This window comes from Lithobates pipiens, unplaced genomic scaffold (assembly GCF_037356315.1).
Source record: "Lithobates pipiens isolate NorthernLeopardFrog02 unplaced genomic scaffold, aLitPip1_a1.2 Scaffold_51, whole genome shotgun sequence".
In the NCBI taxonomy this organism is placed as follows: Eukaryota; Metazoa; Chordata; class Amphibia; order Anura; family Ranidae; genus Lithobates; species Lithobates pipiens.
Window position 1 is genome coordinate 321,211 of NW_027507874.1, and position 288,358 is coordinate 609,568.

General features: G+C 45.2%; 7 protein-coding genes and 1 long non-coding RNA gene across 10 annotated transcripts in view; 5 read left to right on the top strand and 3 right to left on the bottom strand.

Annotated features, from left to right (window-relative positions):
- LOC143957055 (uncharacterized) overlaps positions 1–7,432 on the top strand; it is a 12,566-nt gene extending 5,134 nt beyond the window's left edge. Inside the window, 8 exon segments of the mRNA XM_077467193.1 lie at positions 504–651; positions 1,599–1,751; positions 1,838–1,961; positions 2,061–2,158; positions 2,248–2,356; positions 3,837–3,947; positions 6,164–6,887; positions 6,889–7,432. Of these exon segments, the coding sequence (XP_077323319.1) occupies positions 574–651; positions 1,599–1,751; positions 1,838–1,961; positions 2,061–2,158; positions 2,248–2,356; positions 3,837–3,947; positions 6,164–6,887; positions 6,889–7,018 (1,527 nt within the window). The 5' untranslated portion in view covers positions 504–573 and the 3' untranslated portion in view covers positions 7,019–7,432.
- Positions 7,433–36,321: 28,889 nt separating this feature from the next.
- Positions 36,322–193,431, bottom strand: LOC143957187 (uncharacterized). Its single transcript, XM_077467336.1, has 19 exons — positions 192,151–193,431; positions 189,014–189,190; positions 188,804–188,927; positions 188,599–188,696; positions 181,024–181,108; positions 180,823–180,927; positions 172,705–173,555; positions 152,309–152,461; positions 152,102–152,222; positions 151,896–151,972; positions 150,912–151,032; positions 150,464–150,559; positions 138,312–139,228; positions 43,494–43,634; positions 43,284–43,407; positions 42,193–42,290; positions 41,937–42,030; positions 41,549–41,644; positions 36,322–39,306 (listed from the first exon to the last, which is right to left on the bottom strand). Exons 1-19 carry the CDS (start codon positions 192,226–192,228, stop codon positions 37,562–37,564), a joined length of 5,301 nt encoding a protein of 1,766 aa, XP_077323462.1. The 5' UTR covers positions 192,229–193,431; the 3' UTR covers positions 36,322–37,561.
- Positions 49,494–129,603, top strand: LOC143957066 (uncharacterized). Its single transcript, XM_077467206.1, has 12 exons — positions 49,494–49,592; positions 49,679–49,853; positions 52,623–52,772; positions 52,983–53,132; positions 53,260–53,338; positions 54,257–54,348; positions 58,600–58,717; positions 59,175–59,276; positions 59,760–59,897; positions 60,062–60,871; positions 107,781–108,590; positions 128,989–129,603. The coding sequence occupies exons 2-12, from the start codon at positions 49,776–49,778 to the stop codon at positions 129,468–129,470; spliced, it is 3,009 nt and encodes a 1,002-aa protein (XP_077323332.1). The 5' UTR covers positions 49,494–49,592; positions 49,679–49,775; the 3' UTR covers positions 129,471–129,603.
- Positions 121,563–128,936, top strand: LOC143957059 (uncharacterized). Its single transcript, XM_077467197.1, has 8 exons — positions 121,563–121,642; positions 122,042–122,190; positions 122,437–122,589; positions 122,676–122,742; positions 122,865–122,962; positions 124,487–124,592; positions 124,884–124,994; positions 128,744–128,936. Exons 2-8 carry the CDS (start codon positions 122,113–122,115, stop codon positions 128,794–128,796), a joined length of 666 nt encoding a protein of 221 aa, XP_077323323.1. The 5' UTR covers positions 121,563–121,642; positions 122,042–122,112; the 3' UTR covers positions 128,797–128,936.
- An 81-nt stretch (positions 193,432–193,512) lies between the features above and the next one.
- On the top strand, positions 193,513–223,797 carry LOC143957065 (uncharacterized). The gene is made up of 9 exons (XM_077467205.1): positions 193,513–193,587; positions 195,192–195,335; positions 196,549–196,725; positions 196,812–196,935; positions 197,051–197,148; positions 197,249–197,351; positions 197,644–197,748; positions 200,277–201,183; positions 221,299–223,797. The coding sequence occupies exons 2-9, from the start codon at positions 195,258–195,260 to the stop codon at positions 222,236–222,238; spliced, it is 2,532 nt and encodes an 843-aa protein (XP_077323331.1). The 5' UTR covers positions 193,513–193,587; positions 195,192–195,257; the 3' UTR covers positions 222,239–223,797.
- On the top strand, positions 208,106–214,034 carry LOC143957069 (uncharacterized). Its single transcript, XR_013270052.1, has 3 exons — positions 208,106–208,553; positions 208,962–209,105; positions 213,840–214,034. It is a non-coding gene; the product is annotated as an uncharacterized LOC143957069 (long non-coding RNA).
- Positions 223,798–242,020: 18,223 nt separating the features above from the next.
- Positions 242,021–261,779, bottom strand: LOC143957053 (oocyte zinc finger protein XlCOF7.1-like). Of its 2 annotated transcripts, none has more exons than XM_077467187.1 (8): positions 261,424–261,779; positions 260,524–260,656; positions 258,745–258,918; positions 258,535–258,658; positions 258,312–258,409; positions 258,118–258,220; positions 257,783–257,878; positions 242,021–253,361 (listed from the first exon to the last, which is right to left on the bottom strand). In XM_077467187.1, the coding sequence occupies exons 2-8, from the start codon at positions 260,599–260,601 to the stop codon at positions 252,316–252,318; spliced, it is 1,719 nt and encodes a 572-aa protein (XP_077323313.1). In that variant the 5' UTR covers positions 260,602–260,656; positions 261,424–261,779; the 3' UTR covers positions 242,021–252,315. The 2 variants fall into 2 exon arrangements, with proteins under 2 accessions (XP_077323313.1, XP_077323314.1); XM_077467188.1 differs by lacking the exon at positions 261,424–261,779 and adding an exon at positions 259,660–259,767 and having other exon boundaries at positions 260,524–260,658.
- Positions 261,780–273,684: 11,905 nt separating this feature from the next.
- Positions 273,685–287,425, bottom strand: LOC143957051 (uncharacterized). 2 transcript variants are annotated; one of them, XM_077467186.1, is made up of 9 exons: positions 287,271–287,425; positions 286,518–286,644; positions 283,984–284,157; positions 283,792–283,897; positions 283,426–283,523; positions 283,234–283,333; positions 283,040–283,141; positions 282,849–282,947; positions 273,685–275,191 (listed from the first exon to the last, which is right to left on the bottom strand). In XM_077467186.1, the coding sequence occupies exons 2-9, from the start codon at positions 286,593–286,595 to the stop codon at positions 273,987–273,989; spliced, it is 1,962 nt and encodes a 653-aa protein (XP_077323312.1). In that variant the 5' UTR covers positions 286,596–286,644; positions 287,271–287,425; the 3' UTR covers positions 273,685–273,986. The 2 variants fall into 2 exon arrangements, with proteins under 2 accessions (XP_077323312.1, XP_077323311.1); XM_077467185.1 differs by having other exon boundaries at positions 286,518–286,649; positions 287,271–287,424.
- Between the last annotated feature and the right edge of the window lie 933 nt (positions 287,426–288,358).

Genomic DNA, 288,358 nt, shown 5'->3' on the forward strand with positions numbered 1-288,358 from the left:
TTTTAGGTACCGTATTTTGTCGATATTCAACGAGTGCGTGTAATTATACAGCTTGACATGTTTGGTATCTATTTACTTGGCGTAACATCATCTTTCAGATTATAATAAAAAATTGGGCTAACTTTACTGTTTCTTTTTTTTTTATTATTCATGAAAGTGTCCCTTTTCCCAAAAAGTTGCATTTAAAACACCGCTGCACAATTACCGTGTGACATAAAATATTGCAACAATCTCCATTTTATTCTCTAGATTCTCTGCTAAAAAAAATATATAATGTTTGGGGGTTCTAAGTAATTTTCTAGCAAAAATCACGGATTTTAACTTGTAAACACAAATGTTAAAAATAGGCTTAGTCATGAAAGGGTTAAAAGTCAGTTTAAGGCTTTCCCAAGACTTAACTAAAGAAAACCAATCTAGACTATGTAGTTGCCAATGTTTCTATTTCTCTTAATCTTACTCTGTCTACCCATAATTATTGTATTTTATTTTATTTTCCTGTACAGCCAGTGTGACCTAACTGAATCTAAATATAGTTTATGAGGAAACACCTGTAAGAAAGCCAACTGACTGAGGATGGAGACGGACCGGAGTCACATGACCAAGAGGATATTAAATCTCACCCTGGAGATCATCCACCTGCTGACCGGAGAGGTGAGGAGGGTTCTGGGAGGTCACATGACATCACTCTTATCTCTATTAATAAAACACAGACCTGACCGGAAATGTGAGGAGGATTCTGGGAGGGTCACATGACATCAGCTTAAATTTAATTTGGGTACTGCGTTGCATGACCAAGCAGTTACATAGGTGACGTTAAAAATAGTCCATCAAGTCCAACCTATGTGTGTGATTATATGTCAGTATTACATTCTATATGCCTATATGTTGCGGTCGTTCAGGTGCTTACCTAATAGTTTCTTGAAACTATTGATGCTCCCTGCTGAGACCACCGCCTGTGGAAGGGAATTCCACATCCTTGCCTCTTTTACAGCAAAGGACCCTCTACGTAGTTTAAGCTTAAAACTCTTTTCTTCTAATTTTAATGAGTGGCCACAAGTCTTGTTAAACTCCCTTCTGCAAAAAAAGTTTTATCCTTATTGTGGGGTCACCAGTATGGTATTTGTATATTGAAATCATATCCCCTCTCAAGCGTCTCTTCTCCAGAGAGAATAAGTTCAGTACTCACAACCTTTCCTCATAACTAATATCCTCCAGATCCTTTATTAGCTTTGTTGCCCTTCTTTGTACTCGCTCCATTTCCAGTACATCCTTCCTGAGGACTGGTGCCCAGAACTGGACAGCATACTCCAGGTGCGGCCGGACCAGAGTCTTGTAGAGCGGGAGAATTATCGTTTTATCTCGGGAATTAATCCCCTTTTTAATGCCAATATTCTGTTTGCTTTGTTAGCAGCAGCTTGCCATTGCTGAGCCTATCATCTATTAGGACTCCCAGTTAGAGTAGTGCAGTGCTGAACAGTGAAAAAATACTCTAGTCATGAAGGGGGTAAAACCTTCTGGAGGTCAAGTGGTTAATTCATTGAGAATGTTTACTCCAGTTTGGGTGGTGCCATTATTTTGTATTTTTGTTTTCAATATAGAATTATGTGGCTTTCAAATTTTCTGATGGCTTAGTGGCATCAAACTTGATGAAGTCCCAACACACTAGTGTACAGCCTCCATCTCACTCCCTGAGAAAGAACAAGAAGGTTCAAGAGGTCACCAGCGAGATCATTGAGCTGCTGACAGGAGAGGTGAGCGGTGTCGGGAATTTTTGGACATTATCCAGTAACAGACAAGGGATGTGTCTGGATGGTGACTGTATCATTGTGTGTGTCAGGTTCCTATAAAGTGTCAGGACGGCTCTGTCTATTTCTCCATGGAGGGATGGGAGTATCTAGAAGGACAAAAGGATCTCTCTGAGAATGATATGATGGAGAACCGGCTGCCCCTCACATCACCAGGTAAGAGAAGACTGTCTATTGAGGATCCCCCTAGATACACGCATCCTCAGATATAAAGACATAGAAACAATGTATTCAGTCAGTGTGTGTTTCCTACAGACGGATCCAGTAACAGAAATCCCCCAGAGAGATGTCCCCGTCCTCTGTATTCCCGGGACTCCACACAGGAACATCACAAGTTCCCACAGAACTATCAGGTAGATGAATTTTAATTGGAGAAAATGTAGCTGGTGTCAAAACCCAGCCCAGGAATCTGGATGGCATTTTTTTTTTGTTGGTTATGTAGGAAGGATGCCTAACTGAATATAAAACTCAAGATATAGATGAAGATGTGATATATGTGAAGGACGATGAGCCATGTAAGGAGGAGGAGATCCCTCCAGAGGTCAGCCCAGGTGAGTAATAAGTAATAAGAGTGCCAGATTCTTCTTTTTCAGTCACTACAACAATCTCTTCTTCTCCTCCCTCCTCTGTCAGTAGACCAGCATCTCTCAACCAGGGTACTGCATAGCACGGGACCCAGTTTGACCTGGATCAGCATCATGAGTTGCCTTGGTGCAGACAGGCTGGCCCCATGTACCAAAACAACTGATGATGCTCTAGGGCGAGGACGCACAGTATAGTTCATTGCTATGGTAATGGCAGACAGCTCATCCATACAATGGCAATACATGACTCTGATCCAGGGAAAAGAGGATGCAGGGCTGACCCCAACTTTTAGGACAACATGGATGTCCACCTGCTGCAGACTTTTTCCACCTCCTGCTCTCTTCTGCTCTGTTAGAGTCATAAGTTAGGACTTTGATGTGAAGGAGGAACTATGTGATTGGGTGGGAGGGACTGTGATGGGGAGACTATGTGATTGGGGGGACTCTGGTGTGATGGTCAGACTGTTTGGTGTTGGAAGAATTCTGATGTGATTGGGAGGACTCATATAGAGGGAGAATCTGATGTGTAGGGGCAACTCTGATGTGATGGGGGCTTTCATGTACAGAGGGGCCTCAGATGTATAGAGGGGACTGTTTGGTGTTGGGAGAACTCTGATGTGATGGGGGTACTGATGTAGAGTGAGCCTTTGATGTAGATGGGCAACTCTAATGCGATTGAGCATTCATGTATAGAGGGGACTGTTTGGTTTTGATGTAGAGTGAGCCTCTTATGTGTAGGGACAACTCTGATGTGATTGGGGCTTTCATGTATAGAGGGGCCTCTGATGTGATGGGGGGCCTGTGACATGAAGGGGCACCTCTGATGTAAAGAGGGGACCGACCTCTCATCATGTGATGGGGGAGCCTCTGATATGAAGAGGGGACCTCTGGTGTGATGGGGGAACCTCTGATGTGAAGAGGGGACCTCTGGTGTGATGGGGGAACCTTTGATGTGATGGGGAAACCTCTGATGTGAAGTTAAATTCATCGAGGCGTTTATGTGCATTGTCCCAGGCTGTTTTCACATTTATAAGAAACATGTCTCCGGCTCTCCTCCTTACATCGTGTCATTGTGTTGTGACCAGTCTCCTCCCACACACACTCTGGAATCTCTCATACATTTTGTGTCACTCATATATACTGTAGAAACAATAGCCTTTTTATTACATGCATTACCCCCTTAAGGATAAGCTTTTACATCAGATACCATACCAAGATGGCCGACTTCCGGTTCCGCCTAATGTGATATCATCCGGCCACGTTCTGATGTGTTTCGTTATCCAAACATTACTTTTTCACAGGGTCCCATCATGTTATTGTGTGTTACCAGCCAAGAGATGTGATCAATCTCCCCCAATACACTCTCAGGGGTCTCTCATCCATCTCAGTAAAGGGGGCTTCACTCATATATATATATATATCTATCTCCAAATAACTTCATTCACAGACCCTGGAGACACCAGAGAAACTCAGAGAGATGTCAAAGTTGAGGAGGAAGAAGGAAGCATAGATTTTGTCAAAATTGAAGAAGAGGAAATCCCTATTGTGATCGGTACAGGTGAGAAAAATCTTTACATATTGTTCTTAGGCTGTAAAAAAAATAGTAGTCATTTTTTTTACTATGTCATACATTAGTATATTAATTCAGCAGATTGAGCTCTTAAGCCTTCATGAATGTACACAAGTACACTGAAAATAAATTAAGTTTAATCATCTTAGTAATCATGGTGGGATTCAGTGGAAGATCCAATCCAATTGAAGAGCCATGCCATGCCCCAATATTATTTATGCCCAGAGATACCAACTGCAGGGATGGCCAGATCTGCGTGGCTACACTTAGGAAACTGGGACCAAACTGATTTACCACATGCTTACAGGGCACTTAAACCCCCTTCCTGACAAGACCAATTGTCAGCTTTCCGCGCTGTCACATTTTGAATGACAATTGCGCGGTCGTGCAACATTGTACCCAAATAAAAAAAAATTATTTATTTTTTTCCCCACAAATAGAGCTTTCTTTTGGTGATATTTAATCACTGCTGTGTTTGTTATTTTTTGCTAAATAAAAAGCCTGAAAATTTTGAAATAAAAACAAAATAGTTTCATAGTTTGTTATAAAATTTTGCAAACAGGTAATATTTCTCCTTCATTGATGTGCACTGATGAGGCTACACTGCTGGGCACTGATAGGCTGCACTGCTAAGGTGACACTGATGGAAACTGATAGGTAGCACTGGTGGGCGCTGATGAGGTGGCACTAGTGGGCATTAATAGGTGGCACTGAGAGGTGGTACAGATGGATGGCACTGAAGGGCATTGATAGGTGGCACTGAAGGGCATTGATAAGTGGCACTGAAGGGCATTTATAGGTGGCACTGATGGGTGACACTGATAGGTGGCACTGATGATGAGGCACTGATGGGCACTACTGATGGGCATTGATAGCTGGCACTGGTAGGTGGCACTGGTGGGTACTAATTGGTGGCACTGATATGCACTGCCAGGTGGCACTAGTGGGCACAGGCAGGAGGCACTGGTGGGCACAGATGAGGTGGCCTTGGCTGTCCCTGTTCAGTACTGATGTCCCTTTGACAGAAGCCGATGATCGGCTTTTTTTTCTCCTCACCCTGTCAGCATGAGGAGAAAAAAATGGCGATTACCGATCTTCTGTTTACATCACGTGATCAGCCGAATCTCATTGACTCGGTGATCACAGAGTGCGCAGCGGATGCCCCGCAGGCAGCTAATGCATGGGAGAACGTCTATTGATGCCCTCCCGGCAATTAGGCCTGCTATGTAGCCGTCTTTTGGCTACATAGCGCAGGCGGGAAGTGGTTAAGCAAGTTTATTAACAGTGAAACAAAACCCAACCAAAATACACAGCAAACAAGAAAAAACAAGTGAATCATAACCTACTGACAATGTCTAACAAACAACCCAAGTAACAGCCTAACTAGTATCTAACTACTGTATATACAATAAATGCGAAACACATAAAAACAGGGTAATACCAGAGATGGAAGGAATGGGAAAACCAGGACTGGGATCAAGAGCACCGGGAGCAGACATGAGGGAGCAGGGTACAAGGTACAGGCACAAGACAAGCAGGATCAGACAGGATTCAGGCTCCAACAGCAAGCAAGACAAAACCATGAAGCATGAGGGAGCAGTGGAGTAGGAACTAAATACCCTCCCAGATGGAGACTGATTACTGGGATCTGCTGGCTACTGTGAGACACCTGCTAGCGGACACCAGAACTACAACCTTCTGCTCCGAGAACCACAGTGCCACCAGCAGGTGATCCAGGTCCTGACACTTTAAATAACCGTAGAATTAATTTGCATATGAGCTTAGCTCCATAAAGCGAGCAGAGATAATTGTTATTATGCCAAGCTGCATACGGGTAGCCCATATAAATTGAACATAACCCACTGACTGTACAGACCCTCCCGGACAGCTGAGTGTGATGGGTACGCAGGGATGGGTGCACAAACTCCAATGCAAAGCCTGTTTGTCTGGGTTCATGGACCCATCCCTGCTTACCTGTCAATTTCAGTTGTACAGGTGAGTCTGTACAGCCAATTCATACCTATTCACTCTATATGGGCTGCCTGCATACAGTTCAGCGGTAGTTAAACAAAGGTAACACAAACAGCTCTGCATGCTGCACAGGGTTGAGTGTCCATGTGAATGAGCCTATAATGTTTTGTCCATCCTTTACTATATGATTAATATTTATTTATGAGTTTAAAATCATACATCTTTACTTCCAGGACAACAAGATCAAGTGAATAATACAGAGAAACCTCAAATGATCTCTCCAGAAATGGTAAATGGCGTTACATACGACTCCTCAGAAGAAAACCCCATTATTGCACACCGCCATTCAATACCTTACAGTACAGATTTGTCATCAAATCCTGTTGCATATAGGAGGAGTTTTTCTGATCATTTGCCTTCTGTCGGCCATCATACAGATCAAAGAGGGGGTGAACCATTTCTGTGTTCCATAGATGGGCATCGTTTTACCCAGAGGGCAGGATCCATGTCTCAGCAGATGCCTCACACGGCAGAGAAGCCATATTCATGTTCTGTATGTGGGAAATGTTTTACTCAGGTAGGATATCTTCCCTTACATGAGAGAACGCACACGGGGGTGAAGCCATATTCGTGTTCTGAATGCGGGAAGAGTTTTTCTTTTAATTCGACTCTTAACAGACACAAGATAGTCCACACAGGCGAGAAGCCATTCTCGTGTTCTGAATGCGGGAGATGTTTTTCTCTTAATTCGACTCTTATTAAACATCAGAGAACCCACACTGGGGAGAAACCATTTTCATGTACGGAGTGTGGGAAATGTTTTACCCGGAGGGACCATCTTATGATACACCAGAGGACTCACACGGGGGTCAAGCCGTACTCATGTTTGGTATGTGGGAAGAGTTTTACCCGGAAGGCCAGTCTTCTCGAACATCAGAGAACTCACATGGTAGAGAAGCTATAAATGCATTCAGTGTGGGAAACTGCTTACTGAAAGAGAGTGGCTTGTTGCACATCAAATAATTTACATAGATGGTCATCCGCTTTTCACTTTGAGGAATTGGACAATTTTGAATTACACCAAGTAATTGACACTGGTAACCACATATTCACATTGTGCATGCTTTTTGCTTTTTAGCAGTGTTACGTTGAAAAAAAGGCCAAGCTAAACCAGCACCACACCATTTTTTGCCTAATTGGCCATGCAAATTACAGAATTATGGGTTTTATTCTTTTATGCTGATTTTTATTTTTTTCTGTATTCAGCAGTTATATTCTTATTACAAAGGCTGAAATAGAGAGAAAAAGGGGCATCTCAGAAACCCCTTCTACATGCGCACACTGGAGTGTAAACAAATGAATATACAGTGCAATCACAGAATATAAAAATATTAATAAAAGTGTATAAACAAAGCAGCAGGTAGTAAGGCTCAAAGCCTCAATATGTAAAGAAAAACAACTGTGACTTTATACCGTGCTGAAACATTAAAAAAAGAAAAAATGTTTAATCAAATGAATATCAAGTGAATGTAATATAAACAAAATAGTCCAATAATCCACCGCCGATTAGGAAGACCCACATAAAGTGCTGCTAATTCTTCTATGCATCAAACGTGACGGTGTGGAAAACATATATGCATCTCCTTCCACCAACTTCTAGGCAAATGTTCTACTCACCAGACGAATTTGACACCCATAACATGTAGTCAAAAACAGCAAGACAAGCGGATGTCCAAGGAAACGGCACAGTCCATGAAGGCTCCAATACGTTGGATGCACCACAAGAAAATTGTACTGGAAACATTAGCCATATGTTTTCCACACCATCACGTTTGTTGCATAGAAGAATTGCCAGCACTTTATGTGGGTATTACTAATCTGTGGTAGATTATTGGACTTTTTTGTTGATATTACTTTCACTTGATAGTCATTTGATTACACATTTTTTCTTTTTTAATGTTTCAGCACGGTATGAAATCACAGTTGTTTTTGTTTACGAAGGCTGAAATAGCTCGTATCACTTTTTTTGGTTTTATTGGATACGTATTTAGCACAGTAGTATTTGGAAAGCAGGTGTCCTGTTTTTTTGGGGGGGTTTTTTCAGCTAGAGATGCAAAAAAGCAATCGGGGAAAATACAATGAGAGCAGAAAAAATCACAGTATTCAAAGGTTATTGTTTAACTCTTATGTCATGTCATGATCACCGATAAGTACAATAGAGTTTTAGATTCTGTCTGTGTCCCTTTTAAACAAATACCACAACCAGCTCTTTCATTGCTTATTTTGCACTGTTAAGTTGGCCATAGATAGGAGATAGAAGAACGGGAAGTGGTGTTTTTGCTTTACACCTATTAAAACCACTTTGTGTTAGAAGCAAGGAGGCTTAGACCTCTGTGGTGTATTAATGTGCTTTTACTAAACAAAAAATGTTGTACATACAAACTATCAATATAATACAAGACTTACAGATAAAATACAACAAGCAAATTGCTATCTACTGCCTAGCGAATAAGCAGGAACTATGGTCTCTATACAACAGAAATACACTAAAAAGTTACTTAGCTCAGGTTATAGCAGCTTCACCATTTTCATAGGCAACGAGGACCCAAGGCTCTACTCTACAAGGAGTTGCAGAAAATCAGGTGAAAGTGTCATCAGGTGAATTTTCTTTTGGCACAGACCTTCCTGGGTGTTAAATCATTATAGAGTCCTCTGTCAGCTTAACCTGCCGACCTTTTATTTTGGAAAGTTTAGTAGACAATACCACATGAGATTATACTTTCTTACTACTTCCTACCTTACATAGTCTTCTTTGGGAGAAACGTTTCTCAATTCAACCTGTAGATGGCATTATTGTGTTATACATACCATAGGTCAGGGTTATGCAATTAGTGGACCTCCAGCTATTGCAAAACTACGAGTCCCATCATGCCTCTGCCTCTGGGTGTCATGCTTGTGGTTGTCAGAGTCTTGCTATGCCTCATGGGACTTGTAGTTCTGCAACAGCTGGAGGTCCGCTAATTGCATATCCCTGCCATAGGTCATATATGTAAAAAAGTCAAGCTATGTTTGGCCATGGTTACCTGAATGCATCATATAGACAGAATACCATGGAAACATTTAATTGCCAACCGGCATATAACAATAGTACAGGCATACCCCACTTTTAAGTACACAATGGGGTTTATTTACTAAAGCTGGAAAGTGCAAAATCAGGCACTCTTCTGCATATAAACCAATCAGCTTCCGGGTTTTATTACCAAAGCTTAATTGAACAAGCTGAGGTTAGAAGCTCATTGGTTTCTATGCAGAAGTGAGCCTGATTTTTCACGTTCCAGCTTTAGTAAATAAACCCCATTGTGTACTTAAAAGTGGGGTATGCCTGTATCTATGTTCCAATTGTATCCAATGACATTTGTTTGCAAAGTGTCCACTCAAAGACTCAAAGAATCCTGTTGTTTTCTTCTAAGGCAAACCGATTCTACTATGTAAGTCTGATAAAAAAAAAAAATAATAATTAGTAAACAGATATATATACTGTGTGTATGTATATATATATATATATATATATATATATATATATATATATATATATATATATAAAATTATTATTATACAGGATTTATATATTGCTTTACAACACGAGGGCAGACAGTACACTTACAATACAAATCAATACAGGAGGGATCAGGGGGCCCTGCTCGTTAGAGCTTACAATCTAGAAATATATATATATATATATATATATATTCTCAAACGCAACACAAGTAGTAAAACATAAACCTGCCTCACTGGAGTATTAGAACCGGCTGCCATATTCTGGTAAATTCAGACCAAATACATTGGTCAGCTATGTGCAGTGATACCTGTGTTCCCTTTTCTCAGTAGAAGAGGGAACAACTATTTACGGCATCAACAAGTCATAAAATCCATTTTCAAAACCAGGCTTTTTGGTACAATCATAACAATAAACATGGACTGCTCATATCCAATGCTCACTAACTGTATTGTCTTCTGAAGATATCTGCTACGGCATCATCTTATTTAATATATATATACTAATTTGTATTATGCTGTGCTGTGGAACATTTCATATCTTGTTTGATAAAGCTGATTTCCTCATGCCTCTGGTTATCAATAAAACAGTGAACGTATTTCAGATGTGACCCACTGACTTTTAAAGCTGGAAGGAATCTAGGTTTTTTGTATCTGAAGGGCCTACTAAAGGTTCACGATTCTTCACTCCATTCCAAAGACAGAAGTAGACCATTAGCTCAGTATAATTTCTCCAATTTGATCTAGTAATTTGGGATTTTAAACCTTTGTATTGGTAAATTCCCCAAAGTTTGGATATACAAACAGTAAAAATGTATGAATAAGTGCGTTATAGAACAACACAACCCAACCATAACACCTTTCTCCTATGCCTGTTTAAGTTACTTTACACACAATGAGTTGATTTACTAAAACTGGAGAGTGCAAAATCTGGTGCAGCTCTGCATAGAAACCAATCAGCTTCCAGGTATTTTTGTCAAAGCTTAATTGAACAAGCTGAAATTAGAAGCTGATTGGCTTATCATGCACAGTAGCACCAGATTTTGCACTCTCCCGTTTTAGTAAATCAACCCTAAAGTTTGTATATTTTCAGGGTCCACTACCTCCAGTTGCAAGTGGAAGACATGGGAAAAAACATGTGGCTCATTCTATGCCAACCTTTACCTAGGAGGTTGGTGGGAACAAGACATTTATGGAAGAGATGATCTTGCTATGTACCTGTGCCATATTGTATCATGGTATGGGTATATAGACAACATTTTTCTTTTTTGATACAATAATGGAGTTTCTATCTACAGGCATACCCCGCTTTTAAGTACACAATGGGGTTTATTTACTAAAGCTGGAAAGTGGGAAATCAGGCTCACTTCTGTATATAAACCAATCGGCTTCCGGGTTTTATTACCAAAGCTTAATTGAACAAGCTGAGGTTAGAAGCTCATTGGTTTCTATGCAGAAGTGAGCCTGATTTCGCACTTTCCAGCTTTAGTAAATAAACCCCATTGTGTACTTAAAAGTTGGGTATGCCTGTATAATAAACTTTCAAGAGTTTAAAGTGATTGTAAAATCTAGATTTAAAAAAAACAAACAAACATGTATACTTACCTGCTCTGTGCAATGGTGTTGCACAGAGCATCCCCAAACTTTCTGTTGTGGGGTCCCCCGTCGAGGATTCTGGCTCCTCCTGTTCTCTGTGTGCCCCCATAGTAAGCTGCTTGCTATGGGGGCATATTTGCGTGCTCTTTTCTGAGCTGTGTGCCCCCCCCCCCACCGCCAGTCCCTCCTCACAGCATTTGATTGACAGCAGCAGGAGCCAATGTATGTAAGTATGTATGTATGTTAAAAACAATATCCTTTAAAAGGTCACCTAAATAAATCATCTTTCTATCTTCCTCAACCTCTTGACAACATGCCAAACTTTAATACCATGTGCGTCCACCACATGAGTATAATTATTCACTCACCAGAAGTATGTGACCTTACTACTATTTCAGGTCTCATGCACATTTAGTGATGTCAAAAAGGTAGAAAAAAATCTGCACTAGAGAAAAACAACCTACTGGCAGCTGGCATAAAAGGTCAATATACAAACCTCCAATGTAAATTCTATATATAATGCCACACTCAAATGTGTATAGCACAATATTCAAAACATATACAAACAAATAAAAACTTATACGTGTTTTGTAAATTATAATAAAACATCTCCAAAGGGAAATATAATCCACCACCTAAGTGAACAAATTAATCTTCTATACAGTCCTTATATTGTGATCAATTAAAGTTCTGTTAAGGCCAAATCTTGTAATATTCTTTGACTTCCACCACCAAAGAAATGCTGCAATCAAAGTTTTCTCTTAGCCAACACCAATCTACACTCGCGAGATGTCAAGCTGCATGACGCAGCAACCACGTGTATATTTTACAGATGAAAAACTGCCATCCAAAAAAGCAAGGTTTCCAATGTTCATTAATAAACAGTATATGGGAAGAATCGCTCTCGCAGTGGAGCCACAGAAAATGAACTGCTGACTTCCCAGGACCTCTGTGTCCACCTGTAGCTCCTTTTTCCCATTCCGTCCCCTGGCTCTCTCCCTCCGGTTAAAACTCTTCTCAGCGGCTTCCATTCTCTGGCTTTGTGTCCATCCTCCCGCAGAGCTGACACCAAGGATGCGGAAGTGCCCACAGCCCTGAATTCCTAGACACCCCCAATCACATGCTGACGTTTATGGGCTATTTCCTGTAGGCCAAATCAACCTACTATTAGTCTGATTCTTCCTCCAGTTCACCGCCGTAACATCCACATCATTTTGTACCCAGACAGCAAGTAAAAAAAGATATGCAGTGCCCCATATAGCGCTATACCACTAAAACACCTTTTAGATCACACACAAAAACACTACTAGTCCAAGCACTCACATGTTATAGTGCAACAGTCTGCTCCGATATGACAAGACTTTAATCCAACCTGCGTGCCGATGCACACAGTGGTTCCTCCTGCCCGGTACTTCTACATAACACTGCTCCTTTGCTCGGCTCCAGAGTGCTCCACTTGAAGACGTCAGGATTAGGGATGAGCTTCGTGTTCGAGTCGAACGTACGTTCGACTCGAACATTGGCTGTTCGGCCGTTCGGCGAATTCCGAACGTTTGGGCCGTTTGCGTCAAAATTCGAGTGACGCGCGCGCGGACCACAATGCACTGCGGTGGCGCAGTGCATTGCTGCCCCATGATTGGCCAAGCATGCACTGTGACCCCGCATGCTTGGCCAATCGCAGCGCCGGCAGCGAGGAGAGCCATGATTGGCCACAAGCATCCTGCCTGTGGCCAATCATACCTCAGGCTGTGTAGTGCACGCCCCACACTATATAAGGCCGCCTTTGAGGCGGCCTCGTGTAGTGTGTTACTTAGCATCTGAAGCAGTGGGTGTTCTGTGCACCTTCAACACAGTACACACCAATCGTTTTTGGCTGATTTCCTATCTTGCTGCTGTGTAGTGGTTGTTGTCTGTGCCCTGACTGCAGTATACACCACTATATTCACCTCACCTATATAGCTAGTGATCTAGCTTTAACCACTTAACAACTGCCCATTGCCGATTAACGGCTTCAGGGGGGTTGTTTAACTCTGAGAGGCCGTTAATTAATGGCCTCCCAGAATTCTGCTCTCGCGTGCCCCGAGGTGTGCGCACTCGAGAGCATCCGTGACCGCCGGGTCGCATCACGGATCACGGTAAACGGCCGCTCATAGCGGCCGTTTACCACGTGATTGCTCCGTCAAATGACGGAGTGATCACTTGGAAACAAACCGGCGTCATGTTATGACGCCTGTTCCTCCCTCCCCTCTCTGTACCGATCGGTACAGCGGAGGGGAAAGAGATCGGTGTCAGCAGCGATGTGGGCTGCATCTGCAGTGCCCACATCGCTGCTCACCGAATTTAACCCCTCAATTCCCTGCCAATACTCTGCAATACCAGTGCATACTCTGCAGTACCCTGCCATTACTCTGCAGTACCCCGCCATTACTCTGCAGTGCAGTACCCTGCCATTACTCTGCAGTGCAGTACCCTGCCATTACTCTGCAGTACCCCCCATTACTCTGCAGTAACCCCCATTACTCTGCAGTACCCCCCAATACTCTGCAGTACCCGCCATTACTCTGCAGTACCCGCCATTACTCTGCAGTACCCCCAATACTCTGCAGTACCCTGCCATTACTCTGCAGTGCAGTACCCTGCCATTACTCTGCAGTACCCCCCATTACTCTGCAGTAACCCCCATTACTCTGCAGTACCCCCCAATACTCTGCAGTACCCGCCATTACTCTGCAGTACCCCCAATACTCTGCAGTACCCTGCCATTACTCTGTAGTACCCCCCAATACTCTGCAGTACCCTGCTATTACTCTGTAGTACCCCGCCAATACTCTGTAATACCCTGCCATAAATTGCCATACCCAGCCATACTCAGAGATACCCAGCCATACTCGGTGATACCCTGAAATACCCAGCCATAGACGCCCCCCACCCCTCACCACCCTCCGGTGCTTCTACCAACTCGCCAGTACGATCAAAGCCAGAATCTTTTTTTTATTTTTTATTTCAGGCTTCCCAGCCTAGAGGTGAGATGTGGGGTCATATTGACCCCCCAGATTTCACTGTAAAGAGGACCTGTCACCCCATATTCCTATTACAAGGGATGTTTACATTTCTTGTAATAGGAATAAAAGTGATCAAAAATATATTTTTGGGGAAAAAAATGTCAAACTAAAATAAATAAAGTAAAATGAACAATAAAAAAATAAAATAAAAATTAAAGCGCCCATGTCCCCATGTGCTCGCATGTGCCACACATGTGAGGTATCGCCGAGAATGTTAGAGCGAGAGCAATAATTCTAGTCCTAGACCTCCTCTGCAACTCAAAACATGTAACCAGTAAAAAAAAAAATTAAAGCGTCGCCTATGGGGATTTTTTAAGTAGCGACGTTTGGCGCCATTCCACGGGCATGTGCAATTTTGAAGAGTGACATGTTTGATATCTATTTACTCAGCATAACTTCATCTTTCACTTTATGCAAACATTGGGCTAACAAGTGGTTAATAATAGAGCTTGCAGTCAGTAGTGTTAGGAGATAGTGCGTGCTGTCTGCGTGCTCTGTACCCAGTACATACCGCTATAATATAGGGCAGGCCCCTACTTTCAAACATCCAACTTACAAACATCTCCTACTTGCAAACGCAAGGAGACAGCAGCAAGTGAGATGAAAAAAGATGGACGACAAAACAAATTATACAGGGGTGATAACCCTTCCCTATGTTTTCCAAAAAGCTTAAAGATAGTTTTTTTGACTGGAGCTACACTTTAAAAATGTACCGGTTGAAAATGACAAACAGATTCAACTTAACACAACAAACCTACACAGTCCCTGTCTTGTTTGCACCGCCTGTATACTGCTGTTCTGAGTATATAGGGCCTGGGGGCCACACGCATTTCCTTTTTTTAATATGGGTACGGGGTTCCCCTTAATATGCGTACAAGACCCAAATAGGCTGGTAATGGGCAGGGAGGGCTACCCATGCCATGTTTCTCAATGATTTTCAACCATATTGCAGGAACCAGATATAACATTAAAACCGCAAGCAGTTTTAAATGGTGTTATTTCCGTTTAATGTCATTTTGTGCAGGGACTGTTCTAAACACGGGAAACACGTGGCACTTCACAGGCATACTACAGACACCCCCCAGGCACCATATTTAAAGGAATATTTCACTTTTTTTTTTTCACTTTAATCGTCATTAAAATCAGTGCTCCCGCCAAAACGGCAGTTTTTAAAACTTTTTTTTGCAGTGACCCATGTCCCCTGAGGCAGGAGGCAGGTCCCCAAACCCTTTTTAGGACACTATCTTGCATATTAGCCGTTAAAATTAGCACTTTCCAATTCGAACGTTCGAGTCCCATAGACTTCAATGGGGTTCTAACGTTCGTATCGAACGCGGGGGTCGTTCGCAAGTTCTGGTGCGAACCGAACCGGGGGGTGTTCGGCTCATCCCTAGTCAGGATGTCAATACCAGTACAGGCCTTGGCCACACCTCCCAATGCTCTGTTTCATCACAAAAACACAGGCACCTTTCTGAGAACCATTGGTGGTTAGTGGCACTTAAACCCTCCACCTTGGAAGAAAAATTATCCTACCATCTTTGGTGGCCAGTGGCATTTTAAGATCCCTTAACATTGCCTTCAATCAGTGATGATCCTCCTTCCTGCTGTGTTCAGAAATGTTCAGTTCATTCACAAGAGAATAAATTGAATATTTACCATCACTACTAGTGTTTAAACTTATGATGGATGTGATTGGTTCACAGCGATCACAAAGTACAAAGCCACACTCATTGGCTCTGTGCATTGTGAATGTGATCCGAGTTGTCCAGTGACAGCTCAGATCACAGCCATTCATGGGTGCACTGACTGTGCAAATTTCTTTTCTGATGTGCCATTTATAAACGGCAGAAATGCATGCCCACCTCCCTTTCTCTTTTTAATTTTACATCAATTCAGAGGTGATTAGAGACCTGCTCACTTTGCTAATTCAGGGCAACATGGCAGAGTTTCTTTAAACCCAGCCCTTTGACCTATTTGGCAATTGTCCCCTAAGCCAGGGGTCTCCAAACTTTCTAAACAAACTGTTCCTCAGACTTTAGGGGGGCGCTGGACTGTGGCCAGTAGTAGTAGAAAATGCCCTGGTGTCAGTTGGTGTAAACAATGCCCCATTATTGGTTTTAGTGGGAGTAATAGTGCCCCATAATTGGTTTAATGGGAGTAATAGTGCCTCATTGTTGGTATCAGTGGGAATAATAGTGTCCTATTGTTATCAGTGGGAGGAATAGCACCCCATCATTGGTGTCAGTTGGAGGAGTATTTCCCCATCGTTGGTTTGTTGTGGCTGGAATAGTGCCCTATAGGACATATAGAGGCAAGCAAAGGGCCACTTCCAGCTCCAGTGCTACAGTTTGGAGACCACTGCTCTAGGCCCAAACACTGCATCCTGAGTGGAGGTCACAAGCTCAGCTACACGTGGATGCATTGCATATTGACTGGGACAGAGGAAAGGAGTGGCAGTGATTCAAAAGTTAGTACAAGGGAGTTGAGGGTTGATATAGCAGAAGACTATCAATTTGCCCTAATGGGTCCTGATACTTGCCCACACAGCCCTAAATAAGACTGGTCTCTCCCTCATTTTCCGTGTTGTCCTTTACATCCCATCCCACTGACCAATCCAAACCCTGCGCTTCCAGCCCTCACCCCACCCTTGGGCCCCATCACATTTATTACACCACCCACCCTCCTACCCACCATGTCTGGCAGTTTTCAAATGTCTAAGCTTGCCAGCACTGTAAGCAAGTTAAGGCCAAGCTGTTGAGCCATACAGCTGCACCTCTCACAAATCTACAAGCCTCTCCCCTACTATGCCAAACCAAACACTATGGTCACTATGTTCATTATGCCTTCATGATGTCTCACTCCTCTGCTTCTGTTCCCTCTCATTCTAAGTGTCCAGAAAAACATGTCATACAGCTCCGATAATACCCCCCGCCCCCCTTTCTGTAAATACTTTACCCCACTACTCCTTATCTTGGTTTCCATTGTGCTTCATCTGGGCTCTCTTGTCCCATATAGCCTTCTGTCGTATTTCTTGTTTATTAAAGTGGTACACTGTGAGCAGCTCAGATGGCTAGCATTGCATCACTTGAAAAAAATGCAACAAGTTCCCCCACAATCGGGGTTTTTAGGCAGCAGAAAACAATAATAAATGCATATCAGGGTAACATGAGTAATATTTTAATATTTATTACCATGAGAAAATAGCAACATGGCACAGAGGTAAAAACATAAGCTCCACCTGAACAGTTAAAAGAGACTCCTATATACAGAGTACAATAATAACAATGGATGTGCACAAGCAGACACAACTATAAATGACACTGTACAATATAACAACAGTAGAGGTATAGTCCTAACGCGTTTCAACCCAATCAAGGGGTCTTCTTCAGAGAAATGGTCTGTTATAAAACAAAGATGCAATAAATAAATACATCAAATGTTAATTATACTGGGAATACCTTATATTTTTTAGTATAATTTACCCAATACTGCACGTCCAAGGAGATAAAATAAATAAAGTGCTTTTAGTGGAGTTCCCCCTGGGGGTGGTGCCTCGATTTCCCTTCACGTATCAAGAGTGTTACCAAATCCAAAAATATCACCAAATGCCAGGAGGGAAAGGTCAAAGGTCCAGAGGCGTGGCTCACGGGAGGTCACACACATACCTCACCACCCATGGGTATAGGGAGTGGGTGCGGACGTTGGCAGCCGGACAATATGGTGAGTCACACCTGCGATAGAATCCCAATGTATAAATAAAATTAGGGATATACATTTTTAACGTATGAACACAAGGTGTATATACGGCATGAAACTATTGTCATACCTATAATCTATGTATATAGAGGATAACCACACCTAGGTGTTTAGGTATATCTATATGATAATTTGAGAAGGAAGAAAAGGGAGAAGGAAAACAACGCTCACAGACTCGGCTTCTGATAAAATCCCCAAAAAAGAGAAAAAAAAAAAAATGTATCCAAAAAAAGGGGAAAAAGTGAAAAAACCAATTAAAAAATGATAAATGGGTAAATAAATGAATCAAAGAAAAAAGAAAAGAGAAAACAACAAAAAAAAAAGACAGCAAAAATAGGTGAGAAAAATGATCGCTGAATAAGAGTGCCAGTGAGGAAGTAACTAATGTGTGTATGAAGCAACAAAGCTGTATGTATACTAAAGTGAATGAGAGTGCAGAGTATGTAAGTAATGTGAAAGACAAAAAGTGACAAGGTGTCTAAAAGGAACCAGGTGTGTGTTGGTAAACGTGATACTAACTTATGCATAAAAATTACATAAGAGAAAGAAGGTTGTGGAGTGGTGAGAGAGTAAAACAACAAAAAAAAAAAAAAAAAAAAAAAAAGACCAAAAACCAAAGGTGGACATGCTAACCTAATTAGGTGAACAAACTCCACAGTAAAAATCGAGGCTATTACCTGAATGAATAAGATTGGTACAAGGGTTCCCAAATGGGGAAAGGGGGACTGTGACCAGAAACCTAGCCCGGGAAAGGTAACAGACGCAGTCATTGACTCAATTATATGGAGTCATCCAATCTATAATTTGATAGATAAATAAATAAATCAAAATATTATTCTTTAGGAATTTCAAAGTGTTACATAAATATAGTAAATAGATAAATGCAGATCAGGAGGGAAAATAGCCAAGCATACCATCCGAGAGCTAGAGGTTCCTGGGTCCTTCCTCATGTGATAATAGACAATGAGTGTTCACTACCTGTTAGGGAGGGATACTTATATTAAACCCTGGGATTCCTCACAGGTGTGGGCCACCTGTCTAATGGCCGGTACTTGCCTCATTCCACATGGTCGCCTAATCAGGCAAGCCGCGTGTGGCCGCCCCGACGTCCCGGAAGGTCGCAAAGCAGCCCCAAAATGACGTCACTTCCGTCGCAACTGCATGACGTCAGTACGTCACGTGCGTCCGCTTGGTGCGGGCACACGTGAGGTACGCGTCCGGAAGTGTCCAAGGATGCCGCCGGCAAGGGAATAAGTGTCCCTCCCTGACTGGGCGGGAACAGGGCGGGAACAGCCCACCCATAAGACAAAGGGAGACATGTGGAGGGGCTCGTGTAGATAACCAAAACCCCTGCTACCCTTGCCGGGGAGTCACGACAGAGCACCTACCTCCCCCAAAGCAGCTGGCGACTGGACCATGATAGTGGGGAGTGGCATTTGCCCCAGGGGGGATAAGACATGTGGTGTCAATGCTGTGGCACACCATATCAGTCCGCACCCCCACCGCGCCTAAAAAAAAAAAAAAAAAAAGACTTGAATAGGACGGGGAGTGTGGGAGGGAGAGGGATGGGAGGAAAGGGGGAAAAAAAAAAAAAGCCCCACAGACAGGGGGCATGGGGGGGGGGGTTGACATAAACGGTAAGTCAAAGCATAACATCACATTAACGCACATTTGTTTCACCAATCATATTGTATAATTTCAAATTGATTCACATATATATTATGCATTTATTGGCATGCATTAGCTAGAGCACGACCACAATGAATATGCAACCACAATGAATCTATAGCAACAAAATAAATAGTATATCTAGAAAATTAACCATATAAGGTACACTCTCTAAGAATAAGCCATATAGGGTACAATATTTAGGACCCAAATGTGATAACAATGGCTAAGGTGTTTCTGATAATTTAAAGAAACATAGCCAGGAAATATCACTGAGGAATTACTTAAGAAGTAGGAGAGAAGGCTATATCTATTTGATCACTCTTCTCAAACTCTATTTCATAACCTAGCATTGTTACACGGATTCAAGTGAATCCCTCAGTGTAATTAATCTTTCGTCCCACGCTCTGTCCCCGGCTGAAATTAGGGTTCTGGCGCACGGCCTAACATTCTGCCCACAAGAAAGTTTTGACGCCTTTGGGGTCATCACAGACATACAACTTTTTGCACGTAGGCTTCTATTGAAGAGCCTGCATACCAATAATACCACTGATATCGATGCCACTGACTGGTCTAAGTTTAGTATGAGAGAATTCAAGGCCCTGCGGGACTTGACACTTCTATATGAAGAAAACAACACTTTGGACATGATAGATCAGATAGATCTGGAGATGCTATTGGACAATGCAAATGAATCCATATGCACTACTCCGTCGGTTTTTAAAAAACCCTCTGGCAAATTTCCACCCTTGAGTCTTAATTCAAATATTGATATATTTGTAAAACAAGTCTCGAGGGACATTCGTAAGTTGTCATGTGGGAAATCCCACCCTGACAATTTGAGTGAAGATGAGAACTGCCTCAAATCAATAGAGGACTGGATGACCACTAACTCCCTCCAGCTGAACGAATCAAAGACAGAGCTTCTTATCTTACACCCAAATCATAATCCCGCAACCAAAACCTCCTGGTCTCCACCAACCGTCTTTGGGCAGACTATCTCCCCAAAGACCAAAGCGAAGGGTCTCGGGGTTATTTTAGACGCACAAATGTCAATGGATGCGCAAATAGGATCTGTAGTCAGTGGATCTCACCATCTGCTGCGCATGCTTCGCAGACTCATCCCTTTTATCCCAAAGAATGACAAAGCAGTGGTAGTTGGAACAATCATTAATTCACGACTGGACTACGCAAACTCGCTTTACATAGGATTACCACAATATCAACTTGCGCGATTACAACTGATCCAAAACACGGCGGCAAGGCTGATAACATGAAAAAAACCCTGGGAATCCATCTCTCCTTCGCTGAGGAGCTTACATTGGCTAACTGTAAAAAATCGGATCACGTTCAAGACCCTTTGCCTCACCCACAAATGCGTGCATAGAGAAGCTCCACAATACCTAATGGAGAAAATAAATCATTACACACCAAACCGCAGTCTTCGATCAGCCAACAAAAACCTCCTCCTCGTGCCCAAAGCCCGGTATAAATCCAAGGGGGATCGGAGATTCGCTGTCCAAGGGACTCGGCTATGGAATGCTCTACCAATCAACATCCGCCTGGAAGAAAATCACCTGGCTTTTAGGAAAAAACTCAAGACCTTCCTCTTTTAGCAGATGATCAAAGCTCGCCACAGCGCCTAGAGGCGATTCAGTTCGTATTGTGCGCTATACAAGTATTTCATTCATTCATTCATTCATGAAACCAAAGCCCTTGACACGCTGATGAAAAATGTCAATATTACAATAAAACCCTCCGATAAGGGGGGAAACGTGGTCCTTATGGACAACATGGACTACGTACGTATGTGTCAAGACATACTAGACAACAAGGAGTGGTACAAGACCATCCCAAGTAAGCTAATACAGACTTTTTATAATAAATTCTATGCTTTGATAGATACAGCCCTTGCCAATGGTGGTATCACAAAGGATCAGCATGCCTTCATTAGAACCAAATACCCAAGGGCAGCCACTTTTTATAGTTTACCGAAGATCCATAAATGCCAATCACGACCTCCAGGCCGACCGATCGTTTCAGGGAAAGGAGGAATAGCTGAGAATCTCAGCAAAGTTATCGATTCATTTTTACAACCATTTGTTACGTGTATGCCTTCCTATGTGAAGGATACTACACATTTATTACAGACAATTGAAAATTGTATCTTGACAGAAAACTCCATCTTGGTGGCTATTGATGTGGAGGCGCTCTATAGCTCGATCCCACATATTAAGGGGATCGAGGTTATACGGAGCTTACTCCAACAGAGTGAGAGATACAAACATGAAGTGAACGAATTCATAGTGGATGGATTGAATTATATTTTACATCATAATTTTTTTCTATTCAATAACTCCCACTACCTCCAGGTGCAGGGCGTGGCCATGGGCACTTGTTGTGCTCCGGCCTACGCCAATCTGTACCTGGGGGAGTGGGAGAAGTCCCTCCTGGGTGATGGGGATCTCGTCGGGTACACGCGTCACATCTCTATGTGGTGGCGGTATATCGGCGATGTCCTCATCATCTGGGAGGGATCGGAGGCTGCTTTACTGGAATTCAAATCTTGTATTAATATAAACAAGTACAATTTGAAGTTCACTATGACATATGACACTCAGAGCATTACTTTTTTGGACGTTGTGATGGGCCGTACCCCAGAGAACCAAATTTTCACCTTGTTGTACCGTAAAAGTACCGCGGGCAACACGGTACTGCACGCGGATAGTTTCCATCCCATTCCCGTAAAACGGTCCATACCCTATGGTCAATACTTGCGTCTCCGTAAGAACTGTTCAAATGATAGTCTCTTTAACCACTTCCCGACCAGCGCACAACGATGTACGTCGACAGAATGGCACGGGCAGGTATATTGGCGTACATGTACGTCCAATATTCGTTGCCGCCGTGCCATCGGGAGCGCGCCGCCGGCGGCGCGCTCCCGCGCTGGTCGGGACCCCCGTGAGTCCGGTCGCGGGACCCGCGGACTCGATCGCCGCGGGCATCCCCGCGATCGTCTCACGGAGCGGCCGAATGGAGGAGATGCTGTATAAACAACATTTTTCCATTCTGCCTAGCAACTAGTGACGCTGATCTCTGCTCCATGTGATTGGAGCAGAGATCAGTGTACACTAAATGAAAGCCCAACCCCCCCACAGTTAGTAACACACCCCTAGGAACACTTAACCCCTACACTGCCACCCACTGGTTAACCCTTTCACTGCCAGTGTCATTTACACAGGAATCACTGCATTTATATAGCAGTGATTACTGTATAAATGACAATGGTCCCAAAAATGTGTCAAAAATGTCCGATGGGTCCCCCACAATGTCGCAGTCACAATAAAAATCGCAGATCGCCGCCATTACTAGTAAAAAAAAAAAATAATAAAAAATTATTAATAAAAATGCTATAAAACTATCCCTATTTTGTAAACGCTATAACTTTTGCGCAAACCAATCAATAATCGCTTATTGCGATTTTTTTTACCAAAAATATGTAGAAGAATACGTATCGGCCTAAACTGAGGGAAAAAAATGTTTTTTTATATATTTTTGGGGGATATTTATTATTACAAAAAGTAAAAAATAATGCGTTTTTTTTCAAAATTATCGCTCTATTTTTGTTTATAGCGCAAAAAATAAAAACCGCAGGGGTGATCAAATACCACCAAAAGAAAGCTCTATTTGTGGGAAAAAAAGGACGTTAATTTTGTTTGGGAGCCACGTCGCACGGCCGCGCAATTGTCAGTTAAAGCGACGCAGTGCCGAATCGCAAAAAGTGGTCTGGTCTTTGACCAGCAAATTGGTCCGGTCTGAAAGTGGTTAAAGAAGAGGCTTATAAGCTACAGATTAGATTCCTTGCACGAGGTTACAGCCGCTCATGCCTGTGTAGGGCTTATAATAAAGTGGTGATATTGCCTCGCCGGGATCTCCTGTTCTCCAAAAAGGAACGTGGCGATCCTACTTTGGATCCACCTAGGATCACTATGCGTTTCACTAAACAACACAATATTATTCGCAATATTATTCAGAAATACTGGCCCATTCTAAAGAATGATCCTAAAATCGGATGCCTTGTCCCTGCACGTCCTCCCATCTCTTTTAAAAGGGCCTCTTAGTTATATGACAAGTTGGTGCAGAGCGAATATAAAAGTGAAACTAAAAGATCTAAACACTGTTCGGTTGTTGGCTCTTTTCCCTGCAATCTTTGCTCGTGCTGCAAATACATCAGACGTGATAAGATCTTTCGCTTACCGAATGGTGCTACTTTTCGACCCATCCATTTTGCAAATTGCCAAACACGGGGTGTGGTATACCTCATGGAGTGTGAATGTGGGGCATACTATGTTGGTAAAACCAAACAAGAATTCCATCGTCGAATGTCCAAACATGTTTACAGCATGGAAATTGGCAATTATTATTTGCCAATAGGACGACATGCTGTAACAGTACAAAAACTATAGAATGCCCAAGATCACATTCACCGCCCTAGATCGAATACATATACCAGCTCGGGGGGTGATTGGAATAAGACTCTACTCCAACACGAACAGAGGTGGATACATAAATTGGATGCCACCTCTTTTCCAGGACTCAACGAGTCGGTCTCCTTTGCTCCTTTTTTAAAGGGGTTTACCTCTGGAAGGACACAGTAGAGACGACCTGTTGACCCCTTTCTCATTCGGTCTCTTCTTCCCTATCACCTCTCAAGTAATTTCTTAGTGATACTTCCCGGCTATGTCTTTTTAAATTGTCATAAACATCTCAGCCATTGTTATTACATTTGGGTCCTAAATAATGTACCCAATATGGCTAATTCTTAACAGATTGTACCTTTATATGGTTAATTTTCTAGAAATATTACTTATTTTGCTGTTGTATACTCTTTGTGGTTGCATATTCACTGTGGCCATGCTCTAAGTAAATGCATGCATTTGCATGTCAGTAAATGCATGTTATATATGTGAAACAATGTGAAATTATGTAACATGACCGGTGAAACAAATGTGTGCTAATGTGGTGTTATGCTTTGATTTACCGTCTATGTCCTTCCCCCCCCCCCCCCCATGTCCTCCCCCCCCCCCCTTTTTTTTTTTCTTTTCATTAAGATTATTTATATTTATTTTTATTTATTATTATAATTTTTATTATGATTTTTTTCCCTTTCCATTCCTCTCACTCCCACACTCCCTGTCCTATCCAAACCCCGGAGGCTTAGTGGGGGTTTGGACTGACGCGGTGTATCTCAGCATTGGCACTACATGGTCTTTTCCCCCCCGGGTGAATGCCATTCCCCACTATCATGGTCCATCCGCTAGTTGCTTTTGGGGGGGGGGTTGGTGCTCTGTCGTGACTCCCCGGCAAGGGTAGGAGAGGCTCTGGTTATTTACACGAGCCCCTCTGTATGTCTCCCTTTGTTTTATTGGGTGGGCTGGTCCCGCCCAGTTATGAGGGACACTTATTCCCTTGCCGGCGGAATCCTTGGACACCTCCGGACACATACCTCACGCGCACCCGCACTTCAGCGGATGCGTGTGACGTACTGATGTCACGCAGTTGCGACGGAAGTGACGTCATTTCGGGGCCACTTTGCGGCCTTCTGGGACGATTAGGCGGCCATGTGGCATTAGGCAAATACCGGCCATTAGACAGGTGGTCTACACCTGTGAGGAATCCCAGGGCTCTACCCTCCCTATAGGAAGTATACACCCATTGTCTACTATTACATGAGAAAGGACTTAGGAACCTCCAGCTCTCGGATGGTATGCTTGGCTATTTTCCTTCTTGACCTGTGCTTACCTATTTACTATATTTAAGTAACATTTTGAAATTTTTGTAGAATAATACTTTGATTGATTTATCAAATTACAGATTGGGTGACTCCATACAATACGAGTCAGCGACTGCGTCTGTCACCTTTCCCGGGCTAGGTTTCTGGTCACAGTCCCCCCTTCCCTTTTTGGGAATTTCCTTATCAATCTTATTAATTCAGGTAATAGCCTTGATTCTTACTATGGACACTGCTCACCTAATCAGGTTAGCATGTCCACTTTGGTTTCTGTTATTTGTTATTTTCTGTTTCATTTCTTTTATTTATTTATTTATTTAAATGCCAACATTTTTTCACCTCTCCAGCACTTCCCCTCTTCTTATGTAACTCTTCACGCACAAGCTAGTATCATGTCCATCCACATACACCTGGTTCTCTTTAACCACTTGCCGCCCGCCCTATTACAAATTGACGGCGGCAAAGTGGTTTCATTATCCTAACCCGACGTCATATGACGTGATTAGGATAATAAGCCGCTGCGCGCCCCCGGGGGCGCGCATCGCGGCGATCGTTGTTGCGGGGTGTCAGTCTGACACCCGGCAACTACGATCTCGGTAAAGAGTCTCCGACGGAGACTCTTTACCATGTGATCAGCCGTGTCCAATCACGGCTGATCACAGTGTAAATGGGAAGAGCCGGTGATCGGCTTTCCCTCACTCGCGTCTGTCAGACGCGAGTAGAGGAGAGCCGATCGGCTGCTCCTCTGACAGGGGGGGTCTGTGCTGATCGATTATCAGCACAGCCCCCCCGAGGATGCCCACACTGGACCACCAGGGACACCACTAGACCACCAGGGAAAAGGTAATAAAAATACATAATCCTCCCTAGACCACCAGGGTGGCAGTCAGCACAATGGGTGCCAATCAGTGCCCATAATGGATGCCAATCAGTGGCCACAATGGGCATCACTGATTGGCATGCATTATTGTTTGGCACTGATTGGCATCCATTACTATAACACCGATGCCGCCTATGAGTGCCCACCTGTGCCGCCTATGAGTGCCCACCTGTGCCGCCTGAGTGCCCACCTGTGCCGCCTATCCATGCCCACCTGTGCCGCCTATCCATGCCCACCTGTGCCGCCTATCTATGCCCACCTGTGCCGCCTATCTATGCCCACCTGTGCCGCCTATCCATGCCCACCTGTGCCGCCTATCCATGCCCACCTGTGCCGCCTATCCATGCCCATCCGTGCCGCCCATCCGTGCCACTTCATTGGTGCCACATTGGTGCCCATCAGTGCCACCTTATCAGTGCCCATCAGTGTAGCCCCATCAGTGCCCATCAGTGAAGGAGAAAACATACTTATTTACAAAGTTTTGAAACTGAAACAAAAAAAAACATTTTTTTTTCCAAAATTTTCGGTATTTTTTTATTTGTAGCGCAAAAAATAAAAACCGTAGAGGTGATCAAATACCACCAAAAGAAAGCTCTATTTGTGGGAAAAAAATGATAAAAATTTCATTTGGGTACAGTGTAGCATGACCGCGCAATTGTCATTCAAAGTGCGACAGCGCTGAAAGCTCAAAATTGGTCTGGGCAGGAAGGTGTTTAAGTGCCCTGTATTGAAGTGGTTAAGCACCTTGTCAATACTTATCTCCCACATCACTCATACATTTTCCACACCCATTCACTTCAGCTTATATATGTTTACGTTGACTCACACACACACTTGTCACTTCCTCACTGGCACTTTTCCCACTTAGTGTTTCTCTCTTGCACGTATCCTCTGTTGTTTTTGTTTTGGTGTTTTTCCTCATTGATGTATGTATTTATTTATTTATTCATTTATACAGTTTTTTTATTGTTTTTTTGGTATTTCACCTTTTTCTTTTCCTTTCCTTTTTTCTTTCCTTTTCATGCGCACTGTTTTTAGGGTATTTCCCCTCCCTTTTTTTTCTTTTATCAGAAACCGAATCTGTGAGCGTTGTTTTCTTTCCTCCTTCTCTTCCTTTTCAAAGTATTCTATATATATATCTAAACACTCAGGGGTGATTATCCTCTATATACATAGATTATAGGTATGATAATAATAATTTCATGCCGTATATATACCCTATGTCCATATGTTAAAATATATGTTCCTAATTTTATTTATATATTGGGATTCTATCATAGGTGTGACTCACCATATTGTCCGGCTGCCTACATCTGCACCCACTTCCTATATCTATGGGTGGTGAGGTATTTGTGTGACCTCTCGTGAGCCACGCCTCTGGACCTCTAACCTTTTTTTTCCCCCTGGCATCTTGGCGGTAATTTTGGACTGGGTAATATTCTGGATATGTGAAGGAAATTGAGGCACCACCTTGTGGGGGAACTCCACTAAAAGCACTATAACTTATTTTACTTCCTTGGAAGTGCACTATTGGGTAAATTATACTAACAAATATAAGGTATTCCCAGTATAAGTAACATTCGATATATTTATTTATTGCATCTTTGTTTTATAACAGACCATTTCTCTGAAGAAGACCCCCTGAGTGGGTTGAAACGCTTTATGACTATACTTCTACTGTTGTTATATTATACAGTGTCATTTATAGTTGTGTCTGTTTGTGCATATCCATTGATATTATTGTACTCTTCATATAGGAGTCAGTTTTTAACTGTTCAGGTGGAGCTCATGTTTTTACCTCTGTGCCATGTTGCCATTCTTTCATGGTAATAAACATTAAAATATTTTTCATATTATTCTGATATGCATTTATTATTGTTTTTTGCTGCCTAAAAACCCCGATTGTGGGGGAACTTGTTCCATTTTTTCATTCGTGTGGGGTGAGCAGCACCCTCCAAGCCCTTCGTGGCAGTGTGTTCTTTTCCAGTATCACTAATATTGGGTGGGTAAACACCCTTTCCTTTTTTTTCCCCCTTTCCCCCCCTTCCCCCCATTTTTTCCTTTTCCTCCTTTTCCCCCGTCTTTGAACACAGGAGGGTTTAAACATGAGCTTGGCCTAGTAAAATCTTACTGAGGAATTGCATTTTCTCTGTATATTTGTATGTAATATGCTCACAGTGAATATGAATATGTTTCAGGGCAATGACTGGGATGCTTTGATGCTAGGTTATGAAACAGAGTTTGAGAAGAATGATCGAATAGATACAGAGATTACTACTCTGAATTGATGAGAGTACTCGAGAAGAAATCAGCACTATTCTGGCACATAAAATCATTTGATAGGTACAGTAATGAAAAGATCAACCCTTTAGGCCTCCGTGTTCAAATTTTTCCCAATATAGAATCAATTAGCAATGAATGTAAAATGGAATAGGAGGAAAACTTGAATGTTTGTTCCCAGCAAATGATGGTTATCCTTACCAAGGAATATACTAGGCAAATTGCACTCTTAGACAAAGAAATTCATACTTTAGAAACGGCTCTACAACCTTTTGCGCTACATACTCTATTTGTGGAATCCCGGACTAAACTCCGTGATGATCTATCAACCCACAATAAGAAAATTCTGCGCAAAAAGGAGTCTAAATATTGGAGGGACAAATTTGCCTTCTCAGAAGGGCGCGCATATAAATGGAATACTAACACACAATCCCAGAAGAACATCAGTGGGAAACAATATTCCATTACTAAAAATATAACTAAATCTAAGGCCACGCCCAACTCTAGAGTAAAATCTACCCAATTGCGGGGAAAGTTTAAAAGAAACCGTATCAGTAAGGACTCCCCGGAGGGTAATACTAAGAAACGTATCACTGACAGCAATATAGCAGAGAGACCTGACAACCGTAGGGATCTGAAAACAGATCCATACGGTGTGATCATATCGGATGACCTTCCATACAAGCACTCTGATGTGATGGCTGATGCCACCCTTGGCAATGGGACACGTACTGAGACAGAAAGGGAAATTGCAGTACCCTGTTTGGAAACATGTCAGAGCTCTTTAAACCCAAGGCGGGGACTTTCCTCACCCCGACCGAACAAGGGAGTAGGAAATTTGGACGCATTTGTTACACGGATTCAAGTGAATCCCTCAGTGTAATTAATCTTTCGTCCCACGCTCTGTCCCCAGCTGAAATTAGGGTTCTGGCGCACGGCCTAACATTCTGCCCACAAGAAAGTTTTGACGCCTTTGGGGTCATCACAGACATACAACTTTTTGCACGTAGGCTTCTATTGAAGAGCCTGCATACCAATAATACCACTGATATCGATGCCACTGACTGGTCTAAGTTTAGTATGAGAGAATTCAAGGCCCTGCAGGACTTGACACTTCTATATGAAGAAAACAACACTTTGGACATGATAGATCAGATAGATCTGGAGATGCTATTGGACAATGCAAATGAATCCTCCGTCGGTTTTAAAAAAACCCTATGGCAAATTTCCACCCTTGAGTCTTAATTCAAATATTGATATATTTGTAAAACAAGTCTCGAGGGACATTCGTAAGTTGTCATGTGGGAAATCCCACCCTGACAATTTGAGTGAAGATGAAACCAAAGCCCTTGACACGCCGATGAAAAATGTCAATATTACAATAAAACCCTCCGATAAGGGGGGAAACGTGGTCCTTATGGACAACATGGACTACGTACATATGTGTCAAGACATACTAGACAACAAGGAGTGGTACAAGACCATCCCAAGTAAGCTAATACAGACTTTTTATAATAAATTCTATGCTTTGATAGATACAACCCTTGCCAATGGTGGTATCACAAAGGATCAGCATGCCTTCATTAGAACCAAATACCCAAGGGCAGCCACTTTTTATAGTTTACCGAAGATCCATAAATGCCAATCACAACCTCCAGGCCGACCGATCGTTTCAGGGAAAGGAGGAATAGCTGAGAATCTCAGCAAAGTTATCGATTCATTTTTACAACCATTTGTTACGTGTATGCCTTCCTATGTGAAGGATACTACACATTTATTACAGACAATTGAAAATTGTATCTTGACAGAAAACTCCATCTTGGTGGCTATTGATGTGGAGGCGCTCTATAGCTCGATCCCACATATTAAGGGGATCGAGGTTATACGGAGCTTACTCCAACAGAGTGAGAGATACAAACATGAAGTGAACGAATTCATAGTGGATGGATTGAATTATATTTTACATCATAATTTTTTTCTATTCAATAACTCCCACTACCTCCAGGTGCAAGGCGTGGCCATGGGCACTTGTTGTGCTCCGGCCTACGCCAATCTGTACCTGGGGGAGTGGGAGAAGTCCCTCCTGGGTGATGGGGATCTCGTCGGGTACACGCGTCACATCTCTTTGTGGCGGCGGTATATCGGCAATGTCCTCATCATCTGGGAGGGATCGGAGGCTGCTTTACTGGAATTCAAATCTTGTATTAATATAAACAAGTACAATTTGAAGTTCACTATGACATATGACACTCAGAGCATTACTTTTTTGGATGTTGTGATGGGCCGTACCCCAGAGAACCTAATTTTCACCTCGTTGTACCGTAAAAGTACCGCGGGCAACACGCTTTATAGTTGTGTCTGCTTGTGCACATCCATTGTTATTATTGTACTCTGTATATAGGAGTCTCTTTTAACTGTTCAGATGGAGCTTATGTTTTTACCTCTGTGCCATGTTGCTACTTTCTCATGGTAATAAATATTAAAATATTACTCATGTTACCCTGATATGCATTTATTATTGTTTTCTGCTGCCTAAAAACCCTGATTGTGGGGGAACTTGTTCCATTTTTTTCAAGTGATGCAATGCTAGCCATCTGAGCTGCTCACAGTGTACCACTTTAATAAACAAGAAATATGACAGAAGGCTATATGGGACAAGAGAGCCCAGATGAAGCACAATGGAAACCAAGATAAGGAGTAGTGGGGTAAAGTATTTACGGAAAGGGGGGTGGGGGGTATTATCGGAGCTGTATGCTTGGCTATTTTCCCTCCTGATCTGCATTTATCTATTTACTATATTTATGTAACACTTTGAAATTCCTGTAGAATAATATTTTGATTTATTTATTTATCTATCAAATTATAGATTGGGTGACTCCATATAATTGAGTCAATGACTGCGTCTGTTACCTTTCCTGGGCTAGGTTTCTGGTCACAGTCCCTCCCTTCCCCATTTGGGAACCCTTGTACCAATCTTATTCATTCAGGTAATAGACTCGATTTTTACTATGGAGTTTGTTCACCTAATTAGGTTAGCATGTCCACCTTTGGTTTTTGGTCTTTTTTTAATTTAAATTTTTTTTTGTTGTTTTACTCTCTCACCACTCCACAAACTTCTTTCTCTTATGTAATTTTTATGCATAAGTTAGTATCACGTTTACCAACACACACCTGGTTCCTTTTAGGCACCTTGTCACTTTTTGTCTTTCACATTACTTACATACTCTGCACTCTCATTCACTTTAGTATACATACAGCTTTGTTGCTTCATACACACATTAGTTACTTCCTCACTGGCACTCTTCTTATTCAGCGATCCTTTTTCTCACCTATTTTTGCTGTCTTTGTTTTTGTCGTTTTGTCTTTTCTTTGATTCATTTATTTACCCATTTATAATTTTTTAATTGTTTTTTTCCCTTTTTCCCCTTTTTTGGATACATTTTTTTTTCTCTCTTTTTTTTTTTTTTGGGATTTTATCAGAAGCCGAGTCTGTGAGCGTTATTTTCCTTCTCCCTTTTCTTCCTTCTCAAATTATCATATAGATATACCTAAACACCTAGGTGTGGTTATCCTCTATATACATAGATTATAGGTATGACAATAGTTTCATGCCGTATATACACCTTGTGTTCATACGTTAAAAATGTATGTACCTAATTTTATTTATACATTGGGATTCTATCGCAGGTGTGACTCACCATATTGTCCGGCTGCCAACGTCCGCACCCACTCCCTATACCCATGGGTGGTGAGGTATGTGTGTGACCTCCCGTGAGCCACGCCTCTGGACCTTTGACCTTTCCCTCCTGGCATTTGGTGATATTTTTGGATTTGGTAACACTCTTGATACGTGAAGGGAAATCGAGGCACCACCCCCAGGGGGAACTCCACTAAAAGCACTTTATTTATTTGATCTCCTTGGACGTGCAGTATTGGGTAAATTATACTAAAAAATATAAGGTATTCCCAGTATAATTAACATTTGATGTATTTATTTATTGCATCTTTGTTTTATAACAGACCATTTCTCTGAAGAAGACCCCTTGATTGGGTTGAAACGCGTTAGGACTATACCTCTACTGTTGTTATATTGTACAGTGTCATTTATAGTTGTGTCTGCTTGTGCACATCCATTGTTATTATTGTACTCTGTATATAGGAGTCTCTTTTAACTGTTCAGGTGGAGCTTATGTTTTTACCTCTGTGCCATGTTGCTATTTTCTCATGGTAATAAATATTAAAATATTACTCATGTTACCCTGATATGCATTTATTATTGTTTTCTGCTGCCTAAAAACCCCGATTGTGGGGGAACTTGTTCCATTTTTTACATTTTTTTTAAATTACATAAAATAAATAATAAAATGCAAAAATTTATTAAAGCGGCCCGTCCCCACATGCTCACACGCAAAGGTGAACACATGCATCGGCCCTGCACACGGGCTAGAAACGCAGCTAGTGCGATATGGAAATAGTTCCAAGGTCCAGATGTGCCAATAGGCAAAGTTCATTTATTGCTGAGACCAGGCCAGGGTTTAGGGGTTCTGGTCTGTATCAGTGTGGACAGCAAGCTGTAGAGAACAGAAGCGATTCTGTGGATATGGGTGAGAGAGAGAGGAGTGGTGCCACTCTGTGTGCAGTATGTCCATTAAAATTCAAAAAACAAAAACCCCCCTTGCCATAGAATCGGTCTGACTGATCTGGAAGTAATTTGCAGGACATCCTGTACTTGGTTGACATCTCAATAGTATTTGAAGTACTCTTCAGACATACTTATATTTTTCTAAATGGCAGGCATTTTGATCCTCAAACTTACACCTCACTAGATTGCTATATCATCAAGTTTGTTCACCCCTGATGAAGGTTCTGAATTATCAGCAACTGGAAACGCGTCGGGTGTGGGTGATATAGGACAAGCATTGTTTTAATCATATTTTGTTCTGTATATATGTTTGTTTATTTATTAATATACCAGGAGGACATTGTTTAGCCCATTTGCACTTCCTGGTAATATTATGTACATTGTGTAATTTATAAATAAAAATTGTATATTATTGTGTCCATTTGTGTCCGGAGTTGATGGTCATTTAAAATCCCACCCACTCAGGGGGAAGCCTTTTTTTTTTTGATAAGTATATAGGGATTGGACCACTTCACCGTTATTTGACCCATTTTCAGTTATTTTCTCGTTTATATCTATGGTGGGCAGGGCTTCTCCAACGGCTGCTATCCCTTCCCCTGCTCTCCACGGGCATTGCAACGGCTTTCGTTTTCTCTCTCCTCCTTGGCTGCCAATTGGGAATATTCTCTTTCTGGCCAATCAGAAAATGGGTCTCAGACCTGCTTCTGATTGGCCGAATTGAGGATTTCAATAGTGAATATTAATCTGCTGTTGTAACACCTGGGTGAGCTCCTGGCACAATAGTCTGTGCCACAAGCCCATCCTATTTTGAAGCTTATTAGAGCCTCTGTCTCTAATCAGGTGCTTCAAAAAACACCCCTGCCGCTGTAATCTTGTATAATAATCTCTTGTATCGTGCCTGCAGACTCTGACCATCTCTTGTATTATGTCCACAGTCTCTAAAAAATGTCAGGGTCATTTCTTTGTAGGCAGAGTATTACTAATATTAGTATTAGGAGTGGATCATTCATTGGTAGGCATGGCCTAGTTGGAGTGAAAAAAAATAAAATAAGTGGTGCATGTAGTGTAAAAAGTGGGCGAGGTTTACAATATGCTAAATATTGGGTGTGGCTTAGATGGGGTGTCGTTAGAGTCTGAGATGGAAGAGGGATGGAAGGAGAGAGAGAGAAAGAAAGAGAGATATAGAGAGAGTGTGTGTGAGAGAGAAAGAAAGAGTGAGAGACAGAGAAAGAAAGAAAGAGAGAGAGAGATAAAGAAAGAGAGAGAGAGATAGAAAGAGAGAGAGAGAGAGAGAGAGAGAGAGAGAGAGAAAAAGAGAGAGAAAGAAACAGAGAGAGAAACAAAGAGAGCGAGCGAGAGAGAAAGAAATGGAGAAAGGGGAGAGAGAAAGAAATAGAGATAGGGAGAGAAGGAAGGAAAGAGAGGAGGAAAGAAAGAGGGATGGCGGGATAGCAGGCACAGATCCTATACCACAATAGCAATATGTATATGCCAGAAAGTTTAACAATTAGAAGAGAGTGTACGGACATGATACAGGAAATGGTCAGAGAGTGTGCGAACATGATACAGGAAATGGTCAGAGAGTGTGCGAACATGATACAGGAAATGGTCAGAGCGTGTGCAGAAATGATAAGGAGATAGAGTGTGTGCGAACGTGATACAGGAGATGAAAATAAGATAATTTCCCGGGAAAATCAGGACTGTTGGCAACTATGATAATAATCTTTTGTATCGTGTCTGCAGTCTCTTACCATCTCTTGTATCATGTCTGCAGATTCTGACCATATCTTGTATCATGTCTACAGTCTCTGATCATCTCCTTTACCATGTTCACAGTCTCTGGCCATCTCTTGTATCATGTTTGCAGTCTTTGACCATCTCTTATATCATGTGTACAGTCTCTGGCCATTTGTTGTATTATGTCCACCATCTCTTGTATCATGTCTGCAGTCCATGATCATCTCCTTTACCATGTTCATAGTTATGGCCATCTCTTGTGCCATGTCTGTAGTCTCTGACCATTCTTTTTGTTATACCCATCTCCTATATTCCATCTACAGAATCTGCCCACCTTCTGTAACCTGTATTCAGTCTCTTTGCCTATATCCTGCTGCATGTCTGGTGTCTGTGACAATGAATTTTCACATAACTTTATGTGCGACCCTTTGTTGTGGTAGTAGACCATGCTGGAGGCACCTCATATCAAGAACATTGACCACCACTGGACTAGACACTGTCTACCTATAATTGCTGACCAATAAAAAGGGCCAAACTACTGACAAAGTTGAGTCAACATTTTTCATTAGATCCAATACACTATACATTGGTGTTAAGAAAGTTCACATATTATTTGTACTCATTCCAGAAGCTGGACATCTCACTGTCGCTAACAGTATATATCACTCCTGCGCTTAGTTGTGCTTCCTGCAATTATGTGTTTGTGTGTGTAGCTCTCTATCTTTTCTATGCTTGTCCGACTGAAGCATGTGATGCCAGAGGTCTTGCTGCCCTTTACAGGACTTGTGGGCATTCTTACAAGCACTGTAAACAACAACAAAAAAGAGGGCACACCGACCTAATGCATTACCAACATTACTTTTTTATCTTTGAATAAAATGGTTATCTACCTACCTACTCTTAGCAAGCAAAAGCATGTGTAATGGTGTGTAATGCCAACGAGACCACCTCAAGATCCACAGTTCTCAGCCAGTAATATGGGGGGCCCTCATAGCATCTAGGCTTAGGCATTTTGAGGGCTGAGCCCTCTTCATCGGGGTCCAAACCCTTTGAGCCAAAACCAAAAACCTTTTTGGCCCTGATAAAGAGGGCTCGACCCTCAAAACACCTTTATCCTAGATGCTACGAGGGCTTCCCATACTGCTGGCTGAGGACTGTGGATCTTGTGGTGGTCTCGTTGGCACCACTACACATGCTTTTGCTTGCAAAGTGTTTGTAAGTAGATTACTTTTTTTTTTTATCTTTCAATAAAATGGTTATGTTGGTAATGCACTAAATCTCACTGTCACTGACTGATCTGTGTCAAACTAAGCTATCAGGTTACTACAATATAACCCTCACAGCCTCTACAATACACTTCTGTTGATGACTCCGTTGACCTTGTATACCTCTTAAATATGTCATAAATGAGTCAGGCCAAAATATTTTGTTGATTTATGTCTTTAATAACCACATTAACTGTTTACATCAAATTTAAAAGAGTACAAAATAAAAATGTTAAAGAAGAGATAAAAATAGGCAACTTCCAAATGTAAAGTAACTATTCTAGGAGAATATTTCAAGTAGAACTAGTATTCTAGACCAGGGTTATGCAATTAGCGGACCTACAGCTGTTGCAAAACTACAAGTCCCATCATGCTCTGCCTCTGGGTGGCATGCTTGTGGCTGTCAGAGTCTTGCTATGCCTCATGGGACTTGTAGTTCTGCAACAGCTGGAGGTCCGCTAATTGCATATCCCTGTTCTAGACCTTTCTTACAAATATCCAACATCTCCAGCAAACATACACCCTTGGAAACATGGGGCACCTCTGCTAAAAAAAAAAATTTTTTTAGACCCTGCACAAAATGGGATATAGATAGGCGTTTTTTAATAATTTCTTACTCTATTCAAAAAAAAAAAAAGCTTTAGCATTAGATACACATAAAAAAAAAGCTTTAGCATTAGATACACATCTGCTGTAGGGATATTTGGAGATATGGTGGATATATATCGCATAGCAACATTTGTTATGTTTACCTTATTTAGAACATGCAGGTGGTTGCTTAAGTGATCCTGTCTATCTAATAAGATTGATGTACAGCTACATTAAATGGCTATACCTAACTATCACACGTATAAGGACTTTTTGGACATCCTATTTATAATCAATGAGCGTTAATATGGAGTTCTCCCCTTTGTAGCTACAACAGCCTCCATTCTTCTGGAAGGCCTTTGAACAAGATTTAAGAGTGTGTCTGTAAAAATATATGGCCATTCAGCCAAAAGGGCATTTGAGGTCAGGTACTGATGTTGGGCGAGAAGACCTGGCTTGCAGTTAACGTTCCATTTTATTCCAACTGTGTTTAGTACAGTTGAGGTCAAGGTTCTGTGCAAGCCACTAAAGTTCCTTCACACTAAACTCATCATATCAAAGTCTTTATGGAGCTAGCTTTGTACACAGGGGCACAGTCATGCTAGAACAGAAAAAGGTCCTTCAACAAAATGTTACCACAAGGTTGACATAGTCTAAAATGTCTTTGTTTGCTGTAGCATTGGAAGTTAGTTGTTTAGAGTTCAAAGTTCAAATACTTTTGCCTATATAGTGGGCGTGATGGTCAAGGGCTCACAAAGGTTTTACTATATAATGTATATCTTCTTTCAGAACTAGGACATGTCGGGGATCATCACTGTGACTTATTTGATGTGTGACTCTTTGGGATGTGAGTTCTCTGATGTACAATAACATAGGCCCTCCTCGTGAAACATTTTCCACATTCTGAGCATGAATATGGTTTCTCCCCTGTGTGAGTCCTCTTATGCATAAAAAGGCTGGCTTTATGGCTAAAACATCTTCCACATTCAGAACATAAAAATGGCTTCACACCTGTGTGTATTCTCTGATGTGAGATGAGGTTATCCTTCCGAGCAAAACATCTCCCGCACTCCGAACATGAATATGGCCTCTCCCCTGTGTGAACCCGTTTGTGATCAGTAAGAGCTGAATTCCGAGAGAAACATTTCCCACAATCTGAACATGTGTAGGGCTTTAAACCTGTGTGAGCTCTCTTGTGACTGGCAACAGCTGATTTGCTAGAAAAACGTTCCCCGCATTCCGAACATGAGTAGGGCTTCTCCCCAGTGTGAATCCTCTCGTGTAAAATAAGTTTGCTTCGTTGGGAGAAACATTTCCCGCATTCGGAACATGAATAGGGCTTCTCCCCCTCATGAGTTCTCTCGTGTAATATAAGTTTACCTCTTCGGGAGAAACACTTGCCACACGTTGAACATGAATAGGACTTTTCCCCCGTGTGAGTCCTCTCGTGTAAAATAAGTTTGTTTCTTTGTGAAAAACACTTCCCGCACAATGAACATGAATAAGGCTTCTCCCCCGTGTGAGTCCTCTTATGCACAAAAAGGCTAGCTTTATGGCTAAAATATTTCCCACAGTCAGAACACGAAAATGGCTTCACGCCTGTGTGTGTTCTCTGATGTGAGATGAGGTTATCCTTCCGAGCAAAACATCTCCCACACTCCGAACATGAATATGGCCTTTCTCCCGTGTGAATCCGCTTGTGATCAGTAAGAGCTGAATTCCGAGAGAAACATTTCCCGCAATCTGAACATGTATGCGGCTTTAACCCCATGTGAGCTTTCTTGTGACTAGCAACGGCTGAATTGCTAGAAAAATGTTCCAAACATGAGTAGGGCCTATCACCATTGTGGATTCTCTCATGCAAAATAAGTTTGTTTCTTTGGGAGAAACATTTCCCACACTCAGAACATGAATAGGTCTTTTCCCCCTCGTGAGTCCTCTCATGTAACATAAGTTTATTTCTTCGGGAGAAACACTTTCCACACATTGAACATGAATAGGGCTTTTCTCCTGTGTGAGTCTTCTCATGCAAAGTAAGTTTGTTTTTTTGGGAAAAACACTTCCCACATAGTGAACATGAATACGGCTTCTCCCCTGTGTGAGTCCTGCTGTGTTTATTAAGAGCTGAACCAGAAGAAAAACATTCCCCACAATCAGGACATGAATATGGCTTCTCCCCCGTGTGGGTTCTCTGATGTAAAATAAAGTTGGTTCTTTTGGCAAAACATTTCCCACATTCCGAGCATGAATACGGCTTCTCCCCGGTATGAGTCCTCAGATGTTCAACAAGAGTGGATTTCCGGGTAACATATTTCCCACATATTGGACATTGAAACATTTTACCCACTTTATAACCTGAATGATAAGTGGCAAGAGGTGAGTGATTGGGAAAATTCCTCCCATCCATAGAGGGATCAGATAGTAGATCTGTGCTGGGATGGATGTTTATCATAATGTTGTTTTCTCCTGTAAACTCTGCTTTGATGTAAGCACCTATCTCACTTATTGGAGAGATTATGGAATGTTGTTCCAGACTATTTATACAATATTGTCCTTCTGCAGGAAAAAAGAAATGGAGAAATTGGTTAGAGTGAAAGTTATAGCGTCTACAAACATTGGTATATATCAGTGATGGCAAACTAAAGGCATGCAGAACCATCGCTCCGGGCACGTGAGAGAGTCCAGGTTCATGGTAGTGAAAGAGTGGCCGCAAACAGCGGAGAGGCCCAGGAATCTATTAGCACGAGTGAGTGAGCGGCCCCACGGCGAAGGTGAACAGGAGTTCGGGAGGGTGAGAAGAGTTTCAATGCCTCCTTGACCCCTGAAGAGGCAAGCAGCAGGTTAGCAACCCTGGCGCCTTCTGGAGCCTGGACTCCTCAAACCTCCTCTTCAACAGTGAGGCCCGGAGAACAGGCTGACTGGGGGGCCTGGAAGACGAAGGCAGGTGGGAGGTGCAGGCTGCGAGGGAGCCGCTGGATAAAACAGAGCAGAGAGCTCCCCTGGATCAAGGACCGAGACCGGCATGAAAGGTACCAGGCACAATCATACACAGACTACCTGCAGACAAAGATTGGGATGGGGGGGGCAGAGCAGGGAATGCAGATAGGGACAGAGCTAGAGGTCTCTCTGTCTCATCTTCCCCCTCACTCTCCTCTCAGCCCCCCCTTGTCTCTTTCTCAGCACCCCCCCCCCCTTTCTTACACACACACACACACACACACACACACACACACACCCTCTCTCTCTCTCTCTCTCTCTCTCTCTCACACACACACACAATCTCTCTCTCACACACACACCCTCTCTCTCTCTCACACCCCTCTGACATCACCAGTGACACTAATATAGTGATCAGTGCTAATACTATACACTGTCACTGTACTAATGACATTGGCTGGGAAGGGGTTAACATTGAGGGGCAATCAAAGGGTTAACTGTGTGCCTAGCCAGTGTAAAGTGCGTAGTGTGTGCTGCTTTTAATAGGCAATGTGACTGTTTTTGCACTTTGTTACTCCCCGTAGAGAGCCCTGTGTTGATACATGATCGGCTTGTGAAAAATTTTGCAAATTCTTGTAAACCAGCACCACAGAATCTAGAGTCAGAGTCAACAGTAAGGCCCCTTTCACACTGAGGCGCTTTGCAGGCGCTAATGTGCTAAAAATAGCACCACTTCAAAGCGCCTTCAAACAGCCGCTGCTGTATCTCCAGTGTAAAAGCCCGAGGGCTTTCACATTGGAGTGGTGCACTTGCAGGACGCTGAAAAATGTCCTTTGGAGCGCTGTAGGAGCGGTATATTTACCAATCCTAAAACGCCCCTTCCCGTTGAAAACAATGGGGCAGTGCTCCAAACCCGCCTGCAAAGCCCCACTGCAGCGGCGCTTTGCAGGTGGTTTTACCCCCCGCTAGCGGCCGAAAAGCGCCGCTAAAATGACGGTATATCGCCGCTTTACCTCCAGCGCGCCCAGCGCCTCAGTGTGAAAGTAGCCTAAGGCCCATTTCACACCGAGGCAGTTTTCAGGTGCTACAGTGCTAAAAATAGCACCTGTGTAGTGCCTGAAAAAAAACGGCACCCTTCACTCCAGTGTGAAAGTGGGAGGGCTTTCACACTGGAGCGGTGCGCTGGCAGGATGGTAAAAAAAAAATCCTGCTAGCTGCATCTTTGGAGCGGTGAAGGAGCGGTGTATTCACCGCTCCTAAACCGCTCCTACCCATTGAAATCAATATTGCCGGAAAAGCGCCGCTGAAGCGGCGCTTTGTGGGCGGTTTTAACCCCTTTTCGGCCGCTAGCGAGGGTTAAAACCACCCTGCTAGCGGCCGCATACCACCGCTAAAATGACGGTAAAGCGGCGCTAAACCGCACCAGTGAGAAAGGGGCCTTAGTGAGCACTCAGTGCTTTTGGGTTTAAACACTGAAAAGGAGACCAGTGAACATAAATGAACCAAACTGCACTGCTCTCCATTTTCTGAAAACAGGTTAAAGTATGGTAGGACAAGTCTTAGATTGATTCCCATTTTGGAACATGTGCTAGTGATCGGGCATATGCTTGCTTTCACTTTTTCGTTTGTTATACATCATTGGCTACATAGCAGAGTGGCAGCTATGTTGTATGTGAAACATCAATGCATAATTCATGCAAACAAGCTGAAGAGCTTTAACTCTAGCCCATGACAACCCACCAAGGTGACCCATGCTATAGTGGCTGGAAATAATTATTGCTTTTTTGTTGGAGTTCATTTGTAAAAAGGTTAAACAATGAGAATAAAGAAAAAAACATTAAAAAATAAAAAGATTGCTCACCTGTGCTGATCTCTAAAGGAATTTCCTCCTCTTTTATCCACACAGGTCTTTCTTCCTCCTCCTCAGCTTTGACGTCTCTCTGAGTCTCTCTGGTGTCTGTGAATAAAGATGAGAGTGAAGCCCCCTGTACTGAGATGTATGAGAGACCCCAGAGAGTGTGTGTGGGGGAAGACTGGTCACGTCTCTTGGCAGGTAACACACAATGACATGATGTGAGGAGGAGAGCCGGAGTCTAATAGAGGCTGATGGCTCCTGACTCCCCCACTGGGCACATACTGTCTCCCCATTACTGTCTACTGACAGAGGAGGGGGGAGGAGAAGAGATTGTTGTAGTGTCTGAACAAGGAGAATCTGGGGCTCTTCTCTGGATTTAGTGTTTATTACTCACCTGTGCTGATCTCTGGAGGGATTTGAAGCTCATCGATCCTTACATAGGGTTCTTCTGCTTCCATTCTGTAATCAATGTTCAATGCAAGGGTATCCTATACAAGAATGATTACTTTAAATATCAACCAATTGCTATTACAGATTAAAGCAACATTCCTTTTATAATGATCACAGGGTTGAATAGATGGTTACATTGCTTGCAAGTAGGAAGGTGCTATATGGGTGTACTTGTTACTGGATGGATGGATGCAACCTACCAGTTCCTCCTGAAAGATCTCCTGATGTTCCTGTGTGGAGTCCCGGGAATACAGAGGATGGGGACATCTCTCTGGTGGGTTCCCATTACTGGATGTATCTGTAGGAAACACACACACTGATGAAATACATTGTTTCTATGTCTTTATATCAGAGGATGTGTGTATCTAGGTAGATGCTCAATAATCCTCTCTCTAAGGCTGCTTTCACACTGGGGCGGGAGCGGCGTCGGCGGTAAAGCGCCGCTATTTTTAGCGGCGCTTTACCGTCGTTTTAGCGGCGGTCTGCGGGCGCTAGCGGGGTGGTTTTAACCCCCGCTAGCGGCCGAAAAAGGGTTAAACCCGCCCGCAAAGCGCCGCTGAAGCGGCACTTTGCCGGCGGTATTGCCGCGGTGTCCCATTGATTTCAATGGGTAGGAGCGGTATAGGAGCGGTGAATACACCGCTCCTTCACCGCTCCAAAGATGTGGCTAGCAGGACTTTTTTCACCGTCCTGCCAGCGCATCGCTCCAGTGTGAAAGCCCTCCGGCTTTCACACTGGAGGGAAAGGGGCCGGTTTTTTTCAGGCGCTACACAGGCGCTATTTTTAGCGCTGTAACGCCTGAATACCGCCCCAGTGTGAAAGCAGCCTAAGCCCTTGTACACACGGTCGGAGAATCTGTCGGAATGAGTCTTATCGGACCGTGTCGTCAGATAATCCGACTGTGTGTGGTATGCATCGAACTGATTCCGTCCGAATCTCCGTCTGACCCAATTTTCCAACATGTTGGAAATATTTCCCGACCAACTGGGCCGGACAGACCTAATCCGATCATGTGTAGAGCATTTTCATCGGACCAAGTGCCACGCATGCTCAGATCAAATTCCTACATCAAAGCTATTGGCTACTAGCCTGAATGTAGTCCCATCGTAACTAAATTACGTCATCACGTTCTGAAAGATCGGATTTTTCACCAACTTGGCCCGACCGTGTGTATGCAACAGTTTCGGACACAATCCGTCGGACTAAATCTGACGGGCAAAATCCGACGGATTTGGTTGGCAAAATCTCCGACCGTGTGTACGTGGGCCAAGAAATGAGGGTCTCCTCTTACCCGGTGATGTGAGGGGCGGCTGGTTCTCCATCATGACGTCCTTATAGAGATCCTTGTGTCCTTCTATATACTCCCACTCCTCCATGGAGAAATAGACAGTGACATCCTGACACCTTATAGGAACCTGACACACACAATGATACAGTCACCATCCAGACACATCCCTTGTCTGTTACTGGATAATTTCCCAGAATTCCCGGAACCGCTCACCTCTCCTGTCAGCAACTCAGTGATCTCTCTGGTTGCTTCTTGAATCTTGTTGGTTCTTCTTAGGTAGTGAGATGGAGTTTCAGTAACAGGACTTTGTTTTCTCATAGTGAAGTCATTGCAAAGCTTGAGAGCTATATAATTCTATATATAAAGGAAAAATCTAATGAGCAGCAAGACTAGATTAATGCTTTGATTGCCAAAGAAGTGTAGCATATCTTTTGAGGATTTCAGCCACACTACTCGTCTTATGGTGGGATAATAAGAAGTTTTAATTAGAAGTACGCGAGTACTCCAGTGTACAGGAGAGTGCTAAATGCATATGCACTTATTGATACTTCTTTACAACAGTACATTATTGGTTGAAGTTGATTACCATTTAAGGTATTAAAATAGGATCTGGACTCTGGAAGGCATGGTGTGTGGAGGCATGTTAGGGGGGTGTCAACCCGTAGGGGTGCCTCAAGAGCATTACAAGCCATGTCACTCCGTATGGTCTAACTTCATTGTAGATTGATGCTACCCATACCATACCTAAATAAGTCCATGCAAAATGTCTAATAACATGCATGCCCTATGAAATTGGGTCCCTTTGCAGGGGAATGCAGCCAGCAAAAAATCTGATCATATAGTACACTTGTCCTCACTATACAGCTCCCACACCAGACTCCGCTCCACGGTTGGTTCACCTGTATGGGGTGGTATCCCCATGTCCTAAAATCGGGATGTGACACATATGCATGGGAAACCATGTCACAAAATACATTAACTCCTACATACATCAGCCAAAATGTAAAACAGCAGAACACTTTAACATAACTCAGGAACCTGCCTAAAGGCTGCCATCTTGGTAGAGACAGGTCGTTGCATTCTCATGTCAGAGCTGCCCCCCCCGATAACAGGTGATCTGATGACTTGTGGAGGAATGATCAAGAATCAGCAGAACCACGGAATTAATAAAGTAGAGACAGGGAGATCCTTGCACTTCAGGCCCTCTGGTACAGCTTCCCTTCCAGAAAGAAGAACAATGTGGGGTACAATAGTAGCATCACCAACTCTCACTCTAGCAGTCAGAGTCAGTAGTACAGCTATGAGGCTCAAGGTACAGGAACTGCACTGCTATTGTTCAGGAGGACAATAATAAAGAAGGTACAATCTTCATGGTCCTGCTTAGGCACAGTTAAAGAGAAACTGTTGTAATGCAGTTGTCGAATTCATTACTCAACTCACTACCATCCCTGTCCCTTTCCAACCTAAAGTTTGCCTTTTGGGTCTTGTGGACTCCCTGGCCTATACTAAAGCAACCAGAACCCTACTGACACCATCCATAGATTTTTGGAGGTCTCTGATTAATTTGGTGGTGCCCAATACAAAGCCATGTGTCTTTCTGGTGGTTGCCCAAAGAAATTTAACAGTTGGACCTAAGTGTGGGACCTCTGAGTTAACTCTACTAACACTGCAGGCTCTTATGCTGGGTCAAAACCTTCTCTATGTACAGTATGCTGATTTTAAGTTGGTACTACTCTGCTGCCCTGTTCATCCTTACTTATTTTTGAGAAGTATCTAGTATGTTAAGTTGTTAACCCACTTCTACTAAATCCTCCCATCCTCTCTGTACCATAACAATACATGTCCCTGTGCCTGTGTTATGTAAAACATCTGCCCGATTGTACCTATATGAGTGCAGCTCTAGTGGGTGGGCCAAACCATCCTGCTGACGTCAGTCAGGGAGGAGGGGAAGAGAGGAGAGAGATTGCTGACAGTCAGCTTAGCACCAGGAGCCACGCTCATATAGGCAGATTTTTTACATAACACAGGCACAGGGACACTTACTATTATGGTACAGAGGGGATTACAGGATTTGGAAGTTATGAGAGCAGAAAGAATGGGGGTGGGGGGTGCTAAATGGTATGAGCAGACAGGCAGGGAGAGAGGAGGAAAGAGGAGACACAGACATAGGAGAGAAGATGATGGAGGCATGTACTCCGACCACGGTGACAAAGGCTCCTCTCCATTCATAAACTGAAGCATCGTAAACACAGTTTATGATGCTCAGTTATGAATGGCCAGAGTCAGTGATCACTGACTCTATGCATTCGGAAAAGGAAGGAGCTGGTAAATTACATATTTACTGGCTCTTTCCTCCCCTCTCCATCCTGAAAGATCTGGGACAAGGGCGGGTAGAGGAGGACGGAGGGGGGGACCGGAAGAACACACACAGTGGGACCGGAGGAAGACAGGAGGGATCGAAGGAGCACACAGAGGGGGACTGGAGGGGGGACGGGGGGACCCCGGAGGAGCACAGAGGAGAGCTGGAAGAGGATACAGGGGACACTCAGGAATAATCGGTGCGGTGCTGGTGGAAGCTATAATCACTGATCTCCCTGTGTAGGTTTCAGTAAAGTCTCCCAGAATCCCCTTCACCTCTCCAGTCAGGTCTATATTTTATTGATGTGATGTCAGTGATGTGATGTCATGTGACCTCCCAGCATCCTCCTTACCTCTCCATTCAGCAGGTAGATGATTTCCAGGGTGAGGTCTAATATTCGCTCTGTTACGCGTCTCTGCTCCGCCTCCATGCTCAGTCAGGTGATCTGCTTAAAGATCTTTCTTTATAAACTGGCTTTGGAATTAGAGGAAATAAACAGTAACAAATAGGTAAAAATATGAAAGAAGCATAGATGTTTATAATTGATATTTAACCCCCTCTCGCCCACCCCAGCATCCCTTTAAAACGTTATGTAGCATCCTCTAGTTAGGTAGGTGCTAGAGTCAGGATTTTTCTATAGAGTAGGAAAATTTAGGTAGGCCTAGCTGGTGGCTAGGCCTCCTTGTTTTCATTATGGGTTGGGAGTGGCTCAGGACAGGACTGGATGACTTACAGGTAGCATCAATGTCACCCCCCTCTTCTTTCTAGAAGGTGATATAAAGAAAGGAGGAGAGGATAGGTGGAGTTGCTTGGAGTATTTTAAGTAGCCTTGACCAATCCAAAACTTGGATTGGCAGGGGGCAGGCCTCCTTAAATAGAGAGGGTCAGCCCAGCGGGGGGAGGAGTTGACGGGTAGAAGAGCTGGAGGGAGAGAGTATGGAGGCTGTTGGGGCCCACAGGGAGCTCCCCAATCTGGAAGGGTGACCTTGGGTCGGGGCTTGGGTGCATCCGGGAGGAGAGAAGAGATCCTGGAAGAGAGGCACATGAGAGAGCAAAGAGAACACAGTGGGAGAGAGCACTACTAAGACTACTATAGGGAGGACAACTGGTTGCAGCCGGGACGGCTGGTGAGTGAATCACAGTCAGGAGTACTGAGGAGGCACGCCTGAGAGAACTGGGAGTTTTCAGTTTGAGATAAATGCAGAACCAGAGGATTGGACTGTGGGAAGGGCAGTGGAGAGAGGTTGTTGCAGTCAGGCTGGCTGGCAAGGCCTGAAGAGAGCTATATGGGATCAGTAGCTGGGTAGAGGACAGTTAGCACCTGAACTATTTCTACATTATAGGGGCCTGAGATCCCTGCCCGCAGAAGGCAATTCACGGAGGCCTGGCTGAGTTAATGTCAGGCCCAACCATGTGTTGCTAGCTGATCTGGGAATCTGCAGCAAGTGAAGTGCTGTAGGAGTAAAGGAAAGAGGTCTTAAGCGATAGTTGTGCTGGAGAGAAGACTAGAGTGTATATACAGGAGTGTATATAGAAGTCCCAAGCAAGTTGAAATCTTTCTGGGTATCCCATCATTTCCTATTCCCATCCAAGTTAAAAGAGAAGTCCAGCTTGAGCTTTTTAGGCTGGGCTTCTCCATCTGGGTCACATATGTGCAATTTGTTTTGCACACCTGTGACCCGTTTTCAGCAGAGAGCAGTCTGAAGTCCGCTCTTTGCTGATGTCACCAGGATCAGTCAAGTCAGCACGTCATGCCAACTTAGGAAGTAGGGTTGCCACCTCATCCTTTTAAACCCAAACACCTATGAATTGCACAGGTTCTATTGCTGCTTAAGGTGCTAAATAAACTCACTTGGTGCCTTATCTGCATTAAATTAGCCCCAGAACTTGTGTAATGCATAGGTGTTTGGGTTTAAAAGGATGAGTTGGCAACCCTATGTAGGACACTTTTTTTGATCCACACTGGAATCAGTTTGCATGAGTGTTTACACCTATGCGATCAGATTCCTACACAGTTTCCCAGTTCGCACTGCGATCTGTGAACCGATCTCTGGGTGTCATTAAAGTGGTTGTAAACCCTGTTACACCACTTTTACCTACAGGTAAGCCTATAGGCTTACTATAGCCTTATTATAATAAGGCTTACCTGTAGGTACTGTAAATATCTCCTAAACCTAGAGTTGCCACCTCATCCCTTTAAACCCGAACACATATTAATTACACAGGTTCTGAGGCTAATTGAATGCACGTAAGACACTAAGTGAGTTTAGCTTCCACCTTAATCAGCCACAGAACCCGTTTAATAATATGTGTTCGGGTTTAAAGAGATGAGGTGCCAACCCTATTAGGAAGTGTGGTTCTGCCAGCTGCCTGGGCTGATGGCAGTCTCGGCCTCTCAGTGAGCTGCTGAGATGGCCGCTCCCTGCTCCTCAACAGCTCAGCGCTCCAATGAGCGTGGAGAAGCAGAGCAGGAGAGATGCTGACTGACAGAATCTCTCCACTCGGTGATCTGTGAGAGCGGAGCCATTGGCGGTGTTCGGTGGCTCGGTTCTCAGTGAAGAGGCAGCGGGGGACAGATGCAGCATTGGTCTGATGCTGCATCCACCTAGGTAAGTATGAATAGCAAAAAATAAAATAAAAACACACTTCTCTTTTAAATCACCTGAACAAATAAACAAAAAAACAAAAACAAAGCTTATGAACTGTTCTGTGTCTCTGAGTGCCTGAGAGATGAATGCTGGGCTGTGCAGGGTGACAGGTGAACCACACTATTCAGCAACCCCCACGGGGGCATGGCTACAGTTCTGAATGGGGGGGGGGGATGGGTTGGGACCAGCAATCAGGACTGTCACAGCGGTCACATGGTCAGGAGTCAGTCCCGTCGGCTACTGATCATTGGTCTGTCTTTGATGGCTCTGTCTCTGTGGTGGGAGCGTGCAGTGAGCGCGCTTTCAGCACAAAAACAGCAGCTGCAAAGAAATGTATACATGCAGTGTGTTGGCATTAAAGCCCACCCATTTTCCACCACACATGTGTTATGAGGGCAGCAACTGGTTAAAAAAAGAGGGAGAATACACAATAGCAATTAATCGAACAAAAAGCACACCCTTACCTTCTCCTCCTACTGTGCACACACTCTTCAGGCTCTCAGCTCCTGCCTTCTACCTTCTGCTCCTACTATGGGCTACAACAAAATGGCCACTGTGCTCATACCTATACAAACACATAGACTAGAGCAAATAACAACAAATTACAGTTTTGCTTCCGCATTGAAATCTGCATCTCAAAAATACTTTATTACCTTCTCTTCATTCACAATTCCCAGCCTGAACAGCATCAGGGACATCTGCTGCTTTCTCCTGTGGACTACAACAAAATGGCCACTGTGCTCCCACACAAAATACAACTATCAATATATTACAGTTTTGGTTTGCATTTAGATAACTTTCTCATAATAATAAAACATTTTTAGCGCCTCCTCTATAAGCACACAATTTCCAGCCTGAACACTCAGAGAATATCTGCTTTTTTCTCTGGGCTTCAAGAAAATGGCCACCTTCTACAGTGAAGACAATGTTTTTCCATATTGACAACATTGTTTTGTATAAGATTAGCAGCAAGCAGACATGGGTTACTGCAGTTCCATGGCACACACAGTTCTCCCTGCTTTGCAAAATAGAATTAGAAACATATTGTGTGCTACAAGAAAATGTCCACTCCCCTCTCTTTGATTGAGAACACTTTGTCTACCTTTATTTTGAGCCTACAGCAAGCAGTGTAGTGGCCATTTTGTTGTAGTCCAGAAACAAATGGGACTGTGGCCATTTTGTTGTAGCTCAGAGCAGGAAGGGGAGGAGATCCAGTGGATCTTTGAGGCAGGAGAGTGGCTGGTTAGTGAGGAGGAGGAAGCTATTACGTTTATCCCACTTGACCTAACAGAGCAATCTCTCTGCGTATGTCCTTATCCCTCTTTCTATCTCTCTCTTTATATTTTTAGCCTGAGCTTATGTTTTATATAATATGCCTCTTATAATTACAGATAATTTGTAATTAAAGGAACGCCTAAATCTGGCAGCTTACTTGAAGGCCAAAACTGTTTTCAGGGAAACGCCTTGAAACAGATCACCTGACCGAAAATGGAAAAGGAGCCAAGTCACGTGACTGAGCGGATATTAAACCTCACCCTGGAGATTGTTTACCTGCTGACAAGAGAGGTGAGGACAGCATTGTTGGGATCATAAAGGACCCAGGGAATTCTGGGTAGCATCATAAGCGGCAGAGGCATTCCCCGTCTCTCAGCCAAGTGCAGGTGTGAGGCAGAGAATGACACTGCTGCTTATGATTGGCTGTCTGCAGCGACAGCCTACTGGTGGGATAGCTCATGCAAGTTCAGTTCTATCCGAACATGCCTGAGCTCATCCCTAACCCTGGGGAAAGCAATGATGCATGGCACATTGCCACAAAGGATGGGCACAGATGTGACATCAACACTCTCACCCTGCACAGAGATTTTCCAGCTTGCGGGACAACAATCTAAGCACCAGCAGGCTGAGAATGACCGTTACTGGGGTAGATTAACTAAACAGATCAGTTAATCTACTGGGATAGATTAACTGACAGCCAGAAGTCAGCTTGTCAGATAGGCAAAAGTGTTAAAGAAGTTACTGCAGCGTAAGCTCTTTTACATTCCTTTCTGGATGTGACAGTGAGTAATACAGAAATCACAGCAGCTGACACTGAGCGTTGGGTGTTTCTGTTAAAATATGTGGTGGCCGCTACACACATTGTAGCGGCCACCATAGATTTTAACAGAAACACCCAACGCTCAGTGTCAGCTGCTGTGATTTCTGTATTACTCACTGTCACATCCAGACAGGAATGTAAAAGAGCTTACGCTGCAGTAGCTTCTTTAACACTTTTGCCTATCTGACAAGCTGACTTATGCCTATCAGAAGTCATCAGGCGGGCACCTTTGCAGCTGTTGGATTGCTTCCACATCCCCTGGTAATAGGCGCCCCCTCTGCTTGCAAAACTACGGGGCCGGGGCTGGCATAGTGGTTGCTGTCAGTTAGAGGGGAGGGAGCTGAGCGCTCTCCTCCTCTTCCTGCTGACCCAAATGCAACATGTATAGCGTCACTTCGGGGTCCCTCTCTCACTTTCTGTGGCCAGTAGGAACACCCCCTGGTTTGGTTCGCACCAGAACATGCGAACAGATCGGGTCTGGTATGGATTTTAAGGGGAACTTCACACCAAAATACAAAATTGGGGTGGGGATCCCCCCCCAAAAAAATCCATACCAGACCCTTATCAGAGCAAGCAGCCTGGCAGGCCAAGAAAGCATGGGGACGAGCGAGCGCGCCCCCCCCCCCCCCGAACCATACCAGGCCACTTACCCTAAACATGGGAAGGGTGCTTTGGGGTCCCTCCCCAAAGTAGCTTTTCCCCATGTTGATGAGAACAAGGGCCTGCGGGCGGGGTACTTATCGGAATCTGGAAGCCCGCTTTGACAAGGGGGCCTTCAGAACCTGCCCCCTATGTGAATGGGTATGGGGTACATTGTACCCCTACCCATTCACCAAAAAAACTGTCAAAAAGTAAAACCCACAATACACAGTTTTTGACCATTCCTTTATTTAAAAAAAAGTGTACATCCATCGTCAATCACCCCACCCGACGGACCTGAAAAACAGAAAAAAAAAACAAAATGAAAATACTCCGCCGCCACAGCCGACTGCTGTCTTTTCACTGTGACAGCTCTTATATAGGGAAGGGCAGGACCACCCGCTGATGTAACCGGATGACACTGCCCCCCTCTGATGGCACATGATGTTAGAAGGGGGGGGTTGCTCGGTTACGTCACCAGATGGCCCCACCCTTGCCTATATAACAGCTGTCATAGCCAGGAGACAGCAGTCCGCGGGACACCTCTCATCGAGGCAGAGTTTTGTTTTTGTTTTTCTATTTTTTGGGTCCGTCGGGTTGGGGTGATTGACGATGGATGTACATTGTGGGACACTTTTTTTATTTTTATTTTTTAATAAAGGAATTGTCAAAAACTGTGTATTGTGGTTTTTACTTTTTGACACTTTTTTTGGTGACTGGGTAGGGGTACAATGTACCCAATACCCATTCACATAGGTTGGGGGCAGGATCTTAAAGGGGTGTTCCAGCGGGGAAATTTTTTTTAAAGTCAGCAGCTAAAAAAAAAGTAGCTGCTGACTTTTAATAATGACACTTACCTTTCCAGGGCACCCGCGATGTAGACCGCCCGAGGCCGACCCGTCCCTCGGCTCTCGGGTTCCATCCTCGCTAAGGGAAACAGGCAGTGGAGCCTTGCGGCTTCACTGCCCGTTTCCTACTGTGCATGCGCGAGTCGTGCAGCGCTTTGTGAATGGGACGCGCTTTGTTAGGAAACACACAGTTCCCAGAACACAGCGCGCCCCATTACCCAGAAGACAACGCGAGGAGGGGAGAAGACTGAATGGCAGGACTCTACTGATTTTGGTTGCTGTGTTGAGCAGTTAGCTGTGGCTTTCAAGCCCATTCACTTCAAAGCTATGTTGCCGGTGGCTGCAGATATTCATGGCTATTTACCTGGGTTGAGTGCCGATGGACGCGCACAAAGTGCAGGTAATCACTGGCTATGCATACAGCCAAAAATAGTTGCATCCACCAACAACCTGTCATAGAAGTGAATGGGCCTGACACATGGTCCTGTGACATCACTCGTCACTGTTAATAAAACACAGACCTAACTGGAGAGGTGAGGAGGATTCTGGGAGGTCACATGGCATCACTCTTATCTCAGTTATTAAAACATGGACCTAACCAGAGAGGTGAGGAGGATTCTGGGAGATCACATGACATCACACTTATCTCTATTAATAAAACACAGCACTGATAGGATGAGCATAAAACATTGTAATGATATGTATTTTCATGCACTAAGGCAACATAACTTGATATTTTTGCTTTCGATATAGAATTATATAGCCTTTAAGATATCTGATGGCTCGATTGCTTCTGAAGAAATGAACACACAAAGCCCTGTGATAGAGCCTCCATCTCATTACCTAAGCAATAAGAAAGTCCAGGAAGTCACCAGCGAGATCTCTGAGCTACTAACCAGAGAGGTGAGGAGGATTCTGGGAGGTCACATGACAACACTCTTATCTCTATTATTAAAACATAGACTTGACCAGAGAGGTGAGGAGGATCTTGGGAATGTCAAACACAGAACTTAATGGAGGTCTTAAAGACCTTGTTATTGAATTTATGTATTGAGAATATTTCGTCAAGTTTGGATGGTGGCAAACTCTGGTGTTTTTTTTATTTTGATTTAGAATTATATGACTTTCAAGTTATCCAAAGGCTTGGTTGCCTCCAACTTAAAGACCCAAAACCCTATTATAGAGCCTCCATCTCATTCCCTGAGAAAGAATAGGAATGTACAAGATGTCATCAAGGAGATTGTTGAGTTGCTGACAGGAGAGGTGAGCAGTGCTGGGAATTCTGGGACATTATCCAGACAAGGGATGTGTCTGGATGGTGACGGTATCATTGTGTGTGTGTAAGGTTCCTGTATGGTGTCAGGATGTCCCTGTCTATTTCTCCATGTAGGAGGGAAAATGTTTAGAAGGCCACAATGATCTGTACCAGGAGGTCATGATGAAGAACCATCCGCCGCTCACATTACCAGGTAAGAGGAGACTTTATTTTTTTGTAAAGCCTAGTACACACTATTAGAAAAAAAGGGCGAATGATCATTTGCATTTTTCTGTGTCCACATGCCATGTTGAAAACAAGAATGCCTAAATCCTCGAATGACAGAGGACAACTTCCCACGTACATTGCTATAATCAATGTCTAGCCTGTGGTCATAATTTGTTCCTGATCATGCGAGGATTTGCTCATTCGATTTTTATAGGACAAATACTTTACTAATCAAATGAAAATCGAACATTATGATAAAGAGTAGCTACAGTCACTTGTGTAAAAAAAAGTCAGCACTACAAAAACTGTTACTGCTGACTTTTAATAATCTTAATAAACAGCTGTGCTCTTCTTGGCCGGACTTCGGGTCACTCACGCCAAGCATGTTCACTGTGCGGAGCAAGCTGTAACACCTTATGACTTCACAGCTGGCTTCTCATTGCACATGTGCTTTAGAAATGACCCATTCGCTTTCTGGAACCTGTGACATGTCCCATAAGACTGCGGGGAGAGAATAGGAGGGTGGGGACAGCTTCTTGTGGATCGACTGCAGCTGTCAAAATCAGATACCCACTTCCCCCACACGAAAAAAAAAAAAAATCTTCCATATGTGACGGACTTCTCCTTTTGGGTGAAGTTCTGCTGTAAATAATGAGAGAGATTTTCCAATATGTCCCTTTTGGAAGTTTTTGTCTGAACGGTCCATATCGGCTCTTGAAAGCAGTGTACTAACGAACAGAAAATCTACAGATTGTTCAGAATGTGGATATTTTCATCAGATTTTCTATTAGTGTGTACTAGGCCTAAAGAAGAGAAGAGTATTGAGGATCCACCTAGATACACACATCCTCTGATTTAAAGACATAGAAACAATGTATTCAGTCAGTGTGTGTGTTTCCTACAGATAGATCCAGTAGCGGAAACCCACCAGAGAGATGTCCCAGCCCTCTGTGTTCCCAGGATTCAGAACCGCTTGGGATCCAAAAGGATGACCAGGTATTTGGAATCCAAGGAAATATTAATAGCTACATGTTATGGCTTAGAAATGCCTTTTCCAAATAAAAATACCTCATTACTGCAGTTATACTGTATGTTGATGGTTACTTTTGCTGCTTGTTGCTGACTTGACCTCCTATGATACACAATCCAAATAGGGGCCTTATTATAAAGTTAAAGCAGAACTAAACCCTCCTTGTTTTCAGCCAAGGAAGCTGCCACCTTGACCATTCTTTGACCTTCAACTGCCATGATGCTGCACATGTGATCATTTATGACACCATCCATTTGGTGGTTTAACAGTTTGGCTAAGAGCACAACCAATGTGACAGGTTACATTCCTGGAATATGCTGAGAATGTAACTGTTTTTTGAAACTGTTAAATCGATGGGTTTAGTTCCGGTTTAAAGAGCCAAAGGACAAGACAATATAAATGAGATCCAGGAGAAGGATCAGATTATGAGGCAAACATGTCCTACATGACTAACCCCACAGACACAGCCTATGAACTAGTGTAGGGAAAGAAAATACCCTTTATAATTGTTTTGAGTTATTGGCTTGTAAGAGTGGATATGTTCTGTGATTCAGCAATGGTTAGCTAGCTTTCATAAATGTTAATGACACATATGTGGTGTGGTTTTAGAGGGATATCATTGTGATTTAGTATTGTGTAAATGAGATTAAAGACCTAATTGTGTCAGTATAGTGATTTCGTATGGGTCCAACCAGCCGGACTGTTTTTTTTTTCATGTTATCACTGCTGGCGGCTTTAGCCGCGAACAGTGATCATTGTATTCTGATGGCTAGTGGGAGGGATTTCCCCCATAAAAAACTGACTGTGTTGATGAGGGAATCAAGCAGTTGCCTCTCCTTCCACCCGTGGTTAAGAAAATTGGTTAGGCAGCCCATTGATGGTGTGCGATTTTCTTTTCTGCAGCCAAAGGAAAATTGCTTGATTCCCCCAGCAACACAGTCAGTGTTGATGGGGGAATCTCTCTGGCTGAGCTATTATATTATATTAATATTTGCATATGATAATTCAGACATTCTGGTTGTACTCAAGTCAAGCGATGGTACATATTTTCATTTTCATACTGTTACTTGTGGGAGCACATTAGTGACAGCTGCAGCAAACATCAAACAATCTAATTTCTACTACTATTAGTTTATTCACCAAAATCTTTACATATTAGCACGCCACTACTTTATTTTTATTTTTCACTTGGGTACATTTAGCCTGCTCATAGATGGTTTGAAATGTGGCCAGTCCCTCCTGACCAAGATTCGACCCATCTATGGCTGGCTTTAATATATGGCCTGCCTTAAACTTTGAAATACATTGTATGAGCAAAGGTTTGTGAACATCTAACATTCTTGTATGAACATTTTGGATACCCCATTTTTAAACCATGGGCATTAATATGGATTTGGCCTCTCCTTGCTAATATAATAGCCTTAACAATTTATGGAAGGTTTTCCACAGGGTTTTGAAGTGTGTCTGTGTCCATTAAGCCACAGTGGCACTTATTAAATTGGGTATTGATGTTGGGCAATAAGACTTGGCTCTCAATCAACCTTTCAATTCTTCCCAAAGATGTTCAGTAGGGTTGAGTTTGGGGTTCTGTGACGGCCTATTGAGTTCCTTCACATCAAATTTGTCAGACCACGTCTTTTTAGAACTGGTAATAAAAGCCTTCCCCAAACTTTTGCCCCAAAGTATTGATGTTGGACTACAAGTCCTGGCTCTCAATCAACCTTCCAATTCATCCCAAAGATGTTCAGTAGGAATGAGGTCAGGGCTATTGAGTTCCTGCACACCAAAGTTGTCAAATCATGTCTTTATAGAACTGGCAAAAAAAGACTTCTCCAAGGTGTGTTTGTAAGCTGTATCAATAATAGTATCCTTCCTGGGGAACACCAGAACTTTGAACCCTACTAATATGGAGGAAAGTCCACATCACCTATAGTGATAGGAGTTGATCGAGTGTCCACATACAGTTGGGAAAATAATTATTTGATCTGCAGATTTTGTAAGTTTGCCTACTTCCAAGGAAATGAAAGGTCTATAGTTGTTATCATAGGTGTATTTTAAATGATAGAGACAGAATATCAATCAAAAATTCAGAAAAAAACATGATACAAATGTTATAAATTGAGTTGCAGTTCGGTGAGTACAATTATTTTTTCGATCTCCTACCAACCAACAATAATTCTGGCTACCACAGACTGGCTACAGTATTTGCTCATGTGGTACACAGATTAGTCCTGTTAATGTAAGAAGGTACTCCTAACGACAACTCGTTATGTGTATAAAAGACACCTGTCCACAGAATCTTTCTTCCATTCAAATCTCACCATCATGGACAAGACCAAAGAGCTGTTAAAGTGGAAGTAAACTCCCCTATCGTTTTCAGCCAAGGAAGCCGCCATCTTTGCCTCTGTTTAATCTTCAACTGCTATGGTGCTGCACATGTGATTCGTTATGACACCAGCCATTGGATGGTTTGATAGTTTGGCTGAGAGCACAGCCAATGTGCAGTTAGCATTCCCGGCATGCCTTTTTTTTAACTGTTTAAATCCATGGGTTTACTCCCACTTTAAAGAGGAAGTAAACCCTGATGGGTTTTACTTCTTCTTTGTTTCCCTGCAAAGGTAAAGCATAATGGGCTACTATGCATCGCATAGTAGCCCATTATGTGACACTTACCTGCAGGAGAAGCCCGTGATGTCCCAATCTGCCTCACTAGCAGCAAGTGTCCATTCTTCACCCCTCTTCCTTCCAGGGGGGCCGCAAACTCTGGCTCTGTGACTAGGCTTTTTACCAGACAAGTCATGTTTTGCTTGGGGATCAAATATTTATTTACTTACTAAACTGCAACTCAATTTTTAACATTTGTATCGTGTTTTTTTTTTTTTCTGGATTTTTGGCTGATATTCTGTCTCTATTATATAAAATACACCTATGATAAAAAATTATAGACCCTTAATTTTTATTTTATTTTCTAAGTGGGAAAACTTACAAAATCTGTAGGGGATCAAATAATTATTTTCCCCACTGTATCCTTGAGAAGACCTAGCTCACAATCATTGTTCCACTTCATCCCGAAGGTGTTAAGTAGGACTGAGGTCCGAGTTCTGTAAAAACCACTCGAGTTCTTCCAAACCAAACTGGTCCGGCCATCTGTTTTTGTAGACGTCTTTGTGTACAGTCACACTGTCATACTGAGCAAAAAAGGGACTTCCCCAAACTTTTATACCTACAACTCTTTTTGGTCTGTCTATGGGACTGAGTCCTGCCATTGTATCTGTATTTGGCCTTCTTATTTTTATATTTTATTACAAGGTGGATATTGTCTAAAGTGTCTTTGTATGTGATAGCATTTATGGTACTCTTCACTAGAAACATCTGCATTCAACCACTTGGAGGTGTGTTCACAATATTTTGGCCTTATAGTGGCTGTGGTGGCCAGCTTCCCACAAACCTTTGGTCATATTTGTTAATCTATTTATTATTACAGGTATTTACATACTGTATCTGTGCAGACAATTAAAAAAGTGCTTTACTTACAGTCTAAAGCCTGGCCGAATTTTGATCCATCTATGGGCAGGCTGGTTGTACTTGCTATAGCGCCAGCAGTGATCATTGTATTCTGACAGAGGTGATGACCTCCTGTTGTAAGAATACAATTGTGCAGCGGGAATGATTCCTCCATTAACACTGAATGCTTTGACGGGGGAATAGAGCGATTTTCTTCAAGTTGACAGAAAATTGCTTAATGTATGGCCAGCCTTTGGTTTCAATCTCACATGCATGCCTACATACACACATATACTGTGGACAATCTGGACAGAAGCCAGTTAATCTACCAGTATGTCATTGGAGTGTGGGAGGAATCCAGAGCACCTGCAGAAAATCCAGGCAAGCACTAGGAGAACAAGCAAACTCTGTTCGGATGATGTCCCGAATTGGACCCGAGTGCTGTAAGGAAGAAGTGCTAACCATTAAGCAAACACTCTGACCCTTATGGTGTTTTTTTTTTTTTTTTTAATAAAAGTAGATTTTACATTATTCACTATGTGTTTCGTAAGACCAACAATTAAACTGAGTATTTCGATACTGAGGAACACAGTTTTTGAGTGATCTGCTCTATTCTTCCTCCCACTAGAAAGGGTACTTCAATATTTAGTTTGTTGAAGAAGATGTGAGAACATTATAAAGAAAAAAGTAAAATGATTCATATTTATATGTAGGTTTTGATGGCTACAAATCAGATTGACTGTACAATGGAATCCAAGAAAAAAGTAGAAGAGCCCTCTGTGATAGATGATCTGTGTAAGGAGGAGGACATGCCTCCAGAGATCAGCACAGGTGAGTAATAAACACTAAATCCACAGAAGAGTCCCAGATTCTCCTTGTCCAGTCACTACAGCAATCTCTTCTTCTCACCCCTCCTCTGTCAGTAGACAGTAATGGGAAGACAGTGTGGGGAAGAGTTACTAAAACTGGAGCACCTAGAATCTGGTGCAATTGTGCATAGTAGCCAATCAATGTCTATCTTCAGCTTGTTCAGTTAAGCTCAGACCATAAAACCTGGAATCTGATTGGTTTCTATGCACAGCTGCACCAGATTTTGCAATCTGCAGTTTTCGTAAATCAACCCCTATGTGCATCGTGGGGGAGTCAGGAGGCTCTCCTCCTCACATCATGTAATTTTCTGTTACTGGCCACGTGACCAGTCCTCCTCCACCCCACGCATGCACACACACAGTCTGGGGTCTCTCATATATGTCAGTACAGGGGGCTTCACTCTCATCTTTATTCACAGACCCCCAAAACACCAGAGCCACTCGGAGAGGTGTCAAAGCTGAGGGGGAAGAAATACACGTTGTAATTAAAGAAGAGGAAATTCCTGTAGCGATCAGCACAGGTGAGTAATAAACGCTACAGCCAGAGACGAGTCCCAGATTCTCCTTGCTCAGTCACTACAACAATCTCTTCTTCTCCACCTCCTCTGTCAGTAGAGAGTAATGGGGAGACAGTATGTGCCCAGTGGGGGAGTCAGGAGCCATCACCCTCTATTAGAGTCTCCTTCTGACATCAATGGCCAGGCCAAAAGGTAGGCAGAAGATGTGTCTGTCTTGGGCACTTTAGCAGGAGAGGGTGCAAAAGTGGCAGGATCTTCAACTTATGCAGCTGAAGTAGATCACAGCTTGGTGATGGTGAGGGGGTGCATGTTGGGCTTTTCTCCTTGAGTGCTGAAAAATGTCCTGTAATTGTTTACCTTGTATCATTATGTGTTACCAGCCAAGAGAGGTGACCAGTCCCCCCCCCCCCCCCCCCCCCACTTACACTCTCTGGGGTCTCTCATACACTTAGTACAGGGTGGCCTCACTCTCATCTTTATTCACAGACCCTGGAGACACCAGAGCCACTCAAAGAGATATCAAATCTGAGGAGGAGGAGGAGGAGGAGGAGGAGGAAGAAGAAGAAGAAGAAGAAGGATGTGCAAGGTTTAAAGAGGAGGAATTTACAATAGAGATCAACACAGGTGAGTAATAAACACTAAATACAGAACATTTTTCTTTTTTTAATTCTGGAAACATTTATATATTTGTCCAATTATGTTATAAAATGGAATATAGGCCAATCTGTCATTTATGCTTGCTAATGTATTAATGATTTCTATCCCCTTCCATTTTTGTTTTCTTCTAGATGGAAAACACAACAGCAATAATCTGGGCAAGCAACACATTCCATTTGAAAACTCCACTACCCAAACTCTTCTCCTAGTACTTCCCAGTGGAGACCTGTCTGATCCCTCTACACATGGGGGCAGTTTTCCCAATGATTCAACTCCCATCGTCCATCATCCATCAGCCAGAGGAGGTGAAACCTTTCGTTGTTCTGAGTGCGGGGAATGTTTTTCCAAGAGGGAACTTCTTGCTTCTCACAAGAGCTCTCACGCAAATCCCTTATCGCCTGAGAGTGGCGAAGATCATCCTCGGAAATTATATGTGATTGAGCATGAGCTGATTCCTATGAAGCCCTATTCATGCTCAGAGTGCGGGAAATGTTTTACCCAGAAAGGACATGTCGTTTTGCATCAGAGAACTCACACAGGGGAAAAGCCCTATTCGTGTTCTGAATGCGGGAAGGGTTTCCCAGCAAAATCGGCTCTGTCTAAACACAAAAGAATGCACACCGGAGAGAAGCCATTTTCATGTTCTGAATGTGGGAAATCTTTTTCTTTCAATTCTGCCTTAACCAAACACAAGAAAACTCACACGGGAGAAAAGCCCTATTCCTGCTCTGACTGCGGCAGATGTTTTTCTCAGAGAGACCACTTAATTGCCCATCAGAAGACTCACACAGGAGAAAAGCCGTTTTCCTGCTCTGAATGTGGGAAAAGCTTTGCCAAAAAAGGCAATCTAGAAACGCATCAAACAATTCACACCGGCGATCGTCCTTATTCCTGCTCTGTGTGTGGGAAAGGTTTCCGCAGTAAATCGAATTTGCTTAGACATAAGAAGGTCCATAGAGGCCTTAAACCACATGCATGTTCTGAATGTGGGAAGCCATTTAAAACAGAATTTGCCCTTAGCTTACATCTTAGATCCCATGAAGCTTCAGGGATTACACTGATAGGATGTAGCCAATGAGCATGATTGTCTTCAAGTAGGCACCTTGTTTCTTTTTCTAGTCCGATTGCTTGTGCATTTTTTCCTATTTAAAGCTAGCTTTAGTCCAGCTCCATTCTTTTTTTGTCTTTATCTTTGAACCCACCAAAAAAGCAGGTGTCTATTTTCATTCCATTTGAACCCTGGTAGATTTGTACAGTACACATTTTGGTCAAAGATTTGAGGACACCTGAAAGACTCCCAAGTGTATAAGTGATGTGGGCTTTCCTCCATATTAAGGTTCAGATTTCTGGTGTTCCCAGTGAAGGATCCTGTTATTGCTACAGCTTACAGAGACACCTTGACACCTTGGGGAAGACTTTTTTTGCCAGTTCTATAAAGACATGTTTTGACAACTTTGGTGTGAAGGGACTCAAAAGGCCTGCAAAGAACCCCGGCCTCAACCCTACTGAACACCTTTTGGATGAATTGGAAGACTGATTGAGAGCCAGGTCCAACATCAATAATCTGTGGCAACAGTTTGGGGCTTTTATTTACAGTTCTAAAAAGATATGGCCTGACAAATTTGGTGTGAAGGGACTAATGTGGTCTTCACACAATCCCTGACCTCCACCCTATTGAATGTCTTTGGGTTGAATTGAAAAGCTGATTGAGAGCCAGGTATTGTTGTCCAACATCAGTACCTGGCCCCACAAATGCTGTTTTGGCTAAATGGGTGCATATTTCCAAAGACGCAATCCAAAATCTTGTGGAAATCCTTTACCGAAGAGTGAAGACTGTTGTGATTTTAGAATAGGATGTCCAACAAGCTCACAGGCATTCAAAAAACATTTGACTACAGTTGATATATGGCTAAAGGTTTGTGGACACCTACCACTATATAAGCCTACAAAGACATTGTGCTTCCAACCTTGTAATAAGTTGGAGAAGGCTCTTTTGCTGCCTCCATAAAGACATGGTTTGACAAGTTTGGTGTGAAGTATCTCAAGTGGCCTGCCCAGACCCCTGACCTCAACCCTACTGAAAGGGGGCAACTTTATGAAAACCCTTGGCTGTGGGTATATTTATTGTTAGTTTTTCTTTATTGAAATACACATAATCCAATGAAACACTTGGAAATTGACAATGATACAATAAACAGCTTAAAAACTGTGGACATTTGTGCTTCACAAGTTATTGAACTGTGTTAATACTACTCCTAATTATGTTTAAATGCAGTGATTTAACTGGGCTCAGTTTACGAACACATGTTTTCGTGAGGTTTATCTGGGAGATCAGAGGGCTTACATCTACCTAGGTAATCAGATGGTCTAAAGTCCTGAGAAAGCACCTGCGAAGTAGACCCTTGCTAAGAAATCATAAATTCAAAGATGGTTGGCAGTCACAACACTGGGAGGAGAGGGTATGCCTCTAACAGAGGTAATTTGTACAGTAGTAGGAGATGTAGAGCAAGGAACATCTAGAAAAGGAAGAGGGGTGAAAGAGTAAGCCAGTAAAAAGAAAGGAAAAGATAATAAAAAGGGAGGAGGAAGGGATCCTTGAACTGTTTTTCCAGGCTGGAAGGCAATAGATTTTTGAATTTGTCAGAAAGGGACAATACGGTCCAATAAAACCAGGTTTTATGATTATATCTTGCTTCTTAAAGTGGTTCTAAAGACTCAAGGTTTTTTTTACCTTCATTCATTTAATGCAAGATGGTATAAAAACTTTTCTGTGAAGCAGCCCCCCCCCCCAATCCTTACTCCCCCCCCCAATCCTTACCTGAGCCCCGTCTTCCTCCAGTGCTTTGCATGAGAGCCTCAGCTATCTGGGGACTCTGGCTCCTCACTGGCTGAGCCATTGGCTCCCGCTGCTGTCAATCACAACCAGTGAGCCAATGAGAGAGAGAAACGGGGCCGAGCCATGGCTCTGTGTGTGAATGGACATGCAGAGCAGTGGCTCGGGAGCAAGCCTGCCTAGGTGCCCTCATAGCAAGCTGTTTGCTTTGGAGGCACTTGGCAGGAGGGAGGGGCCAGGAGCACTGGCAGGGGACCCTAAAAGAGCAGGATCGGGGCTTCTCTGTGCAAAACCACTGCACAGAGCAGGTGATTATGAAATTTTTATTATTTTAATGTAAAAAAAATACAAAGCTTTAAGGGATAAGGTGTGTCCCTCCATCTTCTAAATGTCATTCTTAGCTTTGATCCAATGACCTAACATGGAAGATGAGATAGACTTCCACTGGATAGACATGCAAGCTCTAGCCCTGTTGATAAGATGGACAATAAGGGAACAGCTGCATTCAGAGTGCAGACACTCCGCCAGAAGGGGCTGATCAGCAGACAGGCCCAGAAAATATGATACAACGTGCCTCTATCTGCACCACACCTCCAGCAGAAGGTGTCAATCTCTGGGAACATGCTATGTTGTTTTATGGGTATACCAATGGGTCAATAGCTTGTACCCAGATTCCTGCAGCCTTAGGGAGATAGAAGGCGTATGCATTAAATAGAGAACAAAACTGGCATTCAGTGGAGAATTGTTGAGTCAAGTCAGTTTCCCAATCCTTAAAGAAGGAGGGCCTTTCCCTCAGGCGTGGGGGCTATAAGCACTCTGTAAGCCACTGAGAGGCCATTTTGAAGCAGCCCTTGGCTTGAGCAGATAGTTTTGGAAGAAATAAGATCTTGAATGCTGCCTAAATTGTTGGTAAAGAGAGGAGGAAGTGTCTGATGGGGTAAGCTTGCCACGGGGGCAGAGGGGGGTCAATCATAGACTGAGTAGCGGCCACCGTTTTCCAACCTCCTGAATCTCAAAGCCCTGTATGGATTTGAGTTTTAAAGCTGAACTCCAGGCATATATAAAAACCTACTATGTCATCAGTAAATTTATTTTTATGACTATTGCCCAATATATAACTAGTAATTTGTGTTAAGCTGCACTTAAAAAGGAAGTAAACCCCAATGGGTTTTACTTCCTCTTTTGCTCCCCAAAAGGCCTGCAAAGTAAAAGCATAATGGACTAGTATGCATCACATATTAGCCCATTATGTGACACTTACCTGCAAACGAAGCCTGCGCTGTCCCCTGTGCAGGCCACATCCATCTTCACCCCTCTTCCTTCTGGGGCTGTAGACTCTGGCTCTGTGACTGGCCAGAGTCACGTGACGTCACTCCCACTCATGTGTAGGCAGGGCCGCTGTTAGAAATCATGGGGCCCCATTGACCCCGCCCATAACCCACCCTGGCTCCGCCCACAACCCCACCCCTCATTCCGCCCCTGCTGTCAGTGTGGGGGGGTGTCTGTAGGCAGGAGCTGGAACATGTAACATTTATAGCGCCCCACCATTCAGAACTGCATCTGAATGGGAGAGATGTCAGTGTTTTGACATCTGTGCCCTTTCAGTTTGTGTCTTCATACACCACCGACTTGTGTCCATTTACATCAGGCTACCTCTGATCTGTCACATTTAGGTCTGGAAAAATAGAAAAGGATATTCTTTTCCAATTTTATTTTTTCCTACCTGAATTTTTTTTTTTTCCTACCTGAATGGACACGAAGGTGGATCTAAATGCACAAAAGTCAGTTCATACCTGTAAACCTACATGGAGCTTTCAATCAGGTCTGCATGAAAAAGGACCTAATTGCAAAGCTTGGGTGAAAGGTTATCAAAGGGGAGTGGTTTGGGGGTGGTAAAAATGCAGCTTGGCTATGTGTTTTTACTGTCCCTTCCCCCCCCCCCATCACATGTGTAAAAGTAGCATCTCACTATGTGCTCATGGTCATTATCATTATGATGATCAGAGCACAGCAGGTTCTCTATGGCTCTGTCAGAGTAACATGACTGTGTGGTGCTGACTTTGTTATGGCTGTGCTGAGTTATAGTCTGTAACACACAGTACAGTCATATATCAGGAAAGTCAGCACCACACAGTCATGTTACACTGACAGAACCATACAGCACCTGCTGTGCTCTGATCATCATAATGATAATAACCATGAGCACACAGAGTCTGGGGACTGCACATGCTACAATAGTGTGACCTGTCAGTGTGTGTTTGTGTGTGCAGGGGACTGCTTGCCTGTGTACCACTGCCGTTGGCCAGATTACTCCTGCTGCTCTGTCTGTCTCAGCCGCCTTAGTGATAAGTCCCTCAAGCTGCAGCACTTACTGAATGAAGGGAGCCGTATAACAGTAATATCCATCCGCCGGAGAGGCATACAGTGAGCAAGAAGAACTTTAGTTTGTGCAGGTATACTGAGAACAGCATGCAATTGTATCCCTGCACCCGAAAATGGAAAAAAAGTCCCTCTTCTGCTTTCACCTCCTGGGCCCCTCTGGTAACCTGATGGGGCCCAGGAAATGAATATATATTCCTTATATACCTTAGTAATCAAGTGGGTGCGGGTTAATATAGTTATTTAGCTTCTTTTTTTTTTTTTTAACTAGAGGTTAAAAGCTGCTCGGGCCCCCCCCTGCTGGCCAGGCCCGGTACAACAGGGCTGGTTGTACTGCCCTATCAGCGGCCCTGTGTGTAGGAGCCGTCAGTCACGGCACACGCTGGGGGAAGAACCGCCACGGTGGTCCGTTTCTTCACAGCTCATGCGCTGATGACGACATTGGCGCACTACAAGTGAAATATCTCCTAAACGGCGCATGTTTAGGAGATATTTCCACTACCTATAGGTAAGCCTTATTCTAGGCTTACCTATAGATAAAAGACAAACAAAATTGTTTACAACCACTTTAAATTGGGAGAGGGATGGCCCACACCAGGAGCCAATCAACTGTGAGATATAACCTCATCAGCTTATTGCTTATCATTCCTGGTCTAGTCCCATAATGCCAGTGGGAAGGTGATCTGGCTGTGCTGCTTAACTACAGAAGACTAGAGTCAGATCACCAACTTGGCCCGAGCTGTGTGGCATAGCTGTGTGAATATTAGAATTAGACGGACAGAATTACAAATCCTTGTCGGGATCCCTGCTGAGCCTGGACATGCTCTGTGATGTCAGCTGACAGTGGACTTTAGCCAGCCAGACTATTTTGACTAGTGGGAGAAAACTGGATAACAGAGAGGAAACCCTCAAACATTTGGGGAAAACATGCAAAAATACAGCTCCATCACTTCTCTTCTGCAACAGGGGATGATTTGTGTTTGACGTGTGAAAACAGCCAAGAACTTTACAGGCAACAGGATTTGCATGGTTGTGCATCTGAGCCTGCATCCTTGTCCCGTAGAGAGTCTCCCTGGATGATGCTTGGCACCATCTTTCTGGAGAGAAAAGCAGATAAAGGCATGGTCAGGGGAGTAGTATGAGCTTTGTGAGGGTAATACATGCTTTAAGACCAGGTTCACATATGTGCATAATGGATGCAGTTTTCACTGCATCTAATTCGCATGACATGTGAGTGTGACCGGCTCTCAATGGAGCCGATTTACAAATGTAGCCGCAATGCAGTTTCCAAAAGGGTCCTGTACGTTTTTGGGCAAAAATTTGAACCTGAATCACGCCTGAACCGGTGAACAGAAACGCACCAGTACCCTTGCTGGAAACAGTGGCTGTACATATGTGAACCCGGCCTTAAGTATTACAATGACATGTTACCTAGCATTAGGGATGAGTGCGGTGTTCGAGTCGAACGCATGTTCGACTCGAACACCGGCCGTTCGCCCGTTCGGTGAAACCAGAACTTTATGGGACATTCACGCCATACTCGAATATGGCGTTCACGGCCCATAATGCACTGCGGGATCGCAGTGCATTGCTGGCTGATGATTGGCCAAGCATGCACTATGACCCACATGCTTGGCCAATCACAGCGCCGGCAGCAGGGAGAGCCATAATTTATGGCTCAGGGGGTTTAGTACATGCCCCACACTATATAAGGCCGCTTGCACGGTGGCCTAGTGTAGTGTGTTGTGGGCGGCTCAGAGACAGATAGGCAGAGACAGTGTCTAAATTTCTTTTGAACCTAGTGCAATTACAGTTGGTGTATTGTGCCACCTGCACAGTGTACACCTGAAGCTACCTGAAGCTACCTCAGTTGCTTGTGTTGGTCTAGTCCTATACCACAGGCAGCTGTAGCAGTTACAGTCGGTGTATTGTGTCACCTGCACAGTGTACACCTGAAGCTACCCCAATTGCTCGAGTTGTTCTAGTCCTATACCACAGGCAGCTGCAGCAGTTACAGTCGGTGTACTGTGTCATCTGCTCAGTGTGCACCTAAAGCTACCCCAGTTTCTGGTGTTCTCATCTCCCTGCAGGCCATTAGTATGTCTGGAAGGCCAGAAAGGAGAGGCATACAGTCACGAGCCAATAAAAGAGGGCAAGCAGACTCTGTGTCTAGAGGCAACAGTGCTGGCCATGGACACGGTGCATCCTCATCAGCACATGGCCATGGGACACGCTTGTACTTATTTTCGGCAGCTGGACATGTTGAGCCGTAACATGCTGAAGACTTGGAAGAGTGGATGACCAAGCCCTCCTCATCTTCCTCATCCTCTCTCACCCAGGCTCAGGGTACTGGCAAAGCAGCAGCCAACGCGGCCTCTTCCCTCATCTCAATGGCATGAGTCACTCCTTCCCTAGACCCTCCATGTCCTCCTGAGGAGTCCCCCGAACTGTTTGAGCACAGTGTTGGGGACATGCTCAGGAGGATGCCCAGTGTTTTGAAGGCACTGATGATGATACCCAGCTAGAGGAAGGCAGTAGCGTGAGTCCAGAGAGAGCAATCTGGCAGTCATGTTCCACCAGCTGCAGCATACTGCCAGGTTTGCTCCAGTGATGAGGAGGGAGGGGATGATGAGGTCACTGACTCCACATGGGTGCCTGATAGGAGAGAGGAGAAGGCACATCCCCAACGAGGCAGGATGCCCTCCAGGGGCCAGCTTGAGGGCAACACACCGACTGAATCACACCGCAGAGCTCTGCCTGTGCAGAGCGCTGCCTCTGCGCGTTATTCCAAAAGTTCTTTGGTGTGGGCCTCAGTGCATCAGATCACACCACTGCTATTTGCAACATATCTCTCAAGCGTATCTCGTGTGGCCAAAACATCAGCCGCTTGGGCACCACATGCTTGACCAGACATATGTTGACCTGCCATGCAGTTCGTTGGCAAGCGTACCTTAAAGACCCACACCAACGAACAAAGCGGACCTCTCCTTGCTACTCATCAGCTGGGTTCTCCAACCCCACTATACCTTCAGTCCTCTCTGAAACCTGCACTGAGACGAATGAAGGTGTAGAATTAGGTGTGTCACAGCCAAGTACTTGCGGGAACTCTGCTAGCAGTACACCAACGTCCCATTGTAGCAGGCAAATTTCCCTGCCCCAGCTGCTGGACCATCAAAAGAAGTTCGAACTCCCAGCCATCCACATGCCCAGCGGTTGAATGCTAGCTTGGCTAAATTGCTAGCACTTCAACTGCTGCCTTTTCAGTTGGTAGACTCGGCCCCCTTCTGTGAGTTTGTGCAATGTGTGGTTCCTCAATGGCAGGTTCCCAAACGCCACTTTTTCTCACGGAAGACGATTCCGGCTCTCTACCGGGATGTGGAAGGCAATGTCCATGCCTCGCTGGACAGGGCGGTCAGCGGTAAGGTGCATATTACAGCTGACTCATGGTCCAGCAGGCATGGACAGGGACGTTACCTATCTTTCATGGCGCATTGGGTGACTCTTCTGGCAGCTGGGAAGGATGCAGTACAAGGTGCAGTAGTGTTGGAGGTTGTTCCGCCACCACGCATCCAAAATGCTACTACTGGTTGTGACACACCTCTCTCCTCCACCCCCTCCTCTTCTTCTTCCTCCATGGCCTCTTCTTGTGCATTGTCCTCAGAACCAGCGGTGCTCCATAGGCGTCTGATTTACATGGTGCAGGAATACCTAGAGGCAAGATCATTTCCCACCGAAAATCTTCTGGATTACTGGGTCTTGAGGATGGATCACTGGCCAGAACTTGCACAGTATGCAATTGAGCTACTGGCCTGCCCTGCATCCAGCGTTCTTTTGGAACGCACATTCAGTGCTCGATCACAGGGTGCGCATGTCCACCAACTCGGTTGATCAACTGACCTTCATAAAAATGAATCAGTCTTTGATCACCACCAGCTACCAAGCACCTGAAGCTGATGTAACCGATGCTGATGTAATTTTTTTAAACGTCACATCCCTTCAAGACTGCCTATGCTAGGGTTGCCACCTTTTGTTCAAGTCAAACCCGAACACTTTAGCGGAGCACGCCAATTTTTTTTATAGTAAAAACTATACATATATTTTGCTATTAAATTACATTTCTAATCATATGAAGTTAATAACAAGAGTTCCCCTTTTTACATCTGAACTCGCTGAGTTCCCTTTCACTGTAAGGGGGGACTCTGCAGACTCTGATGTAAGGGAGAACTCTGGGGACTCTAACATAAGGGATGCTCTGGGAACCCTGATGTAAGGGGAAACACTGAGAACTCTGATGTACGGAAAGGACTCTAATGTAAGGGGGAACACTGTGGCCTCTGGTTTAAAGGGGAAATCTGATGTAAAGGGTGCTCTGAGAACCCTGATTTACCTTAGTGTACTCACTCAGAGGCAGGAGAGAGAAGGGGGGAGACTTCAGTCACAGACGGGGATGGATGGTGAGCTCACTCACCCCTTGGCAGTCAGCATCTCTCATCCAGATGTATCTCAGGCTGCTGAATTCAAATTTTTCCAGCCCCAACTTTCCTTTTCTGAGGCACAGCGCCGGGGATTGGAGTGTGGGCAGACCCAGAGGAGTAGGGGTGGGTGGAAGAGGTGCTGATCGAGCCCTTTCTCCTCTCCCATCTGTGTTTGTATTTCGGGGGGAAGGGGTTAGTGCTGGCTTTGATCAGTGTGAAAGAGTGTAACAGACACTTTCAGCTTAGACAACTGCAGCCAGCAACCCTGCTGGGAAGCCATAGTCCAGTCTAACTAATGTGTCCGGGTTTCAGGCAGTCTGAAACCCGGACGCATGATTCCAAACCCGAACTGTCCGGGTGAATCCTGGACAGGTGGCAACCCTAGCCTATGCTGATGCTGAGTGACTATCCTGTTATGCTGACTGACTATCCTCTTCCTCCTCAATGATCCTGCTGATAGCTTGGAAGAACATTTTTGGTTCTGGGCACTGCCACCAGTGGCTAAGGCCTAATTTTCCAGCCCCTGTTTTACAGGGGCATGTAATTACAATTTTTGATGCAATACTTTGCAGCAGGGCTCATTCCTGCACTCCAACTAGAGTATCTGTGAGGGGTTGCAGTGTCATGGCACCAGCACCAGTGCCTAAGGCCCAATTTTTCAGCCCCTGTTTAATAGGTGCATGTAATTACAATTCTTGATATATTTCACAGCAGGGCCTGTTCCAGTGCCCACCGAGAGTAACTGTGAGGACTTACGGTGTTGTGGCACCAGCACCACCACCACCACCAAAGGCCCAATTTTTCTACCACTGTTCAACAATGGCATGTAATTACAATTCTTGATATAATAGTTCACAGCTTACAGTGTTGTGGCAACACCAACACCTTAGGCCCAAATTTCTGCAGAGCATATAGGGCAGGCCCCCTACTTTCATACATCCAACTTACAAACGTCTCCTACTTGCAAATGGAAGGAGACAACAGGAAGTGAGACAAAAAAAGACGGACGGCAAAAAAAAATTATACAGGGGTAATAACACTTCCCTATGGTTTCCACAAAGCTTAAAAATAGATTTTTTGACTGGAGCTACACTTTAAAAATGTACCAGTTCAAAATTACAAAAATATTCTACTTAACACAACAAACCTACACAGTCCCTGTCTTGTTTGCACCGCCTGTATACTGCTGTTCTGAGTATATAGGGCCTGAGGGCCCCACACCTATCCTTTTTTAAATTTAGGTTCGGGGTTCCCCTTAATATCCGTACAAGACCCAAAGGAGATGGTAATGGGCAGAGGGGGCTACCCATGCCATTTTTCTCAATGATTTTCATCCGTATTGCCGGAACCAGACATGACATTAAAACCACAAGCAGTTTTAAATGATTTTTTTCTGTTAGAAATGTAATTTTGTGCAGGGACTGTGCCACTTCACCGGCATACTATAGACACCTCCCAGGCACAATATTTAAAGGATTATTTCACTTTTTTTTTCACTTTAAGCGTCATTAAAATCAGTGCTCCCAAAAAAACTGTAGTTTTTAAAACTTTTTTTTGCATTGATACATGTCCTTTGGGGCAGGAGTCGGGTCCCCAAATCCTTTTTAGGACAATACCTTGCATATTAGCCTTTAAAATTTGCATTTTTGATTTCGAGCATCCGAATCCCATAGACTTTAATGGGGTTCTAAAGTTCACACAAATTTTCGGTCCGTTCGCAGGTTCTGATGCAAACCAAACCGGCAGAGTGTTCGGCTCATCCCTACCTAGCATACTGCACTTGGACATTCGTGACAGTTTCTTTTGGTGCAGGCATGCAAATTTTTAGCACAGAGGATACTGACACAGGACATGCAAGCACGCATATAAGGGATTACATTTACAAGGGGGGCTTATGCTTCAACAAAATGGTGAGCATACTGCACACAGACACCGACTTCCTGTTGCATATATGTGAATGAGATGAGTAAAAGATGGCCGTCTGCACACAGATGCGTTTCGCCCTTTTCTAGGCCTCTACGATTAAGCCCCACAAAGGGCGAAACATGTCTGAGAAATTCTCTACAGGCGGAGAACAGGAGCCGAATCCATCTTTTACCCATCATTCATATTTATGCAACAGGGAGTCGGTGTCTGTGTACAGGTGGCTACCATTTTGGTAAAGCCTACTGGTGCCTTTCAAGCTGATTCTGTCTGTATTGCTCCAGGCTTTTCACATGCTGATCCGACTGACAAAAGTTTTTGGGGGAGGGAGGGGCATTCAAGTGGTACTATTTTCATTGTTAAGGGAGGGTTAGGGTTACATTGAGGACCAGTGTTAAAGTTACAGGCAGGACTGCTGTTCTGCTTAAAGGGTTAATTAGTGTGTGTGTGTGTGTGTGTGTGTGTGTGTGTGTGTGTGTGTGTGTGTGTGTGTGTGTGTGTTACTTTGCAGCGTATATACATAGTGCTGTATTATGCTATGAATGGCTTTTTTAACCACCTAAAGACCAGGCCAAGTAAAAAGCTATATTTTTTGATAGCAAATTACTTAGAACCCCAAAACATTTTTTAGCAGAGAACCTAGAAAATAAAATGGCAGTCGTTGGAATATTTTATGTCACACAGTATTTGTGCAACGGTCTTTCAAACACATTATTTATTTATTTTTTAAATACATTTTAATGAATTTCAAAAAATTTAAATGAACAGTAAATTTAGCCTAATTTTTATTTCTATAATGTGGAAGATGATGTTACGCCGAGTAAATAGATACCTAACATGTCATGCTTTAAAATTGCGTTTGCTCGTAGATTAGCGGCAAAATACGGTACTTAGAAAATTTCCATATGCGACGCTTTAAACATTTTTACAGGTTAGCTGTTTAGAGTTGCAGATGAGATCTAGTTCTAAAATTATTTATCTCACTCTAACAATTGTGGCAATACCTCACATGTGTGATTTTAACACCATTTACATATGTGGGAGTGACTTACGTATGTATTCGCTTCTGCGTGCGAGCTCGGATGGACGGGGCAATTTAAAGGAATTTTAGGAATGTAAACAACCCTTGTAATATAAATAAGCATCACAGGTCCTCTTTATTGAGAGATCTGTGGTCAAAAAGACCTCAAATCTCTCATTTACCTTTAAAGAGGAAGTAAACCCTGATGGGTTTACTTCCTCTTTGTCTCCCTGCAAAGGTAAAGCATAATGGGCTACTATGCATCGCATAGTAGCCCATTATGTGTCACTTACCTGACACAGGAGCCAGCGATGTCACTGCTGTCCCCTGTAGTCCGGAGCATCCATCTTCTTCCGGGTATCACTGTTGCGGCCACTCACAGTGCCTGAGCAGCGATGACGTCACTCCTGCGCATGGGAGCCGCCACTAACGGCATATCGCCGTTAGCAGCGGCATGCTGCTAACGGCGATAGTGCGCCTGCGCGCCGCTGTCTATGGCGCATGCGCCGTAGACAGCTGTGACTGTCTTTTAGTAAATATCTCCTAAACCGTGTAGGTTTAGGAGATATTTCTTGGACCTAGGTCAAAGTGGTTTGTAAGGCTCGGTTCACACAGGGGCGACACGACTTCAGGACGACTTTGTGAGGCAACTTGGAGACGACTTGAACACGACTTTTAGACACGACCTGGGGCAACTTACAAGTCGCCCCAGGCCAGGCAACTTTTGCCATGGCCAATGAGCTCTGAAGGGGGAACTCCACGCCAAATTTCTGAAAAAAATTTGGCGTGGGTTCCCCCTCCGAGAGCATACCAGGCCCTTAGGTCTGGTATGGATTCCAAGGGGAACCCCCTACGCCGAAAAAAACGGCATGGGGGTCCCCCCAGATCCACACCAGACCCTTATCCGAGCACGCTACCCGGCCGGCCAGGAAAGGGGGTGGGGACGAGCGGGCGCCCCCCCCTCCTGAGCCGTACCAGGCCCCGTGCCCTCAACATGGGGGGGTGCCTTGGGGGAGGGGGGGTGTGCGGCCCCCCCACCCCAAAGCACCTTGTCCCCATGTTGATGTCGGGGTCTGCGGGCGGGGGGCTTATCGGAATCCAGGAGCCCCATTTAATAAGGGGGCCCCCGGATACCGGCCCCCCACCCTATGTGAATGAGTATGGGGTACAATGTACCCCTACCCATTCACCTGTAAAATAAAGTACAAAAAAAAAACACAACAAACAAGGGTTAAAATAGTTTATTGCACAGCTCCGGGGGTCTTCCGTCTTCGGGGGTCTTCTCGCCGGACTCCTCCGCTATCTTCTGCTAGCTCTTTTACTAGCGGAGGAGCCCGGCTTTCTTCCTCGCCGCCGCCCTCTTCTTCTGACTTCGGGGGTCTTGTCCCCCTCTTCGGTCTTCTATCGCCGTCGCCGCCGCCGCCGCCGCCTTCCGTTCTTCTTCTTCTTCTTCTCCTGGAGATGTTGACTCGACGCACTCTACGGCCGCAATGCCAGGGGCGCGCTGCACGGCGACTTATATAGGGACAAGGGGCGGGGTCATCGGTTGATGTCACATGGGTTGATGTCACATGGCGACAGTCCCAGCATCCTCCGGGACTGTGACATCGTAAGGGGGCGGGGTCACCACGTGACATCAACCCATGTGACATCAACCGGTGACCCCGCCCCTTGTCCCTATATAAGTCGCCGCGCAGCGCGCCCCTGGCATTGCGGCCGGAGAGAGCGTCGAGTTAACATCTCCAGGAGAAGAAGAAGAAGAAGAACGGAAGGCGGCGGCGACGGCGACAGAAGACCGGAGAGGGGGACAAGACCCCCGAAGTCGGAAGAAGAGGGCGGCGGCGAGGAAGAAAGCCGGGCTCCTCCGCTAGTAAAAGAGCTAGAAGAAGATAGCGGAGGAGTCCGGCGAGAAGACCCCCGAAGACGGAAGACCCCCGGAGCTGTGCAATAAACTATTTTAACCCTTGTGTGTTGTGTTTTTTTTTGTACTTTATTTTACAGGTGAATGGGTAGGGGTACATTGTACCCTATACTCATTCACATAGGGTGGGGGGCCGGTATCCGGGGGCCCCCTTATTAAAGGGGGCTCCCGGATTCCGATAAGCCCCCCGCCCGCAGACCACGACAACCAACGGACAGGGTTGTCGGGAAGAGGCCCTTGTCCTCATCAACATGGGGACAAGGTGCTTTGGGGTGGGGGGGCCGCGCGGCCCCCCCTTCCCCAAGGCACCCCCCATGTTGAGGGCACCCGGCCTGGTACGGCTCAGGAGGGGGGAGCCGCCCGCTCGTCCCCATCCCCTTTCTTGGCCGGCTGGGTAGCGTGCTCGGATAAGGGTCTGGTGTGGATCTGGGGGGACCCCCACGCCGTTTTTTTCAGCGTAGGGGGTTCCCCTTGGAATCCATACCAAACCTAAGGGCCTGGTATGCTCTCAGAGGGGGAACCCACGCCAAATTTTTTTCAGAAATTTGGCGTGGAGTTCCCCCTTCAGAGCTAATAATTCTGTTAAAGTCGCCTCCGTATAGACAGAGATCTGACTTGGAGGCGACCTCTGTTGAAATCAATGGGTACCAGTCACCTACAAGTCGGATTCAAGTAGTACAGGAACTTCTTTTGAAGTCAGAGCGACTGTCAGTAGCGTGCATTAAGACGGCTCTCATTCACTTACATTGATTTTTAAATGTTGTCCGACCTGAGGCGACTAGGGGCGACCTGAAGTCGGATCGGAGTCGCCCCTGTGTGAACCGAGCCTAAGGGTTTACACCCACTTTAAAGGCAACAAAAAAATAAAAAAATGACAATTTGACTTTAACCACTTAACCACTTAATCCCCCTTCCTAACCAAACCAATTTTCAGATTTCAGTGCTCTCACATTTTGAATGACAATTACTCAGTCATGCAACACTGTACCCATATTAAATTTGTGTCCTTTTTTTTTTTACACAAATAGAGATTTATTTTGGTGGTATTTAATCACCACTGGGTTTTTTATTTTTTGCCCTATAAATGAAAAAAGACTGAAAATGCAAATTTTCATCAGATCCGCTAGACGGCTGACTGAGTGTATGCCCATACGTCTGATTTTAGCCGATCGGATGGCAGGCGGGTGTCGGTGGACACATCTCCGCTGACTTCCGCCTGCCCATAGGAGACAATGGATGGCCCACTCGGATCCACTTGAAAAACGGACAGGTGTATCCGAGCAGGCTTGTCGTGTGAAAGGGGCCATAGAGTCTACAATCTACAGTCATTGAAAATTTATCGCACCTGATGTACTGACGGCCTATTGCATTTTAAACATCAAATGCAGTCTCGCTGTGCCAGTCAAATGCAGCCCCACAGTGTCCATCAAATGAGGCAGTGCCCATCAAATGAGGCAGTGCCCATCAAATGCAGCCTTATCAGTGCCCATCAAATGCAGCCTTATCAGTGCCCATCAAATGCAGCCTCATCAGTACCCATAAAATTCAGCCTCACTGTGCCCATCAAATGCAGCCTCACCTGTGCCCATTAAATGCAGCCTCACCAGTGCCCATCAAATGCAGCCTCAATGTGCCCATCAAATACAACCTCACTGTGTCCATCAAATGCAGCCTCATCAGTGCCCACCAGTGCAACCTCACTTTGCCCATCTTGGTGATATCTTGACCAAGATGGATTTTCCATAAGTTTTGGGACGCGTGGGGTCTCAGTCAGTGAGGATTCCATCTTGGTTGTCGGTTGATAATACAAAGCTTGTTTGACTCATAGAATGTACGTTCTTTTGAGTTCAAACTGTCTAGTAAGGCTACATCAACTTCGGTGGTGGTGCTGCTACACTGGTGTCTTCAATTTCTATTTTTGGTGTTTGATGCCAACGCGGTGGTTTTAGGATCTTCAAGTTTCTTAATATACACTGTGGACTTTAAATACTTTTTTTTTCACGGACATAAATATTTAAGTCTTTGCACTTAATTTGTTTTATTATCTAGTAATTCACATGGCACTTTTCACATGTGATATTTGGTGAAATATATAATTTTTGTCACCATTTATTAGTAATTACGGTTTATGGATTTAATTCATGTTATTTATGTTATTCACATTTTAGTGGTATTAGTTTGGTTATGCCAATTAACTCAAACACTTTAGCGCTACACTTATGCACTTTCCTGAATATAACAAAATTATCTGTTTGTTGTGTTAGCTGCTACCATTTGTTTAGGCAGCGCAGGGTTACTTTTTTACACCACATCAATGCAGCCTCACTGTGCCCATCAAATGAGGCATTGCCCATCAAATGCAGTCTCAATGTCCCCATCAATGAAGTCTCACTGTGTCCATTAAATGAGGCAGAGCCAATCAATGCAGTCTCAATACAGACTCTGTCATGGCTGTACGACTCCCAGACCTGCAACAGGGCTCAGGCGCATCCCGGCCAACAGACTCCCAGCAGCGAATAGATGTGCGCCAATGGCCATTCGCGTGCACCGATCATGGAGACATGGCTTTGGTGCCAGTGGCCTTTATCAGGGGCTCCCACCATTCAGCTCTTGCTGTCTGATATGCAGCTCATCCTGTAACCCGAACCTGAACCTGCATCTTCTCCAGTGTTATCCAGCTCTCCTGACCTTGCTGCTGTCTCCAATCCTGACCCCATGGCTTGCCTTTGACCTGCTCGTCTGATCTCCTGTTGTCGATCCTGCCTGAACTTTGACCATTCTCTGCCTGCCGTTTCTGTCTGATTGATCCGCTGTTACGACCTGGCTTTTCTGACCCTGCTCCTGCCTGCTGTCCTGCGCTTGTGCGCACTTGACTACAGTCCTGCAACTGTGCGCATCTGCCTGCTGCTGCACTTCACTACAGTCCTGCATCCATGTGCATCTGCCTGCTACGTCTCATCATTCCTGCATCCACAGTAACCAAGCCTGTTCCTGTCTCTGCTAAGCGGACATCATCTTCAGTCAAGCAAACCCTGCAGGTGTGCTCTGAGGGTCACTGTTCCCACTCCAGTGATCCTGAAACCAGAGCCGTATGAGAGATCTCCCTCTGCACGTCAGGTTGACCTCCAAGGTACATGTCAGACTCACTGTGTTCATCAAAGCAGCCTCACTGCCCATCAAACGCAGCCTCACTCTGTCCATCAATGCTGCCTCACTGAGCCTATCAATGCAGCCTTACCTGTGCCCATCAAATGCAACCTCACTGTGCCCATCAAATGCAACCTCACTGTGCCCATCAATGCAGCCTCACTGTGCCCATCAATGCAGCCTCACTGTGCCCATCAATACAGCCTCTCCTGTTCCCATCAAATGCAGCCTCACTGTGTCCATAAAATGTAGCCTCACTGTGCCCATCAATGCGGCCACATTGTGCCCATCAATGCAGCCTGACCTGTGCCCATCAAATGCAGCCTCACTGTGCCCATCAATGCAGCATCACCGTGCTCATCAATGCAGACTCACTGCCCATCAAATGCAGCCTCACAGTTTCCATCAAATGCAGCCTCAGTTTCCATCAAATGTAGCCTCACTTTGGCCATCAATGCAGCCTCACTGTGCCCATTAATGCAGCCTCACTGTGCCCATCAATGCAGCCTCGCTGTGCCCATCAATGCATCCTCACTGTGCCCATCAAATGCAGCCTCATTGTGCCCATCAGTGCAGACTCACTGTGCCTATCAATTCAGACTCACTGTGCCCATCAAATGTAGCCTCTTTGTGCCCATTAAATGTAGCCTCACTGTGCCCATCAATGCAGCCTCACTGTGCCAATCAATGCAGACTCACTGCCCATCAAATGCAGCCTCACCGTGTCCATCAAGTATAGCTTCACTGTGCCCATCAATGCAAACTCACTGTGCCCATCAATGCAGCCTCATTGTGCTCATCAATGCAGCCTGACCTGTACCCATCAAATGCAGCCTCACTTTGCCCATCAATACAGCCTCACCTGTGCCCATCAAATGCAGCCTCACTGTGCCCATCAATGCAACCTTACTGTGTCTATAAAATGCAGCCTCACTGTGCCCATCCATGCACCCTCACTGTGCCCATCAATTCAGCCTGACCTATGCCCATAAAATGCAGCCTCACTGTGCCCATCAATGCAACTTCACTGTTCCCATCAATTCAGCCTCACTGTGCCCATCAATGCAGCCTCACTGTGCCCATCAAATGCAGCCTCACTGTGCCCATCAAATGCAGCCTCACTGTGCCCATCAATGCAGATTTACAAGTTCCCATCAACACAAACTCACCAGTGCCCATCAATGCAGACTCGCTATTCCCATCAATGCAGACTCACTGTGTCCATCAAATGCAGTCTCATCGCTGCCCATTAAATATAGCCCACTGTGCTCATCAAATGCAGCCTGATCAGTACCCATCAATGCAGCCTCACTGTGCACATCAAATGCAGCCTCAATGTGCCCATCAAATGAGGCAGAGCCCATCAATGCAGCCTCACTTGGTCCATCAATGCAGACTCACTGTGCCCATCAATGCAGCCTGACCTGTGCCCATCAAATGCAGCCTCACTGTGCCCATCAATGCAGACTCACTCTGTCCATCAATGCAGCCTCACTGTGCCCATCAAATACAGCCTCACTGTGCCCATCAACAAAGTCTCACTGTGCCCATCAAATGAGACTTTGCCCATCAATCCATCAATGCAGCCTCACTGTGCCAATCAATGCAGCCTCACCTGTGCCTATCAAATGCAGCCTTACTATGCCCATTGATGCAGCCTCACTGTGCCCATCAATGTACCCTCACTGTGCCCATCAATGTAGACTCACCAGTGCCCATCGATGCAAACTCACCAGTGCCAATTAATGCAGGTTCACTGTGCCCGTCAATGCAGCCTCACTGTTCCTATCAATGCAGACTCACTGTGCCTATCAAATGCAGCCTCACTGTGCCCAGCAATGCAGTCTCACTGTGCCCATCAATGCAGCCTCATCTGTGCCAATCAAATGCAGCCTCACTGTGTCTATCAATGCAGACACACTGTGCCCATCAATGCAGACTCACCAGTGCCCATCAATGCAGCCTCACTGTGCCCATCAAATGCAGCCTCACTGTGCCCATCAAATGCAGCCTCACTGTGCTCATCAACAAAGCCTCACTGTGCTCATCAAATGAGACTGTACCCATCAATTCAGCCTCACTGAGCCGATCAATGCAGCCTCACCTGTGCCTATCAAATGCAGCCTTACTGTGCCCATTGATTCAGCCTCACTGTGCCCATCAATGCAGCCTCACTGTGCCCATCAATGTAAACTCACCAGTGCCCATCAATGCAAACTCACCAGTGCCAATTAATGCAGACTCACTGTGCCCATCAAATGCAACCTTACTGTGCCCATCAATGCAGTCTCACTGTGCCCATCAATACAGCCTCACCTGTTCCCATCAAATGCAGCCTCACTGTGTCCATAAAATGTAGCCTCACTGTGCCCATCAATGCGGACACATTGTGCCCATCAATGCAGCCTGACCTGCGCCCATCAAATGCAGCCTCACTGTGCCCATCAATGCAGCATCACCGTGCTCATCAATGCAGACTCACTGCCCATCAAATGCAGCCTCACAGTTTCCATCAAATGTAGCCTCACTGTGCCCATCAATGCAGCCTCATTGTGACTAACAATGCAGCCTGACATGTGCCCATCAAATGCAGCCTCACTGTGCCCATCAATGCAGTCTCACTGTGCCCATCAATGCAGCCTCACTGTGCCCATCAAATGCAGCCTCACTGTGCTCATCAATGCAGCCTCACTGTGCCCATCAAATGCAGCCTCACTGTGCCCATCAAATGCAGCCTCACTGTGCCCATCAATGCAGATTTACAAGTTCCCATCAACACAAACTCACCAGTGCCCATCAATGCAGACTCGCTATTCCCATCAATGCAGACTCACTGTGTCCATCAAATGCAGTCTCATCGCTGCCCATTAAATATAGCCCACTGTGCTCATCAAATGCAGCCTGATCAGTACCCATCAATGCAGCCTCACTGTGCACATCAAATGCAGCCTCAATGTGCCCATCAAATGAGGCAGAGCCCATCAATGCAGCCTCACTTGGTCCATCAATGCAGACTCACTGTGCCCATCAATGCAGCCTGACCTGTGCCCATCAAATGCAGCCTCACTGTGCCCATCAATGCAGACTCACTCTGTCCATCAATGCAGCCTCACTGTGCCCATCAAATACAGCCTCACTGTGCCCATCAACAAAGTCTCACTGTGCCCATCAAATGAGACTTTGCCCATCAATCCATCAATGCAGCCTCACTGTGCCAATCAATGCAGCCTCACCTGTGCCTATCAAATGCAGCCTTACTATGCCCATTGATGCAGCCTCACTGTGCCCATCAATGTACCCTCACTGTGCCCATCAATGTAGACTCACCAGTGCCCATCGATGCAAACTCACCAGTGCCAATTAATGCAGGTTCACTGTGCCCGTCAATGCAGCCTCACTGTTCCTATCAATGCAGACTCACTGTGCCTATCAAATGCAGCCTCACTGTGCCCAGCAATGCAGTCTCACTGTGCCCATCAATGCAGCCTCATCTGTGCCAATCAAATGCAGCCTCACTGTGTCTATCAATGCAGACACACTGTGCCCATCAATGCAGACTCACCAGTGCCCATCAATGCAGCCTCACTGTGCCCATCAAATGCAGCCTCACTGTGCCCATCAAATGCAGCCTCACTGTGCTCATCAACAAAGCCTCACTGTGCTCATCAAATGAGACTGTACCCATCAATTCAGCCTCACTGAGCCGATCAATGCAGCCTCACCTGTGCCTATCAAATGCAGCCTTACTGTGCCCATTGATTCAGCCTCACTGTGCCCATCAATGCAGCCTCACTGTGCCCATCAATGTAAACTCACCAGTGCCCATCAATGCAAACTCACCAGTGCCAATTAATGCAGACTCACTGTGCCCATCAAATGCAACCTTACTGTGCCCATCAATGCAGTCTCACTGTGCCCATCAATACAGCCTCGCCTGTTCCCATCAAATGCAGCCTCACTGTGTCCATAAAATGTAGCCTCACTGTGCCCATCAATGCGGACACATTGTGCCCATCAATGCAGCCTGACCTGCGCCCATCAAATGCAGCCTCACTGTGCCCATCAATGCAGCATCACCGTGCTCATCAATGCAGACTCACTGCCCATCAAATGCAGCCTCACAGTTTCCATCAAATGTAGCCTCACTGTGCCCATCAATGCAGCCTCATTGTGACTAACAATGCAGCCTGACATGTGCCCATCAAATGCAGCCTCACTGTGCCCATCAATGCAGTCTCACTGTGCCCATCAATGCAGCCTCACTGTGCCCATCAAATGCAGCCTCACTGTGCTCATCAATGCAGACTCACTGTGTCTATCAATTCAGACTCACTGTGCCCATCAAATGTAGCCACTTTGTGCCCATTAAATGTAGCCTCACTACGCCCATCAATGCAGCCTCACTGTGCCCATCAACGCAGACTCACTGCCCATCAAATTCAGCCTCACCATGTCCATCAAGTATAGCTTCACTTTGCCCATCAAATGCAGCCTCACTGTGCCCATCAAATGCAGCCTCACTGTGCTCATCAACAAAGCCTCACTGTGCTCATCAAATGAGACTGTACCCATCAATTCAGCCTCACTGAGCCGATCAATGCAGCCTCACCTGTGCCTATCAAATGCAGCCTTACTGTGCCCATTGATTCAGCCTCACTGTGCCCATCAATGCAGCCTCACTGTGCCCATCAATGTAAACTCACCAGTGCCCATCAATGCAAACTCACCAGTGCCAATTAATGCAGACTCACTGTGCCCATCAAATGCAACCTTACTGTGCCCATCAATGCAGTCTCACTGTGCCCATCAATACAGCCTCACCTGTTCCCATCAAATGCAGCCTCACTGTGTCCATAAAATGTAGCCTCACTGTGCCCATCAATGCGGACACATTGTGCCCATCAATGCAGCCTGACCTGCGCCCATCAAATGCAGCCTCACTGTGCCCATCAATGCAGCATCACCGTGCTCATCAATGCAGACTCACTGCCCATCAAAAGCAGCCTCACAGTTTCCATCAAATGTAGCCTCACTGTGCCCATCAATGCAGCCTCATTGTGACTAACAATGCAGCCTGACATGTGCCCATCAAATGCAGCCTCACTGTGCCCATCAATGCAGTCTCACTGTGCCCATCAATGCAGCCTCACTGTGCCCATCAAATGCAGCCTCACTGTGCTCATCAATGCAGCCTCACTGTGCCCATCAAATGCAGCCTCACTGTGCCCATCAAATGCAGCCTCACTGTGCCCATCAATGCAGATTTACAAGTTCCCATCAACACAAACTCACCAGTGCCCATCAATGCAGACTCGCTATTCCCATCAATGCAGACTCACTGTGTCCATCAAATGCAGTCTCATCGCTGCCCATTAAATATAGCCCACTGTGCTCATCAAATGCAGCCTGATCAGTACCCATCAATGCAGCCTCACTGTGCACATCAAATGCAGCCTCAATGTGCCCATCAAATGAGGCAGAGCCCATCAATGCAGCCTCACTTGGTCCATCAATGCAGACTCACTGTGCCCATCAATGCAGCCTGACCTGTGCCCATCAAATGCAGCCTCACTGTGCCCATCAATGCAGACTCACTCTGTCCATCAATGCAGCCTCACTGTGCCCATAAAATACAGCCTCACTGTGCCCATCAACAAAGTCTCACTGTGCCCATCAAATGAGACTTTGCCCATCAATCCATCAATGCAGCCTCACTGTGCCAATCAATGCAGCCTCACCTGTGCCTATCAAATGCAGCCTTACTATGCCCATTGATGCAGCCTCACTGTGCCCATCAATGTACCCTCACTGTGCCCATCAATGTAGACTCACCAGTGCCCATCGATGCAAACTCACCAGTGCCAATTAATGCAGGTTCACTGTGCCCGTCAATGCAGCCTCACTGTTCCTATCAATGCAGACTCACTGTGCCTATCAAATGCAGCCTCACTGTGCCCAGCAATGCAGTCTCACTGTGCCCATCAATGCAGCCTCATCTGTGCCACTCAAATGCAGCCTCACTGTGTCTATCAATGCAGACACACTGTGCCCATCAATGCAGACTCACCAGTGCCCATCAATGCAGCCTCACTGTGCCCATCAAATGCAGCCTCACTGTGCCCATCAAATGCAGCCTCACTGTGCTCATCAACAAAGCCTCACTGTGCTCATCAAATGAGACTGTACCCATCAATTCAGCCTCACTGAGCCGATCAATGCAGCCTCACCTGTGCCTATCAAATGCAGCCTTACTGTGCCCATTGATTCAGCCTCACTGTGCCCATCAATGCAGCCTCACTGTGCCCATCAATGTAAACTCACCAGTGCCCATCAATGCAAACTCACCAGTGCCAATTAATGCAGACTCACTGTGCCCATCAAATGCAACCTTACTGTGCCCATCAATGCAGTCTCACTGTGCCCATCAATACAGCCTCGCCTGTTCCCATCAAATGCAGCCTCACTGTGTCCATAAAATGTAGCCTCACTGTGCCCATCAATGCGGACACATTGTGCCCATCAATGCAGCCTGACCTGCGCCCATCAAATGCAGCCTCACTGTGCCCATCAATGCAGCATCACCGTGCTCATCAATGCAGACTCACTGCCCATCAAATGCAGCCTCACAGTTTCCATCAAATGTAGCCTCACTGTGCCCATCAATGCAGCCTCATTGTGACTAACAATGCAGCCTGACATGTGCCCATCAAATGCAGCCTCACTGTGCCCATCAATGCAGTCTCACTGTGCCCATCAATGCAGCCTCACTGTGCCCATCAAATGCAGCCTCACTGTGCTCATCAATGCAGACTCACTGTGTCTATCAATTCAGACTCACTGTGCCCATCAAATGTAGCCACTTTGTGCCCATTAAATGTAGCCTCACTACGCCCATCAATGCAGCCTCACTGTGCCCATCAACGCAGACTCACTGCCCATCAAATTCAGCCTCACCATGTCCATCAAGTATAGCTTCACTTTGCCCATCAATGCAAACTCACTGTGCCCATCAATGCAGCCTCATTGTGCTCATCAATGCAGCTTGACCTGTGCCCATCAAATGCAGCCTCCCTGTGCCCATCAATACAGCCTCACTGTGCCCATCAATGTAGACTCACCAGTGCCCATCAATGCAGACTCACCAGTGCCAATTAATGCAGACTCACTGTGCCCATCAATGCAGACTCACTGTGCCCATCAATGCAGCCTCACTGTTCCCATCAATGCAGACTCACTGTGCCCATCAAATGCAGCCACATTGTGCCCATCAATGCAGTCTCACTGTGCCCATCAATGCAGCCTCACCTGTGCCCATTAAATGCAGCCTCACTGTGCCTATCATGGCAGACACACTGTGCACATCAATGCAGACTCACCGTTGCCCATCAATGCAGACTCAACAGTGCCCATCAATGCAGCCTCACTGTGCCCATCAATGCAGACTCACCAGTCCCTGGATCACACACAGTGGGCTTGGATTTCAATATATCCCGGCGTCCGCTGTAACAAAGTTTTTCCAGCATTGGATCAGTGTGCCATCTATCAGAGAAGCTGGTCTAGGAGGCAGGACTTTGTTACAGCGGCCACCGGAATTTTGAAATCCAAGCACTGTGACACAGCGGTAGATGCCCACTGTGTGTGATCCAGGCACTCGTAAGTGGCCGCATCAGGCATTTCAGATGCAAGCTCAGTGACACATTGGGAGTTCTCCGCTGTGTGTGACATACAGAGAGAAGTAGGAGGAGGAAGGGGAGGAGGAAGGGGAGGAGGGAGGGGAGAGCCAGGGTGACATCATTGATGCAATTGAGATTCAGCCATTCTCTGCATCGATGCAGAATCATGTAAGGCTGAATCGTGATGCATTGATTAAACAATTATTTTCAACACTCCTACCAGATATGTACTGTGAGCTCTAACTTTTAAACTGCCCACAAGATGGCGCTTTAATCCCTTTCTATATACACACACACAGTAGCAGCGGTGGAGGAAGCCGCATGTGATTTGGACAGGAATCACACCGCATTCCATGTTCAAATCACATGCGATTCTTTGCAGTGTGATTTGCGCCCATTCATTTTGTATTGACGCAAAGTGCACCACAAAGTGTCAGTTTCAGTATCGGAAGCATTTGGGTGAGTACAAATACTGATAGCAATACCGGTAATGGTGCTACTCTACTAATTAGGATGACATTACTAATTAGGATATCCACTGTAGGGCTGAAGTAATGACATCCCTTGAAGGCCAATTGAGTCAGATGCTCTTTGGATTCGTCATCAACTTCCCAGCAGTGAAACAACAGCCCTTCACAATTGTATAGACCTTAGACACATGTGGGATATATGAGTTTAGATACTTGTAGCAAGCCATCACAACTGAAGTATAAGGTTCCAGGTGCTTGCTCCACATACTCTCTAAAATGGGAGTCCACCCCTGCTAAGCAGAGATCCCTTTAAATTCAGGAATTAGCCCACTCTGATGTGGTTTCGGCAGATTAAGGTCACCACTAAGCCCCTGTACACACGGTCGGAGATTCTGCCAACCAAATCCATCAGATTTTGTCCGTCAGATTTAGTCTGATGGATTGTGTCCGAAACTGTTGCATACACACGGTTGGACTAAGTTGTCGAAAAATCCGATCTTTCAGAACATGATGACGTAATTTCGTTACGATGGGACTAGATTCAGGCTAGTAGCTAATAGCTTTGATGTAGGAATTTGATCTGAGCATGCGTGGTACACTTTTTTTTTAATTTGTGATGGTGCTCAAAAACAAAAACTTGTGAACAAAAAAGTTGAATGTATACACACACAAAAAAGGGCGCTTAAGGGTGTGCCCTTTGTCCGCTCCCCAAAGGCATAGGATCTTACCCTGACCCCCGAGGTGCAAGACTCTTGACAGGGGACAGGGACAAGGCTCGAACATGGTCCACCTAGCCAAAGGGCCTGGCGGACCCCTCTTCTCATAGTCAGCCAAAGCCCACTAACAAGTACTAGGTGAGGGGCACCCCCAAAGAGAGACCCCCTGGTTCAGGGGAGGAAGGAACCTGATAGCCACATATCCTCCCCCTAGACTTGAGGGTAGGCGGAAAGAACCACACCCTCCATACAAGTGAAAAAGACAAATGTGAGAGAAAAATAAATAAAAAGTGTATAGGTGCATAGGCTGGACCCTGAGGCCTGGTAGCTAAAAAATTACCCCAGGCTTAGCCAAAAGGCCTACCCCAAAGAAGACGCATGTACCCCAATTTTTTTTCCAGATGCTAGTAGCCTTCAGAGCCCCCATCATACCAGCAGGGACACTATACGGCCAGCCATCCCTACCAAAAGGTCAGAGTAATGGTGCAGCACCCCTACTGGACAATGATAAGAACAGATACTACATTGTTGAGCTACAGTGGAAATAGTCCATTGTTCAACAAATTCGCCCTCCAAAGAGGATATTTCCAGTACACTCTCAGGTGGTGCCCAAGGCCCCTCATGGGGTTTCCTCTCCACAAAGAGGCATGCCTGGAATAGCAGATGCAGTAGAAAGATCTTTGCTGCTGCAGGAGCCCTAAAAGACCCAAGGCTGGAGGCAGGAGGCTGATCCTCCGAACGCATAATAGAATGCACTGAATCATTAAAGTGGAACTCCAGTCTCTCAATCAACACTTACTATTTTTAATCCTTATTCTGCTAGAATTAGTAAATATTGTAGATAGGAAAATATATCATAGTTACCAGTTTTAAACTTTTTTCGTTTTTTTTAATTTCTTCAGTTACTATATGGTTTCCAGATCCCAGGGATCTTCAGGAGGGGAGGAAGGATTTTCTCAGCTAAGCACACCCTCCTGTATGCATGCCAGAGCTAAGAGCTAAGAGCAAATGGATTCCAGGAAGTATACATAATAAAAAAATATATATATATAAAATTATATTTTAAAAAATATAATAAACATAATAAAATAAATATAGTAAATCAAAATAAAATATTTAAATATATTGAAATTTAATATAATAAACCTAATAAGATAGGTATATAAAAATATATTGAAAATAAATAATAAAAATAATAAAAAAATAAAAATAAGAAAAAAGATAATAAACATAATCGTATTGAATCATAATGAAAATGAATATAATAAACATAATGAAATAAGTATGTTAAAATAATTTGGGAGAAAATGTAATTGAAACATAATAAAATAAATATACAAAATTATTTAAAACATATAATAAACATAAAGCAAATATTACATTATATTTAAAATGAATATAATAAACATAATAAAATAAACATAACAAAACATAATAAAATGTATTGAAAATAAATATATTAAACATAATACAATAATTATATTGAATCATAATGAAAATTAATATAAAAACCATATTGAAATAAAGTTAGTAAAATATTTTGAAAATAAAATTTATTAAAATGAAATTAAATAAATATATACAATTATATTGATAATAAACATAATACAATAATCATATTAAATCATAATGAAAATGAATATAAAAAACATAATATAATAAAACTATAAACAAATTTTTGAAAAAAATACAATTAAAACATTATAAAATAAATATATACAATTATATTGAAAATAAATATAATAAACATAGTACAATAATCATATTAAATCATGATGAAAATTAATATAATTAAAGATAATGAAATAAGTATATAAAACTATTTTGGGAAAAAAATTATTAAAATGTAATAAAATAAATATAAAAAATTATTTGAACATAAAAATAATAAACATAATAAAGTAAATATTAAATTATATTGAAAATTATATAGTAAACATAATAATGTAAATAAAATTTATGGAAAATAAATATAAAATACATAATGAAATAAATATATTAAAATATTTTGGAAAAAATATAAATCAAAACATAATAAAATAAATATATACAATTATATATTAATATAATAAACATAAAAAATAATCATATTGGAATTTAATATAATAAACATATTACAATAATTATATTAAATCATAATGAACATTAAGATAATAAACACAATAAAATAAAAATATAAGGATATATTAGAAAAACTGTTAAAATGTAATGCAATAAGTATATAAAATCATATTGAAAATAAATGTAATACAGTAAATGTTACATTATATTGCAAATGAATATAATAAGCATTAAAAATAATAATAATAATACATTACAATTTATTGGAAATAAATAAAATAAACGTGATAATAATTTGCCTGCTCTCATAATAAGGACTTCTGCATTACAACAAAATAGCAACACCCTGCGCTCACCATAGAAATGCCAGTCTTCCGCCCACCGCTAGAGGGCGCACGTCGGTGCGAGCGAGAAATGTCCCCGGCGCAGGAGAGGCCGCGGCCATTTTGCTGTAGCCCGGAAGAGGTGGAGGAAGGAGTTTCCAAGTAAGGTTCCTGATCTAGTCGGGAGGTTGCAGAATGTGTGCCCAGTGAGGAGGAGGAGGGGGTAATATTGTCTTCTTATTTTCAGAGCAGACAGGGGGTCCCAGCATTCTGTGTGGCGGGGGAGGGGGGGGTAGTCATGTGATGGTGTGGGTCAGGTGACATGTCCTCTATAGTCAGGGGTCAGCAGGCTCTGCTCTGGGGGAATGAGTCTTCTCTGGTGTATTGGGGTCTCTATAGAGATAGAATTGGGGGGTTGTTCTTCTTGTAAATGGCGGTTGTCGTAGACACGGCACCTTGGAGCGTCGTACAGCTATGGTGGGTTGTATGGAGTAGACAATCGTTAGTACATAAGACAGTCCGGGCACATTAGGGGCGTACAATGTAGAATGCTGGCTTTGTACTGTGTCGGGGATGTCCAGGTTCTGCATATAGCTGCCCATAGACATAAATGGAAGTCACACACAGCTGCATATGTATCAACACGTCTGTACATAGGTATGTACGCCGTGAACCCGCATACAGCCATGTACACAGCACCTGACCTTCCCTGGCATGGAAACAAGCCAAAATGTTATATTATGTGCCCCTGAAAGCCTTCTGATGGCGGTGACATGCAGCAACACTTTGTATAAGCGCCAGTGGTAGAGCTTACCCATGAGATGACACCACTGATCCCACATGACGGTGTCCAGACCTTTAAGAGCCCTTTCACGCTGGGGTCGCCGGTGCATTTGCGGGAAGGCATAGATCGTTTTAGTGGCGCTTATGCGTCTCTTTGCGGGAGCTAGCAGGGCGCTTTTAACCCCAAAAAAGGGGTTAAAAATTCCTGTTTTGCTTCCAAAGCACTTTTCAGGTGCTGCCCATTCATTGCAATGGGCAGGGGCGTTTTGGGAGTGCTGTATACAGCTCTCCCAAACCACCCCAAAGATGCTATTTGCAGGACTTTTTCTATCATCCCGCAAGCGTACCGCCTGGGTATGAAAGCACTCATTGCAGTGAATGGGAGGCAGTTTTTAGGCGCTATGTCTAGCGCTAAAATGCCTGAAAACTGCCTCCGTATGAAAGGGGTCTTAATTTTCTGTTCAGGCACAAGCTCTGTCACATGGTTGGAGGTCTCATGCACAGGGTCACCTATTAGAATTAGTGAACAAGGGCTCTGATAAAGTGGAGAGGCATCAAAGGAACGTAGAGGGGTGATTTTGTCTTGCTAGGGTGAAAGCAGACACTAGGTCCCACTCCACAGCAGGCAGACTGTCCAAGTCTAAAGCAGACTGAGCTGGACACTATGGTGTGGTACCTTTTGAGGCCCTGGGAGTTCAGATTTGAGGGCCTGGAACAAAGCTCTTCTGGGTTCCAGACCTTTGTGAAAGCACAAGGCCCTGAGCATGGATATATGACCCTGGGTGCAGTCTGCATTAAGAGTCGTGCATCCAAGGTTGCACATCTGTATGTAGATGCAGGTACCTATGTAAGCCTCATCCTGATTTCTATGAGCGAATGTACGCAGCAATTCTGGCTTTCAGGCTGGGAAATACACCTGATTTTTACACTGTACAGCCCTAGGCAACTGTGTGAATGAGACTGTTTGTTTTTATAATTTCTTCTAATTCCACATTTTTTGGGGAATCTCGTACAGATTAATTGAAGACAGTTTGCAAGGAGAGACCTCTATATCGATGACCTGACCAAGGATGGAGAAGGAGCGAAGTCACATGTCTGAGAGGGCATTATACCCTGAGAACATAGTAAAGAGGTGAGGAGGATTCTGGGAGGTCACATGACATCACTCTTATCTCTATTAATAAAACACAGACCTGACTGGAGAGGTGAGGAGGATTGTGGCAGATAACATGACATCACTCTTATCTCTATTCATAAAACCTGACTGGAGAGACTAGGAGGATTCTGGGAGGTCGCATGACATCACTTATCTCTTTTAACACCTTAACACAGAGCGTTCGCAAATTTACATTCTCGACTTGCAGGAGTTATAGCGGGGTGATGCCTGCAGCTGCACGCATCATCCTGGTACCATTTTTTAGAGCCAGTGGTTGGCTTTTAAATGATAATGACTGATACCTCTAAAAGCCGCTCAGCTGTTATCCTAAGGAGCGGGAGGGGGGTATCCCCCTCCCGCAGCCTTCTGTGGCTCTCCCGTCCCACCAAGAGGCCCGAGCAACCAGCCGACATGTCCGCCGGCTGGCCGAAGACCTGAATGAAGCCGGTGTCTTGTAAAATAGGGTCCTCCATCAGATGCTGTCCTCTGCGTACTGCGCATGCGCAGTACACAGGAGCACAGATTCCGAAAATTGCCGAGGACGAACGGCGCCTGCGCCGTGAGTCCAGGTTCTATCCCCACTATCCAAGTGGACATAGAGTTAGAATAAAAAAGAGCCGAGCGCAGCGAGGCCGAGCCCGAAGCGTGGCGAGCGAAGCTCGCCCGCGAGGGGCCCTCTAAAATTCTAAACCCTATGTCCGCTTGGATAGTGGGGCTACCTCCTCCACTCACGGCGCAGGCGCCGTTCAGCTTCGGAGATTTTCCGAAGCTTCGTCTGCTCCGTACTGCGCATGCGCAGTACGGAACGGACACATATCGATGGTCGGACTCAATTGGGCAGAACACCGGAATCAGCTTTGATCAGGTCTCCTATCTAGTAACCCAGAAGTGATGTTATGACATCACTTCCGGTTTACTCACCTGCCAATGGTGCGATAAAAAAAAAAAAAAACCCTAGTATTCCAAAATGCATTTTTTGGCATTTTTGAATACTTTTAAGTGCAAAGGAGGGATTTGGGGTCCCCAGATCCCTCCATAAAGAGTACCTGTCACCACCTATTACTGTCACAAGGGATGTTTACATTCCTTGTGACAGTAATAAAAATGATCCGGTTTTATTTTATTTTTTTTAAAGAGAAAGTTTAAAAAAAATATATTTTTAAAGGGCCCTTCCCTCCGTGCTAGCGCGCAGAAGTGGATGCATACGTAAGTCGCCCCTCAAATGTAAATGGTGTTCAAAGAACACACGGGAGGTATCTCCCTGATTGTTAGTGAGAGCAATAATTCTAGCACAGGACCTCCTCTGTAACTTTTAACCTGTAGAAATGTTTACAGCCTCGCCTATGACGATTTTTAAATATCATAGTTTGTCGCCATTACGCTTGCGTGCGCAATTTTAAAGCGTGACATGTTTGGTATCTATTTACTCTGCGTAACGTCATCTTTCACATTATACAAAAAAATTGGGCTAACTTTACGGTTTTGTTTTTTTAAATTAATGAAAGTGTCTTTTTTTTTCCCCCCAAAAATGTGTTTGATAGACCGCTCAGAAAATACCATGTGACATAAAAAATTTGCAACGATCACCATTTTATTCTCTAGGGTCTCTGCTTAAAAAATATATATGTTTAGGGGTTCTAAGTAATTGTCTAGCAAAAAATACTGGTTTTAACTTGTAAGCAACAAATGTCAGAAATAGGCTTAGGCATGAAATGGTTAATGAAACACAGGGATCACTGGAGAGGTGAGGCGGATTCTGGGAGGTCACGTGACAGCACTATTGTATAAAACATAGGCTGGACTGGAGAGTTTAAGCACATTTTAATGGCCATAGATTTTCATACACTGGATGTAATAGTTTAGATGGTGGCACTACCATAAACTCCTGACAGGAGAGGTGAGCGGTGCCGGGAATTCTGGGACTTTATCCAGTAACAGACAAGGGATGTTTCTGGATGGTGACTGTATCATTGTGTGTGTCAGGTTCCTATAAGGTGTCAGGATGTCACTGTCTATTTCTCCATGGAGGAGTGGGAGTATATAGGAGGACACAAGGATCTCTACAAGGACGTCATGATGGAGAACCGGCCGCCTCTCACATCACCGGGTAAGAGGAGACATTAATTTCTTGTAAAGGGAAAAAAAAGTATTGAGGATCCCCCTAGATATACACATCCTCTGATAGACATTGAAACAGTGTATTCAGTCAGTGTGTGTGTTTCCTACAGATGGATCCAGTAACAGAAATCCCCCAGAGAGATGTCCCCGTCCTCTGTATTCCCGGGATTCCATACAGGAACATCATAATGATCAGGTAGAATAAGAAAACATTTAAATGCTCCTATATCAGCAAGTACAGTGCCTTGAAAAAGTATTCACACCCCTTGCAATTTTCTAAATTTTGTCATGTTACAACCAAAAACATAAATGTATTTTTTATTGGGATTTTATGTAATAGACCAACACAAAATGGCACATAATTGTGTAATTTTCCCAAGTTCGTCTTTCAGGACAGCCACCTTAGAGAGACACTGGCTCCTCCCTTCTTAGGAAACACCGCCTTCATTTCCATGATTTAAGCCTCATCCTCCCTCCGTTCCTCAGTTATGGTGTTTCCTCCGGTGGGGAGACACCGCTAAGGAACCTTAGCTAAATCAGTTGGCGAGACTGAAGCTATCCGAGCGGAGCTCCGGCCCCACTCGGCAGTCCGATCGTCTATCGGTCTACTTTCGGCAGTCCGGTCAGCTAGGGAGCTGAATTTTCGTACTGACCATACACTCTAAACTTCGCTTGGGGAAAGCAGGAAGTTTTAGAGGATCATCGTTCACCCAGGAGGGTGCTTCAACGGGATAGGCAGTCTGGTCGGCTGGGGAGCCGAACTCTTGTACTGACCTTTTTTACACGCACTCTAAACTTCGCTTGGGGAAAGCAGAAAGTTTGGGGAGGTCCATCCCTTCGTTTCGCCCAGTGGGGTGCTGCAACAAGACGTCCAAGGTCCCCCTGTGTTTACAGTCGGCTTGGAGCTGGAGGCCGGACCGGATGACGGGCGACATCAGTTCCGGTGGGGGCGGACCTCTTCGTTGTATCCGCGTCTTCCGGTTCGGGACGCGGCACGTGAAAGGGGACCAAGCGTTCGGCTGGTGCAGCCTCTCTTTCTAAAGTTGTACAGGCAGCTGTAGGAGGCACGTTCGTACCACTCTTCCTCAACAAGAGAATGTCTGAAGCAGTGGCTCCAAGAGCTCCTGGAGATAACAGCACCAGCCACTCAAAGGTAAGGGGAACCCTGGGGAGGTGTTCCCTTACTTTATAACCAGTAGCTCCACTGGTGTTTCCTCCTTGGTGGTCGGGGGGAAGGGTAGTGTGTCTGGGATCCTGGTGATGGTTGATCCTGGGGGGGGAGCACTCCCGGTGGTCCTCTATGTAGCGCTGGTGTTTCTTTTTCTTTTTAAATCTTATGCTGCTCTCTCTTATTTCTGTTTTTCAGAAAGCCACGAGCAATCCCCCCATGGTTCTAGGAAGAAGTGTCCTTCATGTAGAGCCTCTATGGGGGATTCCTGGTCCAAGGCACTTCGTAAAGGGTGTATTGAGGGGTTGCTTAGGGAGCAGGCAGCAGAACAGGGTGCAGATCTGGCGGCTTCTGTGAAGGAACTCTCTAGTACTTTCCAGTCCTTCAAAACATTTTTCTCCAGTTTCCAGTGGCCTCAGCCCCAGAGCACTCCTACACCAGCGCAGCAGAGTGTACCATCTAGCCCAATGGATGTTCCTCCCGCAGGTGGAGAGAATCCAGGGGGCTCCAGAGAGGAAGCTGAGGAAGAAGTTGACAGTGTTGTCTCAGATTTCCAAGGGGAATCTGACGATGAGGGGTTGGATGGGGAATCCAATAGAACTTCACGGTATAAGCTTTCCCTGGAGGAAGTGGATGAGCTCTTAGGAGCTATTCACACCACTTTAGGCATACAAAAGGAATCGAAGACATTGTCACTCCATGATCAGATGTACAAAGGCATGGGGGAACAGAAAAAGCGGGTGTTCCCGGTGCATGACGTTTTGATCGATGCCATCAGGAAGGAATGGCAGGATCCCGAAAGGAAACCTTTCTTTTCTGGGGCATTAAAACAAAGGTTTCTTTTTTCGGAAGAGGAGACTCTGGTCTGGAATAAATCTCCCAGATTAGATGCTGCTTTTTCCCAGGTGTCCAGACACACTAATCTGGCCTTTGAGGACATGGGGGTACTTTCAAACCCTATGGATCGAAGGATGGATTCACTCCTAAAGAAGGCCTGGGATTCATCACAGGGAAATCTTAAGCCAGCCATGGCAGCCACAGTAGTGGCTCGTAATATGGAGTATTGGCTTACCCAGATTAATGCACACATTGAAGCAGGGACGGCAAAGGAGACTGTTCTATCCTCCTTTTCCATGCTGCTTAAGGGGATAGCATACATTGCGGACGCTTCGGCTGAGTCCGTGAGAATGTCTGCAAGGTCCTCGGCTCTGACCAACTCAGCCAGGAGGGCCTTATGGCTGAAGACCTGGCAGGGAGACAATGCGTCCAAAGCAAAGCTCTGTGGGATCCCCTTTACAGGAGACTTGCTGTTTGGGCCAGGTCTTGAAGCAGTGCTAGATCGCACAGCGGACAAGAAAAAGGCCTTTCCAGTTAAGAGGAAATTAGGGGAGCAGTCAAAAAGAAAGACTCGTCCCCAGAAAAGATTTGAAGCCCCTAGAACTGTTCGGCAGAAGAAAAGTTGGGGGCTCAAGGGCAAGGGGCCCGGGGGAGCAATTTTTCGCCCTCCTGAACAGCCCAAAAAGTCCCAGTGACGGGATCACAGTGGGGGGAAGGTTGGGGGGCCTTTCTCCCACAGTGGGAGATGATCACCTCCAATCAGTTTGTGTTGGAGATCATCAGAAGAGGTTACCGTTTGGAGTTTTCAGAACTCCCCCCTCTGAGACTCCTTGTCACCGAGCTGCCAAAATGCGCAGAAAAATCATCTGCCCTTCTTTCCTCTCTTCAGGAGTTAGAGGAACAAGAAGTGGTAGTACGGGTCCCAGTAGGAGAGACAGGCAGGGGCTTCTATTCTCACGTTTTTGTGGTTCGCAAGCCTTCAGGAAAGTTCAGGCTCATCCTGAACCTGAAGCCTCTGAATGTCTCAGTCACCTACAGAAGGTTTCGGATGGATTCAGTTTACTCGGTGAAAGCACTTCTTCCACCAAACTGTTTTATGGCATCGATAGATTTAAAAGATGCATACCTGCATATTCCTATCGCAGAGACCCACCAGTGGTTTCTCAGGCTGGCAGTGAGAACCTCAGTAGGGGTGCTACACCGGCAGTTCAAAGCACTTCCCTTCGGGCTATCCTCTTCCCCCCGGATCTTCACCAAAGTGATGGCAGAAGTTCTGGCATTTCTGCGTCTCAGGGGAATCTCGGTGATCGCGTATCTCGACGATCTTCTCCTGTTTGCTCCTTCTCCAACGCAGCTGACTCGATTTTTACAGACCGCAAGAGACCTGTTGGTAAGCCTGGGTTGGCTTCTGAACCTGGAGAAATCCAACTTAAATCCTTCCCAGAGGGTCACCTTCCTGGGGTATGTGTTGGACTCAACAGAACAAAAAGTCTTCCTCCCCTTAGAGAAAATTCAAAAGGTAGACAAGGCACTGTTGTTTCTTCAGGGCAGCCACCAGATCTCAGTAAGGAAGGTCATGTCGGCATTGGGCTTGCTGACGTCCGCACTCCCAGCGGTTCAGTGGGTAGGTTTACATTTCCGTCCCCTGCAATTATTTATTCTGAAGGTTTGGGACCACAGCCAGGGGTCTCTGGATTCTTTGGTTTCGGTTCCAAATGAGGTAAAGAGGTCCCTCTGGTGGTGGAGAAAGGGAGCAAATTTGTCCCAAGGCCTAGAGTGGATTCTACCAATATCCAGGGTGGTCACAACCGATGCGAGCAGCTCAGGTTGGGGTGCACACCTAGACTCCCGTTTGATACAGGGTACCTGGGAGAGGAGGGAGTCGAAGAGATCCTCGAATTGGAGGGAGCTGAGGGCAGTGGATCTGGCTCTCAGGACCTTTCAGAGAGAACTCCGGGGGCATCATGTAAAAGTAAGGTCGGACAATTCCTCGATGGTAGCCTACATCAACAGACAAGGGGGCACCAGGAGCAAAACCTTATGGGCCCTAGCAAAAGCCATCCTCAGGTGGGCCGAAGCAAATGTCCTGTCCCTTTCAGAGATCCACTTGAAAGGAGAGCAAAATCAGGTGGCAGATTTCCTCAGCAGGAGAACACTAAGAGAAGGCAACTGGGTTCTCAAGCAGGAAGTTTTCGAAATGATCACCCAGAGGTGGGGGATTCCTTCGATAGACCTCTTTGCCTCGAGGGAAAACGTGAAGGTAGCCATCTTCTTTTCCATAAACAGGGGAGACGGGGCGTTGGGGGTGGACGCACTAGCACAGAGTTGGGGTTTCTCCAGGTGCTATGCTTTCCCCCCTCCCGTGCTGATTCCGGCAGTGTTAAGGAAGTTTCAGGTGGAGAATACTACCCTTATTCTAATCGCACCTCACTGGCCCAGGAGGCCGTGGTTCTCCATTCTGAAGGGTCTGTCTGTAGAACCCCCTTGGATTCTCCCAATCTGCTGTCCTCAGGTGGAGCGGTGGAACCTTGCAGCTTGGCTTCTGAGGAGGAATTGCTGAAGGGCAAGGGCTTCTCGGATCGTTTAGTAGCCACTCTACTAAACTGCAGGAAAAAGGAAACCCAGACCATTTACTTAAAGGTATGGAGGCGGTTCAATAGCTGGTGCTCAGAGAGTTCCTTCAACGTGTGCAGCCCTGTAGCCGTTCTAGAGTTCCTGCAGGCTGGGGCGGATAAAGGTTTAGCCCTTGGAACACTGAAGGGTCAGGTATCCGCTTTAAGCGTGTTTCTAGAAAAGCATCTAGCATCAGACCCTTGGATAATGAGGTTCTTCAAAGCCCTAAGTAGGCAGAGACCTGTTTCAAATTCCCCCTTCCCAGTTTGGGATCTTTCTTTAGTTTTACAGTTTCTCACAGGAGAACCTTTTGAGCCATTGGAATCTTGCTCATTAAAACTGATCACTCTCAAAGCGGTGTTTTTGGTGGCGATCACTACAGCAAGAAGAGTGAGTGAACTCAAAGCCCTTTCTGTTAGGGCACCTTTTTTTTCAGGTTTTTCCGGACCGTTTGGTTTTTAAGATGGATCCGGCCTTTTTACCTAAGGTAGCCTCTAGTTTCCATAGAGTCCAGGAGATTGTGCTACCTACTTTCTGTTCAAATCCAGTAAGAGAACAGGAACACATCTTTCATAGATTGGATGTTAGAAGATGTGTCCTTCATTTAGATTGCATAAGTCAGTTCAGGAAGTCTGATTCACTTTTTGTGTTATTTTCAGGGGCTAGGAAGGGTTCCAAAGCCTCTAGACGTACGATAGCCAGATGGTTAAGGTTAGCCATTGGGCAGGCTTATATAACAGGGGGGTTAGAACCCCCAGTTGGGATTAGAGCGCACTCAACCAGGGCAGTGGCAACTTCTCAGGCAGAGTGGGCTGGTGCATCTCCTGAACAGATCTGTAGAGCTGCAACGTGGTCCAGTTTTTCTACGTTCGTGAAACACTATAGACTGGATCTTCTGTCAGCCAAAGACCAAGCTTTTGGTCGTAAAGTGCTGCAAGCAGTGATCCCACCCTAAGGTAAGGTGCTCTCTTATCCTCTCTAAGGTGGCTGTCCTGAAAGACGAACTTGGGAAAAACGGAGTTACGTACCGGTAACATCCTTTTCCGGGTGTCTTTCAGGACAGCACCGGTTCCCACCCAGGTTTTTGGAGAACGTCGGGAACTCATCACATGAGACCGTCAGGTAAGATTAAAAGTTTGTTTGTTTGACGTGTTCTTGTGTCTCCCCAGTTGGCCGGAGGTACTCTGGAAGAACTGAGGAACGGAGGGAGGATGAGGCTTAAATCATGGAAATGAAGGCGGTGTTTCCTAAGAAGGGAGGAGCCAGTGTCTCTCTAAGGTGGCTGTCCTGAAAGACTCCCGGAAAAGGATGTTACCGGTACGTAACTCCGTTTTTTTTTTACAAATAAATATGTGAAAAGTGTGGGGTACATTTGTATTCAGCCTCCTTTACTCTGAAACCCCTAATTAAAATCTAATGGAACCAATTGCCTTCAGGAGTCACCTAATTATTAAATGGACTACCTGGTGTGTAATTTAATCTCAGTAAAAATGCAGCTGTTCTGTGAAGCCCTCAAAGGTTTGTTAGAGAACCTTAGTGCCTCAGTGAACAAACAGCACCATGAAGGCCAAGGAACACACCAGACAGGTCAGGGATAATAAAGTTGTGGAGAAGTTTAAGGCAGAGTTAGCTTAAAAAAAAATAAAAAAATATCCCAAGCTTTAAACATCTCACAGAGCACTGTTCAATCCATCATCCGAAAATGGAAAGTGTATGGCACAACTGCAAACCACAAGACATGGCCGTCCATCTAAACTGACAGGCCGGGCAAGGAGAGCATTAATCAGAGAGGCAGCCAAGATGCCCATGACAACTCTGGAGGAGCTGCAGAGATCCACAGCTCAGGTGAGAGAATCTGTCCACAGGACAACTATTAGTCATGCTCTCCACAAATCTGGCCTTTATGGAAAAGTGGCAAGAAGAAAGCCATTGTTGAAAGCCATAAGAAGTCCCGTTTGCAGCTTTGTAAGAAGCCATGTGGGGTACACAGCAAACGTGGAAGAAGGTGCTCTGGTCAGATGAGACCAAAATTGAACTTTTTGGGCTAAAAGCAAAATGCTATTTGTGGCGGAAAACTAACACTGCACATCACCCTGAACACACCATCCCCACCATGAAACATGGTAGTGGCAGCTCGCTTCCAAGTCAGGCTCTGTGTATCCATAGACACACACAGTGCAGCTCAGCCGCGCCCCCTCTCCTTGCAGGATTTGATTGACAGCATAGGAGCCAATGGCCATTGCCTCTGGGAGGAGAGAGAGCAGAGATGCTGCCCTCAGGCACAGCTCTGGATCAAAAGAAGGCGCCATGTAAGTATTTGGCAGAGCTGATACTGGAATGTTTTTTTTACCATAATGCATAGAATGCATTACAGTGAAAAAACTTAAAGCAGCACTTCAGCTAAAAGAGGAAACCCCTCCTCTGGTGCTTATTTTATTTTTTTGGGGGGGGGGAGCAGGTACCTGGTTTTGATAGGTACCCACTCCCACTTCTGCGTTGGTGATCCAAGCGCATGTTCTCCCCACTCCTCCCTCCTCACAGTTTTCTGGGACACGTCACAGGTCCCAGGAGACTGTTGGACCATTCACTATGCACAGTGGGCAGCCGCAAGCTCTCAACCGGCTACTCGTAGTTAAGATGTCGGGACCTAAGGGCGAAACACACCTGGCTCCAGGTAACAAGATTTTCATATTTCTAGATGTTTAATTTTCCTCCTCAACTCAATTGTTACTGTTAGTGCATGTTTTTGTTCAGCTCCCTCTGTGCTTCTGGTCCCCTCCAGGATTTAAAACTGCAGGTCTCATAGACTTTAATGCCGATGGTGTGTTTTTGGCCCTCCTTGGTCTTTCACAAATCCTTTGTTTTTTGTTTTTTTTGGGACATTTATCATAATTAACCCTGTCTGTACACAAATCATTCTTATCCTTTTGTAGGTTACACTGGATGTAAATGAGATTGATGGTGATGAGGAAGAAGTAGAGACCTATATGATGGGTGAAGAACCATGTAAGGAGGAGGAAGTCCCTACAGAGATCAGCACAGGTGAGTAATAAACACTAAATCCAGAGAAGAGTCCCAGATTCTCCTTGTTCAGTCACTACAACAATCTCCTTTTTCTCCCCCCTCCTCTATCAGTAGACAGTAATGGGGAGACAGTCTGCAGAATTCAAAAAGAATATCTAGGACACTCTTTAGAATTTTGTTGTGCCTTCCCATGATCAATGTTTTTGCCTATTACAAATTCACGTACCTGTTAGAGACCGGGTACTATTATTGATACAGCATACAAAGACATTTACACAATTGTGGCCTTCCAAACTTCCAGCCAAGAGGTAACAGTTTGGTGAAGGCCCTTTCCTGCTTCAGCATGACTGGGCACCCGTGTAGAAGCCAGCTCCATAAAGATATGGTTTGACCAGTTTGGAGTGGAGAAACTTGAGTGGCCTTCACGTCCTGACATCAACCCTACTGAACTCTTTTGGGGTGGAAATTCAATTGCCAGCCAGTTCTTCTCATCCAAAATCAGTGTTCTTTTGGTAAATAGGCACAAATTCCCACAGAAACACTTCAACATTTAACAAGAGCCTTCCCTGAAGAGCGGAGGTTGTTATAGCCATAAAAGTGGGGCAAGTCCAAATTTAATGCCAATGGTTTTGAAAGTGGATGTCCAACTTGCTTATATAGGGGTAACAGCCAGGTGTCCACATGCTTTTGGCTGTATAGCCACTTAAAGTGGAGTTCCGGTCACAGAAATATATATATATATATATATATATATATATATATATAATATATTTCCAGGCATCTCCTCACACTGCAGTAATAACACACATAAACTATATGTATATTTGCTAGTGGATAGTAATCATATATATTTTTTTATTATTTTTACGATTTATATGATCCTCTTCTGGCCATTGCCATGATCGGTGTGGGCATTTGAAGCCCAATCTCAACCTCTTCCTGGATAACCGATTGAGAGGTGCTGGGTAACCAGCATGCACCTCTCGATCTCGCGAATGTGTGATCCTCCGGTGGCCATAGCACAGATTGTTAACAAGTTGCCATAACAACGAGCAGTGACGGAGGAAGGTCCTACCCCATTGTTATGGCAACATAGATCCGCCTCAAATCGCATAATTTCCTGTTGGGGAAATAACATGATTTTTTTCACAGTCCTGCCCACTGACTCCTGGGAAATGATGACTAACACTTCCCAGGAGCACAGGCGAGGGAGGAAGTGATGCGGAGCCGGAAGTGGCAGATTAGGAGCCACCACCTAGCAACAGGGCACTTCGGTAAGTTATATATAAAAATTCACTACAAATATTTTTTATTATTAATAAAGGACTGTGAAAATTTGAAAATAGTTTTCAGGGTGGAACTCCACTTTAAGGACCAGGCTTTTTATGGCACTTTTTGTTCACATGCAAACCCCCAAACATTATATGCCTTTTTAAAAGCGGAGGCCCTAGAGAATAAATTGGTGGGTTTTGCATTTTTTTATGTCACACAGTATTTGCACAGGGGTTTTTCAAACACTTATTTTATGGGAAAAAATACACTTTGTTGAATTTTAATGCAAAAAAACACAAAACAGTACATAACCCATTTTTTTGCAAACTAGAAAAGATGTTATGCTTAGCAAAACAATTTCAAACATGTCGCACTTTAAAATTGCGCACACCAGTGCGACGGGTGGCAAATGACATACATTTTACTATCCATAGTCAATGCTTTAAAAACCTTTACAGGTTACCACTTTAGTGTTACAGAGGAGATCTGGTGCTGGAATTTCTGCCCATGATCTGACGTTTGCGATGATACCTCACATGTGTGGGACAATCGATGTGTGCATGTGTGGCTCTGACATGCGTTCGCCTTTGTGCACGAGCACAGAGGGGCAGAGGCACTTAAATTTTTTATCACTTTTATTGCTGCTACAAGAAATGTAAACATGCTTGTGACAGCAATAGGCATGTGACAGGTACTCTTTATGGAGGGGCCTGGGCTCATTAAGACCCCAAATCACTCCTTTGCACTTAAAAGCATTCAAAACAAGATCTGCGTTCTTGAATGCTTTTGAGTTTTTAAAAATGGTGCCCTTTACATCTGAGTAAACTAGAAGTGATGTCGGGTCATCAGTTCCGGGTTACCATAGCGGCTACCCAGCTATGTTCAGCTATTTGACCTGCCGGCTGATGCACCGATTGGTTGCTTGGGTCTCCTGGTGGGACAAGAGAGCCCTAGTAAGCCGCGGAAGGCAGTGGGAAGTGGGGTAATCTCTAATTTCCTTGTGATAATAATAATTTGCTTGTAATAGCAAACTAGCAGCTAGTTGGCCACTCCGATTGCTATAACTTAAAATAATGGTACCGGGAAGATGCCTGCAGCTGCAGGAATCATCATAGTATGACCACTTAAAGACCGGTATGTGACTGATCGGCAAGTGGATAAGTGTACGTCTCAGTACAGGGGGCTTAATTCTTATTTTTATTCACAGACCCCGGAGACGTCATTGCTACTCAGAGAGATGTTAAAGCTGAGGAGGAGGAAGAATTACATGTAATAGTCAAAGAGGAGGAAAATCCTGTAGAGATCGGCACAGGTGAGTACTAAGCACTAAATACCACAAAACGGAAAAAATAAATGAATTCTTCTTGTTCAACCACTTTGGAAAAGGAACTCGAAATCAGTAGACCTTAATGGGGAGATGGTATGACGTTGATTTACTAATACTGGTGCACACAGAATCTGGTGCAGCTGTGCATAGTGACCAATCAGCGTCTAACTTCAGCTTGTCCAATTAAACTTTGACAGTAAAATCTAGATGCTGATTGGTTACTATGCCTGGCTGCACTAGATTCTGTGTACAACAGATTTTAGTAAATCTGCCTCATTTGTGCCCAGTGGGGGAGTCAGGAGCCATCAGCCTCTATTAGACCCCGACACTCCTCCTCACATCATGTCATTGTGTGTTACCAGCCAAAAGACGTGACCATCCCCCCCCCCACACACACACACACACACACACACACACACACACACACACACACACACACACACACACACACACACACACACACACACACACACACACACACACACACACACACACACTCTGGGGTCTCTCATGCATCTCAGTACAAGGGGGTTCACTCTCATCTTTATTCACAGACCCCGGAGACATCACAGAGACTCAAGGAGACATCAAAGTAGAGGAGGAAAAAATAAGACAGGTCAAGATTGAAGAGGATGAAGTTCTTGTAGAGATTGGCACAGGTGAGAAAAAAAGACTAATACCCAGTATATTTATGAATATAAAGTGACAAATTATATTTGGTTACAGCAGAAAATTTGATATAAAGATGGCAAACTGTATTAGTTCAGTCAGAGATTTCTATGATCATGTTTTGCTTGGAGCAGCATCTTTCAATGATACACCAACAAGACCATTCGGTGCAGAACAGAAAATTTGACCATGCTACTCTAATATCGTTGGACCAAACAATAGCCATTCCCCACCTCTTATGATCTAATACCAAAGATCTAATATGCTTTGTGTATTCCACTTTGCCTGGTTCAGCCTTTAATATTTTTGTAGGTTAATTTGAGGTCTTTCTGAAAATTAGCCGTAGTATGAAAGGTCTAGGGCAGTGGTCTCTTTCCAAACAAAGGGCCAGTTTACTGTCCTTCAGACACAACTAGAGCCATTGGGAGTAGAAAATGTCCTGGTGTCCTGTGGGAGTAAACAATGTTGTATCTTTGGTGTCAGTGGGAGGACTAATGCCCTATTGTTGGAGTCGATGGAAAGAATTGTTCCCCATCAATGGTGTCAATCAAAGGAGTTGTGCTCCATCATTGGTGTCAATGAAATTAATTGTTCCCTTTTGATAGTATCAGTGGGAGGAATAGTGCCCCATTGTTGGTGTCAGCGAAAGGAATTATGCCCCATTTTTGTTATCAGTGGATGGAATAGTCAGAGTGAAGAAAATGTCATCAGCACACCAAGGATTCCTTGAAAGGGTCCAAAGCTTTATTCCGTGGTCAAATGAAAAATATACAGCAACGTTTTGGAGCCAAGCAGGGCCCCTTCATCAAGCAAGTGAAATAGGGGCCCTGCTTGGCTCCGAAATGTTCCTGTATATTTATCATGTGACCACGAAATAAAGCTTTGGACCCCTTCGAGGAAACCTTGGTGCGCTGATGACATTTTCTTCACTTTGATTATCCACAGTTTCCAACCTATGGTTATTACTAGGGTTGCATTGATACTAGTATCGGTATCGATACCGAGTATTTGCACAAGTATCGGTACTCATGCAAATGCGCCGATACCTGAAACCGATACTTTCAGGCTTGGTTCTTTGAGCTGTCAGTGGATCTCCCCTGTTGACAGCTGAAGTGTTAAAGAAGTCTGGTAATTGGAGCTGTCAAAAAAAAGCAGCCGGCAATGTTTATTAACTATTGCTTCTGAAACACTAAAATAAAAAGAAACATTGTTTCTTTGTGTATCTTTCTGTTTCTTTGTCTGCAGATCAAAGGGATGAACAAATGTTCCTCTGTTAACCCCTTATTAACCTTTAATTTACTCTAATCAGCCTTAATTAGCTCCCTATTCTCCTCCATTTAATTATAATTTTCCTGCTTTTTTTTTTTTTCCTCAAGTCTATTTTATAATTGATAAACATTTAAAACTTTTATTTTTTGTTTGCTTTGTTAGTAAATATTTTTGCACATATATATTAACATATATTTACACATTTCTCATTGAAAAAGAGAAAATTAAAAACCAATTTATTTAATTTATAAATAACTTTTTCAATGCTTTGTACCATTACTGACAGCTGAAGTGAGAACAAAACGGTTGCGGTATGTATCGGTAATTGGTATTGGCGAGTAAAAAAAAACGGTATCATGCATCTCTAGTTATTACAGTACCCAGCATCACTGAACAGCCCGTTTCTTAAATGTGTGCGTGGGGAACATTGCTTTTGCGAGTGGATTGAATAGTGCCCCAAGGGCCAGATAAAGGCAAGCAATGGGCTGCATACGACCCAAGAGCCATAGTTTGGAGACCGCTGGTCTAGGGACATTAGATTGAGAGCTTGTGGATCAGTGTTCTCTCTATAGTCTGTACACGCTAGAAAATGTTCCACTCTATAAATTAGTAAAATGTATAAACCATAGCAGAGGCTTTGCATGCCTTAAAGCTATAAAGAAGTGCAGGACTAGAACCTCATTCCCTGGCAGATCACCAGGCAAGTTGAGTGCCTGCTACTGCACAAAGGGGTGCCAAACTATGATTTGTGGTCAGTTTACAAATATATATTTATATATCAATTGAAATGGAACTCCAGTTGTACAGACTCCTCCTCATGTACTGAAATTACTTACTGTTTTCACTGCACACTGTGCTTCTCACATTACAAATTAGAAGCTTCTGCAGGTTAGATAGATCTACTGATTTTCCTGGCTGGAGCACCCCCCAGCCTGACTATCCTTACCTCCCTTCATTTAATGAATTTCAGTTTATGGAGGCTCAGCATTACATGTGGGGTTTACTTTGAGCAGTGTGCATGCAGATACAGCTTGCCTGGGGATGCCCTTACTACTGTTATCCACCTGTGACAGTCATGGGTCCCTCAGCCAAGATACAGCTTCCCCCACCCCGGAACCAGGTAAGAGCTATTATAGCTGAGAATTGCACTCAAAAACTAGTCGACACTAGCTTAGGTGCAAACCGGAACCAACATTATTGTAAATTCACACAGAATATATAACACACAAAATCGGGTAAGAGCTTGATCACATTATTCTAAACAATGCAAACTGTAAACAGCAATCTAATCATCAGTACATCTAATGAACGGCTAACATAAGCACAAGAACACCCCACAATGTTTTTTTAACCAGATAAAGTGGACGTAATGCTAGTCACATCTCCAAGGGGCTTGACAGACAAACAATAGATCACTCAATTAAAATGGGGGCACCTAGGAGGCACATAATGGAGAATTATACAATGATAGAAAAACACCTTAATAAACAGATTACACATCAGATTAGACACCAGTTTCAGGTTGTTTTGAGCTGATTATATTAACATCTATTCTGAGTCTAGGTGTGGGGGGGGGGGGGGGGGGTGAAGCAGTCATTGCTGGTTTGGGCACAGAGATCCCAAACCTATATCAAGGTCCTAGGTTCCCTGTGTGTGTGTGTGTGTGTGTGTGTGTGTGTGTGTGTGTGTGTGTGTGTGTGTGTGTGTGTGTTTGTTTGTTTCCGAGAGACATGGACCTGAATCCAAAGCAAAACCACTCCAAAGGTCCCCTAGGCACACACTTCCCAAAGAAAAGAGCCCCCTCAAAAGCTAGGACCCATAGTCAGTATGCAAGAGGCTACCCTACAGTTCCCTCCAAAAGATCCTGCCCTGGTTGGGTCTGTCGCACCACCCATCAAGACATTTTGATATTTGCATATCTCCTCTCAAGAGCCTGTCCACTGCATCAGAGAGGAGTAAAGAGGCAGGGTGCAAATGAAAATAGGCAGAGTCTTTATTTTCCACAAGATAACAGGATAAAACACTTATGCATTTTGACCAGGTGGCCTTAGTCATAGCCTATTGGCTGTGACTAAGACCACCTGACTAAAATGCATAAGCTGCTATGACTAAGACCACCTGGCCAAATAGACTTGGGTGTTTCAGATTGCCGGGTGATTGGAAAACACTCGGAGCCTGAGCACTGATTTCTCAACTCCCTATCGGAACTTATTGGGACTCTGGTTTGAGTGTTGCTTTTTCTTATTACATGTGCTCTCCCTTCCTTCCAACAGCCATGGTCTGCCTGCATAAATAAATGGTATTTTCCCTTTAACCCCTCCTTCTTATCTAGTTTCTTTGATTTCCTCCAGATAAACAATGCAATGGAAATAATTGTATTATCTTCACAGATGGTGAAATGGAAGATGATGGTATTGGATCTGATTCTTCAGAGGAAAGCTCCACCACACCAGATCTCCATACATCACCTCATACTTCTTCAGAACCCTCTACACCCCTCGCCCATCGTAAAGCTCGCAGGAGGAGTGGGAAGTTGCAGTTTTCTGTATATGGGAGGTTTTTTGCCCAGGGAACAGAAGTTGCACCAAATCAGAGAAATCGGACAGCGGAGGGTCAATATTCTTGCTCTGTGTGCGGAAAATGCTTTTCTTGGAAATCCTCTCTTTTTGAACATGAAAGAACTCACACAGACGATAGACCATATCCATGTTCTGAGTGCGGGAAATGTTTTAAACAAAAGTCAACTCTTGCCATTCACGAACGGATCCACAACCCCGAGAAGCCTTTCTCGTGTTCTGAGTGTGGGAAGTGTTTTACCCAGATAGGCAATCTTGCATCGCATCAGAGAACACACACGGGGGAGAAGCCGTTCTCATGTTCAGAGTGCGGGAGATGTTTTACTCGCAGAGTCAGCCTTACCGAACACGAGAGGACTCACACTGGAGTGTCCCCATTTTCTTGCTCAGAATGTGGAAAGTGTTTTACCCGCAAAACCAGTCTTGTTCTCCATCAGCGTACTCATACTGGTGTGACTCAGTTTTCCTGTTCTAAATGTGGAAAATGTTTTACCCAGAGGTCCCATCTTATTACGCACCAGAGGACTCATCCCGCAGTGTCGCCCTTCTCATGTATGGAATGCGGGAAATATTTTACCCGGAGAGCCAACCTACTTGTACACCAAAGAACTCACACCGGGGTGTCACCGTTCTCATGTGCAGAATGTGGGAAATGTTTTTCCAGGAGAGCTAGTCTTACTGAGCATCAGCGGACTCACACAGGGGAGAAGCCGTATTCGTGTTCTGAATGCGGGAAAGGTTTTTCCCTTATTTCAGCTTACATTAACCATAAGAGGATTCACACGGGAGAGAAGCCATTTAAGTGTTCTGAATGTGGGAGGTGTTTCACCCAAAGAGCCAATCTTATTGGACATCAAAGAACTCACACCGGGGAGAAGCCATATTCATGTTCACAATGTGGGAGATGTTTTACCCGAAGAGTCTATCTCACCGAGCACCAGAGGACACATACTGGGTTGCCACTGTTTTCATGTGTGGATTGCGGAAAATCCTATTCCCAGAGAGCTAGTCTTATTAAACATCAAAGAACGCATGCTGGAGTGAAGCCGCAATGATTTTCAAAATGTTGAGGGTGTCTTACACAAACGGCGAATCTTGTGATATATCAAATAATTGATAGCTGTAATCGCCTTTTATGTGTGGAAGAGTCTGTAGCAATAACCTGAGATCTGCCTAAAGCAAAAACAACACAAAAAAACTCCACATATTACATACAGTATTTAATTACCTGTTTAATTAAAATATACTGTCCTGTTTCAATCAACAGTCAGCTATAATTTTCTAAAACTGGCAGGAAATGTAAATGTTTTCTTTCAACAATGGAGACGTTGTGTACACTTCTTGCAAAAAAAAACTCTCTGTTAATGTGACTATAGGAAGACCCTGCCTCTCAGTTCCCAGGAAGGAGGAAAGAACTGCACTGACCTGTCTCAGAATTTGCAGAACAGCAGCATGTAATGATCTGGAATGAAGTTTTCTAGACGTGAAAGGTCCACACAAGTATTAAATCTCATGTGTCTCATGTGTCTTTCTGATTATGAAAACCCTGTTTTAAAAAAATGTTGTCCATCGTATCACATTTTTACTCAGCCAGGATGAAGTAGGCGTGTAAATTGCGTCTTCTACATTTGTTCTTAAATTAATTTTTTTCTTAAAGTGGGAATCTAATTTTCTCCTGTCTTTGTCCTGTAATCAATAACAATACTGTAAAATCTACAGTTTATCGTGTAAATTGTATTTTTTTTTCTTATTTTAATGTAGAAAGATTGTATTAGTCATTGTTGACTATAATGTAGAGAACAATTTTAAGTCCTAAATGTTAACACAGCATGCATGATGATAGTATGATTGGAGTATGGTTATAGGAGAAAATAACAGACATATAAAGGACTAGACAGTAAAGTAAAGGTCTATGTACTGTATGCATCCTTGGCTGATATTATTTTAGACAGACTAATTATTAGGTTGGGCCAGGCTTATGTACATAAAGTTATGAACTAGGGAAAGCAGTTTTAAGAAACAAAGTATGAAAGGGGAAGGCCTGGGACACAATTTTGAAAAGAATTAGAGCATAGGAAATGTAGGGCATTAAAGTGGAACCAAAGAGGGGAAGGTCTGCTTGTTTTGCCCTCCCCCTCCTCTGCCAAAATTGCTGTATAGTTTTTATTTTTGGGGGGGGGGGGGTTACCTGGTTTTGACAGGTACCCGCTCCCACTTCCGTCTGGATCACCAGGCGGAAGTTTAACCCCCCTCTTTGGCCGCAGCCTTCTGGGACACATAACAGGTCCCAGAAGACTGAAGGACCATTCACAAAGTGCAACGTGGCTCAGGCATGTGCAGTGGGAAGCATAAATATAAACAAATCAGCGCAACAATAAAACACTCTTAACATACAATAGCAGCTGAACATCAAGGGTCAATATTCAAATCCCTGAATTGAAAACATGGAAAAAGAAAGATGCAGCGCTAAGAAATAACACACATCATAAAATGTAAATAGTCAATAATTCAAACAGAGAAACAATCCCAGGTGTCTTCAGTGAGGAGAAAAATCGCATGCATGTGACTTCGTGGGCTGATCACACCTCCACCACTATTTTGAATGGCACCTCACTTAGTGGAACCTTTAATTACAGAGGGCCTAAAGCGCCTTCCCCTTTCACCCGGGGCATCAAATACTCGTCACCAGTGGTATCCAATGAAACTTCTCAAGTATAGATCAAACACACTTGCCAGCTCCAATTCAATGTCACACTTAACATGTAATTAAAAAGGCAATATATAGTGCTCTCTGTTTTATACGTATTTATTTATATAAAAAAAAAAGATTAAAATACATTTCACAAATATGGCACTAAAGACCTAGTGCAGTGATGGCGAACCTTGGCACCCCAGATGTTTTGGAACTACATTTCCCATGATGCTTATGCATTCTGCAGTGTAGTTGAGCATCATGGGAAATGTAGTTCCAAAACATCTGGGGTGCCAAGGTTCACCATTACTGACCTAGTGCCTGGTTCAACAGCATGTAAACTGAAACTGCAGTTGCTGCAGGTAGCGTCACCTCCGTTCCTCCGTATGCATTATGTCCCAATAGGACTTCCTCAGCGGATACGGAGTGGACATAACACCCGACTTAATATAGGTAGACACCACTTAATGGTCATCCAATCCCAACCCTGGATATTGCCAGGTTTCCTATAAATATAATGTACAAAAATGTCAACTTACTATATAATACAAACACACCCCCGCCACAGCACGCCATTACGGACATGCTGCAGCACGGGGAATGGCATGATGACGCTTGCGCATTTCAATTGAGCGTGACAGTGACCCTGCTCCGGCGTTCCTCTTACCACGGCAACGCCGCTTTCCACATACGGGAGCTCCGTGGAGAGAGGGATGACGCACTGACAACATATATGAAAGCCAGCCAAAAAGCTGATGTCATGACGCCTTGTGCGAGAGCCGGCCCGGTAACGGAAGTGTCCCCATCCATAACATAAACTTACATGAATTATAGACTATTTACATTTTATAATGTGTGTTATTTTTTAGCGCTGCATTTTTCTTTTTCCATGTGCAGTGGGAAGCCAGCTGTGAAGCCATAAGGTTTCCCTTATGCCTTGTACACACGGTCGGATATTCCGACAACAAAATCCGACTGATTTTGTCCTAAACTGGTGTTGCATACACATGGTTGGACAAAGTTGTCGGAAAATCTGATTGTTCGGAACGTGATGACGTTCGACGGGACTATGTTGAGCCTAGTAGCCAATAGCTTTGGTCTTGTAATTTGATCTGAGCACTTTGTCATTCGGAATTCTCTACAAACGATCGTAAAAAGTCAGATCAGATTTTTTTGTCTGAAAATTTGAAAGTCCGATAGAGCCCACACACGATCGGATTTTCCGACAATATAATCTGATCGGACATTTTCTGTCGGAATTTCCGACCGTGTGTACAAGGCATTCGTTAAGATGCTGGCACCTTGACCCAAAACCCATTGAAGAATTGGTTTGGGTAAGGACTGTGCTGGATCCCTGGACAGGTAAGTGTCTATATATTAAAAGTCAACAGCTACAGTATTTGTAGCTGCTGACTTTTCATTTTTTGGGGAAAGACTGGAGCACCTCTTTAAAGTAATACAACTGCTAATTTCTTACGGATCATAGTACCAGCTATCTCTTATTTAATTACTGCCTGGAACCTAAGGCTGGGTGTGCATCGGCTTTTGTCAAAGGGACATGCTTGGAAACCAGCCATGGCTGCAAGCGCTGATTAATGTGGGGAGGGGGCAGTCCTCCTGTCAGAACACAAAGGGGGAGATTGCTGCACTAATGTTGAATTTGTTAGTATGGTGATTTGTCAGGTTTTTACCATTCAGCCCGCTGATTTGAATGAAAAAAAAACGTACAGTGCATACCAGGCTTTAGGATGGTGAAACTAAGACGAGCCATACACGTTTTGTTTGTTCTTGTCACTTAATTTCTCCATCCAAGCTAAACAGCGTGGATGGTGGTATCTCCCCTGCTGGCTATTGTATTTAAGCAGCCTTAACATACACGTCTGTCTGGATATCCGTACAGTGGCTGCATCTCATAGGGTGCAGTTATCACACCAAACAAGCAAGCACCCGGCTCCTTTGATTTTTCAGTTGCTTTTTATTGAGCCATGTAAAGCCAACAGAGCCGTGTACAGCTTGAGTTTCGGTAAATTCAGCATTAGGTAGCTGAAATTCAAGCCATGCATGGCCAATGTAAAGAGGTTCTTCAGCCTTTTTGAAAAAAAATAAGTCAGCAGCTCCAAATACTGTAGCTGATGACTTAACAAAAGGACACTTATCTGTCCAAGGATCCGGCGCTTTCCTCACCCGTGCCAGTTCGACAAGCTTCGGATCCCTAACGCCAGCATGTTTAGTGCGGGAAGCCAGCTGTGACTCCTTGCGACTTTACAGCCAGCTTTCCACTGCTCTGAACTTTGTAAAGGGTACCGCAGTCTGCTGGAACCTGTGATGTATCCCAGAAGGCTTCAGGAAGGTAGGTAGGGTGGACCACACTATCGGTGGAGTCACCTAGATCAGTTGTCTCCAAACTGCAGCTGGTGGGATAGATGCGGCCCTTTGCCCGCCCTTATCTGGCTTTTGGGGCACTATTCCTCCCACTGATACAAGGCACTTTTTATTCTACTGACCTCAATAGTGGGGCACTTTTTCTCCCACTGTCTCCAACAATGGAGCACCCTTAGTTTCATTGACACCAACAATGAGGCACTATTCCTCACACTGACACCAATGATGGGGTCACTCTTCTTCCTCCCACTGACCACAGGGTGCTATGTAACTTTCTTACTCCCACTGACAACCAAGCCTGTACATTGCTTACATTGGGGGATTTTCTACTCCCCTGTCCCTAGTTCAGCCCCCTAAAAGTCTGAAGGACAGTAATCTTGCACATTGCTTAGAAAGTTTGGAGACCCCTGGCCCAGATGACCGAAGCAGATACCTACCAAAAATAGGTACTTGCTCCCCCCCCAAAAAAAATGTATAAAAGTGTTGGAAGAGGGTGGCTGAAGGACATAAAGGGTAACGTCCCTTTTAGAGTGAATTTAAAGGCAAGTTTAAAAAATAAAAAACATGTTATACTCACCTGCTCTATGTAGTGGTTTTGTACATAACATCCCAATCCTCCTCTTCTCGAGTCCTCCTTCTCCTGGCCCCTTCCCAGTAATTCTCCAATGGACTTTTTCTAATTAGTGCCCCTATAGTAAGCAGCTTCCTGTGGGGGCACTCAGCAGGGGGGTGGGGACCGGAGAAGTTGAGGATCAGGACTGTTGTGTGCAAAACCATTACACAGAGCAGGTAAGTATAACATGTTTGCTATTTTAATCCAAATAAAAAATAAACCTTTACAATCACCTTAAGCTACTAGTGTGAATGGGTGCATAAATTAGAAGATTACAGTTTTTAGGGTGGGTGTGCTGTCGCCCTAATGTCCAAGTATGATAGGATTCTTGAACATTATTGAATACTTCCCTTTATGTGTGCCCTTTCACAGCGATGAGAGATCCAAGCTTCCTCTCGTTGCTGACATATTCTGCAAGTCTTCTAACAGGCCCCATCTCTACAATTGGGCAGCCACTGATGCTGTAACTCTTGCGCAGTTATGAGCTTAGAGTTCGAGACGAACTCATGTTCGACACGAACATTGCCTGTTTGCCGAACAGTGAACAATTTGGGGTGTTCACGGCAAATTCGAAAAGCCGTGGAACACCCTGTAAAAGTCTATGGGAGAAATCTAAAGTGCTAATTTTAAAGGCTTATATGCAAGTTATTGTCATAAAAAGTGTTTGGGGACCTGGGTCCTGCCCCAGGGGACGTGTATCAATGCAAAAAAAAGTTTCAAAAACTGCAGTTTTTTCAGGAGCAGTGATTTTAATAATGCTTTAAAGTGAAAAAATAAAAGTGTAATATTCCTTTAAAGTGGTTGTAAACCCTTACAAACCACTTTGACCTACAGGTAAGCCTAGATTAAGGCTTACCTGTAGGTCCAAGAAATATCTCCTAAACCTATACGGTTTAGGAGATATTCGCCCGAAGACAGGCACCGCTGTCTACGGCGCATGCGCCGTAGACAGCGGCGCGCAGGCGCACTGAGTGCTGCATTTCCAACAACAGAGCTGCCGCGCGCGTCGGCTCCCGTGCGCATGCGCGGGAGTGACGTCAGCGCGGCTTCGCCGAATGCCAGCGGCGGAGCTGCGAGACCCCACCGAGAAGATGTATCAGGTAAGTGACACATAATGGACTACTATGCGATGCATAGTAGTCCATTATGCTTTGCCTTTGCAGGGAATGAAAGAGGAAGTAAACTCATCAGGGTTTACTTCCTCTTTAAATTTCGTACCTGGGGGGTGTCTTTAGTATGCCTGTAAAGGGGGCGCATGTTTCCAATGCTTAGAACTGTCCCTGCACAAAGTGTCATTTCTGCAGGAAAAAAAATCATTTAAAATCACTCAGGGTAGTGCGCGCATGTGCATACATGGGTGCACATGGGCATGCCTCCCATTAGCTTTTGGCGCCCTTTTTGTAGTATATAAGGATGGCAAATGTAATAGGGCATTTGCTATCTGATTTGCAGTTTCCCCCGTATCCTGTTCCAGTACCCATCCGTGATCTGATCGTTACCTGGCTTCCTGACTACTCTGATTCTCTCCATTTCTGACCTCGGCTTGCTTGACCATTCTTCTGTCTTACCTCCGGATTCCTCTGTTGCCAAACCTCTGCCTGAACTTGACCATTCTTAAAATATTACCTGTGATGTACCTTGTTTCCTCTGTATCTGACCCGGCTTGTCTCACTCTGCACCTTGCTTTAGCCTCCATGTACCTGCTTCCACGGTACCCGGCACCAGGAACCTCCCGGCATCCATAGCCACCACAGTTTCCCAACTGCTGCTGGCTGCTACGAATCTCCTCCTGCTACAAGAACATCAGGCACTCTTACCCCACCGTGCTCTCACAGCCGCTGTTTGCAACCTCAGTGGCCCGTGAACCGGAGTTGTGTGAGAGGCTTTTTCTGCTCGTCAGGCTCTACCTTAGGGTATGTGACAGTATCAGACAGCCATGACAGAGCCTGCAAGAGGACCCTCTCCGATTGAGGAGATTTGCCAGCACATCGATGCACTTACACAGGCCATCAAATCCTTGCAAGAGGGTTATACTCAACTGGACGTACGGGTACAATCCCTGGCTACTCCATCCGGCTCTCTGACCAGTCCGGCTCCAGCACAGGCAGGTCCTCCACCTACCATGATAATGCTACCACCAGAACCATAGGTTCCCACACCCGAGTGGTTCTCCGGGGATCTGAGCAAGTTTCGGGCCTTCCGTACCGCCTGTCAACTATACTCTGCACTCCAACCCCAAACCTTTTCCCTGGAGGCCACAAAGATTGGTTTCATCATCGCTCTCCTGCAAAGGAAACCTCAGGCATGGGCCCACCAGTTATTGGAGAAGGAGGATCCGCAGGCACAGGAGATGTTATGCTTTTTCAATGCTATGGGCCAGCTATACAACGGCCTCCAGTGTACCGTCATGGCCGAAACAGACCTCCATGCCCTACAGCAGGGTCAATGAGCAGCCGAGGATTATGTCTCAGATTTCAGATATTGGAGTGGGGATACCCAATGGAATGACGAAGCCTTGCGACACCAGTTCCGCCTGGGACTTTCGGAGAACCTCAAGGACGAGCTTGCCTGGGTCGGGGTACCTAATACCCTGGAGGCTTTGGTTACCTTGGTGATTGAAATCGACCGGTGACTACATGAGCGCCAAGCCGAGAGGTTTGCCCCATCCAACCAGCCAGTTTGGATGATGCCAAGGGCCCCACTTCCAGCTTATCTTGCCCAGTCCAACCCATCCACTGCGCATGCACGTTCGGCCCCCAATGAGCTTGAACCCATGCAAAATCGATTACTGTGCCCAGAATTATCTCCTGAGGAGTGCCTGCGGCGTAGGCAGAGGGACTTATGCCGATACTGCGAGGAAGCGGGCCATTATGTACGTGCCTGCCCAGCAAAACTACGTAAGTGCTTCCCGATACCTCCAGACCATCTGTATTCCTTGTCCACACAAGCAAACCATCTCATGCTTCTCTCTTTTCAGCTTCCGAACGGAGTAGTATGGGACAACGTCATTATTGATTCAGGGGCATGCAGCTGCTTCATCGATCTGGCCTTTGCGACTCAGCAGCACTTCCCACTACGACCCAAGACGCAGGGGTTATCAGTATACTTGGCCAATGGATCCCGTATTAAGTCAAGACCAGTCACCCAGGAGACCTGGCCCCTCTCTGTGACTATGCCAACTCAGCATAAAGAGCTCCTAAGCCTGGATGCAATCTCGTCCCCACTATTTCCCATCATTCTGGGCTTCCCCTGGCTCCAAGCCCACAACCCTCAGATTGATTGGAGCACTGGAGAGATCGAGTTTCAGTCCCATTACTGCCAGGAACACTGCCTCCCTAGGGCCTCCGAGACCACAACCAGCTTACTATGTGTGGATTCAGAGCTGGAGACAAGTCAGCCTGTACCCAAAGTCTATGAGGAATACCAGGATGTGTTCAGTAAACAGGGTGCAGACACACTGCCTCCCCATAGACCATACGATTACCCCATTGAGTTACTCCCTGGGGCTGAGATCCCCTTCAGGCGCATCTTCCCCCTGTTCAAGAAGGAACAAGGAGCACTAAGGGAGTGCGTGGACAAGAATCTCAAGAAGGGATTCATCCACCCATCCACATCCCCCGCAGGGGCTGAAATCTTTTTTGTGACCAAAAAGGACCAATCCCTACGGCCATGTGTCGATTACAGTGAACTGAATAAGATCACGGTTAAGAACCGCTACCCTCTTCCCTTGATGCCCAAGGTATTCCAAAAATTGAGGACAGCAACCATCTTCACTAAACTGGACCTCAGAAGAGCATACAACTTGATCCGTATCAGGGAGGGGGATGAGTGGAAGACAGCTTTTCGCGCCAGGTTTGGCCACTGTGAGTATTTGGTGAAGCCCTTCGGTCTATGCAACTCGCCAGCCACCTTCCAACACTTCATCAATGATGTGTTACGGGACTTTCTAGATATCTTTGTAAACGTCTATCTGGACGATATCCTAATCTTCTCTTTATCCCTGAACACCCACCGAGAACACATCAAAAGTGTCCTGCTCCGACTTCATCAACACAAACTCTATGCTAAGATAGAGAAATGTGAGTTTGAGTGCCAGAGCATTCCGTTTTTGGGGTTGATGATCTCCCCAGCCGGAATCAACATGGACCCTCAGAAGGTTTCCACCATCTTGGATTGGCCGGCACCAGCTGACAAGAAGGGGGTGCAGCAATTCATAGGATTCGCCAACTTCTACAGGAGATTCATCAAAGGGTTTTCAGCTATTATAACCCCCGTCACCCAGCTAACCAAGTCGCACCAACAATTCAACTGGAGCACAGAAGCCCAGGAAGCGTTCCAGACGAGACTAAAGAAGTTGTTCACTTTCGCTCCAATCCTAGGCCACCCTAACCCAGCACTACCCTACATCTTGGAGGTAGATGCCTCCGAGCCAGCAATAGGAGTAGTGGTGTCACAACTCCAAGGACTAAAGGACCTAATACATCCCGTAGCCTTCTTCTTCCGCCAACTCTACCCAGCGGAGAGAAATTATGATGTAGGTGAATGAGAATTACTTGCCATCAAGGCGGCGATAGAAGAGTGGAGATACCTACTCAAGGGGGCAACACACCCCATACTAATCTACACGGATCACAAGAACCTTGAATACCTCTGATCTGCCCAACGGCTGAGGCCACGCCAAGCTTGTTGGGTGCTATTCTTTACAAGATTTACTTTCCATATCACATACAGACCCGGATCCAAGTACGTCAAACCAGATGCATTGTCAAGGATGTACAATGATCCAAGGGAACCAGCCGTACCAAATACCATTTTACCTGCAGGTAACTTTCTGCTACTAAAACCTGATCTACTGTCACAGATTAAACAGGCCTCCGCTAATATCAGCAGTCCCCCCGGGGCAACCTTGATAGCCAGAGATGGTCTGCAATGGCAGGCGAGTTAGATCTTCGTACCAGAAGAGACCCGGGTACAGGTGCTAAAGCTTCTTCACAATCACCCACTGGCAGGCCATTTTGGCATCACAAAGACGATCGACTTGGTACGTCGTACTTTTTGGTGTCCAGACCTAGAAGGGTTCTGCAAGAGTTATGTGAACTCATGCCCCACCTGTATCCGAAGCAAGACTGCAAGGAGCCGAGCTTGGGGGTTACTGAAACCACTACTTGTAGACCATGGAAAATGATTGCAATGGACTTCATCATAGAGCTCCCACCAACAGAGGAATGCATGGCGATCTTAGTGGTAGTAGACAGGTTATCAAAGATGGCCCATTTCCTACCATTGAAGAATACCCCCTCTGCCATGGAGACGGCCAGAATCTTTATTTATGGAGATCGTGAGATTGCATGGTGTGCTGGTGAAGATTGTATATGACCGGGGGCTGCAGTTCACCTCACGGTTTGGAAAGCCCTATACGAGTTCCTGAAAATTGAGCTGACCTTATCCTCTGCATACCACCCCCAAACTAAAGGACAGACAGAACAAACAGTACATCCGGTGTCTTGCACCCGCCCATCCTAAAACTTCACCAGCCGCCACTGACTTACAGTATTAATATGATGTTATGTACCAATAGGAAAACCAGAGAAAATGTTACTGTGATAAGATAGAATGATAGTAGGGTTGGAGAACTTGTTATTATAATGTGTCAGCAACCCGTCAATCTTGATCTATACTTCGATCATTGGTAGGTGACGGGCAGATCACATTCCTTCCTTGTAGACCCTCCGGACCTGGACAGCAGCTGGGGCACCATCTATTGGAACATTTATTGGAACTAATCTTTATTTTCCTTCTGCAACAGCTAAAAACCTACATTCAGCTGCTGCAGGAGGAGAATACATGAGATTGATTCCAGTAAATGCAGCTCCTGCTGCCAGGTTCCCCTTCCATTTGCTGCAGTGCTGCTAGTTTCCCCCTTTCCTCCTGCCAGCTGCTGTGGGGTTTGTGTCAGGATGGGGTCAGGTGTCCCCATCAGAGTGCCCCCTTACATCAGGTTCCCCCATCAGAGTCCTCCCTAACATCAGGTTTCCCCATCAGAGTGCCCCCTTAAATCAGGTGTCTGCATCAGAAGGTAATTTCCATCGGTGTGCCCCCTTACAAAAGGTATCCCCATCAGAGTTCCTCCAATTCATCAGGTGTTCCTATCAGAGTTCCCCCATTCATCAGGTGTCCCTATCAGAGTTCTTCCATTCATCAGGTGTCCCTATCAGAGTTCCCCCAATCATCAGGTGTCCCAGAGTTCCCCCATTCATCAGGTGTCCCTATCAGAGTTCCCCCATTCATCAGGTGTCCCAATCAGAGTTCCCCCATTCATCAGGTGTCCCAATCAGAGTGCCCTCATACAGTGTATCAGTTGTCCCATCAGAGTGCCTCCTATAGATCAGTTGTCCCATCAGAGTGCCCCTATAGATCAGTTGTCCCATCAGAGTGCCCCTATAGATCAGTTGTCCCATCAGAGTGCCCCTATAGATCAGTTGTCCCATCAACATTGCCCATTGTACCTTTCTGATATGTCACTGTAGCCAGGCAGGCAAAGAGCAGGATCTGGGAGGCCTGCCTGCACTCGCAGCAGATATGGAGGAACTCACATCTATACCCTACATCAGCTGAGCCTGAGCGACACACAAAGATATCATGGGTCAGCAGGAGCTGGGAGGCAGAGGCTGTGGCACACACGTGACATCATTTGTTGGTAGGACACTGCCAGTACTACCAACCAATGACTGCTGCTGAGTTGGGGATCTGGTGCTGAGGACTGGTGGGTTGGTGGTGACCCAGACAAGACTGTCACTTGGTTTGGACTGTAGTCTGCTACTTAGTAAAGACTGCAATGGACCAATAGGAGGCCACAAGAACATGTTACCAGGATGCAATAGACCAGAGGTCTCCAAACATTCTAAACAAAGGACCATTTTCCTGCCCTTTAGACCTTAGGGGGGCTGGACTGTGGCCCATGGGAGTAGAAAATTGAATAAAGAACTATAAAATAATGCTCCATCAATGGTATTAGTGAGAGGAATATTTTCCCATCTTTGGTTTCAGTGGAGGAATAGTTCCTCATATCAGTGGGAGAAATAGTGTCCCAAGGGTTGGATAAAAGCAAAGGCCCCCATGCTGCATCATCAAGAGGTTAAGAACATTATATTCACTACTACTAATTGATAATGTTATAGTATTATTGTTTTGTTTTTTTCACCCCTTGCTTCTGTACTTCTGCTGTATGCGTTCCACAGATGCCCAGCGACTTCCTTATTACCATAGTGACACCCAACAGACTTAGGGTGAGGTCACACCACAAGGGGTATAAAATCACAGAGAATACCAGAAAACACTTCTTTCTGTCCCCTTGCGTTCAGCCTGCATCGATCAATGGACATGATGCAGAGGAGACCTGATTGTAGAATTTTCCAGATGCCAGACAGTGTCCTAGGCTAAGTTAGCACTTGTAAAAAAAAAAAGAAAAACAACACTGACACTAACACAACGCACCTATAGCATTAATGTGCATATTTGACGCACTTTAAAAATTGCACCCCAGACACCCGCTAAGTTATTTTTCTTTATTAAGGATGGCTTCATTTTTGCCACACAGTGATGTAAAACACTACATGTTTTTCAAATGTGAACAGTTGTGACCACTGTGCATATTATCCATTGTAGGCTGCTTTTATAGGTGTTCATGGAGTGGAAAAAATGTGCCCAAAACTCCTGTTTCTAAAGCCAGTTTCCACAGGGCCAAAGGCAGCATACATGCAGCGTTTTACAGATGTGAAATAGGAGATTTATAGTCAGAAATTCCACAGGAACATCCCACCAACCACTCCACTACCTAAATTCCCCAAATTGTTACTCCAAGGTCATATTCTCTGTAGAATAAAACCTGGACTCAGCAACAGACCCTTTTATACCCGTGTAGAGCTAAAGCCACCACTAGAGGGCAAACATCTTCTATTTAAGTGCAGGAAGTGTCCTCAGTACAGGAGAAGCTGAAGCCATTGTGTTGTAGCACTCACAAGCTCCACTATTATTGTGTTAGAGGAATTGTTTTAGTAAAAAAAAGTTAATGTTGTGTAAGTTGGTACTCCCATAGTGCTAAAAACTTGGAAGCAGTAGAATTTTTAGTTGCAATTTTTTCTTGTTTTTTTTTTTTGGTTGTGTTTTGTCAAGTGGCCATTTTGTTGTAGTCCTCAGGAAGAGGGAGGAGTAGCTCCAATCGTTTTTCCAAACCTCCTGGTGGTGGATATAAGGTTGGAGGGAGAGGAGGAGGTAATATTGTCTTCTTATTATGGGAGAAGGGGCTCCCGGCATTCTCTGTGGAATGGATAAAGTGGGTGGGGGTGTCATGTAAACTTGTAAGCCAGGTCAAGTGTGTCATTCTGCGCTGAAGAGAACTGCGAGTGCTTGACCGAAGAGGAAGTCAGGGACTACAGTGGAGCATAAACATTGCAAGTAGATTGTGTTGTTTTTTTATTACAGGAGGAGGGAAGAAAGAGAACAAACCCCCCCAAAAAAATTCCCCCTCCTCATCTGCTTTTTCTCTATCTCTTTTCCCCCTGAAGCGTGGATTCTGCAGTAAAAGCATCTAAGCATATTTCTTCTACTGTATACACATTTACATAGATATCACTTCTATTTCTAATTCTTCTAAATTTTATTTTTTGTTAGAGCCAAATGGTTTAACGGAAGGTCAATTTAATACATGAGAACGCACCTCCACGTAGATCACCCGGCCAAGGATGGAGAAGGAGCGGAGTCACATGACTGAAAGGATATTAAACCTCACCCTAGAGATTGTTTACTTGCTGACTGGAGAGGTGAGGAGGATTCTAGGAGGTCACATGATATCACTTTTATCTCTTAATAAAACACAGACCTGTCAAGAGAGGTGAGGAGGATTCTGGGAGGTCACATGACATCACTCTTATCTCTATTAATAAAACACAAAGCTGGCATTATTTGTGGGATGATGTTAAACACATAATGACAATTATTTGAATGCTTTGAAAGGTTTAATCTAGTTTGGATGATGACTTTGTTTTGTTTTTTTGTTTTCAATACAGAATTATATCGCTTTCAAATTGTCTGATGGCTTGGTTGCTTCCAACATGATGAAGATTCAGAGACCTGTTATAGATCCTCCATCTCACTGCCTGAGAAAGAACAAGAAGGTCAAAGAAGTCACCAGTGAGATCATTGAGCTGCTGACAGGAGAGGTGAGCGGTGCCGGGAATTCTGGGTCATTATCCAGTAACAGACAAGGGATGTGTCTGGATGGTGACTGTATCATTGTGTTTATCAGGAAGTCAATTTCTCTTTCTGCACGTCTGACATCATGATAGAGAACCGACAACCCCTCACATCACCGGGTAAGAGGAGACTTTAATTTCTTGTAAAGGACAGAAGAATATTGGGGATCCACCTAGATACACACATCCTCTGATATAAAGACATAGAAACAATGTATTCAGTCAGTGTGCTTTTCCTACAGATGGATCCAGTAACAGAAATCCGCCAGAGAGATGTCCCCGTCCTCTGTATTCCCGGGACTCCACACAGGAACATCAGGAGATCCCTCATCATTATCAGGTAGTAGAAATCCAAAATGAATCATTGAAAGTGGAAAAATTAAAGACCAACTTGAGGCAAAAATAGAATGTAAATAGTGCATTGTGCATCATTTGCGTTACTCCTCAGTCTTGCTTGCAAACACCTGCTCCAGAGCAATCCTGTAGTGTCCTGTATGAGCCAAGCTAATTCCCTGCCTAGGGTGCTGGGGATTTTTTATGCTCATTATCTTCTTCGGCACTAGTCCCCTCAAACACCCCTTGTGAGTTCTCCAGCCTCTGGAGCCCATTAGAGAGATCTCGGCCAAGAAGTGTGGCCTCCACCAATAGAAGATGTCCACATCATGCATGCAGTAATGTGGACATACAAAGAAGAACTCTATAAAGTAAACAGAAGAAGAGAGAAGGGTAGTCTTTAGACCATGGACTCTGGTAAGTAATATGGGCATTTAGAAATGTATTTTCATTCAAACAGTTAGTTAGATGGGGGTGGGATTGCTCAAATCTAGGAGTTGGACAAGACAATGCTACCTTCTTCACTCCAAGCTGAAATGGACAACATAAAGTTTCCTCCTCCACTCCAAGCTGAGATGGACGAAATAAAGCTTCTTCCTCCACTCCAAGCTGAGACGAATGAGATAAAGATTCCTCCTCCACTCCAAGCTAAGATGGACCAGATAAAGCTTTCTCCTCCACTCCAAGCTGAGATGGATGAGATATAGCTTCCTCCTCCACTCCAAGCTGAGATGGACGAGATATAGCTTCCTCCTCCACTCCAAGCTAAGATGGACAAGATATAGCTTCCTCCTCCACTCCAAGCTAAGATGGACGAGATAAAGCTTCCTCCTCCACTCCATGCAGAGATGGAGACGATAATTTAACCTTCATCCTCCAACCCAAGCTGAGATGGAGACGATAAGGCTTCCTCCTCCACTCCAAGCTTAGATGGGCGAGATAAAGCTTCCTGCGCCACTCCAAGCTAGGATAGAAAAGATAAACCTTCTTCCTCCACTCCAAGCTGATATGAGATGAGATAAAGCTTCTCCTCCACTCCAAGATAAAGCCTTCCCACTGTCACCTGAACACGGGGTGCAAGGGGTAAATGATGCCACCTGCACTCTGAACATTTTGAAGAAAAGAAAAGCCGCCACACACTGATGATGTCATTGTAATTGTGTAATCCACAATAGCAGTTCCTGCCTGAAAACCACCCCCTGTCATAGAGTCTCTATGGCTAAGCCCTAGTGGGAGAAATGTGTTAGATGGGGCAGTCTTCAGGTGGGGACTGCTATTGTGGTTGCTCTGTGGAATAAATTAGGACTGCAGTGACATCATTGATGTGCGACAACCTTTCTCCAGAATGGAATTAGGATTTTCCATTTCTGCTGTGTGAATCTGATATGGACACTTTCATCTTGGTGTGTTGCATCTAACAATGCTCCTGAAAGACTCATTGGGAGCAGAATGCTTCCCTAAACCTCTCCCTGTTATTATTAAAGAAATCATTAATGCTAATAGTAAAGGAACCTTCCTTATTCTCTTGTAGATTGTGTCAGATATGAACCAGAATGATTTTAGAGAGGAAGCAGAAGAATCTTACATGAGGGATGACGAGTTGCATAAGAAGGAGATCCCTCCAGAGATCAGCACAGGTGAGTAATAAACACTAAATCCAGAGAAGAGTCCCAGATTCACCTTGTTCAGTCACTACAACAATCTCTTCTCCTCCCTCCTCTGTCAGTAGACAGTAATGGGGAGACAGTATGTGCCCAGTGGAGGAGTCAGGAGCCATCAGCCTCTATTAGACTCCAGCTCTCCTCCTCACATCATGTCATTGTGTATTACCAGCCAAGAGATGTGACCAGTCCCCCCCCCCCCCCACACTCTCTGGGGTCTCTTATACATCTCAGTAGAGGGGGCTTCACTCTTATCTTTATTCACAGATTCCGGAGACACCAGAGAGACTCAAGAAAACCTTAAGGCTGAGGAGGAGGAGGAAGAAGTAGAACACGTGAGGATTAAAGTGGAGGACATTCCTCCAGAGATCAGCACAGGTGAGGAATGACATTCATTGTCCTTTGGAGAATGTTCTACTTCCACAAACCTCTTTCTTGGATCTTTCATTGTCCTCCATGCCATACAGCTCCATTGCCCTGAAAAGTGTAATCCAGACCATGTGTGCAGTGTGCCAGTCTTTTCCTGTTAGTTGTCTAAAGTACCTCCAAATAAAATAAAAAAAGTTTAGGCTTTAAATATGATTGCTTAACCACTTGACCTCCGAAAAGTTCATGGCCAGGGCATTTCTTGCTATTCAGCACCGTTCTATTTTAACTGGTGATTGCGCGGTCATACAACACTGTGTCCAAATTACATTTTTATAATTTTTTGTTCGATTTGTTAGGAGCTGTAGAATTCCTAAAGTGCAGCCAGAATGCCCAGGTGTCTCTGTATTTTGTTGCATTGTGTTTTGCTTGGTGTATAAGATTTTCCATTTCTGCTGTTCTACCAACCCGTTGGAGCCATTCTGCAACCGTAGGGGGCGTGATGCTCCTCCAGTGGATTGGTATACAAAGATTGGCAGCATTAATGAGATGTAGGGTGAGGGATTTTTTATAGGTTGAAAGAGGTATGGAGGTATGGTGGAGCATAAATTGTGCGGGGGTGAAATCGGAGGTATAGGAGGTGATTTGGGCAATTAGGCGGTGGATTTCCTTCCAAAATGGTTGAATAAGTGGACATTCCCACCAAATATGCAACAGAGAACCTAGAACAGCATTGCATCTCCAGCATAGTGATGGGACACTGGGATGGAATTTGTGGATCTTGTCAAGTGTTTTGTACCACCTGGAGAATATTTTGTATCTTGGGTAGAGACATTAATGGAGCCTTTGTGAATATGACTGTGTATGCGCTACCACTCAACTTTTGTTAGGTCTAGGGTGAGATCAGATTCCCATTGTCGACTAATCTTATCTTCTTTTATGTTGTGACTCGAGAATAGGAGTGCATATATATAGTTGAGCTCAAGTGTCATTGGGGTTCTCAGCTGTTGCAGAGTGATTCAAAGGACGTGTAGTCCAGGTACCGGAGAGTGTTAGGTTTGGCGTCACGGAGAAAGTGCCTGAGTTGTAAGTATTTACGTATTGTAAGGGGATGTTATGTTCTGGGAATTAAGAGGAGATTGCTAGGTAAGACAAGAGTTCACTGTATGAAAGAATTGTTGTGCTCTAATTTGAGGATTGTGGGTGTCGTCAGTTGCGTTGTGCGAGGAAAGAAAAAAGGTAAAAATACACTTGAATCCACCCGTTAATATTCCAAAAAATTTTGAAATTAACCGAAGATCAAAAATTGATACGTTAGTATGACGAGCTCTCTCCCACGTAGCAGAATAATTTAGTGTACACAAAAAGAAGAAGGGCTGAGACCATAGCGGACTCACGACTGCTCACAGCGGGAAAAAGCAACAAAGTAATTTGATCTTCTTAAAATAAACTTTATTGAGAGCATGCACAAGAATCTAGAGGGGAGTCCCACGGGTGTTATAGAAATCTTCACCTGTGGGGCCCGTTCCTCCACAATAACAAATTGTCAAATTAAAACATGAAAGCTGTAGAAAAAGATAGAAAAACAACGTTGTACATTAAAAACTATACAAATATCTGTTGTTGAACAGATAAGCCCCCCTTCCTCCAAACCCCGGTGATGTCCTCCTATAAAATGTTAAAGAGCCGGGTTCAAAGCAAAGCAACACTCTCTTAGAATATTCTCATCACCCACACGGAACCACAATATAGGGTATAGTCTAATCAAATAGCCAGCAAAAGGAGAAATATCAGATTCCCAATCAAATCAGCAGCTGGCATAGCATATATGAGGTACACACGGTCTAATGATGGGTTATGTAGAGTCCGCTGGTGCACAAATAAAAGATATCCTATAATGTCAATCCACACGGCGTCCACACAATATATCAATGAGTCTGCCTCTGTTATTGAGGTCTTCCTTATGGCGTTGCATATCCTTCATTTGAAGGGTGTGGGTATCAATGCGTTTCGTGGCTCGGCGGAAAACCGTATCATGGCGGTCTGTTACTATTTCCACTTCAAGGACCCTGTCAGTCAGTACGCGGATGTCCAGCCTGAGCTCCGAAATGGCAGCTGACAGAGTGTCCTTTATGTCTGCGACGATGGTTCGCAGGTCATGGATGTTTAGGTGAGGTTGGGGGGAACCTCTATTCCACCCATGTCTGTGGTGGCGCTTGGTGGTGTTATGGGAGGCGTCCCTGTTAGAGAGGGAGCTAGTGCCTGAGAGTGTCCGTGGTGGGAAGACACCATGTTCCCTCTGTTGGTCTGGGACATCTCGAGGATGTTTTGGCTCAGACTCCCAGTTTGTTTGCGTGATCTGGAGGTCGAGGAATTCCGGAATGCAGTCCCCATGTCCTGAGTGTGTTATAGGGTGATACTACCTCTGGTAAAAAGTAGTTTGATCCTGTGGCGGCAGGAGCTCTAGAATCAAGCGTCCATCTTCATGCCAGGTCAGGCCCCTTTTGGTGGTATTTGACCACTCCTGGGTTTTTCATTTTTTATTATATAATTGAAAAAAGATCTAAAATTTTGAAAAAAAAAAACACCCAATATTTTCTACTTTCTGTTATAAAACATAGCCAATAAAATAAAATGTGTTCATAAATTTAGGCCAAAATATAGTCTGCTACATGTCACAAGTGCTGGTGATCGGGCTGATCCTGCTGGCATTGTGTTATTGGGTCAACTAGTATAGTTCTGCCCGCGATCAAGATACTAATCGGTATAGACATAGACAATATACTAGTAATCAACGACTTAAGCCGGGTACTGCAGTTTTGTTTTTTTGTGCAACCCTGCAGGTTGCATGAAAAAAGACTGTCAGCTCTGCTCGGAGCCGCCGCACTAACCATGCAAGGTTAGTCCAGCGATCTCCCCTGCTGAGCTGTTGTGTTCTGACAGTGGGACAGCCCCCCCCCCCCCCCCCCTGCCAGAACACTCCAATCAGCATTCTCTGCTGTTGGATGAGAGTGCTGATCGGGAGTCAGTCAGCTGCTGGTTTTCCAGCATACTCGTTTGACAGACCGACACACATATGGACAGAATGTTGGCAGTTTTCTTGATCTGGCAAATGTCTCCTGACATTCTGCCCATTTGTACGGGGCTTTATAGTGTGATGTAATAATGTGGCGGACAATCTGGCGCTAACTGTCACTGGTTGGGAGGGTCACTAATTGACTGACACTGACATCGCTAGTTACACTAATAAAGTTATCAGGGATAATACTGTACACTGTATTAATGACAGTGGTTGGGTGACAGGAGTGATCAGGAGGGCAATCAAGGGGTTAACTGTGTGCCTAACAAGTGTATGCAAGTGTTTATGTGCTGATTTTACTAACAGGTCATCTGGCTGGGTTTCTCTTTGCTTTTAGTTCTGAATGGTAACTGATTGCATGGAGGTATCCAGCCAGAGTCTGTGTTTACAAAAACACAGATCTGTGCTGTAATTGGCCACAGCCGATCAGCAGGTATATAGCCAAAATGATTGGCTGTAACCTGCTGAAATACTTGTGCTATGTTTAATCACAGTACAGAACAGCAGGAGGCACTCACATGCATGCCTCTAAACCAGGAAGTACCCATACGTTGTGCTGCCTGAAGCTGCTGGCAAGAGGCTAAGATAGCAATGCCGATAAAATAACCCTATAGTTCAAACACTATTTTTCCACTTCCGCGTTTATTAACCATTTCTGTGATCTTTTGTTTCTTCCAGACAGACAACACAATGGGAATAAAATGGAGACATTTCCCATTAGCTCTCATGGAGTAGAAAATGAGAACAGAGAAGATTCTACAGAAGAAAACTTTATACCGCCATATCTCCATTCAATCCTTCCTAGTGCAGATCTGTCCTTTGATGGATCTACACATGGGGGAAGCTTTTCCAATTTCTCCCCTCCTGTCACCCACCCCACTGATCATAGAGGGTCTGAAAGGTTCCCGTGTCCTGTATGCGGAAGAGTGTTTGCTCAGAGAGCGATCCTCATCTCTCATCAGAGAAATCACACGGTGGAGGAACCGTATTCCTGCGCTATATGCGGCAAATTTTTTTCTCGGAAATCGACTTTTATTGAGCATGAGAGGACTCACACAGGAGAGAAGCCGTACTCGTGTTCTGAGTGTGGGAAATGTTTCACCCAAATCGGACATCTTATCGTCCATCAGAGAATCCACACAGCGGAGAAGCCATATCCCTGTACTGAGTGCGGGAAATGTTTCACCCAGATAGGGCACCTTATTGTACATCAGAGGACTCACACCGGCGAGAAGCCATATTCGTGTTCGGAATGTGGGAAACGTTTTCCGATCAGTTCGGCTCTTACCAGACACAAGAGAATCCACACGGGAGAAAAACCGTATTCATGTTCGGAATGTGGGAAATGTTTTACCCGGAGATCCTATCTTTTTGTGCATCAGAGGACTCATACCGGGGAGAAGCCATAAACCCATTCAGAATGTAGGATGTGGTTTACCAAGACTTGTAAACTCAATCACTAAAGATTTTGATACGCTTTAATGTGTTCATGTAAAGTCTGCAGATTCAGTTAAAATAAAAACTAGTGATCCTGGCATTAAAGTGTTACTAAACCAACAACATTAAAATCAGTCTGTATATGCAGTGAGTAAAGCATGCTTGTTATGCCGCGTACATACGACCGGACTTTCTGGCAGACTAGGTCCGACAATCCGATCATGTGTGGGCTAATCCGATCGTTTTTCATGTAAAAAAAAAAAAATCAGATTGACCTAGAAATAGAAGATGTATCAAATCTGTCCAACGGACTCAATTCCTATCGGGAAAACTGTTCGTCTGTGTGCTGGTCCGACGGGCCAAATACGACGCAAGGGAAGCTATTGGCTACTGGTTATTGAACTTCCTTTTTCAGTCCCGTCTTATGTCATCATGTTCAAAATTAACAGACTTTCGAACGGACTTAGTCCATTCGTTAAGTCCGTCGGAACTCCGCCGAAAGTCCATTGGGAAGAACGTCGGACCTAGTCTGCCGGAAAATCCGGTCGTGTGTACACGGCATTATACTCACTGTGGAACTTAAGGCTTCATTTTCCGTATTGTGTAAAAAGGCTGTTTGATTCTGTCTTCTGTTTGATCCTGTCTTCTCTGTTACTCTCCTTCTTCGCTTGTCCCCAATCCATCTCCTGATTGAACAGAGCTTTGGGGAAAAGTGGCACATGCTCAGTTTGGTGTGTATTTCTAGAGAGTTTTTTTTTTCTTTGGAGAGTGCATGTAATCAGCACAGAGCCATTCAGCACTTTCCAGACAGATGGTGAGGGATCTTGCAGCCTCATAGGACAGTCAGAGTAGAATGACATGCTTTAACCAGACACTGATAGAAGTCAAAAGACTGCTATATACTGCTGATGAGAAAAGATTTTTAGCAGTTTATATTTACTAAAATAATTGCATTTCCATGTTCTGTGTACTGTGGGAGACCAGATATAGTGAGTGCAGGGTCCTAGGTTTAGGAACACTTTAAAGTGATATTAAACCTTCATTTTAAAGCCCTTTCAACAGTTGGTTTAATCGCCTATTGAGTATGTGACGTCTTTATTTTTCAGTCCTTGCATTTTTTCCTGTTTAGGTCGGTGCCTTGACTGCTGCTGAAGTTTCCTGTTTCAGGGTGGCTCCTTTCTCTTGCAGAATCCTATCTAGCCAACCTTGGTTGCAGGGCCTACTTACACTGTGTGCATCAATAGGTGCATACAGCCTTGTAACTTAGGATGGCAAGGCACTCCCCCGTGCCTCACTCTGCTTTTCTCCAAGCTAACAGACTGACTGGAGAATCCACTGTCCACTATTGAAGCTTTCCCGTGAAGCCTGGAAGCTCAGGGAAGCAGCACTGAAAGAGCAGAAGCCAGCAGCATTGAAAGTTGTAAACAGCAAGTTACAGGAATAAGAATTTTAACTAGGGGTGCACCAAATGGGTTTTTTGGTGCCGAAACCAATACCGAAAATGAAAAATAAACTAGGCTGAAAACCAAAACCGATACCGAAAATGACCGATACCGAAACATATTTAAAAAAAAATACTTTTATACAGGAGATGGTCAGAGACTGGGGACATGGTACATGAGATGGTCAGAGACTGGGGACATGGTACGGGAGATGGTCAGAGAGATCAATGCAGTCTCACCAGTGCCCGTCGGATGCAGCCAGCCTGTGTCCCCAGTGCAGCCACCCAGCCTGTGTCCCCAAAGCAACCAGCCTGCCTGTTTCCCCAGTGCAGCAAGCCTGTGCCCGTCAGATGGAGATGGTCAGAGATTGCAGACATGATACAAGAGATCAATACAGCCTCACCAGTGCCCGTCAGATGCAGCCTGCCTGTGTTCCCAGTGCAGCCATCCAGCCTGTGTCCTCAGTGCAGCCAGTTATCCAGCCAGTGTCCCCGGTGCAGCCAGTTAGCCAGCCTGTGTCCCCGGTGCAGCCAGTTAGCCAACCTGTGTCCCCAGTGCAGCCAGTTAGCCAGCCTGTGTCCCCAAAGCAGCCAGCCTGCCTGTGTCCCCAGTGCAGCCAGCCAGCCTGCCTGTGCCCCCAGTGCAGCAAGCCTGTGCCCGTCAGATGGAGATGGTCAGAGATTGCAGACACGATACAAGAGATCAATACAGCCTCACCAGTGCCTGTCAGATGCAGCCTGCCCGCGTCCCCAATGCAGCCAGCCAGCCTGTGTCCCCAATGCAGCCAGCCAGCTTGTGTCCCCAATGCAGCCATCCAGCCTGTGTCCCCAGGGCAGCCAGTTATCCAGCCAGTGTCCCCAGTGCAGCCAGCCAGCCTGTGTCCCCAATGCAGCCAGCCAGCCTGTGTCCCCAATGCAGCCAGCCAGCCTGTGTCCCCAATGCAGCCAGCCAGCCTGTGTCCCCAGTGCAGCCAGCCAGCCTGTGTCCCCAGTGCAGCCAGCCAGCCTGTGTCCCCAGTGCAGCCAGTTGCCAAGAAGGAGGAGCTTGGGACTTTAAATGAGGCACAATAAATGTACCTCCATCCCGGGTTCAAGTGCATAAGAAGGGAATGTGGGACTTTAAATGAGGCAATTGACTTCTGGAGGTAGAGTATTTAGCAAACATTTTTTTATTTGTAACACTAGTAAAAAAAGTAAAAAAGTATTTTCATATATATACACATGCACACATGGTATAAACATAATGGATACATATATGTCAGCTTGACAGCACATGAGAGATAGTAAACATTGATGAATATAATACAAGGTATTTCATATTAGCAGGCATTGGTACACCATATGCAAAAGTGCTGCTATAAGATAGGTACACATACACATTAATAGTTACATAGTACTCAATACATTTTGAATGTATGAAAGATATATATGGGCTTGTGAATAAGTAATGAGCCAGACTTGACTGAGCACCCCATGTAAACTCAATGCATTTCATGGCTATACGCTATTCATCAGGAGTTGGGTATGGAAGTAAACTGTAAATATAAATAGATTTGAAGTATTAGTAAATATGTTCTACCCCTTTTAAAAGGGAGAAAAGACCTCATGGGGGAAAAAGGAGATCTATACTCACAGGTCAGCTTGAGCACTGTGCTTGGCTAACATCGAGGAAGATGGAACCCCAAATGGTTGTTTGTTCCGGAGCTGATGCACGGAACCCCACCCCAGCCAAGAAAACCTCCACATAGCATGCCCGATTTAGTGTTTGAGAAAAAAAAAAAAAAATATATATATATATAATTGATATGTATATATTTTAATGAGTGTTGTGTATGTATAAAAATACACACATACACCATAGTAAGTGGGTATGTTGCATGAGTCAGAAGAAAAGGGAAAGGGCTGAAAAAAAGAGAAACTGTGCATAACTTACGTGTGTTGGTGTGTATCCAGTAAATAGGCTGTGTGTGTTACCCCCCTGGTGTCAAACACATGCTGAAATGGTAAGGCAATCAATCTCACCTGCTTATGTAATCCGGGTCCCCAACCAGTGTCATGCACACAGTCGAATGAGAGTGGGAGTTGGCAGTGAAATCCACCATCGGCATAGGTGCCAAAGTGGAGCCACACCAACCCCATTTCCGACGTGAGATGGTCCAAGGACATCTCTGTATTGCGGCGTCAAAAAGATGCCACAAACAGGTCGTAACATGACGCCGATGCGCAGGAGGGCCTCCCCACCAATATCTCAAAAGAGACTCAGGAGGGAAGCACTGCTGCACATCGCAACTCCGGAATCAAGACAAGAAAAGGGTACCCCCCATCCCGACCCAAACCAGCCTTAGTATGGATGGAGTCATATAGAACAACAGAGGCCCAGTAGAGAAATATTTTTTGATATATAAATAAAATTATAATTTGAAAAATTAGGCATGGTATCAAATAGTATATCTAATACTGGTATTGCATATGTCATTATATAAAAGTTTGGTTACTCAAATGCAGATATACTCATAGTGCAATGCCAAGTATACCGCCAGGTGCCATGGCCATGTCATTATAGATGTGTCGTGTATGGACCCTAAATAAGGTGCACTAACAATCAAGACAGACCTCACACATGGACAGCAGGGGAACACTGCCAATCCAAAAAGTCAAGTCTGGCTCATTACTTATTCACTGGCACATATATATATCTTTCATACATTTAAAATTTATTAAGTACTATGTAACTATCAATGTGTATGTGTACCTATCTTATAGCAGCTCTTTTGCATATGGTGTACCAATGCCTGCTAATATGAAATACCTTGAATTACATTCATCAATGTTTACTATCTCTCATGTGCTGCCAAGCTGACATATATGTATCCATTATGTTTATACCATGTGTGTATGTATATATATATGAAAATACTTTACTAGTGTTACAAATAAAAAATGTTTACTAAATACCTCCACAAGTCAATTGCCTCATTTAAAGTCCCACATTCCTTTCTTATGCACCTGAGTGCACTGTGTGCGCAATGGTTGGCGCTCGCAATGCACATTTTTTGAAATCTATTAGAGCCTATGGCTCTATTTAGGTGCTTCAAAAACACCCCCCGTCGCTGTAATTCAGGCGACCGGGGGCCAGAAAAGGGGCCGGGCCCCGGAATAGGGGGTGCTACAGAGGCCGTGTATAGATTCATGCAATGCATGAATCTATCTATAATACACAGAGGGGGTGGCTTGAGAGAGGGGGCGGTGCCCGTGCGCCCTTAATGGACGGATCACCACTGGTTGGCACTATATAAATACCTGTAAATAATACAGTACCCTCCCATTTTTGAAAATATTTTATTATATCATTTCATGTGACAACACTGAAGAAATGACACTTTGCTACAATGCAAAGTAGTGAGTGTACAGCTTGTATATGTCAGGATCACTTAGTGCTCCTGCTCCTCATGCCAGCGTCCGAGTGTTGGCTGTTGCATTCCCCCTGTCTGTGTTCACCTGCAATATCTGGTCAGTCATCTGATATAAGCAAACCGAACACTCTATCCCTTGCTTGTGATAGAGAGAGTTGCCTGCATTGTTCCTGATCAAGTCTCCCGTTTGTCTACCCTGCTTTGCTGTTGGATTTCCCTGTGTATGACCTGGATCGGATATTGGACTATTCCTTGAACTCAGCTTGCCTTTTACCTAGACTGTCACAGAACCAAGCTATCTGTCTGCTAAACTACAAGTGTTGTTTGCTCTTTTTGCATCTGCCCTGGTGTGGTGGCCAGGCACTATAGCATTGTGTATAAGTCCTGGGGGGAACCAAGTACCGGTAGGCCTGCTTGCCTTAAGGGAAAGGGGGCTGCTATAGGTCAAGCACACAGTAGCCATCTATAGTGTCTGACCACCTGCATTGGGGTAGATGTGACATTCGTGACAGTATAACAGTATAAATTGGCTGTCCCCTCAAAATAACTCAACACATTAATGAGGAGAAAAGAGTGTTTGGGACTTTATGTGAGGCACAGTACATAACAACATGGTATCATAGCAACATATTGGTTCACAATGATATCATCATATAAAACACCAAACTCATTATTGCGCTTCTCCAAAATAAAAACATAATTTTAATCGGCAAGTTTCAGTAGAACATAATGTTGTTAACAGTCTTGAAATGTAAACAAAGGGGCATTTAATAGTTTGACACGTTTCAAGGCTAACTTCCATTCATCAGGAGCAGATGCAGGATAGGTAAATTTAAAAAATCAAATATAGACATACCCAATTGAATAAGAGGAGGAGGGAAAGAAAGATACAAAGGTGGATCCCCCCACTTATACTTACAGACCAAGTATGAGTCTGGGCATAGGCGTGGAAATATGGAGGTCAGCTGGGAGGGTTATCAGCCCTGGGAGCTGAGGCGGTGACCCCCATGGCACTGATGGAAAACCAACAGAAATAGGCAGTCCCCCATGGATGATCAAGGGTGATGTGAATCACATCAAATTTTATGTTTTGTGTAGGGGGGTGTACTAATAGGGGATTTTTTGCCGATCCATGGTTTAGGATAATGTGATAAAATGCGTAAAATAAAGTTAGTTCCAGCTTGTACCTAAGCTAGTGTCGTCTAGTTCTTGGGTGCAATTCTCAGCTATAATACCTGGTTCCTGAGTGGAGGAAGCTGTACCCAGGCTGGGTTCCAGGCAGTCAGTCACACATAGGTATATATTTTGTTTTGAATACAGGTATGTAGGCCCTTTCACCTTCTCACATCCCAGCTCTGCCTGGTGCTTAGACTTACAGGCTGCTGAACCCTCAGATATCGCAAATCACAAGAGGAGAACTCCATATTCCCATCGCACACATTCCTGGATAAAGCTCTAAAGGTTTGGGTGCTGCAGCAACAACCAGCTGGGATCTGGTTTAGAATGTCACAATGTAGATATTTGCCAGCACACCATGGATCAACATGGTAGCGTCCAAAAGGATTTACAGCAATTGCATGATCATAACACAGAGTAGTGCATAATTTCAGACTCACACAGGACCCCTTCGTCAGGCAGATTGTGGGCAGTAATTTTAGCACTAGACCTCCTCTGTAAATCTAAACTGGTAACCTGTAAAGGCTTTAAAGCGTCGCCTATGGATAGTAAAATTTACGTTGTTTAAAATTGCGCATGCCCATGCAGCAGCAACAAAGTGTGACATGTTTGGTATCCATTTATCTGGCATAACATCATTTTTCAAAAAAATGGGTTACGTGTTGTGTTTTTTTGCATTAAAATTCAAAAAGCGTATTTTTTTCTCAAAAAAATTGCATTTGAAAATTTGCTGCACAAATACCATGTGACAAAAAATGGAAAATTCCACCAATTTATTCTCTAGGGCATCTGCTTTAAGAAAATATATAATATTTGGGGGGTTTAAGTAATTTTCTAGCAAAAACAACAGATTTTTGGATATCAGTTTTTCAGACATTTTTTGAAATGTATTTTTCATGGGGCAGCAACACTATTATTGGGATTTAGATTTACACTTTTCATTTTTAGAATAGTTTGAGTTTTTTTCAAATGGATAATTTTCCGTTTAAGAGACGGAGATACAACATTTTTTTAACAATATTCAAATATCCTGTCCAGCGCAGGGTTTGGGGCTGATCAGTATGAGTTTTTAGGTGAGTTTTTTTATTTTTATTCGTAAAGGACCTTTTATTGATGTTTTATAACGGGTGTATGCAACAGTAAACCGCATATAGCGGAAACAAATAAACTGGTTACAATGAAAGCTGAACCACCAGCCTATATCAAAAAACATGGAGAAAAAGAAAAAAAAAGCGAGAGTATATATATATATATATATATATATATATATATATATATATATATATATATATATATATAGTACATTAGCCCAAACAATACCTGCTGGCGTGATTATGCCTCCTTTAACCATATGAGACAATACCGTCTTTACAATTCCCAAATCCCTCCCCCCTCTCTTTGTCAGGAAAATTAAAGTCCATAAGAGCACTCAGCAGATTATAACATTGTAATGGCATGTCAATAAAACCCCCCCCCACCCCAGAAATACACTCCCCTCAGCTATTTAGCCAGAACCATGGAACAGACAATATATACACAGGGATTTAATCAGGAACTGTGTCTATAGATGCCATTCAACCCCCCCATACCTTATAAAATTTGGCCAGGGCCCCTCTAGTCAAATACATAGCTTTGTACAAAGGGACTGCTTTATTAGCCAGTGATTTCCAGGATACCAATGTTGGGGCAGAAGACTTCTTCCATGACAGGATAATCAGTTTCCTGGCATAGAACAATAAGAGGGTAAGAAGAGTGCATATGACCCTAGTGGTAGCCAGAGGTTCAACTATGCTCAACAAGCATACTTCAACCAAAAAGGTAATCGAGATTTAGGTGACCGACTGGATACATGTCGCAATTTCTTGCCAAAAGGGTTTAATGTTAGGTCATTCCCAAAAGATGTGCATAAAATTTGCAAAGGGTGCAGAACATCTTCAGCATAGAGAGGGTTGGCCTCTAAATTTCTTAGCCAGCCTAGCGAGGGTAAGGTATATTCTATGTAAAAATGTGTAATGGATCAAATGGTCTCTAGATGAGACTAGACACCTAAACTGAGCCTCCCAGATGTCATCCTAAATATCCTGGTCTAAACCAGGAGCTGGGGTCTCCCAGGCCAGTCTGCAGGGTTTCATCAATTGAACCGTTTACGGAAAGGGGTCCTTCTATAGAGTGGATATTGGTTTGGATAACGAGTCACTGCATGCCAGTAACTCTAGTATATCATTTGGTTCAAGATTAAGAAGATCCTTTCCAAATTGAGAGCAAAAAGCATGTCTCAATTGGATATGCCTAAAAAATTGTGAATTTGGCAATCGGTAGTGTTTTTTAAGATCATTAAAGGCCATCAGGGAACCATTAGAAACTATATGTTGTAGTCTTAATACCATATTTGGTCCCAACTACCGGATCATCATAGTCAAAATAATGTGTTAGGTTTGGATTTCTCCAGTGGCACGTTGGGAGAAAGCCAACCAGGACTAGATGGCGTAAACCCCTGTGCCACAGGCCATGCCTTTATAACTGAACGCATAAAGGAGGTAAGGGAGTAAGGGGACATCAAACCTCTGCATACTAGGTGGAAGAATGCCTCATATGATCCCACACATGCTGCCTTTGAGGATACAGAGGCGTCATCTATGGGAGTAGTCAGCCAGCGGTGAGCAAATGTCAATTGGCCAGCAAGGAAATACTTATAAAACTTGGGCACCGCTAGGCCTCCTTCCCCTCATTTTTAGGTGTGTTTTAAAAACATATATTTATTTTTACAAAAAGCATCTTCATCATTGTGTACATGAATACGGCTTCTGCCTGGTGTGAATTTTAAGATGTACTACAAGGTTTTCTTTTCGCGCAAAACCTCTCCCGCAAACTGTACAGGAATACGGCTTCTCCCCTGTGTGAGTCCGCTTGTGCTTAGCAAGAGCTGAACTTGCAGTAAAACATTTCCCGCACTCTTCACATGAATACGGTTTCACCCCGGTGTGAATTCTCTCATGTAAAACAAGATGGGTCCTCTGACTGAAGGATTTCCCACATTCTGAACATGAATATGGCTTCTCACCGGTGTGAATTCTCTCGTGTTTCACAAGAGCCGAGCTCATAGAAAAACATTTCCCGCACTCTAAACATGAATATGGTTTCACGCCAGTGTGAGTTCTCTGATGTAAAAGAAGACCAGCATTTACTTTGAAACATTTCCCGCATTCAGGACAAGAGTATGGCTTGTGCAGATCTGTTGCTGGAACGCCTGTGTGAGTCCGTTGGTGTAAAGCAAGATTTGACTTGTGCATGAAATGTTTGCCACATTCCGTACATGAATATGGTTTCTCTCCTGTATGAGTCCTCTGGTGATTAATTAAACACCATTTCCGAAGAAAACATTTCCCACATACAGAACATGAATGTGGCTTTTCCCCTGCGTGAGACCTCTGGTGTAAAGTGAGACTTTCCTTCCTGGTGAAACATTTCCCGCACACATAACAAAGAAATTTTCCATGACCTATATGATGGGTGAGGGGAGGCAAGTGATCTGGAAAATTCCCCCTGGGAGTAGAGGCATCAGGTAATCGATCTGCAATGGGGAGTGCTGGATGAAGACTTGGGGTAATGTGGTCTCCTGGAGAACTTAACGTGATGTTATTTTCATTTCCTGGAAACAAAATGGAAAATTCCTCCTTTTTCTTTAAAATCTGTTGTCTGTCTGGGGTAAAAAAAGAGATGGAAGAGCACATGAACACTTGAAACACTTGACATTAAATATTTTAGAAATATTTCACACCTGAATTTACACTGTTTTGCCAAAGGTTTGTGGACACTGGAGCATCTCACCAGTAACCTAATATCTCATTATGCATGGACAAGCCAATTATTACATTGCATCCCTCCTCCTCCCTGCTATGTAAGGAGATTCAACTGGAGAGAGACAGTCTGAAAGGAAACAAGACTCCGCAGTCAGTTTAGAAAACATATAGTGCTAAGTGACACCAGCATCATGGGTTAGCCACATGGCACAGCCACAAGGAGAATACAAGTTCTTCACGGGTGGACACTTGCTATAAAAACAGGTGGTTAGTAATTTTTATTTCTCGTTTATTAAGGGACACAGAAATCAGTAATTCCGAGGTAACTCGCAAACGCAAAAAGCTGTTGGCCAGCCAGGTAAAACCTCTCGCATTCCTATCATGCTTCAGTAATTTAATGTCCTAGAACAGCTTTTCTCAACCTTTTCAACACATAGGTACCCTTAAAATATCTGGTCTCTGGTCTCTTGGACCCCCTGCTAAAAAGGACTAGATCTACGACTCATGATACATTAGTGTGATGGTCAGTGAGAAGAATGCTCCTTACACTTGTGGTCATTGGGAAGAATTAGCCACTTACAGATAGCTACAAAGATCAATGGTGTCAGTGGGAACTTATCTGTGGGGCAGAAATTGCTTGAGGAGCCCCTAGCAAGCTCTGGAGGAACCCTGGTCAAGAAACCATGTCTTTTTCTATTTAGAAAAGTTTCCTATTTCTACTCAAGATACTTTTTTGTCTTTATGAAACTATCCACCATAGGCTTGGAGGCTGCCAGGACACCACTGAACTGAAAATTGCAGGGACTGCCTAGAATGTGACCCTCAGGCACTGGATTCTGCTTGTGGTGCTTCTGGGCCTCGTGTCCTATGGTAGACTCTTTAACCACTTTCAGACCGGACCATTTTGCTGGTAAATGACCAGAGGTCTTTTTACACTTTGGCACTGCGCTGCTTTAACTGGTAATTGCGCGGTCATGCAATGTTGTACCCAAACAAAATTTGCGTCCTTTTCTTCCCACAAATAGAGCTTTCTTTTGATGGTATTTGATTGCCTCTGCGATTTTTATTTTTTGCGATATAAACGTAAAAAGACCGCAAATTTTGAAAAAAAATGATATTTTCTACTTTTTGTTATTAGAAAAATCCAATAAACTCAAATTTTAGTCATACATTTAGGCCAAAATGTATTCAGCCACATGTCTTTGGTAAAAAAAAAGTCAATAATTGTATATTTATTGGTTTGCGCAAAAGTTGTCACATCTACAAACTAAGGTACGTTTTCTGGAATTTACGCAGCTTTTAGTTTACGACTGCCTATCTCATTTCTTGAGGTGCTAAAATGGCAGGGCAGTACAAAACCCCCCCAAATGACCCCATTTTGGAAAGTAGACCCCCTAAGGAAATTGATAAGAGGCATGTTGAGCCCATTGAATATTTTATTTTTTTGCCTCAAGCGATTGAATAATGACAAAAAAAATTTTTTTTTTTTTTTTTTACACAAAGTTGTCACTAAATGATATATTGCTCACACATGCTATGGGCGTATGTGAAATGACACCCCAAAATAAATTCTGCTGCTTCTCCTGAGTACGGGGATACCACATATGTGGGACTTTTTGGGAGCCTAGCCGCGTACGGGGCCCCGAAAACCAAGCACCGCCTTCAGGCTTTCTAAGGGCGTAAATTTTTGAGTTCACTTCTCACTACCTATTACAGTTTTGAAGGCCATAAAATGCCAAGATGGCACAAAACCCCCACAAATGACCCCATTTTAGAAAGTAGACATCCCAAGCTATTTGCTGAGAGGCATGTTGAGTCCATGGAATATTTTATATTTTGCCACAAGTTGCGGGAAAATTACAAACTTTTTTTTTTTTTTTTTTTTTTTCACAAAGTTGTCACTAAATGATATATTGCTCACGCATGCCATGGGCATATGTGAAATGACACCCCAAAATAAATTCTGCTGCTTCTCCTGAGTACGGGGATACCACATATGTGGGACTTTTTGGGAGCCTAGCCGCGTACGGGGCCCCGAAAACCAAGCACCGCCTTCAGGCTTTCTAAGGGCGTTACAGTTTTGAAGGCCATAAAATGCCAAGATGGCACAAACCCCCCCCAAATGACCCCATTTTGGAAAGTAGACACCCCTAAATTTAGGGGTACACTAGTGAGACTAGGTAATAAATGGCGGGTGCCCTGAAACTATAAAAAAATAACTAACCAACCAGCGTCACCTGTAACAGTTATATGGTGATCACTGGTGAAAGGGTTAACTAGGGGGCAATCAGGGGGCTTTATGCGGTAGTATATGGGGGTCCCTGGCGCTATAAAAAGCTGCGGCGAACCTAAATACCTACCTGCCTAACTAGCGTCACCTGTGACACTAATACAGCGATCAGAAAAACGATCGCTTATTAGGCTGGGTTCACACTGGAGCGATGCGGGAACGCCACGAATGCGCGGCGGGTTCCCGCATCGCATGCCTCCCGGCGGCAGTTCACACTGCCCTATGCGAACTGCTGGGAGTGTCAGTGAAATGTTACTGACACCCCCAGATCAGTTCGCATATCGCAGTGCGATCTGCAAACTCGGATCGCATGGTGTGAACACCCATGCGATCCGATTCTGCTGCGGGCCAAAAAAAGGGTCCCGTGCGAATTTGCGGCGGGTGCGGCGAATGGCTGAACTCGAATCGCACAGAGATCGGATGTGATTTGCACTGCAGTGCGGTGCGAATCACATCCGTTCTCAAACCGCTGCAATGTGAACCCAGCCTTAGTGACACTGGCGACGGGGGGTGATCACGGGGTTAAACCTTTATTGGGGGGGTTAGGGGGGTACCTTAGAACTAAAGGGGGCTAACCCTAACTGCCCTAACAGTTATTAGTCACAAATGACACCCGCCGGGTGATCAGGGGGTTAAACCTTTATTAGGTAATAAATGGCGGGTGCCCTGAAACTATAAAAAAATAACTAACCAACCAGCGTCACCTGTAACAGTTATATGGTGATCACAGGTGAAAGGGTTAACTAGGGGGCAATCAGGGGGCTTTATGCGGTAGTATATGGGGGTCCCTGGCGCTATAAAAAGCTGCGGCGAACCTAAATACCTACCTGCCTAACTAGCGTCACCTGTGACACTAATACGGCGATCAGAAAAATGATCGCTTATTAGGCTGGGTTCACACTGGAGCGATGCGGAAACGCCGCGAATCCGCGGCGGGTTCCCGCATCGCATGCCTCCCGGCGGCAGTTCACACTGCCCTATGCGAACTGCTGGGAGTGTCAGTGAAATGTTACTGACACCCCCAGATCAGTTCGCATATCGCAGTGCGATCTGCAAACTCGGATCGCATGGTGTGAACACCCATGCGATCCGATTCTGCTGCGGGCCAAAAAAAGGGTCCCGTGCGAATTTGCGGCGGGTGCGGCGGGTGTGGCGGGTGCGGCGAATGGCTGAACTCGAATCGCACAGAGATCGGATGTGATTTGCACTGCAGTGCGGTGCGAATCACATTCGTTCTCATAAACCGCTGCAATGTGAACCCAGCCTTAGTGACACTGGCGACGGGGGGTGATCACGGGGTTAAACCTTTATTGGGGGGGGTTAGGGGGGCACATTAGAACTAAAGGGGGCTAACTCTAACTGCCCTAACAGTTATTACAGTCACAAATGACACCAATGCAAAAAAAAAAAAAAAAAAAAAATGACATTGGTGTCACTGTGACTGGGGGGGCAGGGGTAATTGGGGGGGTGATCGGGGGGTAAAGGGGGGGTGTGAGTGTGCCTGGCATGTTCTACTGTGTGTGTAGAGTGTTGGTGCAACTCACCGATCCGCTCTCCTCCGTGTCGGAACGAAAAATACCGACACGGAGGAGAGAATACATCACTTCCTCTCCTGTGTTTACATTACAGGAGAGGAAGTGATGTCACCGGGGATTTCCATTCGTCGAGAGCGATCGCGAGGGGGTGGCCATGAATGAATGGCCGCCCCCTCATCCCGGATCGCTCTCGACGGAATGCCGACCGCCGCAGGCACCGGGGGGGGGCCCGATCGGGCCCCCCACCCGCGGGCAGGCAGGGACTTATATATACGCCCATATGCCTGCCCGTGCCATTCTGCCGACGTATATCGTCGTGCGGCGGTCGGCAAGTGGTTAAGCTGCAGGCTGCCCCCAGTTTTACTATTTTGTTATGTGGGCATATTATTGTTTTGTTACTATTGCCCACCCCTTAGTTTTGATAAAGTAGAAAAACTTAATAGCTTTATAGTGTGGGATTTTGAATATGCCTCTAGAAACCACAATAAACACAAAAGTCCTACATAAAATGTATTCTTTATTACAAATATAGGATCATAAAAAATTTGGTTGACCAAAAAACAGCTAGACTTTAAAATACATGCAAAAATTTTTAATGAAACATAGTGATACGAAACAGTTATCACCAGTGTTCTATATTCTTAACTACTTCATAAGTTGGTCTACACGTGAATACTTCTCCGGACCTCATAGTACTGCACAGAAATTATGATTCAGTAAAATTTTGAATGCACCAATTATGTCTGCATTACTGATTCCTGCATTTCTTGATGGAAAAGAAAGAAAAATAGGATTTTTGTACTCACCGTAAAATCCTTTTCTCTGAAGTTCATTGACAGACACAGCACCTTTAATCTTGACCTTAGGGTTATATTGCCACCTTCAGCAGAGGACTAGGCAGAACATGTAAAAACAGCAAAACTGCACAGTACCGCCCAGGGGGCCGGTCCTACTGGCTATAACTCCTCACTCTGCTTCCAGCAGCTCAGTTCATCAAAAAGCAGTACAAACATAAATAGGAGGGGTGAGTGCTGTGTCCGTCAATGAACTTCAGAGAAAAAGATTTTACGGTGAGTACAAAAATCGTATTTACTCTTTCGTTCATTGATGGACACAGCACTTTTAATCTTGACCTTAGGGACATCCCCAAGCAGTGTCAAAAAACGAGGGGTGGGAACAGCAAGAAAATAAACTCCACCCATAACAACCAGAACGCCTCAACAGAGGAGTTGCAACCTTAAACAGCAAAACCTTGCGGCTGAAGCAAGCATCCAAAGATGCACTCACATCAACCTTGTAAAATTTAGTGAAAGTGTGAATGGACAACCAGGTCGCCGCCTTACAAACCTGGACGGACACTTTATGTCGGAAAGCCCAGGAGGCACCAATTGCCCTGGTAGAATGTGCTGTGACCGGAAAAGGGGGATGCCTGCCCCCTTATGGCATAAGCCTGAACCACAATCTTTCTGATCCACCAAGAAATGGTGGCCGACGAGACCGCCAGGCCCCTCTTTGGTCCAGCCACCAATACAAACAGTGAGTCTGACCTCCGGCAAGGAGCTGTAGAAGACAGATACACCCGCAGCGCCCAGACCACGTCCAAAGAATGCAAGGCAACCTCTTTTGGATGCGACGGCCGAGGACATAAGGATGGAAGCACAATGTCCTCATTTACATGAAAGGCCGAAACAACCTTTGAAAGAAATGAAGGCTGTGGACGCAGCACCGCCTTATGCTTGTGGAGGATCAAGTAGAGAGACTTGCATGACAAGGCCGCCAACTCAGAAACCCTCCTGGCAGATGTAATAGCCACTAGAAAGGATATTTTCTGAGAGAGTGTCAATAAGGGAATCTCCCTAATGTTTTCAAACGGCGGTTTCTGAAGCACCGAGAGCACCAGATTCAAATCCCACGGAGGCAGCGGTGGTCTAACCAGAGGGGCCACATGTCGAACCCCCTGAACAAATGTACTTACCAATGAATGAGTCGCCAAAGGTCGCTGAAAAAAGACAGCCAAAGCTGATACCTGCCCCTGGTATCTTAATGGCGCTTAATGCAAGTTTCTGATCCACTCCTCGCTGCAAAAACAGCAGGATCCTGGAAACTGAATAAGTACACGGACGCCAACCCCATCTCCTCACACAAGGAGATGTAGACCTTCCACGTATGATGATAAATCTTTCGTGAAGATGACTTCCGTGCCCTCAGCATAGTGGAGATTACTGAATCTGACAGACCTTGGTCCCTTAGCACCTGGCTTTCAACAGCCATGCCATTAAAACCAGTAACGGTAAAGCAGGATGAAGTATCGGACCTTACGACAGAAGGTCCTCTCGCATAGGCAGCCGCCAAGGAACATCCACCAAGGAACGTCCACCACCATTCATACTATGTCGGTGTACCAAGGACGTCGAGGCCAATCTGAGGCAATCAGAATCACCGGAATCCCCTAGGCCTCCACTCTATGTAGCAGACGTGATAGAAGTTTGAGTGTGGGGGGAGGCATAAATCATCCGATAATGCCTCAATGGAGCCACCAACGTGTCTGCCGTGTCTGCCCTAGGATCTTTTGACATGGCCACAAAACTCCACCTTCTGATTGAGTCAAGAGGCCAAGAGATCTACATCTGGTGTGACCCACCTTTAGGCAAAGGAGCCCAAATACATCCGGATGCAGCAACCATTCCCCCTGGTCCAGCACCTGACGACTTGGGTAGTCCACCTGCCAGTTTTCTACGCCTGTAATGTAAACAGCCGACAGAGCTGGCACGCGCTGCTCTGTCCACTGCAGGATGTGAACGACCTCCAGTGGTGCAGCCGAGCTCCTTGTCCCTCCTTGATGGTTGACATATGCCACCGCCTTGGCGTTGTCCAACTGGATCCTGACTGGATGACCCTGCAGCCTCTGTGACCATGTGGAGAGGCACAGCCTGATCGTCCCGAAGCTCCAGCACATTGATCGGCAGGCGAGATTCTTCTTGCGCCCAGCGACCCTGGGCCGACTGTACGCCCCAAACTCCCCCCCAGCCAGTCAGGCTGGCGTCCGTTGTGATTCCTGTCCAATGAAGAGGAAGGAACGACTTCCCGGACCGAAGGGCCGGAGACCTCAGCCATCAGAGAAGGGAATCCCTAACTAGCTGGCTCACCCGAATTTGACAATCCAGGGATGTCGGAGATTTATCCCATTTGGACAGGATCTCTTTCTGCAAGACTTGAGTGTGGAATCTAAAGTGGCTACCATGAGACCCAGAACTCGCATGCAAAAACGCAGCGACGACCACCTGCAGGACACCAATAACTTCACTCCAGTTTGAAGAGTCAGCAGCTTGTCTGAAGGGAGAAAAACTCTCGCTTCTGAGGAGTCCAGAATCAAGCCCAGGTACTCGAGGCATTCAGTCGGCACCAACGCCAACTTCTGGAGGTTCAGTACCCAACCAAACTTCCGAAGAGTGTGTATGGTGATCGCCACATCCTCCCTTATTTCTGAGGCGGAAGCTGCTCTCAGAAGGAGGTCGTCCAGGTAACCCATGATTGCGATCCCTCGTTGCCTTAGCAATCGCAGAATTAGGGCGAGCACCTTGGTGAAGACCCTTGGTGCCAACGCTAGGCCAAAGGGGAGAGCTACAAATTGACAGTGCTCGTCCTCGACCGCAAATCGTAGAAATCTCTGATGCCCGTTGCATTTGGGGACATGCAAGTATGCATCCTTGATGTCCAAGGACGCCAAGAAATCCCCCTGATGGAGTGCAGCAACCACAGAGCGAACTGATTCCATCCTGAACCTTTGTACTTTCAAAAAGCCATTCAGTGCCTTGAGATCCAGGACCGGACGGACCCCTTCCTTCTTTGGGATTACAAACAGATTGGAGTAGAATCCCTGAAACCTTTGCAGCGTCTGCACAGGTAATATCGCCGCGCGGAGCAGCAGGTCCTGTACTGCTCCGAACAGGGCTTCCGACGAGCTGGAAGAAGATGCAGGTTGGAGGGAAAAATCTGTTTGGTGGACAAGAAAGAAACTCTATCTTGTATCCTGATGAAACCAGTTTGCAGACCCACTGGTCGGAAAGGAGGGAGGTCCACCAGGCTGCAAACTCCCGAAGGCATGCAGCAAAAGATTCGCTTGCAGGTTTGTTTGGCTTGTGAAACCAAGGATGCTTTTGTCCCTCAGCGGGCACCTTGTCGGACTGGGAACACTTACCTACCGACCCAGCCAGATGAAAAATCCGCTTCTGAGTGGAAAAGGAAGGCCTCTGCCTACGGCATAGCTCCTTACCCTTCCTAGACTGTGGGAGCAAAGTACTCTTTCCCTCAGTAACATTCTTAATAATGTCATCCAGCGAGGCCCAAAGAGACTCTCCCCCTGGAAGGACAAATACGCCAGTGCTTTCTTAGATGCCTGGTCCGCAGACCAGCATTTTAGCCAAATCAGGTGACATAGCACCACAGCCAATAATGAGGCTCTAGAAAGTAAGGGGGCTATATCGAAGGCAGCATCACAGACATACTTCAGGCCCTGCACCAACTGGTCTGCCAGTTCCATGCAGCACGGGGAAACTTGTTGCTTCTCCAACTCACAGTGCAACAATTTAACCCATTCAGTAAGCTTCTGTGACACCAGGGCTGCTAACACTGGCCGCAATGCTGATCCCACCACTGTAAACATGGGTAACTGCCTCGGCCCTTCTGTCGGCAGGGTCCTTGAAAGCAGGGGTCCCTTCCACCTGAATCGTGGTTACCTTATTTAACCTGAATACCGGGGAAGTCAATGACTGAAGATGTCCATTTTTTCAGGAAGCTCTCCTCAAAAGGGGTAAGGCACTGCCACCCGTCTCGGGACTGAAAAAGCCCGCTGCGGCTTCCCCTCTCCTTGTAAATAAACTTATAAAAATAAGTTAGGTAGGGAAACACCTCAGCAATGAGGGCTGGCTCGTGAAGATGCTCCCTTCATATTCTCGATCTTTAGGGTATCCCGCACCACTGTGATAAGCGTTCTTTCCTGTGCTGACCCAGACACGGAGTCATCCTCACTGTCTGAACGGTCCTGGTCCGCATCCTCTGAAACGTCAGCACAGGGGCCACCTGCCACAGCAGGACCCGAGTCTGAATCAGAGCTTTCCCCAGAAGAGGGTGGGGAGAGGGGCGTTTTTTATCCCCCTTGCGCCCGCACGCCACTTCCATCCTGGCAACAAAGGACTCCAGGACCGCCGACAGAGTGTCCATAGGCACCACAGGTGCAGGGGAACCAGTTGCACCACTCCCCCATGCCCAGTTACACAGCGACCCATAGCAAGAGCAGGTGGGAAAGGGAGAGAAGAAAGGGAGAAGGAGAGACCCCCTAGTCGACCTCCCAGGTAATTCCCAGCTGCTCCATCCTGCCGAGACAGGTGAAACCATACTTACCCCTCCTGCAGGGACTGCTGGACGCATTCCATGGACAGACCCATCACCCGAGCAGTATGGGGCGGCTGTCGGCCACAGTACACCGTGACACGGACAGCAGTAGCCCGGTCATATGTGTGCCCTTGAGCATATAGCTCACCGGCCGCCCTTGCATCAGACTGGGCATGTCGTGGCTGAACCAGCGCATAGCTAAGGTCTGCTAAGGGCTGGGGAAGACTACCAGGATCTATATTATCCAGCCTGTCACCCAGCTCAGCTGTTGATTGTAGATCACAGGAATCAAAAGGCAGAAAAAAGAAAAAAAAAAAAAAAAAAAAAAAAAAAAAAAAAAAAATCGCAGGACTAATGGTCCCCACCGGGAGCCAGGTCCTTCTCCTACGCTAGGCAGAAAAAAACTGAGCTGCTGGAAGCAGAGTGAGGGGTTATAGCCAGTAGGACTGCTCCCTGGGCAGTACTGTGTAGTTTTGCTGTTTTTACATGTTCTGCCTAGTCCTCCCCTGAAGGTGGTGATATGACCCTAAGGTCAAGATAAAAGGTGCTGTGTCCGCCAATGAACGAAAGAGAAACAACATTTTTGTCCTTACTATAATTTCTCTTTCTTAGAGTTCATTAAAGGACACAGTTCCCAACCCCAATACATTTGTGATCTACTTCTTGTACTACCTTTTTTTTTTTTTTTTATAAATGTGAAGCATGATGGGAGTGGGAGGGCTTCTACCTGGGTGGTCAATGGCCTTCTTGTTTGCAATTGTACAATTCCTTCTGTAGACACCAGTATAGCCCAATTGTCACTAAATTACTCATTACTGTCTTTGTGTGCCTTAAAGTGGAACTTTACCCATGACACTTTGATAACAATGTTCTTTAATAAAAGAATATACATTCCACGTTAAAAAATTTGCTAGCAGCATTATTGTGCGTTGTAAGATGCCTCAAGCATTACTCCTGTTTCTTCTCCCTGGAGGCTGCCATTTTGTTGAAGCCCAAAGCAGTTACTTTGTTATAGAAAACTATCCCCCTCTACTTTGGTCTCAAAAGCTATACTATACGTTTCTCAATTTAAATATGTACATTTCAAGCCTTAATTGTATGTCTTGGCTTAGCTAGAGAGGAAGGCTGACAGAAGCTTTATAGTGCTGAAGTTCACAAGCTGGCATGAGGAAGCAAGAAGAGATAATCAGGGAGATAAGACACTATCCCTGTAAGTTTAACTAGGGGGGAGATGGTGTAAATCTCACGCTGGGCTGTACCCATATCTGCAGCAGGTCTCCAAGGTAAACAGCCTCTGGTTGAGACTGTTCACAGATTGTATGTCTTGGCTTAGCTAGAGAGGAAGCCTAACAGAAACTTTACAGTGCTGGAGTTCACAAGCTGCCATGAGGAAGGAAGGAGAGAGAATTAGGGAGATAAGACACTATTCCTTGTAATTTTAACTCTTGTGTCTCACTGGCAGTTTGTCCTCTCACATCTCCTGCTTTTCTTTTCTCCTGCCCTAATCTATGTTCCCTTCACACAGTCTGCCATTCCTGTTGCTTCTTCCCCTTACAGCAACAGTGAATCTTAAAACTGTCAACAGATCGACCTATACTGGCTCTGATTTAAGGTACAATGCAGAGAACTGAGCATGTGCAGAGCGGGGTGAGATTTTTTTTACTGTTTTACATAGCTATACCCATAAAACGGACCATCCTGACATGATCTATCAGGTCTCAGTTTTCTGACTAAGGTTCCACTTTAATGAACTCCAAGAAATTGGTTTTATGGTAAGTACAAAACTCTTGTTTTTTTAAGGCTAGGTTTCTCTTTTAATAGTGACCAATAAGGACAAATAGAATCCCATGGGATTCTATAAATAAGCAGCTCAACAAAGAATCTGGCACTCTTTTCTGTATTTAGTGTTTACTACTCACCCATGCCGATCTCTATGAGAACTTCTTCCTCTTTAATCCTCACATGTTCTTCTTCCTCCTCTCCAGCTTTGACGTCTCTTTGAGTCTGTCTGGGGTCTGTGAATAAAGAGGAGAGTGAAGCCCCTGTACTGAGATGTATGAGAGGCCCTAGAGAGTGTCTGTGGTAACCTCCAGTGCGGCTGATCCCCTGTTCAGTAGTAACCCCCAGCTCTGCTGATCCTCTGTTTTTTTTTGATCCTCCTGGTCACATCTCTTGGCTGGTAACACACAATGGCATGATGTGAGGACAAGAGCCGGGGTCTAATAGAGGCTGATGGCTCCTGACTCTCCCACTGGGCACATACTGTCTCCCCATTACTGTCTACTGACAGAGGAGGGGGGAGGAGAAGAGATTGTTGTAGTAACTGAACAAGGAAAATCTTCTCTGGATTTTGTGTTTATTACTCACCTGTGCTGATCTCTGGAGGGATTTCATCCTCCTCACATGGCTTGTCACCCATCACATATTGTGCATCTGCTTCCACTTTCACTTCTGTTTTATAATCAATCTGATATACCTCCAGTGTAACCTGCACAAAGATAAAACAAAAGTATTCACATGAAGTTCTTTTGAGCATAAAAGCATTATTGCCAAAGAAATGGTCACAAAGTAAGATACTGAAAGTATAAAAAAAAAACATGTCTTTATCGGATCTGCTGAGGAACTAATGTGCTAGGTTTGGCTCCTGCACTCAGCATAATGTGTGCTCACACCTTAGGACTCTTTCACATGGTGCAGATCAGTTATGATCCGCACCGTGGATATCCACTTGCCCAGCGGGGATCACTCCGTCGATCCCCGCTGAGCAGGAAGATGACAGGCCCGTCTCTGCACGCTGCGCAGGGAAAGACCTGTCAGAGTGCCAATTCTACCCTATGGGAGATCGGATGACGATGGCCCGCAGTGTCCGTCGTCTCCTGATCCTATGACGGATGGAAAAGTAGGTTTTTCCTCCGTCACACTTTTTCGGATCGGAGCGGGTCGGATGTCAGTGGACATGTCACCGCTGACATCCAACGCTTCAGGTCCGCCTGAAAAACTGACAGGCGGACTAGAACGGATTGTCTGTGTGAAAGAGGCCTTAGTCTAGTACAGTGATGGCGAACCTTGGCACCCCCGATGTTTTGGAACTACATTTCCCATGATGCTAAACTACTCTGCAGAGTGCATGAGCATCATGGGAAATCTAGTTCCAAAACATCTGGGGTGCCAAGGTTCGCCATCACTGGTCTAGTAGGTATAAAGCCCTTCCCCAAATTGGTTGAAGTAGGACTACATGGTGCAGTTCACAAAGATGGCAGCACTCAAGTTTCATTCCCAAAGCCCTAAGAGTAGTGCTTTAGCATCTGCTTCTTAGTAGAAATTGGTGATATTTAATTGGTTTCCATGTACCTGATGTTCCTGTGTGGAGTCCCGGGAATACAGAGGATGGGGACATCTCTCTGGGGGATTTCTGTTACTGGATCCATCTGTAGGAAACACACACACTGACTGAATACATTGTTTCTATGTCTTTATATCAGAGGATGTGTGTATCTACTGTATGTGGATCCTCAATACTCTTCTCTCCTTTACAAGAAATTAAAGTCTCCTCTTACCTGGTGATGTGTTGGGTGTCTTGTTTTCCATGATGGTGTCCTTTTCCAGATCCTCATGTCCTAAGCAGTTACTTTCCTCTGGGCAAAAATAGACAGTGCTACCCTGACACCTTATAGGAACCTGACACACACAATGATACCGTCACCATCCAGACACATCCCTTGTCTGTTACTGGATAATATCCCAGAATTCCCACCACCGCTCACCTCTACTGTAAGCAAATCAATGATCTCTTTGGTGACTTCTTCAACCTTCTTCTTCCTTCTTGAGGAGTAAGATGGAGGCTCTATAACAGAACTCTGGGTCTTCATCATGTTGGAAGCAACCAAGCCATCAGATAACTTGAAAGTGATATAATTCTATAATAAAGGAAAACACCAGGGTATGTCACCATCCCAACTAGGTTAAACATTTCCAATTCATTAAAGTGTCTGCCATGACAATACATTTTATCTCTCCAATCAGGTCTGTGTTTTATTAACAGAGATGACAGTGATGTCATGTGACCTCCCAGAATCCTCCTCACCTCTCCGGTCACGTCTGTGTTTTATTAATAGAGATAATAGTGATGCAATGTGATCTCCCAGAATCCTCCTCACCTCTCCGGTGTTTCATCAGATTAGGCAACCCATCAGATTTTGAAATGGAACTGATGTTCAGTCACCTTCATCTTGCTACACCCCACTCTCGTCCACAGTAAGGATACAGTGAGAAGGTGGCAAACGGACATCTTGTTACACCCACCGGAGTCTGGCATTTCACACTTATTTTTAACACTAAACGGAGCTTATATAGTGAAATACAATATTTGAAAATCCGTATGAATGTTTTGATGTTGAATTGTAAAATAAGCAGTGTTCTGTCAAAAAGATAAGAGTAACGTCATGTGACCTCCCAGAATCTCCCTCACCTCTTAGGTCACGTCTGTGTTTTTTTAATATAGATAAGAGTGACGTCATGTGATATCCCAGAATCCTCCTCACCTCTCCGGTCAGGTTTGTGGTTTAATAATAGAGATAAGAGTGATGTCATGTGACCTCCCAGAATCCTCCTCACCTCTCCGGTCAGCAGGTAAACGATCTCCAGGGTGAGGTTTAATATCCTCTCGGTCGTGTGACTCTGCTCCTTTTCCATCTTCAATCAGGTAATCCGTTTAGAGAGATCCGTTTCCCCAGAAATCAATTTTGTCTTTATTTAGGTTGTCCCAGGACCCAACAAAACAAAAAAGATAGCACAGAAATAGAATACATATTTCAACACTATATATGTATATTTAAATAAACCAAATAAGAGGTGGAACCAGTAAATGGACTGTTCAACTTTTTATCTAGAAGATGAAGTCATGTGATTTGATGATTCAATGCGGGTACCAGAAGTGCAGCGCTGAAAGTGATGTTTAGTGTACTGCTATTATTTTTAATGCTGTTAAAACACTGGATTGTGTTAGTGCATAAATATTTAATAAAACATTTGGCGTTTTGAAATACTGCACTATGGTTGTTCTCCATATGTTTTGAGCATATTTGCGGCTGCAAAGTGGATTGTCGATCTCTCTACTGATGACCCTCTTAGGTGTATGCACATTTGATTTGTTATATTATCATATATAGACCTGGTCCAAGGGTGGCTCCATGCCACCTCCATTCAGAGTGAAAACACCTTAAGATGAGCAGTGTGTTACTGGCCCAATCACAAAATGAAAATAATGAGAAAAAGCCTAAAAAAGAAAACGAATGCAGCCACCACATCCAAGAATTAGTAAGCTGCAATCTATTGCATTTTTGTTTTTGGGTTTAATACTGCTTTAAGTACTGTTATTGCTAATCCTCTTGGGCAAACTACAGCCACTAAGCCACTAAGCCACTTGTGGCCCACTGCAAGATTTTACCCAGCCTACAGCACCTTGTTCTGTATTTGCTTCATTGGTTTCCAAAATACAGGCAGGTCAGCCGCCAGCACCAAAAAAAATGATGTAGAGCAGCCAGGGCACGCAATGACATTCGTTGCTATGGTGCTGGCAGCCAACCCAAATGCACTATAAAAATGCATGACACTAATCCAGGGCCACCCCAGCATTCAGAAGAGGACCAGCCTCCCAACCACAGTCCCCACCACTTGTCCTGTGTGTACTGCTGTGATGAAGGTTGTAAGGTAGGACAGGGGGACTGAGGACACCTATCGTGAAAGGGGGGACTCAGATGTGAAAAGGGAGAGGTATTCTGATGTGAAAGGGGAGGGGTTATTGTGTGAAGGGGAGGGGGGGTACTCATATGAAGGGGAGGTGGCTCTAATGTGAAGGGAAGGGGGGTTCTGATGTAAAGGGTTGGGGGGGTCTGATGTGGAAGGAAGACCCTGACATGAAAAGAGGGACTCTGATGTGAAAAGAAGGGGTTCTGATGTGAAGGGGAGGGGGGTTCTGATGTAAAGGGGAGGGGGGTTCTGATGTAAAGGGGAGGGGGGTTCTGATGTAAAGGGGAGGGGGGTTCTGATGTAAAGGGGAGGGGGGTTCTGATGTAAAGGGGAGGGGGGTTCTGATGTAAAGGGGAGGGGGGTTCTGATGTAAAGGGGAGGGGGGTTCTGATGTAAAGGGGAGGGGGGTTCTGATGTAAAGGGGAGGGGGGTTCTGATGTAAAGGGGAGGGGGGTTCTGATGTAAAGGGGAGGGGGGTTCTGATGTAAAGGGGAGGGGGGTTCTGATGTAAAGGGGAGGGGGGTTCTGATGTAAAGGGGAGGGGGGTTCTGATGTAAAGGGGAGGGGGGTTCTGATGTAAAGGGGAGGGGGGTTCTGATGTAAAGGGGAGGGGGGTTCTGATGTAAAGGGGAGGGGGGTTCTGATGTAAAGGGGAGGGGGGTTCTGATGTAAAGGGGAGAGGGGTTCTGATGTAAAGGGGAGAGGGGTTCTGATGTAAAGGGGAGAGGGGTTCTGATGTAAAGGGGAGAGGGGTTCTGATGTAAAGGGGAGAGGGGTTCTGATGTGAAGGGGAGAGGGGTTCTGATGTGAAGGGGAGGGGGGCCTCTGATGTGAAGGGGAGGGGGCCTCTGATGTGAAGGGGAGGGGGCCTCTGATGTGAAGGGGAGGGGGCCTCTGATGTGAAGGGGAGGGGGCCTCTGATGTGAAGGGGAGGGGGCCTCTGATGTGAAGGGGAGGGGGCCTCTGATGTGAAGGGGAGGGGGCCTCTGATGTGAAGGGGAGGGGGCCTCTGATGTGAAGGGGAGGGGGCCTCTGATGTGAAGGGGAGGGGGCCTCTGATGTGAAGGGGAGGGGGCCTCTGATGTGAAGGGGAGGGGGCCTCTGATGTGAAGGGGAGGGGGCCTCTGATGTGAAGGGGAGGGGGCCTCTGATGTGAAGGGGAGGGGGCCTCTGATGTGAAGGGGAGGGGGGGCTCTGATGTGAAGGGGAGGGGGGCTCTGATGTGAAGGGTGTTCTGATGTGAAGGGGAAGGGGGTTTTGGTGTGAAGGGGAGAGGGGGTTCTAATGTGAAGGGGAGGGGGGTTATGATGTGAAGCGGAGGGGGGTTCTGATGTGAAAAGGAGGCACTTTGATGTGAAAGGGGGGGTACTGATGTACAGGGAGGAACTTCTGAGGTTAAAGAGGGGTATTGCTGTGAAAAGGGGATCCTGATATAAAGGGAGAGCTATTCTGATGTGAAAAGGGGGCAGTGATGTGAAATGATGGGGGGGGTCAAATGTGAGAGGGGACAAGGAAAATGTTTGTCAGCACACTATGGATCAAAAAGGAAGTGTCCAAGCGAATTGTTTAATGCACGATCACATCAGCAGAGTAGTGCAACGTTTCGGAGTCACGCATTCTTCTGATATGAAATGGGGGACTCTGATATGGAGTGAGCTTCTGATGTGAAGTTACTTCTTGGAGCAGTTTTGATGTGAAAGGGGGGTCCTGATGTGGAATGGGGGACACTGATGTGAATGGGGGGGTGGGCCTCTGATGTGAAGGAAGGGATATTCTGATGTGAAAAGGGAGTTCTGATGTAAAAGGGATGACTCTGATGTGAAAGGGGGAACTTCAGATGTAAAAGGGGGACTTTTATTTTGAAGGGGTAACTCGAATGTGAAGGGGCCTTATGATGTTAAGAGGGACTCTGATATGGAAGGGGGTTCTAACGTAGAGCTATTTCTTGGGGCACATTTCATTTATTTAAATTTAAATCATTCATTCATAAAAAAAAAAATTTTCAGCCCATGAAAATTAGTAAAATCTACAATGTGACCATCGTACGGAAAAGATTGGTGCCTTCCCCACTACCGAGCAAGGACTTGAGAGAACAATTCTTACGTATTTCTATTAGTTTGTGAAAAATTATCAATAAAAAGATTAATATGGAAAAAATAAACACAATCGAAGTCTGGCATAAAAAATGAGCAAAATTAAAGGGTATCTGCGGAATGATCAATAAGATATTTCCTAGATTGTAAGCTCCAACGAGCAGGGCCCTCTGATTCCCCCCTGTATGGAATTGCATTGGAATTGTACTGTCTGCCCTAATGTTGTAAAGCGCTGCGTAAATTGTTGGCACTATATAAATCCTGTATAATAATAAAAATATTTCCCGGAAACATCTCCAGAGGCCAATATCAATGTAACAATCCCAATGGTGAGCTTTATACATATATATATATATATATATATATATATATATTACAGTATATATACTGGTGAGGTACATGACCTGACACCCCAATCACATGATCCCCCCCATCCTGTCCACCCACTCCTCTCATAATTAAAATACGTTATTACCTTCTCCTTTCAGGAAACACACTCTCCAGTCTCACATCCCTACCAGGACTTTTTAGATCTAGAAAAAAAACTTCCTCTTCTGGTCTACACCAAAATGGCCACCATCCCTCCTGTATTGAAGGCACTTCCTCCTCTTTCTAAGCACATTGTCGCCCTCTAGTGGTGGCTCCTGCTCTTTCCTGTAATAAAACACTGGAGGAGAACAGAACAGTGATAATAGAGGGAGCTGGTCAGTCAGGACAGTGGGAGAAGGTTTCTCAATGTGTCCTGACAAAGTCGGAGACAGTATAATATAATAGTACGATTAGAATAGTGTGATAAATACCTGGGGAAGATGGCTCTATATTATAAGGCTGTATCTGTGACATAAAGCACTGCATGTTTACTGTGAAGTAATTTCTGTATTTTATGTGAGTGCATAACACAGAATGGCTCCCTCACCATTACCTTTTTGTAATTAATAATTGTATACAGAGGCACTATATGAAAAATAATGTAGGTGCCCGCATCCATTCCAGCAACAATGGCACTTACGCCAATTTTTTTTTAGATCACATCAAGGAACAAGGGGTGTTATGTCGGTGTGACTGGAACCCAGGGCTGCAAAGCGAGAGAACGAATTAGTCATGGTGCTGCCCGTGTCCATGGACTGAACAGATGCCACAAAATATAAACAGAGCTGTGAGATTTAGTATAAATTAGTCTGTCCCCAGGAGCTTGCAATCAGCAGCACACTGTGAGATGTTTGCCCGGACTATTACGAATATGCCATCCTTCCTGAACACTATAAAAACTGCAGCCCCTGTTCCCATTACTAATCTGTTAGCATGTTTCCGACCACTTTATAAATCAGCCCTGTCCCCAAGAGCTTGCAATCCAATTGACAACACACTTTTGTTTGCTGGAGACAAAACAGAAAAAAAAGAGATTTATACGGGGATTAGGAATGTGCTGCCAAATCAGTAGTGGCCCAAGAGCTTGCGATCTCACTGACAATGAGCTGAGATGATTGCTGGCCCACTATTGATCTGACAGCGTGTTCCTGAATTCTTTATACATCAGTTCTGTTCCCAAGAGCTTGGAATGTATTTGACAGTGAGCTGTGAGATGATCGTTGTACCATTACTAATATGGCAGCCTTACCAACTGCTGTATAAATCAGTCCTGTCCCCAAGAGCTTGCAATCCAATAAGGCACTGTGAGATAATTGCTGGGACATTGTTGATCTGGCAGAATGTTCCAGAACTCTGTATACATCAGTTCTGTCCCCAAGAGCTTGCAATCTAATCGACAGTGAGCTGTGAGATAACTGTTGGACCATTAGTAATATGGCAGCCTTCCTGATCGCTGTATAAATTAGCCCTGTCCCCAAGAGCTTGCAATCCATTTGGTAAGGCACTGTGAGATGATTGCTGGGATATTATTGATCTGACAGCATGTAAATGATCACTGTATAAATCAGCCCAGTCCCCATAAGCTTGCAATCCAATTGACAACACACTGTAAGATGACTGTTTCGCCATTACTGATGTTGGCAGCATGGTCCTGATCATTGTATACATCAGTTCTGTCCCCAAGAGCTTGCAATTAATTTGACAAGAAGGCTCTGTGATATGATAGCTGGGCCATTACTAATTTGGCAGCATGTCCCTGATCACTGTACAAACCATCGACCCTGTTCCCACTATTGATTTGAAAACCCTCTCCTTATCACTGTATAAATCAACACTGCCCCCAGAAGCTGGCAATCTAATTAACAACTCTCTGTAAGATGATTGCTAGGCAATTACCGATTTGGCGGCATGTTCCTGATCACATATAAATCAGCCTTGTCCCTAAGAGCTTGCAATTTAATTGACATGCTTTGGGATGATTTCTAGAACATTACAGATTGTGCAACATGTTCCTGTTCACAGTACAAACCATCAACCCTGTTTCCTAGAGTTTGCAATCTAATTGACAATATGCATGTACCTATCAAGGGAAATTAGACATGAGGAAGGGGCAGGCGGGACTTTTAACCACTTAAGGACCAGGCCTCTTTTTCGGACTTGGTGTTTCCATGTTTAAAACAGTTTTTTTTTGCTAGAAAATTACTTAGAACCCCCAAACATTTTATATTGTTTTTTTTCTAACACCCTAGAGAATAAAATGGCAGTCATTGAAATACTTTTTTTCACACCGCATTTGCGCAGCGGTCTTAGAAGCGCACTTTTTTTGGAAAAAATTCACTTTTTTGAATAAAAAAATAAGACAACAGTAAAATTAGCCCAATTTTTTTTTAAACTGTGAAAGATAATGGTATGCCGAGTAAATTGATACCCAACATGTCACGCTTCAAAATTGCGCCCGCTCGTGGAATGGCGTCAAACTTTTAGCCTCAAAAATCTCCATAAGCGGCATTTAAAAAATTCTACAGGTTGCATTTTTTGCGTTACAGAGGAGGTCTAGGGCTAGAATTATTGCTCTCGCTCTACCGATCGCGGCGATACCTCACATATGTGGTTTGACCACCGTTTTCATATGTGGGAGCTACTCACATATGCGCTCGCTTCTGTGCGCAAGCTCGTCGTAACGGGGTGTTTTTAAAAAAAAAAAATTTTTTTCTTATTTATTTTAATTTATTTTATTTATTTTTACACTTTTTAAAAAAAATAAATAAAATGGATCACTTTTATTCCTATTACAAGGAATGTAAACATCCCTTGTAATAGAAAAAAGCATGACAGGTCCTCTTAAATATGAGATCTGGGGTCAAAAGGTCCTCAGATCTCATATTTGGGCTAAAATGCAACAAAAAAAAAAAAAAAAAAAAAAAAGAAAATCTGACATTTAAAAAAAAAAATATTCCTTTAAGAGGTATGGGCGGAAGTGACGTTTTGACGTCGCTTCCGCCCTCCTATGGCATAGAGACGAGTGGGGGCCATCTTAGCCTCACTTGTCTCTATGCCCAGCAGACGGAAGGACCCGATCGCCTCCGCCGCTACCGACGGCTCCGGTAAGCGGCGGAAGGTGCGGGAGGGTGGCGGGAGGGGGGGTGGCACCTCTCCCGCCGCCGATAGCGGTGATCTCGCGGCGAATCCGCCGCGGAGACCACCGTTATCGTACAGCCGACCGCCGCCTGAAGAGATGGATATCTCGGTTGTGGCAGCAGCTGCTGCCGTTACCGAGATATCCCTCTTCAAAAATAGGACGTACATCGTCGTGCGGCGGTCGGCAAGTGGTTAAGGTACCAAGGATTGAAGTAAACAATACATTTAGAAAAAAAATTCAAGCATAATCATTTACAATTGTTGTTTCTCTTATAGTATATTTTACTTCATGTGACACTTCCAAAAACTCCTGAGGAAGCTCATCCGAGCAAAACATGTAGAGTAAGAAGTGGTTGTACATATTAAAAGAATTGATACCAGATCCTTGCAAATGTTTATTGTGATTTTAAAGAATTGTTTAAATAAAATTGATATTTTTTTCTAAATGTATTGTTTACTTCAATCCTTGGTATCTTAAAAGTCTCGCCTGCCCCTTCCTCTTTTCTTTTTGTATAAATGGGATGCGGTACCAAACCTTGATCTCATTTCACCCAGTTCCTAAATATATATAAAGGGAAATTAGTTAACTTCAAATTTCATATTTTTTTACCATAGAATATACATGAGGCTAGGTCAGGCTGGACACAGATGGACCCATTTGACCCTCGAGTAGGTGCCCTCCTTCTCCTTATTAGGGATGGCCAAACGGTTCGCCCGGCGGTCGGTTTGCGGCGAATTTCGGCTGTTCGCGGTCCGCCTAACCAGCGGACTTCCGTGTTTACTGTGTAAAAGAACTTTGACCTATGATGACTCATCCATCATGTGGTACAGAACAGCCAATTGAGACATTACAGCACATGGACACTTGGACATTCCCCCTAACTTATAAATAGACCCGATCCGGTGGCCATTTTACATTCTTTCGTATGTCACTATAGGGAGAGGTTGCTGTGTGGAGCAGGGAGAGACTGCAGTGACCCAAATCGCTAGCTATTAGGTCCACAAAAGTTATTTTAAGGACTGGTATGGTATAGGTGTTAGGTGTAGTTCAGGATATAGGTTTGAGGCACTGCTATTCAAGTCATTGTTGCAGCAGCCTGTCTTTTGTCAGTGTAGAGAGAGGGACAGGACGCTGTGTGCAGCAGGGACAGTCAGTTTAATCATTAGCTGTTACTATTAGGTCCACAAAAGTCCTTTTCAGGACTGGTATGGTAAAGTAGTACAAGATATAGTTTTGAGTGCTATTCAAGTTATTGTTGCAGCAGCCTGTGTTTTGTCAGTTTAAATAGGGACAGACAGGAAGCTGTGTGTGGCAGTGAGGGACAGTCAGTTTAATCAGTAGCTGTTACTATTAGGTCCACAAAGGTTCTTTTCAGGACTGGTATGCTAATAGGCTTGTACACGTATAATATTCTTTCTTCCAAATATAGAAAGAATATTATACTTGACTGCTGCCCTTCTGCTGCAGTAGTCCTTTATGAGTATAGGGACTGAGGTACAGTCTGCTAATCACAACCTACTAGTTCCACAAAGGTCCTTATAAGGACTGGTAAGGTATAGTGTACTACAGTATATAGGGTTGAGTGAGGTACAGTCTGCTAATCCTTAAGGACTGGTATAGGTCCACAATATATAGAGTTGAGGTGCACTACTGCTGACTGCTTCCCTATTCTGCAGCAGTCCTTTATCAGTATAGGGACTGAGGTACAGTCTGCTAATCACAACCTACTAGTTCCACAAAGGTCCTTATAAGGACTGGTAAGGTATAGTGTACTACAGTATATAGGGTTGAGTGAGGTACAGTCTGCTATTCCTTAAGGACAGGTATAGGTCCACAATATATAGGGTTGAGGTGCACTACTGCTGCCCTATTCTGCAGCAGTCCTTTATCAGTATAGGGACTGAGGTACAGTCTGCTAATCACAACCTACTAGTTCCACAAAGGTCCTTATAAGGACTGGTAAGGTATAGTGTACTACAGTACATAGGGTTGAGTGAGGTACATTCTGCTAATCCTTAAGGACTGGTATAGGTCCACAATATATAGGGTTGAGGTGCACTACTGCTGACTGCTGCCCTATTCTGCAGCAGTCCTTTATCAGTATAGGGACTGAGGTACAGTCTGCTAATCACAACCTACTAGTTCCACAAAGGTCCTTATAAGGACTGGTAAGGTATAGTGTACTACAGTATATAGGGTTGTGTGAGGTACAGTCTGCTATTCCTTAAGGACAGGTATAGGTCCACAATATATAGGGTTGAGGTGCACTACTGCTGACTGCTGCCCTATTCTGCAGCAGTCCTTTATCAGTATAGGGACTGAGGTACAGTCTGCTAATCACAACCTACTAGTTGCACAAAGGTCCTTCTAAGGACTGGTAAGGTATAGCGTACTACAGTACATAGGGTTGAGTGAGGTACAGTCTGCTATTCCTTAAAGTGGGGTACCCCCTAAAAAAAAAAAATTAAAAGTCAGCAGCTACAAATACTGCAGCTGCTGGCTTTTAATAATCGGACACTTACCTGCCCCAGGGTCCAGCGATGCGGGGGAACGAAGCCCCCCCCTCGCGGCGCCGTCATGCATACTGTGGGCACCCGGCTGTGGCTTCACAGCCGGGCACCCACTGCGCATGCGCGAGCGGCGCAGGGCGCCGTGATACGCCGTACAGTCACCTGGGACACATGACAGGTCCCAGGTGAATGTGCGGCGCGAGGGGAAGTGATGTCACCAGCCCGGGCAATGAAGAAGGCAGATTACGAGGGACCCCCTAGCAACCGGTATTTAGAGGTGAGTAAAAAAATTTTTTTTGCCAATTATTTTTTGGGGATTTTTTTTACGAATTTTAAGTAGTTTTAATTTTTTGGTGGCAACACCACTTTAAGGACTGGTATAGGTCCACAATATATAGGGTTGAGGTGCACTACTGCTGCCCTATTCTGCAGCAGTCCTTTATCAGTATAGGGACTGAGAGTTTTGTCACAGGGTCATTTAAAAAATGACAGGCAGAGGAAGAGGCAGGCCCTTCCGCAGGGGTGGTAGGGGTAGGGCAGGAGCAACAGGCTTGAGCCAAAGTGGGAAATTGCAGAAGGTGCGTGCGATTACGTCAAAGATAGCACCAGAATTGGTTGACAGGCTCACTCAGCCTTACTCTTCTGCACCCTCCTCATCCTCTCGATCTGCACCCTCTTCTTCACTCTCTGCTATGTGCACCCCCAAAGACACTACCACCAACACCACATACCTTCCGCTTGAGTCACAGGAATTATTTTCCGATCCATATCAAGACATTTCTGATGCGCAGCCACTCTTGGCATTGGATCAGGAAGAGGAGGTAGCAACAACCGCCACTCAGCAGTCTGACGACAGTACCCAGATCAGCCCAAGGAGGAGGTTGGTCCCCGGTGTTGCTGCCCACTCCGAGATCTCTACTTATAGTGGTGGGGAAGGTGATGTCGATGATGTTTCTAGCGATGTCACGTGGGTGCCCACAAGAGAGGAAGAGGAGGGGAGTTCAGAGGGAGATATGGACCAGCAGATAGGGAGGAGAAGCATGAATAACTTACATTGCACAGGAGGGACAAAGCATACTGCTAATGTATCAGGAGTGAGTCATCGACCATGTACGGTCACATCTGGCACTCCCAGGACGCCGACACATGGCTCCGCAGTGTGGGCTTTTTTTAACGTGTCCGCTGCTGACAATAGTGTTGCCATCTGCAATCTTTGCAGTCAAAGCATTAGTCGCGGTAAGCCCAACACTCACCTAGGGACGACCGCCTTAAGCAGGCACATGAGCTGCCATCACCGAGCCCAGTGGGAGCAACGGAACACACAAAGCCACACTCCAGGCTCTCACCGTCCAGCCTCATCTTCTACTTCTCCTCACAATTGTCCTCCACTCCACCTTCCATCACGCCAAGCTCACGTTTTTCTGCAAAAAGGCAGGCTTCCGTGGGCCTAATGTTCGAGCGTAAAAAAATGATGACGCCCGATAACCCTCTTGCCCAACGGTTGACGGCTGGCTTGTCAGAACTGATAGCCCGCCAACTACTGCCATATAAACTGGTGGACTCGGAGGCCTTTCGAAAATTTGTGGCCATTGGAACACCACAATGGAAGGTCCCAGGAAGGAAGTATTTCTCAGAGAAGGGCATCCCAGAGCTATATGGCCATGTTCAGCGGCAAGTGAATGTATCTCTGGCACACAGTGTCGGTGCCAAGATACATCTGACCACAGACACGTGGTCTAGCAAACATGGGCAGGGAAGGTATATCACTTTTACTGCCCACTGGGTGAACCTTCTGACGGCCGTCAAGCATGTAACCCGTGTAGATTTGGTTTTACCGCCACAGATTGCATGCAGACCTGGCTCTTCTTCTCCTCTTCCTCGGCTGACTCCTCCTTTTCCGCTGCAAGCGTCTCTTCCGCTGCGCCGCCCAAGCTTCCCAGAACCTATTCGACATGCCAGGTGAGACGTTGCCATGCCGTGCTGCATCTGTTGTGCCTGGAAGCCAAGAGCCACACAGGCCCGGCACTCCTTTCAGCTTTGCGTTCACAGGCAGATCAGTGGCTAACACCGCTCCATTTGACAGTTAGTAAAGTGGTGTGTGACAACGGTGCCAATCTGCTTAGCGCATTGAAACAGGGCAAAATTACGCACGTGCCATGCATGGCACGCGTCTTAAACTTGGTCGTGCAGCGATTCGTTGTCAAATACCCTGGGGTCCAGGACATCTTGCGGCAGGCAAGGAAAATCTCGGCCCATTTCAGAAGATCTTACACGGCCTTGGCTCGCCTTGCTGACATTCAGCTGCGACACAATCTGCCGGTCAGACGTCTTATTTGCGATTGCCCGACATGATGAAACTCAACCTTCTATATGCTTGATAGGCTGCTCCAGCAGAAACGTGCAGTTAACGTCTACCTGTATGAACTCTACCTGTATGACCAGTGGCTGCTCATGCGCGACGCATGCAGACTTCTGCTGCCATTTGAGGAGATCACCAAACTGGTCAGTTGCAGCCATGGCGCCATCAGTGACATGGTACCTTATGCCTTCTTTATGGAGCGTGCATTGCGTCGTGTCATTGATCAAGCTGTGGAGGAGCAGGAGCGGGAAGATGAGGAAGTCGCAATGCTGGATGAATTCCCAGGGGGGGCTACTCTATCTGAGACAAGTGAACAACAGGGGTCTGAAGAGGAGTCAGAGGAGGATGGTGCCGGGGCGGATGAGGAGGAGCAAGAAGAGCATGCTTTAAACCTTTCTGGGATCCCTGTTGTTGTGCCTGGATGGGGAGAGGAGAATGAAGAGGACGACATTATCCTGGATGATGAGCAGGAGCCAGACCACCACACCGCTTTCAGTTTAGTGCAAATGGGGGCCTTCATGCTCCAGTGTTTTAATAGGGACCCCCGTATAAAAAGCATAAGGGTCAAGGATCAGTACTGGGTGGCAACGTACTTAGACCCCGGTACAAACACAAAATGGCGGAAATTTTACCGCCGTCAAAGAGGGCTGTCAGAATGGAGCACTTCCAGGCCTTGCTTCGAGAAATGCTGCATTCTGCTTTTGCGTGCGCTGGCAGAGGAGCAATTCCCACTCCCAGAGAAGGAGTTGCGGGTACCAATCCAACAGCGCCTGCAAGAAGAGGCCAGTTTGAAGATGTGTTGGTGACTTCTGATATGAGGACATTCTTTCAGCCGACCCATTGACATGTGCCATCCGGATCCAGCATCAGGGAACGCCTAGACCGTCAGGTGTCCGACTACATCGGGTTAACGGCCGATGTGGACGCTCTGAGGAGTCATGAACCCCTGGACTACTGGGTGGGCAGGCTTGACCTCTGGCCAGAGCTTGCCCAATTTGCAATCGAACTGTTGGCTTGCCCCTCGTCCAGTGTCCTGTCCGAAAGGACGTTCAGCGCAGCAGGGGGGATCGTGACCGATAAGCGTACTCGCCTAGCTCACGACAGTGTTAACTACCTCACATTTTTAAAAATGAATGAGGCATGGATCTCGGAGGAATTGAACACATGTGACCAGTAGACTATGTATATGTCTATAAACGATTTTGTTTAATCGAGCACACAGACCTTCTTTCTTCATTTGGCTCACTTCCTTGTCCAAAAAAAGCACACCGTACTATATGCCCGTACCCTCCTGTTTGAAGAGGTTGAGCGGTGTCATATTTCTACTGGGGCTGCTTATTATGAGGGGCTCCCACCATCCCTGTGCTGACTTCCTCCTGGGGCTGCTTATTATGAGGGGCTCCCACCATCCCTGTGCTGACTTCCTCCTGGGGCTGTACCTCTGCTGTGCATATTATGAGGGGCTCCCACCATCCCTGTGCTATGCTCATTATGAGGGGCTCCCACCATCCCTGTGCTGACTTCCTCCTGGGGCTGCTTATTATGAGGGGCTCCCACCATCCCTGTGCTATGCTGACATCCTCCTGGTGCTGCTTATTATGAGGGGCTCCCACCATCCCTGTGCTGACTTCCTCCTGGGGCTGTACCTCTGCTGTGCATATTATGAGGGGCTCCCACCATCCCTGTGCTATGCTCATTATGAGGGGCTCCCACCATCACTGTGCTATGCTGACTTCCTCCTGGGGCTGCTTATTATGATGGGCTCCCACCATCCCTGTGCTATGCTGACTTACTCCTGGGGCTGTACCTCTGCTGTGCATATTATGAGGGGCTCCCACCATCCCTGTGTTATGCTGACTTACTCCTGGGGCTGCTTACGGTGCTGGTGTCAGTGCTGTATATTACGGTGCTGGTGTCAGTGCTTTATGTCACGCTGCTGATGTCAGTGCTCTCTATCACAGTGCTGGTGTCAGATCACTCTTTCACGGTCCAGGTGTCATTGCTGTATGTCACGCTGCTGATGTCAGTGCTCTCTATCACGGTGCTGGTGTCAGATCACTCTATCACGGTGCAGGTGTCATTGCTGTATGTCACGCTGCTGATGTCAGTGCTCTCTATCACGGTGTGGTTGATCATCTCCTGCACCCTCTTCTTTGCCTACCCTGACCTTCCCTCTCCTACATTGCCTTCATGCGCTCCACAGTCCTGAATTGTCACAATTTCACATATAAAAAAAGAATGCTTGTAGTTGTCAATCCCAGATTCACCTCATACATGTGTTATGTCATTGGCCCTGTGGTGGGACTATGTTTGCACAGCTAGTAATTATTTTGTGGCTGCAAATTTGACCTGTAGGTTTGCAAAGTTCGCCTCCCATTGAAGTCAATGGGGCCCGCCGCGAACGTTACAGTTCGCGAACTATCGGCCGCGTTCGCTGTCCGCGAAACGTCCCGTCGGAAGTTCGTCCATCACTACTCCTTATCATCAACATCCTCCCCTGGCACCAGAAACACTCCTTGACAGAGAATGGAGCTGTGCTGGTACGCCTTGTGATTTCCACTGTGTGCAGCTTCAAATTATCAGTGCTATAAATGGCCTTCCTATTAAAACTAGTATTGCTTTGGTTGTGTTGTATACCTTTTGTAAGTTTTTCTTCCACTTTCTAGCCACATACATTGTTTCATGTGTGAAATAATGCTACACAATTGATTAAATTGATGCTGAATGGGTTGAACGCAGGGTTAAGAGATCCTAAGGAGGATGTGTTTTGGGGCTGCTTGTTGGACTTGGGCTGCTCAACTCTTGGTGGAACCAGTCAGGGCACTGGTTCATCAGCAAAGTGGACAAATGTTGCAGAAAACCACCTGTCCTATCACAGGAAGGACTGCCAAACTTTCCCAGATGTGAAGGTCCCAGAACAACTAGGTGATCAGACCTGTCCCCAGAGTCCAACTCATGAAGTCAAATCACAGTGGGCTTCCTGGATGAGGTGGTAAAGTTCTAGAAAACAAAACTGAAGCCCCAGCCATGGGAATAGCCCAGTAAGTGGGGTACTGTATGTCTGAAGTTAGGAAAGAGACCACCCTATTCACTGGAAGACACTGATAGGAGTTTCCAGGGACTTTTTGGTCCATGGAAACTATCTTGATGTCTCACCCAGAGCCCAGGCCCCCAGCAATGGAGACAGTGGCTAAGAGGGACCAAGGGCCAGCAAGCAAAAAGAGAAAATGGTGCAGAATGGATTGAGCCTAGGTTTGAGGGGTCCCAAGGAGGATGTGTTGGGCCTGCTTATTGGACTTTGGTTGCTCAACCCCCAGAGGAACCAGTCAGTGTACTGGTTCATCAGCAAAATGGGTGAATGTTGTAGGAGGCCACCAGTCCTATCACAGAAAGGACTGCCCAACTTTCCCAGAGCATCTAGGTGATGGCAAGAAACCAAATCACAATGGACTTTTCGGGTGAGATGGTAACCTGTAGTTCTAGGAAACAAAACTGATGCCCTGGGCATGGGGATAGCTTGGTAATTTAGGTATGTCTGATGTTAGGAAAGATACCACTCTATTCTCTGGAAGATTACAGGGACTTCCGGTCCATAGAAACTATCTTGATGTGTTACTCAGAGCCCAGGCCCTCAGCAATGGAGAGGGTGACTGAGAGGGACCAAGGGCCAACAACCAACAAGGAAATAGAAAATGTTGCAGAATGGATTGAGCCCAGGATTCAGGGGTCCCAAGGAGGATGTGTTGGGTCTGCTTATTGGAGGAGACAGGGCACTGGTTCATCAGCAAAGTGGACAAATGCTGTGGGAGGCCATCTGTCCTATCACAGGAAGGACTGCCAAACTTTCCCAGACATGAAGGTTTCAGAACATCTAGGCGATGTCCAATGAAGTAAAACTCAGGAAACCAAATCACAGTGGAATTTCCTGATGATATGCTGGCAAATATCTACGTAAGCTCTGGCTTATTAGACTATAAACTATGCAGACCTAAAAGGAATCATAAGATTGTTGTGCTTATTGTAAAATGTATTTCTTTGAGTCTGTTAAGGTAAAGAGGGATTTAAAAACACTCAGGTTACGCTGCCACCTATCATGCCTCAGGTTTGTGTAAAAGCAGTACCAAGGGAAAGGAAAAGCACAGAGGGGTGGGCCCTGTGTCCCTTAATGTACTACAAGATAGAGATTTTATGGTTAGTACAAAAATTGTATCTTAGTTCTCATCCATTGAGAGACACAGGAATTCAGGAACGCACTGGCTCGGGTTAGGCTGCTCAGAACAGGCAAGGCTACCTTACTGTGGGTACTCCAGCAGGTTACTAGTAAAATATGTCATATATGGGAGGCGCGCCAGACGAAAAGATAAAAGTCCAAATTATTTTATTGGTGTTGAGGTAAAAGACAGCCAAAACCTCCGAAACACATTGGCTGTCTTTTACCACCCTATTCACTGGAAGATGCTGATGGGTGATTTTATCTTGATGTGTCACTCAGAGACCAGGCCCCCAGCAATGAAGAGAATGACTGAGATGGAACAAGGGCCAACAAGCAAAAACAAGACAATGCTAAAAGGGTGTTCCCCCACATCCTACGGACCTCTGATTGGGGAAATAGGGCATATTAGAGTATTTTATCTTGCACATGATTGGATGATAAAATCAGCAGAGCTTCCCCTCATTTCAGATCTTCCCCGCAGATATACAGTGACTGCACTTCCAAGTGCACTTGTAGTGTAAAGTGGATTTGCCTTTCGGAAATAACCCCCATGGTGTAGATCTTTTAGTGCAGGTTTAAGCTAAACAGTCTCAGCCATCAGTGACAGATAACCATCAACGATAGACACCTGCAAGGCCTTATCCAGTCAAAGCCTGCAGGAATTAGGCCCTATAGAACTGTTCTGACTGCAAAGGTCCTAAAAGTGACCCTCTTCAGTGGAGGCAGGCTGAGTATCCCACACTAAGGATGCCATAAAAAGACTCTCAGGCATACACAAGACCCAACACTCTTCTAAATAGCAGGTGCCTCCAAGGGATACTGAGGGGCCAGGTCCTTGTAAAGGCAGTGAACAGCCAGGAGTAATATCAGTGACCAACCAGGTAGGTGATGGAGTCACTCTGGAGGGGAGGGATACGGAGGGGGCAACAGGTACCAGAGAGTGTCTCCAATCCACATGTCTCAAACAGCAGCAGTGGAGAGGGCTTTACAGCTACAGAAACTCTAAAAAACTCAAGGCCTGGCATAGTAGGCTCACCCTTCAGTTGCAGAGTAGTATGCAGTACATCAGTAAGGTTTAAATACACCCCTTGGCAACAGCAGGAGACTGTGGTGCCTCAAAAACATTATTTTTAGAGCGCGGCCATTGGAAGAGATGGCCACACGTTTAGCTTGATCTAAAGACAGTAGTATTCTGTAGTAGGTGATGTTGAAGTGCACTTAGAGCTTCCTGGGTGCCCCAGGAGCTAAGCACAAACAGTTAAGAAGTCTTATTTGGATATGGAGGTTCCTATGGACTTGGGGGTGCTCAACAAGAAACTAATGATGATAACCTTTAAAACATGGGGTTTCAGATTACAGGTACCAGTGTCTTCTTAGGGTAACAAATAAATGCACCCAGAACCACTAAAGTATAGAATATGGGCTGAGGTCACTTGTGGAACCAGGACTGTCCTTTTTGTCTTAGCACAGATATACTTCATCTGCACAGCAATAATGCAACTTGGCCCAATATAAGACAAGGCCCTAGTTAATCACAGTCCTGAACAGCTGGTGATAATGAGGGTTTCATGTTACCAGGCCACAATGGGCAGGTGGTGTAAATAGTTTGGAGACCCAAGATCCATCCGGAGCTTCAGAAACAGGAGCAGCAGCGGGATGGCGCTTCATCGATGCTGATTGGAGGGAAGAGCGCATGGAGCACCACCCAGTGGATAATATCAGTGCTCAGGCCCTCAGTCTTAACCCTTACAATGGTAAAAATCAGTGGTAGTTGTAAATTTGAAAAGGCACCCAGCAGTGCAAACAGTGAGGTAGCCCCTGTTGCTTTATCCAAACAGCCTTACTCACAAAGTAAATCTTCAGAGAAAGGCCACATTTGGGGCTGTGCCACAACACTGTTCTCTGAAGGTTCTTGGCAGCTAACACCATAAAATTCTGTCTGAAAAGTACCATAATGCAGCACCTAGTCACTTGCTAGCCCTACACATACAGTCCAGAAGACTTCAGGTATGGCCTCCAAAGCTAGGCTGAAGAAAAAACATCAGATTTTCTAGGACATTAGCATAAAACTGAAATATGCTCAGTAGAGGTGGGGTTATATGGGGGCTGGCTTACAAGTTTTCAGTGGGACCACCCAGAGACCGGAGCTTCAGAAAGAATGGGACAGTGCTGCACCTAGCTGGAGTGGGGAATGGGGCGAGTAATCCTGCCTGTTCCTGCATCCCTAGACATAATGAGAATTTAACCATTGCAGCATGTGGGGCCCCATTGCAAGGTCAGATTTCTTCTAGTCCTAGGAGTTCGGCTTTAAATGCATCCTCTCATTAACCCTCCATGTGACCCTAACACTCATACTAACCCTAGCTACAACACAAACACTAGCCCTCCTGTGACCTTAACCCTTACACAAACCCTTCTTATAACTCTTACCCTACCAATACACTTTCGCTGTAACTATCTTTATTCTTAATCCTCACACTTATTCTGTAACCCAAACACATTAACCCTTCTTGTACACTTAACCATGACTCTAACACACCCTGAAACCCTAACTGTCATACTAAACCTACCTTTATCTCTAACACTCCCTGTAATCCTAATGTTACCCTTCCCTGTAGACCTGAACCTTTTTGTAACCATAACACTTACCCATTTTAACCATTCTGTGACTCTAACCCAGTGTCTTTCAACCTTCTTCCAGTCGAGGCACCCTTTAGAATTGTGCACAATTCCAGGGCACACTAGTCTAAGGGTTTATTCACACCAGTAGGTGCATCCGAGCTTGCGTGTTACCGCAAGACACTTTCTTTTTAAATGGGCTGCCCTGTGAGTTTGAAACAAGCAAAAAGGTGCTGCCATGATTTTCATGTGTTGTTGATGTGTTGCCACACTTGGTGCAAACAAGCTCGAAGCCCTTGTACACACGGTCGGAGAATCCGTCAGAATGTGTCCTATCGGAACGTTTTGTCGGATAATCCGACTGTGTGTGGTATGCATCGGACTGTTTCCATCGGACCAAAATTTTCAACTTGCTGGAAATATTTTCCGACAAACTGGTCCGATCGGACATACTCCGATCATGTGTAGAGAATTCCGATCGGACCAAGTGCCACGCATGCTCAGATCAAATTCCTACATCAAAGCTATTGGCTACTAGCCTGAACGTAGTCCCATCGTAACGAAATTACGTCGTCACGTTCTGAACGATCGGATTTTCTGACAACTTTGTCCAACCGTGTGTATGCAACAGTTTCGGACAAGATCCGTCAGACAAAATCCGACGGATTTGGTTGTCGGAATCTCCGACCGTGTGTACAAGGGCTAAAACGTAGGTTGTGAGGCACAGCTCAGTGATCTGTAGGTTGTAAAACGTCTCCCTCCAAATCCCCCACTCCTAACCCTCCTTTGTAACATTTTTTTTTTTAAACTAGCCATGTACCTATGACACCAACTGATTAAACCTAAAAATAAATATTTAAAATAGAATTAAAAGAGACATACTGGTATTGTTCATAGTGACAAATAGGCAAACGCAAAGTGCATAGTGTTGGCTTCCTTCCTTTCTGGAAATCTACAGGCTGTGACTCAAGAGAAGAATCTCTGAAAACAGTTTCGTTCATCAAGAACACACCTATGGTTCAATGTTTGTGCTGCAAGGACATTTCCCACACAGGGGGTTCATGATGACGCATTGTTTCAAATGTGCTTTCAACATGAATATGACATTTACCCAGTGTGAATTCTCTGATGTAACAGAAGATTTTTTTTCCGGGTAAAACATTTCTCGCAATCTGAACATGAATACGGCTTCTCCCCTGTGTGAGTTCTTTTGTGATTAACAAGAGCTGAACTCGTAGTAAAACATTTTCCGCACTCTAAACACGAATAGGGCTTCTGCCCGGTGTGAGTTCTCTTGTGTAACTCAAGATGACATCCCTGAGTAAAACGTTTCCCACACTCTGAACATGAATACGGCTTCTCCCCAGTGTGAATTCTCTTGTGCTTTGCAAGTGCTGAACTCTCAGTAAAACATTTCCCGCACTCCGAACACGAATATGGCTTTACCCCGGTGTGAGTTCTTTGATGTTGGAGAAGACGGGCATTTACGCTAAAACATTTACCACACTGGGCACACGAAAATGGCTTTTCGCCCGTGTGAATCCGTTGGTGGAAGGTAAGGTTTGACTTCTGGCTGAAACATTTCCCGCATTCCGGACACACATATGGCTTCTCTTCTGTGTGACTTCTTTCTTGATTTATGAAGCACAATTTCTGAAGAAAACATTTCCCACACACAAAACATGGCTTCTCACTCGTGTAAGATCTTTGGTGTACTGTGAGTGTTTCAGTCCTGGTAAAAAATTTCCCACAAACATAACACACTCTATTGTTATCTGTGTAATGAGTGAGGGGAGGTGAGAGGTCATAAAAACTCCCTCCAGGTTTAGAGGGATCAGAGGACAAAGCAGTACTGGGAAGGGCTGGATGGAGATTTGGGATAATGGGGTTTTCTCCTGAAGAACTGGGTGAGATGTACTTTATGGGAAGTTCTTCCATGTTGTTCCTGATGTGTTTTCCATCTAATAGAAATAAGAGCAAGGTAAATAGTAACTGTTAAAGAACCCTTAAACAAATATTATACTGCTTGGTATTAAAAGCCATTTTAATCTACCTATCATGGATATTAAAGACCCCAGACTTTTAGAAAAACAACAAGTCAGCAGCCACAAATACTGTTACTGCGGGCCTACAAAGCAGGCAGCTACCAGTTCCTGGAGTTCAGCATTGTCCTTCCACAGCTGGTTCTTTTGACTGCTGTTGGTCCCACCGTCTAGGATTTGGGAGCTGGCTGTGACTTTAGGAGGAATTCCAGCACAACTGCGTAGTGTTACTGACAAGTAACAAGGCTATTTGCCTTCAACCTCCTCCCCCTTTACTTTGGAGGGGCCATTTACTTTTTGTCTATTTTTTAATATGATATTATCACTTTGGGATCTACTTACTCCCACATATATTTTTCTTGCATCAACTCCTGATGAAGTGTACAGGGATCCACGAAATGAGTTAGAGGATGTTAGGAAATTTTGGCTGATATGTTATGTAATCATGTATCTCTATATGCAAAATAACATCATGCATACACATACCAGGATATATATCAATTCATATTGTCATCATGTCAATTATGAATCAGCTCATTGAAATTTTAATGTGCCTATTCATTGTATGTGAAATTTGCTATCATGGGTATTCAGGACTCTATTATGTCCATATAGTCTATTAATAAATTTGAAATAATGTGTACCAATTAATCATATCACCACACCCGATAGGGCTTGAAGCCCTGAGGATATTAAACTAGAAGTCAGAAGGGAATGCACCTTGAGAATGTAATGATGATTTAAAAGAGGGCCTCCTTTAAGTCATCATTATTACATTCTCAAGGCGCATTTCCTTCTGACTTCTGGTGAGTTAATATCCTCAGGGCGAGAAGCCCTATGAGGTGTGATGTGATTAATCAACCTAATGTGAATTACCAGCAGTGTCAGTTCTGCTTTGAAGGATGCAGTATTGATATGAGGTGTTTCAATATATGGACTGAGTCACCCACTGTTTCAGTGCCTTTAATGTTTATTTTCCTTGGTCATTAAACACCTTATTTATATGACAATTGTTTTTATAGTAGCAGCTATTTGTATAATGGACTATTTTATTTCATTTGAATATTAGACCATTCCTGAGCGCTGAGGGGAAGTGGATTATTGCTTGATTGTGATCATATACTTTCTTTGTTAAATGTGTACCAATTATATTATGATTTGCTGTAAACGAAGTCCCATACCAAGGGGCATGCATGAGTGGGCCCAAATGGAATTTGTTAAAGTGGTTGTAAACCCTTACCTTTACCCAGTGAAGCGGTACTCACAGTGGCCCTTTACTATGTGATCAGCTGTGTCCAATCACAACAAACAGAATTATTAGTTTTAGTTATTCAGTACTTTACTCACGCGCTTTCACAGCTGAGGAAAGGAGAGCTGCTAACCGGCGAGTGTGACAGGGAACATGTACACAGATAATCAGGGCACTGATCATCAGTATCCTAATTATGGAGTGCTGCCCTATCAGTGCCACCTACCATTAATGCAGCCTCATCAGCGCACATCAGTGAAAGAGAAAAATTAGTGCTCAGAAGGTAAGTGGTTAAAATAAAAGTCCGGCCTAGAAGCAGCTATGCCTTAAACAGCTCCCATCCACCTTCTAACTTGTATATTAACCACTTAAGGACCGCCGTATTGCCATTGTACGTCATCACAATGGCACAGGCAGGCACAAGCACGTACATGTACGTGCCTGCCTTCCAGCGGGTGGGGGGTCCGATCGGACCCCCTCCCACTAGATACGGCGGTCCGGTTCGCTCCAGGAGCGATCTGTGATGAGGGGATGGCCGTTGGTTTCTGGCCACCCCCTCTGGATCGCTCCTGGCCAATGACAAGCTTCCTCCCACTGTGTATTGTTTACACAGGAAGGAGGAAGTGATGTCATTCTCCTCGGGGCGGTCTTTTTGACCGGACTACGAGGAGAAGACTAAAAGTAAGTGCACCAAAACACTACACTGACACATAGGTACACAAACCCCCCCCCGATCGCCCCCCGCCCCCCCCAGTCACAGTGTCACTGATTGCATTGATCATTTCTTTACTGATCACTGCATTCAGTGTCAGTTGTAACATTTAAAACTGTCAGGGCAGTTAGTGTTAGGTCCAGGGTAGCCCCCTATCACCCCCCCAATAAAGATTTAACCCCCTGATTGCCCCTAGAGTTAACCCTTTCACCCCCTTTTGCCAGTGTCACTAAGCGATCATTTTTCTGATCGCTGCATCAGTGTCGCTACTGTCACTAGGTAGCTAGTTATTTTTTTAGGTTCACCGCCAGGTTTTTATATCACTAGGTTCCCCCGATATACTACCCAATAAAGGTTTTAACCCCCTGATTGCCCCTAGTTAACCCTTTCACCCCCTTTTGCCAGTGTCACTAAGCGATCATTTTTCTGATCGCTGCATTAGTGTCGCTAGGTAGCTAGTTATTTTTCTTAGGTTCACCGCCAGGTTTTTATAGAGCTAGGTACCACGATATACTACCCAATAATGGTTTTAACCCCCTGATTGCCCCTAGTTAACCCTTTCACCAGCGATCACAGTATAAGTGTCACTGGTGACGCTGGTTAGCCAGTTAGTTATTTAGGTTCCCCGTCAGGTTTTTATATAGCGCCAGGGACCCCCATATACTACCTAATAAAAATTTGAACCCCGATTGCCCCTAGTTAACCCTTTCACCACTGATCACCGTATAAGTGTTACGGGTGACTCTGGTTAGTTTGCTTTTTATAGCATCAGGGCACTCACCATTTATTACCCAATAAAGGTTTAACCCCCTGATCACCCTGCGGGTGATATCAATTAGGCTTTAGGGTCAGGGTCTGCATCGCCCCAGGCAGCGCTAGGTTAGTGCCAGTACCGCTAACACCCACACGCAAAGCATAAACCTCCTGTAGTGGTACAGAATCTGAACAGATCAAGATCTGATCTGATCAGATCTATACTAGCGTCCCCAGCAGTTCAGGGTTCCAAAAAAACGCATTGTTAGCGGGATCAGCCCAGATACCTGCTAGCACCTGCGTTTTGCCCCTCTGCCCAGCCCACCCAAGTGCAGTATCGATCGATCACTGTCACTTACAAAACACTAAACACATAACTGCAGCGATCGCAGAGTCAGGCCTGATCCCTGTGATCGCTAACAGTTTTTTTGGTAGCATTTTATATTTAAATCCGGAAGGCAGTGCTTGGTTTTCGGTGTCCCGTACGTGGCTAGGCTCCCAAAAAGTCCCCCACATGTGGTATCCCTGTACTCAGGAGAAGCAGCAGAATGTATTTTGGGGTGTCATTTCACATATGCCCATAGCATGTGTGAGCAATATATCATTTAGTGACAACTTTGTGCAAAAAAAAAAAGAAAAGTTTGTAATATTCCCCCAACTTGTGGCAAAATATAAAATATTCCATGGACTCAACATGCCTCTCAGTAAATAGCTTGGGGTGTCTACTTTCCAAAATAGGGTCATTTTGGGGGGGTTTTGTGCTATTTTGGCATTTTATGGCCTTCGAAACTGTGATAGGTAGTGAGGAGTGAAATCAAAAATTTGCACCCTTAGAAATCCTGAAGGTGGTGATTGGTTTTCGGGGTGCCGTGCGCGACTAGACTCCCAAAAAGTCCCACACATGTGGTATCCCCATACTCGGGAGAAGTAGCGGAATATATTTTGGGGTGCAATTCCACATATAACCATGGCATGTGTGAGCAATATATCATTTAGTGACAATTTTTTGTAAATTTTTTTTTTTTTTTGTCATTATTCAATCCCTTAGGACAAAAAAAATAAATATTCAATGGGCTCAACATACCCATCAGCAATTTCCTTGGGGTGTCTACTTTCCAAAATGGGGTCATTTGGGGGGGGGGGGGGGGGGTTTGTACTGCCCTGCCATTTTAGCACCTCAAGAAATGAGATAGGCAGTCATAAATTAAAAGCTGTGTAAATTCCAGAAAATGTACTCTAGTTTGTAGACGCTATAACTTTTGCGCAAACCAAAAAATATACACTTATTGACATTTTTTTTACTAAAGACATGTGGCTGAATAAATTTTGCCCTCAATGTATGACTAAAATTTAGTTTATTTGATTTTTCTTATAACAAAAAGAAGAAAATATTTTTTTTTCAAAATTTTCGCTCTTTTTCCATTTATATCGCAAAAAATAAAAAATCGCAGAGGCAATCAAATACCATCAAAAGAAAGCTCTATTTGTGGGAAGAAAAGGACGCAAATTTCGTTTGGGTGCAATATTGCATGACCGCGCAATTACCAGTTAAAGCAGCGCAGTGCGAAATTGGAAAAAGACCTCTGGTCCTTAAGGTGTTTATTGGTCCGGGGCTGTAGTGGTTAACTAGCCTTTAGAGGGAAGAAGTTTATACTTCCCTATTCTCAGGGCACTCCGGTCATGAAGTCTACACAGCGGCCAGCTTCAGGGGAGAGGACACAGTACTGACAGATGCAATGCCTGGTCAGTGACATCAAACATATGGGGCATCTTTTGTCGGCTGTTCCTCCTCTCTCCTGAAGCCGGCCCCTGGGAGCCGATCATGTGACCGGACTGAAACCCCCTGATAATAGATAAGTGTCTTTATAGAAAGTTTTAGAAATCTAATTGTCAGTATCCCAGCAGGGAATGCCTGTTATTTAACTCCAAGCTTCATATGGAGGACAAACCTTATCTCTATTTAGTAGACATGTGCATTCGTTTTCGTCCGAATGCATTTTCGTCCGAATTTCAGCTATTTTCGTTTTCGTTTTGACAAACGATAACGAAAGCACAAAATCCGAAAAACGAAAGATCCGACATAAATAAATGCTTTATTTTCGTTTTCATTGTTACAACAGTTCGATATATAATAGGAGATTCGACATGACTGACAACAATCTGTGTCTATAGAACCTGTGGTCGAATGTGCTTAACCTTACCTCTATTAGTCCAAGATTATATAGAGAAAATATTTGACAGAGAAAAAAGATTCTGCAAGTTACTGTCCTAAAAAGTGTTTGGGGACCCGGGTCCTGCCCCAGGGGACATGTATCAATGCAAAAAAAAGTTTTAAAAACGGCCGTTTTTTCAGGAGCAGTGATTTTAATAATGATTAAAGTGAAACAATAAAAGTGTAATATTCCTTTAAATTTCGTAGGGGGGGTTGTCTATAGTGTGCCTGTGAAGGGGCGCATGTTTCCCGTGCTTAGAACTGTCCCAGCACAAAGTGTCATTTATGCAGGAAAAAAAGTCCTTTAAAATCACTCGCAGCTATTATGAATTGTCGGCTCCGTAATACAGAGAACACTCATTGAAAGTCATTGATAAAAAAATAAATAAATAAAAAAGCGTGGGGGTCCCCCAAATTCAATTACCAGGCCCTTCAGGTCTGGTATGGATATTAAGGGGAACCCTGCCTCAAATTTAAGAGAAAATTTGACGTGGGGTTCCCCCTAAATATCCATAACCAGACCCTTCAGGTCTGGTATGGATATTAAGGGGAACCCCGCATCAAATTTAAAAAAAAATTGACGTGGGGTTCCCCCTAAAAATCCATACCAGACCCTTTATCCGAGCACGCAACCTGGCAGGCCGCAGGAAAAGAGGGGGGGGGGACGAGAGAGCGGCCCCCCCTCCCTCCTGAACCGTACCAGGCCACATGCCCTCAACATTGGGAGGATGCTTTGGGGGTCCGTGACCCCTCAAAGCACCTTGTCCCCATGTTGATGAGGACAAAGGCCTCATCCCCACAACCCTGGCCGGTGGTTGTGGAGGTCTGCGGGCGGGGGGCTTATCAGAATCTGGAAGCCCCCTTTAACAAGGGGACCCCCAGATCCCGGCCCCCCCCTGTTTGAAATGGTAAGGGGGTACAAAAGTACCCCTACCATTTCACAAAGAAAGTGTAAAAAATGGTTAAATAAAACAAACACACTTTTGAAAAATTCCTTTATTAAAAATAAAAAAAAAAAAGATTCCAGCGGCGGTAATCCACTCTTGCTATCCAGCGACGGACGATCATCTCTCCAGCGATGTCTCATGTCATCCAGCGCAGCGAATACATCCTTCTTCTGTCTCCTCCACGGAGACACTGCAGGCATTCCGGCGGCTGACGTTTCTTATATACGTTACAGGCAGGTTTCCGTTACATCAGAGGGGGGCGGGGTCACCCATACGTCACGGGGAACCCCGGGTTTCCCCTTGTGTCAGAGGGGGACGGGGTCAGGTGACGGGTGGCCCCGCCCTCCGTATATAAGAAACGTCAGCCGCCGGAATGCCTGCAGTGTCTCCGTGGAGGAGACAGAAGAAGGATGTATTCGCTGCGCTGGATGACATGAGACATCGCTGGAGAGATGATCGTCCGTCGCTGGATAGCAAGAGTGGATTACCGCCGCTGGAATCTTTTTTTTTATTTTTTTATTTTTAATAAAGGAATTTTTCAAAAGTGTGTTTGTTTTATTTGAAGGGTCTGGTTATGGATATTTAGGGGGAACCCCACGTCAAATTTTTTCTTAAATTTGAGGCAGGGTTCCCCTTAATATCCATACCAGACCTGAAGGGCCTGGTAATTGAATTTGGGGGACCCCCACGCTTTTATTTTTAATTTTTTTATCAATGACTTTCAATGAGTGTTCTCTGTATTACGGAGCCGACAATTCATAATAGCTGCGAGTGATTTTAAAGGACTTTTTTTCCTGCATAAATGACACTTTGTGCAGGGACAGTTCTAAGCATGGGAAACATGCGCCCCTTCACAGGCACACTATAGACAACCCCCCCTACGAAATTTAAAGGAATATTACACTTTTATTGTTTCACTTTAATCATTATTAAAATCACTGCTCCCGAAAAAACGGCCGTTTTTAAAACTTTTTTTTGCATTGATACATGTCCCCTGGGGCAGGACCCGGGTCCCCAAACACTTTTTAGGACAGTAACTTGCAAATTAGCCTTTAAAATTAGCAGTAGTATGCTATATAGTTAGCTCCGTCGAATCTTCTTTATACATTCGACAGACACCATAAGCCTTCCAAGACAGATTCGACCGTAATTCATGTGGATTTTCTGACGAATGCAATTTTTGAACGAAAAACGAAATAAATAAAAACGAATTTCGGGAGTAACTAAATAAATTAAGTTTTCGGACGAAAACGAAATTCCGAAACGAAATATTTTACTCTGCACATGTCTACTATTTAGTGTTTATTACTCACTTGTGTTGATGTCTATAGGAATGTCCTGCTCATTAATCCTCACATGTGCTTCTTCTTCATCCCTAATGCTGACATCTCTCTGAATCTGTCTTGTGTCTCCCGGGTCTGTGAAAAATAAAGATGAGAGTGAAGCCCCCTGTACCGAGATGTATGAGGGGGAGAGGGAGAGGGAGATATCACGTCTATTGACTGGTAACACACCTGTGCTGATCTCTGGAGGGAATTCATCACCCTCCACATATGGCTCTTTCTCATCTTCAACTTTAACCACAATAAGGCTTTCTTCCTGAATAAGATAAATAATGTTGCAAAGAACCTAATGTATTTGTTATCAGTTCACGATAAAAAAAAATTAAATACTGTGAAATCCTCTTCATGGGGTCTATTGAGGGACATAGGAATTTAGATACGGTCACCCTGAAGTAGATTGGATAGTGGCAAACAAGAACAATGTAGGCCAGCACCAGGATAACCCCTTCTAAAGTATGCCTCAGTTTGTAGAAAGCCATACCAAAAGCATGATTAGAAACACAGAAGTGTGTCTCTCAAACTCAGGATGTTATGGCTTGACCATTGAGGGACACAGTTATTCAGATATTTTCGAGAGGTCCAAAAGCAGTCGCTATGGGGTGAATAATAAAACAATTACTTAAGGAAGGAACTGGGGATTGCCTGCAGTCCAGGAGCCACCTGAAGAATCAAGACCTAAATCTGGACCAGATGAGGCCCAACCAATGGGGGAAACTGTCAAGGGGGAGGACATGCAGAATCAGTCTGATGCTTAAAACCTGTAACATTGGTCTGCAAATTGCGGCCCATGGGCTGAATGGGACCCTTTGCTTGCCCTTACCTGGCCCTTGGGGAACTATTCCTTCAACCATCAATAGGGCAACATTCCTATGGCTAAAACCAATGATGGGACATTGTTTTCTCCCACTGATGCTGGGGCACTTTCTACTCCCTCTGGCCATAGTTGAGCCCCCATAAAGCCTGGGGGGGGGGGGGGGGGGCAGTAAAATAGCCCTTTGTTTAGAAAGTTTGGAGACCTCTTACTGAAAAAGGTTCCCTCCAGAAGGAATGATTCCACAAGAAAGGAGCACCAAACTTGAGCTAGTGAGAAGGTGATCAACCAAACCCACTGAAAACAGGTAAAACATACCCAATTCCTGTGAAGAGAAGAGAAGACCCAAAATATGATGTGGTCGATGGAAAATAGGCTCAACCCTTAGAAAGCACAGGGGCCAAGAATGAACCTAGGATCAAGCAGATCCAGGTGAGAAAGACTAGATGGTCTACACACAAAAGCCCAAGGCCACTGCACCACTGATCCTCTAGGATCAACAGGGCAAAACCCATTGACTTAAGAGGCTGTCTGGCTCACCAACCAATCCCATTAGGCAAGACATATCAGGGAATGCATCAGCAGAGCACCACAGGCCACCAGGGTTGTAAAGTGGGTTTGAGTCCTCAGAGAGGGGTCAGATTCTGCAAAGTCAATGTAATTGAAGGAGTAGGGTGCATCGGAAGCATCCCCTACAAGGGCAAGCAAAAGTGAAGGTGGGACCTTAGCCTCAAACTCGGGAAACAGAATGGAGGATAAAGTTAAAGTATCCTCCTAGCACACAAAAAGTGCAGCAGAGACACACCAGAAAGATCCTGCTGAAGATCAACCCTGGCCTTGAGCTAAGGCCTAAGAAAGCTTATAATTCCCCAGATCCAGCGAACCGCTAAGAGCATTTTTCTTGTTTGGTACAGAACAAGGTAGGGCATCTGAAGAAACCACCTTAATAGGCTGCCAGTGGTCAGGTCCCACAAAGTCATCAAGACAGTCACAGTTTCCACCTGCCTACAGCAGGAAACTGGGGTGTTCTGCCTGCTGACAATCCAGAGGGCACAGGCCCCTTCAGTGATGATCCATTCTCGCCATACATGATCTGAGGCATCCCTGTGTACATTAACCTCTCCTTTCCATGCAGAGGTTACCAGTTGACAAGAACTGGTTCCCAAGGCATTGTCCTTAAATGAATCAGTGCAAGCAAGGCTGAGACGCTTGGCACTATCCAGTGCAGGGACCAAACTACCTTGCCTTTCATGGTAAGGACTCCCATTCCTCCTCAGTGACGAAGGCTTGGCAACACCTACATGTTTCCCAATGGTGTTCTAACCAGGAAACCAGCCCACGGCTGGATCCCTTGATGTGGAAGGGACTACCTGTTCTGAATGGTGGCTCTTCAAGGATCCAAAGACCCCCACATACAGGAACGGGACTTCCAGTTCTAGGTAGGGCAGAAGTGGCTTCTGAGTAAAAGCAAGGAAGGAGGAGACAGGGAAGGGCATCACTATAGTGAGCGTGCACGCTCGCTGGTAAAAGCGCGTCCAGGTCTCTCAATTAAATGATTGTTATCGTGGAAACAAACAGCAATAAAAAGGACAATAGAAAGGTGGGCTCCCTGCCTACTGAGGAAGCCCAATAGGAGGGCGTAGCACCTATAAGTGGGAGGAGCCGAGCCTGTGACGTCATACAACAGGAATCAGAGTATCAGCGGTGAGCTGAGTATCTTGTAATGCATGCTTTTATGTTATCTATGCAAGTGAGTTTTATCCCTGATTTTTAAGAGAATAAAAGTTTGTAAAACAGAGAGCACTATGGCTCTCTCCCTTTGTATCTCACATTATGTACTACTGGATGAGAAGCAAGTGTAAGGGTACACTCATAACACATGAGTTGGATCCAGGAGGAGGAAGAGTGTTATCAAGATACCCACAAGAGGAGTGTAAATAGGTGAAAGACCCTGTGGTGGGGTCCGATTTGTCACAATTTCTGAACATCTTATATTTACTACTCTCTTGAAAAAAAAAAAAAAATGCAAATCTGTGTCCTTAAAATCAAACAATACACTCCATTGAATATAGTCCTATTGAAGACATGTGTGTAAATTCTTGAACTGTGAACATCTGTAGGCATGAATCACCACCATGCTCTTCTATAGATATTGCCTAGTCGAGTCAGATAGACTCAGAAATAAATATTTTACTCCACTCCTCTATGGCCTTTCTTATCCTTCGTGGATCAGCTGTTCATGATCAGCCCTTTGCTGCTTCACCAGCCTTCCGAGTGATTCCAATAAGTGAGGGATCGATCTCTACTATTCACAACCCCGCTTCTTAGACTCTCCTCCACTTGTGGAATATTGCTCCAATATCATGCAATTACAAACGTACAATACATAGTGTTTACCATTTAAAAGCTTTATTAAACCCTGCTAAAAAACACACTTGCGGAAAAAAAAAAAAAGTAAAAACAGCATGTATACAATTCAATGGCGTCCGCTCGCTCACCACCATGGCTGCGTTACGCAACGGGCTTGGCTCCTCCCCTCTACACATGTATCTGCCTCTGTTTGGTTTTCCTCAGCAGATCGGTGCCACTGATTGTTACATATACACTATTAGAGCCACTTATCTTATTTATTTTTAGCTTGATTTCATTTATACATTTTTTTCACTTGTGCATTGATGAATAAGAGTATGTTGATGGATAGAATTGTGCTGCATTGTATTAATGTAGAACATATACATTTTAGGGTGTAACAGTGGAAACACTTGAGAGTGCGAGCAGCAGTTTTGTTTGCCTTGGTGATTAGGCACAGAAAAATTTTGGAATAATTGTTTTCACATATTGATTTTTATTTTAACTAGTGATTGCGCTGATTGTGTCTATTTTAGAAGAAGTTATCCCAGCATCAAGAACTACTTGGTCCAAATTACAGCCCTCAAAAATTCCACTCGCCTGCTCGCATTTTGAGAGTGGATTTTGAGGGCTGGCAAGGAAGGGCTGCCTGGGAGTGGGGGGGACGAGCACCGCCGGCAGCCTGGGTTAAAATGGTTGTCCTTCAGATGACCAGAGCGTAGGGAACACAGCAATAACAGCTTTCATTTCACATTTCTGTTTTTCCCGCTGCTCCCTGTCACTTGTCCAATCCCCAGACGGGCGATCTGTCAATCAAGGTTCCCTGGCCAGGGGGCGGGGCTGTATGCGACGTTGAGCGGCGGGAACACAGCAATTGAAATGAAAGCGGTTATCGCTGTGTTTCCTGCGCTCTGATCATCTAGGCGGCTCTGCTGTTCCTCTCCTCCCCTGCACAGGTATGCTGATTGGTGGACGCAGGCTGCATGGTGGACGCAGGCTGCATGGTGGACGCAGGCTGCATGGTGGGCGCAGGCTGCATGGTGGGCGCAGGCTGCATGGTGGGCGCAGGCTGCATTGGTGGGCATAGATAAAGTTGTTGTTAATATTTATTTTATAACTTAATTCTACATAAAGCTTGTATGTGTCATTTCATGAGATAGCTTATGAGGGTGTGTTTAGGGATGGAATTAGGGGCGGGGCAGGGTCTGGGTTGGGTGTGGCAACTGGTGGCGAGTAACCCTTGAGGTCTGGCTAGTAGCCCAGGACTTGACATTTTGAGCCCTGCATAGTATGTAGACCCACTGACTTGCTCAGAAACGAAACCCATGACAAGAAAGAAAGGGGCTAAAATATGCTGGGAAAAACAGGAGAGGAGACAGTGAGTCGATATTTGAAGGATGGTTTCTTAACACCCAAAAACTCCCATGACAGAGTGAAGAGGATAACACCTGGTCTGAAGACCAGAGACTTGGGGGTACACAGACTGAACCTTTTTAGAGAGGAAAAGCTCACTCACCTGTGACGGTTACCAACGCTGGAACCTGACAAAGCCTGATCCTGCAGGCATTAGGTTCTTCAGGAAGAAGCCAATTACAAGGATCCAAAAAACAGATAGGAGGTTGCTTAAGTGCATCACAAAAGGAGATGGCAGATAGGCAACAATGAGTATCCAGGTCTTTTTTCCAGGTAGGGAACAGTCAGAGCTAGTTCCCAGGTAACCTAGTAGGTCAAGGGGCCCCTCTGGAGAGAAAGATGCCAAGGAGTACCATGAATGGCTTTATATACCAGGAGATCTTCCTGAGGAAAAACAGTGAAGGGCCCTGTGTAGAGGCACATTTCTAGGAATCGATGGACTAAAGCAAGGGGTCCAGGGAAAGTAGGAACCCAAAGAAAATGAATAAAGTGAATAAAGTGCAATACCACAGGGAAGATAAGAAGGAGCAGCTGAAGGGAGTGCAAGAGGCAAGAGATTAGTCTGTAGGTCTAAAAGGGCACTCCCTGCACCTTCATATAGAAGGCAATTCAGAGGGCTAAGTCGGCTTCTGACTTGAAGCCCTAAAGGTTACATGGAAGCCAGGCTTTAAAGGGAATTTACTGTAGGAGTAGATGAAGGAGAAGGGTGAGGAATTTAGCTGGCCTCTCCCTAGAACTCCCACTTTAAGGAAGGAGAACGCTTTGGCCTCTATAGCATTCCTAATCACAATATCAAGTGCAATGCCTCAAGTACAGCCTCTTCAGTGACAGACTGTTGGTACTCTAAATCTATCAGACAGTCACACTGACTAGTGTCCCAGCCTGTTCCAAGGACCCAGGAAGGTCAGAAATAGATTCCGTAGAGCAGGATTCACTAAATGGCAGATTCTGGACCACCACAGATCTACCATTTAGGAGCCGATTCCGTCTCCCCACCTCTGCTGTTGTCACTATCACAGCAGAGTAACGAGCAGGAGGAGGAACAGTTCTATACACAGAGTGGGAGGTACAGCAGCAGTGAATGGGAGGCGGGCTGTCAGAATCAACTTTTTATATCAACGTGCTGGTGATGACAGGGTGGTCTTAGCAACCAATCACCAGCTTGTTGATCTGAAAATTTAATTTCAGCAGGTCCCCCTACCGTCCTCTATCCACTGTTGCTGTGTCTCCCACTCTGTGTGCCTGAGTAATTTAGGAATGAGAGCTGTAATGTGGAAGGGAAATAGCTGCAGGGGGATCTGTGATGTGAAGGAGGAGAATAGCTGCAGGGAAGTCTGTGACATGAAGGAGGAAGAATAGCTGCAGGGAGGCCTGTGATGTGATGGGGGGGGGGGGGGGGAGCTGTGGGTGGCTGTGATGTGATGGGGGGGGCAGAGCTGTGGGTGGCTGTGATGTGATGGGGGGGGCAGAGCTGTGGGTGGCTGTGATGTGATGGGGGGGCAGAGCTGTGGGTGGCTGTGATGTGATGGGGAGGGGGGCAGAGCTGTGATGTGATGGGGGGACAGAGCTGTGGGTGGCTGTGATGTAATGGAGGGCAGAGCTGTAGGGGGCTGTGATGTGAAGGGGGGCAGAGCTGTGGGTGGCTGTGATGTGAAGGGGGGCAGAGCTGTGGGTGGCTGTGACGTGATGGGGGGCAGAGCTGTGGGTGGCTGTGACGTGATGGGGGGCAGAGCTGTGGGTGGCTGTGACGTGATGGGGGGCAGAGCTGTGGGTGGCTGTGACGTGATGGGGGGCAGAGCTGTGGGTGGCTGTGACGTGATGGGGGGCAGAGCTGTGGGTGGCTGTGACGTGATGGGGGGCAGAGCTGTGGGTGGCTGTGACGTGATGGGGGGCAGAGCTGTGGGTGGCTGTGACGTGATGGGGGGCAGAGCTGTGGGTGGCTGTAACGTGATGGGGGGCAGAGCTGTGGGTGGCTGTGACGTGATGGGGGGCAGAGCTGTGGGTGGCTGTGATGTGATGGGGGGCAGAGCTGTGGGTGGCTGTGACGTGATGGGGGGCAGAGCTGTGGGTGGCTGTAACGTGATGGGGGGCAGAGCTGTGGGTGGCTGTGACGTGATGGGGGGCAGAGCTGTGGGTGGCTGTGATGTGATGGGGGGCAGAGCTGTGGGTGGCTGTGATGTGATGGAGGGCAGAGCTGTGGGTGGCTGTGATGTGATGGGGTGCAGACCTGTGGGTGGCTGTGATGGGGTGCAGACCTGTGGGTGGCTGTGATGTGATGGGGTGCAGACCTGTGGGTGGCTGTGATGTGAAGGGGGCAGAGCTGTAGGTGGCTGTGATGTGAAGGGAGGCAGAAGACACCACTGTGAAGGGGGGGGTTCAGAACACTGTTGTGAAGGGAAAACTGATGTGAAGGGGCGATTGTGATATGCTGTGGATTGTGAAATAAAGAAGGAGGGCTGTGATGTGAAGGACCAACATGCATTTCAAACTTCTGCTGGAAGAAAATTGTACTAATCGGACCTCCATGAATTTTAATTCAGTATCCCTGCTGTAGAGAATAAGAATGGGTCATGCTGTGGTATGGGAGGAACTGGGTAAATATGCACACAATATTGCACTCCACATTAACCCCTTCCTGCGGTAAAACTGGCAAGAGCGGGAAATATGTAAATTGTCCAGTGTCCTAATGCTTCAGTCCGAAGGGCCTTAAACAAAGGGAATCTTTATAGACAGGGCATACACACAACCTCTGAACCTGGAAAGCGCACCACAGCTAATGTTTACTGGTGCACACAGAGCCCAATGCCCAAAGGACACATTCCAGGCTAGCAACATCCATTTCATCAAAGTCTGGGTTTTTACACTTCAAAAGAAAGGTTGATCCTGATAGTTACTATGAAGAGACAAGCACAAGCAGTGGTGCAGTAAGGGATCTTGATTGAAGTGGATGGAAAAAAAATAAATAAAAGTAAAAAAAAGGCTAGCAAAAACTTGTTAGACCTGACGTGTAGAGTCATGGTGAGTAAAGATCCTTATCCTGGGGCTGGCCTACAATTTTTATGTTTTCAGCGTCTAATCCTGCTGTAGGTAGCAGTATAACCCAACAGTATTTAAATTCCTATGTCACGTTATGGACAAGAAAGAAAACAACATTAGCTCTCTGTTTCAGCTACCTGATCCTCCAGAAGGATCTCCTGATGTTCCTGTGTGGAGTCCCAGGAATACAGAGGACGGGGACATCTCTCTGGTGGGTTCCCATTATTGTATCTATCTGTAGGAAACACACACACTGACTGAATACATTGTTTCTATCAGATGATGGGGATCTAGATGGACCCTCCGTACTACTCTCTCCTTCAGAAAAAATTCTCCTCTTACCCGGTGATGTGAGGGGCGGCCGGTTCACCATCATGACGTCCTTGTAGAGATCCTTGTGTCCTTCTATATACTCCCACTCCTCCATGGAGAAATAGACAGTGACATCCTGACACCTTATAGGAACCTGACACACACAATGATACAGTCACCATCCAGACACATCCCTTGTCTGTTACTGGATTACGTCCCAGAATTCCCGGCACCGCTCACCTCTCCTGTCAGCATCTCAATAATATTTTTTGTGACTTCTAGAATCTTCTTGCTGTTCTTTATCTCAGATATAAGGGAATAAGTTGGAGGCTCTGCCACAGGGCTTAGTTTCCTGCTCCAATGTTGTGACACACGAGTCATGTGATCATCAAATGGTTTCTTCACTATAATGCATTCCTGTGTTTTTGGAGTTAAATAAATATCACTTCATAGACAAAACAATCCACATTTCACTGTTAATCCATGCTATTGTCTATGCCCTTCCAGAATATCTTCTTTTACAGTCCCTCTTTGCAAAATCAATCATATGTTCCCTGACAGAGTATAGCCATAATAGTCATACCCTCCACACTCTTTTCCCGCACATACTGTCTTCTGTCATACCCTCCATTCTCTTCTCCTGAACATACTCCCTCTGTTTTCATACCCTCCACTCTTGTCCTGTACATACGGCCCACTGCCATATCCCCCATACACGTTTCTTGCATATATGCCCACTGTCATACCCTCCTCACTCTTCTCCTGTACATAGTGCCTGCTGTCATACCCTCCACACACCGCCTACTATCATACCCTCCACACTTTTCTCCTGCACATACTGCCCACTGTCATACCCTTCATTCTCTTCTCCTATACATACTGCCTGCTGGCATACCCTCCACACTCTTTTCTTGCATATACTGCCCACTATCACACCCTCCTTACTCCTCTCCTGTACATAGTGCCCGCTGTCATACCCTCCACACTCCTCTCCAGAACACACCGCTTACTGTCATACCCTCCACACTCTTCTCCTGTGCATACTGCCCACTGTCATACCTCCACACTCTTCTCCTGTACATACTGCTTGCTGTCATACCCCCCACTCTCTTCTCCTGAACATACTCCCTGATGTCATACCCTCCACTCTCTTCTCCTGTACAGATAAATAAAGTGTGGCCTCTAATCAATTGCTGAAGCTAAAAATATTTAGAGGCTTGTACCATCATCCAGGAATCTAAAGATAAGGGATTGGGAGACTTGCAAAGCCAAAAAATGGTAGACCAGTGAAAAATTGTGAATGGGGTGGTGGAGAGTGATAGAGGAAAGAAGAAAGAACTCATTGATCAACTGATTTTCAATTCACACCTCTCCACAATGTTCACTTTGCTTCCTTTTTCACTATAATTCACTTCAATCTCTTTATTTAATTTTCACTGTTAGATTTCAGTCCTCTATCCCTCTCCACCACCCCATTCACAATTTTTCACTAGTCTACCATTTTTTGCCTTTGAAAGTCCACATTATATCCATTCCTTTTGCATTACTTAATTTACCCAGATTTCAGTTCATCATCTTTGTTAGTTCCCCCGAGTGGCTGCTGGGGATCCCCCTTAGTGGTGAAGCCTTGCCCCCGGTGCCTGTCGGGATATGGGTAAGCAGCCTTGCTCTTCCCCCTTTATCTATATACATTTTGTTCAATTGCTATGCCGTATCAAGTTTCTCATGGTTTATGCCTTTGGGCAATTGTAGTGTTCTTTGATTATCTGCTAATTAAATTACAGATACCCTCCTGGCGAAGCAGCTATTGTCTGCAAAACTAGTAGAGATGCTATCCGTGATCAATTATCGCACTGTGATCCTCCCCATCTGGGGTTAATTATTTTGGTGATATATATGAACTGCTATCATGTTTTAAGTTGTAACTGATCATTTTAGCTGCATTGATAAAACTTCAGTATTTTTTATATTTATTATATATCTGAATTATTACTGCCTTACTGTACCACGATAGTCCAATTGCCCCATGTCCTTGTGGAAGCCTGGTTGGGGACCAGGCTCCCAATCCCTCTTCTCCTGTACATACTGCCAGCAGTCATACCCTCCACTCTCTTCTCCTGTACATATTGCCCACAGTCATACCATCCACACTCTTCTCCTGTACTTATTGCCCACAGTCATACCATCCACACTCCTCTCTTGTACATACCGCCTGCTGTCATATCATCCACACTCCTCTCCTGTTCATATTACCACTGTCATACCCTTCACACTCCTCTCCTGTATATACTGCCCATTGTCATACCCGCCACACTCCTCTCCTGTACATACCATCCGCTGTCATACCCTTTACTCTCTCTGATACATACCGCCCACTGTCATACCCTTCACTCTCTTCTCCTGTACATACTGCCCACTGTCATACCCTCCACACTCTTCTCCTGTACATACTGCCCACTGTCATACCCTCCACACTCTTCTCCTGTACATACTGCCCACTGTCATACCCTCCACACTCTTCTCCTGTACATACTGCCCACTGTCATACCCTTCACTCTCTTCTCCTGTACATACTGCCCACTGTCATACCCTCCACACTCTTCTCCTGTACATACTGCCCACTGTCATACCCTTCACTCTCTTCTCCTGTACATACTGCCCACTGTCATACCCTCCACTCTCTTCTGTACATATTGCCCACTGTCATACCCTCCACTCTCTTCTGTACATATTGCCCACTGTCATACCCTCCACTCTCTTCTTCTGTACATATTGCTCACTGTCATACTCTCCACACTCTTTTCTTGCATATACTGCCCACTATCATACCATCCACACTCTTCTCTTGTACATACGGTCCACTGTCATACCCTCCACTCTTTTCTTCTGTACATATTGCCCACTGTCATACTCTCCACACTCTTTTCTTGCATATACTGCCCACTGTCATACCATCCACACTCTTCTCCTGTACATACTGTCCACTGTCATACCCTCCACTCTCTTCTTCTGTACATACTGCCCACGGTCATACCCTCCACACTCCTCTATAGTAAATACTGCCTGCTGTCATACCCTCCACTCTCTTCTCCTGTATATACTGCCCACTGTCATACCCTCCAAACTCCTCTCCTGTACATACTGCCTGCTGTCATACCCTCCACACATATCTCCTATACATACCGCCTACTGTCATACCCTCAACACTCCTCACCTGTACATACTCCCCGCTGTTATACCCTCTGCAAATACTGCCTGTTAAAACACTTCTTTACATGGCGTGTAATATATCTATCCTCACTCATTCTGGAGTTGGCACATTTTTGTAGATTTAACCTTTACTTTGGGATTAAATGACCTCCCAGAATCCTCCTCACCTCTCCGGTCAGCAGGTAGATGATCTCCAGGGTGAGGTTTAATATCCTCTCTGTCATGTGACTCTGCTCCTTCTCCATCTTTAGTTAGGTGATCAGTTTTAAGGCGTTTATACTTTTGCTTTGGCTGTCTCAAGACACAAAAATACATAAAAAAAAGGACAAATAATAAATATAAAATAAATTCCTAATTATTTTCAAAATGCCCTACTCCTTCACAGTCTTGGTCAAAGCACCTTCCACCTACTTTTTACCCACCTCCCACTGATCTCACCCCCACAACACAGTGCCTTCCACTTACCCCACTGCGCACCTAAATTACTTACCTCACCCCTCTCCTGATTAGGGCTGGTGCAAGAAGTTTTGACACCCTAGGGGAAAAATTATTTTGCCGCCCCCTCCTGGCTCCATCCCCTTTACCCTGCTCATGTATACCTCACCTTTTAATGAAGCGCCCAAATGCAGCCCACCAGCGCCCGTCAAACGCAGCCTCACCAGCGCCCGTCAAACGCAGCCTCCCCAGCGCCCGTCAAAAGTAGTCTCTCCTGCACCCATCAAATGCAGCCTACCAGCACCCATCCATGAATGTTTCCTTGCTTCCATTCATTTGGGAGTCGGGACACAGCCACAGTCCTCCACTGCCACTGCGCCTCTGACACTATGTGTGAACGGAGTGGTCGCTACCTACTGTTGCTGAGACTTGATGCAGAGAGAAGAGAGTAGGAACACCAGTGGCCGGGCGCCCTAGGAGGCTGCCTAGTTTGCCTAGTGGTAGCACCAGCTCTGCTCCTGATCATGGGACCTCCAAGCCCCATCACCATCCCCTTATAGCTCTCTGCTCCCCGGTCGCTGTGCCCAGACATAGTACATGCCTCCCGACTCCCTCATCGTTGCCACCATCCATGCTCCACATGTACACCCCACTCCACTCCGCACACTTACCTCCTCTAGAAGGGGCACAGTTCCTAGCAGAGATCATACATGGGCTCATCTGTAGTAAATATTAAATGAAAGACAAAAGGCACAACTACAGGAGCAGACACAGAGGAGAACCATATCAGGACAGAACACATAGAAACAGAAAAAAAATCCCACCTGTGTGCTTTATACAGCACATGTGACCTGACTAAAGTCACATGACTGCCCCTCTCCCCTAGTCAGTGCTGGGACTTCTCCTTTCATAATAAGAATTTATTGCCTCCTACTCGCTGGGTTCACACTCTGCTGGAGGAAGCTTTATTTGCTTTATCAAACAAAACAAAATTCTCTCTATATCTTGTGTGGACTACAACAAAATGGCCGCAATGAGACGTCCACTGCTTTGTGAGAGCAGGAAGTGTCTTCAGAACAGGAGCCTGGCAGCCATTTTGTTGTAGCCCCGAGGTGTCCTTTTTTTTAATATTAGCTGGAAGAATATTCCTGCTGAAGACTGAGGAGGAGGTAATATTGTCTTTTTATTATAGGACAAGAGGGTTTCAGCATTCTGTGTGTGGACTGGATTGGGGGGGGGGAGGGGTCACATGTTCTTTATACAGTGGGGAGGGGATTCATTCATTTAAATTTGGTCAGCAGGAATATAAAATGGTGATCTTTTCCCAGCCCGGAGCACAACCTCATCTATCCTCTGAACTATGCCAATGGTGAGACCGAACTTGGCATCAGTGGCTAGTAAAGGCGAGCTCGGGTGTCCCCTGAGCTCATCGCTAGGCAAATTTGCCGTCCAATGAGCTATGGGCAGGGCTATTTTTGCCCCTTTATCTCATCCTGAAGCTCATTGGTGTACAAAAAGAGCTCAAGTTCCTGAGTTTGGAAAAGAGATGAATTCAGCACGATGTGACCTACTCCTGACCTCTGCACTCGGAAGTAGGGATGAGCTCCGGAACGTTCAGATCCCAGTCCAAACCCACCAGACTGAGCCTTCCAGAAAACTGTCCCTGTACTGGGCCAATCATAAGCATCTGAGGCATTTGCCACTCCTACAAATGGCAAACCATGCGACAGATTCATGTAGTTGTCGGGAAGTCGTAAATAATTTTGTTGCAAGCATCTCTCCTGTAGTAGAAACATATCTCATATATTAACCTAACCCCTTGCTGCTGCCATCGCCTCCTATATGGCATGTTCTGACCTCCTCCTATTAGACTTCAAAAAAAGAAAAAAGGTTTAATATCAGTTTAAGGGCTTCTGAACAACGGGAAGTAGAGACCAAGTTTGTGATTATGTGACTACTGTGACTGTCTGCCACAGTAGTCACATGATTTGGAGCCCCTCCCACTAAGTCTCGATCGTAAACGGTGATTAGGAGCTCAGTCGGTGTGTTGAGAATGCTCCCTCTGAACTTGTTCACACTTAGGTGTCTGTTTCCCCAGGACTGACAGGTTCTCTTCACCTCCATATCTATTAAAGCGGAGTTCCACCCAACAGTGGAACTTCCGCTTTAAGCACTCCTCGCCCCCTGACATGCCACATTTGGCATGTAATTTTTTTTTTTTTTTGGGGGGGGGGGGTGTAGCCTTTTTTGTGTGGGACTTCCTGTCCCACTCCCTGCTTCCTATCTTTGGCTGCCTAGGCGACTCCTCCTCTCGCCCTAGACGGCCCCTCCCTGCCAGCAACCTTCTGGGACACAACTCAGGTCCCAGAAGATCGGCTGGCCAATAGGAGAGAGCACAGCGTGACTCGTGCATGCGCAGTGTGTGCCCAGCCATGAAGCCGTAAGCTGTCATGATGTCATGCAGGTGCCCACAGTTACCATGATGGCGCAGAGGGGAGGAGGGGGAGAGGAGCTAGCCTCCAGGCAGCCGCATCGCTGGACCGCGGGGCAGGCAAGTGTCAGTTTATTAAAAGTTAGCAGCTATGCTTTTTGTAGCTGATGACTTTTAATAAACGAAAAAATGGGTGGAACTCCGCTTTAAAGTGCTGATCTTATTCTCCTCTCTCTTCATGTCTCCCTGTCCCATACTTCTCCCTTTGTCCGTCTCTCTCTGATGACATTGATCTATGACATAATGGATCCCATAGATGTTCTCTACTTCTCCTGGTTTTAGGTTTCTGTGTCCTGAGACAACAAAATACAAATAGGAAACCCATCAAATCTGATCACTTGACTGAGGATGGGGGAGGAGCCGAGTCACATGACCGAGAGGATACTAAACCTCACTCTGGACATCATCTACCTGCTGACCGGAGAGGTGAGGATTTTGGGAGGTCACATGACATCACTCTTATCTCTAATAATAAAACACAGACCTGCCCGGAGAGGTGAGGAGGATTCTGGGAGGTCACATGACATCTGTATCTGCATATAGCCCTGTAGATTCCCTGCTTTCTACTGATAACAACACTGCAGGCAATACCACAGTCTTTGACACAAAGAGACTGGATGAAAAGATGGTTAGTTAAGCAGAATGCCCAACAGAGCAAATACTAGCAACAGTAACAGTGAAGCAATGATCCAGGGTAAAGGTACAAGCACTCCAGGCACGGATGTCCTTTCCCATTACTGGGTCCTTCCACTCCAGGGCACAGTTCCTCAATGCATGCTTTGCAGTCCTGCCGATGACAGTGGCCTTTAGATGGGTGCCGCAGCACAGTTCCACTCACACAGGAAAGCACTGGCACTCAGCAGCATCACCAGCCAGAGCAGCACACCAGCAGTTTCATCCTGACTCTCCACATAGGGACTGAGTCTTGTGCCCTGGGCTTCCCATCCTGTTTCTCCTCACTTTTGCACACAGTCATCCTGGGACTTGTATTGCCACCAAGTCTTTCTCAGTTCAGGGGCTGGCTCTGTTCATTTCCAACTAGGGTGAATTTACAGGGGGTTTTGATAGCTTGGGGCGTGCAGCTGCCGTGACAGGGATAACCATTATTCTCATCTCTTTTTTTAAAAACAGGACTAATTACAATGACCCACGATAAATGCTTCGGGGGCCCCGCTCAGGCTGTTAAGGTCCAGTAGGTTGGCTGCTGCTGACTAATGAGGGTGCAAGCTGGCGAGAGGTTCATCCATACCCAAAGCACACTGCAGAGATGAGAGGAGATAGCCCGACCACTGCACATCTTGTCTAGCTCAAGTGGTTAGCAGGTAAAAACAGCCTCAGCTCATCCAAGCCACGACCCCAACATGTTTTGCCCCACCCCAGGGGCTTAATCGGGGACCTTCATGATTAAGCCCCAGGGTTGGGGCGAAACACGCTGGGGCAGGGCTTGGATGAAACAAGCTGAGGCTGCTTTTACCTGCAAACCACACAAGCCATAGATGTGCGGCAGTCGAGCTATCTCCTCTCATCTCTACAGAGAACTGATTAGAGAGCTAAGGATTTTGGGAACCTCCATTGATTTACAATGAGATGTGGGTTATTTTCACTATGACGTGATATTTATCTACCTCTTAAAATGCAGGAATGCATTATAGTGAAGAAGGCAACCGATGATCACCAGAGTCATGTGCCACAACATTGGAGCAGGAAACTGAGCCCCTTGACAGAGCCTTCAACTTATTCCCTTATATCTGATATAAACAATGATAAGAAGATTCTAGAAGTCACTCAGAAGATCATTGAACTGCTGACAGGAGAGGTGAGTGGTGCCGGGAATTCTGGGACATTATCCAGTAACAGACAAGGGATGTGTCTGGATGGTGACGGTATCATTGTGTGTGTCAGGTTCCTATAAGGTGTCAGGATGTCACTGTCTATTTCTCCATGGAGGAGTGGGAGTATATAGAAGGGCACAATGTTCTCTACAAGGACGTCATGATGGAGAACCAGCCGCCCCTCACATCACCGGGTAAGAGGAGACTTTCCTTTCTTGTAAAGGAGAGAAGAGTATTGAGGATCCACCTAGATACACGCATCCTCTGATATGAAATAATGTATTCAGTCACTGAGTGTGTTTCTTACAGATAGATCCAGTAACAGAAATCCCCCAGAGAGATGTCCCCGTCCTCTGTATTCCAAGGACTCCACACAGGAACATCAGGAGATCCCTCAGGAGGATCAGGTAATATAATTGAGGGCTCTAGTTAAACCTGGTATTCTTCTTCTTTACCACAAAATATGAATACAGAAATTGACATTAACAAGTTTCCTGTACTACTTAGTATGAAGGCCTGATTGTCGTTAAAGTTGAAGATGAAGAAGATCCATCTGTGATGGGTGACGAGCACTGCAAAGAGGAGGAATTCCCTCCAGAGATTAGCACAGGTGAGGAATAAACACTAAATCCAGAGAAGAGTCCCAGATTCTCCTTGTTCAGTCACTACAACAATCTCTTCTCCTCCCCCCTCCTCTGTCAGTAGACAGTAATGGGGAGACAGTATGTGCCCAGTGGGGGAGTCAGGAGCCATCCGCCTCTATTAGACTCCGGCTCTCCTCCTCACATCATGTCATTGTGTGTTACCAGCCAAGAGACATGACCAGTCTCCCCCCACACACACTCTCTGGGGTCTTTCATACATCTCAGTACAGGGGGCCTCACTACCATCTTTATTCACAGACCCCGGAGACACCAGAGCCACTCAGAAAGACGTCAGATCTGAGGAGGAGCAAGAAGGACGTGTGAGGATTAAAGAGGAGGAGGTTCACATAGAGATTAGCACGGGTGAGACATAAACATTAAATCGAAAATAGGATTTTCAGATTCTTTTTTTTCAGTCACCATATGTAAAGTAGCTGAGCGCATAAAAAAAAATCAATTTTATTACTGTTTTGCCCATTGTCCATACATAAAGTACTTTTTTGTGTTGTCCATTCTTAGTTTTTTCATTATCCTCTTGACAGACATTTTCTTGACTCTAGATTATGCCACTATGTGCACAGACTGGTACATTTTTTTTAACTGTATGGCCTCCTGATAGGAGAAGAGTATGGTCGGGTAACACTTCCAGAATCCCCTCTCTTCCCCAGTCAGGTCTGTATTTTACAAATAGAGATTAATGTGATATCACATGACCCTCTTAGCCCCTGTACACACGGTCGGAGATTTCGACAACCAAATCCGTCGGATTTTGTCCGTCAGATTTTTTCCGTCGGATCTTGTCCGAAACTGTTGCATACACACGGTCGGACAAAGTTGTCGAAAAATCCGATCTTTCATAACATGATGACGTAATTTTGTTACGATGGGACTACATTCAGGCTAGTAGCCAATAGCTTTGATGTAGGAATTTGATCTGAGCATGCGGTGGCACTTGGTCCGATCAAAATTCTCTACACATGATTGGAGTATGTCCGATCAGCCCAGTTGGTCGGGAAATATTTCCAACAAGTTGGAAAATTGGGTCCGACGGATATTCCGACGGAATCAGTCCGATGCATACCACACACAGTCGGATTATCCAACAACACGGTCCGATAGGACACATTCCGACGGATTCTCCGACCGTGTGTACAAGGGCTTAGAATCCTCCTCACCTCTCTGATCAGGCCTATGTTTTAATAATAGAGATAAGAGTGATGTCATGTGACCTCCCAGAATCCTCCTCAACTCTCCGGTCAGGTCTGTATTTTATTAATAGAGATAATAGTGATGTCATGTGACCTCCCAGAATCCACCTCACCTCTCCGGTCAGATCTGTATTTTATTAACCACTTTCCGCCAAATCACGTACCTGTACATCATTTGACTTCAAGTGGTTGCTGTTAAGCAGCCGCTCGATTGTTATCACGTACAGTTTACTAGAGTCTTAAAGGCACTCGTTTTAAAAAATCAGAAGTATTCTTGGTGTTTTGAATGCTTTCAAGCGCAAAGGAGGTATTTGGGGTCCTATAGACTCCAGATCCCTCCATAAGAATACCTGTCACCTGACTATTGCTGTCACAAGGGATGTTTACAGTAAAAATAAAAAAATATATATATAATAATAAAAAAGAATGAAAGTGCCCCCATGCTAGCGCGCAAAGGCCAATGCGTGCGTCAGTCCTGAACACATGCAAACCCACGATCGTCCCACACATGTGAGGTATCACCACGATAGTCAGATCATGGGCAGTAATTCTAGCAATAGACTTCCTCCATACATCTAAAGTGGTAACCTGTAAAGGCCTTTAAAACATTGCCTATGTATAGTAAACATTATGTTGTTTGTGGACGCTGTTCGGGTGTGCACAATTTTAAAGTGTGACATGTTTTTTTATATTTACTCAGCGTGACATCTTTTATATTTTACAAAAAAATTGGGTTATGTATTGTGTTTTTTTGCATTAAAATTTTTAAAAAAAGTTTATGAGTTTGAAAAACCGCTGCACAAATACCATAGTTACATAGTTAGTAAGGTTGAATAAAGACACCATCCTGAGTGAGTGTCTACAATTGTCCCTATCCCTGTACATTGCACACTCACATAGGTCCCTACCCTCAAGGAGCCCACAATCCAAGGTCCCCATTCATATACTAGGGCCAATTTTGGACAGAAGCCAATTAACCTACCTGCATGTCTTTGGGGTGTGGGAGGAAACCGGAGTGCCCGGAGGAAACCCACGCAGGCACAGGGAGAACATGCAAACTCCAGGCAGGTAGTGTGGTTGGGATTCGAACCAGCGACCCTTCTTACTGCTAGGTAAGAGTGCTAACCACTACACCACTGTGCTGCCCTACTACACCACTGTGCTGCCCTACTACACCACTGTGCCGCCCTAAATGTGACATGTGACATAAAGAATTGCAATACCCACAATTTTATTCCCTAGGGTCTCTGCTAAAAACATGCATAATGTTTGGGGGTTATAAGTAATTTTCTAGCAAACGCATTTAAACATGTAAACAAAAAGTGCCAGAAAAGCATGGTCTTCAAGTGGTCAATGAAGATGAGTGATGTCATGTGACCTCCCAGAATCCTCTTCACCTCTCCGGTCAGCTCTGTGTTTGGCTGGCTTCTGTCGGACAGACTGACAAACACACAGGCTGAATGTCGGACGTTTTTTTTTTGACCTGGCAAATGTCTCCTGTGTGTAACCTGCTTAAGAAGCATAGACATGGTAATTATTTGTATTAGATGTCAAGTATTTCTTATTTGCACAAATAAATGTATATTAGTGCTATCCACGCACTACACTGACATATTTAAAATGCAGAGCTTTGTTATGTGTTTTAACAGCCCCTATTCTGCTTTTGTCTTTTATTTCCTCCAGATGGACAACATACCACAAGTGACATTGGGACACGTCTGTCTTCAGATCCCTCTACACTTCGGGGGAGTTTCTCCAATCACTTACCTTTCATCACCCATCATACAGATCATAGAAAAAAAACTCACACAAAAAATAAGCCACATTCATGTTCAGAATGCGGGAAATGTTTCACCCAGAAATCCTCTCTTATTTCCCACAGACGACTCCACATAGGCATGAAGCCTTACTCTTGTTCCCAGTGTGGAAAATGTTTTAATTCAAATTCCCATCTTCTCCGCCATCAGAGAATTCACACAGGAGAGAAACCATATTCATGTTCAGAGTGTGGGAAACGTTTTACCACAAGTACAGCTCTTGTTAACCACAAGAGAACTCACACAGGGGAGAAGCCGTATTTGTGTTCGGAATGCGGGAAATGTTTTGGTGCATGTTCAGCCCTTATTTATCACAAGAGGACTCACACGGGGGAGAAGCCGTATTCTTGTTCTGAATGTGGGAAATGCTTTACTACGAATTCAGCTCTTGTTTATCACAAGAGAACTCACGAGGGGGAAAAGCCATATTCATGTTCAGAGTGCGGGAAATGCTTTCCTGAGAGTTCAGCTCTTATTAATCACAAAAGATCTCACACAAAGGAGAAGCCCTATTCATGTACGGAGTGTGGAAAATGTTTTAGTAGGAGTTCAACTCTTGTTAATCACATGAGGACTCACACAGGGGAAAGGCCGTATTCATGTTCAGAGTGTGGGAAATGTTTCACTCTGGGGTCCCATCTTGAGTTACACAAGAGAACTCACACAGGGGAGAAGCCGTATCCATGTTCGGAGTGTGGGAAATGTTTTAGTCAGCAGAGCAATCTTAAATTTCATAAGAGAATTCACACAGAGCAGAAGCCAAATTCATGTTCATAATGCAGATTTATTTCACTATGAGTACTGCTTTTTTGGAAGTCATTGCCATGTTTAGAAATGTTTTACTAGGGAAAGAAAAGTCTTCTATTACTTTATAGAATTTGCAGTGGGAAGAACTTATCTTCATGATGAAGTGACAGAAATGTTTCTTTCTTTCTTCATTTAGGGACACAATCTTTAACATTCAGTCCTGCGGCCTACAGGAAGAGTGAACACTGTAAACATAAAAAATACTGTAAGCCAGCAGAGGATAACACCTCCTACTTCCAGTTTGCCCCTGATTTTTTGCTAGTGTCATAGTGGGATTTATGTAAAGACTCACTTTTAGCAACTTTATTATCTTCATTTTTTTTTTTCATTAAGACATTTCATTATATCTCTGCTGGAGCTTTTGTTCCTTTGATTGCAGTCATCCTAACCCCGGCTTTTTGAGACCTTGTCTGGGCCCCTTTGGACTGGATGTTGTGGGTATACTGTGAAAGTAACCATTGGGCAATGGTTTTTGCATAGGGTGGTTTCCAGACTCTGTTCCAATAAAAGTTAGCTGTAGAGGACTTTCCGTATCCAGAACTGCTTGCATTGCCATGTTTCTGAAGACTTCGTGAGTAGGAGGGTCTGGCTGAGCACCAGGAACTCATTTACTTAGATCACTGAGTGCCATAATGATCTGTTCCATCTGGTTTTGCAATAGACAGGGTTAATGCTGTGGAACTAAGTACTGACATCATCCATTCGGTGGAGTGTCACACTTGCCCCATGCTCATTCCTGCAATTCAGTGTGTAGGAAGCATTTCCCTGCTACTTCTGCTTGCATAGAGCCACTTCGATTTCTGATCCATTCTTGCTGCCTGCTTAGTGTGAATTTGGTCACCTCTGGTTATCTGACTCTGACATGCTACCAGGTGTTCAGGTTTTGTGGATACACGAAGTCTTGCTTCATATCCTAATTTTATGCATTTCCTTACCATAATGCGGTCACAACATATCCCGCTGTTTTGGTTGCTTCCAGCTCACATTCTAATAACTGCTTCTGGGCGCCTAGTGATGGTGCCAATGTCTTCAGCCTGGAATCCTATTATCTACTGCTCTTGAAGCCTGTTTCATTCCTGGAGTCCTCTTTGGCTTTGTTGGGTGTGCCTGGAGCCCTTCCCCTTTGGCTAAGACTTCTACCATGGTCATGCAATAGGTTATGACCCAAATCACTAAATTATTAGCTGACTCTGATTGAAGAGGCTACAAGTGTGCTCTCCTGTTGATTCTATATCTGATTTGCTTGCACACTTGTGTCTTCTAAGCCATCATCCACAGCCTGTTTCTGAGTCGCCTCCGTTCTTGTCTGATGAGGATTTCAGTCTTCTGCTGTTACTCCCAATGTAAAGGAGACTCCTAATAATGCAGTGTACAACACTCTGAAATTAGAGGATCAACCTCTAGTTGCTTCTACCAGGGCTGGCTACACCTCTCCATCTTTTTAGCACATCAGCAATTCCTACACTTTTCTGTGGGGCCCTGAACCACCAGTGCATGGCCCTGTCTTGCAGCCTTTTGTTTGTGCTTCAGGTATTCACCAAAGTGCTTGCCCCAGTGCAAGCCTGGCTAACCTCTCGTGCCATCCCGATTGTGGCATACTTAGACAACATCCTGTTTAGAGAACAGTCGGCATTGGCTCTGTTGGACAATATGGTCATCCAGATGTTACAGCAGATGGATCCTGAGCCTTAAAAAATCTTTGCTAGAACTGACACATTGTCACCTACCTTGGTTGAACACCGAGCTGAGGAAAGGGCTTCCCTTGTGGCTTTGGCCCGAGCACCCCTGAATGTGGTGACTGAGGTACAACACTCAAAGAAAGTAAGGCATAAAGAAGCGTAGTCTGGTAGCAGGCTAAGGTCAGTACCAGGGAAGTAGGCAGAGCTTTTTCAAAGGTGAGCTAAGATCAGTATCCGGAATCCACAATGCAAGGTCATTAGCAAGCCAGGTCAGCAATGAGAGAGCAGTGAGCAAAAGCATAAACACAGGTCATGGAAAAGCTGAAGAACATCCAGTGATTAGCGCAGATCAAGGCCTCCATTAAATAGGCAGGTTGGAGCCATTCCAAGAATTTGGCGTGCGTCAGTGTGTGGGCACATGCCACACAGATGTGCCGACATCTCAGTGAATGTTGCTTACTTGCCCAAGTTCATCTGTATGCTGGAACATGTGCACAAGCATTAGCTGCACAGGAATGAGCATTAGCTATATTTGTTTCCTGACACTCACGGATGATCATCCAGATGTTACAGTGATTCGGATGGATTCTGAACCTTAAAAAATATTTGCTGGAAGTTACTGACTCATCAATTCAAATATCTGGGTCTAGTCATGGATTCAGTTGAGTCCACAACTTTCCTTCTATAAGAAAAACTTCAGACATTCCCATCTCAGATTTCAACTTTCCAGGCTATGGACCTTGTGGCTTTCTGGCTCAAGAACAAACTTGACTGGTTTTCTTCCAGGTACCAGGATCCTATAGTGGAAGCAATGGACGCTATGAGATTAGTACACCCTGATTTACTGTACATCTTACCTTTGCTGAAACTCTTTCCTGTTCTGCTTCACAGAATAAATTCCTGTGGTCCTCATTACTCTGGAATGGCCTAAGCAGATGTGGTATGCCAACCCAGGCAGACGCTCAATGGGTTCTATTAGATTGTTTGGATTATTTGTTCCACGACCAATTTGCCATCCTGCTTCATGGTCACTAGTTTTAACGTCATGGCTGTTGAAATCTAAGTTTTGAGGGACAGGGGCATCGGAGTCTGTATACCCTACAGTGGTAAAATCTCAGAAGTCTACTTTTGGCAATACTTACCATTTGGCATGGAAGGCATCCCTAACTTTGTGTGAGTGATGGGGCGATGGGGCTTCCACCCCCCCCCCCCCCATGAGTTTCTCTGTGGGATGAGTGCTTTTCTTTCTGTAGCTGGGTCTGGACCAACAAGTGTTTCTCTGCATTATCAAAAAACAGTTTGTGCATTTTATATTCTGTTTCAGCCTTTGATTAAGACCCATGTAGCTCCCCTGTCCATTTTTTGTGTCTTCATGGGATCTGAATCTGTTTTTTTCTGTGCTTAAAAAACTGATCTTTGAACCAATGAAGGATATTCCTCTCTTCTCTCACCCACAAGGTAGTTTTCTTCATAGCCATCGCCTTTGTAAAGTAATTGTCTTTTTTTGTCCCTCGATGTATCAGAAAGAAAAGTGGAATCCCTTACTCCCTTACTAGTTATTGAGGGACACAGGCCCTACCTTATGAGTTTCTGTCATGCACTCAGTACTGTGGTAGAGGGATTATCCTGGGCTGGCCTATAGTTTTTTTTGTTTGCCAGTGTCCAATCCTCCTGTAGGCAGCAATATAACCCGATGGTGGAAAAGATTTCCTTTTGTACCTCAGTGAACTCCAAGAAAAAGTATTTTACGGTTAGAGCAAAAATACAATTTTCTTTAAAAAAATTTAATCATAAGCCCTGTGCTGGAGAGGTTGTTGCAGTAACCCACGTGAAATCACTTGTGTCTTCTGAATGAATTTAAAGGTATTTCGATATTTTGACCCTTGCTCATTTCCAGAGACAGCTGTGATGGTAGATAACTGCAGGAAGTAAAAGAGTTAGTATATGCCTACTTTTAACTTGAACAGCAACATTATGGTTTTATTCCTTTGAATGTTTTTTAACCATTCTTTTAGGTTTATACAGTTGGTGCCATGGGTACTTTAATATGCACTTTGTTTTTGTCTAGTTGTTAACATGAAAAATACAGCTTAGCTTTGTTTTCTTTTGCTTCCTTTGTGCTTCTTGATTTTTATTCTATTTTAACAATTCTTCTAGATTCTTACAGGGGTAAGTATGTGGTAAGTTTAAAAAAAGACGTGTCTAACAAAAATTACAAATACACTTCAGAAAATCCCAGCATAGGGAGTTCTTTGGTAAATGTAAACTTACACTTCAAAAGGTCCCTATCTCATATACACTCACCGCCCACTTTTTAGGTACACCTGTTCAATTACTTGGTAACACAAATTGCTAATCAGCCAATCACATGGCAGCAACTCAATGCATGTAAGCATCTAGATGTTGTAAAGGTGACTTGCTGAAGTTCAAAGTGCCTTTGAACGTGGCATGGTTGTTGATGCCAGATGGGCTGGTCTGAGTATTTACTGCAGGTCTACTTGGATTTTCATGCCCAACCATCTCTAGGGTTAACAGACAATGGTCCGAAAAAAAAAAACATATCCAGTGAGCAGCAGTTGTGTGGACAAAAATGCCTTGTTGATGTCAGAGAATGAGCAAACTGGTTCCAGATGATAGAAGGGCAACAGTAACTCAAACAACCACGCCTTACAACCAACACATCAAACCGTGAAGCAAATGGGCTACAGCAGCAGAAGACCACACTAGGTGGGGGCCACTCCTGTCAGCTAAGAACAGGAAACTGAGGCTACAATTCACACATGCTCACCAAAATTGGACAAGAGAAGACTGGAAAAACATTGCCTGGTCTGTTGAGTCTCAATTTCAGCTGTGATATTCAGATGGTGAGGTCAGAAATTGGCGTTAACAACATGAAAGCATGGATCCATCCTGCCTTGTATCAATGGTTCAGGCTGGTGGTGGTGTAATGGTGTGGGGGATATTTTCTTGGCATGCTTTGAGCTTCTTAGTACCAATTGAGCATTGTTTAAAGGCCACGGCCTACCTGAGTATTGCTGCTGACCATGTCCATCCCTTTATGACTACATTGTCCCCATCTTCTGATGGCTCCTTCCAGCAGGATAATGCTCCATGTCACAAAGCTCCAATCATCTCACCACTGGACAATGAGGTCTCTGTACTCCAATGACCTCCACAGTCAGCAGATCTCAATCCAATTGAGCAGATTTGGGATGTTGTGGAATGGGAGATTTGCAACATGGATGTGCAGCCGACAAATCTAGCAAGGTACTAGCAAGGTGTACCTAATGAAGTGGCCAGTGAGTCTATATACACAAGCACATTAAGTACAATTGAGACAGGAGACAACCCACCAGCGTGCCTTTGGAAACCTGAGTACCAGGAGGACACCCATGCAAGCACAGGGACAACACACAAACACATGCAGACAGTGTCCTGGCCAATTGAGGACCCCAGTGCTGCAAAGCAGAAGTGCTAACCACTAAGCCACTATGCTGCTTCAACACCAGTGATGGCCCATCAATAGGGGGCGCAGGGGTGCTGCCCCAGCCAAATCTACACTTCATACATTTTTCTTTTTAATTGTCCCTTTAAGTGTGTGTGGGGTGCCAGATACGCAGCTGCTATGGGAAGCTTTACATCATTGCAATCATGTGATTGCAGGTAAGAAGATCTATTGGTAGTCCTCTATTGCAGTGGTCAGGTGTATGTACCATATGTAGTGCACCGGACAGAAGTATGTAACATATGTAGTGAGGTGGTCAGGAGTATGTAACATACATAGTGCAGTGGCCAGGAGTATGTAATGTATGTAGTGCAGTGATCAGGAATATGTAGTGTATGTAGTCGACTGGTCAAGAGTATGTAACATACATGGTGCAGTGGTCAGGAGTATGTAACATACATAGTGCAGTTGTCAGGAGAATGTAACATGTATAGTGCATTGGTCAGGAGTATAATGTAAATGGTGCAGTGGTCAGGAGTTGTAACGTACGTGGTGCAGTGGTCAGGAGTTGTAACATACATGGTGCAGTGGTCAGGAGCTGTAATGTACATGGTGCAGTGGTCAGAAGCTGTAATGTACATGATGCAGTGGTCATGAGCTGTAACGTAAATGGTGCAGTGGTTAGGAGCTCTAAAGTAAATGGTGCAATGGTCAGGAGCTGTAATGTACAGGGTGCAGTGGCCAGGATCTGTAACATACACGGTGCAGTGGTCAGGAGCTGTAACATACACGGTGCAGTGGTCAGGAGCTGTAACGTACACGGTGCAGTGATCAGGAGCTGTAACGTACATGGTGCAGTGGTCAGGAGCTGTAAAGTAAATGGTGCAGTGGTCAGGAGTTGTAACGTACACAGTGCAGTGGTCAGGAGCTGTAACGTACACGGTGCAGTGATCAGGAGCTGTAACGTACACGGTGCAGTGGTCAGGAGCTGTAAAGTAAATGGTGCAGTGGTCAGGAGTTGTAACGTACGCAGTGCAGTGGTCAGGAGCTGTAACGTACACGGTGCAGTGTTCAGGAGCTGTAACGTACACGTTGCAGTGGTCAGGTGCTGTAACGTACACGGTGCAGTGATCAATAGTTGTAACGTACACGGTGCAGTAGTCAGGAGCTGTAACGTACACGGTGCAGTGATCAATAGTTGTAACGTACACGGTGCAGTGGTCAGGAGCTGTAACGTATATGGTGCAGTGATCAGGAGTTGTAACGTACATGGTGCAGTGATCAGGAGCTGTAAGGTACATGGTGCAGTGGTCAGGAGTTGTATTGTACATAGTGCAATGGTCCAGGGTGGCTGCTGCTCACTTGACCTCTGAAAGATTTTATCCCCTTTATAACCAGGCCATTTTTTGCTATTCAGCACTGTGCTAATTTAACTAGCAATTGCTCAGTTATGCAGCACTGTACACAAATTACATTTATCTACCTTTTTTCACACAAATAGAGCTTTCTTTTGGTGGTATTTGATCGCCTCTGGGTTGTTTATTGTGTATTATAAAAATGAAAAAATACTGACAATTTTGAAATATATATATATATATATATATATATATATATTATTTTCTATTATAAAACATATCCAATAAAAAAAATTAATTTCTTCATAAATTTAGACCAAAATACACTACAGAATTATATTTAATAGCATTACTATGACATCTAGCCAGGAGGTGGCGCTCTAGGCTGATAATAAAGCTCGGGCACCACACATATCTGGAGAAGGAATAGACTAACACGTTCCTCCTTTCTTAAAGGTAAACTTGTACAGACTAGAAATACATCCTCCTCCTCCTATTCCTACTACATTATCTCTCTAGCTCAGGCTGGATACATGGAAATCTCCTTTAATCCCGATCAACTGCCTGTCTCCTCTCTATCATCACTATTCTTCTCTCACTTCCGCTCTGTGGCTTCCGTATTTCCTCTACGTGCGACTGGTTGCCTTAGTGACGCCCAGAGAGGCGCTGGATCGATCTTCCAGTAGTTTATTCCAGGACACCACTAGAGGGCGACCGTCTGCCCTTTCTAAGGAAGAAGTGTCCTCGGTGCAGGGAGAACGGCAGCCATTTTGTTGTAGCCTAAAAGAGATGCAAGGTGGTATTTTTATAGCTTAGAGAAATTTCCTCCTGCAGAGTGTGTACCCAGTGAGGAGGCGGTAATAATGTCTTCTTATTATGAGAGTAGGGGGTCTCTGTTTAATGAATTTGGTGTGATTTATGTGACTGATCATGTCAAATGTCCTGTTTAAATCAAAGGGAGGATAGTCTCATTGGGATATGGTGAGGAGGGATATAAAAGGATCTTCTTCTTCCTGTTACCAGCCCCATACCGGGTTTGAGGAATGCACTATGACCCATTGTGGGGGGATGGGAAGCTGAGTGTGAGCTGTGTTATATTATTATCAATATGAGGAATGACACGTTCTCTTCATCTCCATATCTATGGATGTGCTGATCTTGTTCTCCTTCTCTTCGTGTCTCTCTGCTCCGTACTTCTCTCTCTGATGACATTGATCTATGACATAATGGATCCCATAGATGTTCTCTACCTGTCCTGGTTTTAGGTTTCTGTGTCCTGAGACAAGGATATACAAATAGGAAACTCCTCAAATCTGATCACCTGACTGAGGATGGGGGAGGACCTGAGTCACATGACCGAGAGGATACTAAACCTCACCATGGAGATCATCTACCTGCTGACCGGAGAGGTGAGGAGGATGCTGGGTGGTCACATGACATCACTCTTATCTCTATTAACCACTTGCTTACAGGGCACTTAAACACCTTCCTGCCCAGACCAATTTTCAGCTTTCGGTGCTCTCACAATTTGAATGACAATTACTCAGTCATGCAACACTGTACCCAAATGAATTTTTTGTCCTTTTTTTCCCACAAATAGAGCTTTCTTTTGGTGGTATTTGATCACCTCTGGGGTTTTTATTTTTTGCGCTATAAATGAAAAAAGACCGAAAATTTTGAAAAAAAACGCATATTTCTTTGTTTCTGTGACAGAATTATGCAAATTATTAATTTTTCTTCATAAATTTTGGCCACAATTTATACTGCTACATGTCTTTGGTAAAAATAACCCAAATTAGTGGATATTATTTGGTCTTTGTGAAAGTTAGAGAGTCTACAAGCTGTGGTGCGAATCGCACAAAATTGATCACATCTGATGTACTGGTGGCCTATCTCGCTTCTTGTGACCCGAACAAGCCAGGGAAGTACAAATACCCTCCAAATGACCCCTTTTTGGAAAGTAGACATTATTTAGTAAGAGGTATAGTGAGCTTTTTGATGTTGTCATTTTTTTCCCACAATCCTTTGCAAAATTAAGATTTTTCATTTTTTTTTTTTCTCCACAAAATTGTCATTGTAATAGGTTATTTCTCTCACGTGGCATGTGTATACCACAAATGACACCCCCCAAAAAATTCTGCTACTCCTCCTGAGTATTACAATACCACATGTGTGGGACTTTTTCACAGCCTGGCCACATAGAGAGGCCCAACATGCAGGTAGCGCCATCATGTGTTCTAGGAACATAAGTTACACATCTAACTTGTTGACTATTTATTACACTTTTGAAGCACCAGGACAATGACACGTGACACTGATGACAGATGGCACTGATACGTGGCAATGATGACAGGTGGCACTGATGACAGATGGCACTAATATGTGGCACTGATGACAGATGGCACTAATATGTGGCACTGATGACGCGTGGCACTTATACGTGGCACTGATGACACGTGGCACTAATACGTGGCACTGATGACACGTGGCACTGAAACGTGGCACCGATGACAGATGGCACTAATACGTGGCACTAATATGTGCCACCGATGACAGATGGCACTAATACATGGCACCGATGACGCGTGACACTGATGACAGATGGCACTGATAAGTGGCATTGATGACACGTGACACTGACAACAGATGGCACGTGACACTGACAGGTGGCACTGATGACAAATGGCACTGATACGTGGCACTGATGACAGATGGCACTATGTGGCACTGATGACACGTGGCACTGACGGCAGGTGGCACTGACGGCAGGTGGCACTGGGGGCAGGTGGCACTGGGGGCAGGTGGCACTGACGGCAGGTGGCACTGGGGTGGATGGCACTGGGGGCAGGTAGCACTGGGGTGGATGGCACTGGGGGCAGGTAGCACTGGGGTGGATGGCACTGGGGGCAGGTAGCACTGGGGTGGATGGCACTAGGGGCAGGTAGCACTGGGGTGGATGGCACTAGGGGCAGGTAGCACTGGGGTGGATGGCACTGGGGGCAGGTAGCACTGGGGTGGATGGCACTGGGGGCAGGTAGCACTGGGGTGGATGGCACTGGGGCAGATGGCACTGCTGGGGGCGGATGGCACTTTTTATTTCATTTTTTTTATTTTTATTTTTTCCACAATCAGAACGGCTGCCGCTGCAGCCGTTCATCTCTCCCCTCTCGCACTGTCTGTGCGAGGAAGGAGAGCGGCGCTGCGAGATGATCTCATATGTTTACATATGAGATCATCTCCCATTGGACACGCCGATCACGCTGTAAACGGCCGCTGTGATTGGCCGTTTACAGCGATCTGTGTTTGCCTGTCCCCGGGGGACACGGCGAACACAGAACTTCCGCGATGCGCGCCCGCGGCGGCGCGCATTGCGGAAGTAAACATCAGGCCGTCCAGGGACGACCGCCCGAACGAACGCGCCTGCTCTACGGCCGTCATTCGGCTATAGGGCGGGCGCGAGGAGGTTAATAAAACATAGAGCTGACTGGAGAGGTGAGGAGGATTCTGGGTGGTCACGACATCACTCTTATCTCTATTAATAAAACATAGAGTTTAGCACTCCTGTGATGATGCAGATAGCAAACCACACATTTTCAGGGATTTTAATTGGACAGAGACTAGCTACTGGAATAGTGGGGTCACCTACCTGCCTCTAAAGGCTGAGCCTTTTGGCTAGGACCAGGGGAAATTTTTATTCCTGGCCGGAGGGACGGGCATTGTATTACACAATGGTCACTTTCACTCTCTCTCACTTCCTTCTCCCCCAATTTCTTTTATTTATACCCCTTTGTGTGTCACCTTTTTGTACAATTTTGTTTGGTGCATACACGTTTTGTCACAGTGTGATTAGTAGGGTGTAGGTCCTCGGGCCTGCCCTGAACGTCTTGTGAGGGGGTGGACATAGGCCTTCTGGCTTGGTTCACCCTCTCTCTGGGGGTCTCCCTTCGGAGGAGCCTCAACTGAGTACTTGGGTGGGTCTGCCTCGGCAGATCTTCCTGAGAAAGGGGTCCTTCTGGTTTTGGGCAGAAGAATCAAATTAAGTACCTCAGTCCCCGTCTGGAGCCTAACGCCCCGGGGGATCAGGGTAAGGTCCTTCCTAGTGGAGGACAGTGTTACTCTCGTTGCAGGTTTTGTGTTTCACTCTTTATGTGTGTGCACTTTTTTTTGGCACCGGGTGGAGCTTTTTGGGTGTGTTTCACATGCCACTGGCTTTAAAAAAAAAAAAAAAGTGGGGTCACCTACCAGCCTTTTGGCTGGGACTGGAGGGATTTTTGATTCCTGGCCGAAGGGCCTGGTCATTGTTTCACACAATGACCACTTTTCACTCTCCTCTCCACTTCCTTCTCCCCACTTTCTTTTATTTAAAGCCTTTGTTTGTCACTTTTTGTATTTTTATGTTTGTACGCGATTTTGCACTTGTGGCTGGTAGGGAGTTGGTCCTCGGACCTGCCCCCTACCATAAGGTGACCACATTTTTAAAATTAAATCCAGGGACATTTTTTTTTCTACTAGTAATGACAGCAATCAATGACTCATAGCTGGACTGTGATATTGTGGCGGACAAATTGGACACGAAGTGACACTTTTTGGGAACCAGTGTCACTAATACAGTGATCAGTGCTAAAAATATGCACTGTCACTGTACTGATGACACTGGCTGGGAAGGGGATAACATCTAGGGCAATCAAAGGGTTAAATGTGTGCCTAATAAGTGTTTTCTTACTGTGGATGAGGTGCTTTTACTAAAGGGAAAGCATAGATACCTGTACCTGGAACACAGGATCAATGTCTTCCATACTGACGATCAGTGGAAACTGATTGGCTCCCAAAACTGAAGAAATGGTCCCTCCATTCTGACCAGTATATGATCATCAAATACAAATAGGGGCACAGATAATGGTTAAAAATACAACCCCTAAGCTAGTAGGTGTGGTGGATCGGGGCGGGGGGGGGGGGGGTGTAATTCAGAATTACATTTTTTTAATTCTGCACTGACTGTCTTTGAAATTGCCTCAGCCCCTGTTCAAATCCAATCAGGGGACAAAACCGGGGACAGACTTGGTCCAGGGACAGTGTCCTCAATCTGGGGTCTGGTCACCCTACCCTACCAGCCACACCACTGGTCTTAGTCTTCCCCTATTCTCTTTGCTTCCTGGAGTGGTCCAGGCCATTTTTTTGCTATTTAGCACCGCATTAATTTAACGTACATAGTGCCCTAGTCCAGGGTGGCTGCTGCTCTCTTGCTCTCCGGATGGTTTTACGCCCTTCATGACCAGGCCGTTTTTTTGCTATTTAGCACTGAATTACTTTAACTGCCAATTACCCAGTCATGCAAAGCTGTACCCAAATAAAACTTATATAATTTTTTTCCCATAAAAAGAGCCTTCTTTTTGTGGTATTTGATCACCACTGGGGATTTTTTTATTTAAAACCCTGATTTTTTTTTCTACTCTCTGTTATAAAACATATGCAATAAAAAAAACAATTGAATTTCTTCATAAATTTAGGCCAAAATGTATTCTGCTACATGTCTTTAAAAAAGAAAAACCCCAATAAGCGTATATTAATTGGTTTGTGTGCAAGTTATAGTGTCTACAAACTATGGTATATACAATATACTGGAATTTACGCAGCTATGATGCTATACTGTAATAGTGGTGATCAGCGACTTATAGTGGGATTGTGATAGGGTGGCGGAAAATCTGATACTAACAGACACTGGCTTGGAGGGACACTAACAGACAATGATGTCACAGTGATTAGTGATAATACTGTACACTGACATTGTACTAATGACACTGGTGCCTAACAAGTGTAATATGTGCTGCTTTTACTTGCTGATCTGGCTGATTTTTCTCCCTGCTTTTCAGAGAGAAGAAGCAGCCAGATTGCTGTTCTCTGTACACAGAGTTCTGTGTGCTTTGTAAAATTAGACACAGGTGATCAGCAGGTTTCAGCCAAAATCATTCATTCGTTATAAATTTGTTACTTTTACATTACAGAGATTAGTTATGGGGGAGGAGCTTAAAGAAAGTAGCAACCTGACTGTTGGTGATTTTGGGGACTTCCATTGATGTACTGTAGGATGCAAACTATTTACACATTTATTATGTATAAATAAGTATTTTCTTGCTAAAACACAGGAATGCATTATAGTGAAGAAGCCATTTGATGATCACATGACTCGTGTGTCACAAACTTGGAGCAGGAAACAGAGCACCATGATGGAGCTTCCAACACCCTCCCTGACACCTGAAAGAAGCAAAAAGATTCTAGAAGTCACCCAGAAAATAATTGAGCTGCTGACAGAAGAGATGAGCGGTGCCGGGCATGTGTTTCCTACAGATGGATCCAGTAACAGAAATCCCCCAGAGAGATGTCCCCGTCCTCTGTATTCCCAGGACTCCACACAGGAACATCAGGAGATCCCTCAGGAGGATCAGGTAGGAGGATTGGAGAATCTTAATGAAAGTAGGTTGCAAAGTTTTTTTTTCTCTCTAGTTGAACAAATTGCATGCTATCTGCGTACGCTTACTCCTCCACTGCATCTGTGGAGGGAACCATGGTTGTCACCCAGGCTGGACTAGCAATATGTTTACCTTTGGTTCACTTCTGGGGCTGATGGGATTGATAGTTACCATAAGGAATAGAGGGTGTTTGTGCTTCCTGTTCAGCTCACAGGACGTGAGCTGAACACCTAATTTCTGGCAGGAGCAACAGGTATTTTCTGTACTATAAAAACGAAAGCAAACAACTACAAAAATTGCAAGCATTCACCTTTCCCCAGCGCTCTTATATTTAAACAGATATTATACAAAAAATTATTCTAATATACAAAAAGCTCCTGCTATAAAAGGTCACATGACATAAATTTGTATGCTTAAATTTCCAAGGAAATACAAGCATTAGCAGAGCTGCGCACACCATATGAAATGTCTTTTAATTAAAGAGGAAGTAAACCCTGATGAGTTTACTTCCTCTTTCATTCCCTGCAAAGGCAAAGCATAATGGACTACTATGCATTGCATAGTAGTCCATTATGTGTCACTTACCTGACACAGGAGCCAGCGAAGTCGCCGCTGTCCCTTGTAGTCCACCGCATCCATCTTCTTGGTGGGGTCTCACAGCTGCGTCGCTGTCATTCGGCGAAGCCGCGATGACGTCACTCCCACGCATGCGCATGGGAGCCGACACGCGCGGCAGCTCCGTCGTTGAGAATGCCGCGCTCAGTGCGCCTGCGCGCCGCTGTCTACAGCGCATGCGCCATAGACAGCAGTGCCTGTTTTTGGGCAAATATCTCCTAAACCATACAGGTTTAGGAGATATTTCTTGGACCTACAGGTAAGCCTTAATCTAGGCTTACCTGTAGGTCAAAGTGGTTTTTAAGGGTTTACAACCACTTTAAGTCTCAACCATATGCACCCTGTGAGTCATATATTCATCATATCAGGACGGATTAAAGGGGTTATAAACCTTCGTGTTTTTTCACCTGAATGCATCCTATGTATTAAGATGAAAAAACACCTGGCAGTAATCGGCCCCCCCAGCCCCCCTTTTTACTTACCTGAGCCCTGGAACTTGACCCAGCGGGGACGTGCTGTCTCTCTGCCCAGGGTTCTCGGCTCTTGATTGGATAGATTGATAGCAGCGCAGCCATTGGATCCTGCTGCTGTCAATCAAATCCAATGACACGGGCACCGGGGGCGTGGCCAAGTCATACATTTAGTGGCTATGGACACCGAATACTGGACTCAGGAGCGTGCCTGCATGATAACCCCCTCGGGAGAGCACTTCTCCTAGGGGGTTATCTAATGTGGGGAGGAGCCACGGGAGCCGCCGGGGGACTCTAGAAGAGGAGGTTCGGGGCCACTCTGTGCAAAACAAGCTGCACAGTGGAGGTAAGTATGATATGTTTATTATTTAAAAAACAAAAAACAAACCCTTACAATAACTTTAAATAAGGTTGCTTATGATCCAGATCTATTCCTTGAGTCCCATCACCACACATTGTGGAATACTGCTCCCTGTGCATGTTAAACTCACCAGATGCCAATCGTATCAAAGAATCCTCCTCTCATAGGCAGATCAAGGGATGTACTACACCTTATACTCAGACACCTTCTTCCAACAGAGTTCTATGTGAATGAGGATCCTCCCCTCATCAGCAATAACACTCATGTGGGAAAAAAACGATCTCGTAGCGTGATACTGTTACACTAATTTATTAGTCCAAAACCCCCCTGAACCATTGCACTTTACAGAGTAAAAAACATTTAAAAGCATGTAAACAATGGGTCACTCATCTAGCTACGTGTGTCAATCTCACCACTCCCCAGTTTTTGTTAGCCGCAGTGATTTCCGGGTTGAGCTTCACACTCGTTGACTGACACGATAGCCACGTGGTCACCACTAACTCGTTTCATCATCGACTTTGTCAGAGGTTTTTTCTGTACTTACTGAAAATGTTCCTACCTTGAAAATTGAAAACAAATGTCGCCAGCACATCTAATAGCTGATGAGCAGCAATATATTCATTTTTTCTTCTTGTGTTTAGTCATCTTTTGTATCACAATGCAGATAAAGTTACAAAATAACCTAATATATCTTATGCAGGGAGACTGGCTGATTTTGGTAAAAATTGAGGATGAAGAGACACTCATGATGGATGATGAGTCGTGTAAAGAGGAGGAAATCCCTTTAGAGATCAGCACAGGTGAGTAATAAACACTAAGCCTTTTGTGCAGCTGCTCCATGCCTGTGGAATGCCCTACATGACACCTTAAGGGCTCCTCAATCTACTGATTGTTTTAAAAAAAAGGTCTTAAGACATTTATTTTTAGCAAAGCCTTTTGTCCATTTTAGTTTTTCGTTTCATTATATAAATTGCTAATTTTTTCTTTTTTGGTTTTAGCCTGTAGCACTTTGAGATCTTTTGATTTCATTATAAATAAAATGTACTATTATTATTAAACCCAGTGCGATTTCACAGCCACAGATCAGTGCGATTTGCACTTACGATTTCATTGCGGTTTGCAACTTCGTTTAACAGAAGTCTATGCAAGTTGCAATGAAATTGGAAAAAGTTGTGCAGAAACCTTTTCAAAGTCGCTGCAACATGAGTCGCAACAAGTTTCCAGCAATGGAATGCAACTTACATGAGAAATTGCATGACAAACTGAGGTGAATGAGGGCTTAATCCAGAGAAGAGTCCCAGATTCTCCTGGTTCAGTGACTACAACAATCTCTTCTCCCCCCCCCCCTCTGTCGGTAGACAGTAATGGGGAGACAGTATGTGCCCAGTGGGGGAGTCAGGAGCCATCAGCCTCTATTAGACTCTGGCTCTCCTCCTCATATCATGTCATTGTGTGTTACCAGCCAAGAGACGTGACCAGTCTCCCCCCACACACACTCTCTGGGGTCTCTTATACATCTCAGTACAGGGGGCTTCACTCTCATCTTTATTCACAGACCCCGGAGAGACTCAGAGAGACGGTAAAGCTGAGGAGGAGGAGGAAGAAGAACAAGTGAGGATTAAAGAGGAGGAAATTCCTATAGAGATCCCCATGGGTGAGTAATATATACATTAGATACAGAAACTATTGTTTGCCTGCATGGTCCCTGCCTTAGCTGCTAATGAGAAAGTGTTATCATGTGACCTCTCAGAATCCTCCTCACTTCTCTGGTAAGGCCTGTGTTTTATTATTAGAGCTAAGAATTGTGATGAACCAGGAGAGCTAAGAGAGAGTACACAAAGGCAAATCATAACCTAACATGTGAGTGTTTTATTGGGGAACTCAGGGTACAGGCGGGAGGAGGATTAGTCGACAGAACAAACAATAGACAGCGATGAAGAGTGATCCTCAGGGCAGCATTATGGGACAGCAAAAGGGTTATAGTCCACAGGGCAAAAAGGGAAGAGCATTGTTTGGTACAGCAATGGTTAAAGTCCTTGGCAGATGGGCAAAGCAATGTTGGCACAGCAGGGTAGCAAGACACAATATGAAATGAAACTGTCCTCCTGATAGCAATGTAACACCACACAGTCAATGCAGAAATGGGGAATCCGTACCCAGGGGCGGAGACCTGAGCAGACAGGACTATGTGCAGACAGGCAGAGATCCAGGAAGACAGGGGTAAGTTCAGAATGGGGCTGAGATCCGGGTAGACATGGCTAAGTCCAGATCAGGGCAGAAAACCAGGCAGACAAGGGTAAGTTCAGAACAAGGCAGAGATCCGGATAGACAAGGCTAGGGGCTGGTAGCAGAGGCAGGGTGAAAGCCACAGGCTCTTGGAAGGGGGTTGTGGCGGTCTGGCTACAGCTGAGAGCCTCACACAGCACAGCAGCTCAGACAATATGGAACTATATGTCCCGGCAGTCCCAGGGTCCAGAAAGTAGCACACCATTCTTACCAAGCCATCAGACTCAGCAGCTCAAAGCACCCGCCAGTCTCCTTTCCGTGGGACACCCAGACACCAGTCCAACTGTGTCCATCACTGGGGAAAGCTCAGTAAAAAGACTGCCACTTTCTCCCAGCATAGGGAAATGGTACTGTACTTTGAGCTCAACCAAGACTAGCGCACAACACCCGGTGCCGGCATGTCTGTCCCTGTTCAGCCACAGCACACCGTCCTGCTGAGATTCACCTCATCACCCATCCATCTGACTGCTTTACACACTGTTGATTTCAACAAAACAACAGACACACCCAAAAAAAAAAAAGTTTCTGCCCTCCACTACAAGAGTGATATCAGGTGACCTCCCAGAATCCTCCTCCTCTCTCGTCCGGTCTATGTTTTAGGAATTAATATACAGTAGAAAAAAACTGTGCTATCCACATAAATAAACAATAGCAGCCAGCACTACAACCTTAACAAAAATTGTGTGAATGAATAAAGTGAAAACAGAAGAATCAAATGTTGAGTATTGACATATCAGCATACTGTTATATACAAAATAAATTGTGATTAGCATATACAAAAAAAAACTCTAACACCATCATCTGATAGTGTCTCTAAATAAAGTGCACTTTGCAAATTGTAAATATACATTGATAGTATAGTCCCATTGGTGAATAAGTCACCGCCGTGTGCATCCACCACCCAGGGGAGAAGATTAAATATGGTTACCAGAAGGTAGCATCAATCAGGCATGTGATATCAAAGCTATGGATAGCGAGTGGCGCCATTCCTCCTCCTCCGCTGAGCCACCTCAGGCAACCTCGACCCGCCATGTGAGAATATGGATCAGGATGGCAATGTCCCAGATGGTAAAAAACCTCCTTCCACCACAGAACTGTTTGGTAGGTTTATGGTTAACAGCATCAATAAAAAAACAACAGAAAGCCTCCACATAGTGAAAAACTGTATGGATACAGGTTTATTTAGAATAAAAAGGCTTTACGTAGATTCCAAAAGGTATTGCATCAAGTAAAAAATATCCTCTGTGATCACAAAAGCATAAAATTCTAAAAGGCGCAATGGCATGGAAAGGACTCATCAAACCCTACATGTTTCGTCTACAAAGACTTCAACTGGAGTATGAGTCCACATCCATGCACTACGCAATAATATACACTCAATAATCAATAATTAAACAAACCTGTATACAACATAATGACGTGGCCATATTCAACATGGTATCCGGCGTGTGTTCCAAGCCTCAATGTGACCACCAACAATGATAGATGCTAAACCACAGCAAGGCTTGGATAGAGCCAAGCTCTAGACGTCACTTAACTGCACAGCCACACACAACATGGTATACGGCATGTGTTCCAAGCCTCAATGTGGCCACCAGGTCTGTGTTTTATTAATAGAGATAAGAGTGATGTCATGTGACCTCCCAGAATCCTCCTCACCCCTCCGGTCAAGTCTGTGTTTTATTAACCACTTCCCGACCGGCGCAAGCCGATGTACATGGGCAGAATGGCACGGGCAGGCATACTGGTGTACAGGTACATCCAGTTTTAAATGCCACCCTGCCATTGCGAGCGCGCCGCCAGCAGCGAGCTCGCGTGCTGGTCGGGACCCCCGTGAGTCCAGTCGCGGGTCCCACGGGCTAGATCGCCGCGGGCATACCCGCGATCGTCTCACGGGGCGGCTGAACGAGGAGATGCCGTTGTAAGCAGCATCTCCCCGTTCTGCCTAGCAACAAGTGACGCTGATCTCTGCTCCATGTGATTGGAGCAGAGATCAGCGTTCACTAAAACAAAGCGCAGCCCCCCACAGTTAGTAACACACCCCTAGGAACACTTAACCCCTACACTGCCACCCACTGGTTAACCTCTTCACTGCCAGTGTCATTTACACAGAAATCACTGCATTTGTATAAATGACAATGGTCCCAAAAATGTGTCAACAGTGTCCCGATGTGTCCGCCATAATGTCGCAATCACAATAAAAATCGCTGCTCGCCGCCATTACTAGTAAAAAAAAAAATATTAATAAAAATGCCATAAAACTATCCCCTATTTTGTAAATGCCATAACTTTTGCGCAAATCAATCAATAATCGCTTATTGCGATTTTTTTTTTTTTTTTACCAAAAATATGTAGAAGAATACATATCGACCTAAACTGAGGGAAAAAATGATTTTTTTAATATATTTCTGGGGAAATATTTATTATAACAAAAAGTAAAAAATAATGCGTTTTTTTCAAAATTGTTGCTCTACTTTTGTTTATAGCGCAAAAAAAAAAAAAAAACAGAGGTGATCAAATACCACCAAAAGAAAGCTTTATTTGTGGGAAAAAAAGGACGTCAATTTTGTTTGGGAGCCACGTCGCACGACCGCGCAATTGTCAGTTTGTCAGCCAGCAAAATGGTCCGGTCTGAAAGTGGTTAATAGAGATAAGAGCGATGTCATGTGACCTTCCAGAATCCTCCTCACCTCTCTAGTCAGGACTACTGTCCACTCCAGAGGTCTGCACAGAGCTTGAACTCAAATTACAGGCATTCCCTGCTATAATGAAAATGCATAAAATGTTACTGAATCTTTTTTTTTGTAACCGGTCTGAGACTGATCAGGTGGTTATCATGAACGCAAACATTTTTTAGTCACTTTTAGAAAATTCTAGTAGACCTGCAAAAATGTAGAAAAAGTCTTTGCCGTGTTCTCCTTGTGCAGCCTGGGTTATATTCCCATTTTTTCTGTCTTATGGAAAATGTTCAAGGTAAAGGGAAATCTAATATCTGTTTGGCACCTATAAAGGCTGTGAGGTCTGAAAGGTGATGGGTGAGTAATCTGTGAGATAGGTGTAGTAGAAAAAAAAAAGTAGAAGGATGGGATTTGGGTCATGTGTAGAGAAACACTTGGGTGGAGGCTGTTGGACAGAACATACATTATGGTGGTGGTAGAGGAGTTGGGGGAAACCAGAGGGATCAAAAGAGGGGTTAATGGAGAAGTATGGAAGAGCGGGCAACACATGCCATGTGAAGTGTGGGCAACACATGCCATGTGAAGTGTGGGCAACACATGCCATGTGAAGTGTGGAGACTTTCTGTGTATTAATGTTTCCTAATTTCATTCTGTCTCCTATTTCCTCCAGATGGACAACATGTCACAAGTGACATGGGGGCAAATTTGTCATCAGATCCCTCTACACCTGGGGGGAGTTGTTCCAATCAATCACCTCCCACCACCCATCATACAGAACATAGAAAAAGAACTCACACAGAAAATAAGCCATTTTCATGTACAGAATGCAGGAAATCTTTCGTCCATAAGTCCTCTCTTATTTCCCATGGACGGATCCACATAGGCATTAAGCCTTACTCCTGTTCCCAGTGTGGAAAATGTTTTAACTCCAATTTTCAACTTCTCCAACATCAAAGAACTCACACAGGTGAGAAGCCATATTCATGTTCAGAGTGCGGGAAATGTTTTACTTCTAGTTCAAATCTCATTTGTCACGAGAGAACTCACACAATGATGAAGGCATATTCATGTTCAGAATGCGGGAAATGTTTTACCACAAGTTCTGCTCTTCTTAATCACAAAAGAACTCACACTGGGGAGAAGCCATATTCCTGTTCAGAGTGTGGGAAATGTTTTACTACGAGTACGGTTCTTGTTAAACACAAGAGAACTCACACTGGGGAGAAGCCATATTTGTGTTCAGAGTGCGGGAAATGTTTCACTGAGAGCTCAGCTCTTATTTATCATAAGAGATCTCACACTGGAGAGAAGCCGTACTCATGTTCAGAGTGCGGAAAAAGTTTTACTCAGAGTTCAGCTCTCATTACTCACAAGAGAACTCACACGAGGGAGAAGCCATATTTATGTACGGAGTGTGGAAAATGTTTTAGTAGGAGTTCAATTCTTGTTAATCACATGAGAACTCACACAGGGGAGAGGCCGTATTCATGTTCAGAGTGTGGGAAATGTTTTACTCTGGGATGCAGTCTTGAGTTACACTTAAGGACTCACACGGGAGAGAAGCCATATCCATGTTCAGAGTGTGGGAAATGTTTTAGCCAGCGGAGCAGTCTTAAACTTCACAAGAAAACTCACACTGGGCCGAAGCCAGATTCTTCTTCTTGACGCAGAACATTTTCACTGCAAGTACAGCTTTCATTTTCACGAGAAAGGAAGAGGTTGGTCTGCACACCAACGTTAAATCACTAATTTCTTTTAAACAGAGATTCTGACCCTTATTCCACATCCAGCAAGCTACCAGAGATGGTTGTGGTGGATGAGTGTGCTTTTTGTGCTGGACAGAAACCAGCTTCATGCAGTTTGTTGTTGCCTATTTGTTAATATGAATAATAACATTATAGTTTGATTTCTTTGAATGTTTCATTCTATTGTTACCATTCTTTTTAGGTTTATACAGAAACAACGTTAGTTTAAAAATTCAGTTTGTTTTTGCATACCTGTTAACATTATTGGTGTCAGGTTATCCTAGTGACAAGCTCCACTTCCGGTCCATCTGCATACAGGAGCAGCGTTTTTGGTTTCCCAAATCATCACAGACTGTGGACATTTTTGCACTTAAAGCGGGAGTCCGCCGGCACTCCGCGTTTTTTTTTTTTTCTTTTAAAAGCCAGCAGCTACAAATACTGCAGCTGCTGACTTTTAAAATAGTGACACTTACCTGTCCAGCGCGCCCGCGATGTCGGCACCCGAAGCCGATCTCTAGATCGTCTCTCAGGTGCTGCCCCTGCCATCTTGGGTATGGGAATCAGGAAATGGAGCCTTTCGGCTTCATTTCCCGGTTCCCTACTGCGCATGCGCGAGTCGTGCTGCGCAATAAGGACGGTCCCCGCTGCCTCTGGGATCTGTGTGTTTCCCAGCAGGCAGCGGGGCACTTGCGGAAAGGGGCGGGCACTTGCGGAAAGGGGCGTAATCTACGCCCCTTTCCGCAGAGAGCTATCCCGGAAGTGGGTGCAGATACCTGTACTGTACAGGTATCTGCACCCCCCTCCCCCCTGAAAGGTGCCAATTGTGGCGCCGGAGGGGGGGAGGGTTCCGATGAGCGGAAGGTCCACTTTAGGGTGGACCTCCGCTTTAAATTGGAAATTAAGGTCCCAGAGTCTGGATGAAGAGTGGTCCAGTGTGAAGTTTCCACAGTCAGTGATGATTTGGGGAGCCATGCTATCTGCTGGTGTTGATCAATTGTGTTTCATCAAGTCCAAAGTCAGTGCAGCCCTCTAGCAGGAAATTCTAGAACACTTCATGCTTCCCTCTGCTGACCAGCTTTATGGAGATGCTGATTTCATTTTCTAGCAGGACTTGGCACCTGCCCACACTACCAAAAGTACCAATGCCTGGTTTAATGATCATGGTATCACTGTGCTTGGCTGGCCAGCAAACTCGCCTGACCTAAACCCCATAGAGAATCTGTGGGCTAGTGTCAAGAGGAAGATGAGAGACATCAGACCCAACAATGCAGACAAGCTGAAGGCCGCTATCAAAGCAACCTGGGCTTCCATAACACCTCAGCAGTGCCACAGGCTGATCGTCTTCATGCCACGCCACATCGATGCAGTAATTCATGCAAAAGGAGCCCGACCAAGTAATGAGTGCATAGTACTTTACTGTACATGGACAGACTTTTCAGTAAGCCAACATTTCTGTATTAAAGAATCTTTTTTGTTTTATTGGTCTTATGTAATATTCTAATTTTCTGTGATACAGAATAATGACTGAAGGTGTGCTTTAACAGGGGCACAGACAGCAGTAAATACTGACAAGTGTTTCACTCTCTGTTTCACTGTATCCAAAAAAAAAAAAAAAAAAAAGGTTTGCCTTTAGCTATACTTTAAAGAAGGGGCAAATGCATAAGTGGTGAAGAGGACTGGTCTAATGTGACTGGACTGTATGTCGGAGAGGAAACCTGAGATAGCTAGAAATAAGGTCAGTATACCTCTGATTTCGGTTATATTGGCATAACTGACTAATGCCAGTGTGAATGAGAGTGACAGGAATCTGCTGTCTCTTGCAGCCATCTATGAGCATCTAGCTGTGGTCCCGAGCCCTATACACTTCAGTGACAGATTGGCAGCTGATATCTGCAGCCACCACCGACCTGTCATTGAAGTGTACAGGGCTTGGTGCCGCAGCTAGCCGCTCACAGGTGGCTAAAATAGCTGCAGGAATTAGCTTCCTACCACTGTCATTCACCTTGGCACTAGGCGCACATGCCAACATAGTATTAAACCTCCCCTAGACTAAATATGCAAATAAACAAGGCTACCAAACTGGTATGGGGGACACATACTGCTATTTTATGGCTGACTGGCTCAGGCTGATGGGATCAGGACTTCTTTCCTCCTGCTGGTAATCCCTCTAATGAGCCCCCAATTCTTTTTGCTCTTCTTGGCCTTATTATTTGATCCTAATTTGTGATGAGCTCAGGAGTGTTTAGATGTCAGTCCGAGCCCACCTGATTGAACATGCGAAGAAGTTGTCAACTGTACTGGGCCAGTCATCTGTGACCAGGGCATTTCCTGCTCAGCAGCCGCATGCATACAGTAGGTGAGTATACATGCAGTTGCGGAGTGGAGAATACCTCGGCTACCTATAATTGGCCCATTTACAGGTGAGAGATTCCTGGTGGGCTCGCTTGGGCGAGTTCAGACCGGGATCCAAACACCCCTGAGCTTATTCCTACTTCTAATTATCACTGGCAAATCTTTTTCTTCTGGCTAACCCTGTGCCTCCAAAGTTGTACTCTGAGAGAAGATTATTTTTTCTCTAAAAGCAGAGTGCCACCGAAAAGGGGAAGCTCCCAGCTCCGGTGCCACATCTGGAACCTTTTGGGGGGAGGGGTGAACAGGTACCTGTTTTTGACAGATACCCATTCCCACTTCCGGGAGACCTGGCTTTCGGCGAGATCCCCTGGAGGTTTGGCCCCCTCTTCCTTTCTCCAACTCTGGGCCAGTTAGCGCAGCGTGCTTCATGCATGCGCGGAAAGGCTTCACTGCTGGTTTCCCTTAGCACTAATGGTTTTCGGAAAATCGTCTGGGCTGCCGGCATAGCTGGATTCCAGGACAGCTAAGTGTCCTAATATTAAAAGTCAGTATTTGTAGCTGCTGACTTTTAATTTTTTTTTTGGGGGGGCAGGAGCTCTGCTTTAAGTCAATTATTTAAAATTTAGAAACACTGAGCTTCAGCTTTTACTGCTTTCACCAATTTTCCATCATCACATGACAATGGTGACATGTCTATCCATACAGAACATGGTGGTATTAATAGTCACATGTTTTAAGCACACACTTATTAAAGTGTATCTAAGCCCAAAGACAAAAATATAATTTATTGTAGCTTACCACTCCTTTGATGTGGTGTCTGCATTCGTTTTCATTTTTAAGGCTAAGAACATTTTCTGCAAATAGATACAATTTATTGCCCTAGGACAGTGACTGTTATGAGCAGCATTACCAGGTGAGAATAAAGATAAAGAGCCTGAAAATAAATAAATAAATAATACAGCCCGTTATATGTATATTTTGGACCTCTCCAGATCTCATCTGGATGCTCCATGACCTTCTGGTCTCAGGAGTTTTTGCCTCTGTTCTTCAGAAGCCCCGACAGCCTGTCACAGCTTACCCCTCTCCTGTCTCCGAGAAAGGAATGCTACATCATGTTGCCACCTTGCCCTCCTCAGCGCTGCCGAGATACAGAAACACAAGGAGAATCGCAGTATTTAAAGTGCATAAAAAATGCTGTGTTGATTCAATAAGGACAGCTGTTAGGAAGTCCAGCAGGACTGCAGAAGTCAACCATCTTTACTGTAATTTTCTAAGGTCCTCTGCTGCCAAAGTTCCAAACTGCCCCTTGTTTCATGCCTGCAGCTGACATATCCTCTTGACATGACCACAGTTCCTGACCTCCCATTGTTGCATGTCTGCAGTTCCTGACCTACCCCCTGTGACATGGCCACAGTTCCTGACCTTCCTTTGTTCCATGTGTGCAGTTCCTGAGTGCCCCTTGTTCTACGTCTTCTGTTTCTGACCTTCCCCTGTTCCATGTGTGAAGTTACTGACCTCCTCCTGTTCTGTGTGTGCAGTTCCTGACCCACCACTTCTTCCATGTGTGCAGTTCCTGACCCCCCCTGTTCCATGTGTGCAGTTACTGACCTCCCCCTGTTCCATGTGGGCCATTCCTGACCTCCCCCTGTTCTGTGTATGCATTTCCTGACAGCCCAGAGTTCCATGTGTGCACTTCCTGACCGCCCACTGTTCTTTATTTGCAGTTCCTGACCTCCCCGTTCCATGTGTGCAGTTCCTGACCTCCCCCTGTTCCATGTATGCAGTTCCTGACCTCCCCCTGTTCCATGTATGCAGTTCCTGACCTCCCCCTGTTCCATGTATGCAGTTCCTGACCTCCCCCTGTTCCATGTATGCAGTTCCTGACCTCCCCCTGTTCCATGTATGCAGTTCCTGACCGCCTACTGTTCCATGTTTGCAGTTTCTGACCACCTACTGTTCCATGTGTGCAGTTCCTGACCTCCCTGTTCCACATGTGCAGTTCCTGACCTCCCCCTGTTACATGTGAGCAGTTCCTGACCGCCTACTATACCATGTGTGCAGTTCCTGATGTCTTCTTGTTCCATGTGTGCAATTCCTGACCTCCTCCTGTTCCATGTGCGCAGTTCCTGGCCTACCCCTGTTCAATGTGCACAGTTCCTGGCCTCCCCCTGTTCAATGTGCGCAGTTCCTGTCCTCCCCCTGTTCAATGTGCGCAGTTTCTGGCTTCCCCCTGTTCCATGTGCGCAGTTCCTGGCCTCCCCCTGTTCAATGTGCGCAGTTCCTGTCCTCCCCCTGTTCAATGTGCGCAGTTTCTGGCTTCCCCCTGTTCCATGTGCGCAGTTCCTGGCCTCCCCTTGTTCAATGTGCGCAGTTCCTGGCCTCCCCCTGTTCAATGTGTGCAATTCCTGGCCTCCTTCTGTTCCATGTGCGCAGTTCCTGGCCTCCCCCTGTTCCATGTGTGCAGTTCCTGACCTCTCCCTGTTCCATGTGCGCAGTTCCTGGCCTCCCCCTGTTCCATGTGTGCAGTTCCTGATCTCCCCCTGTTCCATGTGTGCAGTTCCTGATCTACCCCTGTTCCATGTGTGAAGTTACTGACCTCCTCCTGTTCTGTGTGTGCAGTTCCTGACCCACCACTTCTTCCATGTGTGCAGTTCCTGACCCCCCCCTGTTCCATGTGTGCAGTTACTGACCTCCCCCTGTTCCATGTGGGCCATTCCTGACCTCCCCCTGTTCTGTGTATGCATTTCCTGATAGCCCAGAGTTCCATGTGTGCACTTCCTGACTGCCCATTGTTCTTTATTTGCAGTTCCTGACCTCCCCGTTCCATGTGTGCAGTTCCTGACCTCCCCCTGTTCCATGTATGCAGTTCCTGACCGCCTACTGTTCCATATGTGCAGTTCCTGACCGCCTACTGTTCCATATGTGCAGTTCCTGACCGCCTACTGTTCCATATGTGCAGTTCCTGAGCTCCCCCTGTTACATGTGTGCAGTTCCTGACCGCCTACTTTACCATGTGTGCAGTTCCTGATGTCTTCTTGTTCCATGTGTGCAATTCCTGACCTCCTCCTGTTCCTTGTGTGCAGTTTCTGACCTCCTCCTGTTCCTTGTGTGCAGTTTCTGACCTCCTCCTGTTCCTTGTGTGCAGTTCCTGACCTCCTCCTGTTCCTTGTGTGCAGTTTCTGACCTCCTCCTGTTCCTTGTGTGCAATTCCTGACCTCCTCCTGTTCCTTGTGTGCAGTTTCTGACCTCCTCCTGTTCCTTGTGTGCAGTTCCTGACCTCCTCCTGTTCCTTGTGTGCAGTTCCTGACATCCCCTTAGTCCATTGTTTGCAGTTCCTGACATCTTCTTGTTCCATGTGTTCAGTTCCTGGCCTCCCCCTGTTCCATATGCGCAGTTCCTGGCCTCCCCCCGTTCCATGTGTGCAGTTCCTGTCCTGCCCCCCCCCCCCCGTTCCATGTGTGCAGTTCCTGACCCCCCCCCCCCTGTTCCATGTACGCATTTCCTCACCTCCCCCTGTTCCATATGCGCAGTTCCTGGCCTCCCCTGTTCCATGTGTGCAGTTCCTGCCCCCCCCCCGTTCCATGTGTGCAGTTCCTGATCTCCCCCTGTTCCATGTGCGCAGTTCCTGGCCTCCCCCTGTTCAATGTTCGCAGTTCCTGGCCTCCCCCTGTTCAATGTGCGCAGTTCCTGGCCTCCCCCTGTTCAATGTGCGCAGTTCCTAGCCTCCCCCTGTTCCATGTGCGCAGTTCCTGGCCTCCCCCTGTTCCATGTGCACAGTTCCTGGCCTCCCCTTGTTCAATGTGCGCAGTTCCTGGCCTCCCCCTGTTCAATGTGTGCAATTCCTGGCCTCCCTCTGTTCCATGTGCGAAGTTCCTGGCCTCCCCCTGTTCCATGTGTGCAGTTCCTGACCTTCCCCTGTTCCATGTGCGCAGTTCCTGGCCCCCCCCCCCGTTCCATGTGTGCAGTTCCTGATCTCCCCCTGTTCCATGTGCGCAGTTCCTGGCCTCCCCCTGTTCAATGTTCGCAGTTCCTGGCCTCCCCCTGTTCAATGTGCGCAGTTCCTGGCCTCCCCCTGTTCAATGTGCGCAGTTCCTAGCCTCCCCCTGTTCCATGTGCGCAGTTCCTGGCCTCCCCCTGTTCCATGTGCACAGTTCCTGGCCTCCCCTTGTTCAATGTGCGCAGTTCCTGGCCTCCCCCTGTTCAATGTGTGCAATTCCTGGCCTCCCTCTGTTCCATGTGCGCAGTTCCTGGCCTCCCCCTGTTCCATGTGTGCAGTTCCTGACCTTCCCCTGTTCCATGTGCGCAGTTCCTGGCCTCCCCCTGTTCCATGTGTGCAGTTCCTGGCCTCCCCCTGTTCCATGTGTGCAGTTCCTGATCTCCCCCTGTTCCATGTGTGCAGTTCCTGATCTCCCCCGGTTCCATGTGTGCAGTTCCTGACCCCCACCCCCTCTGCCCTTACCCCACTATGTATCCCAATAAATAAATAAAAAAAATTGGGGGGGGGGTCTAAACATTTTGGGCATGTTCCCTTTATCTCACATAGTGGTGAAAGATGGCGATTTACGGGATTCTATTACAGCCCAGTGACTTTTTTTTTCATTTATGGCTCATTTACACTAGTAGTAAATATGTAAATAGACATTTTTACTACATGGGATTTGAATGATTGACCCTTAGGCCGCGTACACACGTGGGGACTGTTCGCCCAACTTTGTCCGTCAAACAGTTTCAGCAAACAGTCCGCTCAAAATTAGCATGGACGGACATGGCCACACACGACGAACGAACAGCTTTCTGAAACCGTGCGCGATGACGTGAACGGCACGTACGACGGGACGAAAAATACGACGTCCTATACACTGCATTATAACTTTCGGCGTGTAAATCCTTTCTGAGCATGCGCGGAACTTAGTTTGACGAACAAGCCTACACACGAGGGGACTGTTCGCTGAAACAAAGTTTCAGCGGACAGTTTTTCGGAAATTCCGAAAAACCTTGTTCAGCGGACTGTTCGCTGAAACTGTCCGCTGAAAGCCCACACACGAGCGGACTGTCCGCCGAAACACTGTTCAGCGGACAAAGTTGGGCGAACAGTCCCCGCGTGTGTACGCGGCCTTAGTGATTAGCAATTTTGAAGAGGGTTATTATTGTGCTGGTTGTTTTTTCTATATTCATTTTATTAGCAGCAAGGCCTGACACTTCTCTGTAAAGCAACCCACCCTTGGATCACTTTTTAGAGACTTTTGACATGATATGTTACCTCCTCACTGCCTGTTTAACCTTCTAAATGCTGCATTACCACACCACAACCTGCATGTATTGTGTGCGGTAGTGGGGCAGCTGCAGCACAGGTATAATTCCTGCAAAGAATCGTGCTTGCGGCATGTGCCCACTGCCTTTGCAGCTAAAAGTGGAGTTGTTGGGTGAGGTAAAAACACAGCTCAGTCATGTGGTTTTACCTCCTCCAACCACAAGTGTAAATGAGCCCTTAAAGCTGAAGCGTGAGCGTTAGCTAGGTACCAATCGGTTAACTCCAATGATATGTGCCCCATGGCAGCTGCTGCTTCTTTCTAGAAAAAAATGTTCCTTACATGTGGCTTCTGAAGGCGAGATCACCACTGAAGTTCCAACAGTGACACTGACAGTCAGGGCTGGAGTAATGATCACAGAGGATCACTTGCTGAGCGCTCCTCCATTCAGAACACAGGAGGGCAAACAAACTGAAATAGCTGTACATGGTAACCACCAATCAGCTTTTATTTTCAAAGCTTAGGCCCCTTTCACACTGGGGCATCGGCGGTAATTATCCCGTCGTATTTGCAGAGGTATTCGGCCGCTAGAGGAGAGCTTTTAACCCCCGCTAGCAGATGAAAAAAGGGTTAAAACCACCCGCAAAGCACTGCTGCAGCAGCACTTTGCCGGCAGTATAGCCGTGCTGCCCATTCATTTCAATGGGCAGGAGCGGCTCTTTCTGGGCGATTTGCAGGTGCTATTTTTAGCGCTGTAGCACCTGCAAAGCACCCCAGTGTGAAAAGGATCTAACTGAAAAAGCTGAAGATAGCAGCTGATTGGTTTCTGTGCACAGCTGCTCCAAATTCGGTCTGCTCCAGATTTAATACATTTGCTTCTTGCTTTTCTATGATTGAATGAAGGATGATTGTGATGCACAAATGCCCCTTTCCAAATCATTTTTTTATTAATTAAATTGAATATCAATACTATGGGGGGATTTACTAAATCTGGAGAGCTCAGAATCTGGTGTAGCTGTGCATAGTAACCAATCAGCTTCTAATTTCAGCTTGGTCAATTAACCACTTGACCACTGGGCACTTAAACCCCCTTCCTAACCCGACCAGTTTTCAGCTTTCGGTGCTCTCACGCTTTGAATGACAATTACTTAGTCATGCAACACTGTACCCATATGAAATGTTTGTCCTTTTTTTTCCACACAAATAGAGCTTTCTTTTGGTGGTACTTAATCACCGCTGGGTTTTTTATTTTTTGCGCTATAAATCAAAAAAGACCGAAAATTCTGTAAAAAAAATAAAATTCTTTGCTTCTGTTAAAATGTATTGCAAAGTATTGGCAGAGTATTGGCAGAGTATTGAAGTATTGGCAGAGTATTGCACAGTGTTGCAGAGTATTGCACAGTGTTGCAGAGTATTGGCAGAGTGTTGGATGTGTATTGGCAGAGTATTGAAGTATTGGCAGAGTATTGCACAGTGTTGCAGAGTATTGGCAGAGTATTGCACGGTGTTGCAGAGTATTGGCAGAGTATTGCAGAATATTGGTAGAGTATTGCACGGTGTTGCTGAGTATTGGCAGAGTATTGCACAGTATTGGCAGAGTATTGCACAGTGTTGCAGAGTATTGCACAGTGTTGCAAAGTATTGGCAGAGTATTGCAGAGTATTGGTAGAGTATTCCACAGTGTTGCAGAGTATTGGTAGAGTTTTGCACGGTGTTGTAGAGTATTGGCAGAGTATTGCACAGTGTTGCAGAGTATTGCACAGTGTCACAAAGTATTGGCAGAGTATTGGTAGAGTATTGCACAGTGTTGCAAAGTATTGGTAGAGTATTGCACGGTGTTGCAGAGTATTGGTAGAGTATTGCACAGTGTTCCAGAGTATTGGTAGAGTATTGTACAGTGTTGCAGAGTATTGGTAGAGTATTGCACAGTGTTGCAGAGTATTGGTAGAGTATTGCACAGTGTTGGTAGAGTATTGCACGGTGTTGCAGAGTATTGGCAGAGTATTGCACAGTATTGGCAGAGTATTGCACAGTGTTGCAGAGTTTTGCACAGTGTCGCAAAGTATTGGCAGAGTATTGCAGAGTATTGGTAGAGTATTCCACAGTGTTGCAGAGTATTGGTAGAGTATTGCACGGTGTTGCAGAGTATTGGTAGAGTATTGCAGAGTATTGCACAGTGTCACAAAGTATTGGCAGAGTATTGGTAGAGTATTGCACAGTGTTGCAGAGTATTGGTAGAGTATTGCACGGTGTTGCAGAGTATTGGTAGAGTATTGCACGGTGTTGCAGAGTATTGGTAGAGTATTGCACAGTGTTGCAGAGTATTGGTAGAGTATTGCACAGTGTTGGTAGAGTATTGCACAGTGTTGCAGAGTATTGTACGGTGTTGCAGAGTATTGGTAGAGTATTGCACAGTGTTGCAGAGTATTGGCAGAGTATTGAAGTATTGGCAGAGTATTGCACAGTGTTGCAGAGTATTGGCAGAGTATTGCACAGTGTTGCAGAGTATTGGTAGAGTATTGCACGGTGTTGTAGAGTATTGCACAGTGTTGCAGAGTATTGCACAGTATTGGCAGAGTATTGCAGAATATTGGTAAAGTATTGCACGGTGTTGTAGAGTATTGCACAGTGTTGCAGAGTATTGCACAGTATTGGCAGAGTATTGCAGAATATTGGTAAAGTATTGCACGGTGTTGCTGAGTATTGGCAGACTATTGCACAGTATAGGCAGAGTATTGCACAGTATTGGCAGAGTATTGCACAATGTTGCAGAGTATTGCACAGTGTCGCAAAGTATTGGCAGAGTATTGCAGAGTATTGGTAGAGTATTCCACAGTGTTGCAGAGTATTGGTAGAGTATTGCACAGTGTTGCAGAGTATTGGTAGAGTATTGCACAGTGTTGCAGAGTATTGTCACTGAGCTGTAGCCGTCTTTCGGCTATGGCACGGTCAGCATGTGTTTAAGCTTTGACAACAAAATCTGGAAGCTGATTTCTATGCAGAGCTGCACCAGATTTTAATAAATCTCCCCCCTATGACATCCATCCTGTTGTTAAAGCGTTCCTAAGTCATTTTTTTTTTTTATTATTATTATTTCTATTTCAGGCTGGGTACTTGCATACCACCCTCATCCTTGAAACACTGTCTGCCTCCTCTCTACTCACACTTCGTCTTTGTCTCTATATCCTTCAACTTCCGCCTATTGGCTCCTGCACTTCCGCTGTTTGCGTTCCACAGCCGAAGTGACGCTCAGCCGAATGATTGGACAATCTTCCGGAAGTCAGACAGTGACAAAGCGTCATGTATTCCAGTGCGAGACCAGAGCCACCACTAGAGGGCGGCCGTTTGCAGTGTATGAGGAGAGATTCTTTTCGTAGCTCGGAAGTAGTCATCATGAGTGGAAGATGTGTGTTTTTAGGATGCATTTTAGTGCCTTTTCAGTTGGTAGACTCGGCCCCCTTCCGTGAGTTTCTACAATGTGCGGTTCCTCAGTGGCAGGTCCCAAACGCCGGGGCCGGCGATTCCGGCTCTCTACCGGCATGTGAAAGGCAATGTCCTTGCCTCGCTGGACAGGACGGTCAGCGGTAAGATGGATATAACCGCTGACTCATGGTCCAGCAGGCATGGACAGGGACGTTACCTGTCTTTCACTGGCCATTGGGTCACACTTCTGGCAGCTGGGAAGGATGCAGGACAAGGTGCAGTAGTGTTGGAGTTTGTTCCGCCACCACGCCTCCAAAATGCTACTACTGGTTGTGACACACCTCTCTCCTCCACCCCCTCCTCTTCTTCTTCCTCCATGGCCTCTTCCAGTGCTCTGTCCTCAGAACCAGCGGTGCTCCTCGTAGGCGTTCCAGGGGCTACGCAAGTACGCAGGCAAAATTATGCTATGCCGTGCTTGCGCTGGTTTGTTTGGGGGACAGGAGCCACACTGGGGCAGATGTTTTGTCAACTCTGCAGGGGCAGGCCGAGAGGTGGTTGACGCCACGCCAGCTTAAGCCAGGAATGGTGGTTTGCGACAATGGCACCAACCTCCTCTCTGCCCTCCGACAGGGACAACTGACCCATGTGCCCTGTGTGGCTCACGTCCTTAACCTGGTGGTGCAGCGGTTCTTGGGCAGGTACCCGGGCTTACAGGATGTCCTGAAGCAGGCCAGGAAAGTCTGTGTGCATTCCTCCGATCATTTTATCCCTGTGCTCGGCTGGCTGAGCTCCAAAAGGAGTTGAACCTGCCCAAGAACCACCTTATATGTGACATGCCCACCAGGTGGAACTCAACGTTGGCCATGCTGCAGCGGCAGAGGGCCATCAATGAGTACCTGTGCGACTACGGCACCAGGACAGGGTCAGGGGAGCTCGGTTTTTTCTCACCACGCCAGTGGGACATGATCAGGGATGCATGCACTGTCCTGTCACCGTTTGAGGAGGCCACAAGGGTGCTAAGCAGTGACAGTGCATGCATCAGTGACACTGTACCTCTTGTCCACCTCTTGGAGCATACGCTGCGTGGAATAATGGACATGGCACTTGAGGCAGAACAGAGGTAGGAAGAGGAGGACTTCCTTGTCTCTCAAGGCCCCCTTTATCCAGACAGTGTTCCTGCTGTCCCACCCATTACGGAGGAGGATGATTGTGTCAGCATGGAGGTGGAGGGTGGCACTCAGCATTAGCAGCAGCAGCAGTCTTGTAGGGATGATTTACAGTCCCAAGAAACCCGTGGACTTGTACGTGGCTGGGAGGAGGTAGCTGCGGATCATGTTGTCCTTAGTGACCCAGAGGACTGAATGCCTCAGCTAACCTACGCTACATGGCCTCCCTGATCCTGCAAAGCCTGCGGAAGGATACTCCTATTCTTTAGATCAAGGAGAGGAACCATTACTGGCTGGCCACTCTCCTTGATCCACGGTAAAAGGGTAAGGTTGCCGACCTTATCTTGCCGTCGCAGAGGGAGCAGAGGATGAGACATCTCCGGGAGGCCTTGCAGAAAGGTCCGTGCAACGCGTTCCCAGAGACTGGGAGGTTACAAACTCCTGGTCCTGGACAACGTGTTGCTGAGGCAATCCGTCAGAAGGAGCGGTGGAGAAGGTGGTCGTCTGACTGATGCGTTCAGACAATTTTTTAGTCCGCAGCCCCAAGGTATGATCGGTTCCAGCAACCATCGCCAGCGTCTGATTTACATGGTGCAGGAATACCTAGGGTCAAGGTCAGACTTGGACACCTTTCTCACCGAAAATCCGCTGGCTTACTGGGTCTTGAGGATGGATCACTGGCCAGAGCTTGCACAGTATGCAATTCGAGATACTGGCCTGTCCTGCATCCAGCGTTCTTTCGGAACGCACCTTCAGTGCTGCTGGTGGCTTTGTTACCAATCACAGGGTGCGCCTGTCCACCGACTCCGTTGATCGACTGACCTTCATAAAGATGAATCTTGGATCACCCACAGCTACCAAGCACCTGAAGCTGATGTACCTGAATATTTTTTTTTTTTTTAAATATCACATCCCTTCAAGACTGCCTATGCTGATGCTGAGTAACTGTCCTGTTATGTTGATTGTCTATCTTCTTCCTCCTCCGCTGATATGTTGGAAGAACATTTTTGGTTCTGGGTGATGCCACCAGCCCAATTTTTCAGCCCCTGTTTAATTACAATTTTTGATGCAATGCTTTGCAGCAGGGCTCATTCCTGCACCACAACTAGAGTATATGGGAGAGGTTGCAGTGTCGTGGCACCAGCACCAGTGCCTAAGGCCCAATTTTTCAGCCCCTGTTTAACAGGGGCATTTAATTACAATTTTTGATGCAATGCTTTGCAGCAGGGCTCATTTCTACACCACAACTAGAGTATATGGGAGAGGTTGCAGTGTCGTGGCACCAGCACCAGTGCCTAAGGCCCAATTTTTCAGCCCCTGTTTAACAGGGGCATGTAATTACAATTCTTGATAGAATATTTCACAGCAGGGCCCGTTCCTGTGCCCACCGAGAGTAACTGTGAGGACTTATAGTGTTGTGGCACCAGCAACACAACCACCAAAGGCCCAATTTTTCTACCACTGTTCAACAATGGCATGTAATTACAATTCTTGATATAATCGTTCACAGTAGGGAGCTCCAGCGCCTACCAAGAGTCACTTTGAGGGCTTACAATGTTGTGGCAACACCAACACCTTGTTCCGCCATTTCTGCAGAGCATATAGGGCAGGCTATGTTGGATGTTGGCTCAAACTTGTCTTGCATACACACGGTCACACACATGTTGTCGGAAATTCCAAGCGTAAGAACGCGGTGACGCACAAGATGTACGATGAGCCGAGAAAAAGGAAGTTCAATAGCCAGTGCGGCTCTTCTGCTTGATTCCGAGCACGCGTGAGCTTTTGTGTACACACGATCTGACTTTCTGACAACAAGTTAAGTTGGAGGTAAATTTGAGAACCTGCTCTCAAATATTTGTGGCCGGAAATTCCGACAGCAAATGCTCGATGGAGCATACACATGGTTGGCCTTTCCGACAACAAGCTCACATTGAACATTTCCCGTCGGAAAGTCAGACCGTGTGTACGTGGGATTAGGATTTGACCTCATCTTATATGGTTTTGGTAAATCTGAAGACAAAAATCTGCAGAAAATCTAATAGTGTGTATGGGGTCTTACTGCTATGCAGACATTTGTCATTAGGTTTTTCAGGGAGATTTTTGTTTGGGTTACAGAAAGGGTTAGGATTAGTATTATATGCAGGGTTACAAGGTCTGTATGACCATTACAGGGAGAGTTAAAGTGGTTCTAAAAGCTGAAGCTCCTAGCTCCCCCTATACTTGCTTGAGCTCAAACAAGCACTGTGCACAGAAACAGTGGCTTTCTTCACTGTCTGCATACTCAGGCTCAGAGATAGCAGTGAGAGTCATTGACTCCAGTTGCTGTCAATCACAGCCAGTGAGGTGGGGCGGGGACACGCTCTATGCCAGCTTAGGAGCGAGCCCGAACAAGTGCCCCCATAGCAAGCGGCTTGTTATAGTGGCAACTTGGTGGGGGGAGAAGCCAGGAGTGCCAGTGGGGGACTCGAAAAGCGGAGGATCAGGGCCGCTCTGTGTAAAACCATTTCTCAGAGCAGGTAAGTATAACATGTTTGTAAACCCTTTATTTTATTTTAAATAACAATCACTTTAATATTTGGTTTACAGGCAGGGATGTTGTATTAGTGTTAGGGTTACAGAGTTAGATTGAAGGTTAGGGTTACAGGGGTAATTTAATTTGACGGTTAATGTTTGGATTCTAGCTCCAAGGCTTCTGATGCTAGTCTATAATAAGAACATAAGCAGGCAGTGTGTCGGGGTCGGGCTAAACCCCTCCTTCTCTGAGCTGGCCGCTCGGCTGTTTGCTAATTGCCAGCTCCTATCTCTCCACAGTTACTCAGTTGTTTATGATATCCTGCTCATCAGTCCTACCTACTTAAGCTGTCCAGTCTAGAGGATCTTTGCCTTCGCCTTGGTCAACATCACAGAAACAATTTCCTGCGATCCTGTTCAAGACTGGCTTTGCTGACATCCCTTCTGGCTCCAGATCCTGCTTGCTCTTCCACTACACTGAGCCCTGACTTCTGGCTTGGCTGACGTTTCGGTTAATGAACTTTGGCTGTTTTGACTACGTTTATTCTTTTTACTTTTATTATAAAACGTGTGATTTAACTGTACTTCTGTCTCGAGATGATTTCATGGTTTCTGACTCAGTGCCAACTGTTTTGATTGCTTGTATATATGCATGTTTGCATGGCACCTATAGTAATAGAGAGTCTGCATGTTGACTGTATGGTTAGCTCTCTTGCCTTGAATTCAATAGTCAGCTTTGTTCTCTAAGGCCGCGTACACACGGGCGGACTGTTCGCCCAACCTTGTCCGCTGAACAGTGTTTGGGCGGACAGTCCGCTCGTGTGTGGGCTTTCAGCGGACAGTTTCAGCGGACAGTTGGACGGACAAAGTCTTTCGGAAATTCCGAAAAACTGTCCGCTGAAACTGTGTTTGAGCGAACAGTCCGCCCGTGTGTGGGCTTGTCCGCTGTACTTTCGAAATGAGCGGACTGTTCCCGCTCGGAAAGTCCGCCCATTTCGAGCGCGTGTACAGGTAGGCGGGGCCCGCGAAGGAGACGTCGCGGGCTCCGCCGCCTGGAATGGGCTTAAAGGGGAACCCCAACGCCGAAAAAAATCGGCGTGGGGGTTCCCCCCAAGTCCACACCAGACCCTTGTCCGAGCACGCTACCCGGCCGGCCAGGAAAGGGGGGCGAGCGAGCGCGCCCCCCCTCCTGAGCCGTACCAGGCCGCGTGCCCTCAACATGGGGGGTGCCTTGGGGAAGGGGGGGCCGCGCGGCCCCCCCACCCCAAAGCACCTTGTCCCCATGTTGATGAGGACAAGGGCCTCTTCCCGACAACCCTGGCCGTTGGTTGTCGGGGTCTGCGGGCGGGGGGCTTATCGGAATCCGGGAGCCCCCTTTAAGAAGGGGGCCCCCGGATACCGGCCCCCCACCCTATGTGAATGAGTATGGGGTACAATGTACCCCTACCCATTCACCTGTGAAATAAAGTACAAAAAAAAACACAACACATGGAAAAAGTATTTTATTGCACAGCTCCGGGGGTCTTCCGTCTTCAGGGGTCTTCTCGCCGGACTCCTCCGCTATGTGTGTGTAGCTCTTTTACTAGCGGAGGAGTCCGGCTTTCTTCCTCCCCGCCGCCGGCCTCTTCTCCCGACTTCGGGGGTCTTGTCCCCCTCTTCGGTTCTTCTGCCGGGCCACCGCGCCTGGTCCGGTGGCCCGGTCTTCTGTCGCCGTCTTCCGTTCTTCTGTCGCCGCCTTCGGTTCTTCTGCCGGGCCACCGCGCCTTCTTGTAGCTCTTTTACAGGCGGTGGCCCGGTCTTCTGTCGCCGCTGTCGTCGCCGCCGCCACCGCCTTCCGTTCTTGTTCTTCTTCTTCTTCTCCTGGAGATGTTGACTCGACGATCTCTCCGGCCGGAATGCCAGGGACACGCTCCGCTGCCACTTATATAGTGACAATGGGGCGGTGTCACATGGTATATGTCACATGGGTTGATGTCACATGGGGACTATGACATCGTAAGGGGGCGGGGTCACCATGTGACCAACCCATGTGACATATACCATGTGACACCGCCCCATTGTCACTATATAAGTGACCGCACAGCGCGGCTCTGGCATTCCGGCCGGAGAGATCGTCGAGTCAACATCTCCAGGAGAAGAAGAAGAAGAACAAGAAGAAGAACAAGAACGGAAGGCGGCGGCGGCGGCGGCGACGACAGCGGCGACGACAGCGGCGACAGAAGACCGGGCCACCGCCTGTAAAAGAGCTACAAGAAGGCGCGGTGGCCCGGCAGAAGAACCGAAGGCGGCGACAGAAGAACGGAAGACGGCGACAGAAGACCGGGCCACCGGACCAGGCGCGGTGGCCCGGCAGAAGAACCGAAGAGGGGGACAAGACCCCCGAAGTCGGGAGAAGAGGCCGGCGGCGGGGAGGAAGAAAGCCGGACTCCTCCGCTAGTAAAAGAGCTACACACACATAGCGGAGGAGTCCGGCGAGAAGACCCCCGAAGACGGAAGACCCCCGGAGCTGTGCAATAAAATACTTTTTCCATGTGTTGTGTTTTTTTTTGTACTTTATTTCACAGGTGAATGGGTAGGGGTACATTGTACCCCATACTCATTCACATAGGGTGGGGGGCCGGTATCCGGGGGCCCCCTTCTTAAAGGGGGCTCCCGGATTCCGATAAGCCCCCCGCCCGCAGACCCCGACAACCAACGGCCAGGGTTGTCGGGAAGAGGCCCTTGTCCTCATCAACATGGGGACAAGGTGCTTTGGGGTGGGGGGGCCGCGCGGCCCCCCCTTCCCCAAGGCACCCCCCATGTTGAGGGCACGCGGCCTGGTACGGCTCAGGAGGGGGGGCGCGCTCGCTCGCCCCCCTTTCCTGGCCGGCCGGGTAGCGTGCTCGGACAAGGGTCTGGTGTGGACTTGGGGGGAACCCCCACGCCGATTTTTTTTCGGCGTTGGGGTTCCCCTTTAAGCCCATTCCAGGCGGCGGAGCCCGCGACGTCTCCTTCGCGGGCCCCGCCTACCTGTACACGCGCTCGAAATGGGCGGATTTGCCTCCTCCTTACGTGGGCGAGTCCGTTCATTTCAAAAGTTGAGCGAACTGTTTGCCCAACCTTGTTCGTCAAACAGTCCGCTCGTGTGTGGGCAAGTCCGCTCATGCAAATTTTGAGCGGACTGTTTGATGAAACTGTTTTGCCCCGTACACACGAGAGGGATTAAGTCTGACAGACCTCCAAAGGAGTTCCGCCGGAGTTCCGCCGGAGTTCTGGCGGACTTTTCGACCGAACGGACTTGACCACACACCATCACACCAAACTCCGACGGAGTCGAACGTGATGACGTACGACTGGATTCGACGTAGGAAGTTCCTAGACAGTAGCCAATAGCTGCCCTAGCGTCGGTTTTAGTCCGTCGGAGTAGCACACACACGAGCGGATTTTTCGAAGGGGACCGGGTCCGGCGGAGTTCCGTCGGGAAAATTTAAAGCATGCTTCATTTCTAAAGTCCGTCAGACTTTAGCTTCGCTAAAGTCCGTTGCAGCCCACACACGATCGGATAGTCCGCCGGACTCAGTCCGTCGGAGTTTGGATGTCGAAAAGTCCGCTCGTGTGTACGGGGCATTTGCCGAACAAGGTTGGGCGAACAGTCCGCCCGTGTGTACGCGGCCTAAGCGTTCATAGATGAGGGCTGAGACAACTTATCCTAAGATTTGTTACTCAGAGCATGATAGTTATGAATGTTTGAAGCTTTGGATAAATCAACTGCAACCCATCTGGCGGCACAGTGGTGTAGTGGATAGCACTTTCACCAAGCAGTAAGAAGGGTTGCTGCTTCAAATCCCAACCATGACACTACCTGTCTGGAGTTTGCATGTTCTCCCTGTGTGGGTTTTCTCTGAGTACTCTGGTTTCCTCCCACACTCCAAAGACATACTGGTAGGTTAATTGGATCCTGTCTAAATTGCCCCTAGTATGTATAAATGTGAGTTAGGGACCGTAGAGTGTAAGCTCCTTGAGGGTAGGGACTGATGTAAATGTACCGTATTTATCGGTGTATAACATGCACTCCAAGTTTAGGAGGGCATTTTAACGAAAAAACTTACATTTAAATGCCTATCAATGCAGCCTTATCAGTGTCCATCATTGCAGTCTTGCCCAGTGTCCATCTGCAGCCTTGCCAAGTGCCTTTTGCAGCCTTGCCAGTCTCTGTGCAGCATTGCCCAGCCGCTGATTATTTAAAATTGGCGCCAATCTCTGCTGACTGTGAGCAAAGATTAGCGAGCGCCGATGACATACAGAAAGCCAAGTGTATTTGGCTAGACTCGGCTCTGCTCATAGTCGGGCGGGACTGTGATAAGAGCCGAGTCTAGCCACATCACCGGCGCTCACACATCACCGCTCACAGTCAGCAGAGATCGGCGCATAACACGTGCCCACGATTTTCCCCTGATTTTAAGGGCAAAAAAGTACGTGTTATACGGCAATAAATACGGTATATGTAAAGCACTGTGTAAATTGACGGCGCTATATAAGTACCTGAAATAAACAAATAAATAAACTCTCATTCCTCATTGGACAGGTTGGAATTTTCTAACTCTTCTTTGAGCTTAGACAGTATAGAGTTGAGGACTGCAGTGCTACCTTTTTTCATATTTTGGGGTCCAGTTGCTGATTGGGGTACAATTCAGACAATTTATGCAGCTCCTGAAGCAGAAGAAAGACAATGATCATCTTTCTGTAATATTTATCTCTTATTTTCAATAACAGTTTTTTGTGTGTATGTCTGCCTTTGTATCGTCTTGTATAAATGCATTGTCCATTTTAAACCTGAACTCTTATGGTCAAAAAGAGAAATTGCTGATGGGTAGACTGTATTGTAGGAGATACTCTGTATGTCTATTTTTTTCTCCAGGTTTGCATGGTTTCTTGTTTGCCTCCCACTAGGATAGTAAGTGAAGTGGTTTCCACTAAAATATTCACACTATACATAACATATAAATGAAAGACAGCACAACAAACAGTACAGTGTTTAATCATTTACTTGCATTAATTATACAGATATAATACAACATTGACAAATCAGAACTCACCATGAAACTAGGCATAAGCCAATCCTGATGCATAGTACCCCAATATAATAACCAGTGTCAGGATAGTGAGATTCTTAGCATTCACAGGTAGTGATGGACGAACTTTCGACGGGACGTTTCGCGAACGCGGCCGATAGTTTGCGAACCGTAACGTTCGCGGCGGGCACCATTGACTTCAATGGGAGGCGAACTTTGCAAACCTACAGGTCAAATTTGCAGCCACAAAATAATTACTAGCTGTGCAAACATAGTCCCACCACATGGCCAATGACATAACACATGTATGAGGTGAATCTGGGATCGACAACTACAAGCATTCTTTTTTTATATGTGAAATTGTGACAATTCAGGACTGTGGAGCGCATGAAGGCAATGGAGGAGAGGGAAGGTCAGGGTAGGCAAAGAAGAGGGTGCAGGAGATGATCACCAGCAGCGTGACATACAGCAATGACACCTGCACCATGATAGAGTGATCTGACACCAGCACCGTGATAGAGAGCACTGACATCAGCAGCGTGACATACAGCAATGACACCTGCACCGTGATAGAGTGATCTGACACCAGCACCGTGATAGAGAGCACTGACATCAGTAGCGTAACATACAGCAATGACACCTGCACCGTGATAGAGTGATCTGACACCAGCACCGTGATATACAGCACTGACACCTGCACCGTAAGCAGCCCCAGGAGTAAGTCAGCATAGCACAGGGATGGTGGGAGCCCCTCATAATGAGCATAGCACAGGGATGGTGGGAGCCCCTCATAATATGCACAGCAGAGGGTGCAGAAGAGTAAGGCTGAGTGAGCCACTCAACCAATTCTGGTGCTTCCTTTGATGTAATTGCACGCACCTTCTGCAATTTCCCACTTTGGCTCAAGCCTGTTGCTCCTGCCCTACCCCTACCACCCCTGCGGAAGGGCCTGCCTCTTCCTCTGCCTGTCATTTTTTAAATTACCCTGTGACAAAACTCTCTACAGAAGTGCAGTATGTATGTGGAAGAAGGTATATAACACCCCGCTTCAATCTATTGTTTTTGGGGGCCACTGGTCTATCACACCAGTTACAATACTTTTTTTTGGATTGCGTTTGTCACTCTTTGTAGTATCGCTGCAGAACCGCTCAGCAGTCACAATGCTGGACAGTGGAAACGCACTATACTATGCTTTCTATATGTGCAAGTATTTTATACGTGTATTACACAACTATATACTGCACACCAAATAGTACACCTATACCAGTCCTTAAGGACCTTTGTGGAACTAGTAGGTTGTGATTAGCAGACTGTACCTCAGTCCCTATACTGATAAAGGACTGCTGCATAATAGGGCAGCAGTCAGCAGTAGTGCACCTCAACCCTATATATTGTGGACCTATACCAGTCCTTAAGGATTAGCAGACTGTACCTCACTCAACCCTATATACTGTAGTACACTATACCTTACCAGTCCTTATAGGGACCTTTGTGGAACTAGTAGGTTGTGATTAGCAGACTGTACCTCAGTCCCTATACTGATCAAGGACTGCTGCAGAATAGGGCAGCAGTCAGCAGTAGTGCACCTCAACCCTATATATTGTGGACCTATACCAGTCCTTAAGGATTTGCAACCCTATATACTCTAGTACGCTATACCTTACCAGTCCTTAGAAGGACCTTTGTGGAACTAGTAGGTTGTGATTAGCAGACTGTACCTCAGTCCCTATACTGATCAAGGACTGCCGCAGAATAGGACAGCAGTCAGCAGTAGTGCACCTCAACCCTATATATTGTGGACCTATACCAGTCCTTAAGGATTAGCAGACTGTACCTCACTCAACCCTATATACTGTAGTACACTATACCTTACCAGTCCTTAGAAGGACCTTTGTGGAACTAGTAGGTTGTGATTAGCAGACTGTACCTCAGTCCCTATACTCATAAAGGACTACTGCAGCAGAAGGGCAGCAGTCAAGTATAATATTCTTTCTATATTTGGAAGAAAGAATATTATACGTGTATAAGCCTATTACCATACCAGTCCTGAAAAGGACCTTTGTGGACCGAATAGTAACAGCTACTGATTAAACTGACTGTCCCTCAATGCCACACACAGCTTCCTGTCTGTCCCTATTTAAACTGACAAAACACAGGCTGCTGCAACAATAACTTGAATAGCACTCAAAACTATATCCTGTACTACTACACCATACCAGTCCTGAAAAGGACTTTTGTGGACCTAATAGTAACAGCTAATGATTAAACTGACTGTCCCTCTCTGCAACACACAGCGTCCTATCTGTCCCTCTCTCAGCCCTGACAAAAGACAATCTGCAGCAACAATGACTTGAATAGCAGTGCCTCAAACCTATATTCTGAACTACACCTAACACCTATACCATACCAGTCCTTAAAAGAACTTTTGTGGACCTAATAGCTAGCGATTTGGGTCACTGCAGTCTCTCCCTGCTCCACACAGCAACCTCTCCCTATAGTGACAGTAGAAAGAATGTAAAATGGCCGCCGGATCGGGTCTATTTATAAGTTAGGGGGAATGTCCAAGTGTCCATGTGCTGTAATGTCTCAATTGGCTGTCCTGTACCCCATGATGGATCTGTCATCATAGGTGAAAGTTCTTTTACACAGTAAACACGTAAGTCCGCCGGCTGAAATTCGCCGCAAACCGACCGCCGGGCGAACAGTTTGGCCATCCCTATTCACAGGTGTATAAGAGCGTAGCAGACGGGTACCAGAAATAAAATAGCTCGCTGGTATGCACAGACACTTGGGATGAAAGAGACCAATGATGTTTCAGGGAGAACCCTTTCCTCAAGTCAGATCCACCTGTGCATAAAAGGACACCCTGAATGTTTTAAATGCTCTAACTGGCACCATGGAAGAAGATGTCTTTGAAATGTTGACTTGGCTTCTGTATTCTCCAGAACTCAATCCAACTGAGCACCTGTGGGATGGCCAATCCATGGGGGCCCAGACTTACAACACACTTTGACCTACAGGTAAGCCTAGATTAAGGCTTACCTGTAGGTCCAAGAAATATCTCCTAAACCTACACGGTTTAGGAGATATTTGCTGAAAGACAGGCACTGCTGTCTACGGCGCATGCGCCGTAGACAGCGGCGTGCAGGCGCACTGAGCGCGGCACCGTCAACGGCAAATATGCCGCGCGTGGCGGCTCCCGTGCGCATGCGCGGGAGTGACGTCATTGCGGCTTCGCCGAATGACAGTGGCGGATTGGCGAGACCCACCGAGAAGATGGATGCGCCGGACTACAGGGGACAGCGGTGACATCGCTGGCTCCTGTGTCAGGTAAGTGACACATAATGGACTACTATGCGATGCATAGTAGTCCATTATGCTTAACCTTTGCAGGGAATGAAAGAGGAGGTAAACTTATCAAGGTTTACTTCCTCTTTAATATTAGGTGGGTGGTCATGTTATGGTGAATGGACATTATTTTATGGCTGATTGGTGTATCTGTCAGGGCTGGCTTAGCCCTTCCTCCTCAGCTGTCGGCTAATTGCCAGCTCTCTTCTCTTTCTACAGTTACCAGCTGTTCCCGATGCTGCTCGTCTGACCTGCCTATTTAAAGCCTTCCTGTTCACTTTTTCATTTGCCTTTGCGTTGGTCACATCACAGGGAACCATCTCCTGCTGTTTGTTTCAAGACTGGCTTGCTGACATCCCACCTGGCTTCTTATCCTGCTTGCGGTTGCTCTCCTTGGATCCCTGACTTCCGGCCTGGCTGATTACCCGATCTGGTTAATGAACTTTGGACTGGCTGACTACCCGATCTGGCTACAGGATTCTGGCTATGTGTCAGGAAGATCCTTCTCACCGGCATCCGAGCGGCGTAAGACACAGAAGATCTTCTGTGCGGTAAGAAGAGCGTTATCGCGGGAGCGCGCGCGGCCGTTTGACGCAATTGGCGCCAATGGCGCTATTTAAAGTGGATCCTTGCTTTACTGCTTTGCTGCCCGATCAACAGCGTTCCTGTGTACTCTGGTATCCTGTATCTGAACCTGAATCTGAATCCGTATCCTGATCCGTATTGAACCCGGCTTGTTCCTGACTTCGCTGTTTGCTGCCTGCCCCCGACTTTTGGCTTTGTACCCGACTACTCTTCTGGATTCCGTTTCTGTACCTGATCTGCTCGCCTGTGCCTGACCTGGACTGTTGTACTATCCATTATCTGGCGGTTGCCTGTTTATCGCTGCTGGACTACAGGACACCTCCCAGTCCACCACCGCACCCGGCGGTTGTCTCCCCTGTGCCCTGTTGCCTCCTACCTCTTGCTGCGAACTACAGGACTTTTTCCACTACCAGCTATATCCTGTTTGCACCTGCACCCACTGTTGGACTACAGAACTCCTCCCGCTGTCCGTTGTATCCTGCGATCACCTGCACTCCGCTGCCGGACTACAGGAATCCTCCTGCTGTCTGCTTAACCTTACCATTACCTGCATTCCGCTGTTGGACTACAGGACACCTCCACCATCAACAGTCTGCTGCTTTCTACATCAACCATCCAGTCAGGCACTTGTGCTCCTCTGTGCTCCCGAGCCCCTGTCATCACTACCAGGGCCTCCCGAGTCAGAGGTCTACAAGAGGCCGCTCCCTACATTCCGGGCTCTGCCTTAAGGTACGTGACACTATGCTTGACTAAGCTTTTTTCTATTTACCTTTTTATTTTTATTAATAAACAAGTGTGATTTGATTGTATTTCTGTCTGTCTGTTTCATGGTTCCTGACAGTATCTGACTTTCCACAGCTTCTAATGCACACTATGAGAAGCTCCTAGTTTGCAGTGAAATCAGAGTAAGGCCGCGTACACACGCGGGGACTGTTCGCCCAACTTTGTCCATCAAACAGTTTCAGCAAACAGTCCGCTCAAAATTAGCATGGACGGACATGGCCACACACGACGAACGAACAGTTTGCTGAAACCGTGCGCGATGACGTGAACGGCACGTACGACGGGACGAAAAATACGACGTCCTATACACTGCATTATAACTTTCGGCGTGTAAATCCTTTCTGAGCATGCGCGGAACTTAGTTTGACGAACAAGCCTACACACGAGGGGACTGTTCGCTGAAACAAAGTTTCAGCGGACAGTTTTTCGGAATTTCCGAAAAACCTTGTTCAGCGGACTGTTCGCTGAAACTGTCCGCTGAAAGCCCACACACGGGCGGACTGTCCGCCGAAACACTGTTCAGCGGACAAAGTTGGCCGAACAGTCCCCGCGTGTGTACGCGGCCTTAGCTATCTCAGTACAGGAGAGGAACCTGTACAACTGTGCAAGGCTGGAGTCCTCCTTTTCAAAGTGGTTGTGGAGCCACCCTATGCACTTTAAACCATTCTCTCCATTTAATAATCTTTTTTGCCCGTTTCTGTGTTTTATAAAAAATAAGCCATTCTTTACCTTTTGTCAGGTCCAGTGACCCGCCTCCTCTCTGCTCTCCCCGTCTGACAGCTGCAGCAGGCAGGCCGAGAAAACCCTGCTGACATCAGTAGGGTAGTGGGGAGGAGAGAAAGGTGGTGGGTCAAGTGAGCGGCGCTCTGGCATAAGGTAAAGAACGGCTTATTTTTATAAAACACATAGTGCATAGGGTGGCTTAAGGAGAACTCCAGCCTTGCACAGTTGTACAGGTTGTCCAGCCTTGCACAGTTGTGTCATTATATGGCAACAGATTGGCTCTCCTGCGTGAATCGTCGTAGCTGTATGGCGGCTTGCTCAGGCTCAGCTGCACGCGCCGGCGGCAGCACACACGCACCCGCTGCACGATGTGGGAGTGTGCCTGCGGATCGGGTGGACTCTATGTTTGCCTGCGACCCGCAATCGCCTATTACAGAGGCAGAATGGGGAACTGCCTTTGTAAAAGATGATTGCCCGTTATGAGCCCTCTAGTGTTCAATAAAGATCTATAAAGTGGGAACAGGACCTCTTTCCTCCTGCTGGTGATTACTAGGGATCTTTATAGTGGGATCAGGACCCCGTTTTTCCTTCTGGTGATCCCTCTAGTTATAAATATCTATATAGAGGAATCAGGACCTCCTTCCTCCTGTTGGTGATCCCTCTAGTGATATAGATCTATATAATGGGATCAGGAGCTCCTTCCTCATGTTGTTGATCCCTCTAGTGATAACTAATGCCGGCCATATATGGGCAGGCTCATTGTACCCAAGTTGATCCAGCAATTGACTTGGGTATAAAACAGCATGCCAGATTTCTACATGTGATTATTGCCACTAGCAGGGACGGCTCCCTGATACACACCCCCCAACACTGACTGTATTGATAGGGGAATCAGTTTTCTTTCCTGCAACAATCATATCATCCATGGCCTGCTTAAAGCTCCATATAGGGGAATCAGGACCTCTTTTCTTATGCTGGTGAGCCTACTAGTGATAACTCCAAAGAGCTATATATTGGGATCATGACCACCTTTTTTATGTTAATGCTACCTCTAGGAAGGCATCCACTGATTTGATTTACTTTCCCCACTGCCTGACCACACATTTTGCTCATTCTGCAATTTTCTGAAATAAACACCCCAAATCTGTTTCTTCTGCAGTCATGGCCAGCACTGTACCCCCAACATTTATTCTATGAGAGGATTCTTTTTTCACATTTAGAAAAATGGAACTGCAGTTTGCTTTGACCAGTTTTCCAGCAACGCTAAACCATGTTCCATATATTGTAAAAGAGGTGACACTTCTATCGGTAGACAGTCCATCTTTGCTAATAGCTACAAGCAGGTTTTGGCTAATAGTCTCATGTTGTGATCATTTCCTTATGAAGCATATTCCCTCTATGTCACATAGGAACGTTAGATGGCAATTTTCAGTACACAATTACAGCCCAAAGACATTTTATCTTGATGTATTGGCAAAGCACCCCAATGGCTCTATACTATTATTCTATGCTTGTGCAGTAGTGTTCTTTTGTATTCATGTGGTAGGTTACGCCAGGATACTAACACACCAAATGAAAGTCCTTGCAGAAACATATGTATTTATTTTACAGTCCCTTGAAGCTAATGGCCAAATCAACACCCCCTGCCTGAACTACAGTCACTTTACAACCACTTCCTGACTACATACACACCAGCAACTGCTACATCTCATATTCCCAGGTAGGTTTCTGGGTGGTGGCAACCGTGGATCATGCCTATACAATGTGCATCAGCACAGCCACTTGTAGTCTCCAAAGGGACAGTGCGTGACAGTGACAACTCAGAACAACCGAGAGACAGAGACATAAATTCCTGTACAAGGACCTTCATGACAGGACTACAAAATATAATTTTAATAAATAACTTTTAAAATTACATTGACATAATAACGCTTACAGGACATTGTACATTTCACTTGGCAGTAATCCTCCCCGTAGTTCTAATCTTCTGTAATGCTAGTTCTTGCTGTGGGCCATACTCTAAAGCTGGGTACAGACTATAAGAAAATTGGGCGAACGATCGTCCAGTTTTCTTCCATGTTTCACAGCAAGTCAAACCCAAGGATGGTACTTATTGTACGGAAATTCTTAACTGACAAAGGATTTTTTATTATTTGATGGAGAAACAATACACATTAAACGGAAATCGTTAGTTCTGTTTACATACGATTACAATTTTGGAGTTTGTCCCTTTGGAAATTTTTGTTTGTAAAGTCTAAATCAGAAACAAAAGTTGTGTACACACCATAACCCTAAATCTAACCCTAAATCAAACCATCTTGGCTGTGGGCCATTCTCTAACCCTAAATCTCTCTCTCCCGACTTATGGCAATACTCGAACCCTAAAATCTAACCCTCTATGTAATTTTAATTCCTTTTAAGGCTAAAGGAGTTTTTCCTTCTTGAAAATCATCTGGTATTTTACTGGGATGTAACTAATGACCAGAGTTGGATAATCCATGAGGCAACCTGTAAATGTCTATAAGACCCATCTACAGCCTCAAATTCTCCTGCAGTATACAAGGGGCAATGCACAGTTGGCCAAAGCTGTGGACCTGTCCCTTGCCTGCAAACTACCTACAAACTGATCCTCCCTTGTGGTCTGATGGCACCATAACAGTACAGAAAATGCAAATGACGCAACCTTCTGTGTACCTATTGCATTCCTTTTCCATGTCAAACCAGCTACCTTGCCTAGGCACTTTCTGCCTTAAAACCTACCTCCAGGTTTATTTTCACTTTTTTGTTCCAAGGTGGCCCAAACAAACTATTTCCTTTACTAATTGATGGGCTACCGTCAGTCCTGTATAAACTGTATGTAGCGTCGGCTGTGTTCTGGAGCAGTACAGGAACTTCCTGTCTGCTGCTGAAATAACATCTAGTCTGGCTGTGTGCTTTGCAGCCATTCACAAGAAGCCTTGTATTTTTATCAGTGAATACCCGGCTCCCTCTGATCGGCTGATGTGGAGAGCCAGGTGCATGACATCACAACTTCCACCCACAGCCAATCAGAGAAAGCCTTGTATTCAATGTATAAAAATACAAAAGGCTTCCTGTAAATGGCTGAGAAGCACTCCTACTGCCAGATAACACCGCTGTATACTTTATGTAGCTTATTCTACACAGAGTTTATATAGTGCTGACAGCAGCTGCATCAATTTGTAAAGGAAATAGTTTGTTTGGGCCAGCTTGGCCCATCAAGCTAGTTTAAATGAAAGTACACCTGGAGTTAGGCTTTAATTCGGCTTTGCTAATGATGACAAATACTTGAAAGCACAGTTAATATAAGGATAAAAACAAAATGCAAAAAGGAAATACAAAAAGGCATATAACTAGGATATACTGTTCATGTTTTCAAGTGTGCAAAAAAACAAGGTGCGCAATGTCTTTTAGCTATTAAGGCCTTGTTTACACAGGCATACTATAGCATATGCCCGTGTGAGGTCAGTGTTTGCCCGCAGGGTGATGCATACTTGTTCATTCCCTTGTTGTTACATTCATGTCATACTAGGATGCAATGGCTGCAGACACAGCCGCTACTCCCAATTTAAAGCGGAACTAAACACTCTTATTTAAGCCAAGGGAGCTACCAGCTTGGCCTCTGTTTGATCTTCGGCTGCCATGGTGCTGCATGTGTGATCACGTGCATTTGACAGTTTGATTGAGATAACAAGCATGTGACCGTTATATTCCCAGCATGTGCCGGTTAATACATTTCTTTTTAAACTGTTAATTCAATGGGTTTATTTCCACTCTAACAGCCATGCAGATGCATGGCCTTAAATGCACTTTGTGCTTGAGGCCGTGCACCCCCATGGCTATCAAATTGGGAGCAGTGGCTGTGTCCATACAGCCACAGTGTCCTAATTTACATGTATAAGACTGCTTGCACAAGGATGCACGGAACTCCTGTGCAATTCCTGAGTGGGCAAATACGGCCATGAAGTGTGTGTACGCTACAGTCGTTTGAAGGAGGCCTAAAAAGCACTCATCTCCAACAGCCGACTCTGAAAATCTGCAGGATATGGTGTAAGGGTCAGAATCTCTGAAAACAACTTCCTTCATTCAGAAGTTATAGCTGGTTTAATGTCTGTGTGGACTGTTAACGTAATACATTTTTCCACATTTTTCCATGCAGGGTTCATTACTTGTAGTCACCAGTAGGAGTTATTAGATGTTTCATAATGTGCTGATATAGTGATATATCTCAGTCATTTTCACCATGAACATGGCTGCCGCCCAATGTAAGTTCTCTGACGAGATAATTTATTTTTTTAGATAAAACATTTCCCCGCTCTGTGTATGGCCGCGTACACACGGGCGGATTGTCTGCCCAACTAAGTTCGTCAGATAATCCGACAGACAGTCCGTTCAAAATTTGCATGAACGGACTTGACCACACACGATGAGCAGACAGTCCGCTGAAAGCGTGCGTGATGACGTGTACAGCACGTACGACGGGACTAGAAAAACGACGTCCTATACACTGCAATGCAACCTTCGGCCGTGTAAATCCTTTCTGAGCATACGCCATACTTAGTCCGTCCAACTTGCCTACACACGAGCGGACTGTCCGCTGAAACCAAGTTTGGACGGACAAAACCAAGTTTGAACGGACTGTCTTACGGAAATTCCGTAAGACTTTGTTCGTCAGATTGTCCGCTGAAAAAGTCCGCTGAAGCCCACACACGAGCGGATTGTCCGCTGAAACACGGTTCAGCAGACTAAGTTGGACAGACAATCCGCCCGTGTGTACGCGGCCTTTGACTATTGTATCTCATCCGTGTTATGAGTTTTCTTGTGATAAACAAAAGCTGAACGCGTTGTAAAACATTTTTCACATTCCGAACACGAATATGGCTTCTGCCCGGTGTGAGTCCTCTGATGACCAACAAGAGCTGAATTTGTAGTAAAACATTTCCCGCATTCTGAACACGAATATGGCTTCTGCCCGGTGTGAGTCCTCTGGTGATAAACAAAAGCTGAGCGCGTTGTAAAACATTTCCCGCATTCTGAACACGAATATGGCTTCTGCCCGGTATGAATCCTCTGATGATCAGCCAAAGCTGAACTAGTAGTGAAACACTTCCCGCACTCCGAACATGAGAACGGCCTCTCACCGGTGTGAGTTCTCTTGTGATTAACGAGAACGGAGTGAGTAGTAAAACATTTTCCGCACTCTGAACATGGATACGGCCTCAGCCCGGTGTGAGTACTCTGGTGTTTGACAAGAGCCGAACTGGTAGTAAAAAATTTCCCACACTCTGAACAAGAATACGGCTTCACCTCAGCATGCGTTCTCTGATGTTGGAGAAGACGGGCATTTGTTTTAAAGCATTTTCCACACTGGGAACAGAAAAATGGCCTCTCACCTGTGTGAACCCGGAGGTGGTAAGTAAGATTGGACTTTTGGCTGAAACATTTCCCGCATTCTGAACACACATATGGGGTTTCTTCAGGGTCAACTATTTCTTGATTAATTAAGCACAATTTCCGAAGAAAACATTTCCCGCAAACAGAACATGGCTTCTCCCCTGTATAAGATCTGTGGTGTACAGTGAGAGTTTCATACCTGGTCAAGAATTTCCCACAAATGTAGCATGAAAACTTTTCATCCCCTTTGTGATTGGTATGATGGGTGATGGAAGTGGAGTGATTGAGAAAACTCCCCCCATGCATAGAGGGGTTAGATAAAAGATTTGCACTGGGAAGGACTTGATGGGAATTTGGAGTAATATTTTTTTTTCCAAGAGAACTGGACGTGCCATAATTTAGGGGACGTCCCTCCATGTCATTACTGATGTGTTGTTCATCTGGGAAAAATAAGAGATGGAAGAATAAGATAAATAGTTAAAGAGGAACTTCAGTCTGTTCACATAAGTTGTAATAAAAACATCTTTGCCATTCTGAAGCTTCCCTCCAACCACTTTGCATATTATTTTATATATATATATATATATATATATATATATATACACTGTGATTCTGTACTTGCCAAATATGCTGCAGAAATCACCCTCCACTGAATCTGGCTGCATCCATTTTAACTGTGGGAAGCTGAAGCTGCTGCCTGTTCACTTCCTGGATTTACACAGAGGCACACCTCCAGCTCTGCATTTCTCATTGGCCCTCTTATGACTCACCCCCCCCCTCCCTTCCTGGCAAACTCTCACAAGAGTGAGAGAGAGCTGTGCATGATGTCATACTTCCAAGTTCTTCCCCCACCTCCCTCTCTTTCCCCCTGGTCTTTCAAAGTGCACTGCATTCATATTTTCTCTCCAGCTTGTCTGAGGGTTGCAGTCATTTATCGGCCTCCTGGACCAGTGTCACGCTTTCTGGATGACTTCTCTGCATGGCTACCCTATTTTTTCTCCTCTGAAGTATCTCCCATCATCCTAGGTGACTTTAACATTCCAACCAATGTTAATACTGCAACCATTTCTCAACTACTTAACCTAACCTCCTCTTTTAACCTAACATAATGGACACAAACCAAAACTTACTCCAACTGCAATACTCTCAACCTCATATTCTCCCATTGCGGCACTCCCTGCAACCTCTCCAACACCCCCCTTTCTCTCTCTGATCACAACCTTATTTGTTTTAAACTCTCCTTGTCTCCTACCTCCCGTGCTGCCAACCCACAAACCACTACCCACAGAAACCTTCGCAAACCTCAACCCTTCCCTTCTTCATTCTGTTACTGATGGCATTTACAACAAAATCGCACCCCTGTCCTGCCCAGACCTAACCACACAACGACCACCTTTTCACTCTCCTCTCCACTATCCCTTCCCCACTTTTTATTTATTTTCAGTGTGTGTTTTGTCACGTCTTGTTTTGTCACTTTGCACGTTTGCTGTGATGAGTAGGGTCACAGGTTCTAGGGCCTGTCCTGAAAGTCTGGGGAGGGGGTGGACATGGCCTTCTGGCTTAGTTCGCCCTCTTTCTTAGGGTTGGGGTCTCCCTTCGGGGGAAGTATTTGGGTGGGTCTGTCTCGGCAGACCTTCCAAAGAATGGGGTCTGACTGGTTTCGGCCAGGAAGACCAAGTTTTAAGTGTCCTTGTCCCTGTCAGGAGCCTAACGCCCCGGGGGATTCAGGACAAGGTCCTTTGATTTTAGAGGACTTGTGTACCCATCTGCACTTTTTTGTGTCACTCTTTATGTGTGTGCACCTTTTTTATGCACCAGTGAAGTTTTTTGGAGTGTGTTTTGCACGCCACAGGCTTTAAAAAAAAAAAATAGAGTGTGTAATACCTGATCAAGCTGCCTGGTTATCTGCCTTGCTCTCATAGATTGGATTTTCCTGTGTATGACCTCAGATCAGATAACTATTCTCTGAAATATTAAGAAAAAAAGCAAACACTCCAAGTGCTCAGAGATCCTCCTCAAAGAGATGGATGCATAGGCGACACATCACATACACGGCCTAATACTTGGTGGATGCAGCCCTCCTCGGAGAGGAAAATCCAATGTGGAACTACAAAAACAATAAAAGGGAAGATGCAAATACCTGGTACATTACCACAGTAAAAAGGTGATTTATTCAGATGTAATAAGAACATTAAAATGCATACTCACAAAGGTATGATGATGAACAGCATATGTATGCATATTTATATATGCATATAAATGCAAATACTGCAACAACCTCACATAGTAAGCATGCTTGCCATGTGAGGGCATCTCATGTTATCTTCCAACCTATAAGCTGTTCATCATCATACCTTTGTGAGTATGCATTTAATTTGTTTTATTAAGTCTGAATAAATCACCTTTTTACTTGGATAATGCACCAGGTGTTTGCACCTTCACTTTTATTGTTTTTGTAATTCTCTGAACTCTGCCTGCCTTTTACCTGGACTGTCATTGAACCACTCTGCCTGTCTGTCAACCACAAGTACCTGTTTGCTGTGCTCAGTTAAATTGTCATGGAATGGACCAAGCCACTAACCATCGGCTAAAGGACAGATGCTCTGACCCCTGTACTACAGCCCCATGAGTTGTCCCTATGGATATATGGATGAAACATCGTATTTAACCACTTCAATACCAGGCACTTAAACACCTTCCTGCCCAGACCAATTTTGAGCTTTCAGCGCTGTCGCACTTTGAATGACAATTGCGCGGTCATGCTACACTGTACCCAAATGAAATTTTTTTCATTTTTTTCCCACAAATAGAGCTTTCTTTTGGTGGTATTTGATCACCTCGACGGTTTTTATTTTTTGCGCTACAAATAAAAAAATACCGAAAATTTAGAAAAAAAAATGTTTTTTTTGTTTCAGTTTCAAAACTTTGTAAATAAGTACGTTTTCTCCTTCACTGATGGGCACTGATGGGCTCTGATAAGGCGGCATTGATGGGCACCAATGATGTGGCACCAGTGAAGTGGCACTGATGAGGTGGCATTGATGGACACTGATAGGCGGCACGGATGGGCGACACGGATGGGCGACACGGATGGGCGACACGGATGGACACTGATAGGTGGCACAAATTGGCACTGATAGCTGGCATGGATAGGCGGCACAGATGGGCATGGATAGGCGGCACAGATGGGCATGGATAGGCGGCACAGATGGGCATGGGTGGGCACTGATAGGCGGCACAGGTGGGCACTGATAGGCGGCACAGGTGGGCACTCATAGGCAGCATTGGTGTTATACTGTACTAATGGATGCCAATCAGTGCCAAACAATAATGCATGCCAATCAGTGATGCCCATTGTGGGCACTGATTGGCATCCATTATGGGCACTGATTGGCATCCATTGTGCTGACTGGCATGCCTGGTGGTCTAGGGAGGATTACCTTTTGCTTAGCATCCCTGGTGGTCTGGTGGCGTCCCTGGTGGTCCAGTGTGGGCATCCTCGGGGGGGCTGTGCTGATAATCGATCAGCACAGACCCCCCCCCTGTCAGAGGAGCAGCCAATCAGCTCTCCTCTACTCGCGTCTGACAGGCGCAAGTGAGGAAAAGCCGATCACCGGCTCTTCCCATTTACACTGTGATCAGCCGTGATTGGACACGGCTGATCACATGGTAAAGAGTCTCCGGCGGAGACTCTTTACCGAGATCGTAGTTGCTGGGTGTCAGACTGACACCCCGCAACAACGATCGCCGCGATGCGCGCCCCCGGGGGGGCGCAGCGGCTCATAATCCTGATCACGTCATATGGCGTCCGATCAGGATTATGAAACCACTTTGCCACCGTCAATTTGTAATAGGGCGGGCGGCAAGTGGTTAAGATGTGCCTTTACACCACTAACCTAATGTGAGTGTTTTTAAACCTTTTTAATACATTTTAGCCAGTTTATTGCTGCACTTAGAGGGCGCCGTCTCTCTCTCTTTATTGTCTCCTAGAGCTACTTCTTGCTTTAAGACTGCCATCCCACTAGTGTACAGCTTTCATTACAGACCACCTTCATGGACTACTTTGATGAACTATATATACTATGAACCCCTGATTGTGGACACTGATGTGTGGATATATACATAACCCACACAAATAGATATATACATGTATCTCGTATATACCATTTATTTATATTATTATTATTTTTTATTTTTTTGCTAAATCCCAGAGAGCGCCATATTACCCTACCCTTTCCTTCGTTGTGCTCAATTTGCACCTGCCCTGGTGTGGGGGCTAGGCGCTATAGCATTGTGAATAAGTCCTGGGGCAACTGAGTACTGGTAGGTCTGCTTACCTTAAGGGAATGAGGGCTGCTATAGGTGAAGAACATGGAAGCCAGCTATAGTGTCTGATCACCTGTGTTAGGGGTAAGTGTGACAACCATATGTGAAGCTGAGCCTCAATGATTCAAAGTTATTATGAAAGCACTTTCCACACCAGCACACCTTCCCCCATCTCTCAGAACCCACAGCAGGGGAGGAGGATTCTGGGATGATCACATGACATCATTCTTATCTCTCTTAATTTAACACAGATATGATCAATGTCACATGACCAAAAATGCTCCCATCAGGAAACAAGGCAGGAACCATATAGGCAAACAATTACACAATGAAGACACGTAGTGACATGTATCCAAGGAGGCACATTATAAGTGGATATTGAGGGAACCAAGAACTGGCCATTCAATATAGGAATGTGCTGTGTACATGGGCACTGGCTATTAGATTTTTCTTGTTTATCCAGGGTTCCTCTATCTATAGTGACTGAACAGGAAGAATCAGCAAATCTTTTCTTAATTTAGTGTTTATTCCTCACCTATGCTGATCTCTACAGGAACTTCCTCCTCTTTAATCCGCATATGTACTTCTTCCTCCTCCTCTTCTTTGATGTCTCTCTGAGTCTCTCCGGGGTCTGTGAATAAAGATGAAAGTGAAGCCCCCTGTACTGAGCTGTATGAGAGACTCCAGAGAGTGTGTGTGTGGGGAGACTGGTCACGTCTCTTGGCTGGTAACCCACAATGACATGATGTGAGGAGGAGAGCCGGAGTCTAATAGACTACTGACAGAGGAGGGGGGAGGAGAAGAGATTGTTGTAGTGATTGAACAAGGAGAATCTGGGACACCTCTCTGGATTTAGTGTTTATTACTCACCTGTTTTGATCTCTGGAAGGATTTCCTCCTCCTTACATGGATCATCACCCATCCCATATGGACCTTCTTCAAATTCTACTTTATTTACAATAAGGTCTTTACCCTGGATATGATACATAAGATTATACAATACTTTATCTACAATTGAATCAACTATAACTTTAGCTTTCATTAAAACTCTTAGTTCTAGCTACCTGATCCTCTTGAGGGATCTCCTGATCTTCCTGTGTGGAATCCCGGGAATACAGAGGACGGGGACATCTCTCCAGTGGGTTCCCATTACTGGATCCATCTGTAGGAAACACACACACTGACTGAATACATTGTTTCTATGTCTTTTTTATCAGAGGATGTGTGTATCTAGGTGTATCCTCAATACTCTTCTCTCCTTTACAAGAAATGAAAGTCTCCTCTTACCCAGTGATGTGAGGGGTGGCTGGTTCTCCATCATGATGTCCTTGTAGAGATCCTTGTGTCCTTCTATATACTCCCACTCCTCCATGGAGAAATAGACAGTGACATCCTGACACCTTATAGGAACCTGACACACACAATGATTTCGTCACCATCCAGACACATCCCTTGTCTGTTACTGGATAATGTCCCATAATTCCCGGTACCGCTCACCTCTCCTGTCAGCAGCTCAATGATCTTCTGGGTGACTTCTAGAATCTTTTTGTCTTTGTTTATCTCTGTTATTAGGGAGCAAGGAGGCTCTGTCATGGTGCTATGTTTCCTGCTCCAAATTTGTGACACACGAGTCATGTGATCTTCAGATGGCTTCTTCACTATAAGGCATTCCTGTGGTTTATAAAAGAAATAAAGTTCAGTACATAAGTTAGTAAAATAATTTGCAGTTTTTGCCCCTGAGGGTTGCGTAAATCCATCACTTCGCTAGTCAGGTCTGAATTTTAAAACAGCAATAAGCAATGTCATGTCCCAGTCCCAGAATCCTCCTCGCCTCCCCGGTCAAGTCTGTGTTTTATTAATAGAGATAAGATTGATGTCATGTGATCTCCCAGAATCCCCCTCACCTCTCCAGTCAGGTCTGTGCTTTGTTAACAGAAATAAGAGTGATGTCATGTGACCTCCCAGAATCCCCCTCACCTCTCCAGTCAGGTCTGTGCTTTGTTAACAGAAATAAGAGTGATGTCATGTGACCTCCCAGAATCCTCCTCACCTCTCCAGTCAGGTCTGTGTTTTATTAATAGTAGGGCTGTTACTGATTAAAATTTTCGTGTTTGATTAATCAATTTTTTTTTCAAATCGATTAATTGACTAATTTCAATTAATTATAATGCACATACAAATCCAACTACTTTTAGCTGATCTCCTTGCATTGCAACTCTGCATTAGTCAGTGGTAAATGTGGTATACACTATATACAATCTCCCGACACTAGTTCGTTTCCACAATCCATGACTTAACTTCACAGTTCACACAAATACGTTTTAAATTCAAGCTGTAGCACTGACGTAAGTATTTTTTTTTCCGCAGTAGTGTGACAATCCCTCCACCTCCGGTCTAACTAATCACTCTCACCTTATGGCATGGACCCCTGTGCAAACAGGTGGTCATGCAAGCGGGTATCAAAAGGGTTGACACGGACCATAAACTTCTCTCACGTCTCCTTAGATCTCACCAAGGACGCTAGGTCATGGGTAGAAAAAAAAAGATCTAAGTGCTCACCGCTTAAGTATAAGATTGAATTTTTGTGTTCAAACACAAACTACTCACATAAATATGATAAAAACACAGCATGTGAAGCTATCGTGTTAGTTCCATAGGGCAGCAGTGGGTGACGTCATGCATAGCTCCTCCCCCGTATATGTGCTACGTTCAATCAGAACTTCTACGCCACTGGACTCCTCCCCCCTTCCCTTCGTTAGCAGATGGAAGCACTTGGGGAAGGGGGGAGGAGTCCAGTGACGTTACCGGATCTCCGATGGAACTCCCTGAAGACCCGGAAGCCGGCAGAGAGGTGAGTACCGATCAAAAGAATTTTGATCGATCAAAAAAAATTACGATTAATCAAAGAATGAATCTTTAATTTGCACAGCCCTAATTAATAGAGATAAGAGTGATGTCATGTGCCCTCCCAGAATCCTCCTCACCTCTCTGGTCAAGTCTGTGTTTTTTTAATAGTGATAAGAGTGATGTCATGTGATCTCCCAGAATACCCCTCACCTCTCCAGTCAGGTCTGTGTTTTATTAATAGAGATAAGAGTGATGTCATGTGACCTCCCAGAATCCTCCTCACCTCTCTGGTCAAGTCTGTGTTTTTTTAATAGTGATAAGAGTGATGTCATTTGACCACCCAGAATCCTCCTCACTTCTCCAGTCAGGTCTGTGTTTTATTATTAGAGATAAGAGTGATATCATGTGACCACCCAGAATCCTCCTCACCTCTCCAGTCAGCAGGTAGATGATCTCCAGCGTGAGGTTTAATATCTTCTCAGTCATGTGACTCTGCTCTTTCTCCATCCTCAGGCAGGTGATTTGAGGTGTTTCTTTATGGACAGTTTTACCTTCACTTTGTCTATGAGTAGAGAGAAAAAAAAACCTGTCATACTTGTGGGAACACACACAACAAAGTCTGAACCCATATGCTAATGTATAGATACTGAGTTGGCACCGCTCACACTCAGCATCCCATCCCCCCACATTAGGTCAAAATGCTGGCTCAGGCCTAGTAACAGGATGAAGAGAAACCTTTTAGAGGGCATGAAGTGAGCCCTAAATAGCCAGGATCCAAAGGCCAGGCAGAGCCCATGGGTGCAGCTGCACGGGTACCATAATGGTGGCATCCAAGGGGGGCAGTGCCACCTGGATGGCAGACTTTTGCTTCTGACAACGTTTCACTTTAAATACTGGAGTCCCAGAGATTAGCTTAGGAATGAAAAAAAGTGGGTGCGTCTAAAGTGACTAGCTGTGATGGGTGAAGAGTAAGTAGGCGGGGACTATGTGCATGCAGATAAATAAAATGAACATACAGAATACAATCATTACTGCGGCAGAGGTAAGCCTCAGTACACAGGACCTAGGGACTACAGTGAAAAATCCATTCTAGGACAGCTGAGAGGTACGCGGTCCCCGCCTTATACATGGTTTATAAGAGGAGAGTCCCTTTTTTAAATCAAAACCAGAACGAGCAGAAGGAAAACATACATGTATATGCACAGTGCTCTGTAAATGGTCAGCACCATATAAATACCTGGAATAAATAATCCCCACCTGTGAGCAGGACATGTGACCTGACTAGAGTCACATGACCCCCCTCTCCTTATAATATGAAGACATTATTACCTCCTTCTCACTGGACACACACTCTTGCAGACGGAAGTTTATTTCAGCTACAAAAGCTCCTCTCTCCACCTTTTTTTTTTTTCCGGCTACGACAAAATGGCCGCCGCCCCTCCTGCGCTGAGGACACTTTCTGCTCTCACATGGTTACAGGGTTGTCCTCTAGTGGTGGCTATGGCTCCACCCTGGAATAAACGATCCCCTTGTAACGACATATTCGGCTCCCTGTTTATGGGAGATTGTTCAGCCGGTGTTCTGGCATATTCAGTCGCGCCATCATAGGCGTCACTATGGCAACCAGGAAGCAGCTGCGCGGAAATAGGAGGAGTGTTTCCGTTGCTGGGAGGAATAGTAATGATAGAGTTGATGATAGGTGACAGAATGGCAGGGCAGGAGGGAGCTTCATTGGTACCCAGCCTGAGCTGAAAAACAAAGATAATAAAATAAATTTAGAACTTTAGACTAAAGTTTTTCTTGGACAAATTTAGTTTTTAGGAAAAAGAAAATGCTAGCCCTTATTTCGTTTTATAATAAAATTACCTGAACTGTAGTATTAGATCAGAGCGCTCCCTGCTGGCTGGATGTCATAGGATAACACATTTAGGCTCCATGCACACTGAAGCTCAAAAAAGCTATTTCTGGACGCCAGATTGCTGGCAGAAAACGCTGGTTGAAAAACCTGCTTTTAACAGCGTTTTATACTAGCGTTAATGAGCGTTAATGAGCGTTTTACAGCGTTAGCGTTAATGGGCGTTTTTTATAAAAATACACAGAGGACACTCCAAAAATCCCACAATGCATTGAAAAATAGAATGCCGAACACTAATGAACGAGCGTTAATGAGCGTTAATGAGCGTTTGTCGTTTTTTGCCGCTGAAAAACGGCACTTTGAACGCGAATTTCTGGCGTTCAGAAAAAAGCCCATAAACTCCACTGCTCATTAAAGCTGAAAAACGTCCATGTGTGCATGGACACATAGGCTAACATAGAGTGGAGTTTATGGGCTTTTACAAAAAACGCCCAAACTCCAATAAACTGCAGTTTATCAGCTTCAGTGTGCATGGAGCCATATATGCAATAGCACTTCAATACCGTTTTCACCCCCTTCCTGCCCAGGCCAATTTTCAGTTTTCAGCGCTGTCACACTTTCAATGACATTTGTGCGGACATACAACACTGTATCCATATGACATTCTTATCATTTGCGACAGATAGAGCTTTCTTTTGGTGAGATTTTATCACAGCTTGGATTTCATTTTTTTTTTGCCTAACATAAACAAACAAAAAAAGACCAGGGATTTTGAAAAAAAAAAAACCCAAAAACTTTTTCTTATTTGTATAAGTTTGCAAATAAGTATTTTTTTTTCCAGACTGATGTGTGCCGATGACGTTTCACTTATGAGGCTGCACGGATGGGCAATGATGAGGCTTGCACTGTTGAGATGGCACTGATGAGGCTGCAGTGATGAGCACCAATGAGGCTGTACTGATGGGCACAGATAGGGGGCACTGATAGGGTACACTGATGAGGCTTCACTGATGGAGTTGTCCTAATGGGCACTGATGAGACTGCACTGATAAGGTGGTATTAATAGACACTGATATGCAACACTGATGGGACTACACTGATAATGAGTTCCCTGGTTATCAGTGTAAATGCCCCTGTTACCACAGGAAAACAGAAAATTGTACCATACTTACCGTAATTTTCTTTTCCTGGTGCCTATCCATGGCAGCATACCTGTGACAAGCTCCGCCTTGGCTCCTCCCTCAGGACTAGTGAATATTATAAAAGAAAAGGTTAGTACAGCCCCCGCATTCTCGTTAATATAGAATACCGAGGGTGGGAATGTATGCTGCCATGGATAGGCACCAGGAAAAGAAAATTACGGTAAGTATGGTACAATTTTCTGTTTTCCTGGTGCCTCCATGGCAGCATACCTGTGACAAATAACTAGCTGAGACGGGTGGGATAATGCTTAGAGGTTTATTTAAAGAATTTATTATTTAGAAGAGGCGAAGGCCGAAGTGACTGCCTGTCTGCCAAATTCCACTGAGGAGAGAGCTCCTGGGTCCACCCTGTAATGTTTCAGGAATGTGTGTTGGGACGACCAGGTCGCTGCCCGCCAAATAGTTTCGATCGACACATTCGCTCTTGCCGCCCAAGAGGCAGAAACCGCTCTTGTGGAGTGCGCCCTGACCTCCAAAGGGGTCTCTAGTCCCTTTGTCCTGTACACCTTGTGGATGAGTTTGATGATCCATGAAGCGATCGTTCTGGCTGATGCCTCCTTTCCTTTGTATTTTCCCCAGGGAATTATGAACAGTCTGATGGAAGCCCGGAATGAAGCTGTGGCTTGAAGATAGCATTTCAGAGTGGAGGCGATGTCTAATTCATGAAGAGCAACAGAGTCCTGTTCAGAAAATGTTGGGAGTGCCCAGGGTTCTGACATGCTCAAGGATGAAGCGACCTTGGGAATGAACCCTCGTACTGTTCTGAGTTCCACTCTATCTGGGTAAAATATAATGTGATCATGATCTGCTCCCAAAGCTTGGAGCTCTGACACCCGTCTGCCGGAGGTTATGGCTATCAGAAAGGCTAATTTTAAAGTTAGATTCCAGAGTGATATTGAGTTCGAAGGGGCAAAGGGTGGATTGGCTAAGGACTCCAGGATGACCGTAAGGTCCCAAGTGGGAAAAGATTGTTTGGTTGGTGGTCTGATCTTCCTGACGGCCTTAAAGAATTGGATTAACAATGGATCCTCCGCCCATCTTCTACTGGTTGCTGCCGAGATCGCTGACACCTGTACCTTCAATGTACCTAATGCAAGCCCTAGGTCCAGGCCTGCCTGCAAGAACTCAAGAATTTGAGAAGACGAAGGGGAACCTGGATCACAGTTTCTATCAAGCATGAAGGTCCTGAACTTGTTCCATACTTTATCATATATGTTGTTCGTGGATGGTTTTCTCGCTTTGAGCAGGGTTGCGATCACTTTGTCGGAGCACCCCAGGGATTGGAACCTTTTCCTTTCAGTTGCCAGATGTGAAGGTCCAGCCTGCGGGGATCTGGGTGGATGTGATATCCTTGCGACAGAAGGAGGAGGGGTACTATTGGAACCTTGACTGGAGGGCTGGTGCTCAGATCCATTGCCGTAGGGAACCAAGGCCTTCTTGGCCAGTATGGTAGAACGGCTATCACCGTCGATGTCTCCCTCACGAGTCTTGACAGGAACCTCGGAATGAGGGGCCGTGGAGGAAAAGCGTAGGCCCGATCGCATGCCCAAGGGGCTGAGAGGGCATCTGTTGCCTCCGCCTGGGGGTGCGGAAACCTCGAGATAAACCTTGGAAGTTTGGTGTTGGATGCTGTCGCAAAGAGGTCTAGCTCGAGGGGCCCCCACTGGATCATTATCCAGTTGAAGATTTCCGGGTGTAAGGACCACTCGTTGGTGTCTGCGAACCTGCAGGAAAGGCCGTCTGCCCTTGAGTTGAGATGGCCGGGCAGATAGACTGCCCTCAGGTCCTTCAGATTCCTTTCGGCCCAGAGGAATATGGGCTCCACCTCGTTCAGGAGAGATCTGCTGCGCGTTCCCCCTTGACGGTGCACATAAGATACCGCGGCCCTGTTGTCCATCCTGAGGAGAACTGGTTTGCCCGAAATCTCGAACTCCAGGGCTAGCAGTGCAAGATAGGCCGCTCTGAGCTCCAGGACATTGGACACCATGCCGGCTGCATTGAAGGACCATCTTCCTTGTACTGAGGTCTTGTTGGAATGTGCTCCCCAACCAGCTGCGCTGGCATCGGTAGTAATTATGATCCAGTCGACATGCCCTAGCGGGCGAGACTTCAGGAGCGACTGTCTCTTCATCCACCAATGTAGACTCCTGAGCATCCGGGTCGTCAGGTGTATGGGTTGGGATAGATATCGTTTGTTCCACATTCTTAAGAACTCCAGCTGAAAATGTCTCAAATGCCAGTGGGCCCAGGGGACCATAGGGATGCATGATGACATCCGACCTATCAGGCTCAAACAATTTGAGGCTGTCAGGTAGGATCTCGAGCTCACCTTCTTCATCTGTTGGACAATGGAAGATACCTTCTGAGGTGGGAGAGACACTGATCCGTTCATTGTATTGAACAGGGCTCCCAGATAGACCATCTCTTGAGTCGGAGAGAGAAGACTTTTCTCGTAGTTTATCTTCCATCCAAAATCCACTAGTGTTGTTAACAGGATATTCCTGTGTTCTAATAACTGGGTTGGGTCCTTCGCCAGGAGTAGAAGGTCGTCCAGATAGTGATACACCCGGAGCCCCAATTCTCTCAGAGGTGCTATGATGGCGATCAGGGTTTTTGTAAAGACTCTGGGTGACGTGCAGAGGCCAAATGGAAGGCTCCGAAATTGGAGATGTACTTGCCCCACCGCGAATCTCAGGTATTTCTGGAATGTAGGGAGTATGGGTATGTGTAAGTAAGCGTCTTGCAGGTCTATTGACAACATCCAATCCCCTGGTTGGAATACGCGAATAATCGTCTGAAGAGACTCCATCTTGAACTTTTCCAGAAAGATATAGCGATTTAGCCTCTTTAGGTCTATCACGGGTCTCCACCCTCCGTTTCTTTTGGGGACTAGAAACAGGGTGGAATAGAAACCTAAAAATCTCTCGGATGGAGGCACTGGAACTACTGCTCGTTGTTCCTGTAGGGAAAGAAGAAACTGCTTCAGAGCTTCCGCTTTTGGAGGAGATCTTGATACCCTTGTCGGAGAAAAAAAGTCTTTGGGGGGTTTGTTTAGGAAGGACCAGAAATGACCGTGTTTGACTGTTGCAACTACCCAAGGATCCCTGCATTTTTGTTCCCAAATCTTTGAGAACTGTTTCAACCTGGCCCCCACAGGGATCACTTGGGCTGGCCTGGCGTCAAAAGGATTTTGATGGATCCTGTGGGGTAGGTACTGGCCTCTGCCTCCTGGACTTGAGAAACATAGACTGTGTGCTTTTCCAGTTGTGCCTGAAGCCTTTCCCTTGTCTGGATTGTCGGTAGTCCCTATTTTTGGAAAATTGGAACCTTGGTGCAGATGATCTGAAACGTCTGGAGCGCCTGTCTTGAGGAAGTAGGCCTGACTTTCCGCCAGTGACCCGAGAGATGGCTTTGTCAAGTTTTTCCCCGAACAAGGCTTTACCGTCAAAAGGTATCTTGCACCAATTTTGCTTCGAGGCAACGTCCGCTGCCCATGGTTTTAGCCACAGTGCCCTTTTGGCCATTACTGTGTGAAGCATTGCCCTTGCGGAGCAACGAATCGAATCGATCGCAGCCTCCCCAATGAAGTCGGCTGAGAGCTTCAGCTCATCCAATGCCCTGATTATATCTTCTTTAGGGACATCTTGTTGGATTGCCGACTCTATATTATCTGTCCAGACGCGTAATGCGTTGGACACTGATGTCAGAGCTATTGCAGGTTTACAGGCATATCCTGCCATCTGATAGGCCTTCTTAAGGTCGAGGTCCATCCTCCTGTCCAGAGGGTCCTTGAAGGAGGTTGAATCATCTAGGGGCAAAGTGACATTCTTGGCCAGCCTTACCACTGCGGCATCTACCACCGGAGGGCCATCCAGCATTTTGGAATCTGCCTCGGAGAAAGGGTATAATTTTCCCAATCGATTGATGGAAAGTCTTTTGTCTGTCCTCCCCCATTCTTCCTCGATCACTTCCCTGATTTCCTCCATAAGAGGGAAGAAGGAGATCTGGCGCTTAAGGAAGGGGAAGTATGATTTGGACTTCCTGACCTCCGTGTTGGAATCCTCCCAACCGATTGCTTGTTTAACAGCCTGCACATAGGCAAAGCCAGAGGCATCTGTGTCATCTGAAGAATCCTCTGAAATGGCCATTTCGTCCTGATGCTTAGAGGAGGAGGGAGGGAACGGACGACCACTTCCACTCGTGGATGGAACGGGAATGGAGGCCTCGGCCATCTGTTCCTGAGGAGGGGATGCCGGTTGTTGCGTCGGCATTGTAGCGACCAATTCCGCAAGGGAGTCTTTTACTGCCTTTTTAAGGAGATCTGCCACCTGTAGGCCCTCAGACTCTCTGTCTGCTGCATAGTCTCTAAGGCAATCTCGACAAATTAGTTTGTCCGGAAGTGGGGTGCCTCCGCAGGCCTGACATTTATTAGGTCTAGGTCTCGGGGAGCGCGAATGACGGCGCCTCTTGACTGAAGCTTTCCTGCCACTTCTGTAATGCCCATGTCTGGGCGACCTGTCCCTGCTGTGACAGGAATCATCATCGTCATCTTCATATCGCCTTGAGGTCTTCTTAGACGTCTTCTGGCGTACAGGACTGAAATACAAAAAGTATCGTCCTTAGTACACTCTTTTTTTTTTTTTTAAAACTTACCTGGGCGTAGGTCCTTACCTTGGGAGTAGAGTAGGATCTTGAGCGGGCGGCGAAAGGCTCATGTTAGGCGGCTTAGCAGAGGTAACGGCTAGGAAAGAGTCAGAGGAAAAGGCGTCAACCGGTCGTGCGCTGATTCACGGAAAAAAGGGAATTTGCCTACATAAGTAACGACTTCCCCCCACTGTTACTGTGTTGTTTTTTTAATTTTTTTTTTTTTTTTTTTTAAACATCCATTTTTTTTTTTTTTTTTTTTTTTGGAGACTCCGATGAAAAGAGAAATTTTTAAATAATTTAATAAATTAATACACTTTTAATGAACGAGTTGTTCCATCAGAGCTATACATATATATATTCGCATGCTCACATGTATAAGAAGACAAATGCATTAAGACATGTCTTACCTTAACAGGGGTGGGTGTAGCCTGGAACTCTAGAGTGTAATTCTCTTGTTGACCACAGGCATTTCACTTGTGCTGCTGGGGAAATAAATAGGAGGGGGGGAAGTGATGTCACGCTTGAGCTCCTCCCCTGACACTCTGAGGGCAAAAAGAACCATTCGCCCTCAGTAAAAATGGCCGTCGAATCCTCCGACGCTACCGCGCATGCGCCGAACGTCGAGACTGGCCGTCGAAACATACGACCCGCCGGCGCATGCGCAGACGACGGCGGGAACGCTGATCTATTATAAAATGACCCAGACTCGCCGCGCGCGGCCCCTAGTGAGTCTGAGGATGACAAACGCACGTGGGAAGGGAAGGGGGTCTCCTAAAACTATGGGGCCAGGGGAACAGAGCGCAAGAGAGAGAGAGAGAAAGGACAGATGAGACAGGAGGGGAACAACAAGTCTCAGGGACAGAGCAAAGCTGCCACCTCTGCTGCCATAGACTGGAGCCTGAATGCCCATACTGCAGGTAAAGCTCTTACTTAAGAGACAAACTGCTTGTCCCAAAAGATCCTACAGAAGGGACTTCCAACCTTATAAGCGCATTTAGCTGCCCAAGAGAAGGAACTGCGTCCGGGAGAGGCTTGAACCCGGACGGACGCTGCCGAATGCAGAAGGTAAGGACGCCGACCAGGATTCACTGCCATGAGGTATGAGGAAAAAAAGGAGAATGCGGGGGCTGTACTAACCTTTTCTTTTATAATATTCACTAGTCCTGAGGGAGGAGCCAAGGCGGAGCTTGTCACAGGTATGCTGCCATGGAGGCACCAGGAAAGCCAGTTATCGGCGTCCCTTTCCTCAGACACTGACAGCGCTGAGGAAAGGAAATGCTGATAAGCAGCATTTATTTACATGTGATTAGCTGTGATTGAACACAGCTGATCACATGGTAAAGAGCCTACTTCATTGGCTCTTTACCGCATTTGGTGATGCACCGTGTGTGAGCGACACAGCTCACCACTGTTCGTCACGCTGTGCAGCCCTGGCATGCGCACATGCACAGCAAGAATGGTAGGATGTCATATGATGTCCTCCCAGAACAACTGGTCCCACCCTACCATCATTCTACAATATGGCGACAGGAAGCAGTTGAAGGGTTAGGTTACCTTTATGAAAAAGACTATCTATGCAGGTTTATAGATAAAAACAAACTGTGCGGCTCTGACTAAATCTGAATAATACCCTTGTTAGAGGTGCAGGCCATTTAAATGCAATACCTCCCGAAGCCCTACTGGAATACTGGGAGGACATTGCTTAGTGAAGCCTAGTCATTACTTCAATGATTGACTTTCAATGATAATGGTAACCAGGTGAACTAGAGAGGGTGAATCTTCATAACGGGGACACAAACAGCAATAAAAACTGACAGATGTTCAAATTCTTCGCCCTCTATAGAAAAGCGAAAAAAAAGGTTAGCCTTTAGTTATACTTAAACTTGTAGGGCTTTTTATAAGGCAAGTCGACTACAAAGGTATTTCTGGAACATCTAGTGCCACTTAAGGCTGATATATCAGAGAAGTGAACTTTTATCAGGCCCTTCTAAAGGAAGTCTAGCACATAATTTACCCTGGGAAAATAAAGTTCAAATGACGGTAAAAAGGCTGATTCCACAAAGCACTCCCATACCTTTTTGTAAGTTATTTTAGTTGAGTTTCTTTTTGGCCTTCAATAAAGTGGTGCTCCACCCAAAAAAGGGAAGTTCCACTTTAAGTACTCCTCCCCTGCCACATTTGGCATGTCATTTTTTTTGGGGGGGCGGGTACCTAGTTTTGACAGGTACTCCCTCCCACATACTGCCGGACCATTCAGGAGGCACAGTACGACTCTTGCATGTGCAGTGGGCATCCGGCTGTGAAGCCATAAACAGTCACAGGGAAGAGAAGATGGGGAGAAAGGACGGTTCAAGTGAGCACATCGCTGGATCATGGGACAGGTGATTGTGTGTTTATTAGAAATCAGCAGCTACAGTTTTTATAGCTGCTGACTATTAATAAACACAAAAAAAAAAAAAACACTGGAGCTTCTTTAAGGAAGAGATCACAGCCTGGAAGCAGCCTAGCCTTGATAATTTATCCCGATTGACCTCCATGCTATTAGGTTGAGTTTGTTCATATATGGAACGGTCACTGGCTCAGAAGGTTTGGCCTCATTGGATGTTTTAGTGGATGTTCTAGACCATTGGTCTCTAAACTGCGGCCCGTTGGTCAAATGCGGCCCTTTGCTTGCCTTTACCTGGCCCTTGGGAAACCATTCCTCCCACTGGCACCAACAATGGGGCAATATTCCTCCAAATAACACCAACAATGGAGCACTATTCGTGCCACTGACACCAAAGATGGGGCACTATTCCTCCCACTGACACCAAAGATGGGGCACTATTCCTCCCAATGACACCAATGATGGGGCATTATTTCTTCCAATGACACTAACGATAGGGCACTATTCCTCCCACTGACACCAAAGATGGGGCACTATTCCAAATTACACCAACGAGGAGGCACTATTCCTACCATATGACAGCACTATTCCCGCTACCACTGACCAGAGGTGCTATGTTTTGTTTTTTACTCCCACTGACCACCAAGTCAAAGACATTGGGGGTTATTTACGAAAGGCAAATCCACTTTGCACTGCAAGTGCAGTCGCTCTAAATCTAAAGGGTAAATCTGAAATGAGTGGAAGGTCTGCTGATTTTATCATCAAATCATATGCAAGCTAAAATGCTGTTTTTTGTTTTTCTTGCATGTCCCCCTAGGATCTAAAGCAACTTTACTTCCAAGTGCACTTTCCGTGCAAACTGGAATTTCCTTTAGTAAATAACCCCCATTGTTTACTCCCAATGATTCTGGGGCATTTTCTACACTTGGACCGGTCTGGCTCCCCTAATGTCTGAAGGACAATAACCTAGCCTGTGTTTCAAAAGTTTGGAGACCCCTGTTCTAGATCTAAGTAGAGAAGTATGGAGATCTACGGTCTCTGTGGCCGATACTGTGTTATAACTATAACCACTCCTTGAAAGAGAGGCACTCTCTGTAGCAACCTCAAATTTAGAGGCTGAGGAGGAAGGCATAACTTATTGTGCACAATCAAGCATGGGACAGAGCTTCCATTCCCGTGGCTCATGGAAACCTGTATCGGGCTAGAGGGAGAGGCTGAAATGTATTACTGGCATTCCCAAGAATGCTGCAATACGATTGAAGGCTTTCATATTCAAGGGCCATTCTTTCTAGTCTATTCGAGAATAGCTGAGGAGATCCTGCTCTCCCATGATGTAGACTGCTTATAAGACCCATAGGTTGGATTGGACAAGGACTATGCTTGGCTCCATCTCTCGTTACCTTAATCGTCTATGCATTCCCCTTGTTCGTAGATGTACACTGCAGCTATTTTGTTGTCCATCCTTATCTGAACAATTTTTCCACGAACAAGGTGAGAGGGGGACTAGAGGGTCATGAAGGCTGCTGATCTACAATACATTTGAAACAAGAGCGGAGGCCTGCGTCTTCCATTCCCCTTGGGCTGCAAGGTCTCTGTAGTGAACACTCAAGCCCTGGTGGCTGACGTCAGAGGTAGGGATTGCCAATGATGTCTGAATGAATTCAAGCAGTGTAACCTCAACACAGCGAATCCTTCATATGATGGAAGATTATTACATTGTCATAGATCTTGTTTATTATGTTAAGCTAGGAGGAGTCCTTCCAAAATCCCACATTCCCCAATGTGCCATCTTTTACAGTGCACCAATAGGAAGAAGTGTCACAATCTCTGATCATTCATCTGTGGCTCAGCTGAGAATGCTCTTTAATGTGAGCTGGTTGTTCAAAATCGCATTCAGCCCACATTACAGAGCATTTTCAGCTGAGCTGGGCTGAACAATTATAGACTGGGAAACAAGAATCAGGCACTCCTGGCCCTCCCTCCTGCAGGGTGTCCCCAAAGCAAGCAGCTTGTAAATATGTCCATTTACACACAGAGCGTGGCTCAGCCATACCCATTCCCAACTGGCAGTGACTGACAGTAGAGAGAGCCAATAGCTCCCAGTGCTGTCTCAGCCAATGAGCAGGGAGAGACCTTGGAGAGTCAAGGCTCCCGCGCACATTGCTGGAGGAAGATCGGGCACAGGTGAATGTAATGTGGTAAAGACAGGTTCCTCAAATTGGGACTTTAAATGGACCACAAACAGTATTATAGTAAAAATATAAAAAATGTATTGAACATTGATATTAGTCAACGCCATAGGAGTGGAAATAAAAGCAACAAACGCATATGTTGGGAACAGCGATGGAAGCAGCTGAGAAGAAAGCCCAAAACCTGTCAAACAGACAGAACGGTCAACGCGTTTCAAAAAAACTAAATGCAGATCTTCAGGGACAGAGGGCTTACGAGTTCCAAATCTGTAGCTTATATCCCAAATGTTAATGCTCCACCCATACAGAGAGAAATCATAACTCGACAATGAAAAGAGAGCTATGTCTGTCAGAGCAGCGCACAGGCATCAGACCAGGGAGATGGTGACAGACAATGATCCCCATAGGACGAAGTAGTGTCCAACTACAATATTTGTGGTATATATTGACAGTGACTCTAGAGGAAAAATATAGTGCTTGTTCCCCATAAACACGAACCGGTTCAGTGCTGGGTGGAATCTGTGTCTTGAATCCAATCCTTTACAGGTTGTAAGATGTTACTTGAATCTACCTGATGGCTGGATAGGTCCTATTGATCTTATAGCCAAGATGGAATGGTGTGTCTGTTTCTGTATTCTGGATGGAACACCTCCTCTAGTCTCTGTCAATATATACCACAAATATTGTAATTGGGATTACTTTGTACTATGTGGATCATTGACCATCGCCATCTCCCGGGTCTGATGCCTGTGCGCTGCCCTGACAGACATAGCTCTTTTTTCATTATCGAGTTCTGATTTCTCTCTGTATGGATGATATAAGCCACAGATTTGGAACTTGTAAGCCCTCTGTCGCCGTCCGCGTTAGACGTTCTGGGCTTTCTTCTCAGCTGCTTCCATCTCTGTACCCAACATATGTGTTTGTTGCTTTTATTTCCACTCCTCTGTCATTGACTGATATCAATGTTCAATAAATTTGTATATTTTTACTATAATACTGTTTGTGGTTCATTTAAAGTCACAATTTGAGGAACCTGTCTTTACTCTATGTATCAGGGATGTGGTCCACAATCAGTATAGTCAGCTAACTGCGGCAAATAGCCTATGTATTACAGGTAAGTGTAAAGGGAGGCTACTGTACAGAGAAGGTTTTTGTCTTCATGCATAGAATACAGGAAGGTAAAAAACCTTGAGCCTTTACAACCACTTTAACTTTATTGTATTTCTCTGTATTTATGTACTTACTGGTCAGCATAAATCTGAAAGAATATCTAAAATAGAATGAAAACAGATGCAAACTGGAAACACAAAAGAAATTAAAAATCAATGTATTGAATGCTGACAAGTAGGCCTAATCAAAGTGCGTGATGCCAGTTTCCTTTCTGTACAAAAAGTGTACTCATCAGCCATAAGCCATCTCTGGAAATGTTACATAAAAGTAAGATATAGAAGGGCAGAAACAGTATCATACGTTCAGAAGACGCAAGTGATTTATTATTTTTTGAACTAGTACTGCAATAACCTCCCCCGCACAGGGCTCATGATGTTGTATGCAGACCGCCGTTTGAGTTATTCGGAATAACCTGTTTTTAACAAAACATGTCTATAATTCTTTTATGAAAAATATGGCTTCTGCCCAGTGTGATTTCTCTGATGTAAAAGGAGATTTTTTTTCTCAGAAAAACTTTTCCCGCACTGCAAACACGAATGCGGCTTCTCGCCCTTGTGAGTTTTCCTGTGATAAACATAAGCTGAGCGCATAGTAAAACATTTCCCGCACTCTGAACATGAATACGGCTTCTCCCCCGTGTGAATTCTCTTGTGATCAACAAGAGCTGAACTTGTAGTAAAACATTTCCCACATTCCGAACATGAATACGGCTTCTCCCCCGTGTGAGTTCTTCGGTGATTAATAAGAGCCGAGCTTTCAGTAAAACATTTCCCGCATTCTGAACACGAATATGGCTTTTCTCCAGTGTGAGTCCTCTGGTGATAAAAAAGAGCTGATGGCGCAGTAAAACATTTGCCACACTCTAAACAGGAATACGGCTTCTCCCCTGTGTGAGTTCTCATGTGATTGACAAGCCCTGAATGTGCAGTGAAACATTTCCCGCATTCCGTACATGAATACGGCTTCACCCCAGTGTGCGTTCTCTGATGTTTGACAAGAGCTGAACTCTCAGTAAAACATTTCCCGCACTCTGAACATGAATACGGTCTAACTCCAGTGTGACTTCTCTTGTGATGCAAAAGAGCTGAACTGGAAGTAAAAAATTTCTCGCATTCTGAACATGAAAATGGCTTCTCCCCAGTGTGAGTTCTCTGATGTTGGAGAAGACGGGCATTTGTGGTAAAGCATTTATCACAATAGGCACAAGAAAACGGCTTCACACCTATGTGAACCCGTAGGTGGTAATTAAGACTTGACTTCTGGCTGAAACATTTTTCACACTCTGAACAGGAATATGGCTTCTCTCCAGTAGATGTTTTTTCTTCATTAATTAAGCACAATTCCCGAAGAAAACATTTTCCACACACAGAACATGGTCTTTCCCCAGTGTAAGATCTTTGGTGCACGGTGAGAGTTTCCTTTCTGGTAAAAAATTTCCCACATATGTAACATGGGAACTTGTCTTCTTCTCTATGGTCTGTATGATGATTGGTGGGAAGCAAGTGATCAGGTGTAGGGGGATCAAATGACACATCATTGCTAGGAAGGACTGAATGGGTATTTAAAGTAATGGGATCTGCTCCTAGAGAACTGGATGCGATGAACTTTATGGGATGTATCGTCATTTCATTCTTGATGTATTGTCCATCTGGAGGAAATAAAGATAAAAAAAAATTAGAACATTTAAATGACATGTTGTCTGCAATAAAAGGGTTTTTAATACCATTTGTGGGCATTAAAATGTTCTAAATTTTGTTGTTTACATATAACAAAACATAAATAGGCAGCAAGTAGAAATCTAGGCTTAAGGTTTTTTACCTTCATGCATTCTATGCTATGGTAAAAACCTTCTGTGAGCAGCAGCCCCCTCTAATACTTACCTGAGCTCCCTCTCAATCCAGCGATGTCCATGAGAGCCTCCACTCTCACTCCTGATTGGCTGAGGCAGCCATTGGCTCCCGCTGCTGTCAATCACAGCCAGTGAGCCAATCAGAAGAGGGAGGGGGCTTGGCCAAGCCGAGGCTGTGAGCTTGGGTGCCCTCCATAGCAAGGCGAACTCAACAGAAGGGAGGGACCAGGAACGTAGGCAGGGAACCCGGGAAGAGGAGAACTGGGGCTACTCTGTGCAAAACCACTACACAGAGCAGGTAAGTATAACATATTTGTTATTAAAAAAAAAAAAAAAAAAAAAAAAAAAAAAAAGGCTACTCTCACTTTAAGCTGCTTTACTATAAACCCTGCTGCTTACAGAGCTCAATAGCTCAAGCTCCAGTCTACACACTTTACTTTCTCTTTAGAAAACCCATAATGCTGTGATGTAATATCAGTGTAAACAAAAAAAAACCTGTATTACATATTTATTTTAAAACAATGTTCTATAATTGGTAAAAAAAAAAAAATAACTGACCCTAGAACATGCATTTCCATCTACAGTATTTCACAACGTGAGTACACCCCTCACATTTTTGTAAATATTTTATTACATCTTTTAATGTGACAACACTGAAGAAATTACACTTTGTTACAATGTAAAGTAGTGAGTGTACAGCTTGTATAACTGTAAATTTGCTATCCCCTCCAAATAACTCAACACACAGCCATTAATGTCTAAACCGCTGGCAACAAAAGTGAGTACACCCCTAAATGAAAATGTCCAAAGTGGGCCCAATTAGCAATTTTCCCTCCTCGGTGTCATGTGACTCGTGTTACAAGGTCTCAGGTGTGAATGGGAAGCAGATGTGTTAAATTTGGTGTCATCGTTCTCACTATCTCATACTGGTCACTGGAAGTTCCACATGGCACCTCATGATACAGAACTCTGAGGATTTAAAAGAAAGAATGGATGCTCTGCAGAAATATGGCCTAGGCTATAGAAAGATTGCCAAGACCCTGAAACTGAGCTGCAGCACAGTGGCCAAGACCATACAGCGGTTTAACAGGACAGGTTCAACTCAGAACAGGTCTCACCATGGTCAACCAAAGAATTTGAATGCACGTGTTCAGTGTCATATCCAGGAGGTTGTCTTTGGGAAATAGACATATGAGTGCTGCCTGCATTTCTGCAGAGGTTGAAGGGGGTGAGGGATCAATTTGGTCTGCATGGCTGTCGTCCCAGAAAAAGCCTCTTCTAAAGATGATGCACAAGAAAGTCTGCAAACTGTTTGCTGAAGACAAGGAGGACATGGATTACTGGAACCATGTCCTGTGGTCTGATGAGGCCAAGATAAACTTATTTGGTTCAGATGGTGTCAAGCGTGTGTGTACTCCTCACCTGGTTGCCGCCAAAGACAAGTGTGTCTTGCCTACAGTCAAGCATGGTGGTGGGAGTGTCATGGTCTGGAGCTGCATGAGTGCTGCCAGCACTGGGGAGCTGCAGTTCATTGAGGGAACCATGAATGCCAACATGTACTGTGACATACTGAAGCAGAGCATGATCCCCTCCTTTCGGAGACTGGGCCGCAGGGCAGTATTCCAACATGATAATGACCCCAAACACACCTCCAAGACGACCAATGCCACTAAAGAAGCTGAGGGTAAAGGTAATGGACTGATCAAGGATATCTCCAGACTTAAACTCTATTGCGCATTTGTGGGACATCCTCAAATGGAAGGTGGAAGAGTGCAAGGTCTCTAACATCCACCAGCTCCGTGATGTCATCATGGGAGGAGTGGAAGAGGACTCCAGTGGCAACCTGTGAAGCTCTGGTGAACTCCATGCCCAAGAGGGTTAAGGAAAATGATGGTGGCCAAACAAAATATTGACACTTTGGGCCCAATTTGGATATTTTCACTTAGGGGTGTACTCACTTTTGTTGCCAGTGGTTTAGACATTAATGGCTGTGTGTTGAGTTGTTTTGAGGGGACAGCAAATTTACACTGTTATACAAGCTGTACACTCACTACTTTACATTGTAGTATAGTAATTGTAGTTACTATAAATCCTAATAAACTTTGTTAGCAGAAGATCATAAAACCCTAGCATTAACAAATTCCAGTGAGACAGCTTGAGCAGGGCAGGGAGTTTTCTGAATGTAATTTAGCACTCTGCACAGCTTGGTTAAAGCCGTCATAAATCGCTAATGGTTATCATAAGCAGTACTTAGCAAATTCTGGCAAGCAGAACACTGATAAGCAGAGACCCCATACTGAGCCTATAATAAACAAGTTGGTAAAATGTAACTGGTATGGTGCCAGTTAGGATCAATCCATGTTTGGAAGTCTGACTTTCTCTGACTTTTTCAAACAACTCAGCCCTAAGCCCCCTAAAATCAGTCATAATTTCAGATTTCTGATATGTTACCCACTTGCTGACCGCAATACATATATATATGTTGTGGTTTACCGGGGTTATGGCTGAAGCTATCAGCCATAACCCGGCATATTTTTTTTCAGGCGGCTTTCTCATGAAAGAGCTGTGAGCGGATCATGAACAGCTGGAATGCTTTCAGAAGTGGCGGGGGGGGGATCTCCCCCACTCCCGTCGGTGTTTCTCTGGCTTACTGTTTTCACCAGCACACCCAAGAAATGATCCAACTGTGCGGCTGGCTGGTCACAGAGACGATAAAAGTCTAGATCGTCTTTTGATCGCCTCAATGGCCTTAGAGGACTAGAATGACATTGTGATGTCACTTCTGGTCCAGGGTGAAGGAAAACAATATTTTGTTTTTAACCCCTTGGCACCAGCTCCCGTTACCACTTTAAGGGCTTTGGAATGCCAGGAGGGCTTTTTTTGCCATGTCACCGCTGTGATTGACTAGCTTTCCTTTTGCCGCCAGTTATTGATGCTATTGCATGCAAATATGCGGTCGCTTGGTGCCAAGGCCCAGCCGCCGAGAGGCCACATATTTGCGTGCACTCAGCGCACACAGGTTAAAGCAAAAGATACATTTTTTAGTTAGTTAGTTTTAGTCTTAGTTTTTATGGGGTCTTTTTGACTCCAGATCTCTCTATAACAGTGGTTCTCAACTCTTGTCCTCAGGACTAGGGATGGGCTTTATGTTCGGACCAAACATTAGTTCGACTTGGACATTGGCTGTTCGCCTGTTGGCCAAATAGCAAACAATTTGGGGTGTTCGCGCAAAATGCGAAAGCCACAGAACACCCTTTAAAAGTCTGTGGGAGAAATCAAAAGTGATAATTTTAAAGGTTAATTTGCAAGTCATTGTCATAAAAAGTGTTTGGGGACCCTCTATTCCCAACTGAGAGACTGTGTTTTGTTCAACGTTTTATGCAAATACAAATTCCTCAAAAGGGATTCAAGTGTTGGTCTCTGCAGTTATTGGGCCATCAACCTCAAGAACACCTAGACAAGAACGAGGCGGAGAAGGTAAGCGGTAAGCCCAAAATAACCAGCCGCTCCTTCGGGGGTCGGTGCTACAGAAATAAAAAGGGACAGTGTGGTTACTGTCAGGTAACTCAGGTAACCTACTTTTTTTTTTTTAAAGCGTCGCCTGTGGAGATTCATTAAGTACTGTAGTTTGTCGCCATTCCACAAGCGTGTGCAATTTTAAAGTGTGACATATTAGGTATCTATTTACTTGGCCTAACATTATCTTTCATATTTTACAAAAAAATTGGGGTATATATTGTTTTTTTTAATTCAATAAAGTGTATTTCTTCCAAAAAAAATTGTGTTTGAAAAAAACCTCTACACAAATGTGTGCAAAAATCTCCATTTTGTTCCCTAGGGTATCTGCTAAAAAGAAATATAAAAAAAACGAAAACTGGATTTAAACTTGTAAACAAAGTGCCAGAAATACCAGTTTAAATACCTCTATATTACAAGGTGCAGGAAGCAGATTAGACACATTGCATCTCTTCTTGAGGGTAACTGGCATCACAGCCATACCATATATTAGTACCTGGGTCACCTACTGGTGGCACTGTGCTTTCCAGAGTGGAAAGTTGTTGTAGCAGTGTCCACCGGCAGGTGTCTATCTGCAGCCACCAGTTACCAGTAATCAGTCTCCACCCTTTGCTGGTTGACGGGAGGGTATTTAGTCTCTCCTCTGCCAGCACACTTCACGTCAGTTTTTTGTTTTGCTGTGCCAAGTCAGATGCTGTTTGCCTATGACCTGTGTTTCTCATCTTGTATATATTGGATTTATAGTTAGGTGGTTAAGTATTTTGTCAGTTAATTGTTCATGTATATTTTTATTTTTGCTCGTGTTTAGATTTCTTTAGTTGTATTATCCCTTTTAGATTGTAAGCTCTAACGAGCAGGGTCCTCCGATTCCCCTTGTATTGAATTGTATTGTAACTGTCTGCTCTCATGTTGTAAAGTGATGCACAAACTGTTGGCGCTATATAAATCCTGTATAATATTATAAATAAATGAAATAAACAATATTATAAAAGTGTAGCCATGCAGATCTGGCCATCTCTACCTCTGATTCCTGATGCCATAATTGATATCTATCAAATCAGGGTGTTATGCTGTGCAATAATGTATTAATTATCAGGCTATAGCATGAACTTATATGAAAATATGTAAGCAGTTAGAAATCTGGCCAGGTGGGTGGGTCTGCTGGAATGCAACAGGTGGGCAGGAGGGTCTGCAATTGGTGGAGTAGCAACATTACTCATAGGCTTACTATGGGCTATACAAGGGATATGCAATTAGCGGACCTCCAGCTGTTGCAGAACTACAAGTCCCATGAGGCATAGCAAGACTGACAGCCACAAGCATGACACCCAGAGGTAGAGGCATGATGGGACTCGTCGTTTTGCAACAGCTTGAGGTTCACTAATTGCATATCCCTGGGCTATACTATTTGCCATCCATTGCCTGCACTCCTGTCTCTCCCCTGAAGCCGTGCCCTAAAAAAAAAAAAAAAAAAAGGTAAGTGTATGCATCTTTCTTCAAAGGGGTAGTTAGTAAAGGTGTTGGAAGGAGGGTGGGAGCAGATTTAAGATCAGTCGAAATTCCACTTTTACAGTAGATACTGTGAGCATTGAATGTTTCCAATAAACATGTGGTGGCAGCTAAGATTGTGCGTGTAAAGGGTTAACTGTGTAGTGCACTGACCCAAGTGATGATCTCTCTCAGTTAGCTGGCACTAAGATTGTTGCCCTGTGAGCTGGAAACTCTCAGTGCAGGGTGAGACTGAGAGCACCATCATGACAACGATGTGTTATTACACGGGGAAAGGAGTACCACACAGATAATAGGTTTTCATTTGGTTTGCCAATTTCAGTTTAAAAATCTTGTCACCAACTATGAGGGAGATTTACTAAAGCTGGAGAGTGCAAAATCTGGTGCAGCTCTTCATAGAACCAAATTAGCCTCCAGGTTTTATTGTCAAAGCCTAATTGAACAAGCTGAAGTTAGAAGCCGATTGGCTACCATGCACAGCTGCACCAGATTTTTCACTCCCCAGTTTTAGTAAACCCCCCCCCCCCCCGCATTCTTTTCTTTTTCCTTTATGTAAATATTTTTCCTGACCTGCAATGTGTCTCTGATGAACGGCCAGGAAGAGTTGATTTACCAGTACAGCATTCTTGCTTCTTACATGTCACAGCCCTCTCCTAATCTGGGAGTTTTGACTACTGTCTGTGCTGGCCAAGCTCCTACTCTCACCTCTCTACCTTATATGTAACAGCCAGCAGGAGGAGTGAAAAAGAATACTATATAGTCTTAAAGTGGTTCTAAAGGCTCAAGGTTTTTTTTTTACCTTCATACATTCTCCTGTGTGCAGCAGCCCCCCTAATACTTACCTGGGCCCAATCTCGATCCAGTGATGTGCACGAGTCTCTCGGCTCCAGGGGACTCTGCCCCTCCTGTGTGCAACAGCCCTCCTAATACTTATCTGGGTCCCATCTCGATCCAGCAATGTGCACAAGTGCTTCGGCTCCTAGGAACTCTGCCCCTTCTGTGTGCAGCAGCCCCCCCTAATACTTACCTGGGCCCAATCTGGATCCAGTGATGTGCACGAGTGCCTCCGCTCCCAGGGACACTGCCTCTTCTGTGTGCAGCAGCCCCCTTAATAATTACATGGGCCCAATCTCGATCCAGTGATGTGCACAAGTGCCTCCGCTCCCGGCGACTGTCTTTTCTGTGTGCAGCAGCCCCCCCCCCCCCACAGCCCCCTAATACTTACCTGAGCCCCATCTCAATCCAGTGTTGTGCACGGATGCCTTGGCTGCTGGGAACTATGCCTCTTCTCTGTGCAGCAGTCCCCCTAATACTTACCTGAGCCCCAACTTGATTCAATGAGGTGTTTAAGTGCCTCAGCCTGCGATCTGCCTCTTCTGAGTGCAGCCTCACCTAATACTTACCTGAGCCCCATCTCAATCCAATAATGTGCACGAGTTCCTCAGCTCACAAGGACTCTGCCTCCTCATTGGCTGAGACAGCATCTGAGTCAATCACAGCCACTGAGCCAATCAGGAGAGTGTGGAGGCAGGACCGAGCTGTGGTTCTGTATGTGAATAACACACAGAGCCGCAGGTCAGGAGCGAGCCTGCTCAGGTGCCCCCATTGCAAGCTGCTTACTCTGGGGGCACTTGGCAGGTGGGAGGGGCCAGGAACCCCCGGTGGGGGACCCCAGAAGAAGATGATCTGGGCTGCTCTGTGCAAAACCGCTGCACAGAGCAGGTAGAGTATGACATGTTTGTTACTTTAAAAAGATAACATAAAAAAAAAGACTTTAATATCACTTTAAATCTTATCTAATGTGTGAAATGAGCTAAAAACAACAATCCTCATTGGAGCACCATCACAAATGTGCATTGCTAAGAAACTTTGTGGGGCTCCAACCATCCCTTGGAGAGCACCCAGTGTAAGACAGAAATCCCCATAGAGGGTGGGACTTATACAAACTCACATAGGAATAAAAAACAAACCGTTTGATTTCAAAGCACAGTTAATATACCAATCCTTTAAAACTTCAAGTATAAATCCAATTACATCAGGTCTTATATCATAGACAATTACAATATTGTATCAGCGTGTAGGATTAACGGGTTTCACATAACTTGCTTTCTTAGGATCCACATTTGCATATACATGAATAAAGATGACTGCAGTATCCAAAAATGTCAAAAAAATAAAATAGAAGAGGGCTGTAGCAAACAAAAAGGAACCAGACCTAAAAGAGCAAAAGTCCACCAGGGGGCTTATCTCTCACGGGTGAGGGGTGGCTAAAACCCCATCAAATCAACAACTTTAATTGTGTATTATAAGCTCCCAGAGCATAACTCGTGAGATGGAGCCCCTCTTGGTCTCTCTGCAAGTCTCCAGAATATCACAAGACATTATCACCTCCTTCACAAACTATATGTAATTGGCAATTTGCGCTTCTTACCTGTGCCAATCTCAAAAGGAACTTCCTCCTCTTTAATCCTCACATGTCCTTCTTCCTCTTCTTTTAAATTTCCCTGAATGGCTCTGGTGGCTCCGGGGTCTGTGAATAGAAAAGGGAGAAGAAGAGATTCTTGTAGTGACTGAAAAAGGAGAATCTGGGACTCTTCTCTGGATTTAGTGTTTATTCCTCACCTGTGCTGATCTCTATAGGCATTTCCTCCTCTTTAATCTTCACACATCCTTCATCCTTCTCAGCTTTGACGTCTCTCTGAGTAGCTCTGGTGGCTCCCGGGTCTGTGAATAGAAGAGGGAGAAGAAGAGATTCTTGTAGTGGCTGAACAAGGAGAATCTGTGACTCTTCTCTGGATTTAGTATTTATTCCTCACCTGTGCTGATCTCTATGGGAATTGCTTCCTCCTTAAGCATCTCATCACCCTTCACAGGCATCTCAGCTTCATCTTCAGCTTTGACAGTCTGGTTATCACACTATATAAGAATAATATAGGTGGTAACTTTATCTGCATTATGATTTCAGATCAAACATCATGGCACTTTCTTTAAGACTCAGCTCCATCTACCTTTTCTTCCAGAGGGATCTCCTGATGTTCCTGTGTGGAGTCCCGGGAATACAGAGGACGGGGACATCTCTCTGGGGGATTTCTGTTGCTGGATCCGTCTGTAGGAAACACACACACTGACTGAATACATTGTTTCTATGTCTTTATATCAGAGGATGTGTGTATCTAGGGCAGTGATGGCGAACCTTGGCACCCCAGATGTTTTGGAACTACATTTCCCATGATGCTCAACTACACTGCAGAGTGCATGAGCATCATGGGAAATGTAGTTCCAAAACATCTGGGGTGCCAAGGTTTGCCATCACTGATCTAGGGGTATCCTCAATACTCCTCTCTCCTTTACAAGAAATGAAAGTCTCCTCTTACCCGGTGATGTGAGGGGCGGTCGGTTCTCCATCACAGTCTCCTTGTGCAGATCATTGCAATACAAATACTTCCCTTCTTCTGTGTTTATCTCACACCTTATAGGAACCTGACACACACAATGATACCGTCACCATCCAGACACATCCCTTGTCTGTTACTGGATAATGTCCCAGAATTCCCACCACCGCTCACCTCTACTGTCAGCAACTCAATGATCTTGTTGGTGACTTCTAAGATCTTGTCGTTGTTTATTTCAGGTATTAAAGATTGAGTTGAAGTCTCCGCTACTGGGCTCCGTTTCCTGCTCCAACTTTGTGACACATGAGACATGTGAACGTGAGATGGCTTCTTCACTATAATGCTTTCCTGTATTTTACATAAAGAAGATCATTGACTTCCCAACATAACTCATTGCAGTTTTTTGTCACTAGGAGTCCCTAAAATCCCTCACCTCTCCGGTCAGGTCTGTGTTTATTAATAGAGATAAGAGTGATGTCATGTGACCTCCCAGAATCCTTCTCACCTCTCCGGCCAGGTCTGTGTTTATTAATAGAGATAAGAGTGAAGTCATGTGACCTCCCAGGATCCTCCTCACCTCTCCGGTCAGGTCTGTGTTTTATTAATAGAGATCGGAGTGAAGTCATGTGACCTCCCAGAATCCTCCTCACCTCTCTCCGGTCAAGTCTGTGTTTTATTATTAGAGATAAGAGTGATGTCATGTGCAGGGCCGTCTTTATTATTTATTGGACCCTGGGCAAAACATTTCTTGGGCCCCTCCTTCCATGTAATTTCTCTTAGACTGAAAATCAGTTTACTGAATCAGATCAGGCAACGATTGCAATTGGTTGCCAGAGGTTACAGCGTATCATTACCGCTCACTGACTGGCTACTAGAGGTTACAGCACACATTATGGCTCACTGATTATTTGCTAGAGGTTGCAGCAGATGACTTCTGCTTGATTGGTTGCTAGAGATTACTGTATATCAATACTGCAAACGGATTGGTTGCTAGAGGTTACTGGACATCCTTACTACTCACTAATTGGCTGCTAGAGGTTACTGCACATTATTACTGCTCGCTGATTGGTTGCTGGAGGCTGCTGCATATTTTTACCGCTCAATGATTGGTTTCAAGAGGTTAGTGCACATCATTACTGCTCGCTGATTGGTTGCTAAAGGTCACAGCACATCATCTCCTCACTGCCTGCACACTAGGGACTAGGGAGGCGAGGGGACCCTTCAATAGACAGAAAACTATTAGGGATCCTAGGACTCCTTAGATCAGTGGAAATGCTGGGGGAGGGGGAGTGTGATCAGTGGAAATGCTGAGGGGTTGATGGGATCAGTGGCAGTGGTGGGGGGATGGTATTAGCTAGGAGGCAGTACACTGTGGCAAATTATGAATCATGTAGAGGAAATCTTTGGCAAGTATATAGTAGGGAATTCTACACTGACCACTAATGTGAGGGGTGATTTACACTGACCACCAATGTGAGGGGGAATTTGCACTGACCACCATGTAACAAGGGATTTTATGCCACCCACCAATATAAAGAGGGATTGCTACACTGACACCAATGTAATAGGGGCATTTACACCAACCACCAATGTAAGGGGGAATGTACAATGACCTCCATGTAAGGGGGAATTTACACTGACAACTATTGTCAAGGAGATTTGTACTGACCACCAATGTAAGGTGACATTTCTACACAGACCACCAATGTTCGGGGGGATTTACACTGACCACCGATGTAGAGGGGGGATTTACTACCAATGTAAAGGGAAATTTACATTGATCACCAATTTATGAAGAATTTACACTGACCACCAATGTAAGGGGGACCTTCACACTGGCCACTAGTGTGACTGAAAGGATTGTACACCAAGCCCCAATGTAATGAGAAGATTTACACTGACCACCAATGTAACTGAGACATTTGACCTGCGAATACATTTGTGTATGTCGGGAATGCATGCAAAATCGCTTTCCTGACACCACAGAAACATGCTGCCCTTTAGCAGATACACTGCAGTGCCATTAATTGTTAAGGACACCCTCACACATCTGCTGAGATGTGCGTATTCACATGCACCAAAATTCAGGGTGCTGTGGCCCCATGTTATTTTGAAAACAGGGTTCCACCTCCAATTTTTTTTACCTTTGCAGAACAGGCTGATGTTAGGCTTACTGACCACAGTTGTAAGCAGGACTTTCAAGAATGCCCCTTTACCTCCCACAGTGGGCATCATTCAGCAAAAGTTATGGTGGATATGACCTCAGGCGAGCATGCTATACACATGAATGCCGCCTCTATTTATATATCAATGATGCCGGTCTGTGGCTATTTACATATATTTGCTGCCGCTACATATCAATGCAGGTTATTTACATATAAACACAGGGTCTACAGGTGAATCGTCTGAACACGTCAATGGGGCAGAACTGGGTAGCATTAGTAACAGAACTTCACACTGAGATATCGGGACACAGCACAGGACTAAAACTTCAAGGGAATTTAAACAGGAATAGTTGGCAAGTATGAGGCAGCTACTTTGGGCTCCACAACAATGATGGGGCCCAGGGCAGCTGCCCCTTTTGCCCTGCCTTAAAGACGGCCCTGGCCAAGTGACCTCCCAGAATCCTCCTCACCTGTCCGGTCAGGTTTGTGTTTTATTAATAGAGATAAGAGTGATGTCATGTGACCTCCCAGAATCCTCCTCACCTCTCCGGTCAGCAGGTAGATGATCTCCAATGTGAGGTTTAGTATCCTCTCAGTCATGTGGCTCTGCTCCTTCTCCATCTTCAATCAGTTAACCTGTTTTGAAGTGTTACTTTTATGTGTACTTTGGCTGTTCTTGGACACAAAAATAAGACAAAATAAATATGACGAGTATATATATATACTTTTTTTTTTTTTACCTACCACCTGTGCTGCAGGACAGTGCCCTGATTAAAAGGGTTTGCCAAATGATGTTTACACAGAAATACTTCTGGCAGTGTTGATCTATGTCCCCCGCAGATCTCAGTGGTTCCTGCCATTGACCTCCACATCCCTATTGAGTCCTGTAGTCAATCAGGGGTCTGTGGGAGGAACCACTGAGTGCTGCAGGGGCCACAGGAGATTAACACTGTCACAGGGGTTTCTGTGCAAACGTCACCCAGCAAATCCTCTTTATTATGGCAGTGTTCTACAGCACATGTGTTGGGAGATGTATATGAAGAGAACCTGTCATTCCTGATACTGATAATAATATGGCACAGCTCAAAGCCAGCATTACATCCCATTACAATGGGTCATATTGCTTTCCTTAGGCCTGTTAAGAGGAAGAAGCGAATCTATCATCTCACTAAATCCCAACAAGACTGTGTGCTTACTTTGTACAAGACATGTGACCAGTCACATGACTCCCCCCCAAACTCCATTCTACAGAAAGTGCTGGGACACCTCTTTCTCGTGATAATAAGACGTTATTACCTTCTCCTCGCTAGGCACACACTCTCATGCAGGAAGCTTCTATTAGATATAACAACGTTCCAGCTACAACAAAATGGCCGCCGCCCCTGTACTTCCTCTTCTGTAGCAAACGAGCGCCGTCTAGTGGTGATTCTGTTGCAACTATTTCGTCAGATTTGGCGACCCGTCAGAATGTGTAACGGAAGTGACATTCCATCGCCGCCATCTTGCTACACTCCACACTCCTCCACAGTAAGGATACAGTGAGAAGGAGGAAGCGGACATCTTGTTACACCCACTGGAGTTTTATATTTTACACATTTTTTTTTACAGTACAATGGATTTATATAGTGAAATACAGTATTTAGAACTCCGTCTGACTGGTTACATGTTGAATTTTAAAAGTAGCGGTAAGCCTGCTGATTTCACAGGTTTGCTTATCTGACAGAAGTTCGTTGCTTTTAGAATTAAACATCTAAACATTCATATGGGGTTCTAAGTACTGTATTTCACTATATAAACTCACTTTACTGTTAAAAATAAGTGTAAAATGGAAAACTCCGGTGGGTGTAACAAGATGTCCGCTTTCCCGCTGTAGTGTCACAGTTTGATGCCTATCACAGGATGGTGCGGAAGTGACGTTGTTGCGTACTGCGCATGCGCGATGCGCTCCAAACGCTCGCGCCGTGCGTTCCAACATAGTTTCGGCAATACAGTTCAGCGAAACCATCACATAATGTTACGGAAGTGAAGTTACACACAACACAAACACTGGGCCGTTCGTTACAACACTAATACTTCCCTTGTTACCTAGTAGGTTTTGCATTGCTGGGACTTGTAGTGCCTATCCTGAGCTACATGCTTCAATGTTCAGTGTCCTCATCCCTATCCCCATGCTTCAATGTTCAGTGTCCATCCTTATCCCCGTGCTTCAATGTTCAGTGTCCTCATCCTTATCCCCGAGCTTCAATGTTCAGTGTCCATCCTTATCCCCGTGCTTCAATGTTCAGTGTCCTCATCCCTATCCGCGAGCTTCAATGTTCAGTGTCCTCATCCTTATCCCTGTGCTTCAATGTTCAGTGTCCTCATCCCTATCCCCATGCTTCAAT

Bases quoted from the DNA above. Each gene is read 5' to 3' on its own strand.
- LOC143957051 (XM_077467186.1), bottom strand. From the start codon at position 286,595: ATGGAGAAGGAGCAGAGCCACATGACTGAGAGGATACTAAACCTCACA. The intron at 284,158-286,517 runs GTGAGGAGGATT...TGTAAAATACAG, and splicing joins TCTACCTGCTGACCGGAGAG to GAAAGCATTATAGTGAAGAA. The intron at 283,524-283,791 runs GTAAGAGGAGAC...TGTTTCCTACAG, and splicing joins ACCGCCCCTCACATCACCGG to ACGGATCCAGCAACAGAAAT.
- LOC143957059 (XM_077467197.1), top strand. From the start codon at position 122,113: ATGGAGAAGGAGCGGAGTCACATGACTGAAAGGATATTAAACCTCACC. The intron at 122,743-122,864 runs GTAAGAGGAGAC...CTTTTCCTACAG, and splicing joins ACAACCCCTCACATCACCGG to ATGGATCCAGTAACAGAAAT. The intron at 124,593-124,883 runs GTGAGTAATAAA...CTTTATTCACAG, and splicing joins CCCTCCAGAGATCAGCACAG to ATTCCGGAGACACCAGAGAG.
- LOC143957065 (XM_077467205.1), top strand. From the start codon at position 195,258: ATGGGGGAGGAGCCGAGTCACATGACCGAGAGGATACTAAACCTCACT. The intron at 196,726-196,811 runs GTGAGTGGTGCC...TGTGTGTGTCAG, and splicing joins TTGAACTGCTGACAGGAGAG to GTTCCTATAAGGTGTCAGGA. The intron at 196,936-197,050 runs GTAAGAGGAGAC...TGTTTCTTACAG, and splicing joins GCCGCCCCTCACATCACCGG to ATAGATCCAGTAACAGAAAT.
- LOC143957187 (XM_077467336.1), bottom strand. From the start codon at position 192,228: ATGGAGAAGGAGCAGAGTCACATGACAGAGAGGATATTAAACCTCACC. The intron at 43,635-138,311 runs TGATGAAGATGC...CTTTATATATAG, and splicing joins AGCCGTATTCATGTACACAA to AATTATATAGCTCTCAAGCT. The intron at 39,307-41,548 runs GTGAGCAATCTT...TTTTTCCTGCAG, and splicing joins TCCTTTAGAGATCAGCACAG to AAGGACAATATTGTATAAAT.
- LOC143957053 (XM_077467187.1), bottom strand. From the start codon at position 260,601: ATGGAGAAAGAGCAGAGTCACATGACTGAGAAGATATTAAACCTCACG. The intron at 258,659-258,744 runs GTGAGCGGTACC...TGTGTGTGTCAG, and splicing joins TTGAGCTGCTGACAGGAGAG to GTTCCTATAAGGTGTCAGGA. The intron at 257,879-258,117 runs GTGAGTAATAAA...CTTTATTCACAG, and splicing joins CCTTCCAGAGATCAAAACAG to ACCCCGGAGAGACTCAGAGA.
- LOC143957066 (XM_077467206.1), top strand. From the start codon at position 49,776: ATGGAAAAGGAGCCAAGTCACGTGACTGAGCGGATATTAAACCTCACC. The intron at 59,898-60,061 runs GTGAGTAATAAA...GTTTTCTTCTAG, and splicing joins TACAATAGAGATCAACACAG to ATGGAAAACACAACAGCAAT. The intron at 60,872-107,780 runs ATAAGAAGGTCC...CTCTTTTTGAAC, and splicing joins TAAATCGAATTTGCTTAGAC to ATGAAAGAACTCACACAGAC.